We start from the raw sequence: 280,658 nt of genomic DNA, 5'->3' as shown, positions 1-280,658 counted from the left end.
TGAATGATCTAAACCACATAAGAGATAAGGACTGAGAGAGTAGATAAAAAACCATATATGGTCATAAATAAATTTTTTTAAAATTATATATGATCTATAAGAAACCCACTTTAAATATAAAGATATAGCCCTGGCTGGTTTGCTCAGTGGTTAGAGCATTGGCCCACAGACCGAAGGGCCTTGTGTTCAATTCCAGTCAAGGGCACGTACCTGGGTTGCAGGTTTGATCCCCGGCCCTGGTTGGGGTTGTGCAGAAGGCAACCAATCAATGTGTCTCTCTTGCATCGATGTTTCTCTCTCTCTCACTCCCTCCTTTCCTCTCTATCAGAAAATCAACAATAAAATGTCCTCAGGTGAGGATTAAAAATATGTATATATATTTTATATATATATTATATATATATTTATATATATATATTTATACTTTTCAAGTAACGGATAGAGAAAGATATATCATGATAACACCAATCAAAAGAAAGCTGAAGTAACTGTTAATTTCAGACAAAACCAATTTCAAAACAGGGGAAACTATTATGGTAATAGTAATAATGTTAATAATGTTCATATAAATATCAAGGAAAATTATTAATGATAAAAGGATCAATTCTCCAAGAAAACATAACAATTCTGAGTGTATACATACTGAACAACATAGTGCCAAAGTAGGTGAGGCAAAAACTGATAGAATTGCAAGGAGAAATAGACAAATCCACTATTATAGTCAGAGATTTGCACATCTTCTATTAGCAACTGCAGATTCATTAGACAGAAAATCAGTAAGAATATAGTTGAACTGAACAGCACCAACAATAAACTGGATGTCATTGAAATTTATATAATACTTCATCCAACAACAGTCAAATAAACATTCTTTCCATTCTTACATGGGATATTCACCAAAATAGACCACATTCTGGGCTATAAAACACATGGTAACAAATTTAAAAGAACAGAATTCATAACATGTATGCTCTCAAACCACAATGTAATTAATAATAGAAAGATAGGTGGAAATCCCAAAATATTTGAAGATTCACAACACACTTATAAATAACACACTACTCAAAGTATGTCTCAAAAATGTTTTAAATATTTGGAACTAAATGAAAATAACAACTTATCAAAATTTGTGGGATGCAGTGAAAGCAATGCTAAGAAGACAATTTACAGTATTGAGTTCAAATATTAGAAAAAGAGCCCTGGCCGGCGGTACAGAGAGACCCGGGTTCGGTTCCCGCTAAGGGCACGTACCTCGGTTGCAGTTTGTCCCCGGCCCTGGTTGGTCGTGAGGGTGGCAGCCACTCGATGTGTCCCTTCACATCGATGTTTCTCTCTCTCTCTCTTCCCCTCTCTCCCTCCCGCTCTATCTGAACAAAAAATGGAAAAATGTCCTCGGGTGAGGATAAAAATATATATATATATATTAGAAAAGGAGAACAATCTAAAGTTAATCATCTAATTCTCTACCTTAATACACTTGAGAAAGAAAAACAATATAAACCTAAACCAAGCAGTTAAAATAATATAAGTTAGAGCAGAAATCAGTAAGATTGAAGACAGAAAATTAGAGAAAATTGGTGAAACCAAAAGCTAGTTCTTTGAAAAGATCATATTTACCTTTGGAATATTTCTTTTTAAATTGCCTTATCTCTTTACCAAATGATATATTTTTTTTCTTTCTTTCTTTCTTTTTTTTTTTATTAGTGAGAGGGAGAGAGGGAGGAAGAGAGAGAAACATCGATGTGAGAGAGACACATTAATTGGCTGCCACCCACACGATCCCAACCGGGGCTGGGGACAAACTGCAACTGAGGTACATGCCCTTAGTGGGAACCAAATCCAGGTCTCTCTGGACTGCAGGCCAACACTCTACCCGCAGAGCCAAACTGGCCAGGGCCCAAATGATAATTTACACACTATAAACTTACCCATTGTAAGTGTGTACAGTTATATCAACTCTGTCCAATAGAATTTTGTGCTTGGTAGAAATGTTCTATAATATGCAAAATCCAATCAGTAGCAACTAGCCACATGTGGCTGTTGAGCACCCAAAATGTGGCTAGTGTAACCTAGGAAATATATTTTTTATTTTGTATAGTTTTTAATTAAGGTAAAATTCACATAATGTAAACCTTACCAATTTAACCGTTTTAAAGTATACTATTCACTGGCCTTTACTACATTCACAATATTATATAACCATCTCTATATGGTTGCAAAACATTTCATCACCCCAAAACAAAACCCCAACCCATCAAGCGGTAACCCTCACTCTCCCCTTCTTCTCTCAGGCATTGGTAACCTCTAATCAGCTTTCTATCCCTTCGAATTTGCCTATTTTGGATCTTTTACATAAACAGAATCATACAATATGTGACCTTTTGTATCTAACTTCTTGCACTTAGCATGTTTTCAACCCACGTTGTAGCATGTGTCATTGCTAATCCTTTTGTAGGAATATATCACATTTTGTTTATCCATTCATCAATTGATGGACACTTGGGTTGTTTCCACTTATTGGTTATTGTACATAATGTTGCTATAAACATTCATACCAACTTTTGTTTGAATATCTGTTTTCATTTTGGTAGGGGGAAGGTATATACCTAGGAATGAAATTGCTTGGTCATGTGATAATATTATGTTTAACTTTTTGAGAAACTGCCAAGCTGTATCGGTTTACTTTCCCATGAGTGATGTACAAGGGTTCCAATTGGTCAGCATCCTTGTCAACGCTTGTTATTTTCTTTTCCTTTCTCTTTTAATTATATCCATTGTAGAGGATGTGAAGTAGTATCTCATTGTGGTTCTGGTTTGCATTTCTCTGATGACTGACAATATTAAGCACGTTTCATTTGCTTATTGACCACTTATGTATCTTCTTTGGAGAAATGGCTATTTGGCCCTTTGCCCATTTTGGAATTGGGTTGTTTGTCTTTTGTTACTGAGTTGCAAGTGTCCTTATTCTACTATGGATACTAGACCATTATAAGATATAGAATTTTTAAATATTTTCTTCTATTCTGTTGATTGCCTTTTCACTTTCTTAATGATATACTTTGATGCACAAAAGTTTTTCATTTGTAGGATGTCCAATTTATCTATTTTCTCTTTTGTTACTTGTACTTTTGTTGTCATATCTAAAACTCCATTGCCAGCCCTGGCTGGTTTGGCTCAGTGGTTAGAGGATGGGCCCATGGACTAAAGGATTGAGGGTTTGATTTCCCATCAAGGGCTTGGACCTGGGTTGCAGGTTCAATCCCTAGCCCCAGGTGGGATTGTACAGAAGGCAGGCAACTGATCAATGTGTCTCTCTCACAATAATGTTTCTCTCTCTCTCTCTCTCTAAAAGTCAGTGGAAAGGGTGTCTAGGGGGAAAGTAGGAGAAACATCTGCAACAAAAATTAATTAATTAATAAAAAATTAATGGAAAAATATCCTCGGGTGAGGAGTAACAAAAAAATAAATAAATAATAGAAAAACAAATAAAACTTCATTGCTAAATGAAGTTTTCTGAGGTCATGAATATTTACCCCTCTGTTTTCTTCCAAGAGTTTTATCATTTTAGCTCTTACATTTAGGTCTTTGTTCTATTTTGAGTTAAAATTTATATATGGTGTGAGCAGAGGTCCAACTTCAATTTTTTGCATGTGGCTATCCAGTTGTCCCAGCACCATTTGTTGAAAAGATTATTATTTCCTCTTCGAATCATTTTGGCACCATTCAACTGACATAGATTTATGAGTTTATTTCTGGACATTCAATTCTATTTCACTGATAAATATATTCATGTTCTTATATGAATGCCACATTGTTTTGTTAACTGTAGCTTTGCAGTAATATCATTTTAAGAAGCTTACATTTAAGTAGCTACATGTGATTAATGATTACCATATTGGAGACCAGAGAATTAGATGATTTTTAGTTAATTCATACAGTTGTATAACCACTACCACAATCAAAATTTAGAACACTTTTATCATGGGGTCATTTAAAATTTTTAATTTCACCCCGCTGGTACAGCTCAGTGGTTGAGTATCGACCCATGTACCAGGAGGTTGCCAGTTCTATTTCCAGTCAGGGCACATGCCCAGGTTGTGGGCCAAATCCCCAGTGGAAGGCATGCAAGAGGCGGCCAATCGATGTTCTCTCTCATTGATGTTTCTATCGCTTTTTCTCTCTCCCTTCCTCTCTCTAAAATCAATAAAGAAAAAAATTTTTTTTATTTTTATTTCTGTTAATTCTTCTTTTTACTCTCATGATTTTTGGTCTCACTGCAATAAAGTTTAACCACTATCCAGCTTTTATGTATATGTATAACTTTTAAATTCTTATAAAAAGTCATAACATTTTAGATTAATTTATTGGCTGCTTTTTTCTATGTTAATTAATTAATTCCTTTTGTTGTTGTTGTTAATCCTTATTTGATGATATTTTTCTATTGATTTTTTTAGAGAGAGTGGAAGGGAGGGAGGGGAAGAGAGAGAGAGAAGCATTGATGTGAGAGAGACATATCAATTGGTTGCCTCCTGTACATGCCCTGAACAGGGCCGGGATCAAACCTACAACCTAGGTACATTCCCTTGACTGAAATCAAACCCAAAACCCTTCAGTGCTTGGGCCAAAGCTCTAACCACTGAGCAACACTGGCTAGGGCTAATTAATCCCTTTGTAAATTAATAAATATTAATTTATTTGACTGCTAGCTGAGATTGGGGCAAAAAAATGAGAATTTTGCTTGATACTTTTATCATTATGTAGTGTCCTTCTTCATTTCTTATAGCCTTTGTTTTAAAGTCTGTTTTGTATAATATAAGTATTACTACCCCAGCTTTTCTTTTCTTTTTTTGCATTTGCATGAAATATCTTTTTCTATCCCTTTACTTTTAGTCTGTGTATGTTTTTCATTCTGAGGTGGGTCATTTGTAGACAGCATATATATGGGTCTTGTTTTCTTATTCATTCAGCTACCCTATGTTTTTGATTGGAGCATTTAAGCCATTTGCATTTAAAGTGATTATTGATAGGTACATATTTACTGCCATTTTATTCTTTATAACTGTGTTCCTCTTTTTTCCCTTTCTTCTTCTTAAAGAAGATCCTTTAGCCCTGGCCAGTTTGGCTTAGCGGTTAGAGTGTCGGCCTGCGGTCCAGAGAGACCCGGGTTTGGTTCCCGCTAAGGGCACATAATTCGGTTGCAGTTTGTCCCCGGCCCTGGTTGAGTCGTGAGGGTGGCAGCCACTCGATGTGTCCCTTCACATCGATGTTTCTCTCTCTCTCTCTCTTCCTCTCTCTCCCTCCCACTGTATCTGTACAAAAAATGGAAAAATATCCTCGGGTGAGGATAAAAAAAAAAAAAAAAAGAAGATCCTTTAACATTTTTTGTAATACTAGTTTGGCGGTAATGAACTCCTTTAGCTTTTTCTTGTCTGGGAAGCCATGCCGGATCCCCATGCTCCACAAGTGGTCAGCACTCAGATAATCAAGAGCTTGCTGGGTTAAGACAATATCCTGGTCTCCAGAAGGACTGTCTCAACCCTGTGGTTCACAGCAGGCTCCCTGGCAGCTACAGACCAAATCAGTGAGGTTTATAAATATGCCTGACCAACACAGCAGTGGCGTTTCAACTCACAGAATTCTCTGTGTTTAAAGTCTCTTCTGGAAGCACAGGGAGAAAGAAGGTAGTTTAGTTATTTAATTTCTTTTTGACAAAACCAAACCCTTGTAGTGATTATTTAGTCAGAGTTGAAGCCCAACCGAGGCAGAAATGTGGTTTTCATTCTAGCTTTATTTTGATCCTGTGTTCATTTTTTTTTTTTTCCTTTGCAGGGGAAACAAGGGGAAGCCATAAAACCCCTCTTGGCACTATGTGTGTTGTACTTAGTCCTTGGCCAAAGAGAGTTTTATGGGAAAGTTTGCTCTGTGCCAGTGAAGCATTTTCTTTTTCATCGTTTTAAAAACAAAAACAAAAACATTAAGTAAAACAAAATCTCTCATCTCCTCCCACCAAAATAAAAAAGACAGAAAGGAGGAGGTGGAGAAGAAAGAGGAGGAGAAAAGAAAAACCCATAGAGCCACAGTGCTGCTTGTCTTAATATGAAAGTTTTCATAATTTAGTCCTTCCCCAAAATTAATGCATAGGACTGATTGCAGTTATGAAACATTGAAAACTTTGGCTTTTCAGCCACTAAACGTCCTGTTCAGATATCCTTGGAGGAAAGCCAAAAAGGATTGAAATTTTCTGAAAGACTAAAAGATGGTTATCTTCTTTGGCTCTACTGTTTGACTCTAAATTTCTAGCTTTTGAAAAAAGTAGAATAATGCATTTTAGATGGCAACAGTTTTTTCCTTCTTAAAATTATGTTAAATTATGTTCATATACTCACATGCCATCTCATTTTTTAGAGTAAATGCAATAATCTGCAGCCTTTCTAGGCTTATTTTAATGATGCAGGGGATTGAGTTCCCCTCATCTGCCACCAAAAATCTGGAGTTTTACCTTTTGATGAGATTTTCCTGAAATAAAATGCAAATGCTCTTTGTTTTTGTTTTGTTTTGTTTTGTTTTTATGAAGAAGAGAGAGAGAGAAACATCGATGTGAGAGAGACACATTGAGAGGTTGCCACCTACACAACCCCTACCGGGGCCAGGGACAAAGTGCAACCAAGGTACGTGCTCTAAGCGGGAACCGAACCTGAGACTCTCTGGTCCGCAGTTGGACGCTCTAACCGCTAAGCCAAACCAGCCAGGGCTAAACTGCAAATACTCTTAAAGGTTAATACTAATCACTGTTACCTTAGCATGAAGGACTTTACCAGGCCTCCTCTCCAGGGATAGTTTTAACAGGAAGAAGTCACGTTCTGCTGGGATCCAGTCTTGACGAGGGAACCGAGAAGGAAGATGGAAGGAGAAGGGAGAAGGTACAGAACCTGTGACACAACCAGAAAACAGGCACAATGCTGTCTAGTGTACACCCTTCAAGAATGCATCTTTGTTTTATGCTTTCTTTCTTCTTCCAACAAAATAAGTGAATTTTTTCTCAGTAAGAATAAAGTTGGGGTAAGGATTAAAAAACATATTTTGGGCCCTGGCCAGTTTGGCTCAGCGGTTAGAGCATCAGCCTGTGGTCCAGAGGGACCCAGGTTTGGTTCCTACTGAGGGCGTGTACCTCGGATGCAGTTTGTCCCTGGCCCCGGTTGGGGTCATGCAGGTGGCAGCCACTTGATGTGTCCCTTTCACATCGATGTTTTTCTCTCTCTCTTCTCTCCCTCCCACTCTATCTGAACAAAAATGGAAAAATGTCCTCGAGTGAGGATAAAAAACAAACAAACACATAATTTGGAAGAGAAATACTAGGGATAAAACAGTTCACAAGGAGGTATAGCCTGGCAAGGACACACACTTGGGGTCCTTCAAGACTGAGAAGTCATCTTCTACTATCTCTGCAGAGAGAGCCAAAGGCTTCCAAAGATAGTGTTAAGACCTTATCCTGGCCTAACTGCTCAGCTGCTCAGCTCTTCCTGGGCCTTGTCAACTGTTTGTCTTCCAATCTAGGCAAAGGCACAACCCATACCACTTCCACCACTGTGAGAGTAGTTTTCATACAGCTCTGACTCTCTCTCAACTTCTGTGAAACAATTGATCTGCTGCAATTCTGATTTCTAACCAGATCTTTCCTGGAAAACCAAGATTACAAGAATATTTATAAATAAGAATAAAGGTATTTAGTTAATCATATCCTAAATAAGAAAAAAATACATTTGTTTTTTTTCTCCTAAAACCAAATAAATATTGACTAACAAATATTTCAAGATTCTCTTTTCAAAATACTGGTCATGATTTTTTTAAAGCTTAATTATGGACCCAGAGTCAATATAGCTTTGCATGTAGTTTTAAAAACTCTCAGAAAAAAATTTTAAAAAATAAAAATAAATAAAAACTCTTTGAGCCCATGTAAAATACCTAGATGGACACAATGTTTTGTTATAGTAGGTATTCAGTTAGCATTGATCAATTAATTACATTTATTGACTCCATCCTCTCTTACTCTGCTGCATTTTTTTGAGGTAAAATGAGACTATTATCAAGAGCTCAGTTACCCTCTCAGCTTTCTCAAAGAGACACAAATTTCAACAAGAGTCAAATTAAACTAAAGAAGACTGAAAAGGAGTACAAGAACCTCTTGTGTTTTGGTTTTTGACCTCCTATTTTGTGACCACTGCCTGATTTCCTTTGAGGGCTTGGAATTGTGTCCACTCTTTAAAGAAAATGGGATGAAATTAATTAACTCCTTTTAAAAATACTAAAATGCCTAACACGCTTATTAGTTCTAAAGAAGCAAAATCAAAACTAAGGCCCAAATAATTTTTTGAAAGACTCAAATGCTGTGAAGAGTAAATCTGACCCAGAGTCCCACTCAAGTTGGCAAAGAAAACATCTCCTCCCTCCACCTTCCCTGGAAACACTTATCTGTCCCCTGCCTTGATCCAGTTTTGCAAGGTAAGGGCTGACACCAGGATAGGATACTAGAGCAAAGGGAAAACAGAAAGTGGACACACAAATGCATTTCATTGTATACCTGAGTGTCATGGGTCCATGTGTGGCTTTTTATTTCTGAAAATTTCATTTCAGAACTCATTGAGGACCCCTGTCCTCAACATCCTCATCTTGAAATTGGGAGGGAAATTCCTTCACTTCCAAGCTGATCCCTAGCAACTTTTACTGAGAAGATTGGCAAAGCACAACTCCTTTCTTGACTATAAGAAACTGGTTGAAAATATTAATATCTTGGTACAAATCAGAGCTGTTTAGAACGTGTTTCAATAAAGCTGAAGTGGGATTCTATCTGCATTTAGGCCAGGTGTTTACCAACTTCTTCTGGAAAGGTCCACTCCATCTTCACTAAAGAACTCTGACTTTGTAGTGTGAAAGCAGCCATAGTAGACAATATATAAATGAATGGCCATGGCCATATCCCAGTAAAAATTTATTTATGAAGATTATATAGATGGTGGGGTTTAGCTTTGGTCTGTAGGCCATAGTTTGCTGACCCTTAATTTAGACAAAAATAATATTGATAAATACAATAACAATAAATATAATAATTAACAACTGAGATGGCCGACCAATCAGAATAGACAAAGCATAGGTGTATACTGGTTAAAAACAACTAGTGATCACCCCCATGTTACAGATTTGGGAACTGGGACTTAAGATAGAGTAGTAAATTGTCTTAGATTATATAAACAGTCCATATAGTAGGGCTTGGGTTTTCATACATGTGATCTGACTCCAGAGCCCACACTTGACATGTGCTTCTTAGGCCAGAGGGACTTTGTTTCCATTGCAAGCATGAATCCCTATCTGTTGCTTAGGTACAAGCATGTCTGGGCAAGAGTAAGCCATTCATACCACTTTCAAAAATATTCAAAACACAGGTAAGCCATAGCTACTTAGAAATATTTTAGTATGTTGATAGTTAGATTAAAAATAACTTAAATTTTTAAATGTGAATTCCTTTAGCTTCCATCTAACTTGAATTCTTTCCCTTTTTCTATCTGTATGGCTATTCTCACACTTCCCTCTCTGCTCCAGTCTGTGTTCAAATGTTGCCTTACTGTGGGGGCTTCCTGAAATCAGTTAATAAAATAGCAGCTCATGCTCTGCATTTTCTGTCTCTCTTGCCTTGCTTTATTTTTCTCCATAACACTGAATACCATCTGACATACTATGTTATTTATTTATTTATTTATTTATTTATTTATTTATTTATTTATTTATTTTCTCTCTCCGAGTTAGAATGTGAGCTCCACAAAGTTAGGGCCTTTTTTTTTGTTGGCTATATCCTCAGCACCTAGAATAGCACTTCTTGAATGACTGAATGAATACCGTGTATAGCAGACAGGCCACATGATACAACAAGAAAAAGCACTGGATTTAGAGCAAGAGGTGGGCTGGAATCCCAGCTCTCCCACTTACTTGTTGCGTGACCTCGAACACGCTAACCACTGAAAGCCTCGGAGGCTGCAGGAAGAGCAAAAGCCCTGAGATGGGAAAATGTTAGACAGGGTAGGGTGGCACAGAGAGCAGGCAGAACATGGTAAGAGATGAGGTAAAGATTGAGGGGCCGATTTTAAGAACTTTGAGTTTTGCTCTGAATGAGAAGAGAAGTTGATTGAAGGATGTGACACAGAGGAATAATGTTATCTGTTTAAAGGAATAATGTTATCTGTTATCTGAGGATGAGAACAGAGGCAGAAAGACCAATTAGGAAGCTTCTGAAGTAATCCAGGTGGGAGATAATAGTGGCTTGGGCCAAGTTAGTAGTAGTGGAGGTGGTGAAAGATCATCAGATTCTGGATATATTTTGAAGACATAGACAATGAGATGTGTTGATGGTTTGGGTGTGAAATGTGAGAGGAAAAGAAGAGTCAACAATGATTCCAAGTATTTGGGGAAGAACTATGAAAGGAGCAGGTGTGGGATGAGGGAATCAAAAATGTGTTTTATGTCCATCTAAATTTAAGAAGATTATTAGACGTCCAAGTCGAGATGTCAGGCTGTCGGTGGATAGATGATTCTGGCATTCATGGGAGAGGTATAAGGATATAAATTTGAATAATGTTGATAGAAAAGTCAGAAGTCTTTATCCTGGCTGCTAGTAAGAATCACCTAAAGAGCTTTAAAAAGAAAATTTTTTTTATTGTGGTAAAATGCACATAACAAAATATATCATCTTAACCATCTTTTAAAATACAGTCATCCCTCGCCACTTTGCGCTTCAACTTTTGTGGCTTCACTCTATCGTGTGTGTTTCAAATATATTCATTAAAACGTTGATCAAGACAGTGAAAATGATACAGCACGCACTCGGTTGTCTGAGTCAATTATACACCCCTATATTACAATTAAAATTAAAATTACTGTATGTATGGACTGTAGGCCTATGTATTCGAGCACCCCAGGAATCCTTCAACACCAGGTGCAACTACTAGAGTCTGGAACAGATTAACCGCAATAAATGAGGGACGGCTGTATATATATCTGGGCTCCAACCAAATGGAATGAGAATTTCTTGATGGAAGGACTAGTCACCAATATTTTTAACAAAGATACCAAATGTCTAGACTTGGAAAGGTGAGGAAAAAACATAAAGGAAATAGGAAAGAAACAGCATATGACATAGGAGGAAACCAAACAAGTAGAATATCCCCAAAGTTAAGTACAAAAGTACTTTAAGAAGATGGTAGTAATAAACTGTGTTGGGTCAGGTAAGATGAGTACTGCAAAAAAATAATCAAATTTAGCAAAATGTACATCATTTTCCTTGACAAGCCAAAGTAAGGCAAAAGAGGACTACATATAAATCGAACAAACCAATGTAGTCACTAAGAAAACAGAGCTCTTCCTTTTTTTTTTATGGAGAATATGCCTTAATCTCTTTCCTGTAACAACACCAAACAAATGCTTAACTTATCCTTTAAAGGTTAAGAAATTTGAGCTTTGCCAGACCCGAAAACAGAGGGAATTCAAAGACGTGAGCTGTCCATTGAGAAAGATCTGCTGCTTGAGTTCAAGTCCATGCTTTCCAGATGTTTCCTCTTGTCCTCCAGAGTCACTTCCTACTTGCTGACCCTGAATCTGGGCTCAATTTATTCATAATTCTTGTTGGAGGCATCCACTGTTTAAGTAAGAGCTTTTTTCCAAACCACACTAAGGAACTGATGTTTTTTCCCCACCTTGTTCCACTCCCAAGGGACAGAAACTATGACGAGGAGCAAGGATGAAATCAAGGATACATGTAGAATATAATGTGGGGAACACATAAGAGGGTGATGTCAAAATTCTCATCTTTCTTGTTATTCACTCACTTCTTCCTCTTTACATTATCAGGATTATGTATTTCAAACAGGCGCCTAGGGGTGCCTCCTGCTCCTAGAGTAGGATCCAGAAGATATATAGGCTTTTCTAGAGGGCCAAGAGGTCCTACCCAGTTCATCAAAACAGGAAACAAGATTGGAATCTGAGGCTAAAACCCTAGTGGATAATAAAGAGGGGAATTTTCAGAGCAGATGTTCACTGTGGGGGCTATCTCTGTGGCGTGGACTAAATGCTTGTGTCCCTCCAAAATTCCTATGTTGCAGCCTTAATCCTTAGTGTGATGGTATTACTACACTTGGAGGTGGAGTCTTTGATAGGTAGTTAGAATTAGATTAGCTCATGAGAGTGGAGCCCTCATGATGGGATTAGTGTCCTTATAAGAAGAGACACAAGAGATATGTTTGTTGTTTAAGCCACCCAGTCTATGGTATTTTGTGATAGCAGCCCAAGCTGACTAAGACACTGTGGGTACCTTAGATGGTTCAAGTGACTTAGATGCCCTTAGAAATTATAACTAAGCCCTGGCCAGTTTGTCTCAGTAGTCAGAGCATCAGCCCACGGACCAGAGAGTCCAGGGTTCAGTTCCCGCTAAGGGCACGTACCTCAGTTGCGGTTTGTCCTCAGCCCCAATTGGGGTTGTGTGGGTGGCAGCCAGTTGATGTGTCCCTCTCAAAATGATGTTTCTCTCTCTCTCTCTCTCTTCCTCCCTCACTCCCTCCCTCCCTCTCTATCTGAAGATAAATGCAGAAGAAAATGTCCTCAGGTGAGGATTAAAAAAAGAAAGAAAAAAAGAAATTTAACTAACATTTTTCAGAAAAGGGTCCATAGTTCTCATCAGAGAGTCAAAGGACTAAATATGTGGCTGCCCCCCCCCCAAATTAAAGTGTGACGCTTGTGTTCTTATGCTGTAGGAATACAATAAACTTCAGGATTGGAGATCCCAGTCTTGGCCTTTATTCTTACTTAAAGACATGACCAATATCTAACAGTCATACCAAATATGATGAAATACAAAAGATTCAAAAGGATACACACATTTTTCTTTTTTTCTTTCTTTTTTTTTAAACTTTGTTGTTGAAAGTATTACAGATGTCCCCTACCTTTTCCCCCACATTAGGAGGGAGCCCCTCCTCCCCGCTCCCACCCTCCTCCTGCCTTCCAAGCACTATTGTCTGTGTCCATTGGTTATGGATCTATGCATATAGGTTCTTTGGTTTCTCTCTTCCCACCCTCACCCTTCCCTTTGAGGTTCATCAGTCTAACAACCAATATGTAACTCTTAATCCCCTCACCTTTTTTGCTCATCTCCCCAAACCCCCCTCCCATCTGGCATCCAACAAAAAGTTCTCTGTATCTATGAATCTGTTTCTGTTTTCCTTGTTCATTTTGTTTATAGATTCAATTGTTGATAGATATGTATTTATTGCCATTTTATTGTTCATATTTTTTATCTTCTTCAAGAAGACCCTTCAACATTTCATATAATACTGGTTTGGTGGTGTTGAACTCCCTTAACTTTTTCTTGTCTGAGAAACTCTTGATATGTCCACCTATTCCAAATGACAGCTTTGTAGGATAGAGTAATCTTGGTTGTAGGTCCTTGATTTTCACCGCTTTGAATATTTCTGGCCACTCCCTTCTGGCCTGCAAAGTTTCTTTTGAGAAATCGGCCAACAGTCTTATGGGAGCTCCCTTGCAGGTAACTAACTGCTTTTCTCTTGCTGCTTTTAAGATTCTCTCTTTGTCTTTAAACTTTTGCATTTTGATTATGATGTGTCTTGATGTGGGCCTCCTTGTGTTCATCTTGTTTGGGACTCTCTATGCTTCTGGGACTTGTATGTCTGTTTCCTTCACCAAGTTAGGGAAGGACATAAAGAATAGAATAACTTAGCCCTGGCCGGTTTGGCTCAGCGGTTAGAGCGTCGGCCTGCGGTCCTGAGAGACCCGGGTTCGGTTCCCGCTAAGGGCGCATACCTCGATTGCAGTTTGTTCCCGGCCCTGGTCGGTTGTGCGGGTGGCAGCCACTCGATGTGTCCCTTTCACGTCGATGTTTCTCTCTCTCTCTCTGTTCCTCTCTCTTCCTCCCACTCTACCTGAACAAAAAATGGAAAAATGTCCTCGGGTGAGGATAAAAAAAAAAAAAAGAATAGAATAACTTAAAAAACCACCACCCAAAGAGGGTTACTATTAACATTTTAGTGTTTTGTGTTTTTTTTTTTTCAGATTATTTTGCTATGCATGTAGAACAGGAGAAATATTTTAAAACAATATTAATGTGTTTTTCTCTTTTGCACTTCCTTATATGTCACCACCCCTCATTCTGTATAAAGCATCCTTTTTTCTTAGACGATAAGAATTCTTACAGCAGGAATACAAAGAGTGGAAAGAGCCAATATTCAGTTTTTACTTCTGAAATAAGACTTCGATCAGACATTAAATGTTTCAAAAGACCAACTTTGAGAACAGAGAAAAAAATTTTTTTAATGATTTTACTTCTCATTAACACAAGATGAGACAGAGCCAGTCAACTAAATCACAGAGTTTTGCTAAAAGCCAAGAGTAGAGAAATCACAGGATGAAGGAAGTGTACTTGAGGAGGGCATGGCCAGGGCAGGAGGGGAAACTTTTGATCAGAGGATTATGGGAAAAAAGAAAATAGGGGAAAGAGAAGCAGACAGTCAGGTGTATTCTGAAATGCTATGCTCTGGACTGAATTCCCTGAGGGCAAAGCATATTGAACAGTTAGGGGTAAGCTGAAGCCAAGGGAGCCTTTGCCCTGCCCCCCAAAAGAAACCTAGGAGGAGACTGTTGCTCAGGGAGATTCCACACTAGGATATGTTAGGTGGTGAGCAATAGTAGAACAACAGTGGCATGTGACTAGACAGACTAGGCAGAACAGCAATCCCAAACTGGCCTTGTCTCCCCTGTGACATAGAAGGAGTCCCTCCAGGGTAAATCCAAAAATTTGACAAGCATTAGTTGGGGAGCAGCTAGTGTTCATTGACCAGACCAGCTCCCCTGCAGTGGAAACCCACCCCAACTCAATGCCATGAGGACAGGTGAGCACTCCCACACATAAGAAGCCACCTTGTGAAGGAGGAGGGATAGGAGAGAAATAACCTTGGCAGGGAATTGAACTTTGAATTGATTAATATTTACCTGTGAGAGACAATTTTAAATCAAAATAGACTATTAAACTACTAGAGACTATTTAATCTGGAGGAGACTGAGATATCTTCGTTTGAAAGAGTGGAAGTGTATGGGAAGATTTTATCGGTTAAGAAAGTAAAGAAGCCACATGCTCTTGCTTCTCAGTAGAGCAGTGTCCTCCTTAGAGCTTATGCTTTTGGCAAAATGAAATAAATAAAAATGTACAAATATTTTTAGCACACATACTTTTGTAACCTGATGTTTTTCCCTTTACAATATTGTTTATTTTTTGGTTTGTTTACATTTTCTTTCCCCCAACTAGGCTATAAATTTCTCAAGGACAAGGACAGTATTTTCTATTTCTTTGTATCTACTTCAGTGCTGAGCACAAAGCAGACACTCCGTGTTACTGCCACCCAAAACATTTCTAGTTCTCTCCCTATACACTTGCACTTTTTAAAAAAAATCTTGAAGCAAGCAGATAGTTTGGTAGAAAAGGCCAGTAGAAAGAGCATTGAACGGGTACCTGAGTTCTTGTCCTATCAGTCACTGACTTTAGACAAGTCACTTCACCTCTTACTCTCACTTTCTCTACCTGTAAATTGTAGATCAGCGATAGTGCCTTCACTTCCTTATATGCATATATGAGACTCAAAGGGAAATTAATACGAAAAAAAATTCTGAGATGTCAGGAAAGTAAGAGAAAGAAACAGAAGAGTTAGCCTGTTAGTAGCTGTGGACCAGCTTTGACAAAAGACTGCTTACATTCTTGTATATCTGTTGGAATTTAGGATTAGCTTCCAGGCAGCTATTTCCAAAAAAGAGACTAGCCAGGTGCCCTTGAACCCCAGAAGCCCCTGCCATCCTGACCCCAGGAGCCTCCACTTCTTATTTACACATGAATTTTCGAATCTGCTGCCCAGGGTTAATCCACAGGAGTGAATACTTCTTTCTTGTGGACTCTGCACCTATCCCAGAGTTGGCCCCACTTCAGCTTCTCCCACTCCCTTTGTCAATGGCTAATGTTAAATTCTTTCAGAACTCCTTACATCTCTCCCCAACCCCAACTTGATGTATAAAAATGCTCAACAACTCCAGGATGTGAATATATTGTCTTTCTACCTAGCCATGCTGCTGGTGGTTCAGACTTCAAGGCATAGCACCTGGTCTTTTCATACTAGCAATGGTCTAATAAACGTTCCTTTTGAAAAGAGACTTTCAGCCCTGGTTGGTGTAGCTCAGTTGGCTGAGTGCCATCTCATGTATAGAAGGGTTGCGGGTTTGATTCCCGGTCAGAGCAAATGCCCTGGTAGCAGGCTCGATCCCCGGTAGGGTGAATTGAGGAGGTGGCCAATTGATGTTTCATTCTCATGTCGATTTTTCTCTCTCTCTCTCTCTCTAAAGAATCAATAAAAATCTTTTTTAAAAAAAGAGAGACTTTCAGCAGTGGAAGTTAAAATTTTTTGTTTAACTAAATGTACACAAAATCACTAGGAAAGGAATGCAAAATGATCAATGTTTAATCCTAATCTAATTTAACAAGTGATTCAGACTAGAAACCTCAAGATGAGGTCAGGCTTTCTTTTCAGGCTTCTCTCCTTATTCAACTTTCCTCCAAATCTATTGCTACAGCATCACCCCCAGCCTCACCCAACCCCCACCATCAGCTCTTTGTGCAGCAGCCAGACTGAAGTCAATGATCTTCCAGTAAATACTTGTTTTTAAAGAACAACTGAAAGATTTTTACTTAGCTGACTTGTGACTGTTCCCTAGATGGGAAAGACAAAGATGGGAAAGAGTTATTTAGAGACAGGAAAACAGTAAGGGCATTTTTTCATTCTAACAGTGATTAAATATCATTAATCCTTTCTACTTCCGCAGTTAGCAGGTGTTACAGGTCTTGATTGAAAACAAATAAAAGTAAGAATTTTCTCCACACACCAATAGTCTTAACTTGGCATACGCAAGCTGTGTAGCCAGGACATTATCAGGCAAGGCACTGCACTTCGATTCCTCACCAGGAGGCTTACGTAACATGCTCTGTGGTATGTGTAATATGGCTCGAGCCTCAATAAAACCTACAGCTTGCCTACAGTGGTTTCAGATTCTAACGCAACCATGATCCTAAATAATTCTGTGATTTTAAAAATCCAATTCCAACGTAAGTATCTACCAGTCACTATTTTTTTTTTCTACCAGTCACTATTTAAACAGATCTCTGAGAAATATCTTCTTGAAATATAGAGTATTTTTTAATGTTGAACAATTATTCATTCACTTAGGAAACATTAATGAGTATTTGTTACGTGCCAAAAGTTGTGCTAGGTGAATAATGAGTCAATCTCACTTTAATAGGGAATCTCACTTTAACAGGGAAAATATTTATGTCAAACAAGTCCTTGTTCTACACTGTAGTAAGTACAATCATAAATGTTCACGGGCCTAGAGGAAGGAGGACCCAGAGCACCTAGATTAGGTGCTACAGGAAAGGATTTATGGAAGAGGCCCTAGAGCTGGATGTTTTCATTCATGCATTCATGCCACAAATACTTACTGCACTCTCTGTGTCAGGCACTGTTCTAGGTGCTGGGAATATAGTAGTGAACAAAACAGATGAAAACCTCTGTCCTCAAGACCTTACATTCTTGTATAGACAATAATACAGATAAGTAAATACATGCCTTATTTATCTAACTAGTGAGAACTGCTGTGCTAAGGAATAAACTTAGACCACAAATGTTGATTTGAAATTGTAGATGAGAAGGCCATGGAAAGTCTCATTGAGAAGGTGACTTTTAATATTTGAAAAGAGTGTGAGAACAACCCATGAGGATACCATGGGACAATAAGGCAGAGGAAACAGCAAGCACAAAGGCCCTGAAGTAGACACATCCATGGAGCATTTGAGGAAGAGCAAGGTCAGTACCCCTGGAGTAGATTGAGGGAGGGGAAGAGTATCAGGGAAATGAAATTGAAAAGACAATTAATGAGGAGGACAGACGGGGCAGAAATTTGTTGGAAGTTTCTGAGCAAGGCATAACATAATCTGAGAAAACACTGCATGGTATGTTCACAGGGGCAAGAGCAAACAAGACCAGTTGGGATGTCATTGCTGTGGTCCAGATGAAAGATGGTGGTTTTGGACCAGGGTGGTAAAAAATGGTCAAATTCTGGGTATATTTTGAAGGTTGAGTTAACACAATTTGCTGACAGATTGGATATGAAATGTGAGGCAAAGGAATCAGAAAAGCACCAAAATATTTTTGGCCTCATCAACTACAAGGATAGAGTTGCTGTCAACTGAAATGGGGCATAACGGAAAGAATTGATTTAGGGGGATAGATCTAGAGTTCAACTTTGAACATGTTAAGTTTGAGATTGCTATGCTATGTAATTAAGAATATCAAATAAACAGTTGAATACTTAAGTCTAGAGTTAAATGAAGAGAAGTTGGATATGGAGACATAAATTTGGGTATCATCAGCCCTAGCGAACTTGGCTCAGCGGTTAGAGCATCAGCCTGTGGACCAGAGAGTCTGGGGTCCGGTTCCCACTAGGAGCACATAACTCGGTTGCAGTTTGTCCACTTCCCTCCTCCCTGTTGGTGTCGTGTGGGTGGCAACCAGTCGATATGTCTCTCACATCGATGTTTCTCTCTCTCTCTTCCCCCCTCTCTCCCTCTAGCTCTATATGAAGATAAAATGCGAAAATGTACTCAGGTGAGGATAAAAAAACTGAGGCCTCAGCATCATATAGATTAAATGTAACACCATGAGTTTGGATAAAATAACCTAAAGGGAAAGAGGATATAAAAGAAAATAAAGACTTCCAGTCAAGAAGGCGGCATAGGTAAACGCAGTATCGTGTCCTCCCACAACCACATCAAAGTTACAACTAAACTACAGAAAAACCATCATTCAAAACTGCCTGAAATCGAGCTGAATGGAAGTCCTACAACTACGGAATTAAAGAAGCAGCCACATCCAGACTGGTAAGAGGGGCAGAGGTGGACGAACTGGTCCCACACCCACGTGTGGCAAATAAAAATCAGGAGGACACCTCGGCTGGGAAGGTCCTCCCTGAGGACTGAGGGGTCCCTGTCCCACACCAGGCACCCTGCTCAGGGTTCCAGTGCCAGAAAGAGAATCCCCATAACTTCTGGCTGGAAAAACCAGTGGGAACTGAGGCTCAGGGAAGCTGACACGGCTGGAGCCCCAGGCAGCTCCTCTTAAAGGATCTGCGAACGGACTTATCGGACTCTCTCCCTCTAAGCTTGGAGGGGAGGCAGCTCGATGGGCACCAGAGACAAACAGGGAAGAACTGAGCTGTTTGGCACTGGAGCGAGGGCTAGAGAGGGGGATTTCTCTGGGACAGACGTGCTATCAGAGGCCTTTGTTCCTTTGATGAGCCCTTCCCTGGGGCGGCAGACAGCTACCATATCTGGAACTCCAGCAACCTGGCTCACACTGGTAGCCCCGCCCTGGTGATTCCCTGAGGCCCCGCCCCACCCAACTTTCAAGCCCACCCAAGCTGTTTCCAAAGGCTTTACCATAGGATTGGCCTGTTTTGGATCCTGCTTCAGGTTTTCCTAAATTCTTTCAAACGAGCAGCATCTGGTCTCAGCTATCCCCATGCCTACTGTGTTAAGTAATACACAGAAACAAACACAGGGAGGAAGCGAAAATGAGGAGACAAAGAAACAGGTCCCAAATGAAAGAACAGAAAAAATCTCCAGGAAAAGAACTAAGCGAAATGGAGATAAGCAACCTAACAGATGCTGAGTTCAAAACACTGCTTATAAGGATGCTCAATGAACTTAGTGAGAACCTCAGTGAACTTAGTGAGAGCCTCAAGAGCATAAAAAAGGACCAGTCAGAAATGAAGGATGCACAGTCAGAAGTGAAGGAGGCATTAACTGAAATAAAGAATAATTTACACAGCCCTGGCCGGTTTGGCTCAGCGGTTGGAGCGTCGGCCTGCGGTACAGAGAGACCCGGGTTCGGTTCCCACTAAGGGCACGTACCTCGGTTGCAGTTTGTCCCCGGCCCTGGTCGGTCGTGTGGGTGGCAGCTACTCGATGTGTCCCTTCACATCAATGTTTCTCTCTCTCTCTCTCTTCCTCTCTCTCCCTCCCGCTCTATCTGAACAAAAAAAAAATGGAAAAATGTCCTCGGGTGAGGATAAATAAAAAAAAAAAGAATAATTTACACAGATTCAATAGTAGAGTAGGTAAAGCCAAGAAGCAAACCATCGATTTGAAATATAAGGAAGCAAAAAACACCCAATCAGAACAGCAAAAAGAAAAAAGAATCAAAAAAAAAAAAAAATGAGGATAGTGTAAGGAACCTCTGGGACAACTTCAAGAGTGCCAACGTTTGCATCTTGGGGATGCCAGAAGGAGAAGAGAGAGAACAAGAAATCAAAAACCTATCTGAAACAATAATGGCATAAAACTTCCCTAACTTAGTGAATGAAACAGACATACATGTCCAGGAAGCACAGAGAGTCCCAAACAAGATGAACCCCAAGAGGCCCACACCAAGATACATCATCATCAAAATGCAAAAGGTTCAAGACAAAGAGAGAATTTTAAAAGCAGCAAGAGAGCTGCCCTGGCCGGTTTGGCTCAGCAGTTAGAGCATTGGCCTGTAGTCCAGAGAGACCCAAGTTCAGTTCCGGCTAAGGGCATGTACCTTGGTTGCTGTTTGTCCTTGGCCCTGGTTGGGTCGTGCAGGTGGCAACCACTCGAAGTGTCCCTTTCACATCAATGTTTCTCTCTCTCTCTCTTCCTCGCTCTCCCTCCCACTCTATCTGAACAACAACAAAAAAATGTCCTTGGATGAGGAAAAAAAAGCAACAAGAGAAAAGCAGTTAGTTACCTACAAGGGAGTTCCCATAAGACTGTCAGCTGATTTCTCAAAAGAAACTCTGCAGGCAAGAAAGGAGTGGTAAGAAATTTTCAGAGTGATGAAAAGCAAGAACCTACAATCAAGATTACTCTATCCTGCAAAGCTGTCATTTAGAATCAATGGCTATATAAAGAGTTTCCCAGACAAGAAAAAGTTAAAGGAGTTCATCACCACCAAACCATTATTATATGAAACGATAAAGGGTCTCTTTGAAGAAAAAGATAAAATATATGAACAAACAAAATAGCAATGAATACATATCTATCGACAGTAGAATCTACAAACAAAATGAACAGGCAGAACAGAAACATTCTTATAGATACAGAGAACATTTTGTTGGTTGCTAGATGGAAGGGGGGTTGGAGGAATGGATGAAAAAGGTGAAGGGATTAAGAAGACCAAATTGGTTGCTAGACTGACAAACCTCAAAGGGAAGGGGGGTTTGGAGGGTGGGAAGAAATAAACCAAAGAACTTACATGCATATATGCATAACCAATGGACACAGACAACAGTGTGGGAAAAGGCAGGAGGGGGGCAGGAGTGGGGAGGAGGGGTCAATGGGGTAAAAATGAGGAACATCAGTAATACATTCAACAATAAAGATAAAAAAAAAATGAAAGAAAAGAAAGAAGAATAAAAGAAGAAAAGAAAAACATCCTAGACAGAGGGGAAAACATACATGATGACAAGAGGGTAAGGACAGCCCTGGCCGGTTTGGTTCAGCAATAAAGTGGTGGCCCGCGGACCAGTGAGTCACCAGTTCCATTCCAGCTAAGAGCACGTATCTCCATTGCGGTTAATCCCCCGAGCCTGGTCTGGGTCATACGGGAGGCAACCAGTTCACATCAATGTTTCTCTCTCCCCCCCTCCCCCACTGTATCTGAAGATAAATACAAAAATATACTCGGGTGAGGATTAAAAAAAAAAGAGGGTATGGACAGAAATTAGTTAAGCTAGAACAGGATTTGGCAAACTTCTCTGTAAAAAGCTAAATAAACGTTTTAGACTTTGAGGGTCTTATTGTCTCTGTCGCAATTACTCCACTCTGCCATCATAGCATGAAAGCAGCCATAGACAACACTTAAATGAATGAGAATGGCTGTGTTCAAATTAAAGTTTATTTGTGGACACTGAAAGTTGAATTTAACATAATTTTTATATATCACAAATATCACTCATCTTTTTATTCTTTTTACCTATTTAAATATTCAAAAACCATCTTAGCTCACAGACTATACAAAAACTAGCATCAGGCCAGATTTAGTCCACAGGCTACTATCCTTTGCCAACTTTTGAGTTAGACTATAAGGTACAGTCAGAAACCAGTGGAAAATGAAATTACAGAAGTAGTCAAAGTTTACCTCATGAATTAGAAATATTAGGTATAAAGTGACTGGTACATGGTGTGCATTCAATAAATGGTAGATATCATTATTGATTTGATGGGTTATATAAAGGGAATTAGCAGACAACTTTAAGGAAGTGAGATTTATAATAAAAACTGAGACCTGAAATCACAGGACTTAGCAATAGCTAAACCAAGACAGGGAAGAGGATAAATGAGGTTTAACAGCCTTGGTGATAGGTACTATAGAAATGCACACATGGATGACAAGATGTAATGATACTTACGTTTACAAAACATATGGAAAGTCATTGTTATTGTAGAAATGATTTATTTGCAGCCTATGAATTAAGATTTTAAATTATTAATACAAAAGTTGCTTCAAAGCAAATAAACCATATTTCTCTGATATAGGAGCTTCTTTAATTTTATGCAAGCTTATCAAACAAGAGATAAACCAATGTCTGAGTTTAAAACATTCCCATCCCGGACAACAAACTGGGGACAGGGCAGGGAGGGAGGGGGAGGGAGGAATTAGTTGGGGGGGGGGGAAGAAACATCTGTAACAAAAATTAATTAATAAAAAAATGAATAAATTTAAAAAAATAAAATAAAATAAAACATTTCCATCCCATTCAGAATCACCAGGCAGAATGTAAGCAGTGTAGTAAAGTGAACTACTAACCCTTCCCACCAAACCACCTCATTTCTATCAGAGCAGAAGTTCCCATTTTTCTTGTTCTCCTGCTGGTTACTAGCTGGGGGAACTTAGCCCAAGCCTCACTCTTATCTTCTGTAAAATGAAACTATTAATGTATTTACCCATTTGGAAGCTGATGAACAAACTACCTTTTGGTTCCTTTCTAGTATTTTTTATCAAAAAAAAAAAATCTGCCTAGTGACCTGTCCTGCAAGATTCTCTAATTACCATTATTTTAAAATAAATGTTATTTTATTGCTTTGTAAATGTAAGATATGCTTATTATAGAAAATATGAAAAATACTGAAAAGGAGAAAAACAGTCATATATGTGGACAAACCTCAAGAATGTCACTATAAAAATTTGAAAGTGCCCAGACGGTGTGACCCAGTGGATTGAGCATCGTCCCATGGACTGAGAGATCCTGGTTCAATTCCCAGTCAGGGCACATGCCAGGGTTGCAGGCTTGATCCCCAAGAGAGGATGTGCAGGAGGCAGCCTACTGATGTATCTCTCTCACATCATGTTTCCATTTCTCTCTCCCTTCTTCTCTCTCTCTAAAAAAAAAAAAATCAATAAAAAAAATATTTAAATTTTGGAAATGATATCCTGGCCAGGTGGCTCAGTTGGTTGGAATGTCGTCCCATACACCAAAATATTGTGGGTTTGATTCCCAGTCAGGGAACATACCTAGGTTGTGGGTTCAATCCTCAGTTGGGGCACGTACGGGAGGCAACTGATTGATGATTCTCTTTCATATCAATGTTTCTCTCTCTCTCTCTCTCTCTCTCTCTCTCTCTCTCCCCTCTCCCCCTCCCCCCCTCACTCCCTCCTTCCCCCTTTCCTCTCTCTCTACAATCAATTTTAAAATATTTTTTGAAGTGACATCAAAAATACAACTAAACTACAGAACAACTATCATTAAGAAGTGCCTGAAATTTAGCTGAATGGAATTCCTACAACTAAGGATATAAAGAAGCAGCCACATCAAGGCAGAGCTGGCAGGCAAGAGCCATATTGGAATCTCCATCAATCTGTCTATCACTGTTTGCCCCACCCTGGTGATTCCCTGAAACCCCTGCCCCACCAACTTGCCGGCCCACCCAAGCTGTTTCCAGTGGCATTTCCATACCAATGGCCTGTCTTGGCTCATGCTACAGACTTGCCTAAAATATCTCAAAAAAGCAGTATCTGGCCTCAGTGTGCCCCGTACCTCTCACTAAGAGGCCCCAGGCCTGGCACTAGCAACAGCCAGCCTTGATTTGCAGCTTGGCCTCTCCTGGTACCTCCAAACCCAGAACAAGTAGCAGCCATCTGCAGACCACTTTGTAGCTCATGCTGGGTGGTTCCAGGCAAAAAACAGTCAGTAACTGACTTTGTCTTGCACCTCCCGGTAGGTCCAGGAGTCAGCACACCTAGTAGACAACTTCAGACATGTCAAAGCACTACCCAACCACCTCCACAAGTGACACACTGAAGTGGCAGACTCAGCAGGCACTAAGTCCTGCTCCGTGGAGTAGGCCACTGCACAGCTCACCCTCAGTGTTGCAGCCAATCCTTGTAGCAGATGATCCTGGGGATAAATCCCTCCCATTGATGTACCAACAGCAACCAAAGCTCAACTACAACAAGAGGTTGTACACAACCCAGATGGGGTGGGGGTACATCTGGAATGCCCCTCTCAGTTGAATGGGGAAGCTGTGCCACTGGACCCTACAGGACACCTACTACATTAGGCTACTTTACCAAGCCTGGGAAATGTAGCAGCTCTATCTAACACATAGAAACAAACACAGAGAGGCTGCCAAAATGAGGAGACAAAGAAACATGACCCAAATGAAAAGACAGAATAAAACTCCAGGAAAAGAACTAAACAAAATGGAGATAAGCAATCTACTAGATGTAAAGTTCAAAACACTGGTCATAAGGGTGCTTAATGAACTTAGTGAGAACTTCAATAGCATAAAATAGAACATGGAAACCATAAAAAAAGAACCAGTCAGAAATGTAGGCAACACTAACTAACCTAACTAAAATTAATAATTTAAAGGGAATCAACAGTAGAGTAGATGAAGCCGAGAATCAAAACAGTGATTTGGAATATAAGGAAGCAAAAAACACCCAATCAGAACAGCAAAAAGAAAAAATAATCCAAAAAAAAATGAGGATAGTGTAAGGAGCCTCTGGGGCAACTTCAACAGTATCAACATTCACATAATGAGGGTACTGGAAGGAAACAAGAAAGAGCAAGAAATTAAAAACCTATTTGAAAAAATGACAGAAAATTTCCCTATTAAAGGAAATAGACATAAAAGTCCAGGAAGCAGAGAGTCCCAAACAGGATGAATCCAAAGAGGCCCACACCAAGACACATCATCATTAAAATGGAAAAAGTTAAAGACAAAGAAAGAATCTTAAAAGCAACAGGAGAAAAGTAATTAGTTACCTACAAATGAGCTCCCATAAGACTGTCAGCTGTTTTCTCAACAGAAACTTTGCAGGCCAGAAGGGATTGGCAAGAAATATTCAAAATGATGAAAAGTAACTAGCTACAAAAAATATTACTTTATCCAGCAAAGCTATCATTTAGAATTGAAGGACATACAGAGACCTTCCCAGACAAGGAAAAACTAAAGGAGTTCATAACCACCAAACCAGTATTGCATGAAATGTTAAAGTGCGTCACTAATCATCAGACAGATGCAAATTAAAACAACTATGAGGTATCACTTCACACCTGTCAAAATGGCCACCATCAACAAATCAACAAGTGTTGGCGAGGGTGTAGAGAAAAGGGGACTCTAGTACACTGCTGGTGGGAATGCAGACTGGTGCAGCCACTATGGAAAACAATATGGAAAACACTATGGTGTTACCTCAAAAAGTTAAAAATTGAACTGCCATTTGTCCCAGTGACCCCACTTCTAGGAATATACCCTAAGAAGCTTGAACACCAATCAGAAAGAATATATGTACCCCTATGTTCATAGCAGCACTATTTATAATAGCAAAGATATGGAAACAATCGAAGTGTCCATCAGTAGATGAGTGGATAGAAAAGCTGTGGTACATGTACACAATGGAATACTATGCAGCTGTACAAAAGAAAGATCTCTTATCCTTTGAGATGACATGGAGGGACCTGGAGAGTATTATGCTAAGCGAAACAAGCCAAGCAGAGAAAAACAAATATTACAGGATCTTACTTATTTGTGGAATATAATGAACTAAACAAGCTGCTGAACAAAATTGACCCAGAGACATAGAGGTAGGGTACAGACTGAGAAACCCCAGAAGAAGAGGGGTTGGAGGGAAAGAGGTAAACCACAGAACTTGTATGCATGTACACATAACCAATGTACATAGACAACAAAGCTGGGGAAGGGGTGGGGGAGATAGGGAGGAGGGTGTCAATGGGAGAAAAAGGAGAAACATCTGTAACAAAAAAAATTAATAAAAATCACTTAAAATAAATAAATAAACAACGAAGTGTGTGTTCTGAAAGAAGAAAAGGAAAAAAATCAAAATATGAACAAGGAAATGGCAATAAATACATATCTATCAACAATTGAATCTAAAAAAAAAAACAAAATAAACAAGCAGAACAGAAACAGTCTCATAAATACAGAAAACATTTTGACAGTTGCCACATGGGAAGGGGGTTGGGGGGGACAGGTGAAAAAGGTGAAGGAATTAAGAAGTACAAATTGGCCCTGGCCGGTTTGGCTCAGCGGTTAGAGCGTCGGCCTGCAGTCCAGAGAGACCCGGGTTCGGTTCCCGCTACGGGCACGTACCTCTGTTGCAGTTTGCCCCTGGCCCTGGTTGGGTTGTGTGGGTGGCAACCACTCGTTGTGTCCCTTTCACGTCAATGTTTTTCTCTCTCTCTCTTTCCCCCTCCCACTCTATCTGAACAAAAAATGGAAAAATGTCCTCGGTTGAGGATAAAAAAAAAAAGAAGTACAAATTGGTTGTTACAGAATAGTCAGTCATGAGGATGCAAAGTACAGCACAGGGAATATAGTCAATAATACTCTAATAACTATGTATGTTGTCAGATGGATATGAGATTTATCAGAATTATCACTTAGTAAGTTATATAATGTCTAATCACTGGGGTGTACACCTGAAACTAATGTAATATTATATGTCAACTGTAATTGAGAAATTTAAAAAGTGATTAAAATAAATAAATAAAAACTTGAAGTATTTTTGTCTTTGTATAATGATTATTATATTGTAAATTTCCAAACTTTTTATCACCACAAAATTTGAACTCCCAGCCTGCCATAGAAATAATCTGAAAACCCAAGAACACATTAATATTATGTAACAGAAATTTTTCTTCAGTACATAAAACAAAACTTCATAGTCCACCAACAATATATGATTAAAACTCTTGAGGACGTGCTTCAGGACTATTTGTTGAATACTTCAAAATAAAATCAGCATTCCATTTTTAAAGAACAGCTGGCTGTGACTCCTCTGCAGTTTTGGATTTATGGCCCCTTCTGATTCTTAGCTGTAATTAATTTACTGGAAAGATTTTATGAGGCTGAATTAACAATGAAAACACACAGTTGTATGATAAAAGTCTGTTTTGTTATTTTTCATGTCTCTATATTTTTTAAAATCATAACTATTTTTCAAAGAGGCTGTTAGATACAGATCAAATTATATTACATGGCAACTATAAAGCTCCTCTAAAGCCATCATAAAAACATTCTCAAGAATCAACTTACAGCCTACAAATGAACTTTAAGGGATATTTGACATGATAAAAATTCCAGTCTAACAAGGAATTGTCCCTTAAAGATTGTTTAGAAAGGAACTAGAGCTATGATAATAAATTAACACATGGCTATTGAGCATTTCCTGGCTGTTGCTTCAGTTCTCATGTTTCTGTCTAGCTCTTCACAATATTATTGTGAAGAAGGAAAGGCACAAGTTGTTAATGATTTCTGCGCCTGTTGTTTTGTCCACATTCTCCAGAAAGCCCTCTCAAGACTGTTCTTTGGAATCAGGCTTTATATGTGCACTCCAAGTGAAAGCTAGACACTTGTCAGTGAATTCAATGTCAGTGTCAATTGTCAAGGTCCAGGAACCATTCTGTGAAAGGCAGTTTGGTACAGAAGAAAGAGCAATGGACTAAGATTCTGGGTCCTAATTCTGACCCTACCACTTATTAGTTTTATGTGCCTTGGCTATTTACTTAAACTGTATGAGCTTTCATTTCCATATCTGTCAAATGAGGATAATAATAACTGTCCTGCCTCTCTCTCAGGGTTGTTGTGAAGAACAAATAAAATACTGCAGGTAAAAGTGCTTTTAAAAGTCTGCTAAATAAATGTCGAGTTTTTATGTTTGTTTTCTTTTGTTTTGTTTTTTGGTTTTTGGTTAATCCTTACCTGAGGATATTTTTCCATTGATTTTTGATGAAGTGGAAGGGAGGCAGGGAGAGAGAGAGAGAGACATCAGTTGGTTGCCTCCTGCATGACTCTGACTGGAGCTGGAGATCAAACCTGCAACCCTTGACCAGGAATAGAATCGGAAACCCTTTGGTCTCAGAGCCGACGCTAACCGCTGAGCCAAACTGGCCAGGGCTAAATGTTGATTTTTTTAAAACTGTGGTAAAATATACATAAAAAATTTACCATTTTAGGTGTGAAGTTCATTGACATTAAGTATGTTTACAGTGTTGCGCAATCATCACAACCATCCATCTCCAGATCTTTTTCATTTTCCCAAACTAAAACTCTAACCATTAAACAATAACTCCCCATTTCCCTTACTCCCCAACCTCTGGCAACCATCATTCTATTTTCTATCTTTATGAATTTGACTACTCTAAGTACTTCATATAAATGAATCATATAATATTTGTCCTTGGTGTCTGGCTTATTTCACTTAGCATAACATTTTCAAGGTTCATCCATGTGGTAGCATGTTTCAGAAACTCCTTTCTTTTTAAGACTGAATAATATTCCATTGTATATATAAACCATATTTTGTTTTTCTTTTCATCTGTTAGAGGAAATTTGGGTTGTCTCCCCCTTTGGGCTATTGTGAATATACTGCTATAAACTTTGGTGTACAAATATGTTTGAGTGCCTGCTTTCAATTCTTTTGGATAGACACCAAGTAGTGGAATTACTGGATCATATGGTAATTTTATGTTTAATTTTTTTAGAAACTTCCAAACTATTTTCCACAAAGGCTGCATCATTTTACATTCCTATCAACAGTGCACAAGGGTTCTAATTCCTCCTACATCCTCACTGGTACTGATATTATATATATTTTTTCATATATATATAAAATATGTATATGAAATATATATAACCATTATATATAAAATATATATATGAAAATATACACATATAGATGTAATATGTGCTATCCTAATGGTTATGAAATGGTATCTCGTTGTTTTGATTTACATTTTTCTAACAATTAGTGATGCTGAGCATCTTTCATGTGCCTATTGGACATCTGTTTTCTTTGCCCAATTATTTATTTATTTATTTAAAAGGTATTTTTATTTTATTTTATTTATTTATTTATTTACCTATTTATTGTTAATCTTTACCTGAGGATATTTTTTCCATTGATTTTTTTTAGAGAGAATGGAAGGGAAGGGGAAGAGAGAGAGAAACATCGATGTGAGAGAGACACATCGATTGGTTGCCTCCTGCACAGAGCCCCAACAGGGGCCAGGGTTCAAACCTGAAACCCAGGTATGTGCCTTTGACTGGGAATTGAACCCTCGACCCTCTGATGTGCCGGCCAATGCTCTAACCACTGAACCATGCCAGCCAGGGCCTTTTGCCCAATTTTTAATTGTGTTGTTTGCGTTTTGTTGTTATCGTTGAGTTCTAGGTGTTCTTTCTATATTCTGGATATCAATCCTTTGTCACATATACAAATATTTTCTCCCATTCTATGAGATGCCAAATACTTTTATTTATTTATTTATTTATTTATTTTTATCCTCACCTGAGGACATTTTTCCATTTTTTTGTTCAGATAGAGTCGGAGAGAGAGAGAGAGAAACATCGACATGAAAGAAACACATAGAGTGGTTGCCACCCGCATGACCAACAAGGGCCAGGGACAAACTTCAACAGAAGTATGCGCCCTTAGTGGGAACTGAACCCGGGACTCTCTGGACAACAGGCTGACACTCTAACCACTGAGCCAAACCTGCCAGGGTGTCAAATATTTTTATTTTTATTCATGTACCAGATTCTACAAAAAACAGGCTCAATTTTTACACCATGGAGCTTTAGAAACTAAAAACACTCCCAAACAGACTTCCTCTATATTAACATGATACCATAGTTTAAAGACCAGATTTAATTGGCCGCTTTTTTCTTTCAGTTTAAGTACTAAAAAAATTAAAGAATTTGAAACTTCCCCTACTCACAACCTGTCTCAGTAGTATATTTAATTTAGCAGCAAGTTGGGAAGTGATTTTCTTTACCTACTTACACAGTATTTAGGTAGATTAACAGATTTGACAACAGAAAACCTAAAGCTCTATATGCTTGAAGGAAGAATATAAAGATGCTTTTGAAAAATAACACTTTCTGCTTGTGCTTTGTCATTTACCATCCACAAAGAAAAGATGAACAAGCCATATTCTAGCCAAGAATAATCACCCTCTCCAGAGGCAAACTTAAATTTTGTGTAGGTGGAAATAACATTCAAAAACATATCAAACACCTACAGGTCTTTCATTCAGTTATTTACTTTACAAACTTGATAGATTCCACTCTGTGTTAGGTGCTGGATATATAAAAATGAATGGCATACTTCCTGCCCTCAAGGAACTCTCCCACTGGTGGAAAAATATAACCAAGTAAACAGACAATTACAATACAATGTGGTGAGTACCAGGGAGCCCTAGGAGTGTTTCCATTATGTATAATTCACAGGTAACTGCTGTGATGAATATCTCAGAAGTATCAAGCCTACTGCTAATATATAGTGGCTTATGAAATCTATTATGAATATAAAATCTTATGAAATGTTAATTACTGCTATTACATTCTTGGTATTTTTTAGTACTAAGAAATAAGGTATATAACCACATAGGATTTTGTGTCTAAAATTTTTTAAACTTTTCATTATAAAATAATTAATTCTTATTATAGAGAGTCCAAGCAACACAGAACTCACCAGAGATACCCATCATTAATGGTTCACTATGTCCTATTTCATCTAAGATGCCATTGACTCTAAGATGCAGCCTAAAGACAAAGATGCTAAAAAGTGGAGAGAAAAAAAAGAATTTTAGTAAGCATTGAAGTCTTGGGTCTATATAAGCGCAGGGCAGAGACATCAAGGCAGTCCTGAGCAAACTGTACAGGAGAATCAGCAAAAAAAAAAAAACTGGCTTGTATGATTAAAAGAGGATTATACTCATTTTCATACTAAAGTTTTGTATGTCTAGGTGCTGTGTATTGCCCTAAGGCATAAGCATTCCAAAAATCCCTGGCTCTTAGAAGATGCTCCCAAAGTTTGTTCCCAGAGTTGTGCTAGCACCTTATGAGTAGGTTAAGGAATATGATCCTCACCCTTTGGAAGATTTATTCTGTATTACTCAAGTGAACCTTTGCCCAGAAGAAGATAAATCTCTAGTTTCTGAAACATTGGTCAATAAATATATATTGGTCCCACATGGACTTAACAGATATCAAAGAGCATATGGCTCTTTTTTTTTAATTCATTGTCCCATATTTATTACCTCTCCTAAAATTCAAAGCGTTTTAGCACTGGCCAGCATAGCTTAGTTGGTTGGGCGTTATCCTGTGCACTGAAAGGTTGTTGGTTCAATTCCTGGTCAAGGCACATGCCCAGGTTTCAGGCTCGATCCCCAATAGGGAGCATGCAGGAGGCAGCCGATGAATGTTTCTCTTTTCCTCTCTCTTTAAAAATCAACGAAAACAGCCCTGGCCAGTTTGGCTCAGCGGTTAGAGGTCAGCCTATAGTCCAGAGAGACCCAGGTTCGGTTCCTGCTAAGGGCGCATACCTCGGTTGCAGTTTGTCCCTGGCCCTGGATGGGTCGTGTGGCTGGCAACCACTCGATGTGTCCCTTTCATGTTAATGTTTCTCTCTCTCTCTCTTCCTCTCTCTCCCTCCCACTCTATCTGAACAAAAAATGGAAAAATGTCCTCGGGTGAGGATAAAAAAAATAATAAAAAATCAACAAAAACAGGCTCATAGATACAGGGAACATTTTGACGGTAGTCAGATGAAAGGGGTGTTAGGGAGATGGGTGAAAAAGGTAAAGGGGTTTAGAAGTACAAATTAGTAGTTATAGTGTAGTCATGGGGGTATAAACTACAGCATAGGGAATATAGTCAATAATATTCTAATAACTATATTTGATGTCAGATGGGCATGATGTTTTTCAGGATGATCACTGAATAGGTTTTATGATATCTAATCACTGGGGTATACACCTGAAACTGATATAATATTGTATGTCAACTACAATCGAAAAATAAAAAATGATTTTAAAACATAAAAAAATCTTTAGAAAATAATAAATAGCCCTGGCTGGTTTGGCTCAACAGTTAGAGTTTTGGCCCTCAGACCAAAGAGTTGTAGATTTGATTCCGGTCAAGGGCAGGTACCTCGGTTGCAGTTCGGTCCCCTGCCCTGATCGGGGTCATGCAGAAAGCAACCAGTTAATGTGTGTCTCTCACATCGATGTTTCTCACCTCTCTCTCTCTCTCTCTCTCTCTCTCCCACTCTGTCTGAAAATGAATGGACAAATATATCCTCGGGTGAAGATTAATAATAATAATAAATATATAAATAAATAAATTTTTAAAAATTTTAAGGAATGAAAAATGTTGGGATGCAACCTGTCCAACTGTCAGATCGCTTTGTTTTAGAAACATTAAGGAGGCAGCATGGTATAACAGAGTAGTACAATAAGAAGAAATGTGTATGGAGACCTAGGTGCTAGTCTTAGATCTGCTAATTAGACATGTAATTTTAGATAAATAACTTAACCTCTCTAGACCTCTCCCATCTCTAATTGCTCCATCTAGTACATAGGTTATTGTGAAGATCAAAAGAAATCATAAATGCAGAAGCACTTCAAAAAATGTAGCACATGCATGTTATAAGGTATTATTAATACATACATTAATTATTGGTCTGTAATACCACTCTTAGATTCAGGCAAGAGGAGCCCTTGTCCTGAGCCCTGTACTTCAGAGGGCCCTGCATATCACGAACACAAATGCATACAAATTTATTAAATATTTACCAACATTTTCTTTTTTTTCTTTTTTAACTCATCTTCATTGTTGAATGTATTACAGATGTCCCCCCCCTTTTTTCCCCATTGACCCCCTCCTCCCCAATCCCACACCCTTCCTGCCTTCCCCATACCATTGTCAGTGTTCACTGATTATGCAAATATGCATAGACGTTCTTTGGTTTATTTCATCCCGCTCTCCCTCCCCCCTTCCCTTTGAGGTTCATCAGTCTAACAAACAATTTATACTTCTTAATTCCTTCATCTTTTTCACCCATCTCTCCAGCCCCCACCCATCTGGCAAGCAACAAAAAGTTCTCTGTATCTATGAATCTGTTTCTGTTCTGCTTGCTCATTTTGTTTGTAGATTCAATTATTAGTAGATATGTATCAATTGCCATTTTATTGTTCATATTTTTGTTCTTCTTCTCCTTCAAACAGACCCTTCAACATTTCATATAATACTGGTTTGATGGTGGTGAACTCCTTTAGCTTTTTCTTGTCTGGGAAACTCTTGATATGTCCACCTATTGTAAATGATAGCCTTGCAAGATAGAGTAATCTTGGTTGTAGGTCATTGCTTTTTATCACCTTGAATATCTCTTGCCACTCCCTTCTGGCCTGCAAAGTTTCTTTTGAGAAATTGGCTGAAAGTCTTATGGGAGCTCCTTTGTAGGTAACGAACTGTTTTTCTCTTGCTGCTTTTAAGATTCACTCTTTGTCTTTAACCTTTGGCATTTTGATGATGATGTGTCTTGGTGTGGACCTCTTTGGGTTCATCTTGTTTGGGACTCTCTGTGCTTCCTGCACTTGGATGTCTGTTTCCTTCACCAAGTTAGGGAATTTTTCTGTCATCATTTTTTCAAATAGGTTTTCAATTTCTTGTTCTCTCTCTTCTCCTTCTGGCACCCCTATGATGCAAATATTGGCATGCTTGAAATAGTCCCAGAGGTTCTTTACACTATCCTCATTTTTTTGGATTCTTTTTTCGTTTTGCTGTTCTGATTGGGTGTTTTTTGCTTCCTTATATTCCAAATGGACTATTGATTCCCTGTAAATTATTATTTATTTCAGTTAGTGCATCCTTTATTTCTGACTGGTCCTTTTTCATGTTGTTGATGTTCTCACTAAGTTCCTTGGAGGTCTTTTTAAGTTCCTTGAAGATCTTACTAAGTTTCTTGAGTGTCTCACCAAGTTCCTTGAGCAACCTTATAACCAGTGTCTTGAATTCTGCATCTGATTGATTGATTACCTCCATTTTGTTTAGTTCTTTTCCTGGAGTTTTGTTCTTTTCTTTCACTTGAGACATGTCTCTTTGTCTCCTCATTTTGGCTGCTTCCCTGTGATTGTTTCTATGTATTAGGTAGAGTTGCTATGTCTCCTATGTTTTGTAGAGTGGCCTATTGTTGTAGGTGTCCTGTGGGATCCAGTGGCACAGCCTCCCTGATCACCCCAGCTGGGCCTTGAGGTGCACCCCTAGTGTGGACTGTACACCCTTCTTTTCTAATTGAGTCTTGATTGCTGTTGGCACGTCAATGGAAGGGACTTACTCAGACTGATCAGCTGCAAGGACTGGCTGTGCCCACTGGCCACTGGTCTCTGACTACCTTAGAGAATCAGCTGTGTAGGGGCCTACCACATAGAACAAGACTTACTTTATCAGGGCTTTTGTACCCACTAAGGCTACTCCTTGAGTGTGTCACTTGTGGAGGAGGTTGGGTGGTGGTGCTTTGACATGGTTTGAAGCTGTCCACTGTGGGTGCTGGCTCTGGGGCAAGGTCAGTTACTGCCTGTGTTATACCCAAGGCCACCAAGTATAAGCTACAAAATCTGCCGATGACTTTCTCTTGTGCTGGGCTTGAAGGTGCCCAGGAAAAGCCAAGTTGTGAACCAAGGTTGGCTGCTTCTAGTGCCAGGCCTGGGGCCACTTAACGAGAGGTTCGAGACTCACTGAGAGGCAGTTGCTGCTTGTTTGGAGATTTTAGGAAAATCTGAAGCAGGATCCAAGACAGGCCAATCCTATGGTAACGCCTTTGGAAACAGCTTGGGTGGGCCTGAAAGTTGGGTAAGGCAGGGCCTTAAGGAATCATTGGGGCGGGACAAACAGTATGAGCCAGGTTGCTGGAGTCCCAGATATGGCAGCTGTCTGCCGCCCCACGGAAGGATTCACCAAAGGAACTAAGGTCTCCACCAGCACGTCTGTCTGTGCCTCTCCAGCCCTCATTCTGAGGCCAAACTGTTCAGGTCTTCCCTGTATGTCTCTGGTGCCCCTCAAACTGCCTCCCTTCCAAGCTTAGAGGAAGCAAGTTTGAATGAGTTCATGCGCAGGCCCTTTAAGAGGAGCTGCTTGGGGCTCTAACAGCCTCAGCCTCCCTCAGCCTCAGTTCTCGCTGGTGTTTTGCAGTCTGAAGTTAAGGGGACAACTTATCTTCCTGGCACTGAGCTGGGCACCTGGTGTGGGAAGGGGACCCCTCACTCCTCAGGAAGAACCTTCCCAGCTGAGGTATTGCTCCTGGTTTTTATTCACCACACATGGGTGTGGGACCAGCCCATCCGTGCCTCTGCCCCTCCTACCAGTTTTGATGTGGCTGCTTCTTTAATTTTGTAGTTGTAGGACTTTCATTCAGCTTGATTTCAGGTGGTTTTGAATGATGGTTGTGCTGTAGTTTTGTTGTAATTTTGATGTGGTTGTGGGAGGAGGCGATACCACGTTTACCTATGCCGCCATCTTGACTGCTACCAACATTTTCTTAAAAGACATCTCCTCAATTCTGACTATAACAACGGCATTCTTTGGAGTGATTCAAAGATTATATACAGTATTTTCTGGATCTGACTCAGATTAAACACATTAAATTTGACCTCACAACCACTCTGGGTTAACAATGGAGATGCCATTTAAATAATGTTAAAGTAGTTAGATTTAATTTAGATATGAGAGTGAGATGAACTAGGATAGTTAAATGAAACAATAGAAGATCCTTAAATAAAGAAATGTGGTCTATAGTAGAAAAAAAGTTTATTTTGTGCTACAAACATTTTAGAAAAACATTATATAGTTTTGCTGGACATCACACTTGGGGCTCAGACATATCTGAACATTTTACTCAAGGCCGGAACTACATGTGTTCATGGTTATGTTGACTGCCCATAGACCAGTGACCAAGAAAGCCATCATCTCTTTAGCAAAAATAGATGAGATCAAGTTATAATCCTTTCAGGGAAGACCTTAGGACTGGTTTGAGATAACTGGTCATCCATATCAAGGGTGTTCTGTAGAGAATTCTTTTGTAACCCCAACCTCTTATTTAATACAAATATTAGGCTTTATGACAATTCGTATAGAAAGTTTAAGATCTCCTATCTTCTATATGATGGGGACATATAGTTTCATATTTCATTTGCATCCAATCCCCAAACTAAAAAATGGAAATGGGTGAAGGGATTAAGATAATTATCTAGACACCAACTAACAGTCTAGATAACCAACTAACAATTTTTTTTTTTATTCCTTTTTTTTGTCCATGGCAGGACTGTATTTTATTTTATTTATTTGTTTTATTAATTTATTTTTGTTATAGATGTTTCTCCTTTTTCCCCCATTGACACCCTCCTCCCGATCCCCGCCCCCATACCCAGCATTATTGTCTATGTCCATGGTTACGCATACATGCATATAAGTTCTATGGTTTATCTCTTCCCTTACCCCCTACATCCTCCTTTGAGGTTTGTCAGTTTGTACCCTACTTCTATTTCTCTGGGTTTATTTTGTTCATCAGCTTGTTTTGTTCATTGTATTCCACAAATAAGTGAGATCATATAATATTTGTCTTTCTCTGATTGGCTTGTTTCACTTAGGATAATACTCTCCAGGTCCCTCCATGTCATCTCAAAGGATAAGAGATCTTTATTTCGTATAGCTGCATAGTATTCCATTGTGTATATGTACCACAGCTTTTTTATCCACTTGTTTATTTTTTATTTTATTTATTTATTTATTTATTTTTTATCCTCACCCAAGGACATTTTTTCATTTTTTGTTCAAACAAAGTGGTAAATGTTTCCACTTTTTTATATCTTCCTATATTTCTTATTTCAATGTCCTGTAGTTTTCTGAGAAGGGAGAGAAAGAAAGAGAGAGAGAGAGAAACATCAATGTGAAAGGTACTCATCGAGTGGCTGCCACCTGCACAACCCAACCAGGGCCGGGGACAAACTGCAACCGAGTTACATGACCTTAGCAGGAACCGAACCCCAGGTCTCTCTGGTCCGCAGGCCGACGCTCTAACCACTGAGCAAAACTGGCCAGGGCTATCCACTTGTTTATTGATGGACAGTTAGGCTGTTTCCAGATCTTAGCAAAAGTAAATAGTGCTACTATGAACATAGGGGTACATATATTCTTTCTGATTGGTGTTTCGGGCTTCTTAGGGTATATTGCTAGAAGTGGGATAACTGGGTCAAATGACAGTTCAATTTTTAATTTTTTGAGGAAACACCATATTGTTTTCATAGTGGCTGCACCAGTCTGCATTCCCACCAGCAATGTACTAGAGTCCCCTTTTCTCCACACCCTTGCCAGCACTTGTTGGTTGATGATTTGTTGATGGCAGACATTCTGGCAGGTGTGAGGTGACACTCATAGTCATTTTAATTTGCATCTCTCTGATGATTAGTGATGCTGAACATTTTTTCATATGTCTCTTGGCCATTTGTATGTCCTGTTTGAAGAGCTGTCTATTTAGGTCCTCTGCCCATTTTTAAATTGGATTCTTTGTCTTCCTTTGTTAAGTTGTATGATCACTCTATATATTTTGGAAATTAACCCCTTATCTGATGTATCATTGGCAATTATGCTCTCCCATACAATGGGTTCCCTTTCCATTTTGATGCTTGTTTCTTTTGCTGTGCAGAAGCTTTTTAGTTTGATTTAATCACATGTGTCAATTTTTTCCTTTGTTTCTCTTGCTTTAGGCATTGGATCAGTGAAAATTCTGCTGCATGTGATGTCTGAAATTTTGTTGCCTACATTTTCTTCTAAGAATTTTATGGATTCACAAGTCACATTTAAATCATTTATCCTTTTTGAGTTTATTCTTGTGGTGTATGGTGTAAGTTAGTGGTCTAGCTTCATTTTTTTTTTGCATGTAGCTGTCCAATTTTCCCAATACCATTTATTAAAGAGGCTGTCTTTACTGTATGCTCTGGCCACCTTTGTCAAATATTACTTGAGCATAATGTCTTGGGTCAATTTCTCGGTTCTCCATTCTGTTCCATTGATCTATCTGCCTGTTCTTGTGCCAGTACCAGGTTGTTTTGATTACAGTGGCTTTGTAGTATAACCTGATATCTGGTATTGTGATCCCTCCCCTTTTGTTCTTCTTTTTCAAAATTACTGTGGCTATTTGGGGGTCTCTTATGGTTCCATATAAATGTTTGGAGTATTCATTCTAGATCTGTGAAATATGCCATTGGTACTTTAATAGGGATTGAATTGAATCTCTAGATTGCTTTGGGTAGTATGGAAATTTTGATGATGTTGATTTTTCCAATCCATGAACATGGTATATGTTTCCATTTGTTTATATCTTCCTATATTTCTTATTTTAATGTTCTGTAGTTTTCTGAGAACAGATCTTTTAACTCCTTGGTTAAACTTATTCCTAGATATTTTTGTTGTTGTTGCAATGGTAAATGGAATTGTTTTTTGTTTGTTTGTTTCCCTTTCTGAGTGTTCATTATTGGTGTATAAGAATGCCATCGATTTCTGGATGTTAATTTTGTATCCTGCTACTTTGCCAAATTCACTTATTATATCTAGTAGATTTTTGATGGACTTATTAGGGTTTTCTATGTACAGTATCATGTCATTGGCAAATACTGACAATTTCACTTCCTCCTTTCTGATTTGGATCTCTTTTATTTTTTTTCTCCTTTTCTAATTGCTGTGGCTAAGACTATGTTAAATAAGAGTGGCAAAAGTGAGCATCCCTGTCTTGTTCCTGTTCTTAAGGGAAATGCTTTCAGTTTTTCCCCATTGAGTATGATGTTGGCTGTAGGTTCTTCATATATAGCCTTCATTATGTCGAGATATGATCCCTCTATTCTCACATTGCTGAGCATTTTTATCAGAAATGGATGCCGGATTTTGTCGAATGCTTTTTCGGTATCTATTGATATGATCATATGGTTTTTATCTTTCATTTTGTTTATGTATTGTATCAAATTTATTGATTTGCAAATATTATATCATCCTTGCATCCCTGGGATGAATCCCACTTGGTCATGATGATTAATTTTTTTGATGTATTGCTGGATCTGAATTGCTAATATTTTGTTAAGGATTTTGGCATCTATGTTCATCAGGGATATTGGCCTGTAGTTTTCTTTGTAATGTCTTTATATGGTTTTGGAATTAGAATTATGCTGGCCTCATAAAATGAGTTTGAAAGTCTTCCTTCTTCTTGAATTTTTTGGAATAGTTTGAGGAGAATGGGTGTTAGATCTTCCTTGAATGTTCAGTAAAACTCCCCCATGAAGCCGTCTGGGCCTGGGCTTTTGTTTTCTGGGAGTTTCTTGATTATATCTTCAATTTTCTTAGTTGTTCAAGTTTTCTGTCTCCTCACGGTTCAGTTTTGGGAGACCATGTGTTTCTAGAAATTTGTCCATTTCACCTAGATTGTCTTATTTGTTGGCGTATAATTGTAGTATTTTTTAATGATCCTTTGTATTTCTGTGCTGTCAGTTGTTACTTCTCCTCTTTTTTGTTTCTGATTTTGTTTATTTGGATCCTCTCTTTTTGTTTTTTGGTGAGTCTGACTAAGGGTCTATCAATTTTGTTTATCTTTTCAAAGAACCAGCTCTTTGTTTCATTGATCTTTTGAATTGCTTTTTTAGTTTCTATGCTGTTTATTTCTGCTCTGACCTTTACTATTTCTTCCCTTCTACTCGCTCTGGGTTTTTCTTTTTGTTTACTTTCTAGTTCTTTCTTTTATTTTTTATTTATCCTCACCTGACTTTTTATTTATTTATCTTCAGATAGAGTGGGAGGGAGAGAGGGAAGAAGAGAGAGAGAGAGAGAGAGAGAGAGAAACATAGATGTGAGAGAGACACATCAACTGGTTGCCACCCACACAACCCCAACCGGGGCCGGGGACGAACTGCAACTGAGGTACGTGCCCTTAGCAGGAACCGAACCCAAGACTCTCTGGTCCACAGGCCGACACTCTAACCACTGAGCCAAACCGACCAGAGCTACTTTTTAGTTCTTTAAGTTGTAGGGTTAGAAAATCAATTAGAAATTTTTCTTGTTTCTTGAGGTAAGCCTGTAGTGCTATGAACTTCCCTCTCAGGACTGCTTTCACTGCATCCCATAGATTTTGTGTTGTTCATTTTAATTGGTTTCCAGGAAGTTTTAATTTCTTCTTTGATCTCCTTGGCACCCCATTCATTGTTTAATAACAGTCTATTTAGCCTCCATGTGTTTGAATGTTTCTGTGTGTTTTTGTTGTAATTGATTTCTAGTTTCATGCCATTGTGATCTAAGAAGATGCTTGATATGATTTCATTCTTCTTGAACTTGTAGAGAATTACTTGTAGACTTGAACTTGTAGAGTTTGTGTCCTAACATGTGATCTGTCTTTGAGAAGGTCCCATGTGCACTTTGGAAGAATGTGACTTCTGCAGTTTTGGGGTGTAATTCTATGTAGATATTTATTTACTCTATTTGATCTAGTGCATCATTTAGAGTCTATGTTTCCTTGTTAATTTTTTGTCTAGAGGATCTATCCAGAGATGTCAGCAGGGTATTGTAGTCCCCTGCTATGATTGTGTTGCTGTTGATTTCTCCTTTGAAGTCCTCCAGAAGTTTTTAAATGTATTTTGGTGCTCCTATGTTGGGTACATATATGTTTACCAAGGTTGTATCATCCTGTTGGATAGATCCTTTCAATACTATGTAGTAGCCTTCTTGGTCTCTAGTTATGGCCTTCATTTTGAAGTCTATTTTATCAGATATGAGTGTTGCTACCACAGCTTTTATTTTCCTGTTTGTTAGCTTGGAAAAATTTTTTTCATCTCTTCACTTTCAACCTGTGTGAGTCTTTTGTTGTGAGGTGGGTCTCTTGTAAACAATATATATATGAGTCATGCCTTCTTATCCATTCAACTACTCTGTGTCTTTTGATTGGAGCATTTAATCCATTTACATTTAAGGTTACTATAGATATTTAAAATTTTTATAGATGTTCCCTGTTTCTCCCCCTTTTCCCACCTCCACCAAGTCCCCACCCCCAACAATTATTTTGTTTTGTGTAAACTATCTGTATGTTCCTACTTAAAAGTCCTTTGTCTTTTTGAATTAACTATGTGATAGCTCAAATCTCTACATGTAGCAACACTTTCTGAATCTTGAAAAAAACATATCTCCAGTAAAGTATGTTCATACCATATTCTTCAATTCTAAGACACTTTTGACTGTGGGACTGACAAAAAATGTAGTAACCACTTTTTTTTAGGAAAAAAAAAAAGACGCTAAAATTAATTTCAAGTTCAGAAACATTATGGGGGTATGCCTTAGAATTGAGAAAACACTAAAATAGCATTTTTAAAGTGTACTTCAGAATAAATAAATTTATTATAATTTTTATGGGAGGCAGAGGGGATGACAAAGGCAGGAAAAGTTGTACATGTGGGTAATTATGTAGGAATAGCATGGTGGCCCTCAGTTCTAGTCATAAAGACATAGCATGAGAGATGAGGATCTAGCAAGGAGGAGACCCAAGAGTGGGGAGAAGGGGGTTTGAAAGCAATTAGAGGTCATACAGCAGTGGAGCATAAAGACACATTACAGCAGGAAACTTGTCTATAGCTGGCTCTGCCTCCAAATACTCCTAAATAACCAGAAACCTATAAGAAGTTATTAAGGCGAACCCTTGCTATAACTTTGTCCCTTAGTTTATTGTCAAAATCTACCAACCAGCCTGGCTGGTGTGGCTCATTGGTTGAGCATCAACCCAACCACCAAGAGGTTGCTGGTTCAATTCCTGGTCAGGGCATATGCCCAGATTGAGGCATGCAGGAGGCAGCCAATCAATGTTCTCTCTCATCAATGTTTCTCTCTCTCTCTCTCTCTCTCTCTCTCTCTCTCTCTCTCTCTCCCCCTCTCCCTTCCTCTCTCTCTAAAACCAATAAAGAAAAAATACTAATAATATAAAACCAACCCACCAGGCAAAGCGCAAGACCTTTCAGTTAGTCTTCTTGAGAAACAGGAATGAGTGTTGTGCCTCCTGGAACATTTAAAATGATATTTAATAGCATTTTAGTGTAATGTTAAAATTTTTTAACTTAATTGTGAAAAGTGCAAAATGTTTTGAGACTAAATACCAGAGGGTAGAGTCATTAGGTGTTACTGTATTTACCCAATAATTGGCTCTTTTCCTATAATGGATGAATGTCTGTTTCAGAATGGAAAAATAAATTAAACAGAAAACAAATTCCCTACATAAAGGTCATATGAGCTCTTTGTAACTAGGCATGAGGTATTACAGTAACTTTACTGAGCACCTGGTATTTAGTTCAGGTGATTTGCTTCACTCTGTAAATGCCAATAACTATCATTTGTAAGTTTGAACTATTATAATGGTCACTTGCAAGTAATAATAGCATCCTGATTCTCTGACTGGAAAAAACAAAATGAAAACTATGTGACTCAATAGGGAAAATAAATGTAAATATCCTTTAACAGTTTGGAACTAGGAACAGTGTTTGAAAACAGAGAAGAAAAAAGAAAAAAAGGCAGTCAGGGCCTTCTTGGCAGTTTTGATTCTGTCTTCAGCACTTCCAAAGTCTACCTAGGTATAAGCTGCTGCAAAACATCTTTGATGTGTCTTTGTTCTTCATTCCCAACTCCTTCCTAGGTAAGGAGAACAGTTTGCTTTTTACATGTTGTTCTATTTCTTTCTTTCTTCTTCTTTTTTTTAATCCTCACCTGAAGATATTTTTCTATTTATCCTCAGATGGAGTGAGAGAGAGAGAGAGAGAGAAAAACATCGACATGAGAGGGACACATCGACTGGTTGCCTCCTGCACGACCCTGACCAGGGCCGGGCCACAACCAAGGTATGTGCTCTTGGCCGGAATTGAACCCGCGATTCATTGGTCCAAGGGCCAACCGCTGAGCCAAACCAGCCAGGGCTGTTGTTCTATTTCTTAAGCCCTGGGTAAGAGGATAGCAGATGGTAACCAAAGGAAATGCCTCCTTCATTCATTGAGCTATTATATGCCAGGCACTATGCTGGACATCATGGAACCAAAGATGACTAGGGTAAAGTCCCTGCTCTTCAGAAGTTTTAATGTGGTGGTGGGGGCAGAGTAGGGGGAAATCAGGGATCGGGACCAGACAAGTAAACATCTTTAGGCTACTGGGTATTGATTACAGGTAGGGAATACCAAACAAGATTACTTAAATCAGCCTCTGGTGAGTGTCTTGAGGTGGGAGGTGGTGCAGCAATGGTGTGCTAGAAGGCCTTCCTGGAAAGAAAGCACAGAATTCAAAGTCTTAACCAATGAGTAGGAATTAGCCAGTTGAAATGCAGCAAAGAAATGTGAAAGAGCCTTTTTGGCAGAAGGGACAGAAATAAAATTGGCAGAAGTTGGTGAGTCATTAGGTAGGAGCTGGGTCAAAAAGAGAAAGAGAAATATCATAGATAAACAGGTAGAAGCTGCAAAAGAGCAGGCTGAGCAGTCAGGATCAGGTTTTAATCAGATCTTTCTTATGTCAGCTCTGCTTTGGGAAATGCCCCCTCCCTTTGTTCATTAGTCCCGTTGTCCTGGCTTCTAACTTGGCTCTAGTAAAGGACAGACCAATAACTAACCTCTGGGTTTGGCACTTTAGCAAGTAACCATCTTCCTAGCCTCCTCCCCACTCTTCATCCCTGACATTCATTCCTTTGAAACCTCTTTATTCAGTGCATTTTACTGCTTGTTTGGCTGTTGTTCCACATGCCTAACATGCAGTTAAATTAAACTTGGTTTTATACTAATTGATCTTTCTTTGCTAGAAAGAATACACTCACCTCAAATAAGAATTTAGTTCTTCTTTTTTTTTTTAATTATTTCCAAAAAATAGCTAAGAGCCAAGGGCTAAGGGCCAAGAAAGCCAATAACTACGAAAATAGATTTTGTTGGTTGCCTCCTCATTGTCTTTGCCCTGATTTCTCTCCTCCACAGTACCTTCATTTTCATTTGAGGAATCCAGCCCACCCCATGCAATCCATGTGCTTCCAGAGAAGCTGACCCCCTGCCTGGTTAGTTAAAGCCAAGCATTACATTCCATCTTCCCATGCACAGCTTTTGGCTCCAAAGCAGGCACGTGATTTAAACAAATAAATATAAGGATACTTGCTGGACTGCTGGGATCAAGTCAATTTCTCTAGGTGTGGAACATGTACTTTTTGGAGCTGTTGGCAATCATCTTGTGATCATGAGAGTTGCCAGCACTTTAAGATAAAGCTGGCATTTCAGAAGGCAGAGTGGAAAGATGGAAAGAAACTGAACCCTTAGTGACTAAAGATTTAGAGAAATAATCCTTAGTGATATAAACTAACCCAAAAGCCTGCCCTACCTCAGGCTTTGACTTTTAAATGTCATGAACCAGTACATTCTTTTAGTATTTAAACCAGTTTGAGTTGTGCTTTTTTGTTACTTGCAACATAAAATATTTTATGTATATAGCTACTATTTATTGAGAGCCTACTATGTGCCAGGCATTATCACTGGTGTACTATAAAGATTAATTCTCACAATCATATTTTTTCTTTTTTAATTTTGGTAAAATATACATAATATAAGATTTCTCATTTAGACATTTTTTTCAATCCTCATCCAAGGACATTTTTCTATTTTATCTTCAGATAGAGTGGGAGGGAGGGAGAGAAAGGGAGAAAGAGAGAGAAATATCAACCCGAGAGGGATACATCGACTGTTTGCCTCCCGCACGACCCTGACCAGGGCCAAGGACAAACCGCAAATGAGGTATGTGCCCTTGACCGGAATCGAACCCACGACTCATTGATTTGCAGGCCGATGCTCTAACCACTGAGAAAACTGGCCAGGACCCATTTCAACAATTTAAGGGTACAATTCAGTTGCACAATGTTGTGCAACAATTGCCACTATCTATTTCCAATCACAACCATATGTTGAGATGGGTAGTAATATCCTCATTTTACCAAAAAGGAAACTGATTTTTAGATGAGTATATTACCCAAATCAGACCACCATTAGTGGGATAGTCAGGGTTTAAATACAAGTCTACCTGACTACAAAGCCCATGTTTTTTCTGCTTCATTATAGTGTCAAATTAAATTATCAAACAAGGCCCTGGCCGGTTTGGCTCAGCGGTTAGAGCATCGGCCTACGGTCCAGAGAGACCCGGGGTTCGGTTCCCGCTAAGGACACGTACCTCAGGTACCCGGCCCTGGTTGGGTTGTGTGTACCTCAGGTACCCGGCCCTGGTTGGGTTGTGTGGGTGGCAGCCACTCGATGTGTCCCTTTCACGTCGATGTTTCTCTCTCTCTCCCTCCCACTCTATCTGAACAAAAAATGGAAAAATGTCCTCAGGTGAGGATATAAAAAAAAAAATTATCAAGCAAGGAAACAGGAAATATTGGTCAAATTACCAGCCCAGGGTCCACAACACAGAGATTAAGATGAAAACCAGGCAAGGGACAAAAAGTGATCAGAATCCAAGTCATCAAAGGTAGGTTACTAGAGATTGGAGTCAAGAAGAATAGGGGAAACAATTTCGTTTCAGGAAGTAGAATTTGAAAGGGGCTCATCAGTGGAGATTGCAAGAATATCTGGCTGTATTTGTGCACCCTACCCTCAATTGTAGGCGAACAGTTCTTGCCCTACCCACTTGCTTCTCCCAAAGGATTCTGGCTTGAAGACTAATAACAAACTATATTTTAAAACAAAAATACCTCAATTTCATGTTAAGCATTCATTAAAATAAGTCACATAATAAAGTTGATCCATATCAAGAGGGAGAAACATCCTGTGGTGGGGCCTGGTCCTTTAAATGCAGTATTTAATGACTGGAAAGCTCTATTACCTTCTTGTTAGGACAAGATGGATTCCAAGTAGTGTTCCCTAAAAAAAAATTACAAGCTTCTATGCTAAAAGCTATCCACCTTTGATGAGTATCTCTTGTTTACCTTTTAACTAAGGGTTTTTAACTAGGGCTATTAGAACTCTAGAGGGTGTTTAATCTGTTGATCTGTTTGTTTTAAAAAGTCTTACCCCTTTCATTTGTGATCCTAGGTAAGTAGTAGCTTGGAGGGTTTGACTTACACAAAAAGACCAGTTCCCTAATTTTCAATTTCCGTAAGTGAATTTCTACAGTGTCAGAGGTTGTCTGGAAGTAGAGGAGGGGAAGTTATGAGAATGGATTGAGTAAGACTCCCTATTGTTTTCACACCCCAAAATCTGGACCTCCACACAAAGACCCTTTCTCCAACTGGGTAGTGAACAAAAATATTAATATTTTCTCAATAATTTTTCAGTATATAAGTCTAAGTGTTGACCTTAATGATTCATTACACACAATAAAAATAAGGCAGGGCCAGGAGTTCCACAGAGCCTGTCATTTGACATGGTTGACACACACATGTATGAGGCTTATCACCATTCTTGCTCTAGAGCAGCATTTGGGAAGTGGATGTCCATTTATGTGTGTACAGTTTGTTTGGCAATATAGTCTTTTGGAAAATAAAATATAGAAAACTAAGAATTTTTCTTCTTTTAAAAAATGTTTGCTTTGTGTGTGTGTATTTTAACAGACTTTATTTATTTAGAGCAGTTTTCAGTTCACAGTAAAATTGAACACAAAGTACAGATATTTTCCATAGAACCCCTACCTCCACATGCCTAGCCTCCCCCATTATCAACATCTCCCACCAGAATGGTACATTTGTTACAACTGATGAACATACATTGACACATCATTACCATCCAAAGTCCACAGTTTACATTAGAGTTAACTCTTGGTGTTGTACATTCTATGGGTTTGGACAAATGTATAATAATATGAATCCACCATTATGGTATACTACACAATTGTGCCACTCCCCTAAAAATCCTCAGTATTCTGCCTATTCATCCCTTCTTCCTCTCTAATACCTGCCAACCACTAATTCTTTTACTGTTGCCATAGTTTTGCTTTTTATCAGAATGTCATATAGTTGGGTTCATACAGTATTGCAGCCTTTTCATATTGGCTTCCACTGCATTTGAGGTTACTCAATGTCTTTTCATGGCTTGATAGTTCAATCCTTTTTAGTGCTGAATAATATTTTATTATTTTTTATTGTACCTTACTTTATTCATTCACTTACTGAAGGACATTTAGGTTGCTTTCAAATTTTGGCAATTACGAATAAAACTGCTGAAAACATCCATGTGCAGGTTTTTGCATGCTCTTAAGTTTTCAATTTCTTTGAGTAAATTCCAAGGAGTGCGATTGCTGGATTATATGGTAGGAGTATATTTATTTTTGTAAGAAATCTCCAAACTGTCTTCCAAAATGGCTGTACCATTTTGCATGCCCACCAGCAATGAATGAGGGTTCCTGTTGTTTCACATCCTCACCAGTATTTGATGTTGTCAATGTTCTGAATTTTGGCCATTCTTTTTTTTTTTTAATGTGTATTTATTGATTAAAAATTTTTTTCTTTATTGATTTTAGAGAGAGAAGAAGAGAGAGATAGAAACATCCATGAGAGAGAACATCAATTGGCTGCTTCCTGCATGCCCCCCACTGGGGATTGGGCCCACAACCTGGGCATGTGCCCTGACTGGGAATCGAACCTCTTGGTGCATGGATTGATGCTCAACCACTAAGCCACACCAGCCGGGCTGATTTTTTTTTTTTTTAGAGAGAGAGGAAGGGAGAGATAGAAACATAGAATGACTGCCTCCTGCACACCACCTACAGGGGATTGAGCCCGCAGCCCAGGCATGTGCCCTGCCAGGAATCGAGCTGGGACCTCTCAGCGCATGGGGCGATGCTCAATCCACTGAGCCACATGCGCTGGGCTGAATTTTGGCCATTCTAATAGATGTGTTAGTGGGTCTCCTTATCTTTTCAGATTTTACCCTTGTCCTCCTCTCTACCCCCACCACTCCTTGCAACACCTTATTTTTTCAGGAGCCATGGAATTTGAGGGTTGTGCAGTGGGTGGCACAAATTAAACAACATTAGATAAATAATAGAGTGAAAGACTGACAAAGAATTGGCTAAAGTCATGTGGGAGCCCTGGGAAAAGCAGTAATCTGGCATCCCTTCAAACCAATATTCTTTAAGTAGCCTAGGGCAGAGAGAAATTCATTTTCTATTAATATAAAATGTATAGCTCTTTATGGTTAAAATAAAGAATTTATTACATGCATTAAATATAACAATATTTCCACTTATTTGGAACTGTCTTTCATTTCACATCACTTATAACTTGAACAGCAATTGTTAGTCACCAAACATAGAGGTAAATTACAGCGATAAAATCTTACTCAAAAGATATTTACAAGGTGTTTTTTTTTTTCTAGTTTATATATGACAAAAATGGTTCTAACTTTTTTCTTAAGTTCTTGTTCTGTCTTCATTTCTCTTTTGGGAATATCTGAACTAAACAACCTCTTTTAAGACACGTTCATGGCTTTAAAATGTAGAAAATAAGCACATTCCCTTAGAAATGGTATTAGAAATTTTGAGTAAAGTTTCAAACTCAGATCCTACCCTCATCTCTTCTCCTGACTGGCTTATCTGGGGGAACATGCACACCTGTATCTATGTCCCAGTGAGAACCCCAGTACCACTTTATTAGTAAGCAAGTAAATGTTCAAACTTCAAGTAAAGCTTGTGTCATGACTAGATGGAACCAGGAGGTCTAAGTGAAGCCTCTTGCTTTCCAACCCCAAATCTAAATCCTGTGACCCTCTCAAGTGTGCCAGAAGAGAGAAGAGTAAGAGTGAAGATAAGAACAACACTCATGTAGAGAGGTATTAATAGCTGAGCATAAGTCCACCTACCTGACCAGGTGCCAGGATGAGGTTGGCCTGCCAGATCCACAGAGTTAGAAACAGAGAGAGAGGAGAAGGATTAAGCCTCCTTACCAAAGGTAGCTCACCCCCTCTCCCCTACTCCCATCCTACCTCTCCATTTGCTTATGATATAGCTTGCTGCTCCTAAGGGTAGGAAATGAAAAAGCAGGCATGAGAGCCTGTAAGAAATGAAAATTTAGTGTCTTTCAATGTCATGATTTCTCTCTAGTGAAGTGTCCCCAGAGTCTCTGACCAGACTAGTCACTTCTTCTATAAGGAGGATCTAATAAGAGGATAAATATTGTCAGAAGCTTGTGTGAATATATTTTCCTTCATGAGCTGACAGAAATGCAGGGAGACAAGCTGAACAACCCCCACCCCCACATATCTCATTATTTATTTTCTTTTTAACAACTGGGCTTAATAATCAAAACTTTGTTCAACCAATGTTGTCCAACTAGGAGAGATTAGCAAATCCCTCAGTTATTATCCCTGCTCCTCACTGTAACTTCCTGAGACCACTGAGATGCACAGTTAAGCTGGTCCCCTAAAACGTTCTATAATGAGTCATAGCAGGTCATTAAACAATTTAACTTCAATGCCACACTGCAACCTAGGCCAAATAGTCACTCCCTAGTTTATTTCACATCCAAAATCATGTCTAGTCATATTATCCAAAATTGGTCAACAGAAAATATTACTCTTTAAAAAATCTAAATAAAACATAAAGAATGGTTGAAAATGGAACAATGTGAAGTCCTTCCCATCATTAAAGCCCTTCCCAAGTCTAAAATGGATTTCTCTTCCTTCTATAAATTGAATTCCAAAGATCTTTTTTTTATCCTCACCCGAGGATATTTTTTCCTTTTTTTTTTTTGTACAGATAGAGTGGGAGGGAGAGAGAGAGAGAAACATCGATGTGAAGGGACACATCGAGTGGCTGCCACCCGCACGACCAACCAGGGCCGGGGACAAACTGCAACCAAGGTACGTGCCCTTAGCGGGAACCGAACCCGGGTCTCTCCGGACCGCAGGTCGACACTCTAACCGCTGAGCCAAACCGGCCAGGGCGAATTCCAAAGATCTTAAAGTCTAATTTCTATTCTCCCCTATTTCCTCATCTTCTTAGTGCCTGTAGGAGGATTCTCCTGCAAATGCCTTGGGGTTTGGGTTCCTTCAGTAGCCACTGCACCATGAGCCTTCTTCCATTACAATGGGTGCAGGACTTTAGTACTTTCAAAATTGAAGCAATCCACCCAAATCTCTCATACCATAAATGTAGAAGCAAATGTGACTCCTGCAGTAACAGCATTTTGCAAACAAAATGACGTTCCCAGAGCCCAGTATATAGACCCTTGTTGCTGTTGCCTATCAGCGAATGCAGCAGACATGGTATTATCTGGAGTAAGGGGAATAATGCACAGGAAACAAAAGATGAAGAGAGAACATCTTGTTTGTTTCAACTTTGCCAGGATCACTGTTATAACATGGTTTCCAACTATGTGAATTTAAATTAAGTTGGGGTAAATTTCCCATCTAGAGTTTAACCATGCCTGGTGGTGTGGCTCAGTGTTTGAGCATCGACCCATGCACATAGAGGTCACAGATTCAATTCCTGATCAGGGCACATACCCAGGTTGTGGGCAAAATCCCCAGTGGGGCACATGTAGGAGATGGCCAATCCATGTTCTCTCTCATTGAAGTCTCTCTCTCTATCAAATCATTAAAGAAAAAAAAAATTGTAACAAAAATAAAAAAGAAAAAAATTTTTTTTTGCAAAGTTAAATCATGGCACAGGACATAATTGATTTCAATAAGGACATAGTTGACTTCCTACTTGGTTGATTTTCCTCCTTGTTCCCCTCCTCAAAACTAATTTTTTCTAGGGACCCACAATTTCTCTACCCAACTGACCACATCTGAAGTTACAGAGGCAATTCTGATTGATCTAAAGGAATCCCCTCACTTTTGCCAGAGATTAATTAAAATATGGGTATAAGCCCAATTAGGTACAGAGATATGAGGGAGTTTTCAGTGGTTATATCTCCAAAGTCTAGATTACACCCAAATCTTCCTTCTTTCTCTTGGTATCTTTCCCATGTTTTGAACACTTTTATTTCCATTTCCCTTTTGAGTCTGGTGTTTCTGGCCTGGAAGCCAGCCCAGTGTTAAAATGAGCCTGGTCTCTGTCAAGTCATATAGCTTCCTTTTCCATGTGTGAACACAGCACCCCACATTCATAATAGGCAACTTTGTAGTCCATGCTTATATCCTTGCAGGTGATCTTCTCTGGGTATTTGTCCCTCTCCAGCAGGATCCCCAAACTGTTTTTATATCATAATAAATTTTAATTTAAAAATGATGTGATAGATGACAGAGACTTTGAATATACTATGGCAAATATATAATCAGCCTGTAAGATTATAGAGAAAATAAAAAGAGCTAAAAAGAAATATATTTTTGCCCTGGCTGGTCTGGCTCAGCCGTTAGAGTGTCGGCCCACAGACCAAAAAATTGAGGGTTCAATTCCAGTCAAGGGCACATACCTCAGTTGCTGTTTGGTCCCTGGCCCTGGTCGGGATACTGTGGGAGGCAACCAATTGATGTGTCTCTCACCCATGGATGTTTCTCTCTCTTTCTCCCTCCCCCTCCCACTTTATCTGAAGATAAAATGAAAAAATATCTTGGGTGAAGATTTTTAAAAAAGAGATTTTATTTTTTTAGTATTTACTTAGTGTGTGTTTTCCTCACCCAAGGACATATTTGCTGAAGACATTTTTGCATTTATCTTCAGATAGAGCAGGAGGGAGAGAGGGGGTAAGAGAGAGAGAGAAACATCGACGTGAGAGAGACACACTGACTGGTTGCCACCCACACGACCCCAACAGGGGCCGGGGACAAACTGCAACCGAGGTACGTGTCCTTAGCGGGAACCGAACCATGGGCCAATGCTCTAACTGCTGAGCCAAACCAGCCAGGGCACTTAAAGTGTTTTTAAATCTTATTTATATTGTTGACACTATTACAAATGTCCCGCCCCCACCCCTTTGCCCACCTCCACCCAGCCCCAGCACCCCCTTCCTTCTGGCCATCACCACACTGCTGTCTGTGTCTGTGGGTTATGCATATATGTACCTTGGCTAATCCCTTCACCTTCTTTCACCCAGTCCCCCATCCCCTGCCCTCTGACCTCTGTCAGTCCGTTCCATGTATCCACGCCTGTTTCTATTTTGTTCATCAGTTTATTTTGTTCTTTATTTTTTTCTTTATTTTTGCTACAAGTTTCTCCCTTTTCCCCCCAGACACACTCCTCCCTTACCCCCCCACCCACGCCCCAAGCATTGTTATGTCCATTGGTCTCACATACATGCATATAAATTCTTTGGTTTATTTCATCCCTCCCCACATCAACTTATTTTGTTCTTTAGATGTCACTTTCCTCCTCTAAAACTCCTTAGGTCTATTAACCTTGCTTCCAAGAGTCTCTTTCCTGAAATGTATCTTAGCTGAATCATCACTCAACAGATTCCTGAATCAGAAGCTTCTATTGTTGCTTCCAAAAGCCATAATCTCGGGATCATAGAGGGGTCTAATATGTCCTCTGACATGTACTTTTCCCCTAAAACCCCACTTCCTTTAGCTTTCAGAGTAACTTGTGCTACTTTGTGTATTACCTTCTGCCATTTCTTTCTCCACTCCTGTTCTACTTCTTTCTGTCATCCTATCCTCAGATTCTTCAGTCCTTGAGTAACTTGTGCTACTTTGTGTATTACCTTCTGCCATTTCTTTCTCCACTCCTGTTCTACTTCTTTGTCATTCCTATTCCTTTCAAGGAGGCCCAAGTGAGTTTTTACATTTTAACCTGCTACTTAAATGCATCTAATTCTTCCATTAACACAGATAAACCTCCAACTGCTGTTCTTCCGTTCTTTTCTTTCTTTCTCGGCCTATGTATTTGTTTCCTGACCTACTCCTTAGATTCTCTCTTGAGAGGCTCCCATAGTGAAAAAATATCAGTGTATTCTGCATCTGCCACAAGATCCTCAGTTCAAATATGGGGGGCAAAAGTAGGTTATATTTAAGTATCACTTTCTTTTTTTTTTTTTTTTTATCCTCACCCGAGGACATTTTTTCATTTTTTATTCAGATAGAGTGGGAGGGAGAGAGAGGAAGAGAGAGAGAAAGAAACATTGACGCGAAAGAGACACATCGAGTGGCTGCCACCCGCACAACCAACCAGGGCCGGGGACAAACTGCAACCGAGGTACATGCCCCTAGCCAGAACCGAACCCGGGTCTCTCTGGACCACAGGCTGACACTCTAACCGCTGAGCCTAACCGGCCAGGGCTTAAGTATCACTTTCATTGGTCATTGTTAAATTGCTAGCCATCATTACCTAAAAGATAAATCATAAGTAAGTATACAAAATAATAGCAATAATAATGCAAATAAATAATAATACTACAAGAATAAACTGTATTTCATGCACTCGCAACTGTAAGCCTACTTTTGCCCATTCCTGTTTTGCTTGAGTGGAGAAATCCTGCACAGGAGGCCTTCTCCCATCAGTTTCAGCCGGTGCCTGATCTCTACTTACTGTTCTGCCTGAGTCTTTCCTTTGGGGTTGTCTTCCCTGTACCCTTTAAAATTTTTTCTAATACCTTTCCTAGACATATTTCCTTATAACAAAAGTCATACCTGCTTCCTTACATATAATGTGTGTGTAATTTTGATAATCAAGGCCTGAAATAACACCAAAAACAATAACAATAATGGCTAACAGTTTGCCAAGTGCCTACTATGCACCAAGCACTGTTCTAAGCATTTTATAGGTATTAATTTACTTAATTGTCACAAAATCCCATTAAATTAGGTCTGTTATCACCCTCATTTTATAGATACAGAAACTGAAACACAGGGAGATTATGTAATTTGCCCAAACTGAAGCACAGGGAGATTATGTAATTTGCCCAAAGTCAGACAGCCAGTAAGAGTCAGAGCTCCCTCCTGGTATTCTACTCTGACATCTGCCCATACTTCTGTTCACCTACCAGGTTTTCCACTATATAACACACTTTTTTGGTTTGGCCTAGTCTCCTTGAAATGCTTGGAAATTGGGTTCTGCTTTTAAAAAGCAAAAATAAAGATTTACAGCTATTATAGCCCATCCTATATCTTGAACACACTTAATTTCTTTTAATAGTGGCATATCTCTATTATTCCACAGGGAAGGATATTAAATTTCGATTCTATAATTCTTTAAAGATAACCTCTATTATGAGTATCATTGGATTGTATGCTTACCAGGTTTGCCCACATATAAATTTAAATCCTTAGTTCCAAGTTAATTTTCACTTCCTAACTGATAAAATATTATCTGAGCATGTACTAAAGAATGAATTTTGCAGCTTAGTGAGATAAGTCATTCATACTCTAACAAGGATATTTTAAACAGAGCTGGTTATTCCTTCAGGAAAACCTTATTCAGATCAAACTAATTTCCTAAATGACATAAAAGGAGTGAACAGCTTTGAGGGGTCTTATGTAACTGACTGAGTGCCGACAGCTAAGGACTAGAGGACAGAATGACAGAGGAAAGGGAAACTGAATCTTTAAAATAGTGAAAATTATCATTTAAAAATCACAGTAAATATCACCTACCAGGTATTACAATGATTAAAGGACTTATTTTTTCCATACTCGTATTGTGATAGGTTTCATAAACAAATAATTTTAATTATACTAACCTATAAGCACCAGTAATTAGTTGAGAAAAACAAACACAAATGTTCATGAAGGGAGATCAAACCCTAAGGGAATTGAGTCCTCTGAAATTATGCTAAGTGTATACTGAAATCATTCTGGGAGAGTTCTACCCCAAAGAAAAATCCCCTTTGTTTTCTCTCACACATAAATTCTATGAGAGATAATTGACAGAAGTATTTGCTAACACAGGTGGACCTGGTGATGGATAAAACCATCTGGAATATTTTAGGTTTTCACTAGAATTGAGTCTATAATACTTGTGAATAGAAAGGACACCGGACTGACAGGCAGTAACTTTGCTACTAAGTAGTTATGGGATTTGGTTTTGTCACCTCAACTTTCTTTGAATTTTAGTTTCCGAGTATGTCAAATACAGAAATGAGAATTAAATGATCTCCAAGGCCTGTTCTAACAACTCCTAAATTCCACAGTTTAAGTTAAGATGGCTTTGAACACTTTTACACAAAGAAGATTCTAACATTTAATCTCATAAAATAAACTAAGAATATGTAAAAACCAGTTATATGGAGATAGGATAATATTTTTTAATATCTCCCAACTGATGTTCCATTATTGTTCAACTAGTCTCTCGAGCACTCCATCAAGCCATTGTGGCTCCAAGAAAGGGAACAGAGCAGATGCCATCACTGAATGAAGAGGGTTATGGTACATAAGGAATACTTCTGATATAATATGGAGAAAAACCCATCTCTTGTAGCCCTGAGGAGTGATAAAAAAGAAAAGGGGACACGGAGGAGGTATCAGACCCAGTGTTTACTTTCCATCCTTTCTCAGGGTGAAAACTAGAATTGGAGGAGTTCATAAAGATATGGGGACTTCCAAGAAAACTGGGGATAGTGGTTTGTTTCCCTGTGTATGCCTGTGAGAGGTTGAGTCCTCTATGAACTCTGCTTTCAGCTTTACAGCATGCTCAACATGATGTAGGGAGAATGACACAACATTGGTGGAGGAAGGTGGCTCAGTAGAAGAGTCCAAAGCGAGGCTTCTGGCTCATTGAGGACTACACAGGGGATCAAGAAGTTCTCATATATCTCATTGGAAAAGAAAGTGGTGCAGTGAGAATCAATGGACCTGCAAAGACCTACTGTCAGTACAGAGGTTGCAATGTACAGGGCAAAAGGATTTCAACCAACGAACTAGTATGAGATCCGTAAAAAACAGAAATGACTAGTTTTACGTCTGGGACAAGAAGTCCTGCTTTCAGACCATACCAGCTACTCCATACCATTGGACAACACAGGGATTGGCATGCATGCTCAAGCCCTTCCCTGATGCCATGTAAACTTTCCCATTCCTCAGGGCTGCTACCAACCCTGTGAATTAGAAAAAAAGCACTCCTGCCCAGCCAGTGTGGCTCACTGGACTGAGCAGCATCCCATGGACTGAGAGGCCCCGACTCAATTTCCCATCAGGGCACATACCCGGGGTTGGGGGGTCCATCCCCAGGAGAGGGTGTGCAGGAAGCAGCCAATAGATGTTTCTCACATTGATGTTTCTCTCTCTTCCTTCTTCCCTCTCTAAAACACCAATAAAACGTATTTCAAAAAAAGAAAAAAGCACTCCTTTTCTCAAGACACTTTACTTCCATCAGAATATTGTCTTAATATACTGGTTTTGTTGAAACAAGGCATCTTAGTGCTGCATGCCAAAAAACTGTCCTCGACAACTTAGAAATGTAAGGTGCCAAAGATGCGAAAGACATCTCATCTATATCTCATATAGCAATTGACCCCATATATATCTTGGAATGCGAGGGAGGTGGGAAAATACAATCTAAAAGACTTGGCATTTACGTTAAAAAAAAAGATAATGTGGGGCCTTGAGAAGGTTAGAAATAACAGAAAATAAGTTGTGTTTTCTTTGTACATTTAAATTAATAAAGTAAATGTCATACCAAAATACAGTCATTATGACGAAGATTTTTGCCTTTTATTTTTGTATTTCCCATAGCACCTTACATAGTAATACACAGAGGGAGCCAATAAGTGTTTGTTGAAAAAATAAATTTTATAAATCCACTTATATGTATACTTTTTCTTTTCTCCTCTACATTTATTTGAACCAAATCTAAAAGTGTACCCATTTGCACCTAGCTAACAATCATAAAAATCCAGAGTTCTTAAGTTCTAACAGCCCTCCTCTTTAAATATTTTTTTTGATAAGGAAACTTAGATCTAAGTGAAATTCATCTTCAGGACCAAAAAGAGATCATCTGAAAATTACAGAATTTTTAAAAATTGGAAACAGGACTATACAGTCCAAAATAAGTCCTTATTAAGTCCTTATAAATCCGCCCCCAAACCCCCATTCATAAAGGTAAAGTTATTTCCTGGAGTCACATATCAAATCAGGGACTCAAACACCCAACACAATATTGATTCACATCTCCTTGCCCCTCTCCTTTTTCCCAAAATACACTTCTCCCTCTCAACCTTTATCATACTATGTAACTGCTTAATTATCTCAAACCCAGACAGCAAATTGATCAAATTCAAATGAGAAATCACCCAACCATCTGAAAACCAGAGAGTCAGGTATACTGCCAGTTTTACCACATCCATAAAAATGATAAACAAAAGAGAGCAGAAAATTGAGAAAGGGTACTTTTTCAGTCATCACAACAGCTAGGGAATAAAAATGCGTTTTCCTTGGGGAGAGATTATGCTGAGGGGACCAGATACAGATACAAAGGATAATTCCTCTTGGGTTTTTTCTTTTCCTTTGAGTCTGTGGACACTAAAAAAAAATTTTTTTAATCACATAAACACTCATAACCTAAACACATTTACGTCTCACATATTGCCCCGAACATTACAAAGACCACGTCTCCAAAAAGTAAACTGACCAAAGGTCTACTGCCTATTAATCAAAACCTTTTCAAGACCCAGATGACTGCTTTTAAAACTACGATTAGGAACCGTCTCCAAACTTCGGTTACCATGCTCAAACTGGATCTCCAAGGTTTGCAAATACCCTCAGCTCAGCTAAAGGGCACAGAATCTCTAGCGCTCCCTACAGCTCAGACTTTGAACCTACCTACCACAGAAAACCCAAGTTACCAAAGATCAGCTCCTTCGCTCCACTTTTTTTTCCGCTTAAAAAATCGGGTAAAGGTGGGGGGTTGGGGGAAAGCTGAAGCAGCGAACCCAAGGATTAATCACTTCTCCCCATTACATCAGCAGCCCCCGCCCTTTCCTCCGAGAACCTCTTCTCCCAGAATCGGCGCTACGCACTAGCGCTCCCTTCGCCCACCCCCTGCTCTATTATATGCCCTGATACCTCCCCATTATCACCCGCCCCACCACACTCCCCCTTTCCTCCTTCCCCCTCCTTAGCGGAGGAGGGAGGAAACCCGAGAGAGGAAACAGGGCGTTGAAGGAAGGGACTTCGCGATAAGAGCGGCAGCCCCATTGGCCCGAAGGTTGTATGGGCGCTTCCCATTGGTTTCTTGGCCAAATTCCCCGCCCGTCTCCTCCCCGCCCATTCACCCCTCCCCCCGCCGCCCCGTGGCCCTCCCCCGCGGTCCTGGCCAGCCCCGCGACGGGGAGGGACCGACTGGGCGAGTGGAGGCTCCGGTGGTGTCAATGGCTCCTCCTGCCACGGAGCAGCAGCAGAAGCCGCAGCGACGGGGCTGAGGAGGAGGAGAAAAGGTTCCTTTAAGGAGGAGGAACGACGACGCCTCTTTTTCCCCCTATCTCCTCCTTTCACACTCATTTCCCCTTCGCCGAGGAGAGAAGGGGGGGAGGAGAGAGAAGAGGCCGAAGAGAGAAAAAATTCCTCTCAGAAATCTCTTTCAGGGGGTGTGGGGGGAGGAAGAGAAAAAAAAAGCCGGGCGCCCCCTGCTCCCTCCCTCCCTTCTCTCCCTCTCCTTCTCCCTTCCTCACCCGCCCGCCCACTACCCCCGCCGCCGGAGACGCCGCTCGGGAGTCGGCGGGACCGGGGTCTGTCTTCTCAGCCGCCGACGCCGAGCTTCGCCTCGGGATCCCCAGGCGGGCGGACGCCCTTTCTTTCTTTCTCTCGCTCTGCTCGTCTTTCTGTCTTCGTCCCTCGCGGCCGCCCCACCCGGCGGCCTCGGCCTTCCCCGTGCGTCAGGCCCGTCCGCCCGGCCTCGCTCGGTCTCTGTCTCCGCGGGCCTTTCTCTGGCTTCGGGGGCTCGCTCGCCCCCTCCACCCTCACCGTCTCCCCTTCCCCTCGCTCCCTTTCCTTCCTCCTCCTCCTCCCCACCCCCTCCGCCTGCCCGGGAGCTCGCTGTGCGTGTGCGTGTGTGTGTCCCTCCGCCAACGCCGCCACCTCAGCCCGGCAAATGAACTCCGTCCGAGCCGCCAACCGGAGACCCAGGCGAGTGTCGCGGCCGCGCCCGGTGCAGCAACAGCAGCAGCAGCCCCAGCAGCCACCGCCGCAGCCGCCCCAACAGCAGCAGCCGCCGCCGCCGCAGCCGCAGCAGCAGCAGCCTCCGCCGCCGCCGCAGCAGCAGCAGCCTCCGCCGCCGCCACCGCCGCCTCCGCCGCTGCCCCAGGAGCGGAACAACGCCGGCGAGCGGGGTAAGGCCGCGCTCCCTCCCCGCCGGCTCGGGCGCCCGGCCGTTGGGACCTGCGGGAGGGAGGCCGGGGCTTGTGGGGGTGGCCGGAGCGCCCAGGGGGTGGGGGACGGAGGCTGAGTGGAGGCGGGTCCCCCGGTGCCGCAGTGTCAGCCCGACCCGGGCCCCGGCCGGCAGGAAAAGCCGCGGCTTCCCCACTCGCCCTGGCTCTCGCTCAGGCCGCGCTTTGTTTGGTTTCGGTGCTCGGCACCCTCTATTCTCACCCATCCCTTTGGCTTCCCGACTAGCTCACGGACCCCCAGGAGTCTGTTTGTGGCGGGGGTGGGGGGGCGAAAGGTGAGATTTCCCCCTTTTCTGTTACCTTCCCCGGTTTAGTCTCCCCTTTTCTGAGGGGAGGTGGGGGAAACAACTGGGAGTGATCTGGCGGTGGGGCTGGCTGGGGAACTTGTTTTCCCCCTTTTCTCTGTTAGCCTCCCCCTTCCTGTGGAGGAGGGGAAGAGGGGGAATCGGAGTGGTCCGTGGTGTTGGCCGGGGAACTTGTTTCCCCCGCCCCCCCTCCCTAGTCACGGGGTAGGGGGAGCAGCGACTCCTCTCCCAACCCCATAATGTTTGCTGCGCAGTTTGGCTTTAGTTACAGAACCCCTGGCAGGACCCGTTAAATGAAGACCTTTAAATAAATAAATGTAGAATCCATCGGCCATTTCCAGCCCCCTCCCTCGCGTGCAGTGCAGTTACCCTTAACGTTCTATCAACACCCCTCTCTCCTGCCCTCCCCCGGCGAGCCCCCACGCCGCCGTACTACCCTCCATCTCCTAGTGGGGTTTGAACGCCCTTCCTTAGAACTGGCCCCTGGGGGGGGAGGGGGGGTGTGGTGGTGGTGGTGGTGGTGGTGGTGGTAGTAGTGTCCAAGGCCTAGTGAAATGTGTCATTTGGACCCAACTGTGCAGCTCTGTCTGGTAACCACCATTGTCTAAGGGCTGAGGCTCCCGGGGGTTGGATTCTTGCTTTAGCAAAAATAATGTTCAGTTCTACTTTGACGATGTGGTTATTTTGGGAGGTTTATGAGGTTGGGTGTTGCACCTTGGTCTCCAGACGTAACTATTCTCTTTATTAATTAGTTGCTCTCAGTGGGGTGGAGGTCAGTACCATATTTATGTGTACGGTGGTTGTTTTTAGGAGGAGGGGAATTGTTAGGAGACATTTTGCGTGTTTTCGTTGGCGGATTAAGGTTAATTTTACATGCGTTGGTTGTCACACCTCCTTCGATTAAGGGAATTGAGATGAAATGCCTTTTTAAAATACATTCTTTCCTTAAAAACTGTTTCATTGTACTTGGTCAGAATACTTAACCAATGAAAGAGGGAGATGATAATCTGAAAAATAGTTTGAAGGGTTTTCCCTAGTCACTGTTACAGATAGTCCTTGAGAAAGCAGTTTGCTATATGTTGCTCGTAAGAATGTGATGTTTCAAGCCAGGTAGGAGTCTTGTGCAACACTATTGGTAAATGTGTCTTAATGATTCTTTGATACATTTACCAATTTTTTTGTAAGTTAAAAATATTTGTAGTTTCGTCATTTCCTTTGACATTTGCATATTAGGGTTCTTCTGTGTTCCATTCAAATAATAATGAAGTCTCCTTCCAGAATTGGCACTATATATATATATATAGTAGAATTGACAAAACTTTTTGAGAAAACAATGACACTGAATTGAAATTGTAGCACAATATACTATTGTAGATGTACAGCTTTATCAAGATGTACTGATTTAATAGCATTAGCACTGAATCACGTTCTTTCAGCTAAACTTAAAATTTAGTCCCACTGTATTTTTAAATGTTTGTTCTGAATCTCATTTTCACAATTTGTAATTTCAAACTCCCTTGTACTTTTATCTTAGATACTTTTCAGTTGTTTAAAATTATTAGTTACTAAAGTCTGTTTCCTTTTGAAGTAAGTTGACTTGGTTGTTGATAGTCACATGCCAGTCTGAATTTTCTTTTCATTGACGTCCATACACTGACTAAGATATTCATGAATCAACATTTTAGTGTGTACCTAACCAAATGGTAAATCAAATTCACTGTAGAATTGTTGCTTTGCTGCAGCTAGTAGAAATTGTTCTGGAAAATCTATGTTGGCACAGAGGGGAAAACTTACTGATTAGTCTTAAGGGAAAATGCTGTAGATCTTTTAGAGGACAAATAAATAGTCTCAAAATGAAGAAAGAGATGAAGTAAAAGACTAAAAATAATATTTTGCTAGCTTTATGTAAATATGTCATTCTTTGAAAATTGGCATTTTGATTACATTTTTTAAATGTACAGTTCACATAATGATCAGAAGTAAGCCAAGAAGAATGCTTTTATTTTTAAAGTTTTATGAAACATGCTGTCACTATTTCTGGTTTGGATAGGAGGTTTTGTTGTTGTTTAAGAATATACTGGGTTTCATAATTTTGACAAGGTGATTAAGGAACTATAGCTAACGGGGTGTGTGTGTGTGTGCATGTGAGAGAGAGAGAGTGTGTGTGGTTTTACCAACTCTTAATGGATATGTGAACAGGGGTGTGTGTGTGTGCACGTGAGAGAGAGAGAGAGAGAGAGAGAGAGAGAGAGAGAGAGTGTGTGTGTGTGTGGTTTTACCAACTCTTAATGGATATGTGATTCTTGCATTAGAGTTTTGGATAGAGTTATATAATAGTGGATCAGACAACTTTTCAGGTAGGGAATTGAAGTAAGACTCACTGTTTTAAGACAAGTTAATTCAATCTCTATATAAAATCATTTGTTTTACATAAACGATGGGCCTTTGCTCTTTAAGAAATAGTTACAAAATACAGTATATTTTTCAAGCAAAAAAATCTATCAGAACTGGTTTTTAGTTGCTTCTTTGCCTACAGGTTAATTGGTCTGAAAACGTTCTTGACATATCCTTACACACACACACACACACGTTCTTGACATATCCTTACACACACGCGTGTGCGCGCCAGTGTTTGAAGAAGAAACAACCTACTTCATAGAGTTGAAAGCTTATGAGGACTTTTCAAAGCCTTCCATGGGAGAGAATTTCTTACACTAATAATCCACCAATGATTAGTGTTTTTAGTCTTTTAATTTAAATTATTGAGTTTAGGATTTCATGTACCACTTTAAGCTAATAGAAAATAATTTGTGTTCCACATAGGGACACTTCAAAATATATTACAGAATCAGTGAAACTGAAAGTAGTATGGGGTTGAATATTTTATATTTTTCTTTTAAAATGCTAAAAGGATTTTACTTTTTTAACTTGTTATGCATTTCTCTTGATATCTATTTGGTTGGTAGTCTTTTTCTATAAGTAAAGCTTACAAGTCTGCAGAAGTACTATGTATTCTGAGTACTTTTAGTTTTTAGTTGTTAAAATGGATTATTTTGTATAAGCAATACACATACCCACCCTCAGCTATCAAATTCTTCTACCTAAAATCAATACTCTTAGTTTCTCATTTATTATGTTTTACAAAAAATGAAAGTTGACATCTGAAAATAATCTTGATATAGAAGTTTTTGAAAATGGGAGTAATTTTTGTTCTAATTATTGGAAAATTTATAAGATTGTTTTTGAAATGCTGAAATTTTAACTGGTCATTTATAGTTCAAGAAACTTAATGAACACATTATATTAATAGATTTTGCTATTTCTAGTCTGAAGTAAATGTAGAAAGTAAAAACTTAGCCTCTCAATCCCATTTGTATTTGTGGGTTAAAAATATCACCTATGACTCTGAAAGTAAAGAGGTTTTTTTTTAACTGAATTTTGGGAAATAATTCAGTAGTATAGTATTACATAAAATATTCCTGATAGAGCTACATATTTCTAATATGCAACAGCCAGGAAACTCCTTAGTGTTTTAGTTACGCATACTAATTACACTTTCTATGGGATTGTTCTGGCCCATGATATTTTACCTTCAGATTTTCCTACTACTTTATAGAGTAAGGAACTTCTTCAACCTTTTAAGATTGAGATTTCTGGACAAGGAACGTGATTTTTCCTGTTTAGAAATTAAGTACTGTGGGTTACTATTCTCCCATCTGGTGGCTAAACCTTCAAAATACTTATATTCCATGAGAGGAAAGATGCTGCCCAACTGTGCCGTGTGTGTGTGTGTGTGTGTGTGTGTGTGTGTGTGTGTAACCTGTTTTCTCAAAATTTAGAAATTATTTGAGGAATAGAAATGCGATAATGACAGTGGTAGTGTCAGGGTCCTGCTGATAAGGCCTAAGGGTTGTTCCTGTACTACTTTTCTCTCTCTACTGGAAATTTGGGCAAAACCAAAGAACGGCCAGCAATCTTAGAAACCAGGTAAGGCAAAAAGGACCAGTAGATCTTGACTTGTTAGTGAGGACCCTTAGACTCAGATTTAGCAGAATTCAATTTCTTCATTGTTGTTGTTTTATTTCTATTTAAAATTAACTTTGAAAAGAAACAATCTATAAAAATGAGTTATTCAACCTGAATTCTCTTATTCCCTATTTCTTAATGTTGTGTCTCTCTTGCCCCACTGGTCTCTGAAGCGTTATTCTGATTAGATTTTTTTTTTTTTTTTTTTTTTTTATCCTCACCCGAGGACATTTTTCCATTTTTTGTTCAGGTAGAGTGGGAGGGAGAGAGAGGAACAGAGAGAGAGAGAGAAACATCGACGTGAAAGGAACACATCGAGTGGCTGCCACCCGCACAACGACCAGGGCCGGGGACAAACTGCAACCGAGGTACATGCCCTTAGCGGGAACCGAACCTGGGTCTCTCAGGACCGCAGGCCGACGCTCTGACCGCTGAGCCAAACCGGCCAGGGCTGATTAGATTTTTTATTTCACTAATTTATCAGCCCTTTGAATAGTATTCTTGTCTTCCAGAGGACTCTGGTTAATATATGAAATTGCTAGCAAGGTACCCCCAAATTGCAGTTGTTACTTTATGAAAGTAAAATTATAAAGAAGTGTAAAATATAAGGGATGAGACATTTGGGTGGTATGATGGAAAGAGGTCAGAGTTAGACCTATCTAGACTTACTTGGGTTCTGATCCTGGCTACACCACTAAGGAGCTGTTTGATTTGGAGCAAGCAATAACCTCTTGGAGCCTTACTTCATTATCTGTTAAATGGTGGTGATAACACTTGCTTTATGGAAAAATTGTAAGGATAAGAGATAGTAAAGTACCCGGCACATGGTAGATGGTCATAAGTGGCAGTTTTTAAAAATATTAAGGAATGGAATTGGCTGTATATAAAACTAAATCTAAGAGATAAAATGTACACAAGTCATTAAAAAGTTTCTGGTATTCCCCAAAATGTAATATAGGTGACTTGTAATTACATCACTAATCTTACATCTAATGAATTGAAATATTCTTCGAAGAAAGATTAAGGAAACAAGAAATGGAATAGTGGTAAACATTGTTTCTGCTTATGTCCTAGACGCTTTATGTATTATCTCATTTAACCCTTATTCCATAAGATGGACATTACACAACAGTGATTGTGCATAGTAAGTAGCAGAGAAGAATTTCAAAACTGATTTATGTCACCTGGTTTTTCCATAAACAAGGGGAGATAACGAAATAATTTTGGCATAGTGTCTTCATCATTTTCAGAGGAGGAAATAACCTAGCTTTTGTAGCACATCTGCCCCCTGTCACATCCCATCTATCCTATTGGAGACTGAACTCTGTAGTCTGATGCTCTTATTGTTAAATCATCTGGTTTCACATTTTCTGAGTTAACCTTCTAATCATAATTTCACCTCTCGTGTAAATTTGTCTCCAGAAGAGATCGCACTGATTGGCCTGCGTGTTTTTCCAGCTTGTTGATGAGATCACTAAGCACTCATTGTACAAAGAAGGATAGATTTCCCTTGAATTACTCATAAGTTATGAATAAAGGGTGTTATTAGGTCATTTTAGCTCATAGTTATAGACTGGACTGTTTCAGAAAGGAAAAAAATGTGAGTTAAATTAGACTTCAGCGGTAATTTTGATAGGTTTGTGGACTAATTAATCCTTTTCTCACCATAGTTGGGTGTCTTTTTACATGCATGCCTAAGTTGGGTTTTTGTATATGTTTGGTTAGTACAAGATATGTGCTTAAACGTAATCCTTAGAAAATAGAGAAATGAAACCAACTAACTTTCTTTACATAATTTATTTTAGTTGAAGGCAAATATTGAAAATATTTATTTTACTTTGAAAATGATTGCTTTGTGTATTTTTTTTTTTTTTTAATTTTAAAACATCCAAAATAAGATAGCATGTTAAGGCAATGTAAGTTCTGTATGTTAATTGCTTACTTTCCCAATTTCTAAAAATATAGTTGTCAAAAGTTCTGCCCTTCTAACAGATGGCAAATTGTGTGACTTTTAAAAAGGAGGAAAAATACTATTCTCTCAATTGGTGGCTAAGCCTTAAAAAACATTAAGGAATATTTTCACATCTCATGCGAGAAGAGGTGCCCATTCATCTATTTTGTGAAGAGAGCCTACTTTTTTTATTTTCTCAAAGCTCAGAAATTATTTAGTGATAGAGATGCAGTTACAGCCCATATTTTAAAATTATTTTTCTGGTAATAGTGATAATCTTAGTTTCACTATTTCCCTGTTGTGTACCACAAGGCTCATTTTCCAGATGGTTGAGTTGGGTTGTGTCAAAATCTTTGGCTGTTGAAACTTTTTCAGTAGTGTGAAATTAACTGGCTACTAAATGTGTTCAGTGGTATTGGTTTCTTTAGTGCCATGTATTGATAACTGACTTGAATCAATTTAGCCTTTGCTGGCCTGCCAACTCTGGGTTTAGATCTGAGGATTATTTTTTACATTTAAGTATGATTTTGCACCCATGGTCATATATAACATATACAAGACATTGCTTTATGAGAATCTGACACTTGAGAGGAAGAGAAGATAACTATTTTTTATTCACCTGTTATATTTTGAGATGGACAGGGTTGATATACAATATATAATGTCATTAGTAATTGTTTCTTCACACATAATTTATCATATCTTTTGGGGGGGGTGGAGAAAAACAGGCTTTAAGGAAAATTAGAAGTTAGTAAAATTTAACACATGAAAAGTAGGAGTCTTCCAGGTTTGTATCATGGCAGAGAAGAAAGATAAAAGAATACTTGTTTGAAAGAAATGGGAATGGGTGAAGACAATTTATTTTGAAATCTAATATTTGTAGCAAAGGGATCATATGGTAAAAGAGATTGTGAAATCATTCATTGTTCTTTACCTGGAGGGTTATCTAAATGTTAAAAGTAGCCACAGAACTAATTCACAGTTGTGTGCAAATAACTGATATCTTCGCAGTCCTTTGAAATATATTTGCATTTTATTTTATTTTATTTTTTTTTTTCCTCACCCGAGGATATTTTTCCATTTTTTTGTACAGATAGAGTGGGAGGGAGAGAGAGGAAGGGAGAGAGAGAAACATCGACGTGAAGGGACACATCGAGTGGTTGCCACCCGCACGACCAACCAGGGCCGGGGACAAACTGCAACCGAGATATGTGCCCTTAGCGGGAACCGAACCCGGGTCTCTCCGGACCGCAGGCCAATGCTCTAACCGCTGAGCCAAACTGGCCAGGGCATATTTGCATTTTAAAGAAACTGATTGCTTAGTCAAGTTTTGGGTATTTTAGGCCCAGTAAAAGATGAGAGAAACTAGTGATTTGGACAAAGACTTTTTGGGGGCAAAAAGTCCTGAGAGGCAAAATAAGCATGTCAGTGGAGGGGGAAAGTAGAAGATTCTTGCAAGAGTCACTCACCTTACACTTTTATAGTTTTTCCTAATCTGCTTCTGAACCTAAATTTTTTCTTAACGTTTCACTTTTGTTTTTGTTTTTTTTTAAATACTAGTTTTGGGTAAGGGTTGGGATGGAGAGAAGAGAAAAAATTAGAGCAGATGAGAGTGCCGGTAATATGGGTCATTTAAATTAGTAGTGGTCATTTGGATTAGAAACAATCTCTATATAATTATTTCTATCTGTGTATATGTACTATATATAAATATATAGTTACTTAAATTGTCGAAATTGGTCTTGTAATGAAAGTATACAAGTGCACAAACTATTGGTGTACACAGCTTCATGATTTTTTTCACAAAGGGAATACATCTACACCAGTAATACCTAGATCAAGAAATAAAACACTACCAGCATACACTCCTTAGGCCCAGTCACTACCCCCAACCCTATCTTTCTAACAGCTTGGATTAGTTTTGTGTGGTTTTGAACTTTATGTAAATGTTACCACCCTGTATGTATTCCTGTATGTGTGACTTCTTTTTAATATTTATTTGTGAGTTCCATCCATGTTCTTGTTTGTAGCAATAGTTTGTTCATTCTTGTTGCTGTATAGTATTACCTTGTATGAGTATCCTACAATTTATCCAATCTGCAATTGATAGACATAGAGTTGTTTTCGGATTTGGCTGTCAGGAATAGTGCTATTATGAGCATTTTATATATCTATATATATCTTTTGTTGAACCCATGCACACATTACCTACCATTGCTTATCTTTTCCCAAAGGCAAAACTTTCATTCACTTAATTTTTTTATCTTATTTTATTTAAAAAAAATTTTTTTCTTTATTGATTTTAGAGAGAAAGGGAGAGGGTGAGAGAGATAGAAACATCGATTGGGCGCCTCCTGCGTGCCCCCCCACTGGGGATCGGGCCCATAACCTGACCGGGAATCGAACCGGTGACCTCTTGGTGCATGGGTCGATGCTCAACCACTAAGCCACACCAGCTGGGCAAAACTTTCATTTACTTTAAAAGAAGTGGAAGATGAAACAGCTCTAAGACAGATATGAATATGGCTTCTCATGATTATGTTCCTAAAATAACTGATGATTTTATTTCAAATATTAGTGTTTTTCTTAAGTCTTTAGGTATGTCCACTTCTGCATCCTTTAACAGTTAAGTATTAGTCTGGAAGTTTACCCATCAGCTTTAATATATACTTTAGTTTTTCCCAAAGGTCATAGGTTGGGTTATTTTGAGAAGTGGAGAAATCTTTTATGTTTAGGAATTATTTTTTAAAAAACCCTGTGGACTTTAATATGTGATTCTGAGCCTTCATTTAAAAATGTAAAACAAGCCTGGCCCATGTGGCTCAGTGCATTGAGCGTCGTCCCATGGACTGAGAGGTTCCGGTTCGATTCCCAGTTGAGAGGCCTGCAGGAGGCAGCCGATTGATGCTTCTCTCTCATATCGATGTTTCTATCTCTCCCTTTCTCCTCTCTCATATTGATGTTTCTATCTCTCCCTTTCTCTTTCTCTTAAAAAAAAAAATCAATAAAATCATATTAAAAATAAATAAAAAACAAAACGAAAACACCTGTTGTTTCTTTTTGCTGCTGCCATAAATATTTTTGTTCATTTCAGTTTGGAACCCTGTTTTTTATTATGTTTAAGTTTATCCTCTTAACACCTATGAAAATATTTTGCCATTTGTGTGGTTGGTTGGTTCATTTTATTTCTCTTTTTCTGCATATCTTGTTAATTTTTGTTATCTTACATTTTGTTTATTTTAAAATCACAAAACTTTCACAGAAAAATTAGAGTACATTTTGCTCTCAAAGTTGTTTTTCTAATCCTTGACCAGATCTATCAATTACCCATATATAGGAAGAAAGTGTAAAAGTGCCTCTGGCAGCATCATAAATAAGTTCTTCCTCAAGTGAAAGCTTGTGCTCAAGTGCTGGTTAGTGTCTTATAAGCTTGTACCCTCTATGATACAAGTATACCCTGAGAATGACAGCTGGGGCTCTGTTCTTACGGAACTTGTTGCTCAAAACTGGTAATATAGTAGCCTTAGATATCAAGAGAGTAAGATTTCATTATTCCATGTGTGCTCTTTCAGCACCAAGCAGTCCAGTGTTAGTACTAACAATTGTTCTTTCTTGTCTATAACAAACTGTGTGGAAGAAACTGCTACCTTTTTTATAGAGTGGTATCTTAATCTCATTTCTAAGTTAGGAGATTTTGAATAAGGTGATGAGTGAGATGCTCTAAAACTCTATCATTTGAGTTACCAGTATAAATCAGTGAGATCTGAATTTGTTAGCTATTACTATATAGACATAGTTCTTGCCTTTTGGAACTTATAATTGAGATAGAGACTGAATTTAATTAACTTTTAAAATCAAGATGAATTGTAAATAAGTGTGTTGATACTGTTTTCATTGTCTTCTGATGACAGAGGGAGGAAGGGAGGAGGGGGGAGAGAAATTGATTGATACTTTTTAACCAGTCTGTTAGAGTTTTCTGTGAAACACTATTAAGATGATTTGTTAAAACCCCCTGCTGTCTGGTATATGTTCATTGAATTACCTTTGTGTCACACTTAGAAACTTGTTGCAGCCCAAAGATTAAGCTAAGGTATAGCATGTTTATGTAAGTGATTAAGAAAGGAACATGTGCCTAGTGAAGGAAATTACCTGCAGAGTTAGGGTCATTCATCTTGTTTTCATAGTATCATCCTTCTTCATTAAATTCATTGTTTTACCCTTCTATCCTGAAACAAAGTAGGAGCACAAATTTGTTAGATTATGTTGCTAGAATCCAAACTCCTCAATTGAAAAGATAAAACAACCCTTGAAAGGTTCTTCATAGCATGGGTAATCCCACATACCAAGTAATTGTAATTCTCAGGGTACCTTTATGAATTTTTCTAATTCTGTCTTAGTATATCTATTGCTGCATCTGACAGGGAACCTATTCTCTTTTTTTGAATCATCTGATTTGAGAACCTCTTAGCTGAAATCTTGAAAGCTGAAAAACTGGGAGATCTGGGTGTAGTGAATTTGTATAGGGTCTGTAAAGTTGTGTGATTTTATAGGGCTAGAAAAATGTCAAATACCAATCATTAGACATGCGTTGCGTGTGTGTGCGTGCACACACACACACACACAGTGAAACTGTGAATATGCCCTCTTTATTTTGTGAAGTGTCTAAAATTTTTTGGTGAAATGTTAGTAGTAGTGCCTTAGGATGGTGGAAGTGAGGTGATTTTTGTTACTATTTCTACATTTCTTTGTTTTTCAAATATTATATGGAATCTGGAAGGAGGGTGGTTTGTTTTTTTAAAAAATTTAAGTTTTGATTGTGATGTGAATTCATATTATTGCTTGGTTTGATGATATAGGTCCTTTTAAATTCGAATAAAAGCTTAAAACTTTCCATTTTTCAAAGCTATTGTCTTTTAAGTGGTTATTAATTTATGAAAATTTTTAGTTTTGTATTCACAGTAACTTTAGGATAATAATTGATACTATCATTTATAGGTACTGAGGATAATTGATGACCCAAAAGTCAGAATTCAGAATTAAAACAAAATTTGATATTTGAGCTTTGAGCCAATGTTTCTGTCTTTCTAGGATAAGTTTGTGAATATAGATTATGGTAGTAAGTACAAATAGTATTTTAATTACATGCCTGGCTGAATGATGGAAGATGGAAATTTAGTGTGCAAACAACTGGATAATTAGAAAAGAAATTTATTTGATCACAACAGGTGGCTATTTCTTCTGTACCTTGGTTGTATGATATGGACTCAGGTCTATTTGGTAATGTTGTAAGGGGATATATATTTTTTTTTTTTCCACAAAACTGGAATTAGCTCTAAAGAAATTAGCTCTAAATTAGTGGCTCAGTTTATTAACTTGAAAGAGGTGGTTAAGGGAGATTGTTTCATCATTTTCAATAAAGAAAACATACCCTTCCCTTTCTCATATATGGTATTCTAAGACATTTTGGACTGTGGGACCTAATGTGTTTGGGATAAATAAGAAACTACCAATGATTTTCAAAAAATATGGGCTTCTTATGGGGAATAAATAGAGATGGAAAAACTAAGAATGAACATTTTTAAAATGGGCTTTTGAACCTTAAATTTAGTTATTAGATTTGCAGTTAATTTGTCTCACACTTGACTAGTCTTCTGCTCATTTTACAGACTCTTTATAAACGTAAATCAAGTAAAAACAAGCATTTTCCTATTAGAAAGTACATTAAAAACCTTTATTGAAAGAGGTGAACTGTTTGGTTTTTATTTTGTTTTTAAAATAGAGACTATCAATATGGTTTAGAGTAAATCAGTCATTGAATGTAGATTTTAGATAGTAATCAACATAGTTTTATGAAGAACTGATTACAAATGCATTTAAAGTATTTTTCCAAAACAGTGACTTTTGGTAACTGAATAGGTAACAAGAGCAGTCATATCGTTGTTGTGACAGTTGGCAGAAATTTTTTTAGGTTGTGTTATGAAGAAGCTACAACATATAAAAACAGTGCTGTTTGCAGATAGACATTTAGTAAATAGTTGTTTCTGTTTCCCTTTAACTTCTCTGGACCCAGATTTGTTCATATTAAGCATATTAACTTCATAGATTTTATTTTATTTTTTATTTATTTATTTTTTTAAAGTGTATTCTTTTTTTTTTTAATCCTCACCCGAGGACATTTTTCCATTTTTTATTCAGATAGAGCAGGAAGGAGAGAGAGGATGAGAGAGAAACATCGATGTGAAAGGGACACATCAAGTGGCCGCCACCCACACAACCCAACCAGGGCCAGGGACAAACCGCAGCCAAGGTACATGCCCTTAGCGGGAACCAAACCCGGGTCTCTGTGGACCGCAGGCTGACACTCTACCGCTGAGCCAAACTGGCCAGGGCTAACTTCATAGATTTTAAAAAGTGGTATGAGGTTAAGTACCAGAAAAACCAAGAATGAAAATCAAATTATTTTGAATAGTTAAAAAAAAGGAAAGAAAAAAGCAACAAGTGTGCTTTAATCTTTGTAGAAATTACAACAAAAATAATGAGTGTAGTCACTTAAAAATGTTTAGCCAGAACTAAGTATAGCAGCAAGCTATGTGGACTACAGTATAGTTAAACCTAAAGTGTGTGTGCCATGTAAACACATGATAGATTCTGTGTCAGAACAATAAGACTTGTAAAATGTTAAAATGGTTGGAAACATATGCCTAGTAGAAAAATCTAAATATTGTTCTAAAGAGGGACAAGCTAGCCCTGGTCGGTGGCTCAGTTGTTTGGAGTGTCATCCCATACACCAAAAGGTTGTGGGTTTGATTCTTGGTCAGGGCACGTACCTAGACAGCAACCGATCAATGTTTCTCTCTCCCCATCTTCCTCTCCCTCAAAAATCAATTAAAAAACATACCAGGTGAGGATGAAATTAAAGAGAGTTAAGTTAAAGGGTGACCAAACCTTTCACATGGTTGAAAGTAATTCTTAAAAAAAAAATGTTGCTGCCCTGGCTGGTGTGGCTCAGCAGTTAGAGCGTCGGCCCACAGACCAAAGAGCCACGGGTTTGATTCTGATAAAGGGCACGTACCTTGGTTGCAGTTCGGTCCTGGGCCCTGGGCCCTGGGCCCTGGTCAGGGTCGTGCGGGAGGCAACCAGTTGATGTGTCTCTCTCACATCGATGTTTCTCTCTCTCCTCCCCCCCTCCTCCCCCTCCCTCTATATGAAGATAAATGGGAGGAAAAGATTCTTGGGTGAGGATTAAAAAGAAAAAGAAAAATGTTGCTGTTATTTCTCATTATGCTCAGAAGACAGCTAGAGAAACTGAATTTAAACTATTAGATTGGTGATTTAGACTGTATAAAGAATATCTGGGCCCTGGTCAGTTTGGCTCAGCGGTTGGCATCAGCCCGTGGACCAAAGAGTTGCAGGTTCGATTCCAGCCAAGGGCACGTGCCTTGGTTGCAGTTCATCCCCGGCCCTGGTCGGGGTGGTGTGGAGGCAACCAATCAATGTGTCTCTCTCACATAGATGCCCCCACCCCCATTCTATCTAAAGATAATTGGGGAAAAAATATCCTTGGGTGAGGATTTAAAAAAAAAAGAATAGCTGGTTAATTCTAAAACAGATCACTAAGGAAGATTATATGTACTTAACCTTTTTTAGAGGCAGCTATTAATATTAGATATTTTAATTAGTTTTGCATGGTAATTAGAATATTGCAAATAGAAAGTGTAATTTTGAGGTTTATTCACTTCTTTTATTTACTTGTTCAAGGTGGCAGTTGAAATTAGAAGCCAGGTCTCTTGGCTCTCAATCAGTTACCTGTTCTTGTTACAGAATTTTATCATTCTGTTCATTTTTCAGTTTAGTGATTGGTTGAACCTATTTATCTGATAAAGATTTCTGTTATCTTAATTGCATTAAACAAAATTATTTTGTAATACCTGTCTTAAAAAGTGACTTAAAAAGAATATACACCCTGGCTGGTTTAGCTCAGTGGTTAAGAGTGTCAGCCTCCGGACCAAAATGTCACGGGTTCTATTCCTAGTCAAGGGCACATGCTTGGGTTGCAGATTCAATCCCCAGCCCAGTAGGGACACATGCAGGAGGCAACCATTCTTTGTGTCTCTCTCACATCAGTGTTTCTTGCTCACTCTCTCCCCCCCCCCAAAAAAAATCAATGGAAAAAATATCCTCCAGTGATGATTAACAACAACAAAAAGAATATGCAAATAAAATTATAGTTTGTTTCTTATTGACTTCATTTTTTCTCTCTATTATTTTGCTTTAGCTATGACTGGTTGAAAATAAGGCAGTTATATATTATTCATTGGAAGGTAAACCATGTTGATGATAGATTCATGTGATGATTCTCAGTGTAATTGCTTTCAACTGCTTAAAAACTGGTTAATGCTTTTGAAGAGGTAAAGCATAATTCTTCTCCACTGTGAATTCAAGTGTTCGTGTATGATAATGGTGGTATTTCAGAGCAATGAGGAAATAATTTATCAATTAAAAAGTGATAATTGCAACTATCAGTTATTCATTTGCAAAAACATTCAGTTAGTTTCCTACTTTGTTCAGTACCAAGAAATATATTTCAAATGATTAATGAGCTCAATTTTTAAAATTTTTAATTATTTTATTTCAGTGAGAACATTTAACACGAGATATCATCTAACAAGATTTTAAGAGTACAATATAGTATTGATAACTTTAGGTGAGATGTTGTTTATCAGATCTTGAGAATTTACTCATCTTGCATAACTGAATCTTTATGCCTGTTGAATAACAACCCCCATTTCCCCTCCCCGCCAGCCTCTGGCAACCACCATTCTACTCTGCCTCTATAAACTTTACTATTTTAGATACCTCAGTTAAGTAGAATCATGTGGTGTTTATTTGTCTTTTATAATTGGCTTATTTAACGTAGCATAATGTTCTCCAAGTAAGAACCCACAATTTTTATTTATTTTTAAATATGTTTTTATTGATTTTTTAATTTTTATTTTAAGAGAGAGAGGTAAAAACATTGATCAGCTACCTCCTGCATGTTCCCTACTGGGGATTGAGCCCACAACCTGAGCATAAGCCCTGAGCATTTGCCCTGTTTGGGAATTCAACCAGGACCTCTCAGTCCATGGGACAATGCTCCATCCACTGAGTTGCACCAGCCAGGCCCAACAGTTTTTAAAAATCATAAAGAACTAGAAGAAAGTACTTTTTCCTAAGCAAGGCTAAAAGAAATTTTAAAATCATTAAAGCATGATCAGGAAATTGACTTAGTGCTAGTAAAGTTAAGGCAAATGACAGACTGGAAGAAAAAAAGTTGCACCTGATCTAACATAAATGATTAATGTAAGACATGAATTTTCATGAAAAACACTTTAGAGATAAAATATTAATTATTAAGCTAAAACTTATTCTTTTTTTTTTTTTTTGATATTTCGTTCAGATAGAGTGGGAGAGAGAGAAACATCGACGTGAAAAAGACACATCAAGTGGTTGCCACCCTCACAACCCAACCATAGGCAGGGAAAAACTGCAACTGAGGTACATGCCCTTAGCGGGAACCGAACCCGGGTCTCTCTGGACCGCAGGCCGATGCTCTCACTGCTGAGCCAAACCGGCCAGGGCTAAAACTTATTCTTTTTTAAGAAGTACCTTCTGCCCTGGCCAGTTTGGCTCAACAGTTAAGCATTGGCCTGTGGACCAGAGTCCTGGGTTCGGTTCCTGCTAGGGGCACGTACCACAAAAAAAAAAAAAAAAGAAGTACCTCCCATCTCATTCCCGTCCTCATATTTTCATTGTTCTCAGAAGCTACCACTATCATGAATTAGATATGAACCTGTTCATTCCTTTTTAAAATACTTTTACATATACATTTGCATCTGTAAATATTTAGTTCTCAGGTGTTGTAGTTGTTCTTGTGGGAAGGTAAGAACTTGCCTTCGAGATATTTATGGTTCATTGGGGCTAAACAGGAACATAAAACATTCTCTCAAAAGATACTTAATGTGTAAGTTCCAAGTAGTGGTATAAATCATGAGTACTTGGCACTCTAGAAATTTTTAAATGATTGATAAGTAAATTAATAATAGAAGTATATAAACTTGAAAGGAAGAGTCCGTTCTTTTCCTCTTCCCCTGTCCCCAAATATAACTCTTAACTGTGTGTGTCTACTTTTGAATTTTTTAATGCATGTGTATGTAAATACTCATACCATTTTTCACTCAGAAGAAACCACATTGGTCTTGGCCAGTTTGGCTCAGAGGTTGGAGTCGCAGGTTCGATTCCGGTCAGTTTGGCTCAGAGGTTGGAGTCGCAGGTTCGATTCCGGTCAAGGGGACGTACCTTGGTTGCGGTTCGTTCCCGGCCCTGGTTGGGTTGTGTGGGAGGCAACCAGTTGATGTGGCTCAATCACATCGATGTTTCTCTCTCTCTCCCTCCCTCCCTCCCTCCCACTCTATCAGATAAGTAGAAAAATATTCTCTGGTGAGGAATTAAAAAAAAAAGAAACCACACTGTATGTATGTATTTGTAAATTAAGTTTACTTAAATATATTCTAGATGTTTTTCTATATCAGTATAAATATAAAGTTACCTCATTCCTTTTTACAGTTGCAGAATAGTCCATTATATGAATGTACCACAATATATATTAAATGTACCTCTATTGATTATTATTTAGATTCTTTTTTTTTTTTTTTAATAATCCCACTATTAATCTGTGAGATTAAATGTTATTGAATGAATGAATACATGAACTACTTAACAGTATAAGGGAAACTAGTCTGAGTGCTGAAATGATTTGGAAAGACTTCACAGAGAAAATGGATACTTAAACTAGATCTTGAAGAATGAGTATGTTGCAGATTGTGGGGCGGGGTGCGGTGGGGGTGGTATTCTTATTAAGAGCAAATGGGCCAAAGAGCATTGGAAAAGTTACCAGGACACAATTTTTACTCTGTCACCATACTCTGTTCATCTTTCAGTTCACTTTATGTTGGTGTTTCTTTTCCAAAAAGGAAATTAAAGTTGAATTTAGGCACTCTTCTGTCTTTAGGGCTTTACTCTACCACTTGTGGAATAATCTAAATTCTTTTTTTCTTAATCCTCACCTGAGGACATTTTTGCTTTTCTTTTTAGATAGAGCAGGAGGAAGAGAGGGGCAAGAGAGAGAGAAACATCGATGTGAGAGAGACACATCGAGTGGTTACCACCCACACTACCCTAGCCGAGGCTGGGGACAAACTGCAACTAATGTATGTGCCTTTAGCCGGAACCGAACCTAGGACTCTCTGGTCTGTAGGCTGACACTCTAACCACTGAGCCAAACCGGCCAGGACAGAATCTAAATTCTTTAGCCCAGAATTCAAAGTCTTCTATACTTCGGCTGCCCGTTTTTCTTTTATATGGTTTTTCTTTTGACAGACTAAACTAATCTATATATTGTTCTTGAATGAACCATACACATTGCTATTCTCTCTATATTCTATATATAATTTTGTGGTTTTTTTTACACTGATGTAAAATTTTGTACTCAGTTGTTACTTGACTTCAGTATTTGGTCACTTCCTTTTGTGCTCCCATGCCTTCTTGATAGCTACCCATATCCCATCCTAGGGTGCTTGCTATCATTTACAGTTGTTGATAGGTCCATTTATGCTTAATGTGTGAAGGATTATCAGTAAATATTTTATATAGTAGGCTCTTCTATATTCCAAATATTTTGTTTATAATACAGTTTTGGCAATGAAATTTCTGAAAACTTACCAGAATGTATTTTTCTTATTAATAGCTATTTATTATAAGTGTATGGACTTACAATATACAATGGAAATTATGTATAATTAATATATTAAGCATAATAAGAAGAAAATACTTCTGTAAGCACTTAAGTACCAATTAAGCTATCTAGATATCCATGAGAACGCAACACAAGGAATTTTGTGATAATTATAATTATTATAAGTACTATCTAGTAATTGTATTATTTATAGCCACATTTATTGATCACTATGTTCTAGGTAGACACTAAATGCTCATTTTATTCTTACAAAAGCTCCCATATGTTGAGAATATACCCATTTTACATATGAGGAAACAGAAGATTAGGGAATTTAAATAATTCACAAGAGCTAGTAAATGGCAACTGTAGGGTTAGAATCCATGTCTTCCTGATTAAAAACAACCTGAATAAAGTTTGGATTACATATTATGCTGTATCAGTGCCATTATCTCCCATATATAAGTTTTTTGAAATATATTTTTTTAGGAAATTTTTTTTTTTTTCTTGCATGCAAATGATCACCAATGGCACTCCAGTTGCCGTTACTCCTTTTGGAAGGCAGGAGTAAATAAATAATCATATATTTTCCAGGAAAAATTTGAGAGTTCAGAAAAGCATAAAAAGAAATTGGCCCTGCCCTGGCCAGTTTGGCTCAGCGGTTAGAGCGTCGGCCTGCGGTCCGGAGAGACCCGGGTTCGGTTCCCACTAAGGGCACGTACTTCGGTTGCAATTTGTCCCCGGCCCTGGTTGGTCGTGCGAGTGGCAGCCACTCGATGTGTCCCTTCACGTCGATGTTTCTCTCTCTCTCTCCCTTCCTCTCTCTCCCTCCCACTCTATCAAAAAAAAAAATTGGCCCTGGCTGATTTTGCTCAGTGGTTAGAGCGTCGGCCCGCGGACCAGAGTCCCGGGTTTTGGTTCCCGCTAAGGCCGCATACCTTGGCTGCAGTTTTTCCCCACCCCAGTTGGGGTCATGTGGGTGGCAGCCACTTGATGTGTCTCTCTCACATCGATGTTTCTCTGTCTCTTCCTCCCTCTCTCCAACCCGCTCTATCTGAAGATAAATGCAGAAAGAAATGTCCTCAGGTGAGGATAAAAAAATAAAAAAAATTGAAAATTAGCAACAACCAACTAGAGAAAGTAATGCATTTCTTTTGCTATAAATATAATATATAGAAATATATGTAAAATTACATATAATATTTTCATTGGAATTATACTATATATAGTTTTGTGGGGGTTTTCCCCCTTATTTAACATATTGTTTTCCCACTAGAAGTACATATGCATAGATGTATATATTATTTGAAAATTATTCTCATAGCTATGTAATATATTTTATTATGTATGTACTTGAGTCCATTTTATCATTTCCCTGTTAACTGACAAGGAGGTTGCCTCTAGTAAGGAGAAAGTCATCAGGATGGGTGCTATGAGTTCCAGTATTGAGGTTCCCTACCTCTCCAAAACAGCAATGATAGATTAAACAAACACACACAATTGATAATCAGATTTTCAGCATGAATATAGCTGTATAAGTCTGCATCTTGGCCCTCTTAGAGTCATTAAAAAAATAAGAAGGAAAAGAAAACAATGTTTGAACTTCCCATTTTTAGTGAACTAAAAGACATAGTAGGTAGACTCTAAATTTTATTTAAGGGCTATCAGAAGCATCTGAGAAGGGGCAGAAGCTGTGAGCTTAAATATACTTGCTGAAGATGAGGTGTTCACTTTGCAGTTCGAAAGCTAAATCTCTTGTTTATAATGGCAGGATTGGTGACAAATACCTGGTTTGAAAAGGTAGAGCTACATGCACATAGTACCATATGTATAGGAACCAGCTTTTCTTTGTATTCTCTATATAGAATCAAAGGAGGAGTCTTTGGACTGTGAAGCATGTCCTCCCTTCGCTCCACACCAGTAAATAGCTGATTCAGGAAAATCCAACTTATTTTATGATGAAAAATACAAGAGAAAATGACACAACAGTAAAACTCCCAGAGGACAAAGAACATTCGTTAGAAAAATGTCACTACAGAGCAGATGAAAATTGTGATCCAACATTTTACCATACACTTATTTAGAGTTGAGAAAAACTTTAAAAAATTCTCTACGAAAGGAGATCATGAAGCAGAAATGTAGGAACTCTGGGGAGAGATGACAAGGTAACAGGAAAAAAGGAAATGTGAGACGAGAAATATTTTAAATGAAATCAAAGAGCAAACATTAGCAAATGCAGATGAAACTGGAAGGAGCCCAAGGAGGAGCAGACTAGACCCAAGGAAAGCACAATAAAGGACATAAGGATAAAAATAAGAAAAATGGACAAAATGAAATGGAAATAAAGTTTTTTTTAAGTTTTAGAAAATGATACAAAAGGTAATAGATCCAACACACTTAAAAGTGAAACCCCTGTAGTAGAAATTCAGTCCAACAACAAATTGTAATAAGTACAATTAAAATCTCACAGAACTGAAATTTATATATTGAAAGGATACCTCTGCCAAGGAAAACTGACCAGAGTGGTCATAAAGATAAAGATTCCTTTGGGCAGCCAACTATCCTACTCATCGCGTGCACAAAATCTTTTATAAGGGGTTGGTGTCAAGCTGGCCTCAGATTTCTCCACAACATTCAGTACCAGAAATCAGTCGAGCAATGTTTACAAGATAAAAAATTTAAGTGGGAGGCAGATATTTCATATCCAATCATGCCATTCTTCAAGTATAAAAGATAACAAACAGAACTCAGGGAATATTGTTTATATTAGCACTTCTGGAGGAAACTACTGAAATATAAACTTCAGCCAACCGAGAGACATCTGAGGAAAGGATTGATAGTGAGCATTGAATATATATATTCTAGTCCTGAAGACAAAAACAAATGGGGAGGGGAGATCATGATGACAGAACATAATGTTACAGACCCTGGTGATACAGAAGTGATAAAACCTAATAAAATGTGAGAGAAGGAAGTTTATAGATTATACCTCATTGTAATTACTGGTAATCAAAGTATGTAAAAATCACAAATCAAGTAATAGAAGTATAAACATATTTAACACTTCAAAGGAAGCCCTAAAGATAATATTATTGATTAAATCAGGTGTGGAGAGGAAGAGGAAACATTAATTTTGACATTGTTCGTAATAAGGAACTAACTAATAGTTATTATCTCAGGAGATGGAAATCTAGGGGAATTCTGCTAATTTAATTATAAGGGTAACCTCTAGAAGAAAGTATAAACCTTACTAAATATTGAAAGAACTATAAACCCTTTCGAGAAGAAAACATCATATAGTAAAAGAATACTGACAGCCACATACAAAGAGTATGATGAAAGTTCAACAGCTGTATCTGTATATCAATAGCAGCAAATATGGCTAAGCAGAAATTTACAGAAAGTACAAGGAAAAATGGAAACGTCAGTAGTAGGAAATACTTCATTGCAAGACATAAAACAAGCCTTGAACAAATTAAAAGACTATGTTTTCTGGATATGAAGAATAACATTGTAACAGTTCTTATTGAAGTAATTTACAAATTAGTTTTAAAATTAGACATACTAATTCCAAAGTTAATAAGAAAAAAAAGCAAGAATAGCCAAGAAAACTGAAAAATGAAGAGAACTAAGGGAGAACTAGTCTTGTCAGATACTAAGATATAAAGGTAAAATACATAAAACATCACGAATCTAGCCAACAAATACACGATCAGTGGAACAGAATAGAAAACACAAATAGTTTCAAATACATATAAGAATATAATAAAGCTGGTGTCTCATCAGTGTAGAAAAGATCAACTGTTGCATTAACTCTGGAGACAGCTGGATAACCATATGAAAAGTTGAATCTGTATTTTGCACATATACCAAATGGATCAATGAAAAATAAAGCTATGAAAGTAGAAAAAAGCATTAAAGAAGTTTTGCTTGTTGTTTTTTTTTTTAATTTTGATGTGTGGAGGACATTTTAAACTGATTTCAGAATTTATAATCGAATGGATAAAGAAAATGTGATATGTACATACAATGGAATACTATTCAGTCTTTTTTTTTTTAGAGGAAATCCTGTCATATGTACAACGTAGATGAACCTTGAGGACATTATGCTAGATCAGCGGTTCTCAACCTATGGGTCGCAGCCCCTTTGGGGGTTGAATGACCCTTTCACAGGGGTCGCCTAAGACCATCGGAAAACCATATTTCTGATGGCAATTCATAACAGTAGCAAAATTATAGTTATGAAGTAGCAACGAAAATAATTTTATGGTTAGGGGTCACCACAATATGAGGAACTGTATTAAAGGGTCGTGGCATTAGGAAGGTTGAGAACCACTGTGCTAGGTGAAATAAGCCAGTCACAAAAAGACAAGTACTACGTAATTCTACTTAAACGAGGTATCAGGAGTAGTCACATTCTTAGAAAGTAGAATGGTGGGTGCCAGGACCTAGGAGGAGAAGGAAAAGGGGAGTTGTCCAGTAGGTACAGAATTTGTTTTGCAAGATGAAGTTCTAAAGATCTGTTGCACAATTGAACAATTTACATATAGTTAATACTACTATGTTGTATGCTTTAAAATTACTAAGGTGGGCCTGGCCAGAGTAGCTCAGTTGGTTGAGCATTGTCCTGTGTACCAAAAGATTGCTGGTTCAATTCCTAGTCAGGGCACATAACTGGATTGCAGGTTCAATCCCTAGTTGGGATGCATATGGAGGGCAGCCAATCAATGTTTCTCTCTCACATCAATGTCTGTCTGTCTTTGTGTGTGTGTGTGTGTGTGTGTGTGTGTGTGTGTGTGTGTCTGTCTGTCTGTCTGTCTCTCTCTCCCCCCTTCTACCTCCCCCCTTCCTTTCTTGAAGCATGTCCTCGATAAGGATTAAAATATATATGTGTGTATTAAAAGTTATTAAGATGGTAGGTTCAATGTGTGCTTTACCACAAATTTTTAAAAAGCATCAATGTCAAAAACCATATCTGTAAAATCAAAATGCATATTAAAAACTAGCAAAACTTATCTGCAATTCATATCACAAAGGATATCCTGGAAACTCAATTTAAAGATTCTGCAATCCAATAAAAAATGAGTGAAGATATAAATAGGTAATTTATAGACAATTAAATGAAAATGGCTTGTAAGTATATGAGAAGTTGCTGACCTCGTTCACAGTAAGACAAATTCAAATCAAACCAAAATGATATAGTTTATCTATTAGACAAAAGCATAAAAGTTGGATAACATACTCTTGGGGATAAAGGCTGTCTTATACATTGCTATTGAGAATGCAACTGAGAGAACCCCTGTGGAAGGCAATTGGGTGCTATCTCCCAAAATAAAAATGTATTTGCTCTTAAAAACAAAACAAAGATAATCAATCTTTGGACTTAAAAGAACAAAAACTATGTTAAGTAGGGACTAAATATAAATATATGGATCTACCTGAACCTGGTCAATTGCCCTGAACATTCATTTCCTTCAGGAGAGAAACCAGAACTACCTTATATTGGTGGACAAATTGGGAAAGGGAGGTACAGAACCCATTTGTTTAGTAAAGAAACTAGGGGGCTGAGTCAAAAAGGAGCTAAAAAGCATTGTTTGATCATTGTGGAAGGATTTTGCTTCTATAAATTGCATGTTCACAGTGGTGGAAGGAAGCAATAAAAGCCTCCTGGATAAGATCTAGGCCAACCTACCATGACTTACTGACTGGATCTCCAGAAAGAGCCATCTGTAGCAATTATAAGCCTCTTTCTGGAGTGGGTGGCTTGTGTGAAAGATGGTAGCAAATGAAAACTTGTTAGAGAGAGGTAAGCACATAAACATACCCAGCAGTCCCCTGCCCCCTACACATACACACACAACTTCAACTTATAATGAACCAGCAAACAAAAATTCAAGAACACACAAGAAAATGTAACCCTTTAAAAAAAGAAAAGAAAAGGTTAACACCTTAAAAAAGTAAAGAAAATGCTCTGTGTACTGATATGGAAATATCTCCAAGATTTGTTGATTAGTGGGGAAAAAGGGAAATCATAGTACATCATTTATTGTATATTTTCTTTTGTGTGGGAGTTGGGGAGATCATTGATATTCTTATTCAAGTGAATTCTTAGTCTGTGAAGAACATCTTAAAATAACGAAGTATATTTAAGATCCTAAAAGAGATAAAGGAATAATAGCCATAAAAGAAAACCAAAATTGCCCTGGCCAGTGTGACTGGGTTGGAGTGTTGTCCAGAACACCAAAAGGTCATGGGTTCAATTCCCGGTCAGGGCACATACATACCCAGTAGGGGTGCATACAGGAGGCAACCGATTGATGTTTCTCACATCAGTGTTTCTCTCTCTTTCTCTCCCTCACTCCCTCTCTCCCTCCCTCTTTCTTCTCTCCCCCCTTCCCCTCCCTCTCTTCCCATCTCTTTAAAAATCAATGGAAAATGTCCTCAGGTAAGGAAGGATAAGAAAAAAACAATTTAATAGATGCATCATCATAGCAAATAATTGATTTAAAAAATGTTACTAAATCAGGTTTACTATTATAGAACTAAAAAATATTAAAGAATAACAAGAAAGTTATAAAAAGGGGAATGATTACAATGAAGTGAATCTCTTGTTCACAAGAAGTGAATACAGACAGATACTGATAACTTGAGGACATCTTAACAAAAATAAATACTATTTTTTGGCTCTGTAGTCAGACTACCTGGATGGAATTCTAGTTTAGCCCTTACTAGCTGTGTAACATTACAGTTATTTCACCTTCTTGTATCTACATTTCCTTATCTATAAATGGGGGTGACAATAATACCTCCTCATATTATTGTGAGGATTAAGGGAAATACATATAAAGCCATTAGAACACTATTAGTATGTGTAGGCTCTCAATACATGTTTGCTGGTGCTCCTTTTTTTTTTTTTTTTCTTAAGGATAACTACAAAAAGAATAGAAGTAAAATCAGTGGCTTCCAGGCCAGCAGAACTAAAATTTTAAAATGAACAAAGCTTAACCCTCTTATACCCTAGGGATCAGTTGGGCTAATTTTAGTTGTTTTATTCTTTTTGAGCAGTTCTAACTCATAAAAGGGTTGTTCTTTATTGTTTTTAAATTCTCACCCAAGGATACTTTTTTTCCATTTATCTTCAGATAGGTTGGGGGGCGGGGGGAGCATCCACGTGAGAGAGACACAATGATTGGTTGCCTCCCTCATGACCCTCACTAGGGCTGGGGACTGAACTGAAACTGAGGTACCTGCCCTTGACCAGATTCGAACCACCACTCTGGTCTGCGGGCCAACCCTCCAACCGCTGAGCCATACTGGGCAGGGCAGGGGTTTGTATTTCTAAGCCTTATTCTTAGAGATCATCCAAAGAACAGAAAAGGTTTACTTTTTTTTTTTTTTCTATCTTGCAATTACCATTTGAGACCCCCTTTCTATAAATCTAAGGTGCATTATAGGATCTTAGTGATTTACTTTTCTTATATCTTCATATATTTTGCTATTTAATTTTAGGAAAGGACTAAAATAATAAAGCAAGAAAGATGAAATCTCATAGAAGGATGATGCAATAGTGAAATAGTCAGCTTTTCTTTAATTGCATTTCTCAAGTATTACATCTTCCTTTGGAAGTGTATAAAAAAGGATGAGAGACATACAGATCAGAAAATAAATGCAAAAAGAAAATTAGCACTGTAGGCCTGAGCTGTCCAATATGGTAGGCTACTTGCCACATGTGACTATAGTTAAGTTAATTATAATTAATAGAATTTAAGAATTAGTTCCTCAGTCACACTAACCATGAAGTGGTTATGTAGAGGGAATACAACTGTGTTAGCCTCCTTTCACTATGGCTTCCATACAGAACATTTTTATCATTGCAGAAAGTACTGTTGGATATCGCTCTAAATATAGTAAAATTGATCATATAAGAGATAGCAAAATTGATCATGTACATTTAATCTCAGATTATGAGACTTGAGAAAATCAGATCCTGTATGAATTTTCTCAAACTCAAGAATTAGTGAACACACTATATTTCTGATGAATGCATAATATATTTCTAAAGACAAAAAGAACTGTGGTAGCACACTAGCCAATATGGCTCAGTTGGTCGGAGTGTTGTTACCTACACCAAAAGGTGGTGGGTTTCATTCTCAGTCAGGGCACATACCCAGGTTGCAGGTTCATGCCTCAAACTGATCAATGTTTTTCTTTTTCTTTTCTCTCTCTCTCTCTCTCTCTCTCTCTCTCTCTCTCTAAATAAAAAGAACTAGGATGTTCTCTTCCAGTTAGTCTTCAGTGGGAATATTTTGCAAACCTGGTCTGTCCCCCTTTGCTGAAAAAAGCCCTGTGATAGTGTTTTTTCATCTCTTAGGACGTTTGTAAAAAATACTTAGAACAAAGAGGTTTGCTATGTTGAAAGTCTTATTAAAATTTCTAATGAACTTGTCTCTCACTATACCTTTAATCTTCTGTAAATAATTTGTAAAATGACCTGAAAAAATTTTTTTTATTATTATTGATTTTTAGAGAGAGGAAGGGAGAGGGTGAGAGAGAGAAACATCAATGTGAGAGAGAAACATCAATCCGCTACCTCTTGCATACCCCCTACCGGGGATTGTACCCCAAGCCCAAGCATATGCCCTAACCAGGAATTGAACTGGCAACCTTTCAGTGCACAAGAAGATACCCAACCAACTGAGCAACGCTGGCCAGGGCTAAAAAAAATTTTTAAAGAGTAGTACAATAGAATCAACTGGTAAATGGGACATTGAGGGTTAAAGTATGAGAAAAGGGAGAGTGGAAAATAAAAGAAAAGCAAAATAAATGATACAACAAAACCGAAAAAGTAGAAATATAATTAATTACAATTAATGGATAAAATATGGGTGTTTAACAGTTACAATATGTTAAAAAAGAACAGTTAACTGGTATGTGCAAGAGGTATACTCAAAGCAAAGGCATACAGCCCTGGCCAGTTTGGCTCAGCAGTTAGAGCGTTGGCCTGAAGTCCAGAGAGACCCGGGTTCGGTTCCCGCTAAGTGCACGTACCTCAGTTGCAGTTTGTCCCAGGCCCTGGTTGGTCATGCGGGTGGCAACCATTCGATGTGTCCCTCTCACATCAATGTTTCTCTCTCTCTTTCTCTCCCTCCCTCCCACTCTGTCTGAACAAAAAATGGAAAAATGTCCTTGGGTGAGGATAAAAAAAAAAAAGTAAAGGCACACAGATTAAAGGTAAAGGGATGGAGCCCTGGCCGGTTTGGCTCAGGGGTTAGGGCATCGACCTGAGGGCTAATGAGTCGTGGGTTCAATTCTGGTCAAGGGCACGTACCTCAGTTGTGATTCATCCCCAGCCCTGGTTGGGGTCGTGCGGGAGGCAGCCACTCAATGTCATGTTGCTGTTTCTCGCTCTCTCTTCCTCTCTCTCCCTCCCACTCAATCTGAACAAAAATGGTAAAAAGTCCTTGGATGAGGATTAAGGGGAAAAAAAAATTTTTAAAGGATGGAAATGTGGTGAATTGAACTCATGTTTATCTTTGTTTCCTCTTAAAAACCATAGTGTTACAGTAAATAACTTTTAAAAGGCATAAACCTACAAAAACAGAAAGGAGGGAAGAGACAAGAGAAGTTTTTGGCAACTGAAAAATAAATGGGTAGTAACCAACTTAGTATAGTAAAAAACAAGCGAAATCATTGCAAACTCCCCCTCCCCCAAAGACTCAGGAATTATTGCCACAAGTGCCTATGAAGGGTGAGTATCGGACAAGGCTAAATATCAGACTGGTTGTAAAAAGTAATTAGACTTCAGCTTTCTTCCTGCATCCTGTGCAGCTAGGTATTTGCCTTTTCGCCATCAAGGCAAAAAGTTGAAGGTTTTTTTATGGGAGAAAATATATCAGATACGTACAGGTGAGGGTGGGGCCTTCAAACCTAAGATGATGATTAAATGGAAAGTCTGCATATGAAAAGTTGGAAATCACAATGCCTTAACCCTCCTTGCCTCCTTGATTTATAGCTTTATGTCTTCCAGGGAAGAAATTACAAGAAATTCTAACCTGGGAAAACTAACCTGTCTTAAATCATAGACTTTACAGCTTCATCATTGACACTGACACTTTTTGTGTACCTACTTTATTACTCTAAATCAGCAGTTCTCAAATTTTTTTATTTGAGAACCCCTAAGAGCTTTTAAAATGTGAGTTATTGCTATTTACTGTATTATGAATTAAAACAAACATTTTATATATCCCATTAAAAACAATAGTAAATCCATATGTTAACATAATACACTTTTATGAAAAATAACTATTTTCTGACACTAAATAATAGAGTAATATTTTAGCAAACCTGGTATCTAGTTTAATAAAAATTAACTAGATCTTTTTTTTTTTTTATCCTCACCTGAGGACATTTTTCCATTCTTTGTTCAGGTAGAGTGGGAGGGAGAGAGAGGAACAGAGAGAGAGAGAGAGAGAAACATCGATGCGAAAGGAACACATCAAGTGGCTGCCACCCGCACAACCCACCAGGGCTGGGGACAAACCGCAACCGAGGTACATGCCCTTAGCATGGGAACCGAACCTGGGTCTCAGGACCGCAGGCCGACGCTCCAACTGCTGAGCCAAACCGGCCAGGGCTTAACTAGATCTTTATATCTGCTTCTGCATTTAGTCAGATGTGATATCCCATGTCATGTATATAGCCTCTGGAAAAAATCTATGTACTTGTGAGAAAATGAGAGCAAAAATGGCATTTAATATCTAAGTATTAATAATGAAAATAGTTTTGACCTTAATACCCCTCTGCCCCCAAAAGTCATCCCTTAATGACTCTCAGGGATTTCCAAAGCACACTTTGAGAAGAGCTGCTCTACACTAAAGCCCCCCAGTCATAACCCCACACAGATTTCTAAATAGAATTTAGTGCCTTATTCTAATTTATGAACAGCTGGAGATTACCCAACAGTTGAGGAAAACCTGTGACATGAACAATGGAAGCAAAGTAGAAAGATAGACAAGTGACTTGGAAGAAGCAGAAATGACATAGGGAAGAAGAAAATTTGAAAGAAACAGCCTCAGGAGGTTAAAAGAAGCTGTTCTATTTGTGAAACCAGAATTAGGGGTTATAAATAAGGAGCATCGTAGAGCAAAAATGAGCACCAAATTAAAAATATAGAGCAGGTATGAAATGTGAAAGGTATAACTATAAAGTAATGTTTATGATATAGGAGTAGAAAACTACTCGGTAGCCCCTGGCTGGTTTCCATCAGCGATTCAAGTGTTAGCCCAAGGACCAATGAGTCACAGTTCGATTCTGGTCAAGGGCACATACCTCAGGGTGGTGCAGGAGGCAACCAGTCAGCGTGTCTCTTTCATATCAATGTTTCTCTCTCTCTCTCTCTCTCTCTCCTTTCTCTCTCTCTCCTTTCTCCCTCTCTTTTTCTCTCTCCCTTTCTCCCTCTTTCTTCCTCCCTCCTTCCTTCTCTCCCCCGTACCTCCCACTCTATCTGAACATAAATGGAAAAATATCCTGGGGTGAGAATTACAAACAAAAAAAGAAAGAACTACTTTGTATCCCAAACTTCAGAAACACATTGCATGAGTCAAAAAGTGGAATGCATTTGTTTATATCAGAATAAGGAGTCTGTACATTGAAGAGACATCATGGTCAAATGGGAGAAGAGATTTGGAAATGTAAAAAAATAACAAGGGCCCTGGCTGGTTTGACTCAGTGGGTAGAGCATCAGCACACAGATCGAAGGGTCATGGGTTTGATTCCAGATCAAGGACGTGTCATACCTGGGTTGCAGATTCGATCCACCATCCCAGTCGGGGTCATGCAGGAGCCAACTAATTGATGTGTCTCTCTCACATCGATGTTTTTCTCTTACTCCCTTCCTCCCACTCTATCTAAAAGAATTAATGGAAAAAGAGCCTCAGGTGAGGATTAACAACAACAACAAAAAAAATGAATTTAGCATCTAGAAGATTCAAGGAACTCCTAAAAATGAAAAGGAAAAAAACAGCCAACCCACTCAAAAAATACGGAAAGGGCCCTGGCCAGTTTGGCTCAGCGGTTAGAGTGTCGGCCTGCGGTCCGGAGAGACCCGGGTTCGGTTCCCGCTAAGGGCATGTATTTCGGTTGCAGTTTGTCCCCGGCCCTTGTTGGTCGTGCGGGTGGCAGCCACTCGATGTGTCCCTTCACATCGATGTTTCTCTCTCTCTCTCCCTTCCTCTCTCTCCCTCCCATTCTATCTGTACAAAAAATGGAAAAATACCCTCGGGTGAGGATTTAAAAAAAAAAAAAAAATATGGAAAGGTTCTAAAGATGCAATTTATAGAAGGAGGAACCCAAAAGCTAATAAGCCTGTAAAGAGATGTTCAAAATCATTAGTTGACAGAAAAATGTAAATTAAAACAATGAGATACCACTTTATACTAGTTAGTTTGGACAAAATGAGAAAACTGAATACATTATCTATTTTCATAACAAATTACCCTCAAAATTTAGCATCTTAAACATTTATTATCTCACAGATGCTGAAGATCAGGAATCTGATAGCAGTTTAGCTGGGTGGTTCTACCTCAAGGTCTCTCAAGATGTTGCAGTCAAGCTGTCAGCCAGGGCTGCAGTCATTAGAAGATTTGACTGGGGCTGGAATATCTGCTTCTAAAATTGCTTACTCAGATAGCTGTTGGTAGCAGGACTCAGTTTCTTGCTGGTTGTTAGCAGAAGGTCTTAGTTTTCTACTGTTTGAGCTTATCCACGGAGCTGTTTGAGTGGATTCATAATGCTACTCCTAATGACATGGTGTTATTTACTGAATGTTGTGATTCCCTCCTCCTCCCCAAAGTTTATACATTGAGAGTATATTGTTGAACTATAATCCCCAATGTGATGGTATTTGTTTTTGTTTTTTTTTTTATCCTCACCCGAGGATATTTTTCCATTTTTTGTACAGATAGAGTGGGAGGGAGAGAGAGGAAGGGAGAGAGAGTGAGAAACATCGATGTGAAGGGACACATCGAGTGGCTGCCACCCGCACGACCAACCAGGGCCGGGGACAAACTGCAACCGAAGTACGTGCCCTTAGCGGGGACCGAACCCGGGTCTCTCCGGACCGCAGGTCGACGCTCTAACCGCTGAGCCAAACTGGCCAGGGCCCAATGTGATGGTATTTGGAAGAGGGACCTTTGGGAGATGACTAGGTGACAGAATAGAGCCCTCATGAAAAGGATTAGTGCCTTTACAAGAAGAGGCCAGAGCCCGGCTGGTATGGCTCAGTGGTTGAGTGTCAACCCATGCACCAAGAGGTCTCCAGTTCGATTCCCAGTCAGGGCACATGCCCGGTTTGTGGGCCAAATCCCCAGTGGGGGGGCATGTAGGCGGCGGCCAATCGATGTTCTCTCTCATTAATGTTTCTTTCTCTCTCTCCCTCTATCTTCCTCTCTCTCTAAAAATCAATAAAGAAAAAGAATTTTAAAAGAAGAAGCAGTCATAGCTCACTCTTTTTTTCTTGTAAGGATACAAGAAAAAGTCAGCCATCTGCAACCTGGGAGAGGGCCCTCAACCACAACTCAGCCATGCTGGCATTATGATCTTGAACTTCCAGCCTACAGAACTGTGAGAAATAAGATTCTGTTGTTGATAAGCCACTAATTTTATAGTATTTTGTTATAGCAGCCTGAGCTGACTAAGACACAGGACATCTGGCTTCCCCTGGAGCAAATGATCCAAGTGGGGACAAACAGGAAGCCACTGTGCCTTTTATGACCTCCGCTCCCAAACTGCATACTGTCACTTTCTGTTCATTAGAGGCAAGTCACTAAGTCCAGCCAAGGTTAAGGGGAAGGGAATAAGCTTCACTTATGAAAGGAGAAGTATCAAAGAATTTGTGGACTTTGTAAAACTACCATTCTGAATAATTCCAAATGTAATAGGAGTGTACACTCTGCAGTCATTCTGAAGCTCAGTCTAGCAGTACTTAGGTTAAGAATATGAATGCCCTAAAACCCAGAAATTTTGTTTCTAGACACATATCTCAAGATATTGATAAGAATTTCATAGGGGATATGTACATGGATGTTCATTGCAGTATATTATTTGTAGCATCAGGAAGATGGAGGCAGTCTAGATGTCCCATATATCAGCCTGAGTATAGATAGGTAAAATCTGTGGTAGTACATTGTATTAGTTTCCTAGGGCTGCCATAACCAAATACTATAAACTGGGTAACTTAAAACAGATTTATTCACTCACAGTTCTGTTCAAAATCAGTGTATGAACCAAGGCCATGCACCCTCTGAGACTCTGGATAGAATCCTTCCTTTCTTATTCCTAGATTATGGTAGTGGCTATTAATCCTTGGCATCCCTTGGTTTGCATCTGTATCACACCATTGTCTTTGCCTCCATTGTCACATGGCATTCTCCTTGTGTATCTTCACATGGTGTTTTCTTCTTATAGGAACACTAATCTTGTTGAATTAGGGCCTACCCTGTTGACCTCATCTTACTTATTACATACTCAAAGACTATTTCCAAATAAGGTCATATTTATAGATACACCAGGGGTTAGGGCTTCAACGTATCTTTTAGGGACACACTTCACACGTGGACTATTATGTAGCAATCAAAAACACCAGATTAGAGGTACACATGCACATAGTACATAGCAGAAAATGTAAGAAAGAGAAAGAGAATAAGGAGATAGTAATAATAACATTTATGTAAATGAATCTAATCTCCAGAGAAACAAAACCATTAAGATGGAAATCTATATCTATCTATACCTGCCTACCTACCTACTTACCTGTCTAGAGAGAGAGAGAGAGAGAGATTATAAGGGATTGATTCACATGATTATGAAGTTGGGGAAGTTGAAGCCTGCTCTGTGGTCTGGCAGGGTGGAGACCCAGGAGAGTAGATGATACAGATGAAATCCAAAGACAGTCTGCTGGAGAATTCTCTTGCTTGGGGATGCTGGTTTTTGTTGTTGTTCTAATCAAACCTTCAATTGATTGGACGAGGCCCATCCACATTATGGAGGGCAGCCTGGTTATTCAGTGTTTACTGTTTTAATGTTAATCTGGTTCAAAACACCCTCCAAATTGACATGCAAAATTAACCATCATAATTTCACCCCTTATCAAACTGACACCATAAATATTTCCTTAAATCATACTTAGTCTCCAAACAAAGACAATAACAAGGTCATACTTCCACCTAACATGATACAGCTATCCTTTGTACAACCAAAAACACACAAACCCTTTCTCCAGAGGAGGATTCAAAGTCTTTATGTGACATTTACTTTTCTTGATACCCCAATAACTTAAATATTGTGATATTGTTTTTATATATAGTTTATGTTCTATGGTGTAAAGTCATTATATCTTATGTTAAATGATAAAAGGATGAGAGAGGGAAGGAAAACTAAGATATTTACTTGATGTAACACACAGACATATTCATAACAAAATAAGAAAGAAATACTCATGATAGTTATAGCCCTGATTTCTGTAACTGGTCACCTGGTCATGCCTGGTATTCATAACTACTTTCATCCTCTACCTATTTTTTTTAAATCCTCAGCCAAGGACATTTTTATTTATTTTAGAGAGAGGAAAGGGGAGGGAGGAGAGGAAACATACCTGCAAGAAAAAAACATTGATTGCTTGCCTCTTGTATCCACCCCAGCTGGCAACCTAACCCATAACCTAGGTATGTGTCCTGACCGGAAATTGAACCTGAGACCTTTTGGTGTGTGGGTCAGTGCTCCAACCAACTGAGCCACACTGGCCGGGGCCATCTACTCATTCTGCATTACCTTTGCCTTCATCAAGCAACTCAGCTGATCATGGTTCTTTACTGGGTACGGTGACTGAAACTTTCATTCCTGAAGGGTCTGGGCCTTTAAGTACTGTCTGAATCAGGGTGTTGTAGCTTTTCAAAATTTTAATACTAGGGCATAGTAATACTAAGAGATGCCCTTGGGGGTCCTCTGTATTTTATTTTATATTATTTTTAAATTTTTTTTTTTATCTTCACCCGAGAACATTTTTGCACTTACCTTCAGATAGAGCAACAGGAAGAGAGAAAGAGAAACATCGATGTGAGAGAGACACATCGACTGGTTGCTACCCACATGGCCCCAACCAGGGCCGGGGACAAACTGCAACTGAGGAATGCGTGCCCTTCATGGGAACCAAACCCAGAACTCTCTGGTCCGTGGGCAGACGCTCTAACCGCTGAGCCAAACCGGCCAGGGGTGGGTATAATTTTGATTCATTCACACCAGACAGCTATTGTTATGTTGGCTGTTGTCTTTTTTTTTTTTTCCCCGTGGTATGTGTCCCTAGCAGGAACCAAACCCAGGACTCTCTGGTCCACAGGCCGATGCTCAACCGCTGAGCCAAACTGGCCAGGGCTATTGTCCTTTTTTAAATTTAAACTTTTTTTTTGTTTTTTAATCCTCACCCAAGGATTTTTTTTCCATTTTTGTTCAGATAGAATGGGAGGGAGGGAGAGGAAGAGAGGGAGAGAGAAACATCAATGTGAGAGGGACACATCCACTGGTTGCCTCCCACACGACCCCAGTCAGGGCTGGGGACAAACTGCAACCCAGGTATGTGCCCTTGACTGGAATTGAACCCGCAATTCACTGGTCTGCGGGCCAACACTCTAACCACCGAGCAAAACCAGCCAGGGGCCAGGGCAGTCATTTTCTTATTTGACAGTCTTAAGGGAAAAGAGGTCAGTGCCCCTGACTAAATAGTTAGGTATTGCATGTTATAAAAATTCTTGTCCGGCTGGTGTGGCTCAGTGGTTGAGGGTCAACCCATGCACCAAGAGATCTCCAGTTTGATTCCCAGTCAGGACACATGCCCAGGTTATGGGCCTGATCCCCAGTGGGGGGCATGCAGGAAGTGGCCAGTCGATATTCTCTCTCATTGATGTTTCTGTCTCTCTCTCCCTCTCATTTCCTCTCTCTATAAAATCAATAAAGGAAAAAAAATTAATTGAAAATCACTGATTCAGTCAAATATTGAATATAGCCAATAAATTGGTATATAATTACATGTTTAGCAATTTCTCCTTCCAAGCGGAATTAACATCCTGGTGCACTGCTTAAAGTTCTGTCCACAAAGATTTTTTTTCACCACTGTCCTTCAGGGATGTACCAGAGAAAAGCTGTAGTGCCACAGCTGTGTCCACTTGCATGTAAACCAGGCCTGAGTTTTCTCTTTCTCTGTCAGCTGATTGTAGGGAACCCCCTAAGAGGTATTAAGTGTAGGTAGAGAGCAAAGTTAGTGTGGCAAGGATAGGGTTTATGGATATTTGGGCAACATCTTCATGTAACTTACTGTGTCTTCAGGACCTGCTTGGAACCAGTCTCGTATATATTACTTACATTTGATGATGAAATACTACTATACACACCCAACATTATGGCTTGGTGGGTCAGATAACACCCAGTTCATGATGAGTATCTCAGGTCCCATGGTTAAGCATTCAGTCTCTACTAAGGCCCAATAACAGGCCAAGAGCTGTTTCTTAAAAGGAGAATAGTTATCTGCAGAGAAGTCAGGGTTTCACTCTAAATGCCTACAGGCCTGTGCTGCAGTTCTTCTATAGGGGCCTGCCAAAAGTTCTAAACAGCATCCCTGTCTGCCCCTTCAAGCACCATTGGACCTGCTGAATCATATATGGCCCATGTCAGAGCACCTTACACAGTAGATTGGACCTATTGTAGAACCTTCTTTTGTTTGGTGTCCCACTAAAAAAAGGCAACGTTTTAGGTTATTCAGTAAATGGGCCAGAGTAACTTACCTAAATGAGGAACATATTACTTCTAAAATTCAGAGAGGCCAATTAGGTGTTATGTCTCTAGGCATTGTGTGTGTGTGTGTGTGTGTGTGTGTGTGTGTGTGTGTGTATTTAATTGTAGGAGGAACCAGATACAAAAACTTATCTTCTACCTTAGAAGGGGTATCTCAACATTCTTGCACCACTGAACCCATAGATAGTTCACTGAAGTTAAACACCCCTGAATTTTTGTTGGATTTATTTCCTACTTCCTGGCATGTACATATTTTACCAATAAGCCTTGAGTAGTTGCTCTTACGTGCTCACTAGGTCCAACCAGTATAATGGACCACTGGGATATCTTATGAAAGGGAAAGGTGATCAAGATCCTTCATCAAGCCCTGGCCGGTTTGGCTCAGTGGTTAGAGCATTGGCCTGTGGTCCAGGGAGACCCAGGTTCGGTTCCCACTAAGGGCATGTACCTCGGTTGCAGTTTGTCCCCGGCCCTGGTTGGTCCTGCGGGTGGCAGCCACTCGATGTGTCCCTTTCACATCAATGTTTCTCTCTCTCTCTCTCTCTCTCTCTCTCTCTCTCTCTCTCTTCCTCCCACTCTAGCTGGACAAAAAGTGGAGAGATGTCCTCGAATGAGGATAAAAAAATTTTTTAAAAATCCTTCATCAAACCAGGAGTACAAACTAATGCTTGTTTTGTGATAAAGATTCATGATTTAAAACAATTTTTTTCTCTTTATTGATTTTAGAGAGAGAGGAAAGGAGAAGGAGAAAGAGATAGAAACATCAATGAGAAAACATCAATTGGCCACCTCCTGCATACCCCACACTGGGGACTTGGCCCACAACCTGGCCATGTGCCCTAACCGGGGATTGAACCTGTGACTCTTGGTGCACGGGTCTGTGCTCAACCACTGAGCCACAGTGGTCGGGCAAAGATTCATGATTTTCATAATAGTTGCCTTTGTATAAGGAGACTGAAAATGGAAAATAAATACAAGAATTTATACAAATAGACTTGTTAAAGTTAAGTAACTTTTGAAGAAACTAGAATCAAAAGAGCAACAATGTGGAATATGGGTAAGAAAAGTAGAGAAGAATTTTCAGTCTGGGAGGTCCTGCTCTTAAATCCAAGGAATTCCAGAAAAATAAAATGGAGAAAAAGTAATTTAAACAAATATATCAAGAAAATTTCTCTAAACTAAAGGACATAAATTTGTAAATTAGAAAGGCCCACAGAGCATTCATGACAGTGAATGATGAAAGATTTATATTATAGATACAATGAAATTTCAGAACATCCAGGGATAAAGAGAAAAGCCTAACAGGTTCTTAGAGAGATGGGGGAAAGTCATATCAATGATGTGGAGCCAAAATATTGAACTTCTCAAAAATAAACCCAAAAGACATTTATGAGGAAAAATTATTTCTACCTTAGAATTCATTACTTAGGCACACTCAGTCATGTGAAAAATATGAAGCCAAATATTACAGAAAAATGGACACGCCCCCATCATAGTCATACCTCACAAACTTACAGTATAGAAGATTAAACAGTACAATTGACAGGCTTGGTTTAAAACATAGACACCCACACATACACAAACGAGTAAAGCATATGTATTTTCAAGCATACAAAATTCAGGTTACAAAAGTTAAATTTGTATTCACATTGGAAATTTCAACAGATTTCATGGAGTCAGTATCATTTAGAGCATATTCTTAGACCTCATTTCAACTAAATGAGAAATAAGCAACAGTAGTTTGGATTTGTTTGTATGTTTGTTTGTTTTAATCCTCACCCTAGGATATGGTTTACATTGATTCTAGAAAGTGGGGAGGGGGACTACCAATATAAGAGAGAACCGTCAATTGGTTGTCTCACACACATGCCCAGACCAGGATCGAACCTGCAACTGGTCATTCCATGACCAGGAATCAAACCCTTTGGTGCTAGGGACAAATGCTCCAACCACTGAGCGACACCTGTCAGAGCTGCAACAATGGGTTTTAAAATTACATTTACGCCCAGCCAGTGTAGCTTAGTGGTTGAGCATCAACCCTTGCACCAAGAGATCACCAGTTCGATTACCGGTCAGGGCACATGCGCAGGTTGTGGACCCGACCCCCAGTGGAAGGCATGTAGGAGGCAGCCAGTCATGTTCTTTTTCTTTTTTTTTTCTTTTTGTTACAAATGTTTCTTTTTTCCCCATTGACACCCTCCTCCCCATCCCCCTCACCCCGTCCTGAGCTTTATTGTCCATGTCCATTGGTTACATGTACGTGCATATAAGTTCTGTGATTTATCCCCTCCTTCTGAGGGTTGTCAGTCTGTACCCTACTTCCACATATCTGGGTGTACCCTGTTCCTCAGACGGTTTTGTTCATTATATTTTACAAATAAGTGAGATCATATGATACTTGTCTTTCTCTGTTTGGCTTGTTTCGCTTAAAATAATACTTTCCACGTCCCTCCATGTCATCTCAAAGGATAAGAGATCTTTCTTTCTTATAGCTGCATAGTACTCCATTGTGTAATATGTACTACAGCTTTTTTATCCATTCGTCCACTGATGGACATTTGGGCTGTTTCCAGATCTTAGCTATTGTAAATAGTGCTGCTATGTACATGGGGGTACATATATTCTTTCTGATTGGTGTTTCAGGCTTCTTAAGGTATGTTCCTAGAAGCGGGATCACTGGGTCAAATGGCAATTCAATTTTTAATTTTTTGATGTAACACCGTAGTGTTTTCCATAGTGGCTGCATTCCCACCAGCAGTGTACTAGAGTCCCCTTTTCTCCACACCCTCAGCAACACTTGTTGTTTGAGGTGTTCTCTTTCTCTCATTTAGGTTTCTCTTTTCCTCCTCCCTTCCTCTCTCTCTCTAAAATCAATAAAAAAAAATTTAATTACATTTCAAAACTAGATAACTTAAGCGATAAGAGAAAAATCCCTTTAGAAATTACAAAATATTTAGAATCCTTTGACATAAGCACTACACATCAGAACTACAGGTTGAAAATCTTGTGACCAGACAGTTGATTCCTTTAAAAGATTGCATATAAAGTGATTAAGTCTTCAGTTCTTGGAGCTAAAATGCAAAAGAATAAAGCTAAAGACAAAAGAAGCAATAAAAACAAAAAGTAGAAATTAATAAAATTAAAAACAAATAATTAGACCAATGTATAGACTAAAAAACTTCTAACGAGTGATGAAGGAAAAAAGATATAAAACAATATAAATAAGACAAAAAGAAAAGTAACCACAGATACAGTAAGAATTTTAAGGATTCAAAGATAATTCCATGAATACTTTATGCCAATAAATTAGATAACATGAACAATTTTTTAGAAAAATGTAATTTGCTAAAATTAACCTTAGAAATAGATAGTACTAGTAAATTAATCACCAGTAAATGCTACAATGAAAATAAAAACAAATTCCTCTGTACTGCCTCCCCCACCAAAAATAAACCAAACCCAAAATTTTATAGAGATATAGAAGAATTGTCTATTTTATTTTATATTATATTTTATTTTTTCAAATTATATGATATTGGGAATTTTTTATTTAATTAAATTTATTTATTTTTGTTACAGATGTTTCTCCTTTTTCCCCCTCTGATTCCCCCCTGCTCCTACCTCCCCACCCTGTCCTCAGCTTTGTTGTTTATGTCTATTGTTCATGCACACATGCATATAAGTTCTGTGGTTTATCTCTCCCCCACCACCCCCTCTTCTGGGGATTGTCAGTATGTACCCTACTTCCACGTCTCTGGTACTACCCCATTCCTCAGACTGTTAAGTTCATTATATTCCACAGATAAGTGAGATCATGTGATATTTGTCTTTCTCTGTTTGGCTTGTTTCGCTTAGGATAATACTCTCCAGGTCCCTCTATCTCATCTCAAAGGATAAGAGATCTTTCTTTCTTACAGCTGCATAGTACTCCATTGTGTATATGTACTACAGCTTTTTTATCCATTCGTCTACTGATGGACATTTGGGCTGTTTCCAGATCTTAGCTATTGTAAATAGTGCTGCTATGAACATGGGGGTACATATATTCTTTCTGATTGGTGTTTCAGGCTTCTTAGAGTATATTCCTAGAAGTGGGATCACTGGGTCAAATGGCAGTTTAATTTTTAATTTTTTGATGTAACACCGTAGTGTTTTCCATAGTGGCTACACCAATCTGCATTCCCACCAGCAGTGTACTAGAGTCCCCTTTTCTCCATACCTTGCCAACACTTGTTGTTTGATGATTTGTTGATGGCGGCCATTCTGACAGGTGTGAGGTGATACCTCATTGTTGTTTTAATTTGCATATCTCTGATTAGTGATGTTGAACATGTCTTCATATGTCTCTTAGCCATTTGTGTGTCCTGTTTGGAGAGGTGTCTATTGAGTTCCTCTGCCCATTTTTTTTTTTTTTTTTTTTTTATCCTCACCCGAGGACATTTTTCCATTTTTTGTTCAGATAGAGTGGGAGGGAGAGAGAGGAAGAGAGAGAGAGAGAGAAACATCAATGTGAAGGGACACATTGAGTGGCTGCCACCCGCATGACCAACCAGGGCCGGGGACAAATTGCAACCGAAGTACGTGCCCTTAGCGGGAACCAAACCCGGGTCTCTCTGTACCGCAGGCCGATGCTCCAACCGCTTAGCCAAACCGGCCAGGGCCCTCTGCCCATTTTTTAATTGGGTTCTTTGTCTTCCTTTTGTTGAGTTGTATGAGCACTCTATATAAACCCCTTATCTGATATACCATTGGCAATTATGTTCTCCCATACAGTAGATTGCCTTTCCATTTTGATGATTGTATCTTTTGCTGTGCAGAAACTTTTGAGTTTGATGTAGTCCCATGTGTTCATTGTTCCTTTGTTTCTATTGCCTTAGGTGATGTATCAGTGAAAATTCTGCTGTATATGATGTCTAAAATTTTGTTGCCTACATTTTCTTCTAGGATTTTTATGGATTCATGAGTCACATTTAAGTCTTTTTATCCATTTTGAGTTTATTCTTGTGTAGGGTGTAAGTTGATGGTCTAGTTTCATTTTTTTGCGTGTAGCTGTCCATTTTTCCCAACACCATTTATTAAAGAGGCTGTCTTTACTCCACTGTATGTTCTGGCCACCTTTGTCAAATATTAATTGAGCATATTGCCTTGGGTCCATTTCTGGGTTCTCTGTTCTGTTCCTCTGGTCTATATGCCTGTTCTTGTGCCAGTACCAGACTGTTTGATTACAGTGGCTTTGTAGTATAACCTGGAATCTGGTAATGGGATCCCTCCTACCTTGTCCTTGTTTTGCAAGATTGCTGTGGCTATTTGGGGTTTTTTTTTTTTGGTTCCATATGAACTTTTGAAGTATTTGTTCTAGTTCTGTGAAGTATGTCATTGGTATTTTGATGGGGATTGCATTGAAACTCTAGATTGCTTTGGGTAGTATGGACATTTTAATGATGTTAATTCTTTCAATCTATGAACAAGGTATGTGCTTCCACTTTTTTATATCTTCCTTTATTTCTTTGGTTAAGTTTATTTCTAGGTATCTTAATTTTTTTGCCATGATAGTAAATGGGATTGTTTTCTTAGTTGCTCTTTCTGTGAGTTCATCATTGGTGTATAAGAATGCCATCGATTTCTTGACGTTAATTTTGTATCCTGCTACTTTGCCAAATTCATTTATTAAGTTTAGTAAATTTTTAATGGAGTGTTTAGGGTTTTCTACATATAGTATCATGTCATCTGCGAATAATGACAGTTTCACTTCCTCCTTTCCAATTTGGATCCCTTTTATTTTTTCTTCCTGTCTGATTGCTGTGGCTAAGACTTCCAGTATTATGTTAAATAAGAGTGGCGAAAGTGGGTAAGGAATTGTCTATTTTAAAGGACTAATAGTTCAAACAAGTATTTGTAGAGCATTTATACTATATATATTAGTAAAGTAATACAGAAATATTTGATACGCAGAGCAACCAGTGATGGTATAGGAAAAGATCTTAAAAACAGGGATGCCAAAATCTTAAAATATTAGCAAGTTAAATCCAATTTATGTTAAAGAAAGAATACATCACAGCTAGTGTTAATTTCAGAAATACAAAGTTGGTTTAATGCCAGAAGACCTCTTAATGTCACCTGTCACTTCCAACAAATTAAAGGGAAAAAAGTTTTTACCACACTGTTAGAGCAGATATTGAGCATCCACCATCTACCAGGAACTAGGCATTAATGATATAGCAGTGTATAAACCAAAGTCCTGTTTTCATGTAGTCTAGTGTAAAATACCTAGTGTAAGATAAATGATAAATGCTGTGAAGAAACATAAATCAGATAAAGAGGACAGAGTGAGTAACAGTTACTGCTAATAATTATTCATACATTAAATATAAACTCTCTGTCTCCTCTTTTCTTTCCATCTGTGTTCTACTTCAGTCTCTGGCATTTACATTTCCCTAAGCACAATTAGAAGATCTCTACTATGAAATAATCTGATATACACTCCTGTACAGAAAATATGATGACACTGCTAATATTGACTTACCGGGCTGGTAACATCTTGTAATAACTCAGTCTTTATCAGTTGAAGTTTAAAAATTTAAAATTTGTGTTGGAGTGATAATACAAATAAATGTATGGAATATAAATATATAATATATGATATATTTATAATCTAATATAATTGCTTATATAGTTTAGATAAATGTATAGAATAAATATAAATGTATGGAAGTTGTTTCTTAGTAAAGCATGAAACTCAAAGACTGCCAATATATAATTTATTTGTTTACATAGAGCAATTTTACTTTTGTCTCTTGTAAAAGGATTAAAGGAAAAAAGAGGCTGTTTCCCTAGCTTATTAATTAAATTTTGTAGCACTGCCCAGCCGGTGTAGCTCAGTGGTTGAGCATCGATCCATGCACAAAGAGGTCCCGGTTCCATTCCCAGTCGGGGCACATGCCCAGGTTGTGGGTCAAGTCCCCAGTGAGGGGCATGCAGAAGGCGACCAGTCAGTGTTCTCTCTCATCAATGTTTCTCTGTCTCTCCCTCTTCCATCCTCTCTCTCTAAAAAAATCAATAAAAGAAAAGATAAATAGCCCTGGCCGGTTTGGCTCAGCGGTTAGAGCGTCAGCCTGTGCTCCAGAAAGACCCAGGTTCGGTTCCCGCTAAAGGCACACGCCCCAGTTGCAGTTTGTCCCCGGCCCTGGTTGGGTTGTGTGGGTGGCAACCACTCAATGTGTCTCACGTTGATGTTTTTCTCTCTTTCTTTCCCTCCCACTCTATCTGAACAAAAAATGGAAAAATGTCCTTGGGTGAGGATAAAAAGAAAAAGATAAATAAATAAATTTTGTAGCACAGTACCTTTAGTATAGTTCTAAAGTTATGGTAAGTGTATGTCTGGGAGTTTTTAATTTGAATACAGTGCTAAATGAAGCAAAAGTAATGTAAATTAATTTCATATATAACTATTCTTAATTTCTGGTAAGCAAGCTTGAAAATACATCCCAATCAGTCATTATTAAGGTGAACTGTAGAATATCTGTAGCTTTACCATAAAGAAGAAAATCTGTGTACTCCAATAAAAGCCCTAAGCCATGTCTATTAGAGTTTCATAGTGTAGCACTGTATTTGAAGGACTACACTCATTTTCAGAAAAATCTGAACTCTTTAATTGGATTTGGGGCAATCTGTTTGGATATAAATTACCTTTGTTTAATTCCTGCAAAAGTACTAAACTCTCATGCTTTAACTTCATTAAAATAGTACTTTAACTAAGAGTTTCTGCTTTAAAATTTTATTATAGTAATTTTTATATTAATGTATTTTTAATAATTTTTAAAGCAGAATTGTATAAAATAGGTCTGTTTTGTCAGACTCCTAGTTTACCTCAGTATTCTCTCCCCTTAAAATACGAGTTCATTTTTCTAAGATGCCTATGAGACGGAACAGTCAATAATTGGGCAACTTCCCAAAAGATGTGTGCACAAAAAGTCTTTGACTTTGCCTTAACCCATGGTTTCAAATTTGAAACCAGCAGAATGATCTGGTCAATGGAATGTTATCTTTTCTTCTGTACAGTGTTTGTAAAAAATAAATCCAGTTTTTCCCACCATTTTAAATGTGAAATTTCACATAGTCTGAATTCCCAGGTTCCTTTAGCATTTCAGATCATCTGATATCACTGGCTTGAATTCCAGCATGGCAACATTTGGCAGGGTTTAACATTGTAAAAGGGTTGCATGAGCCCTGGCCAGTTTGGCTCAGCGGTTAGAGCGTCGGCCTGTGGTCCAGAGAGACCCAGGTTCGGTTCCCGCTAAGGGCACGTACCTTGGTTGCAGTTTGTCCCCAGCCCTGGTTGGTCGTGCGGGTGGCAGCCACTCGATGTGTCCCTTTCGCATCGATGTTTCTCTCTCTCTCTGTTCCTCTTCTCCCTCCCACTCTACCTGAACAAAAAATGGAAAAATGTCCTCGGGTGAGGATAAAAAAACAAACAAACAAACAAAAAAATAAAATAAAAGGGTTGCATGAGCCATAACTCCCCTTTTCTCTGCATCCTCCACCGTTTCTTACTGTTTCACTTCTCTCACTTTGTTTATGACCTTTGTAGGTATTTAAGTATGTGACCCTTGCTAACTTACTGGCCTATATGCAAAGCCTTTTTTAAAATTTTGTTATTTCTAATTGAGTGTGGCATGGGAAATTAACACTGATTAGGATGAACTAATTTTTTTTTTTTTTAATCCCTGAATTTGGGCTAGCATTTTCATTTCTCTTTCCCTGAGCTATGCAGTCTTTAGTAGAATATGTTTATGTATATATCTGTATAGATACAGATATATATATCTACTTTTTACTGACTTAAAGCATTTTTTTTTTTTTTAGAAAGAGAGGAAGGGAGAGAAATATCAACGTGAGAGCAAAACATTGATCAGGTGCCTCCTGTACAACCCCTAACAGGGATCCAAGCTCACAACCCAGGCATGTGCCCTAACTGGGGATCAAACTGGCAACCTTTCAGTGAGTGCATGGGATGCCCAACCAACGAGCCACACCAACCAGGGTTCCTCTGGAGTCTAGTAGTTTCCATAAGAAGAATGTTGGTGAATTCAGTGAATTTTTTTAAGGTTGTAATTTTGTTTAGTGATATGACTATAAGAATTAACACTGAGCCTGGCCAGTGTGGCTCAGTGCTTGAGAGTCGTCCCATGGACTGAGGGGTCCTGGTTTGATTCCCAATCAGGGCATATGCATGGGTTGTGGGCTCGATCTCCAGCAGGGGGCATGCAGGAGGCAGCTGATCGATGTGTCTGACATTGATGTTCCTATCTCTCTTCCATCCTTTCTCTCTAAAAATCAATAAAAATGTTTTTTAGAAAGAATTAATGTTGAAGGTTTTTAGGCAATTTTGATAGATAGATAGATAGATAGATAGATAGATAGATAGATAGATAGATAGATAGATAATTGTGACATAATACAATTTTGTGAGGCAGACGGTTCCTTAGATATTATGTAATACAGTACCCTTATTTTATAGATCTTATAAAAGGTGATATAAAGAACGTGTTTGAATTACCTGTCATATACATTATTTTTAGGTTCTAAAATACAATTTTGATTTCCCTTTCCCGGCTAATACTTTTCTTAGCTCTCTTTGCTGGTGTTTGTTTTCCTTTTGCTTCCTCATTTGAATTATTCATTATAGCTCATCCTCACAATAATTCTAAGAAGTAGATATTTTTTTGCCATTTTACAGCTGTGGCGAGTGATGCAAAGTAATCTGCCCAAGGTTATACAACTAAGTAAAGAAAAGCTGGGATTTGAAAAAGTTCTTTTGACTCTAATAGCCCATGTTGTTTTCCACTAATGTCTTAAATGTATTTAAGATTCTTATACAAATACAGAGAATGTTTTTGTGATTATTAATTAAAGTTAGATTCGTCATAGTGGCAGGAATCCCAAAGCAATGGTTGTTTAAAAAGGTAGAAGCTTATTCCTCTTTGTTGTGATGCAAGTCTAGAGGTAAGCATATAAGATTGGTTTGAAGGCTCAACCATCCATGACATTAGGGACGTAGGCACTTTTTTTATTACTCCACTATCCTTAAACACATGACTTTTATGGTTCAAAATATGTGCTTCTTTTCCAGTATTCTACCTAGCAGGAAGCAGAAAGGGTAAAGAAGGGTTCTCTTCCTTCCTTTTAGAACTTATCCCAGAGGTCACACCAGGACACTTTTTCTAATATCATCCAGTTGGCTAAAACCTAGATGACCAACTCAGCAGTAAGGAAGGCTGAGAAATGTGGGCTGTATACTAGATGGTCATCTGCTCAACTGAAAGTCTAGGTCTGTCACCGGAAGAGGCGAATAGATTGGGAATAGTAACAATTTCTGTCACAGCGATGTATTTTTTGTTTCAGATTGTTTATTCATAGGTATTTGTTGAACTCTTATGTACCAAACACTGAAAGTGTTAGGTTAATATTTTATTTTTAAATTTTGTTGGCAAAATAAATGAGAAAAGAATATCCCTGTCTCATATAGCAAATAGAGTATAATTAATAACAATACATATGGATTCATTTGAGAATCTATAAAGTAATAATTAAATTTCAAGGCTTTGCCTCTTTTATTTTTTTATTTCCACCATTTATGGGTCAGACTACCTAATTGATATGCATGTTAATTCCCTAGTGCATATGAGTTACTAGTGATTTACCTAACCTCTATAAGGACTTTTATTCATCTTGACAGAAGACCCTATTGCTTATGTATTACATAAATAATTTATTAAATCTAGGTACTTAATAACTATAATGTTACTGTCTTTATGGGTTATTCAGAGGTAGTTTCTATCTGTTTTACTATCTTCATATGGCTTCTCATGAAATAATGTCAGTACTTAAATATTTTTTTAATATTAATGAATAGGATTACTTATTTAGGATGGGTTCTGTTTAACTATCTTAGTTATGATAGTAGTCTTAAAAGCTGAAAATCAGCACAGTCAGGCCTTTGTAAACATGACCAAATTACCAACTTTTAATTTAAATAAATGTAAAATTATAGCAAAAATGCCAGTTTGTAAAAATAGAATAAAACCATAAATTCAGCTTTAGGTTTATCTTTGTGCTGTAGTAAAAGATGGTATATTTCTTCAAAGTCAGCCAGTGCCTTTGAAAAATTTTGTACCATGACACCAAAATACTAGGTGTAATGGGGAAAAAATGTGTGAAACTTTTGAAATAAAGTTATAACTTGACTCAGGAGCTGTTTATAGACCCTTTGTTTTGACCCTTTTATTAAACTAATGCCCTTATTTGGTTATAGGTTTCACTTAAGTTTTCTGTAACTTAAAAATAATAAATGAGCTATTTAAGAGCACTTGTGGAAATTAAACTGTTTGTATTTAATTCTATTTTTTACTAGTCTTAAAGCAGAACATCTATAAAATGAACTAGTGATTATTCTTGACAAATGTGTGTAAAACTTACTATTTAATAATCAGTTCATTAGCTTTCTTATGGTACCAACAGATAGGCAGACTTGAGACAATTTCCATATTGAGACAATTTAACAACAGTGCTTTAGTTTTCTTTTCTTTCTTTCTTTTTTTTTTTTTTTTTATCTTCACCTGAGGACATTTTTTGCATTGATATTCAGACAGAATGGGAGGGAGAGAGGAAGGAAGAGAGAGATAAACATCAATGTGAGAGAGACACATCGAGTGGTTGCCCCTCACATGACCCCAACCAGGGCCGGGACAAACTGCAACCGAGGTACGTGCCCTTAGCGGGAACCGAACCCGGGACTCTGGTCCACAGGCCGATGCTCTAACAGTTCTAACAGCTGAGCCAAACCGGCCAGGGCTGGTTTTATTTTCTATATTGAAACAGGTTTGAAGGCAAGGGTTTTGCACTATTGTATTTGAAGCTAATGTAAATCTTTTGAACTAATAGTTTTAGATTTGTTAGCATTGGTATTGCTGGAGCAATCCTAATAATCACTGTTAAAGAAAGATCCAAAGGAAGAATACGTGCATATTTTGAGATGTGCAGATAACATTTTTATGATGAAGAGTTGCCCCATGGATTAGGTTTGGGTTTTTACTTTTCCCTTTTCCCTGTTTTTCACGTCACTCTGCTTTGTTTAATTCCTTTTGAATTTTAGATTATTACCTCTCTAGTTCAGTGGCTTTCAACCCTGTTTGTAACAGTAGAGCTTTTTCAAAATTCAAGACGCTTTTGGGTTTTGAGTAGCTTAAATCTGACTCAAACTGGCTTAAACAGTAAGAAAACTTATCTCACATGACAAGAAGTTTTGTCTCAAATTAATTCCCCTCAAGTGCCTACCATGGCTGCCTACCATAAATAATGCAACACCTATCCTTATTTGTATCTACTAGGAGAAAAGAGAGAAGGACCTCCCTCTCTTACCAGAATCCCAAAAAAGCAAGTTGCTGCTTGTTGTATATCCTTGGGCGAAGTTGGTTTAGGCCTGCTCATCCTTGAGGGGTATGGAATTACCACAAATAACCAGACTATTCATGTGGTGGGTAGATATTATGAAGTCAATCATATATATGTATTTTTACAAAGTCTACAGGCAACTCATTGCACAAACTAGTTTTGAACACTGCTATACTTCCCAGTTCAACAAATAATAGAGAAAGACCAGATAACTCAGTCGGTTAGTGTTGTCCCAATAAGCCACGGTTGCGGGTTTGATCCTTGGTCAGGGCACATACAGAATCAACCAATGAATGCATAAATAAGTGCAATAACAAATCTCTCTCCCTTACTCTCTCTAAGTAAATAAAGAGAAGGGGGGACAAACATTTTCTTTTTCCATTTTCCAATACAACAACGGACAGTTTGGTTTAACTTACCTTTTTTATTTCTGCCTAGGAGGCTGCAGTTTTGGTTAACTTTGGTTAAGATTCCAGAGTAAAATAAATGTTAATCAAGGATAAGGATTGAAAATTTACATTCATAATTGTCATTAAAATTTATTAACCAGTCATGTGAAATACAGGCAATTTCTAATGCTGTGGCTGCTGTCAGAGATCCTTAGTTGTGTGCTGTTTGGCAAATGAGTTAACCACTCAGCATAATGTTAAAAAGAAGTATTTTGACTATTTGGAATACAGCTGCCCAAAAATCTCATTTATCTTAATGCTAAGAAGCAGAAGCAGCATTACATAGTTCTAAAACCCATGTACTTCACTCTTGGAAAAGTCTTCTCAGCTCCTATTTGGTGCCTGTTTACCCTTACTTTTAAAACAGATATACCTGCCATGCTCGTTCCTTGGTTTATCAGAGAAAAGAGGAGTCTGTAGTTAGGCTCATGGACAGCTGGAAGTGACAGCTAACAACATGACAACAAAGAGGGGAGGGAAAAAATCTATGAACTGCAGGAGTAACATAAGAAACCCAGCAGTTTAGGACAACTTATTTCAGAAAATAACTTTGTACTGATAAATGAGTCCTAAGGGTCACATCATATTACTAAAGAACAGTAGATTAATTTCATGATCCTAATGATTATCTTATAATCAAGAAAACGTTACATTATTTTAAGGATATTCTTGTAAAGGCTAAATTTACTTTAGAAATATTTTCAATTAGAATGATTAAAATTAAATTCTGTTTTGATGCTTAAAAAGGATATAAAACCCTCAGCTATCCTGAAAAAGTAGCTATGAAAACACTTTGTTTGAGGTCCAGAGATTAAAAAGACAGTAAAGTTTTAACTATTTGTACACAAGAGATTGGACCAAAATCTTTCTTGAGGTCTCATTTGTTCATGAATTTATGAAAACATACTATTTTTTTTCTCTGTATAAATCATCTAGCACCTTTCACTTTTAAATATTGCCAAGTTTTCTCCCTCTGCCCAACCTCAATCTGTGCAAATTAGTTTGATCTTGACCTAATTCAGACTGATTTGAAAGAATATATGCACCCCCTTGTTCATTGCAGTGTTAGTTACTATAGCCAAGATTTGGAAGCAGCCCAAGTGTCCCATCAGTAGATGAGTAGGTTAAAAAGTTGTGGTGCATTTACACAGTAGAATACTACTTGGCCACAAAAAATAAGGAAATCTTACCCTTTTCAACAGCATGATGGACTCAGAGAGCCATTATGCTGAGTGAAATTAGCCAGAGAAAGACGAGTACCATATGATTTCATCCATATATGGAGTCTAATGAACAAAATAAACTAACAAAACAGAAACAGACTCATAGATAGAGAACAGACTGACAGCTATCAGAGGGGAAAGGGTGTTGTGGGTCTGGGTGAAAAAGGTGAAGGGATTAAGCAAAACAAAAAACTCATAGACACTGACAACAGTATGGTGATTACCAGAGAGAAAGGGAGGTGAGGGAAGTAGAAGGAGGGCTATAGGGGAAATAAGTGGTGATGGACCATTTCCAAAAGTTGTATATGTTCCATTTTATGGTATTATTTTATACACTAATATACTTCTAATAATAAATATATCTCATAGTATTTAGCATGACTAATTTGCATTTAGACAGCACAGTAGTTAAAAATGTGGTGGTCTGGAGCTAGACTGCCTCTGCTACTTAATACTCTGTGACCTTGGGCAAGATGCTTAACCTCTCTGCCTAGTTTACTCATCTATAAAATAGGATAATAATATATTCCTCATAGAGTTGATACAAGGATTCATTGAATTAACGTATATAAAACACTTGAAACACTAGTGACTGCACTTTTTTTTTTTTATCCTCACCCAAAGACATTTTTCTTTTGATCTTCAGACAGAGTGGGAGGGAGGGAAAGAGAGGGAGAGAGAGAGAGAAACATCAGTGTGAGAGAGACACATCAACTGGCTGCCTCCCGCATGACCCTGACCAGGGCCGGGAACAAACCGCAACCAAGGTACATGCCCTCGACCGGAATCGAACCCACGAATCTTTGGTTCACGGGCCAGCACTCAGCTGCAGAGCCAAACTGACCAGGGCAGTGCCTGCACTTTCAAGTTTTCAGTCTTTAGATATACTAGTAGTACTACTACTACTGTTTACTCCAGTTACTATTATTATCATCATCATCATCATCATCATTTGTGTTTCTTATATAATAAACATTTTTTGAGTCATCTAAATTACTTTTTGTTAAAAATAAATAAATAAAAACATTGTAATTGGAGTCCATTGCCCTAAAAATTATCTTGCTACCACTCACTAGCTTTCTAACCTTCAGCATTTCAGAACTTGAATGGGCCTCAGTAAAACAGGCTATTATTTTTCTTGTCAGGTGATGTCTTGATCAGTAAAATATTACTAGAAATCATGTAGTCCTAGAAATTACGGTCTAACTATGTAACTGGAAAAGGAAGAGAAATGATGATGTTCAGCCTCCCCCATCTCTGTCCATTTTTCTTCCTTCAAAACATAATTTCGGGATGAATTCATATCAAAGGTGTTAAGCATTTAATGTTTGTAAGAGTAGAGCAGTCTTATTCTCATTTTAATCTTTATGCTCTACCCTCCTAATCTGGACTGTTCCTTCTCTATAAAACTGAACTAATGAAAGGAATTTCTAAAAATTTCTAAATTTCATGTAAAATTAGGGACAGGCTAAATTGTTTCCTCTTTAAGTTCTGCATATATGTTAATTTGTGTGTCCTATTTTATACTTTCCTAATACCTTAGTATGGCACTTACTGTATTGCTTTATTTATTTGTTTACATGTGTAGCTTCCCTACTAGATCAAGTAAGTCCCTCAGTCACAGATGTTTATATTTATAGTGACTAGCAAATGACTTATATGAATCTTAGGTTAGCCTAGAATTAAGTTTGTCTTAATTGTTGATTTGGAGCCATGGTTATTCTGATCTTGAATTAATAATGCACTTGATACTCTGGCCATATTAGCTTCTATTTTGGATATACATAATAATGCTACCTTTAACTTACAATGTTGTTCAGTAGAACTTACATATACTTGAAACTACGGAAGTTACTAATTTTAAAAATAATTTTTCTTGTTTGATAAAACAGAAAAAAATAATTATATTATTTTGTGAATTTTTTCACTTTAGTAAGTACTGAAAATGAAAAACTGAAGATAAAAATATGAAACTAGAAGAAAGAATTTTAAAATGTTCCATTTTGGGATGAAGTTATTTTATACTCTTCTTTCCCTGAAAGCAATGGGGGAAAAATGTCTTAGGAGAACAGAATGTGATATGTAGCAAGAAAGAATTAAAATAAAGCTAAATGCCCTGGCTGGTTTGGCTCAGCTGTTAGAGCATCGGCCTACGGTCTGGAGAGACCCAGGTTTGGTTCCCACTAAGGGCACGTACCTCGGTTGCAGTTTGTCCCCAGCCCTGGTTGGGTCGTGTGGGTGGCAACCACTCTATGTGTCCCTTTCACGTCAATGTTTCTCTCTCTCTCTCTCCCTCCCACTCTATCTGAAATATATATATATATATATATATATATTTTTTTTTTTTAATGTCCTTGGGTGAGGATTAAAAAAATAAAATAAACCTAAACTATTCCCAAAAGATGTTAATTCTTGAATTAGTTAGTGGTTGTCAGTTGGTTTTCTTTTATTTCTCATTAAGCTAGAGTTAGAAATTCTTGTCAATTCTGGGACCTACAGACATTTTTTTATATAGTACTGATAATTTTAACATCAGTTTATATTAAATGGCTGTTTCTCAAGAGTTGGATGGCACCTCTACTATGAAACATCAATATTGTACCACATGTAAATGATGATAGCTAATCTACACTTTCTGAATCTCTACTCCTAATACAGTATATTTTCAGAGTGAAAAAATTCTCTAATTCTTTCTCTTCCACCCAAATCATTCACTGGAGTTTGAGATCCATATATTTAGTTTTGCTAAGAATCTCCACTTGAATGTCCCATGGGTACCTCAAAACTCAATATCCAAATCTGAATTCATTTTTTCCCCCTCGCCATTCCTGTCTTGCCCTACCTTAATACAAAGCACCACTATTCATTGGATTGCCCAAATTAAATATTATTCCTGGCTTCTTCCTGTTCTCTACCCCCACCCATATACATTCATTTCAGTCACCAGATTTAATGAATGTATCTTGTGACTACCTCAGATCTACTCCATTCTTCCATTTTTATTACCATAGTTCAAGCCATGTTTATTTCTCAGTTATGTAATTGTCATAGCTTCCTAAGTGGTCTCCCACCACCAGTGCCATCCATTTCCAATTGTTTGTATACTGGCATGTAATCACCCTAAAACACAAATCAAAACTTGCCACTGATTTAAGTAAATTTCATTGATTTAAGTAGGCTATCACTGGCCTTCAAGATAAAATCCAAATTCTTTAAAATGTTTATAGTACCCTTCATAATCTGGCCCCTGCTTCATGATTCAGCCATACAAAACAACTTTCAGTTCTTGAGACCTGTGCTGGAGGTGAGCACCTTCAGTTCTTCATACGTGTTACTTCTCCTGCTTGACTAACTCCCAGTTGTTCCTCTTAGCTTGGACTTTCTTCAAGAAACCTTTATACATATGCCGATCTCATCTAAGACTGGATTAGATATTCTCACGTGTTCCTGTGTCTCTCCTAAGCTCTTGGAGGGCAAAAAAAATATTCTGTTTGGTTGTTTTGTTTCACCAGTACCTCATACAGTGCGTGGCACACGCATTCATTTATACTTTACTCATTGAGCAAATATTTGTTGAACACACTTTAAGCCAATTTAGAATGAATTTATTTAAATTTCTCCTGTTGAACTGAAGCCTCGCGTTTTCAGTATATTTCTTTATAATATCAGAGATTTTGCTTCTGAAGATTATTCAGTGGCCAGAGTGTAAATATATTTTCTTTAACCAGTCTTAGATAATCTATATAGTTCATATTGTGAAAATTCAGCATAAGAGTATGTGCATAACTAGGTGTATGTATGTATGTGTGTATAAATAATACCTGAATACATTAATGGAAGTATAGAACAGTTTCCTCAATAATTAAAATTTTTAAAGTTTGTAACTTTATATATATATATATAAATTTAAATATATATAAAATCAGACACATTTGATCACAGCAAGTCAAGCTTTTATAAAGCAGATTTATACGACTTCACTTCTGGGCTCCCTACCTTAAAGGTTTTAGTGAATTTTTAAATTCAAATATTTAAGCTTTAAGTAAAATATTTAAAAATCATTTAAAGTAAACTTTTGTCTTGGTTTCAGCTTATTTGTGGATTTTTTTCAGTAGTTGGAAAAAAGTTCCGTGGTAGTTCCCAACTGTGTTAGAAACAGTTGCCAAGTATGGTTCTTTACACTGTGAGACTGGGACCTGTTTCTGAGCACAGTTATTAGCACAGATTTGCCTAAATTTCTAATTTGATCTGTGGCTATGGGTAATGTGGAATATGTATAATATTGGTGGGGGGGTCTTCTACAAATTAAATTCCATAAGCTACCCTCTAACCTTAGATTAGTCTATACCCTAAAGTGTATACACTTTAAACCCAGCCAATAGTATAGTTTTTTGTAAATCTTTAAGATAGTAATAAAGGTGTATAAAAATTAAGGTATTCTGCTAGTTTCAAACATATAGAATTAAGTCTCTTCTTGTGTTTAAATGAATCCTAATGGAAATTTTTAATGCTATTTAATATCAAAGACTTCAGATTATTTTTTTAGTTAAGGAAGCATACTTTCTTTTTTCTTTTTTCTTTTTTTTTTTATTTTATCTTTTTTTTTTATCCTCACCCAAGGACATTTTTGCATTTATCTTCAGATAGAGCAGGAGGGAAAGAGGGAGGAAGAGAGAGAAAGACACATTGACTGGTTGCCACCCATACAACCCCAACCAGGGCCGGGGACAAACTGCAACAGCGGAACGTGACCTTAGCGGAAACCAAACCCGGGACTCTCTGATCCAGGGGCCAACACTCTAACCACTGAGCCAAACCAGCCAGGGCAAGGAAGCATACTTATTCTCCAGAAGCCATTGCTTTCTGCTGTGGTTCCTAGTAATAGTGAAGACTATTATAGTTTTATAGGATTTATAGTCAAATCTAAAAAAAATCTAAAATTTTCATATATGTATATATGTGTATAATATCCATTTACATTGCATGAGACTTTTTATTATTTAAGAAGACCAATAAGAATTTAATAAAGGTGTATGCGTGCGAGTACTGTACACTTAGAGTAACCACTAGCCACATGTGGCTATTGAACACTTGAAATATGGCTTGTCTGAATTTGAGGCATGCTGTGTTAAAGATACATAGTGATTTCAAAGATTTAGTAGGAAAAATACAATGTAAAATATATCATAATTTTATACCACATGTTAAAATGATAAATTTTATATAGTGGGTTAAATAAATTACATTAGAATTTATTTAGCCTAGCCAGTGTGGCTCAGTGTTTGAGCATCAACCCATGCACCTAGAAATTGCCCATTTAATTCCTGGTCAGGGCACATGCCTAAGTTGTGGGCCAAATCCCTAATGGGGGTCATGCAGGAGGCGGCCAATTGATGTTCTCTCTCATTAATATTTCTATCTCTCCCTCTCCCTTCCTTTCTCCCTAAAATTAATAAAGAAAAAAATTTTTTTTATTTATTTAACTACTAGAAAATTTTAAATTATTTTAAAATGGTTCACATTCTGTTTCTATTGGAGATAATCTGGTCAAGAACATTTTTTCTAACTGAAAATTAAATTTTCTATAGGATATGGTAGAAATTGAATATTTTAATGTTGAGAGTTATTTTTATTAGTCTTATATTACAGCTTGACATCTAAATATTAGCATTCTAATATTACATGTAAAACTTAAAACTATAAAATTAAATTTTTTAAAACAAAATATTGAGGACTTGTTTTTAAACTTTGTTGTTGGAACAAGCCATAACTAATCCTTCATGATTTCTTGGTTCTTGGTTTGGAGCCAGATAAGCTACCATGGATAATTGAACAAACAATAATCTTCATGTGTACAAAATCTATCTTGGGGAATACTGCTCCATAATTTTAGAAAGGAACAAGAAATAGTGGACGTACATGTAAATGAATTCGTGGAGTTGGAGGTAGGAAGAAGTGGAGCAGTACCTGTCAGGTTTTTGTTTTTTATAAAGTAGTTTGTAAGTCGTCATAGCCTACCAGTAGTGCTGATTTCTGGGGAAAATTCCTTGAATTGAGTAAAATTAAAGGGTTTCCGTAGATGAGAACCAACATTTATTGAATACTTATTGGACAGGGAGCTAAACACTGAGAAAGAATATAAAAGAGGGAAGGGCCTTGCCCCAACAGCTTATAATTTTGTTAGGAAAATAAGGCATATACCAAAAAAGTAAACAACGCAAGGCAGCTATGATATGGTAAAGAATATGTTTGTATAGTCCTGGCTATAGTTTGGCTCAGCAGTTAGAGTGTCGGTCTGCGGACCAATGGAGTCGGGTTGATTCTGGTCAAGGCACGTACCTCCGTTGTGATTCATCCCCTGGTCAGGGTCATGAGGGAGGCACCAGTCGATAAATGTGTCTCTGTGTCTCTCTCATGTCTATGTTTCTCTCTCTTTCTCTCTCTCCCCCTCTCCCCCCTCCCTTTTCCCCCTCTCTCCCTCCCTCCCTTATTGAAGATAAATAGAAAAATATCCTCGGGTAAGGATTTAAAAAAAAGAATATATACAGTACTACAGGAGTTTAAAAGATGAAGAGGACACAAATGACTACAGATTTTTTTTTAAACTTTTTTCTTTGCTGCTTACAATTGTGGCCAAGTGATCTTTTCAGAATGACCCCTGCCCTTGCCGGGTAGCTCAGTTGGTTAGAGCATTGTCCTGATACACCAAGGTTGCGGATTCAATCCCTGGTCAAGGCACACACAAGAATCAACCAATGAATGCATAAATAAGTAGAACAACAAATCAATGTTTTGTTTTTTGCCTCTCTTTCCTTTCCTCTCTCTAAAGTCAGTCAGTTAAAAAAAATTTTTTTAAACATGGCAGAATGACCCCTTGGTAAATACCTTCTGGCACTGTACCTTTATAACTAGTGATGATATCCTTTTTTAAATATGTTTTTATTGATTTTACAAAGTCGGGAAGGGACAGGGGGAGAGAGAGAGACATCGATTGGTTGCCTCCTGTATGCACCCTGACTAGGGATCAAACCAGTGACCTATTGGTGCACAGGACAATGTTCAGCCAACTGAGCCACACTGGCCAGGGCTCAATGGTAATTTATTATGAGAGTTGTATAGAAGTTTAACTCAGCCCTGGCTGGTTTGGCTTAGCGGTTAGAGCATTGGCCTGCGGTCCAGAGAGACCTGGGTTTGGTTCCCACTAAGGGCGTGTGCCTCGGTTGTAGTTTGTCCCCAGCCCTGGTTGGTTGTGCGGGTGGCAGCCACTCAATGTGTCCCTTTCATATCGATGTTTCTCTCCCTCCCTCCCTCCCTCTCCCTGCCTCCCTCCCTCCCTTCCTCTCCCTCCCCCCTCCCTCCCTTCCTCTCCCTCCCCTCCCCCTCCCCCTTCCTCTCTCTCCCCCTCTCTCTTCCTCCCTCTCTCTCTCCCTCTCTCTCCCTCCCACTCTATCTGAACAAAAAAAAAAAAAAAAAAATGGAAAAATGTCCTTGGGTGAGGATTAAAAAAACAAAGAAGAAATTTAACTTCGATTTTTTTTTTAATATGTTTTTATTGATTTTTTTGTTGTTAGAGATAAAAACATTGGTGTGAGAGAGAGAGACACATCTATTCACCGCCTTACGCATCTATTCACCCCCCCCCCCCCCCCCCCCCGGGGACTGTGGATCAAGCCCACAACCCGGGCATGTATCCTGACTGGGAATCCAACTGGGACCTCTCAGTTCATGCAACAACAGTCAGTCCACAGAGCCACACTGGCCAGGCTTAACTTAAGATTCTTTACCTCAGTACAGATAAGAACTTTAATGCAATTCTTTTTATAACTGAGCCTTGAATACTTAGAACAGGACAGTATTCATATATGAATTAGAAGTTGAGATTACATCGGCATTACGTGATTCAAATCATGTAGCTTCATGTATTTGGTGGGAACTTCAGGTTGCAGATGAATTAATCAACACCTTCTCTTTCCTGTTATTACCTCTGAATTCCTTACTTTTCAGTCTTCAGTATTTGCTGTGTTGATGTGAGAAGGAAAGGAGAATTCCAGGGTGGGTAGGTAATAATAATGTCTCCCATTTGTCCTGGCTAGTGTGGTTCGGTGGTTACAGCATCAGCACATGTACCTGAGTTGCAGGTTTGATCCCTGGCCCTGGTTAGAGGTAAGGGCTGTGCAGGAGACAAGCCATCAATGTGTACACATACAAGGATAGAAAATGTGGCCTTCGCCCAGATAGTGTAACAGTGGTTGAGCATCAACCCTTGCACCAAGTGGTCAAAGGTTCTATTACAGGTCAGGGCACATGTCCACATTTCAGGCTTGATCTCCAGCTGGGTACATGCAGGAAGCAGCCAATAGATGTTGATACTTCTCTCCCATGATATTTCTATCTCTCCCTTTCCCTTCCCCTCTCTCTCTCTCAAATCAGTAAAAAACATATTTAAAAAAAGAAAATGTAGCCTTGGACTTTTTCAAAATACTAGGCTGAGGCTTACAGCCTACAACCTGAAAGAACTTCTCTAATTGTGCTTATATATATATTTTTAAACATATTTTTACTGACTTTAGAAAGAGTAAGGGGGAGAGAGAAACATCCATGTGAGAGAGATACATTGATCAGCTGCTTCTTGCATGCCTCCCCACTGAGGAACAAGCCCCACAACCCAGGCATGTGCCCTGAGAATCAATCCACTGACCACACTGGCCGGGGTTATGCTTATATTTTAAAAAGTATCCAATGATAAGACAATCTAAAAGAGAATATAAAATAAGTTTGTAAAATGATTAAAAGAATTTAAAAAGGAAATGAAATATGGTGAAGTAACAGACCAGTATAAAAAAAAGGAACAATAAGCCTCAAAAAAGAAAACGAGAGCAACTTTTAAAATTAAAAATATAATCATAGAAATTAGCTTTACAATCTATAGATTCAGTGCAAAATATCAATGACATATTACACAGAACTAGGACAAATATTTCAAGAGTTCATATGGAATCAAAAAAGACCACAAATAGCCACAGCAATCTTGAAAAACAAGGACAAAGTAGGTGAGATCATAATACTAGATATCAGATTATACTACAAAGCTACTGAAATCAAAACACCCTGGTACTGGCACAAGAACAGGCAGATAGACCAGTGGAACAGAACAGAGAACCCGGAAATTGACCCAAGACATTATGTTCAATTAATATTTGACAAAGGTGGCAAGAACATACAATGGAGTAAAGAGAGCCTCTTTAATAAGTGGTGTTGGGAAAATTGGACAGCTACATGCAAAAAAATGAAGCTAGACCATCAACTTACACCATACACAAGAATGAACTCAAAATGGATAAGACTTAAATATGACTCATGAATCCATAAAAATCCTAGAAGAAAATGTAGGCAACAGAATTTTAGACATCATACACAGCAGAATTTTCACTGATTCATCACCTAAGGCAACAGAAACAAAGGGACAATGAACACATGGGACTACATCAAACTAAAAAGCTTCTGAACAGCAAAAGAAACAACCATCAAAATGGAAATGGAACCCACTGTATGGGAGAGCATAATTGCCCAAATCAGATAAGGGGTTATTTTCCAAAATATATTGAGTGCTCATACAACTCAACAAAAGGAAGACAAGAACCCAATTTAAAAATGGGTAAAGGAGCTAGACACCTCTACAAACAGGACATACAAGACATATGAAGAAATGCTCAACATCACTAATCATCAGAGAGACGCAAATTAAAGCAACAATGGGATATCACCTCACACCTGTCAGAATGGCCGCCATCAACAAATCATCAAACAACAAGTGTTGGCGAGGGTGTGGAGAAAAGGGGACTCTTAGTACACTGCTGGTGGGAATGCAAAATGGTGCCGCCACTATGGAAAACAATATAGTGTTACCTCAAAAAATTAAAAATTGAATTGTCATTTGACCCAGTGATCCCACTTCTAGGAATATACCCTAAGAAGCCTGAAACACCAATCAGGAAGAATATATGTACCCCCATGTTCATAGCAGCACTATTTACAATAGCCAAGATATGGAAACAGCCCAAGTGTCCATCAGTAGACGAATGGATAGGAAATGCTGTAGTACATATACACAATGGAGTACTATGCAGCTCTAAGAAAGAAAGATCTCTTATCCTTTGAGATGAGATAGAGGGACCTGGAGAGTATTATCCTAAGCGAAACAAGCCAAGCAGGGAAAGACAAATATCACATGATCTCACATATTTATGGAATATAATGAACATAACAGTCTGAGGAACAGGGTAGACCCAGAGACGTGGAAGTAGGGTACAGACTGACAACCCTCAGAAGAGAGGGTGGGGGAGAGGGAAGAGATAAACCACAGAACTTATATGCATGTACGCATAACCGATGGACATGAACAACAAAGCTGGGAATAGGGTGGGGGGGTGAGGACCTGTAACATAAATAAATTAATAAAAAAGAAAAGAAATGGACTTTAAGTGGATTAAATAGCATATTAGACAGATATTCTTGCTTTGGCTGAAAAAGAAAGAAAATCGAGTAATAAGTGGTTAAGAAGAAATAAATTTAAAATGTAATGGCCCAGCCCTGGCTGGTTTGGCTCATTGGTTGGAGCATCAGCCTGCAGACCAGAGAGTCCCGGGTTCAGTTCCCGCTAGGAGCACGCCCCCCCCCCCCAAAAGTAAAATGTAATGACCCAGCCCACTGGTGTGGCTCAGTGGATTGAGCCTCATCCCATGGACTGAGAGGTCCTGGTCCAATTCCCAGTCAGGGCACATGCCTGGGTTACGGGCTTGATCCCCCAGTAGGGAGTGTGCAGGAGGCAGCCGATTGATGTTTCTATCTGACCCTTCCCCTCTCTCTAAAACAGTCAATAAAAACATACTTTTTTAAATGTAATGACCCAAAAGTAGAATTTGAAAATACAGGGTTTAAAAATTACTTGCTGATATAAAACAAAACTAAACGTTGTTAGGATATTATTAGCCAAAAATAGATTTTTGAGGCAAAAAAAAAAAAATTATTAAGCGTAATGATGAAAGGAGTAATTCACCAGGAAGAAATAATAGTCTTGACCCTGTATTTCCAAATAACATATCAGAATATATAAAGCAAAATGTACATACTAAAAATAAATGGACTACCTGCAAGTAGAATGGGAAGTTTTTTTGGAAATTTCCTTCAAAAGACAATAGACAAATTAAACCACCGCCAACAAAAGTAAAGGTATAGAATATTTGAACACACAATTAGCAGACTTGATATTTTAGATATATTTAAACTTTACTCTAGAAAATAGAATGTAGATGTTTTTCAAATAGACATGAAACATTTATTGAACACTTTATGTGAGCCAGGCATACTACTGAGTGTTTTGCATGTGTGTTATTTTATTTATATCCTTTCAGCAGCCATAGCAATTACAAGATATTGTTACCATCTTGAATAGTTGAGAAAATTTAGGCTTAAAAATTCTAATTTTCCCAAGGCCTACTGTTGGAAAAACCTGTTGTTTTTTTTTTAATTCTACACTGTTACAACCCCTTATCTTTTAAAAATACCTCCTTTGTAAAATATAGCCAGATAGAGAAACTCACATAAAAGAAATATATAGCTTAATGTGAATTATCATTAAAGTTTAGAATTATTACTGCAATTGGTACTGTAATACCAACAGGTCAAGAAATAGAATTTGGCCCTGGCCGGTTTGGCTCAGCGGTTAGAGCGTTGGCCTGTGGTCCGGAGAGACCTGGGTTCGGTTCCCGCTAAGGGCACATACCTTGGTTGCAGTTTGTCCCCGGCCCTGGTTGGGTCGTGTGGGTGGCAACCACTCGATGTGTTGCTCTCACGTCGATGTTTCTCTCTCTCTCTCTCCCTCTCACTCTATCTGAACAAAATATCGAAAAATGTCCTCGGGTGAGGATTAAAAAAAAAAAAAGAAAAAAAGAAATAGAATTTGTCCTGGCTGATTTGGCTCAGCGGTTAGAGTGTCAGCCCACAGACCAAAGGGTTTCAGGTTCAATTCCCATTCAAGGGTACATTACCTGGGTTGCAGGTTCAATCCCCTGCTGTGGTCAGGGTCCTTCGCTCATGTAGATATCTCTCCCCCTCCCCCCTCCCTCTCCCTAACTTTCTCTAAAAAGCAATAGAAAATAATCTTGGGTGAAGATTTAAAAAAAGAAAGAAATAGAACTTTGCCAGCCACTGCAGAAGCCTTTTATGTGCCCCATTCCAATCATAACTCCGTACTTTCCCACAAAAAGCATTTATATAATCATTTTTCTAGCTTTTTTAAAAAATAATTTTAGCCCTGGCCGGTTTGGCTCAGCGGTTAGAGCATCGGCCTGTGGTCCTGAGAGACCCGGGTTCGGTTCCCGCTAAGGGCGCGTACCTCGGTTGCAGTTTGTCCCCGGCCCTGGTCGGTTGTGCGGGTGGCAGCCACTCGATGTGTTTCTTTCACATCGATGTTTCTCTCTCTCTCTCTGTTCCTCTCTCTCCCTCCCACTCTACCTGAACAAAAAATGAAACTATGTCCTCGAGTGAGGATAAAAAAATAAATAAATAAATAATTGTAATGCCAAAGTGTACGTTCTTAAACAATATGCTTTAGTTTTGCTTATTTTTCCCCACTGATTTCCCATGCAATTGATTTGTTGATGAAACTGGTATAGTTTGGCCTTATAGAGTTTCTTACAGGTTTGATGAGATTCAGATTTGATGTTTCTGTCAAAGCTTCATAGGTGGTGGTAAGTTCTTTTCATCAGAAGACATATAATGTCTGATTGTTGTTCTTTTGGGGATATTATGGATCTATTGATATTCAAGTGTTTAAACCAGTTAACTCTTTTAGAGATTGCAAATTTTCATTATTTCTAATTTTATTATTTTTTCTTTATTTATTGCTAGAATGTTTCTATAGAGATGCTTCCCCTCATCTCATACTTGGACTGGATTACCTCTTAGTTCAGTTTATATAGGAAAGAAAGGGAGGGAGGGAGGAAGATTTGATTATTTCCCATTATTTTTCTTTTTTTATCCTCACCCAGGGACATTTTCCCATATTTTGTTCAGATAGAATGGGAGGGGAAGAGAGAGAGAGAGAAACATGGATGTGAAAGGGACACATCAAGTGGTTGCCACCCGCACTACCCGACCAGGGCCGGGGACAAACTGCAACCAAGGTACGTGCCCTTAGCGGGAACCGAACCCTGGTCTCTCTGGACCACAGGCCGAAGCTCTAACTGCTGAGCCAAACTGGCCAGGGCTCCCATTATTTTTCATTTTTCAAAATGATGAGTTGGTTTTCACTAGAATCTTTGAAAGTAACCTATTTTTTAAAGTATTATTATAAATTCACAGATTTAAATATGTGTCTTTTTGTTAATTCCATTTATTCATAATGTAGCTCAAATTGTGACATCTTTGGCCAGTGGGTGGCTCCCTACTATCATGGAGTTTATATATTAGTAAATATATACACGTAAGAATATGTATGTATAGCCTTAAACTACCCACACTAAACACATTGTTCTATATATTTTTATTTTTTAAATATGTTTTTAATTGCCCTGGCTGGTTTGGCTCAGCGGTTAGAGCGTCAACCTGCGGTCTAGAGAGACCCGGGTTCAGTTCCCGCTAAGGGTGTGTACCTCGGTTGCAGTTTGTCCCCGGCCCTGGTTGGTCATGCGGGTGGCAGCCACTCTGTGTCCCTTTCACGTCGATGTTTCTCTCTCTCTCTCTTTCTTCCTCTCTCTCTCTCCCACTCTATATGAACAAAAAATGGAAAAATGTCCTCGGGTGAGGATAAAAAATAATAATAAATATGTTTTTAATTGATTTTTAGAGAGGAAGTGAGAGAGATGGAAACATTGATGAGAGAGAAGCATCAACATCAGTTGACCCCCTCCTGCACATCCCCTGTTGGGGATCGAGCTCGAAACCCAGTCATATTCTCTGACCTGTAATCAAACTGGCAACTTCTTGGTGCAGGAGTCAATGCTCAGCTACTGAGCTACATCAGCCAGGCTGTGTATTTCAGTTTTAAAACATAACTGTATATTAAAGATAGTTCCTTATCAATCTATATAGAACTGCTTTATATTTTGCAATGACCATGTAATAGTCTTGTATAGCTAGACCATAGTTTATTTAACAACTCTTATTGAACATTTGATTGTTACCTTTTAGTACTAGAAACAGTATACAATAAAAATTTTGGTATGTGCTACTTTGCCCACATGTGTGAATATAGCTGCACAATTCCTATATATGGAATTGTTAAGTAGTTGTTGCCAAATTGCTCTTAGAGCAGTTAAGAACTGTTTTTTCCTTTGTATTTTCCACTGAGCCTTTTTTTTTAAAATACGTTTTTATTGATTTTTTTAGAGAGATACAGAAACATTGATGAGGGAGAAAAACTTTGATCAGCTGCTTTGCTTCCTGCATATACCCTACTGGGGATCGAGCCTGTGACCCGGGCATGTGACCTGACCGGGAATCTAACCAGGACCTCTCAGTTCAAGGGATGACACTCATCTACTGAGCCATACCTGCTGGGCAATATTATCTTTTCATGATACTACTATATGATCAAACTTTTGATCTTTGATAATTTAAACACTCTAAACTTAGAGAAGAGTTAGTGGTACAGAACAGTTTTTCCCCCAATTCTTTCCTAAGTGCCACCCTGTTGTCCTGTCACCTCCTGATTCTTTAGTCTGTATTTCCTACAAACAAGGATATTCTCCTAAATAAATACACTACAGCTATAAAAATCAGAAAGTTGACATTGGCACATTATGTCTTCTAATCTTATATATCCATTTAAGTTTCACTATTGGTCCTGATAGCAACCTTTTAGCAAAAGGATCCAGTTCAGAATCACATGTTGCGTTTAGTTGCTATATCTTTCAGTCTGAAACAGTGATACTTTCCTTAACTTTCAGGACTTTGTCAATTTTGAAGATTATTCAGAACAGATTTGTTTTCTCTGATGTTTCCTCACAGATTTAGGTTATGCATCTTTGTCAGGAATATTATAGGTGTGATGCTGTGTGATTTTGTATGCTATCGGGATGGCACCCTGTTTCAGTTTGTCCCACTGATGATGATGTTCACTTTGAGCACTTGAGTAAGGCAGTATCTTATTGGCATCTCTCCTATAGAGTTACTGTTTTTCCCTTTCTACTTAATAACTTTTTTGTGGGGGAGATACTTCAAACATCCCATTCCTTATCAAACTTATAATACATTTATTTATAGCAGTATGAATTAATTGGTTGCTGTTCATTCAATGGGTTATAATCCGTTCACTATCATGAATTTTGTTGCTCCAACATAATTTTGTTAATGGATGACCATTCAGGCTGACGTCTATGTCATTTTGACATATCCTCATCATTCTTTTAGCACTTTCTGGTTCTGCTACAAGATATTTCAGGCTCATCTTGTATTTCCCCCAACCTAGAATCAGCCATTTCTCCAAAGAGCCTTTATTTCTTCTCTTCTCTCTCTCCCCCTCCCCCTCTCCCTTCCCCTTCCCGAGGATATTTTTCTGTTGGTATTTTTAGATAGAGTGGGAGGGAGAGAGAGATACATCAATTGGCTGCCTCTCACATGACCCTAACCAGGGCCGTGGATCAAACCTGAGACCCTTCAGTCAGTGGGCCCACACTCTAACTGCTGAGCCAAATCAGCCAGGGCCTTTTATTTCTTTTATAGAAAATGTTATTCAGAAGCCAAGCTCCCAAGTGCTGCTCATGTTCACTGGTATTGGAGTGTCACTGTTTCTAGGCTTTCTCTCAGTGGACGTCTATATTTGTTTCTATATCTATTAAAAATCATGAGTGCCAGCCATGTTGATACCTTCCATTCTAGTCTGACAACATAGAGTTTATTCTAGTTTTCTCTTTTTATATTTTAACTCTCTTCTCTGGCTTCCATTATTCTATTTAATTGTTTGATCAGTTTCTCTATTGCATGTAACCAGTCTTTCAGGTCTATTGTCCCCTGTGCTGTGTGATGATGCCCTTTTCTCCCTGCTTTGTCTGACTATTCATTGTAGGCCACCCTACCCTCCATGTAGACTTCCTTCTTTTGACTCTGACACTCCTTGCTAGACTGTCCTTCCCATCCCTCTTGGGCTGTAACCATGTAGTACTCACTTCCTCTCAAGCCCTTCATCAAGTGAACATCCTCCTCACCTGTGTTTTTCATGCCTTTCAAGTTTTGTCATAACCTTGAAAGAGCTTCTCTACTTTAACATTATAAAAAATAATTTTTTTTTGTTTTCGTCTAGTGATTTTTGTTTCCTTTTTTTGTATTTAATTTAATTTATTTTGGAATTTATTTTGAAGTAAGAAATAAAGTAGAAAACCAACATTTCTTTCAGATGGTTATCTTCCAGTTAGCTGGAATTTTATATTAAAGTAATATTCCACCCCCCAAAAAAAGTTTAGGAAGTTTTTTAGATGTTTACTGCATCCATAGAGCTTTTCTTTTTTTTTTTAATGGATGTCATTTTTCACATTGCTTTTGTTTATAACAGATGATGATGTACCTGCAGATATGGTTGCAGAAGAATCAGGTCCTGGTGCACAAAATAGTCCTTACCAACTTCGTAGAAAAACTCTTTTGCCGAAAAGAACAGCGTGTCCTACAAAAAGCAGTATGGAGGTAAATTAAATAGAATTGCTTTTCTTTTTGTAATGAACGAATTGTTAGGAAACAAACAAAAGGAATGTCATCATGTTTTAGAAGTAGTGATTATATATGGTAAAAATACTTGCTTAATTAGTTTTCATTTTGTTTTTGAAGGGTGCCTCAACTTCAACTACAGAAAACTTTGGTCATCGTGCAAAACGTGCAAGAGTATCTGGAAAATCACAAGATCTGGCAGGTATTTGCTATGGGAAAACTAAGGGACAGGGTCAAATAATTTTGTTTGATACCAAATATTAAAATCAAATGTATTACTATTAAGTTAAATGATTACATTTGGGATTGAGAAATGATTATTACCGAGTAAACATGACAACTTGGACCTCTCCCTCTTTGATTTTGTTATATAAAAATACCTTATATATATTTATTTTCACCAGTTTCTGAAATATTGTACATAATAACTAAAGAGAATATTTAAGTCAAGATAAAATAAAATAAATGTGTCATCTATGAAAGCAAAATGTTTATAAAATGATTGTCATCACAAAATAAAAGATGTTCATTAGATTAAATTAAAATTATGCTCAATTTGTTCATTTTATTTTTTAATCCTCACCCGAGGATATGTTTTTATTGATTTTAGAGAGAGAAGCATCTATCAGCTGCCTTCTGTATGTGCCCTGACTGGGGATCCAGCCTGCGACCCTTCAGTGCACTCGCTGGCGCTCCAACCAACTGAGCCACACCAGCCAGGGCAAAATTATGCTTTTGGAAATAATGGGGAAGTCATCACTAACATGATAAATAGGTTGTTTATATTTTATTTGTTAATCTCTTTATAGCAGCACCTGCTGAACAGTATCTTCAAGAGAAACTGCCAGATGAAGTGGTTCTAAAAATCTTCTCTTACTTGCTAGAACAGGATCTTTGTAGAGCAGCTTGCGTGTGTAAACGCTTCAGTGAGCTTGCTAATGATCCAATTTTGTGGTAAGTGAAAATTTATTTCTTATTATCTTGAGAGATATTATTTGCTGTCCAAAATGCTGAAGATGTTAGGGAAGTTGAAGTGTGAATTGGTGATTACAATTAAATAAGGACAAAATTAGATTGTTTATAAATTCTAAGCCACCTGTTGGTCACAAATGTGAGTTGATAATTTAGTGAGAAAATGTGGGTTTTATACATAGCTTTTGTAAAATATTTGGATAATTATATTTATGACCTTAAAATATGCATGCCCTTTGACACAATAATTCCACTTCTGAAAACTTTTTTGCCTTATGTACACATTTTTCATGATGGCATAGTTAATAGTGGGCGGAAATGAGAAATTATGTCAGCAATAAGGAAATAGACTAAGTGAACACAATGTAATGTCTACTTGGAGGGTTGGGGTATGGTTATGAACAGTGATTGTTATAGTTTTTAATAGCATGAGAAAATGCTGTTATTAAAAGTGAAAAAGTGCCCTGGCAGGGTAGCTCAGTTGGTTAGAATGTTGTCTTAATATGCAAGGTTGTGGGTTCAATCTCCAGTCAGGGCACATACAAGAAACAACCAATGAGCCCAGCCAGTGGGGCTCAGTGGTTGAGCATCAGCCCATGCACCAAGAGATTGCCGGTTCGATTCCCAGTCAGGGCACATGCCCAGGTTGTGGGCCTGATCCTCAGTGGGGGGTGTGCAGGAGCTGGCTAATCGATGTTCTCTCTCATTGATGTTTCTCTCTCCCTTCCTCTCTCTCTAAAATCAATAAAGGAAAAAAAAAGAAAGAAAGAAAGAAACAATTAATGAATGCATTAATGGGTGGAGGAGTACTGTACATTGATGTTCTTCCCTCTCCTCTTGTCCCCCCACCCCCATGCAGGAGGCAACCAATTAATGTGTCTCTCTCACATCCATGTGTTTCTCTCTATCTCCCTGCCTCCCTCTCTTTCACTGTTATCTAATAAAAAAAAACCATGGACGAATATCTTCTGGTGAGAATTAACAAACAAATAGTTGAAAATAAATAAATAAAAAGTGAAAGAGCAGAATATAAAATTTTGGTTTTGTGTCCTATATAAATCACAGCTAAAAATGAAACTATAGATAAAACAGCTGGAAGGAAATAACAGCAAACTATTAATAATGAATGTATTGAAAGTATTGGTTATCTCCTTTATACTTTTCTATATTTTACAACAGCTTTTATGGTGCTAACGGTAAACTATTTTGAGTCCTCAAATAATTTTTTGTAGTTATTTAAAAGTTTTTATGAAGAACTCTTTAATTCTTTTTCTACCTTCAGGAAGCGATTATATATGGAAGTATTTGAATATACCCGCCCTATGATGCATCCTGAACCTGGCAAATTCTACCAGATTAATCCAGAAGAATATGAACATCCAAATCCTTGGAAAGAGAGTTTCCAGCAGTTGGTATGAAGTATAAATAGAAATTATTGGTTTATATATTTGTAAATAAAATTTTCTTTATAAAAATTTAAACTCATGCAGGGAGGTATTTATATTGTCATACAAACCTATTTTGTGAACCTTGTGAAAAGGGGGAATATTCCAGGTATCCATGACTTACTTAAACATTTTGCCACACTGCCCTGGCCGGTTTGGCTCAGCGGTTAGAGCATCGGCCTGCGGTCCAGAGAGACCCGGGTTCAGTTCCCGCTAAGGGCATGTACTTCGGTTGCAGTTTGTCCCCGGCCCTGGTTGGTCGTGCGGGTGGCAGCCACTCGATGTGTCCCTTCACATCAATGTTTCTCTCTCTCTCTCTCTTCCTCTCTCTCCCTCCCACTCTATCTGTACAAAAAATGGAAAAATATCCTCGGGTGAGGATAAACAAAAAAAAAAACATTTTGCCACACTCATAACGACAGGTGTAATGACCCTGATGAAGTAATAGTTACTGTAAAGGAATAGATATCACTGAACAAAGACATATATTTAACCTGACAACAAATAAAATAATTAATCTTCCCCGACCGGTGTGGCTCAGTTGTCCCATGGATGAGAGAAAGGTCCCAGTTTGATTCCTGGTCAAAGCACACGCCCCAGTTGCGGGCTTGATCCCCAGTGGGAGGTATGCGGGAGGCAGCCAGTCCATGTTTCTCTCTCACATTGATGTTTCTATCTCTCTCTCCCTTCCTCTCTCTTTAAAAAATCAATGAAAACATACTTTAAAAAAAAGTTTGTAAAAAAATTAATCTCAAGAATAGGTTTCAAGCTAGTGAACATTTTTATCAACCAACAAAATACTCAACAATTTCACTACTGTCATTAATAATTTAAACAGTAACAATAAACATCAGTAGCCTGGGAGCAGTTATATGTTCTATGGATCTGTTTAAATTTTTGTTTAAATTATTAGTGTTCAGTAGTTTTAAAGTTTCAAGTTTAGCTTAATTTTCATATAGTTCCTTACCAAGGTTCTCAGAGGGTGATTTGCTCCCCAGGGGACATTTGGTAACGTCTGGAGACATTTTAATTTTTTTTTTTTTTTTTTTTTTAATCCTCACCCGAGGACATTTTTCCATTTTTTGTACAGATAGAGTGGGAGGGAGAGAGAGGAAGGGAGAGAGAGAGAGAAACATTGACGTGAAGGGACACATCGAGTGGCTGCCACCCGCACGACCAACCAGGGCTGGGGACAAACTGCAACTGAGGTACATGCCCTTAGCGGGAACTGAACCCGGGTCTCTCCGGACCGCAGGCGGACGCACTAACCGCTGAGCCAAACCGGCCAGGGCCATTTTAATTTTTTTTTTTTTTTTTTTGGTATGTGCCCCTAGGGGGAACCGAACCTGGAACTGTCTGGTCCACAGGCGGATGCTCCAACTGCTGAGCCAAACCGACCAGGGCTGGAGACATTTTTAGTTGTCACAACTGGAGAAGAGGATGTTATTGGTAGCTAGTGGGTAGAGACCACGAATGCTGCTAAGCATTCTACAGTGCACACAGAACAGCCCACACAACAAAGGAACTGTCAGTATGTCCCAAATATCAATAATGCTGAGATTGAGAAACCTTATCCTTTCTTACTGGATATTACTGAGTCATAAACTGTTCCAGATTTTACATTGCACTACGCAACAGAAAATTAGTTGGAATAATTTATCTCTTACTAAATATTTAATTTAAAATATTCATACACTACTAAAATAATTAATTTAGAATGTAATTTTTTTTTTTTTTTTTGACATTAAGTATAAAGGTGCACATGTAAAGCCAGGATTTGCTGAACATTTCTACAGTAACCCTGCAAGATATAAAGGAAGAGAAAATATGTTGGTATGTTTAATCTATATTTTTATAGGACTTAAAATGGTAATCTTTCATTTCTATATTGACACTTTATTTTTTTTCTAGTATTATGATACAATTGAAGATGCCCTTGGTGGGGTACAAGAAGCTCATTTTGATGGACTTATCTTTGTTCATTCTGGAATATATACTGATGAATGGATATATATTGAATCTCCAATCACCATGATTGGTGCAGGTATTTTGAAATGCATTGTTAATTAGCATTTTACCAATTTACTTATATAATGGGTTTATAAAATACTAGTGACTTAAAATTTATGTAACTTTGATAATACCTTAAGTGTAGGAAAGAATAAGAATGAAATATCATGCATATTTTATATGATAGAAATAAAAACACGAGTGCTCAGAGATTATGGATCTATTTCTTTTTAAGATGTATATTATTTCTTGATGTCACCACTTTGTTCAACTGCCTCAGTTATTCATTAAGGAAAGAAAAATGTGAGTTTCATCTTAAATATTTTTGTGCTATATAAAAGCTGTTTTTATGCCTGGCTGCTGTGGCTCAGTGGTTGAGTATCGACCCACACACCAAGAGGTCACTGATTTGATTCCTGGTCGGGACACGTGCCCAGGTTGTGGGCCAAATCCCCAGAGAGAGGATGCAGGAGGCGGCCAGTCGATAGTCTCTCATTAGTGTTTCTGTCTGTCTCTCCTACCTTCCTCTGTCTCTAAAATCAATAAAGAAAAAATATTGTTTTTTAATATTTAAAAGCTGCTTTTATGCTGAAGTTTCTAAGAGTAAATATAGTATTTGTCGAAGATTTATGCTGTCTCTGATTTTTTTAAGGATACAGTACATAGACCGTTTTAAGATGGCTAGTAATTATTACTTATTAATAAAATTTGCATTTCTGCCCCTTCTGCTTTCCTCCATTTCCACTGTGAAGAAAAGCGGGGGAGGGGATCAAAAATTTCTGCCTAGTGATTTTTATTACTTTCCAAATCAAGGCCAGTTTTTAAAATAAGTTTATTAAATAAAGAGGTTTCACCCTGGCCGGCTTGGCTCAGCGGTTAGAGCATCGGCCTGTGGTCCAGAGAGACCTGGGTTCGGTTCCCGCTAAGGGCACGTACCTCAGTTGCAGTTTGTCCCTGGCCCTGGTTGGGTTGTGCGGGTGGCAACCACTTGATGTGTCCCTTTCACGTTGATGTTTCTCTCTCTCTCACTCCCTCCCTCCCTCCATCTGAACAAACAATGGAAAAATGTCCTCGGATGAGGATAAAAAAAAATAAAATTAAAGAAATAAATATTGAATACTATTTGTAGTTAAATCTTATTAGAAGTATTATTATACATGCATTTCAGTATGATACTTAAATAATATTTGTATTAACTGTGACTGCCTGTAGTAAAGGCCAGTGAAACATAGTTACCAATAAAAAGAGTGTTGTCCAGCTGGTGTGGCTCAGTGGTTGAGCGGCAATCCATGCAGCAAGGGGTTGCTGGTTCATTTCCCGGTCAGGGCACATGCCCAGGTTGTTGGCCAAATCCCCAGTGGGAGGTGTGCAGGAGGCAGCTAATCCGATGTTCTCTCATCAGTGTTTCTCCCTCTCCCTCCCTCTCTCTCTAAAATCAATAAAGAAAAAAAAATTGCCCTGGCCAATTTGGCTCAGCGGTTAGAGCGTCAGCTTGCAAACCAGAGTCCTGGGATCGGTTTCCATTTAGGGCATGTACTTCGGTTGCAGTTTGTTCCCGGCCCCAGTTGGGGTCGTGTGGGTAGCAACCACTGGATGTGTCTCTCTCACATCGATGTTTCTCCCCCCCAACTCTATCTGAAGATAAATGCAAAAATGTCCTTGGGTGAGGATAAAAAAAAATTAAAATGAGTATTAGTCCTCCCTACTCAATATTAACGACTTTTCAATTTTAAAAAGTTCTGTATTATTAGTTTTATAACAAAGTATTACTGTATTTTAAAAAGTAGTCTTAAAATTTCTATTTCATCTGTCTGGTAAAGGTAATTTGCTTTAAATATCTTATCCACAGCACCTGGAAAAGTAGCAGACAAAGTTATAATTGAAAACACTAGAGATTCAACCTTTGTTTTTATGGAAGGTTCTGAGGATGCTTATGTTGGATATATGACAATAAGGGTAAGAAATTTTAAGATTTAAAATAATATGATGAAATTATTAAAGGCAGTGGTTTTTCTGTTTAACAAAATTTGTACTTTTCAGTTTAACCCTGATGACAAATCTGCTCAACACCACAATGCACACCACTGCTTAGAGATTACAGTAAATTGTAGTCCTATTATTGATCACTGTATCATCAGAAGTACATGTACAGGTTAGTGTTTTCTTTATGTTTTATTATAAAATGAGTCTCTGTATTGTTGCCCAATGGGTTTTTTAATTAAATTGCTTTTCTTATAGTTGGCTCTGCAGTATGTGTTAGTGGTCAAGGAGCATGTCCCACTATCAAGCACTGTAATATCAGCGACTGTGAAAATGTTGGACTTTATATAACAGATCATGCACAGGTATTTTTTTTTTTAATTTTGTGATTTTATTCTTTTAAAATATTTTTTCTAGCTTTACTAATGTTTATTTCTGATTAATTATTGTAGGGAATATATGAGGATAATGAAATTTCCAATAATGCTTTAGCTGGGATTTGGGTTAAAAATCATGGAAACCCAATTATTAGACGGAATCATATTCATCATGGACGTGATGTTGGTGTGTTCACATTTGATCATGGCATGGTAAGAATATTCTTAATAGAAAAGATGACTTCATATCAGGTAAATTTCAAATAGGATTCAGCATTTTGCCGCCACCAAATTATCTGAATTGCAGCGTATAGGTTTAAAAGATTTTTAGCATTATGTTTTTTTTTTTTTGTCCTCACCTGAAGACATTTTTTCTTTTTTTTTTTTTTGGTTCGGATAGAGTGGGAGGGAGAGAGAGAGAAACTTTGACGTGAAAAGAACACATCGAGTGGCTACCACCTGCACGACCAACCAGGCCAGGGACAAACTGCAACTGAGGCACGCACCCTTAGCGGGAACCGGACCCAGGTCTCTCTGGACTGCAGGCCGACGCTCTAACCGCTGAGCCTAACCGGCCAGGGCTAGCATTATGTTTTAAAATCAGTGTGTAGAATTCTGTAATTTCATGGTTCTCACACTATATTCATGTAGAAAAGATGGAGTCCTTAGAGAATTGATGTGACATTTGAGAGGGTTAATGTCTAATCCAGTACTCAAATGTAAGTGTGCATAAAAATCACCCATATGTATTATAAATCAGAATTTTCAAGGATCAGTCCCAGGATCTGTTTTTTTTTTTTTTTTTAAGTTCTTATTGATTTTTTAATTTTGTTTATTTTAGAGAAAGGAAAGGAGAGAGAGAGATAAACATCAATCAGCTGCCTCCTGCTCACCCCCTACTGGGGATCGGGCCAAAACCCAGGCATGTTCCCTGACCAGAAATTGAACTGGGACCTCTCAGTCCATGGGATGATGCTCAACCACTGAGCCATACAGGCTGGGTTGCATTTCTAATAAGCATCATAAGTGATTTTAATACAGATTGTTTATAGACTACACTTTGAAAAACAGTGGTTTCATCATTAGTTTGACTTCCATTTTAGTCCTCTTAAAAATTTTGTTAATTGACATTACTTTAGTAAGAGATGCAGTGATAATAAAATACCAGTTCAAAAACTATTATGCAGCAGTTAATTAGGTGTCTCTATGGGTGGTATGTTTTAAATACTATTGTGTCATTTTACACAATTTTCTAGAGACAGCCTTTTTGAGTTTTCTTGGGCTATTTCAAAATAATGTTCTTGGATGGCTAGTCAGGTATTCTTTTCATTTGATTTTCAAGTCCTAGTACAGCATTGGCATCGTTTTTTGATGAATGAGACATGGGATTGGAGGTGGTGGTGACATGGTAGCACATAGGATATGGTGAAGTTTTATTGCTATTATATGGTATTACTCAAACAACTTAAAAACATTGGATTTACATACACAAATTATAAATTAACGCAGGAAATTTTTTATTTTCATTGTTTGTGCCCAAAACCCTAATGCAGAACTCTTTTTTTTTTTATTCCTAAACTGAGGATATTTTTTTCAGACATCTTCAGACATAGTGGGAGGGGAGAGGAAAAGAGAAACATTGATATGAGAGGGACATATCGATTGGTTGCCTCCTGCACAGACCCCAACCAGGGCTGGGGATAAACCACAATCAAGGTGTGTGCCCTTGGCCTGAATCAAACCAAGGTCCGTGGGCCAATGCTCTAACCATTGCTCAAACCAGCCAGGGCCTAATGCAGAACTCTTTTAAAACTGAACTAGACTATGAGGAATATACCCTTTTATCAAGTTCTGATTATACCTAAATAGTTTCAGACCATTCAGTTCATCATCATTTGTGGGGTAACTTTAACCTGAGAAAAAATACGTATTTAGCCTTGGCCGGTTTAGCTCAGCAGTTAGAGCGTCGGCCTGCGGTCCAGAGAGACCCGGGTTCCCGCTAAGGGCACGTACCTCAGTTGCAGTTTTCCCCAGCCCTGGTTGGGTTGTGCAGGAGGCAGCCACTCGATGTGTCCCTTTCACATCGATGTTTCTCTCTCTCTCTTTCTTCCACTCTATCTGACCAAAAAAAAAAAAAAGGAAAAATGTCCTTGGGTGAGGATTAAAAAATATATACATATGCGCTTACTGCTTGTGTTGTAGCATGGGACTGTTGATAAGAAAGCAGAGTGGAGATTATCATTTGCCCTTCTCTAGCTGAAATAAAGAAATTGACATTTTATTGTAAATTGTAGTTGTGTTCTTCAAAGAGGTGAGGATTTGGGGGATCTGGGCAAAGATTTGGAGGATGTCAAAACATAAGTCTTTAAACTCTGTCCTCCCTTAGAGGACTACATTGGTTATAGTTCCTAAATAGTCTCTTATTTTGTAATGGAACTATATTGTGCTAGTATTTCTTTGCCTGTGTTGCCTTTAGACTGCCCCAGAGTTACATACATTTCAAGTGTCATATTTATGCATGCCTCTGGTCTCATTCACAAATGATTTGAGGTACCAAGATAATTTTAACCTGGGTAAATCTCCTCATTTTTAAAAGACCTATGATGATGATTACTTACTAAAGTTCATCATAATAATGTATTTCTTATCACATAGCCTAATACATTTTATTTTTTATAGATTTGGGTCAAATATTTATAACTTTTTTTTAAAACAACGCTAGGCAGTGCTCAGATGGATATTCCCATTACAGATTAATGAAGAAATTGGTAAGGTAATATAGATTTGTAAGAAAAGGATCGAAATAAAGTATATCTTGGGCCTATTGTGTTTTAGTATTGGGACACAATCCTTTAAAATCCTTTGGTAGACCATTTATCCATTCCAAGTATAGCAGGTCCTCAAATAATAATGCTTTGTTATAATGTTGATAAGGAAAAAAAAGAATCCAGGCTGGAGCCACTGTCTGTGTGGAGTTTGAAAGTTTTCTCCATTTCTACATGGGTTTTCTCCTGGTGCTCCAATTTCCTCCCACATCCATCTCAAAGATGTGCATATTAGGTTGATTGGTATCTAAATCGTGAGTGTGCTCTGAGGTGGAAGGGCGTCCTGTCCAGGTTTGGTTCCTGCTTGCTCCGTGAGTTGCAGATAGGCTCTGGCCACTCGTGACCCTACTGGAATAGGCAGGTTGGAAAATAATTATCTTATTTTTATTAATCTTTGTTAAATGTTATGTATCGCTCACATTTACTTCAATGTCTAACGTATGTGGTTTGTGTCTTAATGTAGAAATTTGGTGATATTTTTGTAACCAGAAATATGCTGTAGGAACTTAACTCTTGCTTATATCTGTTAGCCAGTGGTTAAATTGGTTGCTGTATACATCATTTTGCTTAAAATTGCACTTTCTGAGAACCTATCAACCAACGTTGAGTAAGGACTTAACTATATTCTTTTTATCCAATTTTTTTCTTTATTGATTTTAGAGAGAGAAACATTGATGACAGAGAAATCAGTTGGCTGCCTCCCCCACTGGGGATTTGGCCCACAACCTGGGTTTGGGCCCTGACTGGAAATCGAACCAGTGACCTCTTGTTGCATGGGTCAGTGCTCAACCACTGAGCCACGCCAGCTGGACATTAACTCTTTTCTTTTGGCTTGTCTTTTTTGTGTTGCAGCCCATGATTGGTAGGAGTACATCACTAAAGATAACCTTTTTAAAATTTGACTTTGTCTTCTATAGAACTTAAAAGAACATTGGAATAAACATTTAAACTTGTTTTTGTATTGTCCTCTATCTTTAAACATATACTATTATATTTATATTTTTGTTCTCTGAAATTGTTTTTCATTATCTATGTCATACTTAGAATTTAAATTTCTATATTCATAAAAATGAATCATAAAATATTTTCTACTTTTTTACTTTAAAGAAATTAATCTTTTTGTAAAAATACTACATACCCAGTATAAAAACACCTCTAGGATTTTAAAAGATAAGACTCCAGAGTTTGTCATTATTAATCACATTTAAACTTTGGAATAAAGTATGAACTCCCCTTACCAAAAATGAGGACATAAACATACTTATATTTTAACCTATCTACACCATTACTTAATATTCTTATTTGTCTTCTGTAAAGGTTTATAACATTTATGTTCCTACAGTTATTGGTCTATGTTTACTCTATATTTATTTACCTTTAGACTGTTTATCACAGTTTCGCCATTCCTGAATTTTTTATTTTGATTTATTTTTGAAATAGCTGAGCTTTGTCATCTAGCCATTTTTTATTTTTTAAAGAAAAGTTTCTGGATATTGTAGCTTGAGTTCTTGTCACTTGAGAGTGCCTACCCATTAACTTTTAACTTGGCTGAGTGTACCTATACTTTTTTTTTTTTGAGTTTGACAAATTTATTGGTATTTTAGTAAAGACATTCATCTCAGTCGTTTCTCTCTTATCTTGACCATAGATTAATATTTCGTTTGAGTCAAGAAAAGAATATGCAGGAGAGGGATGTTATTTTTACAGAAAATAGACAAAAACGACAAGTTTGCCTACATTAAAGCAAGTTAAATTCATGTATCTAGATATCATTAAGTCAAGTAAGAAAGAACTGATAGTTCTATATACATTTCCATTGTTTTACTTAGGACTTACTCGAATAAATGAAAGCGAACAAAGTGTTAGGAATGTATACAGACTGCTTCTCTGGAGGGATTACCTTTTAAAAAGAGCTGAGCGAGGCCTTGGCCAGTTTGGCTCAGCGGTTGGAGCATCGGCTTGCGGTCCAGAGAGACCCGGGTTTGGTTCCCGCTGGGGGTGCATACCTCGGTTGCAGTTTGTCCCCGGCCCTCGTTGGGTTGTGCAAGTGGCAGCCACTTGATGTGTCCCTTTCACTTCCATGTTTCTCTCTCTCTCTCCCTCCCTCCCACCCTATCTGAACAAAAAATGGAAAAATGTCCTCAGGTGAGGATAAAAAAAAAGGAGCCGAGTGAGTAGTTACCACCATTAAGACAGTCTGAAGCTGCCTGCAAATTTAACATTGTAGAAGTTTTCAAGGAAATCGTTATACTCCATTTTTATTTTATCTTTACCTTTAAAGATGTGTTTAAGCATCACATTAAAAAAGAATTCATAGCCCTGGCTGGTTTGGCTCAGTGGTTGGAGCATCAGCCTGCGGACCAGAGAGTCCCGGGTTTGGTTCCCGTGAAGGGCATGTACCCAAAATCAAAGAATTCATATACAATACAGAAATACACCACACACACACACACACACAAATCACACCACCAACAACAAATAAATAAAATAAACCTAAAACCCTACAATACATAGCTCTAACAAAATATATGTGGTCAAAGATTCCACAAAATGTTTAAAGATGCATTTTCTTTCCTTTTATTTTCAGTATCTAAAATGTGGTTTTGAGAGGCCATTGGTTAATATGTGCACACTTAAAATAAACCATTTTATTGTGTTAAGAATTCCTGTCTTTATAAGTACAAATCAAATTGGATTTCACAGGTTAGTAACGTAAATGTTATGAGAAAGTTCCAGAAAGTACATCTTTCTCATTTCCCATCTTCACACAATGTTGTTACTTTTTTTGTTACCTTTTCAAAAATAAAAACAGTCAAATATTTAAGTATTATGTATATTTAAGTTTTTTGGTGATGGTTATTTTAAAAGAAACAGCTTCTTAGGACTGGTGGGAATACTTACAGAAACTAAGCTAATAGTAAAAACCAGGAGAAGCACATTCAAAATACTGATTTACTTTGGTAGCAAACATTTGTTCTTCAAAGATTAATAAAGGTAGACAAGACCCATTATGGTGAAGTGGGCTATATCAATTAACAGTTTACAGCAAATTTTTTAAAAAAATTTTTTAAAGCTAGACCTCTGTATCCACTGATAGCAATGCAATATCTAGTTTATGACTTGAAACAAAGCAAATGCCCATTAGGAAAAAAGGCAATATTTTAATTTTATCTGATTTACTTTTAGTCATTACTCCAGTAACACACCCCACTCCCCCTTCTCTGGGAGCCAGAAAGTTTAGGTTAATAAGGGTGTTAAGTTAGAGAGTAATAGCTTGCAGTTTAAACAGACAATAATAACTTTTTGTTTCTCTCTTACTGTGCTAATAGTTGTGTCTAAAGAAATATGCAATTCTTAGAAAGGTACCATTTCTGATTTTCTGTTAATTATCTGTAACCTTTGGAAACTAACCAGATGAAACCACAGAATTAGCAAATGGCTTGAAATCTGTATATAAAACATAAATTACATTTAATTTCAAACTCACATTTATTAGTTTATCACTCAGTCTTAAAAAAAAAAAGTGGCTCCATTCTTTTTTTTTTTTTATCCTCACCCAAGGTCATTTTTCCATTTTTTGTTCAGATAGAGTGGGAGGGTGGGAGGGAGAGAGAGAAACATCAACATGAAAGGGACACATCGAGTGGCTGCCTCCGCCACGACCCAACCAGGGCCGGGGACAAACTGCATCCGAGGCACGTGCCCTTAGCGGAAACCGAACCTGGGTCTCTCTGAATCGCAAGCTGACGCTCTAACTGCTGAGCAAAACCGGCCAGGGCATCTTATACAATTCTTAAAAAGGAAACTCTTCCTTTACACCCACCCACACCCCAATTTCAAAACATGTCATTTCATTGTCTTGGTCATGGACATTTCCAAGATGAGATTTTATATTTCGTTCCCATAGCTTCTGGTTATCAGAAAACCCATGCTTTCCTTTATTAAAGGGGTTTGGTCCTGCTGATTGTTAGTGTATCCCTTCCAAATTTCTTCATCCTCATCTTTGCTTCTGGTGGCATTTCCTCTGGCTTGCTGTCTTCATCTTCATTAAAAGCTGCTGCTACTGCCCTGGCTGGTTTGGGTCGGTGGTTAGTGAGTGTGTCGGCCTGCAGACCAGAGAGTCCCGGGTTCAGTTCCTGCTAAGGGCATGTAGCTGGGTTGCAGTTCATCCCCAGCCCCTGTAGGGGTCGTGTGGGTAGCAACCAGTCGATGTGTCTCTCTCACATTGATGTTTCTCTTTCTCCCTTCCTCTCTCTCTCCCTCCTACTTTATCTGAAGATAAATGCAAAAAATGTCCTTGGGTGAGGATACAAAAAAACCCCTGCTACTGAAAGGGTTTTTGGAGCAAGAGTTGGAACAGTTTCTTTAGGTTCACTTGATCCAAGTTTGATGGATATGGCTGAGGCTTTCTTTGTTGTCGGACTACCTATGGCAAATCCAAGCTTAGAGACTTTTGTAGGCTTTTTTTTAGAGTTCTGCAGCTTCTTCAGCTGATCGCTTCTCAGTGCTGCAACTGGAACTTTCCCCTCCATTACTCCGGTGGCTCCAGCTCGCTGTGGTTTCTCCAGCTTCTCCCTATACCTGTACTTTCTTTCCCTCAGAATTCTGTAGTCATTTTTATATTTCTAACATTGAGTGTGGCAGAGAAGTCCAAGGTTTTGGGGTGTTTTTGTTTGTTTTCCTTTCTGGTGGAGATTTTTTGTTTCACTGTCCTTATGTGGGTTTTGTTGTTGTTAATGTTGTGTTTTACTTATACTTCTCTGTTCATGTGTTCCTTTCTTTAGAAACTTGGCTATCTTCTCTATTATTTACATTGCTGTATTCTTTACTGTCTCTATAGTCTTGTCTCTTTTTTGTTTTTGGTTGGTTTTTATTTCTTTTTTATGTATTTTTGTTTTACGGACTCTTTCTAACAGGATAGTGTAATGAATCCCTATATACCCACCTCCACCAACTGTCAATTCATTGCTGACTTTGTTTCATCTATGTCTTCTCACTCATTCTCTTCTTTATTCTCTGGATTATTTTTTTATTTTTTTATCCTCACCTGAGGACACTTTTGCATTTATCTTCAGATAGAGCGGGAGGGAGAGAGAGGAAGAGAGAGAGAAACATCAACGTGAAAGGAACACATCAAGTGGCTGCCTCCTGCACGACCCAACCAGGGCCAGGGACAAACTGCAACCATGGTACATGCCCTTAGTGGAACCAAACCAGGGTCTCCTGGACCGCAGGCAACTGGCCAGGGCTAAGCTTTTATTTTATTTATTTACTTACTTACTTACTTACTTATTTCCTCGCCCAAGGACATTTTTTCATTTTTTGTTCAGATAGAGTGAAAGGGGGAGAGAGAGAGAAATATCCATGTGAAGGGGACACATCGAGTGGCTGCCTCCCGCATGACCCAACCAGGGCCAGGGACAAAGTGCAACCGAGGTATGTGTCCTTAGTGAAACTGAACCCGGGTCTCTCTGGACCGCAGGCCGGAGTTCTAACCGCTGATCCAAACAGGCCAAGGCTAAGCTTTTATTTTAAATATAGAAGAAGCTATTAGCAATCTGGTATCGTTGGCTACCAGATACCAAACGTTTGTGCCTTTAAAGTTTTGTATAAATGTTGGCACTTTTGTGGTTTGCATTTAAGAGGCAAAGTAGAATTCTTTCTAAATTCTACCTACAGTACTGTATTATTAGACCATTTTGCAGTAAAAGCATCCCTTAACAAAACAGATGCATTTCATTGATAAGTATTTAAAGCAAATTACATTAACCTGAGCCCTTTAACCCAGAATAATGAGATAGGTTCAATCAGTGGTTCTTTCTGAATGTAATAAAATCACAGTTGTAGCACTGGTAGAGGCTTCTGGTTCTAAGATATGAAGGGAAAAAAAAATGTTTGCTGCTTTCTTTTCTTGAAAGTTACCCTAAAACAAAAGATAGAGATTACAGCCCTGGCCAGTTTGGCTCAGCAGTTGAGTGTCAGCCTGCGGGACTAGAGTCCTGGGTTTGGTTCCCGCTAGGGGCACGTACCACAACAACAACAAAAAAAGATACAGCTTACAAACTTAGAAGTAGGAAACATTTTTAACCATGATCTGAATTAAATATGGGAAGTGATCTTGTGCCTTTGACCAGGGCAACCAGTCCAGACTAGAGCAGGTTGTAAAACCTACTTATATTTAGGAAAATAAACTGGTAAACCTAATGGGAATATAAATATATTAAGAGGTAATTTGAACAACTGGCAGCAAGTTTAGATTAGACTATCACTAGAGCTCTAAGCGAAGGAGAAGAACAAGGTAATTACTAACTTCGGGGAAAATAAAAAGTTGTGCAACAAAGTCTATATATATACTATATGGCTCAGCTTTGAATAGCACACTAATCTAACCAAAATTATGATATAACATTGGAAGAATACAGTGTGTGAATGTGTGTAATGGAGGGTAGAAATACAGGAGAGTTAAATTCTCATCTTCCATAATAGTAACTGTCAGGTAATACCTAAAACTGAAAACTCAAGATATAGCAATACAAGTCTTTACTTAATAATATGGAGGTAGGTACACTTGGCTGCTTCGAATCAGTGGTTGGGGCGTCGGCCAAAGGCACATACCTCATTTGTGGTTTATCCCCGGCCTTGATGGGGTCATGCAGGAGGCAACCAGTCAATGTGTCTCTCTCACATCAATGTTTCTCTCTCTCTCTCTCTCCTTCCCTCCCACTCTGTCTGATGATAAATAGAAAAATATCCTCAGGTGAGGATTAAAAACAATAACAATAATAATAATATGGAGGTAGGTCAGAGAATCAGCTAAAAGAATTTAAAGTATGGGCCTCTGGGTAAGGAAAAATAAAGAGAATGGTCTGCTGTTTGCCTAAATAAACTTGTGGATCTAGCTGACTCTCTCGTTGTACAAAATTAAAACCTAAAGAAAACAGAGAAAGAGGATTTCTGCATTTGAATAATGTTTAGTCAATGTGTAGCACAGTATAATTATAGTACTACTGTATGTCTAACTAGGATACCAGTACATGACAGTGGCCTGCTATTGGAATCTTCATGGAAGCCCAATAAATAGCACACCTTTCCCTGCCACATTCTGAGCAAATTAAGAAATAAAGCTGTGAAGTAGCATGAGGAGGATAACATACTATCTTTATTACTCTTAAAGGTCAAGTTGAAAGATACAGCTTAGAATGAGAACCAAATTGGGTGTATTTAACTGAACTTCCAAATTAAATAGGTTTACCCACATGGTCATAGGCAGTATTGATGAGTAGTTGCAGAAAGCATAATACCTTAAGGATAGCTCACTTCCATGAGGAAAAGGGTGAAGCTGAATTGAGTTTACCTGGTTTATTTTTTTCCCAGGTTTACCAATCAGATAAGTCATTTAACACTACTGTATAGAGAGACTAGGAGACTAATTGAGCTCCCTTTTCAATGAAAAGCATTAGAAAAATGTTTATTGCAGTAGAACATCAAGTTATTTTTAGTTTAGCCTCTTTTTAAATTTATTTTTGTTTCTTTGATGCTCAGTTTCACCATTATAGTCTGTATATTCAGCTAATGTACATTTATTTGGTGTAAAATCAAAGAAGAAAAAACTTCTTTATATTCAAAGAAGTTATGTTTTATGTAACCCCCAATTATTATTATTATTTCATTGTTGTTAATCCTCACCCAAGGATACTTCTTCCATTGATTTTTTTTTTTTTTAAGAGAGAGTGGAAGGGGAGGGGGAGAGAGAAACATCGATTGGTTGCCTTCCACACGTGCCCAATCATGACTGGGGATTGAACCTGCAACCCAGTTACTTGCCCTTGACCAGGAATCAAACCCAAGACCCTTCAGTGTGTGGGTCTACACTCTACCTACTGAACCACACCAGCCCAGTCCAACCCCCAATTAAAAAAAAAAAAAAAAAGATAATTCAAATGTAAAATGGTACATTATAGGTAATTGCACTTTATCTCTAGAAAATGAAACCTGAAAACTACTTCTGAAGTTAAATATGTAGTATACTAGAGTATTCAGAATTACATCCTGTTTTAAACTCTTCTGGATTTCTATGGCAAAAAGTTTGTCAAGTCCTACTTGAGTGCTTGCTCTATGTAAAGTTTTGTATAGTTGGATAATTCTCTTCGGGAGCTTATGATCAGCTACAAATGGATATGACAAATATAAAAATAGTACAGGTCAGTACATGGAAGTAGCATAAGAAAATAGTGCTAAAGGGAATTTAACAAGAGGAGAACACATTTAGTGTGTGTGTGTGTGTGTGTGGTGAAAAGTCACAGTTTTTGCTATTTAGTGCTACATGTTGTGCTTTGACTAATTGTTTCTTCCAAGCTAATCAAAGGGTATGAGGACGTTGGAGTACTGCAAAAAATATGGAACACTTCACAAATTTGTGTATTATCCTTGTGCAGGGGGCCATGCTAATTTCTATATCATTCCAGTTAATAGTATGTGTGCTGCCAAAACAGGCATGAGCACATTCTGTTTTTGAAGAGAGAGACAAGGGGAATGAAATGACTTTTAGAAGTGCCATCTTGTAAATAACTTATTTTTTCTCTTAATATTCAATCTTGATTAAGTCTTAGAACTTAAAATAAGAGAATTAGAGTACCTTTATTTTCATTATAAAGTAAATAAAACATGTCCACTATAGAAAATTTACGAAATTCAGAGAAGTATAAAGGATTAAAAAATCATCCATAATACCACTACTCGGATGATCACACCTTCATGTTTCTGTTTAATCCTTCAGATTGTTTTTCTTTAAGTAAAATTGAGATCATATTTAATGTATACTACCTTAAAGTATATACTGTTCTTTTCACTTAACATAACAGTATGTATACCATGAGCGTAAGTCTTCAAAACATTTTATTTATCCGGTTGACTATTATTAGGCTAGGATGAAAATTATTTTTTCTGTAGGCTCTGATTATATCCTTAGGTCAGCTTTTTAGAAGTTAGTTTCTTGGGACATTTTTAAGGCTACAAGGATTTATTTTCCTTAATACTTAACAAATCTTTTGTTGAAGGATAGATATATTTATTGGGTAGTGGTATTTATTTGCATTTATTGAATACGTCTGTCCCTATTTTTCTTTCCTGGCATTGAATATATTCAGACTAATTAGAGGATTTGTAGTTCTGTTGTACTAAAATTAAAACATTTCCTTCCATGTTTATCATTTGAAATTTAGTGTATATCTGTGTTCTTACTCTTGAATATCTCTGATACTTAATTTTGAGGTGTACATTTTTGTTTCTTTTTGGAAACTAGCCTCATCTCCAGGTTTAATTTCTGTATTCTTCAGGGTTACTTTGAAAGTTGCAACATACACAGAAACAGGATAGCAGGCTTTGAAGTAAAAGCCTATGCTAACCCCACAGTGGTTCGATGTGAAATTCATCATGGGCAGACTGGAGGAATATATGTTCACGAAAAAGGAAGAGGACAATTCATAGAGAATAAAATCTATGCAAACAACTTTGCTGGTGTATGGATTACCTCAAATAGTGACCCAACAATAAGGTATTTATATGTATTATGAATGGAAATTACTTTTTTACTTTGTTTTATGTTGTAAGAAAAAGCAAGATACTTAGTTTTAACTCTTAATATTTCTCCTAGACATCTGACTACTATAAAAAGTCTGTGCATCTGAATGAGCATCGCTATTGCATTTATTGTTTTATGTGTTCTATTCCTTTTTTATTGGTGATCTAAGCTATCCACAGATATCACTTTATCACAGATATCATATTTCTAAATGCTGTGATTTTAAATTTAAATTCATCAAAATGCATTATAGATGAGTAAAAGAGCTGTGTGACCTTCTCTTGGAACCAGCCTGTCTCTCTCTTTTTTAAAAAATAGTTTATTGATTTTTTTAGAGAGAGAGGAAGGGAAAGCGAGAGATAGAAACATCAATGAGAGGAAAACATCCATTGGCTGCCTCCTGCACGCCCCCTACTGGGGATCGAGCCCGAAACCTAGGCGTGTGCCCTGACCAGGAATGGTTCATGGGTCAGTGCTCAACCACTGAGTCACACTGGCTGGGCAATAGATCCAGTCTTAAAGATACTGGTTAAGACTGTTGAACAAGCTATATAATTTACTTAAAGAACATGACGTATTTTTGTCAAATTTTGTTTTCCCACTGGTTTTATGAAAGAGTATTGGGGTTTTCATTTTGTTTAATATTCAGCATATGTATCTAGATCAGCTTTTAAAAACTTATTTTGAATGTGTTAGCTGTTTTGAGGGGAGTTTTTAAGAATGCTGTTTTGGCTCAGATTTTAGATAGCTTTTCCAAAGCTTTAGGTCTTAAAACTAGAAGGAAATTTAGAAATCATCTAGTCTGAGTCCCTCATTGGGTGAAATAGGAAACTGAGTATTATAGAAGTTAAATAATTTTTCAAGGTCGCATAACCATGAGTGGCCTTACAATCAGTTGTATAAAACAACAAAGCTTTGCTGAATAGATGCTTATTTTTATTATTTCATGTAATTATAGAGGGAATTCTATATTTAATGGAAATCAAGGGGGAGTTTACATCTTTGGTGATGGAAGAGGCCTTATTGAAGGAAATGACATTTATGGTAAGCATGTGGTTTTCTATAAAATTCTCATTAAAGATTATTCTGTGATATTTATTCACTTAACAAACATTTACTAAATACCTACTATGTACCTGGCATTATGCCAGATACCAGGGATGAAAATATAAACAAGGTAGATAAATAGTTTCAAGGAGTATTTATAGTTTCCTTAAATTAATTCCATTGTTTAACAGATATGGTAGTTTGGTACTTCGGTACTAACTAGAAAGGGAAAATACTTAATCCTCATTAAAACTTTTGAGAGATTAATTCAGCAAACAACTGGATATCTGTGTGCTAGACACTGATATGTTCGTGGACTTTTCTCCTTTGCTAACACCTGATAATACTTACATAAAGCTTACTCAGTGCCAGGCACTATTCTGAGCACCTTATCTAAATTAAGTGATATGATATTCACATCAGCCCTGTGAAGTAGATACTATTAAATATCCCCATTTAGTGATCAAGAAACAAAGGTACAGAGAGATTAAATAACTTACTCAAAGTCACACAGGAAATAGAATTCCTGGAATTTAAAACTATGCAGCCTGGCCAGTAGTCTCTACCCTTAACCACTATACTTATACTGCCTACAATCCTTTGCATCTTTTTACACTTAGTTCCCCTAGTTTTTTCCCATAATATTCATGGGCCATGAATATCTTTCTAAATATTACATATTTTGCAGAATTGTGCTTTTACTAAAATTCTAGTAAGAATTTTTACTGCTATATAATGTAAAACTTTAGTTATGTTTCACTAGGCTCCATATGTTGACATTATAACTTTTACTTTTAAATAGGAAATGCATTAGCAGGAATTCAGATTAGGACGAACAGTTGTCCGATTGTTCGACATAACAAAATTCATGATGGCCAGCATGGTGGGATTTATGTGGTAAGTTCATGAATACAGTTCTAGAATCTCCTACATCAAAACCAGGGGAGAAGAGGAAGGGGCAGAATTATGTCTAGTTTGAGGTAGGCCAACTTTTAGAGTATGAATCTGTGATGGTCTTTAATGAAATGAAATAAGATTCCTGTTCTTTCTGCCAGTATATATAAATGACTTTTAATTTTATAGTGTGTGTAGTGTTCTATAAAATTTAATCAACTGACTCAATTTAGGCATAGGAGATACCCCCTTTTTATTAGTTTTTTATTATAATTGGCAATATGGGCTAAACTCATAACAACAACTGATTGTTGGTCTGAGTTATGTTTGTCGCACTGGAATTTTACCAGTGTGACTACTGTATGAATTTCTGAAATTTTCCAAAAGTAATTATCACTGAAAACACTACGAGTAACAGTAGGCTTAAATATTTTTATCTTCTGATAAAGCACATTTTCATTTGAATTTATGTTGAAACATAATTGAACATCTTCCTCTCTCTCCTTCCCACTCTATCTGAGTAAAAAATGGAAAAATGTCCTCTGGTGAGGATTTAAAAAAAAAAAAAAAAAAAACAGATAAAGAACAAAAATTAAAAGATTTTTTTTGTTAAAACTGTCTTTAAAGAGGGGAATACACTATAAACTATATTTTGCTCATACAAAATATGTATCGTAATCAGTGTATCTTTTATTTAGCATGAGAAAGGACAAGGTGTAATAGAAGAGAATGAAGTTTATAGTAATACTCTGGCTGGAGTCTGGGTGACAACTGGCAGCACTCCAGTACTGAGAAGAAACAGGATACACAGTGGCAAGCAGGTAAGATTTTCTTGGACTCTTATATGGGAAATAATTATTTTGTAAACACTTGTCATTTGCAAAAAAAATTTTTTTTAATTTTAGGTTGGTGTTTATTTTTATGACAATGGACATGGAGTGCTAGAGGACAATGATATCTATAATCATATGTATTCAGGGGTTCAGATAAGGTAAATGTTTTCACATTTGGCTTTCTTTGGGGAGGGAATAGGGAATATGTGGGGTGTGTAGAAATTTTCTTGTTTTTCAGTGCTCAATCTTGATCCTTTTTTTGTGGGTGTATATTTACACTCTATCGTACTCTTGGCTTAATTTGTCAGACTATAACTTTTCTTGGACTAGCTGAGGACAACATTCAGTGTACTCCCATCATACATGGATAGTGGAAAGCTATATAAAAATACTTGTGAGCTATCCCTGGCATGTCATAAGCACCCATAAGTAGGAACTTTTGTTTTTATACTATTTCTGTAAAATTAAGTTTTTCACACCCCTCTTTCCTGTATTTTAGCAGTGTTTGGAGCTATAGTAGTCCTAATCATATAATACAACCCTTGATTTTACATGAGGGGAGTACATAATAATAATAGTTACTTCATCTTACCCCCTCCATTTAGTTTACATATTAAAAAACTATAGCCCTGGCCGGTTTGGCTCAGCGGTTAGAGCGTCAGCCTGTGGTCTGCAGAGACCCAGGTTCAGTTCCCGCTAAGGGCACGTGCCTCAGTTGCAGTCTGTCCCCGGCCCTGGTTGGGTCGTGTGGGTGGCAACCACTCGATATGTCCCTTTCACGTTGATATCTCTCTCTCTCCCTCCCTCCCTCCCACTCTATCTGAACAAAATATCAAAAAATGTCCTCAGGTGAGGATAAAAAACAGACAAAAAAAAAAAAAAACTATATTAATGCCTGGCCGGTTTGGCTCAGCCGTAAGAGCGTCGGCCTGTGTACCAGAGAGGCCTGGGTTTGGTTCCCGCTAAGGGCACATACTTCAGTTGCAGTTTGTCCCCGACCCCAGTTGGGGTTGTGGCAACCACTTGATGTGTCTCTCTCACATGAATGTTTCTCTTTCTCTTTCCTCCCTCTTTCCCTCCTGCTCTATCTCAAGATAAAAATGCAAAAATGTCCTCGGGTGAGGATAAAAAAATTTATAGTAATAATATATAAAGTATAGCTAAGTGTGTTTGTGGGAAATAGATTTAATCTAAATGAAACCAGTTTCGTTTGTGTTTTTTGTTTGTTTTTTTTTAATCCTCATCCGAGGACATTTTTCCATTTTTTGTACAGAGTGGGAGGGAGAGGAGGAAGAGAGAGAGAGGGAAACATCGATGTGAAAGGGACACATCGAGTGGCTGCCACCCACACGACCAACCAGGGCTGGGGACAAACTGCAACCGAGGTACATGCCCTTAGCAGGAACCGAACCCGGGTCTCTCCGGACCGCAGGCGGACGCTCTAACCGCTGAGCCAAACCGGCCAGGGCTCGTTTGTTTTTTGTTTTTTTAATCCTCACCCGAGGACACTTTTCCATATTTTGTTCAGATAGATGGGAGGGAGAGAGAGAGAGAGAGAAACATCGACATGAAAGGGACACATTGAGTGGTTGCCACCTGCACAACCCAACCAGGGCCAGGGACAGACTGCAACCGAGGTACGTGCCCTTAGCAGGAACCGAACCCAGGTCTCTCTGGACTGCAGGCAGACGCTCTAACCGCTGAGCCAAACCGGCCAGGGCGAAACCAGTTTCTTCACTGAAGACTCTCAGAGCATTTTGAAGGACTCCATTGTATAGTTAATTTTTACTGTGATTAATGTGGATTATTCCACTGTTACCTCATCTAACATGGGATGTGGGAGTAGAAGCAATTAAAATGACATTGTTTTGTATTCTATCCATAGGACTGGAAGCAACCCCAAAATTAGGCGCAACAAAATCTGGGGAGGACAGAATGGTGGGATTCTAGTTTATAATTCTGGTATGTATATATAATCTTTAATCTTTTTCTCAGTGCTAATAGTCTTTAGGAATATACTCTCTAAAAAACATAACCTAAATTTTTGCATTTGTAGGTCTGGGCTGTATAGAAGACAATGAAATATTTGACAATGCAATGGCTGGAGTGTGGATTAAGACAGATAGTAACCCTACACTAAGAAGAAATAAAATCCATGATGGAAGAGATGGTGGCATCTGTATATTTAATGGGGGTCGAGGTATTGTTGTTAATTTTGCATTAGTAAAAACCCCAGTTTTTCATTATTCTTCTTCCATATCTTTAACAATCAATGACATTGCTAATTAACATGTTATAAATGAGTGAATCTCAATTTTTTTTCTTATCAAATCTTGAGATGGTTTAGATTAGTGCCTAGAGTTAAAAGAAACAAATGTTTACAGAATTTTTTTTTTCTTTCTATAACCACCTTGAGTGTGCCAGTTGTTAGTAAAGCATTTTTTAAGTAGCAGAATTTGTTCACAGCCTCTCCGGACTTTTTATTATTCAGAAGAGTGATATATTATAATACATTTTAAAGTCAAGTTATAGAAGTAGGTGTGAGAAATTAATTGGTCTGTAAATATATGAAAATGTCTGTAATAGATAAGTATTGCTTTGTACCTGTTTATAACTGTTTGTTAAAGAATGGAATTGATGAAGCTAAGGTATGCTGAATTTGGTATCCATAAAGGTCAACTCACTGTATTGAGGTGAAAGTTTCACAGTCCCTGCCCTTTGCAAAATTCATGTTCATGAAGAAAAACTGGGGAAAATTGTCTAATACAACTTTATCACCATTCCTGAAACGTCAGTAACTCCACATTGTGTACTGAACCTTACATGGAAGGATAGCTAGTTACTGCGACATACCAAGATTTAACCAACAAAATTGACTACTGAGACCAAGCAATGATGATTCTGTTAATGACATAGACTCTCCAAGAGGTTTTATAATGAAGTAACATATCTCTGATAGGAATCTTTACAAGATATAATGAGGAAACAATATAGAATGGTGGTTTTATTTGCAAGGTGCTGAGAAAAGATTCATGGAGTAAAATCATTCTTAAACTGTGTCTTGAAAATTGAGTATTCTCAGAAAATTGGTGGGGGCATGTGGAAAGCAAGCCATTTCAGGTATAGAAAGCATAATTCTTTCACTCTTTCATGTGTTGTTACTAATGGAACACCTCTGTACCAACCACTGTGATACAGATGCTAAAGATACAATGGTGAATAAAACAGTACTACATCCAGAAAGTTTACAGTCTAATGGAGTGGCACATTATAAACAAAAGTCTAAATGAAACTGAAAGTGGTTTATTTATTTAGTAAGGCAAGAGGTACTGGAAGTTAAGGCTGGAGAGGGGGCAGGGCCCAAATCATATGAGGCTTTGTATATACAGTGTGGCATTTGGACTAGATCTAGCAATAGTACTTGAGGAAGTTAGAGGCAGGAACTTAGAATAGTCTTTTCCAGGAGAAATGGAATTTAGAGGTTAGTACGGTGAAATACCAGATGGGTCAGATATCTACAAAAATAAAACCATGTTTCACATCTTTAGGGAGTAGAGAAACACTAGTTCATAGTTAACTATAATTCACTGTATATAAGTAGGTTTTATAGGAGTAATATTTGCTATAATGCTTATTTAGTGCTATGTACTTTTACATGTATTAATTTAATCCTCATAATAACCGTATGTGGTAGGTGATAATTATGTCCATTTTTAAAGACAAGGAAACAGTGATAAGTAAGTTATTTGCCCACTCAGAGTTAGTAAGTGATGGATTCAGTGTTTGAAAACCTGAAGTCTGATTCCTTGGTTGACACTTAGTAATTGTTCAACTACCAGAAGAGAATTAATAATAAATTTGATGGAAGGAAACTGTAAACCTCCCAGAGGAAGTGACATTAGGAAGAAAGAGTACAAGACATTCCAGAAGAGGAAATAGTATCAACCAAAGGTATTAAGGATAAAAATATTCAGAGCATAGGTAAATGTAGTGAGACAAGAAACTTGGGGGAGTATTTTGAAGGTTTTAAATGGCAAGTTAATTTAAAATTGTATTATGTAAGTTTTTTTAATCAGAGAAGGGACATGATAAAAAGCTGTAGGAACCTGGGGAAAATACAGCAGCAGCAGAGACTGCAGTAAAGGAAATTGATCAAAGAATCATAGTAATGGCCAGAAATAATCAGGGCTTAAACTGAAACTTGAGGGCACAAAAGGCTCTAAAAATATTTCAAAGGAATTAATTTTAACTTAGCAATGTTTAGTGATAATCAGCCATGTGCCCGGCACAGAGGATGCAATGGTGAGTAAACTAGACTTGGTCCCTGCAACCATGGAACTTGAAGTTTTTTGGTTAGAATGGTTACCTACAATTTTTTACTAAACCCTACCTTAAATACTGAATTAATAATGAACTTCCTTTTGGCTGAAGAAGTAATTCTGTGAATTTTATAATGCAGTTAAATAAGAAACTTAAAAAACAAAAAAAAAACCTAAATACCACCAAAGAGGCTAGTAAAATTTGTTATATGCATTAGCCTTAATCTGAGGAAATATTTTATTATAGGTCTCCTTGAAGAAAATGATATTTTCAGGAATGCTCAAGCAGGTGTTCTCATCAGCACTAACAGTCATCCAGTCTTAAGGAAAAACAGAATATTTGATGGATTTGCTGCAGGTTTGTATTTTCTTATAGCTTGATTTTTTTTTCTATACATTAAAATGGTTTTTAGTATATTCTTTTTCTTAATAACTAAAGGTGTGCTAAGTGTGCTGCAAAAGTGACTGAAAGCCTGTCTATTAACAATGAGAGTACCTAATGCAAGTTTTGGATTTTTCTACTCTAAGGAAGAACTTGTAAGAAATACTGCTCTTGCTCTTCAGTAGTAATTATGAAACATTAATTGGGATAGAATAAATGCAGGCTTTGTACTGCTCCCATTAGGAATGCAGATAAATTCAATCTCTCTGGCCTCACAAACACATTTTTAAAAATCTTGGTGAAATCCAAATATCATGCGTGTGTGTGTGCGCGCGCGCATCAACTTCTTGCTAGTGAAGATAGTTACTTTTTTATTGTTGTTAATCCTCACCAGAGGATATTTTTCCACTGATTTTTAGATAGGGAGGGAGGAACATCAATGCAAGAGAGACACATTGATTGGTTGCCTCCCACACAACCCCAACCAGAGCCGGGGGACCTAACCTGCAATCCATGTATGTTTCCTTGACCAGAATCAAACCCATGACCCTTTGATCTGAGGCCAACACTTTTTCTTTTTTTATCCTCACCCGAGGACATTTTTCCATTTTTTGTTCAGATAGAGCGGGAGGGAGGGAGAGGAAGAGAGAGAGAGAGAAACATCGATGTGAAAGGGACACATCGAGTGGCTGCCACCCACATGACCAACCAGGGCTGGGGACAAACTGCAACCGAGGTACGCGCCCTTAGCGGGAACCGAACCCGGGTCTCTCTGGACCACAGTCCGACGCTCCAACCGCCAAGCCAAACTGGCCAGGGCTTGAGGCCAACACTCTTAACTGCTGAGCCAAACTGGCCAGGTCAACAATTACTTCTAATATTCCAGCTAACTATCTAGCTCCTTTTCTCTTCAGTATATAACCCCGCTGCTACCTAAACATATTTCTAGGCACTACCCTCTCCTTAGTTTTGCAAAGAAATTTTAAAATGACATTATTAATAAAAGTAGTAAGTTATGGCCCAGCCGGTGTGGCTCAGTGGTTGAGAATTGACCCATGCACCAAGAGGTCACGGTTTGATTCTAGTCAGAGCACATGCCCAGGTTGTGGGCCCGATCTCCAGTGCAGGGCATGCAGGAGGCAGCCAGTCAATGTTCTCGCTCATCGATGTCTCTCTCTCTCCCTTCCTCTCTCAAAATCAATAAAGGGGGAAAAATGTTTTTAAGAAAAAGTTATAAATCATCTTGTACCATGCCATTATAGTGGATTAACAGTGGAAAGTGAATGTTACTATCAGTGATTCAAATAAACATTTGTTTTATTCCCTAGTTAAGAGTTAATACACATTTGATATAAAAGTTGACTGTATTTCAGGTTTCTTTTAAGAAACTATATAAAGTGATGCATCTGCTGTTTAAATTTTACTTCAGGTATTGAAATTACAAATCATGCAACTGCAACACTAGAAGGCAATCAGATTTTTAACAACCGGTTTGGAGGCTTATTTTTAGCATCTGGTGTTAATGTGACAATGAAAGGTATGTTGAGTCTACATTCTGCCTATAAATACACAAAATGTCATGAAAAGATAATAATCACTTCCATAACTTGATTCCTTCTGTTACTCTACAAAGTTAGTAACTCCAGAGAACTATTTTCAAAGAAAAAAAGTATTATTTTGACTTGTTCTAGTTGGAATACCTTGCACAAGGAAAATCCCTTTCTATTCTTAGCTCTTTGACTATTCTATTAGAATAATCCTGTAATCTATTTTTTTATCTTAAGTCTCTGGTCCTCTAGAATTTTACTTTTTTCTTCTTTTATTACAGATAACAAAATAATGAACAATCAAGATGCCATAGAAAAGGCTGTTAGTAGAGGCCAATGTTTATATAAAATATCAAGTTATACCAGCTATCCCATGCATGATTTCTACAGGTATATTTCTAAATTATCTGAGAGTCCAGAAAAAGGGGAAGATGGTGATATTTTTTTCCCTGTATTGCAAAGAGCTAGCATTTTTAGATCCCCCCATGTGTGAGCAAAGGCAGAGTAAATTGGGTATTTACCAGTAGAAGGACAATATAACTATTTGTCCACATTGAGTTCTGTGATCGATCTACTTGGATCCTGTGTTTGGGACCATAAATATGGGGAAAACTTTATAAGTCACTAAGTATTTCATACATCACCATAAATGAGTGGAAATTCCTCTCCCAGAAACTGTTTTAGGTAGCGATGGATAGGAAAGTTTCAATTGTTTTTCTACAACTTACAAATTGTTTTCCTCAGAAGATAGAGCAGGCAGTTCACCTATTCCATTTCAGTTCCTTTATAGAATGTGGACTGGAGCCACAAAACATTTATTTTTTTGGCCCTCTTGTAAGCCAAAGCTCATAGGGTAATAGATACAAAATGCAGTTATTTTGAATAACATGTTTAAGAAAAATAACGTTAAGTTTTTACTTTTTAGATGTCACACTTGTAACACCACAGATCGAAATGCCATATGTGTGAACTGCATTAAGAAGTGCCATCAGGGACATGATGTAGAATTTATTAGACATGATAGGTATGTAGCATACTTGCCTGCTCTATTACCCAGTTATGCCCCCCCGCCCTTGCGTGCTCTGTTACCCAATTATCCTCCCCACCCCCTAATATTTGGGTTTTCCTTTTGCTTTAGGTTTTTCTGTGACTGTGGTGCTGGAACACTGTCTAATCCTTGTACATTAGCTGGTGAGCCTACACATGATACAGATACACTATATGACTCTGCTCCACCTATAGAATCTAATACATTGCAGCACAACTGAATTCCTTCCCTAAAGAAAAAGTTCTGCCATTCTAACATCATAATTTAAAACCTTTTTGGAAGAAGATTTAATACTTGCCCATGCTACAGGAAGAGACTGTATAAAAAATGGATACACGAGGTCAGTTGACACTATGAAGCTCAAGCTACCAAAAAGAAAGTGGCAATATATTGACTCAGGATCTCAAAGCTGGGTGTTTTAGCATTACTGTGTAAAGATTTTTGAAGGGACAGAAGTGAAGAAACAAGCTGCAATTTTGTACAGATACCAACTTCTGAAAAAAAGCTGGTGTTTTTACAACTAGCATTGAATGCAGTCCAATTTGCAGTAGTACTCTCTTCAATAGACAGCAAGCAGCTTTGTTGCTGCCTTTATGGACATGGGTACCAATTGCTTTTTGTAATATGGTAAAAAATGTGAGCTAGCACTTCTGCGTTTCTTTTGATTTTTTTAACATGTATTCAGATTGAGAAATATGATTTTAATGCTTTAATCTCATGTAGTTTGTTTTTTAATTTCAAGCAAAATCTTATTGTACTTGAATGTGCCCTGTTTTGTTAGCACACCTAGACTTGCTGTAACTGTACTCATGTCCCAGTATGTACGTTCTTTCTATGAAAGAGAAAACACTAATCTTAAATTATATCCAGCAATGTTTCTGGTATCCTTTAAGAAAAGTTAAGACTATTATTTCCTTCCCTTCCCTGTGCAGCATTCAAAATCACCCCTAGAAAAGTGAGTGTTTTAATGAGACTTCCTAGGAAGGGATGCACTGTAAAACAAAAGTATTCTTGTAACTCAGTTTTGTGAAAGGTAAAAACTACTATGTTTTAAAGTACACTTTAGAAAGTCTCTTCAAAACAGTCCTGTATTTGAACTCTGTTCATAGTTTTTTTTTGAACAGTTTAGACAAACTGCTGGAAATTAAAACAATTTCCTGCATTAAGCTGAGACAAGTATATATACAGCCCTATACAGTTTCATAGCTTCCCTCCCCCATTTATGTGTATTGGTGACAGTGGGTATAAACAGCCTGAAAGTGTATGCATGTACCATAACATCTAGACTTAATATATTGTGAAGTATTCAATAACCATTATGTAGAAGGTAGATAAGAATTAAAAGGGTTTAATTTCCTAGAAAGAAAATGGAAAAATGGTCATTTTTAAAAAATAAAGTTTATTAGATCATAATGTTGTCTGAATTTACCACCTTTGTCAAAAAGTCAACTCAAAGCTCCTGATGTGTAGTCTATAATTCCTCAGTCAAAGTCAGCAATTTATGGACAGCTTCAGCATCTATAGTCGACCTTTCACTAGCCAGGCAAACTTCCCTTAAAATTAAAAAAAAAAAAGTTTTAGTTCATAATTTTCATAGTGCATCATTCATCCCTCTGTATTGTTTTTATTAAGGTCAGCTGCATGGCAAAGTTATATCCAATTATAATTACCGGAATAATCGCAGTGAATGTGTCATCTTCTCAAATTCTCTTGCTTTTCTATGTCCCCTTTGAATAACCTCCTCTGGAAGATTAGCAAGCCTTGCTGCATTAAAGCCATAGCTTTTAGGGCAAGCTCCCTTAATGAATTTATAAAGGAAGGTAATAGTCTCTTGACTGGGATCTTCACATTCATTTTCTACCATGCATGCCTAAAAATGTGAAATATTAGTTACATTCATATGCTAGCAGTGAATATATCCAATATGATTGTCTTCAAAAACCCAAACAACTTCTGAATAAGCAAAATGCACATACCATGTGTCCTAAGCGCACTGCAACATTTTGAGAATAATCTTCAACTAATGAATGGTAGTGGGTAGAAAACAATGTACGACACTTTATATTCTCCGCAAGTTCTTTAACAACTGCACTTGCTATTGCTGTCCCATCAAATGTTGCAGTACCTCTTCCTGTGAGATTAAAACATGCATAAATGTTATCTACATCCCAAAAAGGGTGTACCTCACAATGGAATGCAAAAAGAACAGAAAAACACACCACACCAAAACATGATACAACAGTAACATGAGAAGCATTCTGTATTTAGGCCCTGTTTAGACAAAAAAAATCACATAAATCACTTAGTTCTTGGAGTGGGGTGCATTTCTTTTAACAGTACTGCCTAAATACCACTGATCTTTAGAAATTTCCTGTTAGTACTCCTTATCCCCACATTACAGCAGCTAAATTCGAACAGGATTAAGAAATTTAATAAAGATTTTTCATTATCTCATCTCCAACTATGAGCCTATGGCACAAAAGTGAGTCCATTCATACCATTTTTAAAAATAAATTGTTTTAAAGACAGCCTTCAAATGGAAATCTTAATAGCTTACCTAATTCATCCACAAGCACCAGCGAATGTGCTGTTGCATGTGTAAGTATACTGGCAGTTTCACTCAATTCAACAAAAAATGTACTTTCACCTTAAAAAAAACAACAAAAAAATGGGTGATCATTTTAAGAATTCTATTGCAACAGTAGTCATGTTATTTATCATGAGCTGTCCAGTGATATTAAAGGTTAAGTCTCATTAGAAATCATAGTATTTTAAGAATTGCATAATGTTTTCAAATGCCTGAAAGCATTCTGCTTCACATACCAAAAATAAATCATCAAATAAAGCCTTATACAGAAAACAACAAACAACCCCTCACCTGACATTATTCTGTCTGAGGCACCAAGTCTAGTAAACACTCTATCAATTGGTGTGAGCCTGCACCCTTCAGCAGGTACATAACAACCCATCTGCGCCATTACAGCTAATAAGCCGGCCTGTGAATGAGGGAGGAAAAGGTCTTTTAATAACTGGTTATTAAAGAATATCACAGACATGTATATAAACAGACATATATAGGCATCTATATATACACAGAAGATAGACTAAACATTAATCTTTCCTAAGAACCATTATGTAGGAAGAATGCAGGCACTGTAAAAGAAAAGAAAAATCTTCACAATCGTAAGTGGGAAAAGTGAGGCTTAGAAGGCAAAGAGGCTTAGAGCCTACCTGGCTTTAAAATGTCAGAGTTTGTATACTAACCCACTACACTAGTTGATTCTCAACTCTGGCTATACATACAATAGAATCACTTGGGAGCTCTCTTTAAAAAACTATTGATTCCTAGAACCAATTCCAGACCAGCTGGATTCATTTTAGAGGATGGAATCCTCCCTGTATATTTTTGTTGAGCTCTGTAGGTCATTTGGTTTTCTGATTAAATACAAAAAGTGTTTGCTTCTGCAACAGATACTAAAATTGAAACAAAACAGAGAAAATTATCATGGCCCTTGCTTAAGGAAGACATAAAGCTTTCCATACTTTTTAGCAAATCTGGTGAACATAAGTATAACATAATACAGGAGAGCAGGAGGATCAGCAAACATTTCTGTCACATACTTGGGTTTTTTCCTATAACCCTGTAAAAATCATGTAAGCCAATCTCTGGTATAAAGAACATAAAAATATGTTTTCCCCAAAAGCAGTTCTCAACAGTTACTAGAGATCACAAATGTTATTTGCATTTCTATCTGAATAAGTCTGTTGGGTTTCTTAAGTTTCTAAGAATGAGTCTAATTGTAGGACAAACCTGCAACATTTGTATAATTTTCATTCATTATGAATACATCTACCTTCAAAGGAAATCAATTCAGGTCAAACAGCTTATGGTTCTTTTACGTAAAAAAATCGTGACCTAAAATCTCCCTCACCTTTTTAATATCTTCTTCCCTTAACATCAGGCAGATATTTGATTGAAAAGAAAAATACAATTCTCGATTTTAGAACACAAGGAGTTTACCCCTTTGATTCTTTCAGTCACTGATTGAATTCTATGTAATTCATGTGCTATTTGGAAAAGGAATAGCCTAAATACGTAATATATTCATTCTTAAACTATTACAAATTACTTTCTTCAACAAAACCTTAACAGTCAGTTTACCTGTCTGATGAGTGTAGACTTGCCTCCCATATTAGGTCCAGTAACAAGCACACAGTAAGCTTTGCCATTTTCCTCTTCTTCCTCACAGCCTATCAGAATATCATTAGGAATAAAGTCATCTCCAAAAAAAGTCTTTGTAATGCAGGGATGGCGTGACCCTTTAAGGTCTAAAAAGACCGGAGTGTCTTCTTTTGGTAACAGAATTACTGGACGACACATAGGACCATCACCACCTCGACTGTAGTTAGCCAAGCACAATAAGACATCTGTTAAAGAGAGAGTCAAAGTGATGTTTCATCATTTTTGAGGTTTCTTTGATAATAAGAGACCCAACTTCCATAAAATGTTTTCCTTTTTGTTTTTTCAGTGGAGGATGGTGTGTTCTACTTCCTGTTTAGACAGGAATAGTAAGCATTCTAGTCAGTGACATCATTATCACTAACTGTACAATACAGTGCTTCCATTAACTATAAATGGAAAGTCATTAGTGTTATAGTACATAAATTCCTTATAGAATTTATAATCCTGAAGTTACTAAGTAACACTTCTTGGGAGAAGCAGAACATTCTGACAATAGGTACTTTTTTTTTTTTTTTTAAAGAGAGAGAAACATCAATGAGAGAGAAATCAATTGGCCACCTCCTGCATGCCCCCCCACTGGGCACACAACCTCGGCATGTGCCCTGACTGGGAATTGAACTGGCAACCTCTTGGTGCACATGGGTTGACGCTCAACCACTGAGCCACACTGGCCAGTCACAATAGGTACAATCTTAAGAGGAAAATTAATTCACCAATTGTGACCACCTGTACTGAGAGGATTTTTTTTTTTTTTTATTTTAGAGAGAGGAAGGGACAGGGGAGAGAGACAAACATCAACGTGAGACATGGATCAATTGCCTCCCATACACACTCCAACGGGATTGAACCCAAAACCTGGGTATGTTACCCTTACAGAGAATTGAACCCGATTGTGTCGCGCAGGGGACGACATCACAACCAACTTAGCCACACCACCAGCCAGGGCAAGGGAGGATTTTAATATACCCACCAAACTGTTTTAAACTGTATTTGGCTTAAGGAAAATGTGACACACAATACAAAGAGATTCTTCTACTCCAGACAGTTGAATTCAGATCACAATTATGTTACAAGTTTGAGTAGACTGCAATAGCTATACTCTTAAAACACACAAAAAAACCTAAACTGTAGAACAGCAAAGTCCAAATACATTGGCCATGAACTATAAAGAAAAAGTTAAGAAGCTGAAAAGGTTACAAAGTTACAAGTACATAAATCAGGGCTCTGATAAATCAATTACAGGAAAAGAAGTGACAATTTGGGCTGAGAAAAAAAGGGAAGATTAGAATCTTTTGAAACACAAAAAATGCAGAGGTTATGAAAAAACTAATCAACGAGCCAAGGATAGTTTCAATTTAGCATAACAAAAATATATTAAAAACATCAAAAACTAAAAATTCAACTGGAAATTGTCTCAGGTCTGGCCAATGTGCATCATTTGGTTGAGTGTGGTACCACTACCAACAGGTCACTCATTGGATTCTGGTCAGGGCACATGCCTGGGTTGAGGACTCAATCCCCAGTAGGAGCATGCAGGAGACAAGTGATCAATGTTTCTCTATTTCTAAAATCAATGACTTTTTTTTTCTAAAGTAAACATTGAAGGCTCTTTTAAAAATTTTGTAAGAGAATCGCCTCATTAAAAGCACTTCTATCAGTCTTTTGTTCAACTATTTAAGACTGAAGGAACACCATAAGGCTACTAATAATTAAGTCTCTACCACAGCTAGTGCGGCTCAGTGAACTGAGAGGTCCCAGTTCGATTCCTGATCAAAGCACATGCCCCAGTTGCAGGTTTGATCCCTAGTGGAGGGCATGCAGAAGGAAGCCAGCTGACCTAGATGTTTCTCTCTCCCTCCTTTCCTCCCTCTCTCTCAAAAAAAATGAATAAAAACATATTTAATGCCCTGCCTGGTTTTGCTCAGTGGTTAGAACATCAGCCCATAAACCAGAGTCACGGGTTTGATTCCAGTCAAGGGCATGCACCTCGGTTGCAGTTCGATCCCCAGCCTTGGTTGAAGTTGGATAGAAGGCAACCAGTCGATGTTTCTCTCTTACATCGATGTTTCTTTCTCTCTCTTTCTCTCCCCCTCTCTCCCTCTCTCTCCCCACTTCCCTCCCTCTCTATCTGAAGATAATTGAAAAAATATCCTTGGGTGAGGATTAAAAAATATACAGTATCTTTTTTTTAAGTTTCCACTGAGCCCTGGCTGGTTTGGCTCAGCGGTTAGAGCATCAGCCCATGGAATGGAGAGACCCGGGTTCAGTTCCCACTAAGGGCACATACACCTCGGTTGCGTTTGTCCCCACGTGTGGGTGGCAACCACTTGATGTGTCTCTCTCATGTTGATGTTTCTCTCTCTCTCTCTCTCTTCCTCCCTCTCTCCCTCCTGCTCTATCTCAAGATAAATGCAAGAATGTTCTCAGGTGAGGATAAAAAGAAAGTTCCCGCCCTGGCCGGTTTGGCTCAGCGGTTAGAGTATCCGCCTGCGGTCCGCAGAGACCCGGGTTCAGTTCCCGCTAAGGGCATGTACCTCGGTTGCAGTTTGTCCCCGGCCCTGGTTGGTCGTGCAGGTGGCAGCCACTCGATGTGTCCCTTTCACATCGATGTTTCCCTCTCTCTCTCTCCCTCTCACTCTGTCTGTACAAAAAAAAAAAAAAAGTCAGTTCCCAGTGAGCCCTGTGGAGTGTCAGCCTGCGGTCCCAAGAGACCTGGGTTTGGTTCCCGTTAAGGGCATGTACCTAGGTTGCAGTTTGTCCCCAGCCCTGTCTGGGTCATGCGGGTGTCAGCCACTTAATGTGTCCCTTTCACGTTGATGTTTCTCTTCCTCTCCCTTCCTCCCACTCTATCTGAACAAAAAAATGGAAAAATGTCCTCGGGTGAGGATAAAGTAAGTTTCCAGTGAACAACTTACATGACTACAGGCAACCTAGTCATTAGTCATTTTGCCTAGTAAGGAGGCAAGTATATGCTATACTTGTCAAAATATATATAACCTTGTTTACTTGTGTTTTAGGGATACGAATCAATAGGGACGCTCCAGTGGATTTAAATTTTAATGCACAACTAGGACACAGGACATTACTATCCAAAGCCTTAGAAGCAAAATTGTTGAAAGTCTTACCCAACACTGCGATGCACTCTACAGCAGCCTGCCAGCTCTTGTAATTTTTATCAAAATTATAGAATAATCGCCGCATGCAATCCTTCAATGATACATCTCTCCGTTCTTCTGCATTTATCAGATTAGCCAGCTTCTTCTCAATAGTTTTGGTCCAGTATCGTTTACAGCCCTTCTTGGTGGATTTCAATTCATATTCTTCTGGCAAATTATGGGTGATGAAATTCTCTGGAATTTCCAACTGGTAACGGTTCCTACCAATCCCCCAATAGACTATGGTCCTACAGCCAATTCGACTGCGCTGTTTCTCCAAGTATTCCAAGAGGCTCTGCTCATTTTCTTTTATGTCAGCAAGAGCTTGGTCATAATCTGAGTCAAATCCTGCTTTGGGAGTAATTACTCCAGTCTTTCGAGCCTTTTCATGGTCAAAAGCTGTATCCCATCGGTTCAGTTCTACAGTTAAATCAGGAAAATGGCCTTTAGGATTTTTAGTCTGCAGAGTAATGACCTGCTTAAGGATTTTAGACTTAAAGTCATTGATGACTTCTTCCATGATCCCTATAATTTTACATATTATTTTGAATCCTTCCAGAGCAGAAAGAAAATCAATAATCTTTTTTTTGCTGTATGTGGTTTCTTCATACATTATAGCCCTGCTATCAGGGTGGTTCTGGCTCTTTAAGGGAGACCCAACATTATGAATTTTACTCAATAGTCTCTCAAGATCTGGAAGCTTCTTTAGAAGATCTACCACCTCAGTGATTTTGTCAGGCACAACCATTAGGTCTTCAATAGCATCTAAACGATCATTGATAGCAAAAGGGTTACACAGTGGGGCACATAGCCACTGCTTTAGGAGCCGCTTCCCAAAAGGAGTATAGCAAGTATCAATCTTCTCTAGTAGGGTACCTTCAGTAGAACCATTTGTTCCATTCAGAAAAATCTCCAAGTTGTTTAATGTCACAGAATCTAGCACCATTCGTTGATTGGCTTTAGAAAAAAGAGCACCAGGTCTTGTAACAGTGACCGTGTCAGAATCCAAGGGAATATATTCCTCAAAATTAGCCATTGATAAAAGCTCCTGATCTATAAGGCATTTTTTGAGGTAGAAGACACAACCACCTAGAGCAGAGAGGGCCAATTCACTCTTCTCTCCTGGTGTCAATCCAATAGAATCAGACTCTGAAGTCATATCTTTGAGCACTTGGGGTAACATCACCCCATTGTCCTCATTTAACTTTTCTGTAAAATACCCTTCTTCAAGGAGAGTTCTCAAAGTTTTGGCTGCATCCCAAAACTGGGAGCCTGGTATCAGACCTTCCTGAAGAGAAGAGGATAATGAACCCTTTAGAATCATCTTAGTTTCTGTTGAGAGATTTCCTTTCTCAAACAAGACTTGTACTGGAGGATAATGCGCCACTAGAGTCCTAAACCTGGAGCAATGGCGATCATCTGAAAACTGACCTATGAAAAACTTTCCCAGTGAGGCATCAACAAAGCATACACCATACACTCGAGTGTGGCCAGAAGTATCTTCCTCTTTTTCTTTGAGGCTAAGAAGATACTTACTGTAGTTTTCAGAGGGGTCCCCTTCCAGCACACTGTATGTCTGTGTACCCTTGGTAATGACCCTACAAATCTCCCTCCTCACCACTCTATCATGTTTAGATATATGTGCCATCTTTCGGCATCTTGCCTCCATCATTTCTGGGGTCTCAGTCTGTTCCACTCGTGCTACTTTATAGCCCTTCTGAACCAGAGAATCTGAGTATCGGCCAAATGCAATTTCAGGGAAACCAGAATGGGCCCAGTTGCCTTTCATGAATACTAGCCCTAGTTCATTGACTCCAATAAGAGCATCCATGTGATACAGCTCATAAAACTTCCCCACCTTATAAAATATGACAAGATCAAAGTTCTGAGACTTAATCTGCCACCATTTCCTCATCCCCGGAGTACAGGAATTAAGGAAATCCTCAGGCACATAGAGTGTAGATGCATCAAAATCCGGATGATCAGGTCGCCTCCTGTGCACATCTCTTCTCTTTTCCTCTTTAAGCCATTCTAAAGTTTCATGATACCAGATAGTAGGGCGACTACTATTATCACATCCTCCACTAATGTGGGCTTGGGATTCAGAATTCTGAGGGGCAGAAAAAGCACTCAGAGTACTCCTGGTCTCTGATGAAATGCCAGTTGCTCGTTTGGTGTTGGGGGGCATTTCCTTCTTTGAACTTTTCCTTTTGAGAGAGCCATTTCCAGTCACCATTCTCTTCCGCTTTGGAACAACTTTGACAGAGCTGTGCAGGCCTTCACTGTCACTATCCCCTACTCCACTGCTTATTTCATCACTGCTTCCTTCCTCCTTAGCATCTGGCTTGAATTCCACATCAGAGCCACCGATGTCACTCTCAGAGTCTGATATGACTCTCCGTTTTTTAATTTGGCGGCTACTTCGCCTGGACCCTTGCACCTTAGGCCGCACTTCCTCTTCACTCTCAATTTCATTATCTTCTTCACTCTTATCTGATGCATAAGTTGCAGCTACCTGGCAGGCAAGGAAAGAGCATTTAAAACCAAAGCAAAATTTGGAAAAGTACAATAATGCTGTGGAATACCTCTCAGTATACTATGAATTCATATACCAAAAGAAAAACCTTCAAAAATAAGAAACTTTCTTTCTCAAGGAATAACAATTTCCTCGGGCGAGGATTAAAAAAAATGGTGCCTGGCCAGTCTGGCTCAACCCATGCACCAAGTGGTTGAGTGTCAACCCATGCATCAAGAGGTCACAGGTTCAATTTCTGATCAAAGCACATGCCCAGATTGTGGGCCAAATCCCCAGTAAAGGGCATTCAGGAGGCAGCCAATCAATGTTCTCTCTCATCAATGATTCTTTCTCTCCCTCAAATCAATAAAGAAAAAAAAAGTTATTTTAAATGTTTTAGCCCTTGCCAGTCTGCCTCAGCAGTTAAGAGTGTCAGGCCTGTGGACCAAAGGGTCATGGGTTTGATTCCCAGTCAAGAACACATATGATTGCAGGTTCGATCCCCAGCCCTGGTTGAGGGATCATGTGGGAGGCAACCAATCCATGTGTCTCTCTCACATTGATGTTTCTCTCTTCCTCCCTCCCACTCACTCTCTCAAAAAAAAAAAAAAAAAAAAAAAAAAAGGAAAAATACATTCTCACTAAGAATGAACACAAAAAAAAGTTTTAAATTAACAAATTATTTGTTCATTTGCTTAACAGGAGTTTATTCACTCAAATAGTGACCATTAACATTTGAAACCAAGGTTGTATTTCAAGGTTACTCAACCTCTATATGTATTAATCCAAAATACAACAAAAAGTACTGGAGCATATAAAGAAATAACTTCCTAAGCTATCAGACACCATGACCAATTTAATCTCTATGTCCTTACCATCCCTAGCTCTCTACACTTCTTACAGCATGTGTCTCCCAAAACTTGAGAACTTAAATGAAATGGGGTGCTAGGATGCAGGCACTCTATGTAATCTAGTTTAACCTACAATCCAGGGAAGCATAGAAGTATGTGTGCATGAGTACTAAAGTATATACAAATATAAAACAAGTGAGTTTCACTTTAAAATGCTCCCCTTTCCATCACTCTCCTCACAAAAAGAACTTACTGCAATGTCTCACCTCCATTTCTTCCTCCTCTGGTTCTGAGGGTTCATCACACACTGCCAATTCAAGCCTCTTAATCTTGTCTTTATTCAAGGCTTCATCTGCACGCTGCATTGCTCTGAGTATTTCAGGCTTTGCACTGTAAAAATGACCTCCTTTCTGGGCTTCCTTTGATTTTGAACCTAAAAATATATAAGAAAGAACTGTTGGCAGAATAGTTGGTTCAACCTCAAATGAACAAGAATGACAAAAAAAAAATCAAGTACAATTTTTAATATACCATTATTTTTAATTACTATAGATAGATTAGTAAAGCCCACAAGGAAGAAATCTTCAGGGCAAAACTACCAGTGAAACTGAAATTGCCCAATTTTCTTCCTTGAACTTGTATTACCCAGGACCACTTAGTTTCTCTCCTAATGACCTAGGACTGTAGCCCTCAACAGTTAAGGCATACCTCTTCAGGTAAGGCATGAGATGTCAAGGGGTTTGAGACCTATTTTTAAAATCCTCACCCAAGGACATTTTTCCATTTATCTTCAGATAGAGTGAAAGGGAGAGAGAGGGAGGGGGGAAAGAAACGAGGGGGAGGGGGAGGAGGGGAGAGCGGAAGGGAGGGGGGGGAGAGAGAGAGAAACATCGACTGGTTGCCTCCCGCACAAACTTGATCAGGGTTAGGAACCGAACCACAACTGGGGTATGTGCCCCAGGTTCATGCCCTTGACCGATATCGAACCTGAGCCTCTTTGGTCTGCAGGCTAGCTGCTAAACCAAACCAGCCAGGGCATGATACCCTTTTTTTAAAAAAAAAAAATTATTTTGGGAAGGCAAAGACTATACTGTCATTTAAATGAAGTTATATTTGCCCTGGCGGGTTGCTCAGCGGTTAGAGCGCTGGCCTGTGGTCCAGAGAGACCCAGGTTCGGTTCCTGCTAAGAGCATGTACCTTGGTTGCAGTCTGTCCCTGGCCCTGGTTGGGTCATGCGGGTGGTAAGCACTCAATGTGTCCCTTTCACATTGATGTTTCTCTCTCTCTCTCTCTCTCTCTCCCTCCCACTATATCTGAACAAAAAACGAAAAAATGTCCTCGGGTGAGGATTAAAAAAAAAAGCGCTATATTAAAAATAAGCTTGTCACCCTGGCCAGTTTGGCTCAGCAGTTGAGCGTCGGCCTGCGGATCAGAGAGTCCCAGGTTCGGTTCCCACTAGGGGCACATACCACAAAAAAAAAAAAAAAGTTTGTCAACACACTGGTTGACTCGTCGTTCCTCAGCTGCAAGTGCTTACAACTCGGAAATGGTGGGATTCGGTGCTATGGAGAAAGTTTTGGTTGAACACAAAAGTGCAATGGAGAAAAAACTGGTAGAATACAAATGTTAATACCAACATAACTGAACTAAAATTAGTTCATTTTCCTGAAGATCTTGAGAACGACATTAGAACTCTTTTTCCTGAATATACCCATCAACTCTTTGGGGACGAAACTGCTTTTGGTTACAAGGGTCTGAAGATCCTGTTAACAATGTTCCGTGTTGAATACGCATCAAAAATTGATGGGAACTTTGTGTAGAGCAGTGGTTCTCAACCTTCCTCATGCCACGACCCTTTAATACAGTTCCTCATGTTGTGGAGACCCCAACCATAAAATTATTTTTGTCGCTACTTCATAACTGTAATTTTGCTACTGTTATGTCTTAGGCGACCCATGTGAAAGGGTCGTTTGACCCCCAAAGGGGTCGCGACCCACAGGGTTGAGAACCACTGGTGTAGAGGCAGACGATGTCAAGGGCAAAATTAGACAAATCATTCCACCTGGATTTTGCACAAACACAAATGATTTTCTTTCTTTGCTGGGAAATGAAGCTGATTTCAACCCATTTGGAACCTTACTCCATACATACTCTGTTCTAAGTCCAACAAGAGAAAACTTTACCTTTCAGATATACAAGACAGACATGATATATAGAAGCTTTTGAGAGTATCAAGCAAGGCTTCAGACCTTTTTGATGTGGTTTATTGAAACTGTTAGCTTTACTGACGTGGATGATGAAAGATGACACTACTTTCTAGTAGTATTAAGGATGGAGCTATGCTCTTTATGACTGTAGACTACATGACAGTCTATAATTACTATGTGTACCCAGACAAAACACAGCCCTGTGTAAGTCAGATGCTGATATTGACTCCCCCTTCAAGGTCAAGGCCAAGGCCATGATGCTCAACTTCTTGAAACAGTTCATAGATATTACACTGTGTCTCCTTCTATTCTTGATATTACAGCAGAAGATCCATCTAAAAGTTATGTGAAATTAAGAGACTCTGTGCTTGTGAAGTTTTGTCAAGATTTGCCCTGTTTTACCCAAAAGTTAGTACAAGGATCCAATGAATATATGGCAATAGAGGCAGAATAAAAGTTCAAAATAGCCCTGGCCAGTTTTGCTCAGCGGTTAGAGCGTCACCCTGCGGTCCACAGAGACCTGGGTTCAGTTCCCACTAAGGGCACATACCTCGGTTGCAGTTTGTCATCACCCCAGCTTGGGTCGTGCAGGTGGCAGCCACTTGATGTGTCCCTTTCACATTGATGTTTCTCTCTCTCTCTCCCCCCCTACCTCCCACTCTATCTGAACAAAAAATGAAAAAATGTCCTCAGTTGAGGATTAAAAAAAAAAAGGTTCAAAATAAATAAGCAACATGCATAGGACATACAAATGGCCAAGAGACATATGAAGAAATGCTCAACATCACTAATTATCAGAGAGATGCAAATTAAAACAACAATGAGGTATCACTTCATACCTGTCAGAATGGCCACCATCGCCCTGGCCGGTTTGGCTCAGCGGTTAGAGCGTCGGCCTGCGGTCCAGAGAGACCAGGGTTCGGTTCCCACTAAGGGCACGTACCTCGGTTGCAGTTTGTCCCCGGCCCTGGTTGGTTGTGCGGATGGCGGCCACTCGATGTGTCCCTTTCACATCCATGTTTCTCTCTCTCTCCCTCCTGCTCTATCTGAACAAAGAATGAAAAGTGTCCTCGGGTGAGGATAAAAAAAAAAAAAAAAAATAGAATGGCCACCATCAACAAATCATCAAACAAGTGTTGGCGAGGGTGTGGAGAAAAGGGGACTCTACGTCAGCCTGCGGTCCACAGAGACCCGGGTTCGGTTCCCGCTAAGGGCATGTACCTTGGCTGCAGTTTGTCCCCGGCCCCGGTTGGGTTGTGTGGGTGGCGGCCACTCGATGTGTCCCTTTCACATCGATGTTTCTCTCTGTTCCTCTCTCTCCTTCCCGCTCTATCTGAGTAAAAAATGGAAAAATGTCCTCGGGTGAGGATAAAAAAAAAAAAAAAAGAGTTAAAGAAAAGGGGACTCTAGTATACTGCTGGTGGGAATGCAGACTGGTGCAGCCACTCTTGAAAACACTACTGTGTTAAATCAAGAAATTAAAAATTGAATTGCCATTTGATCCGGTGATCCCATTTCTAGGAATATACCCTAAGAAGCCTGAAACACCAATCAGAAAGAATATATGTACCCCCGTTTTTTGTTTTTTAATCCTCACCAGAGGACATTTTTCCATTTTGTTCAGATAGAGTGGGAGGGGGAGAGAGGAACAGAGGAGAGAGAGAAACATCGACATGAAAAGGACACATCGAGTGGTTGCCATCCGTACAACCAACCAGGGCGGGGGACAAACTGCAGCTGAGGTACGCGCCCTTAGCGGAAACCGAACCTGGGTCTCTCTGGATCACAGGCCGATGCTCTAACCGCTGAGTCAAACAGGCCAGGGCTGTACCCCCATTTTTATAGCAGCACTATTTACAATAGCTAAGATCTGGAAACAGACCAAGTGTCAGTAGACGAATGGATAAAAAAGTTGTGGTACATATACACAATGGAATACTATGCAGCTGTAAGAAAAAAACATCTCTTATCCTTTGAGATGACATGGAGGGACCTGGAATGTATTATCTTCAGAGAAACAAGCCAAACAGAGAAAGACAAATATCACATGATCTCACTTATTTGTGGAAGATAATGAACATTAAGTCTGAGGAATTGGATAGACCCAGAGACATGGAAGTAGAGTACAGACTGACAACCCTCAGAAGAGGGGGTGGGGGGAAAGGAAGAGATAAACCACAGAACTTCTATGCATGTATGCATAACCGATGCGGACAACAAAGCCGGGTATGAAGTGGGGGGGATGGGGAGGAGGGTATCAATGGGGAAAAAAAGGAGAATCATCTGTAACAAAAATAAATTAATAAAAAATTTAAAACATAAAAATAATAATAATAATAAAAAGCAACATGCTAGGTGGGTTTATGAAATTCTTCAACTACTGATAACTGACCTGAGAAATACTGAATACAGAAGCTGTAGATTGGATATTAAAAGAAGACTAATTAGCCTATATAAGAAAAAGCAGAGATCTTGCTAAAATGAGAAAATGTCTTAGACCAGAAAAACTGACAAACCAGATGAACCAAATAGAAATAAACATGCAACATGAACAGCTGGAAGAATGCTTTCAGGAACTTGTGGAAGATTACCGACATGTTGTTGAATGGCTTGCTCAAGAGTAAAGATTATTCGGCTCTGTACAGAAAATCTGCAAATTTCTGTACATTGTATTGTGAAAATATGTTAATTTTTTTTTTTTTTTTTTTTTTTTTAAATCCTCACCCGAGGATATTTTTCCATTTTTTGTACAGATAGAGTGGGAGGGAGAGAGAGAGAGAAACATTGATGTGAAGGGACACATCGAGTGGCTGCCACCCACACGACCAACCAGGGCCGGGGACAAACTGCAACCGAAGTACGTGCCCTTAGCGGGAACCGAACCCGGGTCTCTCCGAACCGCAGGCCGACGCTCTAACCGCTGAGCCAAACTGGCTAGGGCAAAATATGTTAATTTTAAATCTTGTAACATTTACTTACATTAAAAGTTAACTATCTTTAGCTGGAAAAGGCAGGGGATAAATAAAAATAAGTTTGTCCCCAAGGCAATAAGGATAGATTTTAAAATAACCCTAATAGCCCTGGCCGGTTTGGCTCAGTGATTGGAGCATCGGCCTGCAGACCAGAGAGTCCCAGGTTCGGTTCCCACTGGGGGCACGTACCCCCCCCCCCAAAAAAACAAAAACAAAAAAATAAAATAAAATAACCCTAATGGTCTAGCCAGTGTGGCTCAGTGGTTGAGTGTTGACCCATGCACCAAGAGGTCGCAGGTTTGATTCCCAGTCAGGGCAGCACATGCCCAGGTTGTGGGACCGATATCCAATCATCGATGTTTTTATCTATATCTCCCTCTACCTTCTTTTCTCTCTAAAATCACTAAAGAAAAAAAATATATATATATAAAAAATATATGTAAAAATATAAAAATAAATATATATATGTAAAATAACCCTAATTTTAGGGACCCTAACATTTTGGGAGGGTAACCCAGTTCAGACTTAAAATGTACTCACTTTTTTTTTTCCCAAAGCAGTAGCTCTACTTTAAAATGAAACTCCTCCTTTATTCATTTCATTTTAAAAAGCTGTAACATTGACCCTGGCCAGTTTTGCTCAGTGGTTAGAGCGTTGGCCTGCAGTCCGGGGAGACCCAGGTTCGGTTCCCGCTAAGGGCATATACCTCGGTTACAGTTTGTCCCCAGCCCTGGTTGGGCTGTGCGGGAGGTAGCCACTGGATGTGTCCCTTTCACGTCGATGTTTCTCTCTCTCTCTCTCTCTCTCTGTGTTTCTCTCTCTCTCTCTCCCCCCTCCCTCCCACTCTATCTGAACAATAAATAAATAAATAAAAAAGTAAGTAAATAAATAAATAAAAAGCTGTGACCTTGAACACTGGCTGTTGTGGCTCAGTGATTTAGCACCGACCCATGCACCAAGAGGTTGCTGGTTCAATTCCCGGTCAGGGCAAATGCCCAGGTTGTGGGCCTTGATCCCCAGGGCAGGAGGCGGCCTATCAATGTTCTCTCTCATGATGTCTTTATCTCTCTCCCTCTTCCTTCCTCTCTCTAAAATCAATATAGAAAAATTATAAAAATTCTTTAAAAAAATAAAAATAAAAAGCCATAATATTACCTGGCCGGTGTTGCTCAGTGGATTGAGTGTCATCCCATGGACTGAGAAGTCCAAGTTCAATTCTCGGTCAGGGAACATGCCCAGGTTGCAGGCTCGGTCCCCAGTTGGGGGCATACAGGAGGCAGCCGACCAATATTTATCTCTCACATAGATGTTTCCCTCTCTCCCTTCCTCTTAAAAAAAAAAAAAAAAAATCAATAAACATATTAAAAAATAAAATAAAAAGCTGTAATATTATGACACGTCTATCCACTGAGCAAAACATTATATACAAAAGATCACTAGTCTACTGATACAAAATGTAGTTCTTTTCCAAGAGTCATAACTAGGAATGTCTATTTCCTTCTGCCAAAATATAATTATAATTGGAAAACAAACCTGAATCTGTCTAAATTTAACAGATCCAAACTTCACATTAATTCCTTCTTTCTGTATACTACAACTAATAAGATATTTTAAATTTCCATGAATTTGGCAACTTTTGTGGGCTGCCTAAAATAGAGCTGCAATTTCCATTTCTCTAAAAAGCTGCACCAAAGCTACAAATTACAACAATCAAATTAATTTGGAGAGGAGCTCTAAACTTTCCCCAAAGTGCCTATTGCAGTGGTACTCACCCCCAATCTATCTAATGACATCATTCCCAAAAACTCCTGATGCAGAACTCTACTATACAATTCTAAGGACTGCCCCTGCCCTAAGAAGGCCTATGTTTTTTTACCCATGACTCTTCTGCATGTGTTTTGCAATGATATGGAAATTTAAAGGACAAAGAGCTTTATGTACAGGGGTGACTTTAGAAAATAATGACAACATAAATGGTTACTTTTTAAAATCATTTTCCAAAGCTGTTTAGAATCTCAAAATTACTCCTTGAAAAAGACTTCATTCATCATCTGTTGTAACTCACTCATTTTATATAGTATCAGAAATAAATTACTTTGGCCCTAGCAGCTGTGGTTCAGTAGGTTGGAGCGTTGTCCCATACACCAAAAGACGGGTTCAATTCTGGGTTAGGACATACCCAGGTTGCAGGTTTGATCCCTGGTCGGGGCTTGTATGGGAGGCAACTGATTGATGTTTCTCTCTCTCTCCCTTCCTCTAAGTCAATAAAAAACTTTTTTTTTAAATCCTTACCCCGAGGATATTTTTCTATTTATCTTCAGATAGAGTGAGAAGGAGGGGGAGAGAGAAACATCAACCTGAGAGGGAAACATCAATTGGTTGCCTCCCATACAACCCCTACCAGGGCCAGGGATGAACCGCAACTAAGGTACAATGCCCTCAACTGAAATCAAACCCTCGACTCTTTGGTCCATGGGCCAATGCTCTAATCGCTGAGCCAAACCAACCAGGGCAATGAGCCCAGGGACCAGTGCATCACAGGTTTGATTCGGGTCAAGGGCACATACCTCGGTTACGGTTCGGCCCTGGCCCTGGTTGGGGTAGTGCGGGAGGCAGCCACTGATGTGTCCTTTTCACGTCAATGTTTCTCTCTCTCTCTTCTTCCTACTCTATTTGAACAAAAGTGGAGGGATGTCCTCGGGTGAGGATAAAAAATGACTTTGGTTGGCCAGGATCATACAGCAAATTAGTGGAGAAAACAGAACCAAATTTCCTGATTTATCTTTCCATCCTGCATGTCAGATTTTCATGTCGACTTAACTTTCTTCAGTGTGCAGGTTCAGAATGAGAACTAAGACCAAAAGACGATTTCCAGATATTTCTGGGAAACTGACCCTTGTTCTAATTCCAATGAGTTAAAAAATGTCCTAGCCAGACCCTGGCTGGTGTGATTCAGCTGGATGAAGTATCATCCTGTACAGCAAAGGTATCGGGTTCAATTCCCAGTCAGGGCAACAGATAGACATCTCTCTCACATGTTTCTCTCTCTCTCTCTCTCTAAAAATCAGCTTTAAAAAAATGTTCTAGCTTGGAAAATCTGAGGATAATGGATAAGGACTTGTTCATGCTTGAGTGTATAGTCACTGTATCACACAATCATGCTGTACATGTACTATATAATTCAAGAGACTGACAGGGTGCCCAGGCTAGTTTGGCTCAGTTGCTTGGGCATTATCCCGTGCACCAAAAGGATGCTGGTTCGATTTCTAGTCAGGGTACATGCCCAAGTTGTGGGCCTGATCCCCAGTGGGGGGGGTGCAGGAGGCGGCCTATCGATGTTCTCTCACATAAATATTTCTCATTTCTATGTCCCCCTCTCTCTTCCCCACTAAAAATCAATAAGAATATTTTTTTAAAAAGAGACTGACAGGGTGCACACAACTATCCCAAGCAAAGCTAAACATGTTACTGTAGCCTGCTGGTATCTGTGATAAATATGGCTGGACCTGGGAAGTTTTTTTTTATCCTCACCTGAGGACATTTTTCCATTTTTTGTTCAGAGTGGGAGGGAGAGAGAGAGAGAAATATCGACATGAAAGGGACACATCGAGTGGCCGCCACCCAGACGACCAACCAGCGCCAGGGACAAACTGCAACCGAGGTATGCGCCCTTAGCGGGAACTGAACCCGGGTCTCTCTGGACCGCAGGCCGAAGCTCTAACTGCTAAGCCAAACCGGCCAGGGCTGGACCTGGGAAGTTTGATATGAAAGTGTGCTCATAAGTAAGAATTTTTTAACTTTTTTTTTTTTAATTGAGACTGAGGAAGGAAGAGAAGGAGGGGAAACAGGGATGAAGAAGGAAAGAGACAGAGAGAGAAAGAGAGAGAGACGCCCAGCCAGTGTGACTTAGTGGTTGAGCGTCGACCCATGCACCAAGAGGTCGCCAGTTCGATTCCTGGTCAGGGCACATGCCCATATTGTGGCCAAATCCTCAGTGGGGGGTGTGCAGGAGGCGGCCAATTGATATTCTATCTCATCAATGTTTCTCTCTTTCTCTCTCCCTCCCTCCCTCTAAAATCAATAAAGAAAAAAATTAAAATTAAAATAAAAAAGAGAGAGACGGACATTGACTTGTTTTCCACTTATATATGCAACCTTGGTGTATTAGGATGATGCTCTAACCTACTGAGCAACCCAGCCAGGGCATAGGTGAGGATTCTGAAAGCCAGGTAAGCATACACCTCCATCTATCCTAGAGAATGCTGTTGATCTATGTGCTATGTATCCTGACTGCATTGCCTTTCTTTTTGGTCCTTTAAGATGGACACAATGTTTAATTTACCCTTTTTATATCTGAATTTGATATTTTGGTCCAAATCATGAGACCCAATTATGAAATCATCTTTCCTTTAAGGGGCTGACATTGCTGTAAGTCACTCAAAGGACACAAAAATTCCACTCCACACAAACTAGTTAAAGGTCGAATGCATCTTATCCTTTTCCAATACTAAAGCTTTCACCCCATCACTCCTGCAATTCATTGAGGTAAAACACACTTAATTTCACCGTATGAGAGACACTGATATTTCATGTGTGCAGGCTCTGTAGTTCTCACACAAAAAGATATACCCACACTCTACAAAGTGACTCTCTTACCTGTATATGGCTTTAACAGCCTTCTGCTAACCCAGCCCCTTGTTGGGCTGTCATCAAAAAACTGTACATGAACTCGGGCAGACTTCCCTTTCTCACGGATGAATGTTCCATCAAAAGGGTGGTTGTAAACCAGGCAAGGCCACCAGGGGTAACCCTCCATCTTGGCCCAAACCAAATCACCTGGTGAGAAGTCACAAGAACTGTAGCCAAAAGGAAATACATAACTTGGTTAATATTTGGTTAAATTTCATTAAAGATAATTACCTATGAATAAACAATTTTAAGGAAGGTATTGTTAAAGACTCCTTTGAAGTCTTCTGGCATTTATATTCAAGCATAGAAATTCTATACAATGATTTTTTAAATCTGATTTTCAAGTTATTTAAAACAATAAGCTAATATCACAATATATAAGACATAAAAGACAAACAAATATAATGAATTCTGGTATTAAAGTGAGAAACTTTCTCAGAATCTTTCAGTTATGGAAAAATTCTGGTAGAAAAAGGTATAGATAGACTTAATGTACATTGCTCTCCAAATTACAAATGACATCTATACTACAATGTGGTATATTATCAGGAAATGGATCTAACCCACATTAAACATGTCAACTATGTAATTTGCTAATTGCATTAAATATTACCTCATTAGACTTTGCTTGTTCTCTCTAGTTAAGCTCCTCTATATTCAAAACACTACAAAAGCTACCTAGCACACTACCACCCACCAACTCAAATCAACAGGTAAGTGCCCAAAATATGACATACATATGTCTACAGACTCACAACAGATTCAGTCCTCACTAAAACTGATTTAGCCCTGAAAGCTTCCTGAGAAAGGGAGAAAAGAAAAGGGGAGGTAGAGGGGAGAGGAAGGGGTAGAAGAATCTAGCTAACAGACTACAGAAGGGAGAGGCCACAAAGCCGATAAACCTTGCTCAAGTACTATATATACCAAGATTTTCTAAGCCTGCTTAAAGATTTCCACTGAATAACTACTAAAATAAGTACAATGCAAACAATATTTTGGACATTTAGAATAGTGATCATTAGTCAATTGAGGCCACCTTATTCAGACCCAATCATGAAATTCAAGTATTCCTTTCTTCAAAGTATGTGAGCACAGAAACTTGAGTACAGCCCTGGCCAGTTTGGCTGAGTGGTTGGAACACTGGCCTGTGGACCAGAGAATCCTGGGTTCGGTTCCTGCTAGAGACAAGTACCAAAAAAAAGAAACCGAAGTACAGCTTCTTTGGCTGATGCTTCTTGTCTCAAAAGCCTTTATAGTACACATAGTTTTTTCTCAATTTATAGAAATATATAGCAACCTGTATAAGGTTATACATATTGCCATCAAGCTCACCACATAGGTCATCTTCAAACAGGATGCTGTCTGCACAATTCAAACTTTTTACCATAGCTTCTTCCTTACTAACATATCCATTTATTAACATAAGACAAAGACCCTTATCACTATGCTGTCGTACCAAATGGTTCAAATGGTTGTTTACAAGCCTCCCTATTGTCAAGCAGGCTTTCCCTTAACTCAGGCAAGTAGCCACTTAACTCCAGAGGCTACAGCACTGGTATCAGAAAACCACAAGCTGCCCTGGTCAGGTAGCTCAGTTGGTTAGAGCATCATCTTGATACACCAAGGTTGAGGGCTCAATCCCTGGTCAGGGCACATTACAAGAATCAACCAATGAATGCATAAATAAGTAGAACAACAAATCCATGATTCTCTCCCTCTCTCTAAAATCAATATTAAAACAAAAAAGCCTAGTATCAAGTCTCCATCTTTGAATACTCTGGAAATGGTCCCCATAATAGGAGATCAAGTGTAAATAATGCTCTGCTTTTACATTGTTTATGCTTTTACAGGTCTCCTTGGGTCAGATCTCAAAAAACAAATAAATAGCTGGCCAGCTCTCCCTCTCTTTCCATTCCCTTTGTTACCTTTGCCTTCCTCTCTCCCAGTTCCAAGGGCCCGTCTTCTGCCTCTATAACTTGTTTCCTGAGCCTACGCAGCCCAGCTGGCTCACTTATACTATCTCTGTAACTTTTTATTTTTTTAATCCTCACCCGAGGACATTTTTCCATTTTTGTTCAGATAGAGTGGGAGGGATTGGAGGGAGTGAGGGAAACATCGACGTGAAAGGGACACAGAGTGGCTGCCTCCCGAAGACCCGAACCAGGGCCAGACACGAATCGTAACCAAGGTACGTGCCCTTGACCAGAATCAAACCTGCGACTCACTGGTCCGCGGGCCAAACTGGCCAGGGCTGTAACTTTCTAAATAAACTTTATTATAATTTGAAAAAAAAAAACAGCATATGTTCCCTACTCAATACATAAAGCACAACCATACGATAAATGTGTTTAACATGGATGCAGGAAAAATTAATTCATGTTAAAATAAACATTATTAACACACCATGTATCTCTCACCAAAAAATAGTCCGTTAATCCCTGGCCGGTTTGGCTCAGCGGTTAGAGCGTTGGCCCGCGGACCACAGAGCCCCAGGTTCAGTTCCCGCTAAGGGCATGTACCTCGGTTGCGGTTCTTCCCCAGCCCCACTGGGGTCATGTGGGTGGCAGCCAATCGATGTGTGTCTCTCACATAGATGTTTCTCCCTCTCTCCCTCCCACTCAATCTCAAGATAAATGCAAAAATGTCCTTGGGTGAGGAGTAAAAAAAAAAGTCTGTTATGGAGAATGCATGTGTAGAGGAGGAAAAATATTTTTCCCTCTACCCTTCTGAGTTCTTGGCTGAAACCTTCTGTAATAAAAGATTAACAAGAGAAAAGCAAACAAAAGTCTATTAACATGCAGACCTCCTGTAGACATCAGAGATGCAAAGGAAAACTTAGTAACTCCCAGAGACAACCACCTTAAATATTACCTGCAGTTAAAAACAAAAGAATGATGGAGGGGCACCAGAAAAAGAAGTTAACAAGGGTAAGGATGTTATGCACATTTAAGTCAGTGCCTTCTTCATTAACAAGGGTTTTTGATAATTTCGAGTCATCCTTCTCTTACTGGTAGAGAGGGAAACATCCTTACAAATGGAGATTTCCTTTATAAATGTAAATTTCCTGTGTAGAAGAGCAACTTCTATTGTTTCTCTTATGTCTGCCGTTTCTCCAAAAAAAAAATAAATAATCAGCTCATGATAATTTTTATGCCAAAGAGGCATATTCTAGGGAAGCACATCTTGCTCCTCTTCACACAACTATATAAAGGGTTGCTTAAATGGGGGTGACACTATAGTTATTCTCGGACTTTGAAAAATCGTATAACACTTAAAACTCAGGATATTTCAAATCAACTACTCAGAATCACTAAAAAATTCTGATCTTGGAGTTCTTTATATATTCTGAAGCTCTATTTCTTCATCCTTTCAAACGGCTACCATTACACTTTATGCCTAATACAACACCTGAAATACAGTGAATATGAGCTTTTAAAAATTTTACCCTGTACTCTGACAAACGGAGAGCCAAGACCTGGAATAGCACTGAAATGTCCAGAAAAAGTACACTTCCCGGCAGGCTTCCCCACAATCGCGTTGATACACCAAAGCCCAGGGCCAGATCAAGTATTTAGGGACTCACTCTCAACTCCGAAAATATTATGGTGCCCGATCCTCCCGGGAAACAGTCAACAAATGATGCACTATTTCTTAAGATAACATTTTCTTCAACTCGATGCATACTTCCACGTGTGCCAAAATTAACAGATTTTTGGGTGGATGGGGGGTGGAGAAGGGTATAGTGGGGTAAATGGCGATGGGGAAAACTGTTCACTTGTTTTGGTGTACTTACTATCAACCTATGGGAAGACCCAGGCGGATCCCAGCACTTTCTGCTCCCCCCAACCCCGCCCCTACAACTAGCAATCCTCACTGGGACCAATCAGGCTCCCAGGTTTTGCACTGTGACACACCTCCAGCGCTCTCAGCTGGAGGTCCACCCCCACTCCAAACTCCTGCACAACTCAGAAACCCAGGCCGAGGCCCATTGCCCCCATAGCGTCTTGGCATATGAGCCTCATATCCAAACATCAATTGAGTTCCCCAATCGTCTACTGGAGCCCTAATTCACTAACCCAGCTTTGAAGGGAGAACCCTCTCCTGAACCCACTCGCTGGATGCCCCGCACCCACACCCTTCAGGGTGCCAGCGCGTTCATCCTCCCACAGGCACTTCGTTTTCCCCAACCCCTTCCTTCGCCCCGGGCAGGCACTGTCTCTCTCCTGTCCTGGTATGCATCCCGCAAAGGTGCGTGCAAAGTTCCTTTCTCCGCCCCACCCCCAGTGCTCCCATCTCCCCATTCTCCCCCGCACCCCGAGCAACTTGCGCTCTCTTCTCCACCCAGCCCAACCTAGCGGAATGCATCCCCTTCTCTTCCAACTCTGCGCCTCTCCCCTCCCCCCTCCCTCCTGCAGCCCGTTTCCTCCTATCTTGTTTACAATCCACACCCCCAACGCTCCAAACTCAGCCCCAACATTCTTTCAAGCAAAGTGTGCAGCCCCACTTCCTCCGAGCCCAGGGCCTGGCCACTGCCCCCCGCCCGCAGTCTCCAAGGAAAGTCTCCCTTCCCCCAGCTCCGTGCGTCCCGCCGCCATGCCCCCGCCTGCGACCCCCACCCCCAACCCGCTACCTGGAGGGAACCGCAGGCGCTGTCGATTTCCGCAGCCCTCCGTTGAGGTTCCTCGCCTCGGGCGGCGACGCGGAGCTCGCCAAGGGCCCAGGCCCTGGCTCGTCCTCGCTCCAGGCCGCATCCCCGCTGGGGGAAGGGGAGGCCCTGGTGGTAGCGGCGGCGCCGCCTTCACCTGAGGCCTTGACTGGGGCCTTGTTGGCATTATTCATCCCCGCCGGAGACTTTGGGAAGAAACTGTACAGCGTGCTCTGTCGCGACATAGCGACAGACGGCAAGGCCCAACCGCTCTATCGGACCGAACGACTGAAGGCAGTGCATCGACCGCGCGGCGCCTGCTGGCGGGAAATCTGGGGGGAGGCGCGCGCTGCGCTGGAGGAACTCTGGCCTCAGCCGCCAATCGGCAGGCGCTTCGGTGTGCGCGGGCGGCGTCTCGGCGACGCGCTCCCGGCCCCGCCCCCTCGAGGCGCCAGGCGACGTGGGGAGGGGTGGGGCCGGCGTGCAGAGCGGTGCTTCTGCTATTTGTGCTGCCCCTCGCCTCAGCCCCCGAAGCGGGAAGGCAGTGGGCCTGGTGCGCAGACGCGGGGGCTGGTCTGGACTTGGCACTTCGGCCGGAAGCCGAGCTTACCGGTCGCGAAAAGCCGGGCCTCTCAGGAAGGGGGGGGTGTGGATGGTCTTGGGGGCTGCGAGCTCGGGGCTGGCTCGCGTGTGCCTAGCGCTCGCACTGCGTGGAGGCATGAGTGGCAGAGGTGTTGGGGCAAACGCTAAACCCGCTGAAAAAGAGTGTAGCAGGGAAATGCCTTCCAGCCAGCGGCTGCTTGAGAAATCCTGCGGTTGGAGCCCTTCTGCCAAGGACCTGGAAAATGAAGGACCCAGAGTTTTGTCGGCAGATCAGATCTGTTCACGTTGTATTCGCAAAGCGTTGCACATATTAGGTCTTTGGTGAATACTTGCTAAATGAATGTTAAGTGGCAGGTCCTTGATGTGTTTATGATAAAAACCTGCCCTGGTGCGTTTGGCTCAGCGGTTGGAGCATCGGCCTGCGGTCCAGAGAGACCTGGTTTGGTTCCCGCTAAGGGCACGTACCTCGGTTGCAGTTTGTCCCCGGCCCTGGTTGGGTTGTGCGGTGGCAGCCACTCGATGTGTCCCTTTCACTCGATGTTTCTCTTTCTCCCTCCCTATCTGAACAAAAATGGAAAAATGTCCTCAGGTGAGGATTAAAATTTTTTTAAAATGCCAGCTAGCTTTCCTCCACCAAGCAACAATCCAATCATTTTACATAGATTCGTTAAATCCTGTCAACCTCCAGGTCCTCAGTACTTTATCTGATCCTTTTGGGCCATGTATGTCTCAGAATGCAGGATTTTTTCAGATTTTAGAAGAACAACGTGAATAAAAATACTCCAAATTTGAGAAACAAGTGAGAAGATTGACAACTCTTTGACCCTAACCCCAAACTATAAGTAAATAACTATGGAACCCAGAATTCGGGAAACCAGCCCCAATCAGCAACAGCTGTATTTTGGTAAAAATCTGTGTCAAATCAAGCTCTTAGCTTTGTTAGGGGAAGTTGTGTTCTGCCACACGCTTTTTTTTTTTTTTGGCTAAGCAAATAAAAAAACCAGGTTTGTTTCAGATACATTTGAGAGGTAGTCTTCCCTCCATGGATAGACATGGCACCCCCAGAGAGTCTGGGCAACACCCTGAAATCAGACATTTCTGGAAACAGCAAAACATGGTTATTCACACTAAGTGAGATAAATTCAACCAAGCAGTGTGGTGACTGAGGAAGGAGAGGCAGGTGAAGATGGAAAAGGGTATAGTGGTGATAGAAAATAAAATAATTCAAACAAGTAAATTTTAAAGATTTCATTGGCTTTATTGAATGATTCCTAAATTGGGCAGCATCCCATCTAGCAAGTAGAAAACTCCAGAAAGGGAAAGGTTTTTAGCAGCAGAGAGGGAGTGGGAAAAGGAAGTCATAAATGGAAAAGGATTATTCACCTTCTTTGGGGGACAATAGGTTCTATTAGTAGGATCACATTCTGCTGACCAGGAAATTCCAGACTGGCTTGTTAAGATTACATTCCTGGAGAAAGCTGAAATTGCAATTAGGTTGTTAAGTATTAAACCTTGGTTTGCTGAAGTGGAGCTTAGCACACAAGTGCTTGCATTTTGGGTCTTTTGTTTCTTTTTAACAATATAGATCATAAATAGCCTTAACTCAGCTTGATGGGGGGAAGGGCACAAATAAGAATAGGACCACAGTTGTTTAATGATTATTCACCTGGCTAACTATAGATAAGAGGTTTTCTTATAGACCCTGGGAAACTGGAGGATGTGCTACAAGAAGACAAACAGGGCTATAAAGAAGATAAGATGCCTTAAAGCCCAGATGGTCCATTACTCAGAAAAAAGAAAAAGAAAAACATTTTGAGAGAACAAACAAAGCATAGGACACACTTTGATTTGGTTGCTGTGCCTGTACCCTGACCCCTCTCCAGGAGTTTGCTTCTGGAATGTTGACCATTCTCTGGTCCCCAGGAACTGGCAGAACTGTTTTAACATCATAGAAAATTAACTACCTCGTTATCGGACTTTAAGATCCCCGAAAGGAGCCCTGGCTGGTTTGGCTCAGCGGTTAAAGCGTCGGCCTGCAGTCCAGAGTAGACCCGGGTTCAACTCTATCTGAACAAAAAATGGAAAAATGGCCCTGGCCGGTTTGGCTCAGCAGTTAGAGCGTCGACCTGCGGTCCTGAGAGACCCGGGTTCGGTTCCCGCTAAGGGCGCGTACCTCGGTTGCAGTTTGTCCCCGGCCTGGGTGGCAGCCACTCGATGTGTTCCTTTCACGTCGATGTTTCTCTCTCTCTCTGTTCCTCTCTCTCCCTCCCACTCTACCTGAACAAAAAAATGGGAAAATGTCCTCGGGTGAGGATAAAAAAAAAAGGAAAAATGTCCTCGGGTGAGGATAAAAAAAAGAGAGAGAGAGAAAAAGATCCTAGAAGGAGACACAGGGACCATGGACCCTGCATCCCTTACCCTCTTACCCCTTGCATGCAGCCCCTTTCTTACTTATCTCTAGAACAAAAGATGACCAACTGCTCTCTCCCCATACTGTGGCGTTATTGGAATAAATGCTCATACACGATTCAACCCTGTCTCTGCTTAATTTGGCTCAAGTAGTGACAGGTAGCCTCAGACCCATTGAATCTGGTTTTAAGCTCAGGTCAAAATTTGATACCAGGTGAGTTTACCACAAAGTTTTGGTTTACAGAGGTTTTAGGGTTTCTGAATTAAAGGTAAGGGATTGTTGGTCTGTGTTATATCTCCATTTTATGACTGAAGAAACTGAGTCACAGATGGCTCAAGTAATTTGCCCAAGATCAGCTAGAAAAGTGATGGAGTAGGGCCCTGGCTGGTTTGGCTCAGCGGTTAGAGAGTCGGCCTGTGGTCCAGAGAGACCCGGGTTCAGTTCCCGCTAAGGGCATGTACCTCGGTTGCAGTTTGTCCCCGGCCCTGGTCAGTCGTGTGGGTGGCAACCACTCGATGTGTCCCTTTCACATCGATGTTTCTCTCTCTGTCTCTCTCTCTGTTCCTCTCTCTCCCTCCCACTCTACCCACTCGACCTGAACAAAAAATGGAAAAATGTCCTTGGATGAGGATAAAAAAAACAAAACAAAACAAAACAAAAGTGATGGAGTAGGGATTTAAATCCTATGAAGCTGTTCCTGAAGTCCTGTGTAATTAACAAATGTTATACTTCTTTTAATTTAACATTATTAAGATTTTTAAAATTGATTTTTAGAGAGAAAGGGAGAGGGAGAGAAACCCATATGAGAGTGAAGCATCAATCAACTGCCTCCTGCATGCCCGCTCCCAGGGATCCAGCCAGCAACCTGGGCATGTGCTCTGACCAGTTTTGAAACCAGCAACCTTTCAGTGCATGAGATGATACCCAACCAACTGAGGCACTCTGGCCAGGGTTTAACATCATCTTACTTTATTTAAGCCTCACAACAACCTTGAGTTAGGTTGAACTATTTATGGACATATGTGGACTTTCTTCCTTATAGTTGCAGTGCCCCTCATTTACATATTTAACAAACCAATTCCTGCAATCCTTTATTTGCTTGAAAGAATTACATTTTGTGGGTTTTGCCTTTATAAACCCTGCCTTTCTTTGTCCTCTCCAGAATGCAGTTTAGGTTGCAATCTTTTTGCTCAAATAAATGTTCTTTGTTCTTTATTACAGTCTGAACCTCTTCTTTGATTAATGCATCAAACACACAATCCCTTAGTAGGCAAGATCACCCAGCCATCTCCAGAGGTATATACAGTGTATAGATATAAACAAAGGTTACCCACATAAGAATGAACAGAACAAAATACTTATTCAGAGCCTGCTAGAGCAAGGGAGTCAGCTATTATCACCTGCATTTGGCAGAGACTCAAAGGCAGGCAGAGGAGTAGGAAAGCTTCATAGTGAACAAAGAAAAGGCTTCAAGTGTGCCCTAACTGGAGCTAGTTGGTATGGGAAAGGTGGAGGTGGGCTAGCAGGAAAAGAAGCATGCTCTATGGGCTGGTTTGGGGAACATTTAGCTTTCTCTGATTGGTCCTGAATTTGAAGTGGGAACAAAAAATAGAGAAGCTGACTAGTCATTGACCAGTCATTCCTGGACTGGTTGCTGCAGAGGTGATTTGGCTTCAGTCTGCAGCAACTAACTCAGGAAGTCAGCAGCCAGTCCAAGGAACCAAACCCCTGTAGCAATGCCTTTGAGTTACTGCCAAACACAAATAATGGTGGCTGATTCCCTTGCTGTAGCATGCTCTGAATAAATAGCTGTTGCTTGTTCCCATTTGGGTGGTCTTAACTATTTCCACATGTCTGAGTGAAGAGCCTTCCAGGCAAAGGAAACAACTCCTAAGTGAAGAGCAAACATCCTGAGTTTGGGAACTGCAAGAAGGCCCAAATAGCTGAAAGACAATGAGTCAGGGTGGGGAGCAACAGAACATTAGTTCAGGGAAGAACATGAAGAGCAGATCACCCGAGCCCTTATGGGACTTCAAGCTTTGACTCAAGTAAGCTGGAGAGCAGTTGCAAGTTTTGAGTAGATGTGTTACCTAATCTAACGCAGACTGCTGTGTTGAGAATAGACTAGTATAATAAACAGTAACCAAATTGAGCTGCATTGTTCTCTACGCAGAAGAGTCTGGAAAAGTGGAGAATATGTTCTGCATAAAATCTGGGGGAAAAGGAGCCAGAAGAGCAGGAATTAGTATGTATATCCAAAAGTCTGGACACACTTACTCTGGGATGACTCATGAATGGGGGAGTGTGAAATATCCCTCAAGAGTTAACAGTGTGTGATCTGCACCTGTGCTCCCTAAGCTCCTGTGACACCTTCAACTGAGTTTTTAGTTGTGCCAGGCACTGATGTTGGCACGAGGGATATAGCCATGAACCAGACAGACACATCCAGAGAAAATGGAGACTGCTGAGAAAACAAGCAGTTACAGTATGCCGGTCCCAGGGAGCTCATAGATTATGTTAGATGACTTTGATAAGGATTTAGGCCAGAACCATGATTCCCAAACTGAGCACCAAGGCATCCCAGTGAACAAGAGTAAATTCACAGGGACACCATTGAGTACAGTATATTTAAATTTCATGGGAAACTCCGTGACATTTGTGGGGCACCAGAAAACTACTAACTTAAGGTAGTTCATAATTTTATATTATTTTTTCAACTTTATTGTTGAATGTATTACAGATGTTTCCCGTTTTTCCCCCACTGACCCTCTCCTCCCTTCCCCACACTATTGTCTGTGTCCATTGGTTATGCATATATACATAGAAGTTCTTTGGTTTATCTCTTCCTGCCCTCCCTCCCCCCTTCCCTTTGAGCTTCATCAGTCTAACAACCAATTTGTACTTCTTTTTTTTTTTATCCTCACCCGAGGGTATTTTTCCATTTTTTGTACAGATAGAGTGGGAGGGAGAGAGAGGAAGGGAGAGAGAGAGAGAAACATCGATGTGAAGGGACACATCGAGTGGCTGCCACCCGCACAACCAACCAGGACCGGGGACAAACTGCAACCGAAGTACGTGCCCTTAGCGGGAACCGAACCCGGGTCTCTCTGGACCGCAGGCCGACGCTCTAACCGCTGAGCCAAACTGGCCAGGGCCCAATTTGTACTTCTTAATTCCTTCATCTTTTTCACCCAGCCCCCCAGGCCCCTCCCATCTGGCAAGCAACAAAAAGTTCTCTGTATCTATGTCTGTTTCTGTTCTGCTTCCTCACGTTGTTTGTAGATTCGATTGTTGATAGATATGTATTAATTGCCATTTTGTTGTTCATATTTTTTGCTCTTCTCCTTCAAGAAGGCCCTTCAACATCTCATATAATGCTGGTTTGGTGGTGATGAACTCCTTTAACTTTTCCTTGTCTGGGAAACTCTTGATATGTCCATTGATTCTAAATGATAGCTTTGCAGGAGGATAGAGTAAACTTGGTTTTTCATCACTTTGAATAAATATCTCTTGCCACTCCTTTCTGGCCTGCAAAGTTTCTTTTGAGAAATCAAGTAACAGTCTTATGGGAGTTCCCTTGTAGGTAACTAACTGGCCCTGGCCAGTTTGGCTCAACAGTTAGAGCGTTGGCCTGCGGTCTAGAGAGACCTGGGTTTGGTTCCCGCTAAGGGCACGTACCTTGGTTGCAGTTTGTCCCCGGTCCTGGTTGGGTCGTGCAGGTGGCAGCCACTCGATGTGTACCTTTCAAATAGATGTTTCTCTCTCTCTCTCTCTCTCTTCCTCCCACTCTATCTGAATAAAAAATGAAAAAAAAATGTCCTTGGGTGAGAATAAAAAAAAAAAAAAAAAAAAAGTAGGTAACTAACTGCTTTTCTCTTGCAACATTTAAGATTATTTCTTTGTTGCCCTGGCCCTGGCCGGATTGGCTCAGTGGTTGGAGCATTGGCCTGCGGTCTGGAGAGACCCGGGTTCGGTTCCCGCTAGGGACTCGTACCTCGGTTGCAATTTGTCCCCAGCCCTGGTTGGGTGGTGCGGGTGGCAACCACTCGATGTGTCCCTTTCATGTCAATGTTTCTTTCTCTCTCTCTCTCCCTCCTACTCTATCTGAACAAAATGTCAAAAAATGTCCTCGGGTGAGGATAAAAATAAATAAATAAATAAGATTATTTCTTTGTTGCCCTGGCTGGTTTGGCTCAGTGGTTGGAGCATTGGCCTGTGGACCAAAGAGTCCCGGGTTTGGTTCCCACTAGGGGCATGCACCAAAAAAAAGATTATTTCTTTGTTTTTAACATTTGGCATTTTGATGATGATGTGTCTTGGTGTGGACCTCTTTGGGTTCATCTTGTTTGGGACTCTCTGTGCTTCCTGGGCTTGTATGTCTGTTTCCTTCACCAAGTTAGGAAAGTTTTCTGTCATTTTTTCAAATAGGTTTTCAATTTCTTGCTCGCTCTCTTCTCCTGGCACCCCCATGATGCAAATATTAACACACTTGAAGTTGTCCCAGAGGCTCCTTACACTATCTCCTTACACTATCCTCTTTTTTTTTTTTAATTCTTTTTTCATTTTGCTGTTCTGATTGGGTGTTTTTTGCTTCCTTATATTCCAAATCGATGGTTTGTTTCTTGGCTTTACCTACTCTACTATTGATTCTCTGTAAATTATTCTTTTTTTTTTTTTTTTAAGTTTTACTTATTTATTTATTTATTTTAATCCTCACCTGAGGACATTTTTCCATTTTTTGTTCAGATAGAGGGGAGGGAGGGAGAGGAAGAGAGAGAGAGAAACATTTCGATGTGAAAGGGACACATCGAGTGGCTGCCACCCGCACGACCAACCAGGGCCGGGGACAAACTGCAACCGAGGTACATGCCCTTAGCGGGAACCGAACCCGGGTCTCTCTGGACCGCAGGCTGATGCTCTAACCGCTGAGCCAAACTGGCCAGGGCTGTAAATTATTCTTTATTTCAGTTAGTGCATCCTTCATTTCTGACTGGTCATTTTTTTTTTATCCTCACTCAAGGACATTTTTTCCATTTTTTTGTTTAGATAGAGTGGGAGGGAGAGAGAGGAAGAGAGAGAGAGAGAAACATCGACATGAAAGGAACACATCTAGTGGCTGCCTCCTGCACGACCCAACCAGGGCCAGGGACAAACTGCAACCGTGGTACATGCTCTTAGTGGGAACCGAACCTGGGTCTCTCTGGACAGCAGGCCAACGCTCTAACCACTGAGCCAAACTGGCCAGGGCTGACTGGTCATTTTTTCTGTTGTTGATGTTCTCACTAAGTTCCTTGGTGTTCTCCTTAAGTTCCTTGAAGTTTTCACTAAGTTCCTTGAGCAACCTTATAACCAGCGTTTTGAACTCTGCATCTGATTGATTGGTTATCTCCATTTTGTTTAGTTCCTTTCCTGGAGTTTTGTTCTTTTCTTTCATTTGGAACATGTTTCTTTGTCTCCTCATTTTGGCTGCTTCCTTGTGTTTGTTTCTATGTATTAGGTAGAGTTGCTATGTCTCCTAGGCTTCATAGGGTGACCTATTGTTGTAAGTGTCCTGTAGGATCCAGTGGCACCGCCTCCCTGATCACCCCAGCTGGGCCCTCAAGGTGTGTCCCTAGTGTAGACTGTACACCCTTCTGTTGTAATTGAGTCTTGATTGCTATTAGCATGTCAAAGGGAGGAATTTATTCAGGCTGATCAGCTGCAAGGACTGGCTGTGCCCACTGACCACTGGCCTCTGACTACCTTGGAGGATCAGCTGTGTAGGGGCCCAACACACAGAGCTGGATTTACTTCAGCAGGGTTCTGGCACCCACTGAGTCCACTCATTGAGTGTGTCACTTGTGGAGGTGGTTGGGTGGTGGTGTTTTGATGTGGTCTGAAGCTGTCCACTGGGTGTACTGGCTCTGGGCAATGTCAGCCTCTGCCTGTGTTCTATCCGGCATAAGATTCAAAGTGATCTGCCAAAGGCTGCTTCTTATACTGGGCTTAGACGTGCCCAGGAAAAGCCAAGTTGTGAACCAAGGCTAGCTGCTTCTAGTGCCGGGCCTGGGGCCACTTAACAAGAGGTATGGGGCTTGCTGAGACTAGATGCTGTTTGTTTGAGAGAATTTAGAAAAATCTGAAGCATGATCCAAGACAGACCAATCCTCTGGTAAAGCCTTTGGAAACAGCTTGGGTGGGCCTGAAAGTTGGGTGGGGCAGGTATTCTCGGAATCACCAGGGCGGGGCAAACAGTGTGAGCCAGGTTGCTGGAGTCCCAGATATAGTGGCAGTCTGCTGCCCGGGGGAATGGCTCACCAAAGGATCAGTGGCCTCTGACAGCAAGTCTGTCCAGGAGAAAGCCACCCCTCCAGCTCTCAAACCAATGCCAAACAACTTAGTTCTTCCCCATATGTCGCTGGTGCCTTTCAAGGTACCTCCCCAACACTGAAGCCTGGAAGGTGTGAGTCTGAGTAAGTCCGTGTGAGGGCCCTTTAAGAGGACCTACCTGAGGCTCCAGCAGCTTCAGCCTCCCTCAGCCTCGGTTCCCACTGGTTTTTACAACCAGAAGTTATGGGGACTTCTCTTCCTGGCACTGGAACCCTGAGCTAAGGGCCTGGTATGGGACGGGGACCCCTCACTCCTCAGGGAGGACCTTCCTAGCAGAGTGATCCTATTGTAAACCAACAAGACAGACCAGACTCAGACTCCGAACTGGGTTCAAATTAAGAGAGCTCTATTAGCCATGCGGTGGCCGTCCCATCCTACGCAGAGGAGAGAGCAGCCCCAAGCTCAGAGGGTGGGTTGCTAATATAGTTGTCTTAACCCCTGTTAAGGAATTTGGGCTAAAGGTTTGCGAGCAAGCAAGCACGTCTAGAAGCAGATATCTGTGGTTAGCCGTTATACCTGAGGGAGCAAGCAGTTTTGGTTTGCACAATGTAATGGCTATCTATACAACATAATGGTTATCTATTAACTCTGGCTGCTAGTTCTTGCTATTCTCTTAAAGTCTAGGGGGTAAGGTCTGCCTAATGGAAAAATTTTTACTGTACGTTCACATAGTATGTGTTTGTTCTTTACAATCCTCCTGATTTTTATCCACCACACGTGGGTGTGGGAGCAGCCCATCCACCTCCGCCCCTCCTACCAGCCTCAATGTGGCTGCTTCTTTAACTTCGTAGTTGTAGGACTCCCATTCAGCTCGATTTCAGGCAGTTTTTAATGATGGTTGTGCTGTAGTTTAGTTGTAATTTTGATGTGGTTGTGAGAGGAGGCGATACTGCGTTTACCTACGCCGCCATCTTGACCGGAAGTCCTCGGTAGTTCACAATTTTAATATTAAATCATATTACATTGCTTTCTATGACATTGTTGTGGAGGAAAAAAACATTTCTTCTACCTTCTTAGGTTCAGTTTGGGGATTCTGCAATTTAAATTGACAAAAGACAGGTTAACAAGAGAAAATAAAGGTTTTTATTTTTTTGTTAATCTTCACCCGAGGATATTTTTTTGATTTTTAGAGTGAAAGGGAGGGAGGGAGATAAAGAGAGAGAAACATCGATGTGAGAGAGACACGTTAATTGGTTGCCTCCCACACCACCTTGTCCAGGGCCGGGAATCAAACCTGCAACCCAGGTATGTGCCCTTGACAGGGAATCGAACCTGAGAACCTTCGGTCCGAGGCTGACTCTCTTTTTTATCCACATCTGAGGACATTTTTCCATGTTCCCCACTGGGGATCCAGCCCACAATCTGGGCATGTGCCCTGACCCAGAATCAAACCGGCGACCTTGGTGCATGGTTCGATGCTCAACCACTGAGCCACATGGCCAGGCAGAACATTTATTTATTTAACTTTTTTTTTTCTCCCATTTTTTGTTTAGATAGAGTGGGAGGGAGAGAAAGAGAGTAACATTGACATGAAAGGGACACATCAAGTGGTTGCATCCACACAATCCAGACAGGGCCCGGAACAAACTGCAACTGAGGTACATGCCCTTAGCGGGAACTGAACCCAGGTCTCTCTGGACCACGGGCCAACGCTCTAACCACTGAGCCAAACCGGCCAGAGCTGTACATTTATTTTATTTTATTTTTTTTTATCCTCACCCGAGGACATTTTTTTTTTTGTTCAGATAGAGAGGGAGGGAGAGAGAGGAAGAGAGAGAGAGAGAAACATCGACGTGAAGGGACACATCGAGTGGCTGCCACCCGCACGACCAACCAGGGCCGGGGACAAACTGCAGCCGAGGTATGTGCCCTTAGCGGGAACCAAACCCGGGTCTCTCAGGACCGCAGGCCGATGCTCTAACCGATGAGCCAAACCGGCCAGGGCTGTACATTTATTTTTTAATGCAAAATCAATACACGCTGGAGTGCTCAGTGATGAGTAACTCAAAAGGTTGGTTAGAATTTGGGGCTTATATATCTAACTTAGTGCAGAAAATTAATAAAAACATATTTAAAAATAAATAAATAAAATAATCTTTATACAAACTCTAGGATTGATCCCCATAACATGATATCTTTGTGAAGCTGAGCTTTTGGCATTGTCTGTGGTAAAAAGCAAGTACCATGATGCCCTGGCCGGTTTGGTTCAGCAGTTAGAGTGTTGGCCTGCAGTCGAGAGAGACCTGGGTTCGGTTCCTGCTAAGGGCACGTACCTCGATTGCAGTTTGTCCCCAGCCCTGGTTGGGTCATGCGGGTGGCAACCACTCGATGTGTCCCTTTCACATTGATGTTTCTCTCGCTCTCTCTCTTCCTCCCACTCTATCTGAACAAAAAATGGACAAATGTCCTCTGGTGAGAATAAAAATAAATAAATAAATAATAAAGCAAGCAAGTACCATGAGAAAAATTAATGTGGAATGAGGGTGGTGGTATCCAAATCTGATTCCAAGATGTAAGAAGTTGTGCAATGCCCAGCCTGCACACACAATCCCATTACTATTGTGGATGCTGAGAAACAAGATACCTGCCAAGAAGGGCTCCTGTTGGCTAACTAGGCTCAAAATTTTAAAAAGCCTAGAAGCCATTTCTTTTTCTTTTTTGGTTTATCCTCACTGGAGGATATTTTTCCATTGAGTGGAAAGATGGGTGGGAAGGCGGGGGAGAGAGAGAAAGAGGGAAACATTATGAGAGAGAGACATATCAGTTGGTTGCTTTTCACAGGACCTGGATCAGATATGTGTCCTTGACCAGGAATTAAACCCATGGCCAAAAGGTCATGGGCCAGTGCTCTAACTGCTGGGCCAAAATGGCCAGGGCATAGCAGCCACTTCTAAACAGGGGCCTGCAATCCACGCTGTTGGGAGAAGCCTGCATTAAACTGCCTGACTCCTGCATTAAACTGCCTTTCTGCACTATGTTCCTGTCATTTGAACCAGCCATTATGAAGGAGTTCCTTGAATGGTATTTCAACCAGTAGGACTGAGACTTTCCCCCATTCAATCAGAGTTGTGCAGCTATATCCCCATCAGCATCTTTACCAACCAGTCAGAACTGCTTTGGCAAAAGACTGTGTTTTCCCTGCTGGAGCTGAAACACCAAAGTCTCACAGGACCAGAGCAGAGAGGTGCAGACCAGTGTGGAACAGAGCAGGGCAGAGCAGAGTGGACCAAGAAGGTGAAGCCAACCAGAGCAGAGTGGGGCCACCTCACCCCAGGGCAACTTCACAGCCGTGCTATTCCATAATTGAGCTATGACACTATTGAGCTGTTCCACAGCGTGCTGTATCACAGTTGAGCTGTTTGCACTTAAGTTTTCTTCTTCAGGGCTCCCAAATTGGGGATTCATGTTGACATTGACTTGGCATCAATGCCCATCAGTTGACACTATGTATGGGATATTTAAGAATGAAATAAAAATATTATTTTTTAAAATGTATATGTTTTTTCTTCCTATAGCTACTAAAGTGTTAGGACAGAAATACTTATTGAATTGTATGGACTTAAAACTTAATAAATGGAACTTAAGTATTTCTTTTGGCCTGGGAGTTTAATGAAGATATTAAGAGCACCAGAGGTTTAGGTTTAGGAGCTTCTGGCCTAGTGGTTAAGAGCTCTATACTCAAATTCTGTCCTCAAGCTCTATATCAAAACTTTATGTGTTCAGCCCTGGCCGGTTTGGCTCAGCGGTTGGAGCGTCGGCCTGCGGTCCGGAGAGACCCGGGTTTGGTTCCCGCTAAGGGCACGTACTTCGGTTGCAGTTTGTCCCCGGCCCTGGTTGGTCGTGCGGGTGGCAGCCACTCGATGTGTCCTTTCACATCGATGTTTCTCTCTTTCTCTCCTTCCTCTCTCTCCCTCCCACTCTATCTGTACAAAAAATGGAAAAATACCCTCGGGTGAGGATAAAAAAAAACACAAAGAAAACAACTTTATGTGTTCAAATCCTAGCTGAGCTGCTTACTAACTGCATGATTGTTGGGCAAGTTTTCTAACCTCTCCCTGTGCCTCAGTTTCTTCACCTAGTTGTGATGAGGACTGACTGAAATTGTTACAGAAAGGGGACCTGGCCCTGAGCAGGTCTCCCTAGGGCCGGGCCAGTAGTGTGTGGGTTCTTGACTTCATGCAGGGGAAGTTTCACAGCACAAGTCCAGGTGAATTCTAGGGGACATTTATTAAAGCTGAGGAGGGTGAAACAAGAAAGGGCTGGGAAAATAGGCCTCGGCTGGTCTGCTTTGGCTCTAAGAAGTCAGAGAAGAGGGGGTGGGAGCAGAGAGGAGGGGCCAGTGGGAGGAAACGGGTGGGGGGGACATCTGTAATACTTTCAACAATAAAAATTTATTTATTTTTTAATATTTTTATCCTTACCCAAGGATATTTTTCTATTTATCTTCAGGTAGAGAGAGAGGGAAAAACAGGGAGAGAGAGAGAAACATCGATGTGAGAGAGACACATCAACTGGTTGCCTCCCACACAACCCCAACCAGGGCCGGGAACAAACTGCAACTGAGGTTCGTGTCCTTGGCTGAAATCGAACCCAGGACTCAGTCCACAGGCCGATGCTCTACTTCTGAGCCAAACCAGCCAGGGCCAATAAAGATTTTTTTAAAAAGTAGGAGAAAAGGGGGCCTTGGGGTTTACCTGGGATGAACTGCCACTGCCTTTTGCTGCCCTGATTGCAAGCCTCCTGGGGGCCCTTAGAGTTTCGGAGATGTGTGCCTCTGGGGGAAGAAGGGAGGGGGACAAGTATGCTCCCGGGAGGGAGAACACGTGTTGGCACTGGGACCTTTGTTTTGAGGGGTTTTTTTGTTTTTTTTTTATCCTCACTTGAGGACATTTTTGCATTTATCTTCAGATAGAGCAGGAGGGAGAGAGGGAGGAAGAGAGAGAGAAACATCTATGTGAGAGAGACACATGGACTGGTTGCCATCCACATAACCCAACCGGGGCCGGGGACAAACTACAACTGAACCTGGGTCTCTCTGGCCCGAGGGCTGACGCTCTAACTGCTAAGCCAAACCGGCCAGGGCCACAGATTTATTCTCTTAATTTTATCTGTCCTTGGATGTGATTGGCAAATAGCACTAATTAAATTTCTGCTATCTGTCTCCCTGAGTAGGGTGGTTTAAGCTATTTACCCCCTGGATGGGAGGAGAAGTGCAAACAATTTACTTACTCTTAAGTTTCTTTGGTTTAGAGAACATAGGATTTACTAGATGGCTGCAAACTGCTGTTTAACCATCTGTCTGTTTCCCTATGTCCCGGCTTACTAGCCGGTCTCAAAATGACATTGTAAAGCTCTCAGCACAGTGCCTGCCCCACCATGAACACCAGATAAATGGACAGAGTTATATAAAGGAAAGTCTGCAGGTTTCCAAAAGAATGCAGTGCTCCGCATTCCTTCTCCATCCGTCCAAGGGACGGGCTGACCCAACAATCTTTGCCTTTTTCTCGGGCCTTGAGAAATTAAGTCAAATCTGGAAGAAGGCATTTTGTCAGCCCTGAGTCACCAGGGAGAAGCCTATAGTCTGACTAAGTCAGGCTGTTTTGGCCAGTTGCAAAGGAGACTCTGTATAGCACAGGGAGGAACCTTGGGGCATCTGGCCAAAGGAAAACAAAAGAAAAAGTTATGTGTTTTGGGACAGGGTGGAGTAGGCTCAAAGCAAAGCTGTGTGTATTCAAATCTAGATTGCAAAGTGGACCCAAGGTCCCATTACCTTGGCAACACAAGATAGATGTGGAATAAAGTGTCCAAAAATCCCTTATCTAATTTTGTCTGCCTAGGTTGTAATTCAGAGAAGCTGTTTCTCTGTGTCAAAGTGAGTTAAGGACTCTAGGCAAGACTGGGCTGTTTCACTAATGCAGTTTCACAAGCAAAGTTTCTGTTGGTCTATGATTTTAGAGAACAAGATTTCTCAGTGAAAAAAGAAAGCAGGAGGTGCTGAAAACACAAGACAATATACAGATAATGAATTATAACTTGTACACTTGAAATCTATGTAATCTATTAACCACTGTCACCCCAATACATTCACTAAACATTTAAAAAGAAAGAGCCCTGACTGTCTTGGTCCAGTGGTTAGAGCATCGGCCCACGGGCCAAAGAGTTGTGGGTTCAATTCCAGCCAAGGGCACGTACCTCAGTTGTGGTTCATCCCTGGCCCTGGTCAGGGTCGTGTGGGAGGCAACCAGTTGACACACATTGATGTTTCTCTCTCTCTCTTTCTATCTCCCTCCCACTCTATCTGAAGATAAATGGAAAAATATCCTCGGGTGAGAATTAAAAAAAAAATTTTAAAAGAGAGAGCGAAAACAGTAGTCCTCATGTCACTTTGCAGCTGCAACTTGTCCTTGGGAGAAAATAGTGTTTCCTGTTTAAGATTGTAGCTGGTTTTATCTTTGTTATCCTAGCCCAGTAAATAGCAGGGCACATTTTTAACTTCTCATTCCTTGCTAATTTTTACTTTCTCAGTCCTGAGAAATAAGGAGGGGAGGAACTTTCTGGCAGCCAGGTAGAAGGAGGTGCCAGCTGCAGCCTGCCTTTCCTGAAGCAAGGGGGCAGAAATCAAAGGTGCCTGTGTACGCCTCAGTTGCCCAAGGTGTGGTGGAGGCTCTGAGTGACTGACGGGATGGGCAGGACCTAGACCACCTGGAGAGAGGAAAGACAGACCAGAGGGCTTCCACAACCTGGAGGCACCCCCCCCCCCCATTCCCAGACTTCTCTGAGTTGTTGCTAGCTTTCTTGGAAACTTACATATTATCTCAGACCAAAATCAACACCAGTATGGGGAGAGCTAGCACTGTTTCTCTGGTTTCCAGAGACATCCTGGATGGAATTGCCAGGTGCTTTTCTTTCCTTTTTTTTAATCCTCATTCAAGGACATTTTTGTTCAGATAGAGTGGGAGGGAGAGAGAGAGAGAGAGAGAGAAACATCGATGTGAGAGAGACACATCTAGTGGCAACCACCCACACAACCCCAACCGGGCCGAACTGCAACTGAGGTACATGCCCTTAGCGGGAACTGAACCCAGGTCTCTCTGGACCACGGGCCGATGCCCTAACCACTGAGCAAAACCAGCCAGGGCACCAGGTGCTTTTCTAATTACTAGACTGGCCCTTTCACATTGTATACGGCCTCAGCCTCTGATCTCCCAGGTCTGGTCCAGTCTCCCTTCCCAACTAGCTGCATTCCTGTCCTTTGCCTTCACTGTTCTGGGATCATCCTCACCTTGAAGCCACACAAAACTGGTTTCAATCCTGACATCCTCGACCTCACATATTCTGGCAACCTGGGTAAATTACTTGCACTGTGCCTTGGTTGCCAAATCTGATAAATGGGGATCAACTAATGCCTACCTCACAGGGTTGTTAACAGAAGGAAATGCTCAGTCTCTCTGACTCCAGCTTACTCAAGCCTGCATGGTTCCCAAGGCCTCCAGGCTAATAGCTCCTTCTTTAAACATGCTAATTATTAAAGGAATTCTACTTAGGACTTGAATTTTTACAACAACAGCACTTCCTTGACATAAAAGAAGTCTAAACTCTGTACTTTTTGTTTTGTTAATCTTCACCCTAGAATATTTTTTTCCATTGATTTTTAGAGAAAGTGGAAGGGAGGGAGGAAGGGGGAGAGAGACACACACATCGATTGGTTGCCCCCCACACGTGCCCCGACAGGGGCTGGGATAGAACCTGCAGTCCAGGTACATGCTGTTGACTGGCAATGAAACACAGGACCCTTGGGTGTGAAGGTCAATGCTTTAATTATTGAGCCATACTGGCCAGGGCACGTACTTTTTAAAAATGGATTTGAGCCCTGGCCATTTTGGCTCAGGGGTTAGAGCATCGGCCCGTGGTCCAGAGAGGCCTAGGTTTGGTTCCCCCTAAGGGCATGTACCTCGGTTGCAGTTTGTCCCCGGCCCCGGCCCCGGCTGGGGTTGTGTCGGAGGCAGCCACTCAATGTGTCTCTCTCACATCGATGCTTTTCTCTCTCTCTCCCTCCTGCTCTATCTGAAAATAAATGCAAAAAAACCCCACAAAAAACCAACAATGTCCTCGGGTGAGGATTAAAAAATATATAAAAATAAAAATGGATTTGAGAAAGAAAAGAAAAGAAAAAAAATAAAGATGGATTTGAAGACTAGGACTACCATCTTCTCCATTGGTGCCTTCTTGATCGACAAAGCTGTCCTTACTTCAAACTCTGACATTTTGAGTGTTGGCCTTCTGATGCTTGGGGCGCATGAACTTTGAACTGGTAAGAGGATTATTGAGAGGATGGAATGGAATTAGGTGGTTACCAGGTATATTATGTGTGCCCAGTGAATAGAAAGCCCTTCCCTCCCCACGCCGTTTCTGCCCCTGCAATGCTCTTGCCTCTTGCCTTCACCAGTCCAATCCAGAAAGCCTGTCAGCTCAGCTGAAGTTCCTGCCCTGCCAGGCCCCTCTGAACACACAGTCCCCTCTTATCAGGAGAGTTTCAGTTTCAAAAAACAGCCTCTTCAGGTCACAGACCCCAGGCTGTGGTTTGAGAGCTGCGGCACCAACAGCTGTGGCATGCTGTCCTTGTGACATATCTCAGGTTGTCATTTGCCATTTCACGATGAACCAAAGAATAAGAAACCAGACAAACCCCGCAGGAACTCACTTAGAACCCCAGAGTTGGTATAAAGATTATTTTAAGCTGATGACATTTGAGATTCAACAGAAGCAGATAGAAGCCTTCTCAAATCTTCTCTTATCTGATTAAAAGCAGAAACTTCTGAGAAGTGAAGACTGCCATAAATTCCTTCTTTGGGGTGGGTCTGCTCCCAGAAGAAAGACCAAGAGCAAATGTGCCGTAAATCCCCTCTCCAGGGATATTTTATGACTCTGAAGACAGAGAGACCAGATGCATCTGGGTAGTAAACATACATTGTCACAAACATTCTTATCTCCCTTTGTTCTCCCCAAACCCACTTGTCTTTCCTAAAGAAACCTATTTGTTTTTCCCATAGGAGCCTTTTCTCCTCCTCACTTTTCCCTATGAAGTTGGATACCCCTCAATTCTAACCACCCCTCTGAGTCATTCACTGAGCACTCCCATGGATGTGTGTGACACACCTCTAGACAAACTCTGTCTTTTCTCTTGCTAATTTGTCTTTTCTCAGTTTAATTTGCAGGCCGTATTCACTCCCTTTCTCTTTTTTTACTGTAATATTTTATCTAAAGTTACATAAAAATCAATCAATTGCTTTTATTATGTGACTGTGAAGTATCCACTCTACTGCATCCAAAAAAGAACCAAAAATTACTTTTATAACATTGAAATAAAGTCATTTGTAAAGACAATATCAATTGGGACTGTCTTGCACCATGACTAATCTATTATAAACAAAAGCCAATCTTAAAAACACAATTCCAGATTCAGTGGTTACACTGAGTATAGATAAGAAAGTACAGGCACTCATTGGCTATGCTATACCAAATGCATGAAAAGTAGTTAGTTTTATACTGTAGGCCAGTACACAAAACACAGAGTTTATTCTTATTTATTAATTATTGTATTATTTTCCATATGAACAACTGTAAACCTACTTTTGTCCCACACTGTATAAATAAATAAATCCTATCTCTTTTTTTTCTATATGTGTTCTTAGATTCCTTGTACAAATAACAGAACACTCCTTCCATTCACTTCCATAGAAAGAGATTGAAAAGATTTGATCACCTGGCCAGTGTGGCTCAGTGGTGGAGCATCATCTCATGCACCAAGAGGTCGCTGGTTCGATTCCTGGTCAGGGCACATGCCCAGGTTGTGGGCCCGATCCCCAGTGGGAGGCAGGCAGGAGGCGGCCAGTTGATATTCTCTCTCATCGATGTTTCTCTCTCTCTCTCTCTCAAAGCAATAAAGAAAAAAAAAAGATTTGATCATCAACTCCCAAATTGTATGCTTCTTTTTTTCTACTATCAATTTCCCAACATATGTAACATAAACAGGAAAATCTTTTCAGTAAATTAAGCACAATCTCTCTTGCATGCTATAAAATCCCATTGTACTAGCCCCTCTTGAATCAAGTCTGCCTTACCATCTTCAACAAGAATCATGAATGATTCTTTCTTTACATCTCCCCCACCCCTCAACTCCTAGCCTTTATCATCTGGGCCAACCCCCTCATTGTGTATAAGGAAAAACTGAAAAGTTAAGCTGCTAAACAAGGGAATGATGAAAAGTTTGAACTTTGGAACCCAGATTTATAACCATTGACCAGATGTGTGATCTCAGACAGGCTACTTAATCTGTCTGGGTTTGAAAGAGGCACATTTATGACATGGGGCAAATAACAGTACCCATCTCACTGGGTTGTTTTAAAAATTAAATGAGTTGCCCTGGCTGGTTTGGCTCAGCAGTTAGAGAATCAGCCTGCGGTCCAGAGAGACCCAGGTTCGGTTCCTGCTAAGGGCATGTACCTCTGTTGCAGTTTGTCCCCGGCCCTGGTTGGGTCGTTGAGAGTGGCAGCCACTCAATGTGTCCCTTTCACGTCGATGTTTCTCTCTCTCTGTCTTCCTCTCTCTCCCTCCCACTCTATCTGACCAAAAAAATGAAAAAATGTCCTCAGGTGAGGATTAAAAAAATAATAATAATAAAAAAATTAAACGAGTTAATATCCATAAAGCACTCAGAACTCTCCAGTAGAATAAGCACAATATAATATTTATTTATTTATTTTAAACAGGCACTTGCCTGAGGATGCTCAGTTAGCTAATGATACAAACTGAATGAACACACTTTCCTATCCCTGTGTTAAATAGTACTGCTTGCTCCAGATAAGGTTGCAAAAAGTAACTAAGCAGTTGACTTGTCATGATTACAGGTTGCCTTCCCTGGCCTGTGTGGCTCAGTTGGTTGGAGAGCTGTTCTGTGCACCGGAAGGTCACAGGTTTGATTCTAGTCAGGGCACACACCTAGGTTTGGGTTCCATCCCCAGTTGGGGTGAGTGGCATGTGTGGGAGGCAACCATCAATGTATCTCTCTCTCTCTCCTTTTTCCTCTCCAAAAGCAATTTAAAAAAGAAAAAAAATGTTACAGCTTGCTCATCAAGACTTTCAAGACCCTTGCATCCAGGACTCACTTATCATTAACTCAGAAATTCTACCCCACCCAACCAGTTTTCTCCCTTGCAAGACCCAACCTCAGGACAAGTCTTCAGAGCAAGTCTTTCTGCAGTTCTAGACCCATATGGCCAAGTACCTGGTTGTCTCACAAGCGTCTTGCACTTAATAGAGTCACATGTTGCTTAACAAGTGGGATATGTTCTAAGAAATGCATCATTCAGCGATTTCATCCTTGTGCAGACATCACAGAGTGCACTTACACAAATCTAGATGGGATAGCCTGCTACATACCTAGGCTATATGGTATAGCCTCTTGCTCCTAGGCTACAAGTCCATACAGCATGTTACTTTACAAAACAACACAGGATTAAATCTGCCACAAGAGAAAATGATGCATCAAGAGACAATATGGCTCAGTTGGTTAGAGTGTCTTCCAGTACACCAAGGTTGCAGGTTCAATCATACAAGAATCAACCATGAATGCATCAGTAAGTGGAATAACAAAGCAATGTCTCTCTCTCTTTCTCTCAAATCAATAAATAAAAATTGAAGGAAATAAAAAGAGATGATAAATGTGAGATATATGAGGATGCTGCCAGCATAACACAGCATATTGGTTTATGGGAAACATTTTTTTTTCTCTATTCCCCCACTACCACAAATTATGCAGTTGAGTTTCCCACATTTGGGGAAGTCGCAGGGGTCAGCACATCCTGAGTGCGATGGATAAGCCTCGCCCTGGGAAAACCACCTTCTTGATCATGGTGTCTCCCCTGCCAGGTAAGTATGACATTTTTTTAACAGGTAGAAAGAGTACTTGCTAAAATAACTATGAAAAGTATAGTATAGTACATACATAAACCAGTAACGTAGTCGTTCATTATCATTGTCAGTATTATGCACTGTACATAATGATACCCGCTACACTTTTATACAGCTGGAAGCCCAGCAGGTTTGTTTGCCCCAGCATCGCCATAAACACTTGATAGGAATTTTTCAACCCCCTTATTATCTTATGGGACCACTGTCACATGCGGTCCACTGTTGACCGAAATCTTGTTATGCTGTGCATGACTGTATATTCAAAGCTGGACTCTTGATCCCTCCTCCCAACCTGTCCTGTGCTTCTACTCTGTCTTTATATGTGGCACCTCTCTGATCACCCAGTTGCTCAAATCGGAAACTTTGTTACCTCCTCTTCCTTTACCCTCCACATTCAAAACCTTAGCAATTTCTGCCAGCTCCGCCTCCAAACACAGCACAAAACTGTCCCCTCTCTTCTCCATCACTCCTAGAATCCTCCTACTAAGTTATCTCCCTGCCTTTGCTCTCGTCTCCCTAACATTCATCTAGTCTCTAGGTAATAGCCAAAGTGACCTTTTCAAAAGCACAGTCAGATCATGCTGTCACTCCTACCCTCATTACAACTTTCCAGTGGATTCCTATCACACTTGGAATTCAATCCACATTTCCTCTCACTGGTCCTGCCACTTCTCCAACCTTATTTCCTGCCATCACTTTCCTGGCTCACGACACTCCAGCCATGCTCAGAGCCTTTTCCCCACTTCAGAGCCCAGAACAATGCCCGTGTATATTTGGCCCCTGTGGCAAGTTGATTGCATCAATGGCCCCCTTTCTTCCTGTAATTGTATAGGCCTCTTGCACTTTGTCTCTGGGATCAATGTGCGCCTTGTTTTGGCCAATGGGATGTTAGCAAACATGACTGCAAGCAGAGGTTTAGAAAGCACATGTGTACTCCCACGTGCCCTCCTCAAAAATTGGGCTTATTCTTTCTCGGGTCCTGCCATTGCCATGACAATATACCCCCGCTAAGCTGCTGAAGGGATGTGAGAGGAATGCAGAGAAGAGCTGAGTCAGCCTAGCCGAGGCCATCCACAGCCAGATGAGCAAGGGAGCCAGCCAGGAGCAGCAGAGCCATTTACCTGACCCACAGCTGACTTCAGACTCATAAGTAACCCACCTGAGACCAGAAAAACCAAAACGCCAACCTACAGACTCACAAATAACAATAACTAGTTATAACTTTAACTCACTATGCTTTTGTGTAATTTATTATATAGCATTACAGTGACAATAGATAACTGACAAAGCATTCAATGAATATTTGTTGGCTACATGAGTACCGGTGAATTTTAGACACCAGAGCAAGGCAGGAGATATGGGAGATTCCTCTGGTCTGAAGGGAACTTCTTTATTTTTATTTTTTATTTTTGGTACGTGCCCCCAGCGGGAACCGAACCCTGGACTCTCTGGTCCGCAGGCCGATGCTCCAACCGCTGAGCCAAACTGGCCAGGGCTGAAGGGAACTTCTTGACAGCACATCCCATGTTGGGGGCTTTCTGTGGGTTGCCAGCTCTCCTGCTTTTTTGGCTAAGAAGAAAGGCAGGGGTTAGTGGGAATGTTCCACAATGGAGATACCCAGGATGCTGGTAAGGCCTGTGGACTCTGCCTATATTAGTTTCCTGTTGTTACATAACAAACTACCACACACTGCCCTGGCCCGTTTGCTCAGTGGTTAGAGCATCGGCCTGAGGACTGAAGGGTTGCAGGTCTGATTCCCAGTCAAGGGCACGTACCTGGGTTCCAGGTTCCATCTCTGGCCATGGTTGGGGTTGTGCAGGAGGCAACCAGTCGATGTGTCTCTCTCACATAGATGTTTCTCTCCCTCTCCCCATTCCTTCCTCCCTTCCACTCTGTCTAAAAACCAATGGAAAAAATATCCTCAGGTGAGGAATAATTTAAAAAATATTGCCACAGCCCTGGCCAGTTTGGCTCAGCGGTTAGAGCGTCGGCCTGCGGTCCGGAGAGACCCGGGTTTGGTTCCCGCTAAGGGCACGTACCTCGGTTGCAGTTTGTCCTTGGCCCTGGTTGGTCGTGCGGGTGGCAGCCACTCGATGTGTTCCTTCACGTCGATGTTTCTCTCTCTCTCCCTTCCTCTCTCTCCCTCCCACTCTATCTGTACAAAAAATTGAAAAATATCCTCGGGTGAGGATAAAAAAAAAAAAATATTGCCACATACTTAGTGGTTTAAAACAACACAAATTTATTATCTCCGTTTCTGTGAGGAGTCTGGGCACTGGTTAGCTGTGTCCTCTGGGCGGGGTCTCACCCATTTGAAATCTGGGTGTCAGCCAGGGCTGTGATCTCACTTGTAATTCAAGATTCTTTTCCAAGCTCAGTTTGTTGGCAGAATTCAGTTCCTCACAGTTGTAGGAATAAAGTCCCTGCTTCCTCACTGGCTGTTGGTCAAGGGTCACTCTTAACTCTTAAAGGCTGCCACATACCCCTCCTTGCCACATACCCCTCCATAGGCCCCTCACAACATGGCGCCTTGCTTCCTTCTTGAGGCCAGCAAGAGAGCGTCTCTCTGACACTTTGCCATCACCTTCTTCCTCTCCTTCTTCTTCTTCTTCTTTTTCTTTTCCTTCTTCTTCTTTTTATTATTATTACTATTATTATTTTTTTGGTACATGCCCTTAGCGGGAACCGAACCCGGGACTCTCTGGTCCGCAGGCCGACGCTCCAACCGCTGAGCCAAACTGGCCAGGGCCTTCTTCTTCTTTTTGTTAATCTTTACCAGAGGATATTTTTTCTATCGATTTTTAGAGAAAATGGAGGAGAGGGAGAAAGGGGGAGAAAGAGAGACATCAATGTGAGAAAGACACATTGATTGGTTGCTTCCTGCATATACCCCAACCAGGATGGGGGATAGAACCTGCAATCCAGGTACTTGCCCTTGACCAGGAAGCAAACCCATGACCCTTCAGTGCGCAGGCTGATGCCCTAACCACTGTGCCACACTGGCCAGGTCAAGACACTTTGCCTTCTTTAAAAGGGCTCATCTGATTAGGTCATGCCCATCATGGATGGTCTTCCTTCTGGTTAATTCAATGTTAGCTGCTTAGTAAACTAATCACAGGAGTGATACTGTTATATTCACAGGGTCTGTCCAGACTCAAGGCTGGGAGATGGCACAGGGTGTGGGACATTCTGCCTACCATATTCCCCTGAGGCAGTCCAGGGTCCTGCCTCCAGCAAGAAGGCAAATTGAGGAGATAGAAAGACAAACAATAAGAGACTCTTTACAAAGGTCTGAGCAAGGGCAATAGAAATAAAAAATGGATGATGATGGAGCATATAAGGATAAGAACAATTAGAAGTGAAGGGGAGCTTTGGCTGGTTTGGCTCAGCAGTTAGAGCATCGGCCCGCAGACCAAAGGGTTGTGGGTTCAATTCCTGGTTAAGGGCATGTACCTGTATTGCAGGTTCGATCCCTGGCCCTGGTTGGGGTTGTGCAGGAGGCAACCAATTGATGTGTCTCTCTCACATCAATATTTCTCTCTCTCGCTCTCCCTCCTTCCCTTCCACTCTAAAGAAAAAACAAAAAACAAAAAACAATGGAAAGATATCTTCAGGTGAGGATTAAGATTGCCCGGCCAGTGTGGCTCAGTGGTTGAGCATCAGCCTAGATGACCCAGAGGTCACCAGTTCGATTTCTGGTTGGGGCACATGCCCAGGTTGTGGGCCAAATTCCCAGTGAGGGGGCATGCAGGAGGTGGCCAATCAATGTTCTCTCTTATCGATGTTTCTATCCCCCTCTCCCTTCCTCTCTCTCTAAAATCAATAAAGAAAAAAATTATAAAAAGGAAGTAAAGCCCTGGCCAGTTTGGCTCAGCGGTTAGAGCGTCGGCCTGCGGTCCTGAGAGACCTGGGTTCGGTTCCCGCTAAGGGCGCTACCTCGGTTGCAGTTTGTCCCCGGCCCTGGTGGGTTGTGCGGGTGGCAGCCACTCGATGTGTCCCTTTCACGTCGATGTTTCTCTCTCTCTCTCTGTTCCTCTCTCTCCCTCCCACTCTACCTGAACAAAAAATGGAAAAATGTCCTCGGGTGAGGATAAAAAAAAAAAAAAAAAAGGAAGTAAAGGTGATAGGACATGTCATCCCAAGACATACCATTTTAGCAAAAGGGTTATTTTGAGCTGAAGGCGATAGAGAGTCAACAGGTGCAGGAAGAATTCTCTCCCTCCTCTTATCCGCCTGAAAGGCCATATGTTTCCCTTGTGAAGGTATCTTCCTCTCTCATACCAGGAAAAGAGTGACTCTTATCACGAGAGACAGAGAGTCAGCACTACGATGAATCTGCATAAACAAAACTTACTAAAATAACCCTTATCTTCTGCTGGTTTTCCCCACATACGTAGGGTTTTTTAAAAAAAAATGTATACACACTTAACACAGCTGATAGCTCAATAGATGTTTCTTTCTTTTCAGATTTAACCCATTGGAATTTATAATTATTCAAAGTGTGTACACATTTTTGGGGGGACATCCTGTATTTCCCAGTCACTTCCTCACAATTTATCATCCCTTCAAGCCCAAATCCTCTTCCCTTTGTTAAAATGGTATATAAGCCCCTGAGTCTAACCAGTTCTTTGAATTTCATCTGTGGGGGAGAAACAAACTTTCTTCTACCCTCAAGAAAGTTTAATAATCACATAGACATGAGACAGATTAGCAAGAGAAATAACCAAATTTAATACATACATATGAGTGGGAACATACCTGAGGGACTCAGATACCTCACACACATGAGCGGTTCAGAGCTAGAACGAGAATATGGGATGCCGGCCAGTGAGGCTCAGTGGTCGACCCATTCACCAAGAGGTTGCCAGTTTGATTCCTAGTCAGGGCATCTGCCCAGGTTGTGGGCCCGATCCCCAGAGGGGGGCATGCAGGAGGCAGCCAATTGATGTTCTCTCTCATCGATGTTGATGTTTCTATCTCTCCCTCTCTAAAAATCAATAAAATTAAAAAAAGAAAGAGAATATGGGTATATAAGACACTGAGCTAGGGAAGAGGTGAGGTGCCTTTGGGGCTTCAAAGGGTCATTGCAAGATAATAAGAAGAGCAGATGTTTAGTAAATAAAAGTTTTCCCTGCCATTCAGGTGGGTCAAGAAGGTCATCTATGATAATCTCTTATTATGGACAAAGCCCCTAATTCAAGTTTTCTAGGTTGTTAAAGGGAGGAGCAGACGTTTCTCTTGAGCCTGAAACTAAAATTTCTGTTTGCTCAAAACAATCCACATACCACTGAAGCATATTTTTGGGTGGCTTGTTCTGAAACCCCACATATTTCTTTTCTGTGGACTCCTGTACATATAAATATTTTTTAAAATTATGTGACTGTTTTCTTGTCTTTTCATAATTTAATTTGCAAGCCCTCAAGAACTTAACCTAACAGAGTAGAGGAAAAATTTCTTCTGAAGCCACTACCCCCCATCAACGAAGAGAACATGAATCTCTGAAACTATTAGAAAGTTTTACTTGGGCCTATCTGAAAACTATAGCCCAAGAGCAGAATTTCAAGAAACCTCAAAACAATGGCTCCAACTTTGGAAAAGTCAGGGTGCTTACATAGATGAAGGGTTAAGCCAAAAGTACATCTGGTGTGTTAAAAGTTTCAATTAAGGTACATATGGTTCAAAGATGAACAGTTTTACATCAAATGGAAGGAATGTGTAGGGAAGATAAGGTAGGGTCGTTGTGCCCCCTGGCATCAGGGAGTCTGGGATAGGGTTTGGAAATAATTTAATTACTTCAAAACTCTTTGAGGTGACTTTTATCAGGATGTAGAAAGAACAGGCACTGGTTTCTATAGTCATTGATCTTTTTGGTGCCGAAGCTGCTGTGGAAGATAGACGTGCCTGCCCCCATGGTTTGTAAGTAAGGTATTTTAGAAAGGCTCATTGTTCTCTCGTGGTTACTGATTAACTAAGCACCCTCTCATTTCTTTACCCCTTAGCTCTAAAAGGACAAGGAAAAGAGCCCTTACCAGAACTGGGGGAGCCTGCAGCTGTAGGAGAGGTTGTCCACAAAGCTGCGGCCTCAGGGAGAGAAATGCAGCCACTGCCAACCCTCAGACCAGCAGTGAGGATTTCAGGAGCAACCCTCTTAGCCCTCTGGCTGAACCTAACCTGCAGCCAGAGGGCAAGGGTGGTCTGGTGAAGCCGCAGCCTCCTGCACAGAGCAGGACGGAGAGGGAATACGGAGGGAAGAAGAAGGAGCAGCACAGGCCTTGAGTGTGGGCCTCGGTCCAAAACCCCATAAACCGAGCAGGATGAGTCCTGGCCAAGCTGGCATTACCAGTGCGGTCTTTGGGCCAAATACACAACGAGTGTGAAAGGTCAGCTGAGTCCAGGCAGAGGAGGGGCCCCTGGGGAGATACCACATCACCTTCCCATGTGATTCTGGCTTCTGCAGCTCTCAGAGGAAAGGGCCAGCAGAGGGGTTTCCTTAGCTCCAGTGGTGGGAGGCAGCGGTGCTCCTCAACGCCGGAGAAGAGGCCACAGCGGAGCCTGTTTGCGACCCTCAGCACTTGACAAGTCCTGGTACAGCAGGGCACAGAGAAAGTCCCACAATGTGGAGCCTGTATGACACTAAAGAAAGCTACTAAAAAGCAGAGTTACACAAAGGTAACTATAGGACTCCACCCTAGACACAGACTCCTGCTGATTTTAAATATTTTTCTTTATTGATTTTAGAGAGGAAGGGAGAGGGAGAGAGAGCGAAAATATCAATGAGAAAGAACATCGATTGGTTGCCTCCTGCATGCCCCTCACTGGGGATCAGTCTGCAACCCCGGGTATGTGCCCTGACAAGGAATCTAACCGGTGCACGCATGGGTGGGTGCTCAGCCACTGAGCCACACTGGCTGGGCCTCCTGCTGATTTTAATAAGGCATTCTCCCCCAATGCTGCCCTCAGGTTGGATTTGACTCCCCACACATTGGAGTGGGCAGAGGAGCCAGGAGGCCCGATGGGCGGCAGAGGGTAGGGAGGCACAGGTTTCAACTGTCCTTCCTTTGGTCCTTGAAGTTTTAGGGATTTGAGGATCTGCTTTTTGCAGATCAGCCGCCGGGGGGCGACAGAGTAGCGGACTCAGCCCGGGAATGGACCTCTAGTCCAACTACATGGCTTGAAAAAGGACCTGGGTGGCCCTGAGCCTTGCTCGCCTTCCTGGCTTCCTTCCCGCAGTCCCTGGGAGGACCTCTGCTCTTGGGTAGAGGTCAGAACCGAGAACTGGTGTTCGCACCTGAAGCCTGGTCCCAGTGCAGGGGCTGGGCTGGCTGTGAGTTGCAGGGTGCAGCGCGGCCACCAGGGGTCACTCCTCTCCAGGAGCTTAAACCAGAGACCACGCGGCGTGACTTCACCCCACCTTCTCTCTCTCTCTCTCTCTCTCTCTCTCTCTGGACTCCCCGGTCTGTCCCCCTACCCCAACAGTTCAGCGGCTAGCACCCGCACACTCCTTATCTTGATACTGTGGGATCAGAGGTTTATTGAAGTAGAGTTACCAGGTAAAATACAATTCCAATTTCAGATAAACAATGAATACTTTTTGTGTATAAATATGCCCCACACAAAGTTTGGCTAAATCTGGCTACTCAGTTTGGAGCAGACCCTTGCAAATAGATTCCAACCTCACCATTCACTAAGTGACTGGAGCAATTCTCTTCACTCTTCTGAGCCTCAGTTTTTCAGTCTGTAAAATGGGTGTAACGGCACTTCTTCATTGGACAGTATGAAATCTGTGTACAGGTAAGGTCTCGATAAACTTTAGCATGTTTTATTTTCCTTCCTTCGGTACCATTGATTCTTGACTTTACAGATGTAATATCTTCTAGCTAAATGCTGAACATAAACTGGAGACTGCAAGAGGCTGGAGGCTAGTGGTGAGAAGCCAAACCCTCTACACCCTCAGGGTTACAGTCTGTATTAACATGACTTACTCTTCCACAGTCTTGATCAGCCTGACTTGACTGTTGTAGGAAACTCTTGCTAAGGAGGATAAAAGTTGCAAATAACATCATTGTGAAGGCTAGGAACTTCCTGACAGATTCATTTAAATTTAAATATCCCCCAGGAGACATTTAGACAATGCAGGAGACATTTTTGGTTTTTATGACTGCAGGTGGGGCGGGCTACTGGCATGTTAAATATCCTGCAAGGCACAGGACAGCCCCAAATGTCAAAAGTGCTGAGGTTGAGAAATTCTGATTTAAATGAACATCAAACTGTTCAATTCTTCAGTAGTGTTAAGTCAAATAAATAAACAAGGAGGCCACTAGACTTAGGTGGCACTAATGCTGAGGAAGCCTAAATAAACAGACCCAAATCTAAGCCTGTAAATGCCTCAAAGTTGCAAAATGGAAACCCGAAAACAACCAATCACAAACAGCCAACTAGCCATAAGTTTCTTCATTTGCTTTCACATTTTTCTATAAAAGTTTCACAGCCATGAAAGACTTCTAACCACTTCTGGTTTCGTGCTGTCCAATCAAATCCATTTTATTCAAATAAACTAAAATTTTTAATATGCCTCATTTTATTTTTTATCAGTTTGAAACCCCAAGAGACAGTTTACTCCCCAAGACTCTTCAAAATCTTTGCCTTAAAATCCTAGTCTTGCTATGTTCATCAACTATAAAGTATTATAATATGATCCTCGCTCAATGCTAATCAAGTCCCCGAATGAAAATCCTCACCTCAGCCAGCCTTTGCCCTCCCTCCTTCAAGATGCTCCTAAGACTCTGGCAGTGTTCTGCCTCACCGCAGTGAGAACAGACTTAATTTTGTCCTCAAGATCGTTTTGGTGATCATTTCAAGGAGCCAGTGTCCCATAGGCACCTTTCCGACCGCAACTGGTAAGATTAGCTACTCATGGGTCTGCATTCATGCGTGAGGGGGTGAGGAAGATGGGGACCCAGGCCAGGCCTCCAGGACAGGCCCAGACTGCCAGAATGGGCAGAACCCATCACCACAGCCTCCCTTCTACCCCCGGGTCTGCTCAGGTGTTCAGACTGTGCAAATCCACCAGAGTAAAAAAATAGGGAAGAGACTTGGGTTCTTTTTTTTTTTGGTATGGGCCCCTAGCGGGAATTGAACCTGGGACTCTCTGGTCCACAGGCTGATGCTCCAACCGCTCAGCCAAACCGGCCAGGGCGGGTTCATTTTTTTGTTATTGTTTTTTTAAACATCAACATGAGAGAGACACGTCAACTGGTTGCCTCCCACAGAATCCCAACCAGGGCCAGGAACAAACTGTAACTGAGGTACATGCCCTTGACTGGAATCGAACCCAGGACTCATTGGTCCATGGGCCAGTGCTCTAACGGCTAAAGCCAAACTGGCAAGGCTGGGTTTTTTTCCCCTCTGAAATCCAGTTAACCCACTGGGAGGTCCCTGGCAGGTCTCTTTGAGCCCCTGCCTACAGATGAGGATCCCTGCACAGACACACAAACTGCAGGGCACTCTGAGGACAAAGGGGCAAGGAAGGAATGGCTCCCATTGTTCACCCAGGGAGTTCCAATTCCTGGCCTGGCTCATTTAAAAGTAATTGAAAGAGAAAAAAATAAGTAAAAGTAATTGAAAGATAGAGAAAAGGAAGGAAAAACGAAGAAAGAGGAAGCACCCTGATCCCAGCACCTGTTAACATTTGGTATGTTTCCTTGCCGGTTTACTGCTTCTTCTGAGTCTGCACTGCCTCTGAAGACTCCCTTTCTCTTAAAACTTACACTAAATAAATGTATTTGCTTTTCTTTTGTTAATCTGCCTTTTGTTACAGAGACCCAGCAGCGCATCTAGAAGAGCGGAAAGTAAAAGATATTTTTCCACTTTGATTCTCGAAGGATTTTCTTGTGTCTTTAATTGCAGAGACCCCTTTCAGCGGTCTCACGCCCCATGGCAGTCTTCCGGAACCTTAGACCGTCTGCCGTTGAAACAGCAGCAGGCGTTAGGGGGCAACCAGTGGAGGTACAAATGAGGGTGCAGCTGTTCAGAAGGCAGCGGGAGGCTGGCCTGTCAGCCAGGCCAGTCAGCTGAGGGCTGCCTTTGGAGAGAGACATTCAAGTGAAACAGCAAATGACTTTTCCTAACAGCTCATTCTCTGATTCTGTAGTGAAATATTGCTGGATGTACTTGAATAAACTCTGGGGGCTTGCGAGACACCTCCAAAGAGATTAAAGTGATTTCCCCAGAAAATACCATGACTTGATAGCTCAATAAGGAATGAAAAAGAAAGCATTGCCATATAGGAGAAAATAATTATTTTCTCCTGCTCCTAGGCAGATACTGGGCATTAGAGGCATAGCAGCTGGGAATACAGTCTGTAGAAGAATGGAAAATTTTCATGGGCTTACAGTCTGGAGCTTCTCCCTGATCCACACGGGTCCTGAGACTAAGAGAAGGAAGAGCACGCAGCACCCGCTGCCCGGGGTTCTTACTTTCTCCCAGCTCCAACTCTGGATGAAATGCAAACTTCCTTTCCGCTGAAAGGGCCCTAAGTACGTTCTGGATGTTCTCAGAAGACTGAATTGAAGCACATGGGCTGGACTATCAATTCTTTTTTTTTTTTTCTTTTTAAAAATATTTTTATTGATTTCCAGACAGAGAGCAAGGGAGAGGGACAGAGAGAGAGAAAGATTGATGCAAGAGTGGAATGTCAGCCTCCTCCTTTATACCTCCCACCGGGGATCGAGCCTGCACCTGGGCATGTGCCCTGACCGAGAATTGAACTAGTGACCTCTCAATGCTTAACCACTGAGCCACACCGGCTGGGCTCAGATGCGTTTCTATGTGGCTACTAACTTACCTTCCAAAAGAGTGAGACATTTGCTTTCTGCTTCATAAAGGAAATAAAATGGTTACATGAGAAATACTTTCCCTATGGAAATAAAACACTACTTGCTCATTTTTATGTCTTGTAAATAGTGGAGAACACTTGCTGAAGCTAAACCCGTAGACACTGCAACAGCTTTATTTGTTCATTCTATTTTGAGCTCCATTATTGAAGTAATTTCTGTTGGCAGACATTGTTCTACCAATAATTTTTTGATGTTAAATTTATTTCTTCTTAATGCAATAGATTTGAGCACATCCCTCTCTCAGGATAATGGGGGTGGGGTGCAAGAAGGAGAGATCATGTTCTTAATTGGATTTTGTGTTGATCCAAATGTATACAGATTCATAAATAACCAGGTTTCTACAAAGATTTGGGATCTGAGAGACACAGAAAACTTCCCAAAGGCCCTACTGTCATTCTTGTAATTCCACTGGGACCCTCCTTTTTGAAATAAGAGCTGTATCCTAAGGGCTTATTAAGGATTTGTGTTAGGTGATTTTGAGGACTGTTCAAAGAAGTAGGCTGAGTAAGATAGTGTCAGAAAGTGGAGGTAATTCTGTCAATGGGAATCTTAATATATATATATATATATATATATATATATATATATATATATATATATTTTTAATCCCCACCGGAGGACATTTTTCCATATTTTGTTGATATAGAGTGGGAGCAAGAGAGAGAGAGAGAAACATCGACATGAAAGGGACACATCGAGTGGCTGCCACCCACATGACCCAACCAGGGCCGGGGACAAACTGCAGCCGAGGTACGTGCCCTTAGCAGGAACCGAACCCGGGTCTCTCCGGACCGCAGGCTGATGATCTAACCGCTGAGCCAAACCGGCCAGGGCGGAATCTTAATATTTTTTACCTAGAAAACGGGAAGAATGAAGTGAAGCAAAAGCTGTAATTGGTAAAGAAGTAGCAGCCACTCATATTAGATGAATAGGAAGAATGTTTTTGTGGTTTGGGCCATATTCGTTTCGGTCCATGTTTACACATGATTCCAGGTGAGCAGTCTCGTTTGTTGTCCAGCTCTGACGGGGCTCACAGCGAGTTCTGGTCAGATTGGACATTCTGTGAGAGCGTTTGTGTTCAGCAGCAGATCTCCTCAGCCTGGCTAGGCCAGCACCCAGTTCAGGGGCTGTTTTTCTTTCTCATTGTTATTGCCATTAACAATGGAGTCTTGAGTGTTCATGTTCATCTCTCAGCTTAGAGAAACAGAGGATAAGTCCTGAAACAAATAAGCGTTGACAGAGGAGGAAGCTCATGCACTTAATCTGTAGGAAAGTAAGAGAGATGTGAGGGCAGGATGTCATGACATGGCCCCAGTCATGACATTGCCGCACAGCCACTAGTGTACATGATTATGGCTTTGAATGATCAAGGAGAAGTTAAATGATACCCAGTGAGTTCTTTTTCTTTTTTTTTTTGGTTAATCCTCACCTGAAGATATTTTTTCATTGAAGGGGAAGGAGAGAGAGAGAGAGAGAGAGAGAGGAGAGAGAGAGAGAGAGAGATATCAATTGGCTGCCCCCTGCATGACCCCATCTGGGGTTGGGAATTGAATCTGCATCCCAGGTACCTGCCCTTGACTGGAATCAAACCTGAGGCCCTTTGGTCTGTGGGTCAGTGCTCTAACCACTGAGAAAACTGGCCAGGACTCCACTGAGTTCTTTCTTTAAAGTTTTTTTCTCTTTATTTATTTTTAAAGAGAGAGGAAGGGAGAGGAAGAGAGAGACAGAAACATCGATGAGAGAGAACATCGACTGGCCGCCTCCTGCATGCCCCCCACTGGGGATTGGGCCCACAACCTGGGCATGTGCCCTGACCAGGAATCAAACCGGTGACCAAGTCTTGGTACATGGGTCAACACTCAACCACTGAGCCATACCAGCGGGGCTCCAGTGAGTTCTTTTAAGAGGGCAGTGAAAAAGCAATCCCTTTTACAACTATGATTGTAAAAATCATTAAAATATTTAGTAAAAAGATGTATTTAGCATAGGAGTAGGTATAACCCTCAGCCTTCAGCTTTCCCATTCTGGTGGGAAAGGTCTGAATACTGAGCTCGGGGATCTGTGGTGGATCAGGGACACTGGGACCTTACCTCGTGCAACTCTTGGTCCTCTGGGGAAGCAATTTCCACTGTTGAGAAGTCCCTGATGGAACCCGACAGATCAAGTTCCTGCCCTTGGAGATATGCCAGGCTGATGGAGGAAGAATAGAATCAGGCCAATAGGGGAGGCACAGGCCTTGCTTGTTGGCAGTGGTGGGGACCATAGCTGTGGCTTGGCCTTTATGAGTGGCATGGGGCACAGTAGGCAGAGCTCAGCCTGGCATTTTACTACCAGCCAAAGTGTATGGCTCACAAAGCAGATTTGCTACAAAATTTTGTAATGAGAGGGAACAGTTAAGGTGTAACAGCAAAGATTTGTATACTGAACTTCCAGAAGGGCCATGGCTATGTGATAAGCTGGCTATCAAAAGGCTTAAAAGCTTGAAGTGCCCTTGGAAGAAAAATCAGTGGATCAGTGGTTGTGCAATGTCAGTGGGAGTGTGGAGAGGAGGAGGAAGATTGAGATAAGTACCAGTAACATAAATAGCTAACACTTACCAAGGGCTTACTGTTCTGTTTTCCACGTGTTAGCACAGGCCTCACAAAAAATCCTATGAAATAGGCATTACCATTTTCTTCATTTCACAGAAGAGGAAATTGAAACATAGGGATGTCAAGTAGTTTTCGCATGTTCGAGTAAGAATTGGAGCTAGGACTTGAGTCCGAGCAGTCTGGTCCCAGAGTCTTGCACTAACCATCACCCTACACTAGAATCTACATCTTGATGAGGCGTGAACAGTAGTGTAGAACCTGATTGAGCAGCCACTGCAAGCCTCTGGGTTCCTCAGAAAGTGGTACCTGAAAGCTGATTCTAAAATTTATGTGGAAAGGCAAAATAGCTGGAATAGCTGAAACAATATTGGAGAACTCCCACTAACCGGATTTTCATATTTACTAGAAGTTATAGTGGTCAAGACAGGTGGTACTGGAGAAAGGAGAGACATACAGCTTAGTGAAATAGAATGGAGAGTCCAGAAATATCCACATATATACAGTCTATTGATTTTTGACAAAGATATAAAGATAATTCAACAGAGAAAATACAACTTCTCAAGAAATGCGCCCTGGCCAGTTTGGCTCAGCAGTTAGAGCGTTGGTCCATGGACCAGAGAGACCCGGGTTCAGTTCCCGCTAAGGGCATGTACCTCAGTTGCAATTCGTCCTTGGCCCCAGTTGGGGTCGTGTGGGTGGCAGCCAGTCAATGTGTCTCTCTCACATCGATGTTTCTCTCTCTTCCTCTCTTACTCCCTCCCACTCTATCTGAAGATAAAGGTGAGGATTAAAAAAAAAAAAAAAAAAAAGGAAATGGTGCTGGAACAATTAGATATGCATATGCAAAAAATAAACTTCAATCTATACTTTATACCCTATAAAAATGAGCTCAAAATGGATCTAGACAAATGTAAACAAAACTATAAAACTAGGAGAAAGCACCTGTGGCCTTGAATTGGGCTGAGATTTCTTACACATGACACTAAAAGCATCATCTATAAAAGAAACGATCAATACCTCTAGACTTCATCAAAATGAAGGCTTCTGCTCTTCAAAAGACACTGTTAAAAGAGTGAAAAGACAAGCCACACATCGCGAAAGAATGCTTCCAAAACATATATCTGATCAAAGACTTGAATCCAGAATATATCAATAACTCATAAAACTCAATGGTAAAAACACCTAGTCAACTCAACTTTTAAAAATGGGTAAAACAGTCCAGCCGGTGTGGCTCGGCGGTTGAGCACTGACCCAGGCACCAAGAGGTGGCCGGTTTGGTTCTCAGTCAGGGCACATGCCCGGGTTGTGGGCCTGATCCTGAGTCGGGGGCGTGCAGGAGGCGGCCACTGGATGTTCTCTCTCATCGATGTTTCTATCTCTCTCTCCCTCTCACTTTCTCTCTAAAAAAAATCAATACAGGGAAAAAAAATTAAATAAAAAAAAGCACTAAAATCTTTAAAAAAATTAGGTAAAATATTTGAATAGACACTTCTTCAAAGAGGATATAAAGATAGCAAAAAAGCACAGGCACAGATGTTCAACATAATTAGTCATTAGGGAAATGCAAATTTAAACCACAATGAGATCCACCACACCTACTAGAATGGCTTAAATTAAAAGCCGAGGGAGCCCAAGGTCCCGTGAGGACACAAAGCTCCTACATTGCTAGTGGGCGTGCAAAATACACAGCCTCTCCTGAAAACAGTTCGGCAGTTTTGTATAAAGTTATACATTCTACCACCCGAAAAACCCACTGGCAGGTATTTACCCAAGAGAAACGAAAATCTGTTTATAGCAGCTTTCTTCATAATTGCCAGAAACTGGAAACAACCCAAGTGCCCTCAAGTGGAGCATAGATAAATAAAATGTGGTGCATCTGTACAATGAAACATTATTCAGCAATAAAAAGGAATGAACTATTGATGTATGGAACAGCGTGAATGAATCTCAGTTGCCTTATGCTAGGCGAAAGAAGCCAGATTTACCCACATACTGTATGTTTCCATTTATGTGACATTTGGGGAAAGGCAGAACTATAGGGACAGAAAACAGATCAGTGGTTGCCAGGGACTGTGTTGGGGGACAGGCTGACTACAAAGGGACACAGCAAATTTTTTTGTGGCTGATGGAACTATTCTATATTTTGATTGTGGTAAATGACTGTAGTCAAAACTCACAATACTAGACACTAAAGGGGGTGAATTTTACTACATGTAAATTATACCTTAATTTTTAAAACAAACAAATAAACAAATGGCAGGTTTCAGTAGCTTTTGTGGCATTGACCACAGCTGGTAAATTCTACAAGGGATCTGTCCAGAGTCTGGCCAATTTCCTTAGAAGCTCCGTCAACTGTATTTTTAGGGCAGAGAAAATTTCTAAACATAAGACATTTTGCTACCTGCAAATTGGTGGCTTGAAACCCGAGGGTGACTAGACTCCCCTGAGGCTCTGATCTCCGTGGGGAAAGTGCAAAGGGCAACAGAGAGCAAGCAGGAGTCCAGCTCAGGGGGCAAGCAGCCAGGCCGGCTGATCTTCCAGTTTCCCAGCACTTCTCCAACCCATTCTGATTCCTTTGAGTGACTTTTTCCTTTTTCAAGTGGCCTGGGGAGCTTTCAGTCATGATGACCTTATACCCCAGGAACACACACAGGAGCCATGGTGGTATAGCTAAGCAACTATTCCTTCCACAGGCCACCGTGACTCATTCAGGGTGGGCACATCATCCAAGCAAAGTCAAACAGCACGTTCCTGGAGACTGCTAGAGGTATGTTGGGAGAGAGAATTTTCCCCTTCATAGCAGGTGCAAAATTGGGGATATTTTGAACCAAGGCTACTGGTGGTCATCTTGCCGAGAGAGGGTAATCAACAGAGCTGAGAGCTGGGGAGGGGGCCAGGGCCCTGATAACATGCTCTGAGTCACCGGATCCAGTCACACAGAAAGCAAAAACCACCTCTGAACTGTTCAGTTACCGAACCGTTAAGTAACTTTTCCTCTTAGCTAGTTTCTCTTTACCTAAGAGTCCTCACTGACACACAGTTAAATACTCCCCGTGGTCACGCACTGCTGAGAGTTCCACTCAGGTGAGTTCAGCCGACAGTGACGGACACCTGCTTTGTGCCAGGCACTGAGAACACAGGGCCCACGAAGACCCTGGAGAAACTCAGTTTCATAGAGGAGACAGATGTGTCAGCAGATGGCCGTGTTAGCTAATGTGAGTCACTATCAGAACCCAGAAGCCCAGCACCTTCCCCAGCCTGGGGCTTCAAGGAGGTGACTGCCGAGCAAGTCCCGAAGCGTCACCACGTGGGAAGGGGAAGGAAAGGTCTTTGGGGCAGACGCATAAGCAAGGGGCTGGCAGAGTGAAACAGCATGTCAAGTACAGAGAAACACAAACCTCTGGGTTTTTCTGGAGGAGTGCTGTCCAGTGAAACTCTCTGTGTGGATGAAAATGTTCATTTGTCCGTCCATTATGTAGCTGGTAGCTATTAAGCACTTGGAATGTAAATAGAGCAACTGAGAAGCTAAATTTTAAATTTTATTTCATTTTAATTAAAATTTAAAGAGCTACCTGCAGCTGGTGGCTACCATATGGACAGTGTAGCGCAGCGGTTCTCAACCTGTGGGTTGCGACCCCTTTGGGGGTCAAATGACCCTTTCACAGGGGTCGCCTAAGACATAACAGTAGCAAAATTACAGTTATGAAGTAGCGACAAAAATAATTTTATGGTTGGGGGGTCCTCACAACATGAGGCACTGTATTAAACGGTTGTGGTATTAGGAAAGTTGAGAACCACTGGTAGTGGCTCTAGACAGTGACGTGCAAGGCAGGGGGCGATAAGGAGCAAAGCTGGCCAGGCAAGCTCAGTGAAGGGCTGTGGATGCCGGTTTAAGTATGGACTTTAACCTGGGGGTGATGGGCAGTCTTTGGAGGGCTGCAAACTGAAAGTGAACTGGACCAGGGGCTGGATGGAGCAGAGGAAGACTGAAGACAGGACGCTCCTGTAGCATGAGGGAGAAGTTGTGAGGGTCTGTAATGTGGCAAAGGCAGAGGGCTGGTGAGGAGAGGACTGATTCCTGAGGCTTTAAGAAGATAGGATCAGCGGGATCGAGCAGTCTCTTGGTTTTGGAGGGTGGGAAGGTTTACGAGAAAGATGGAATCTTGGGTGATGGGGCTTGGACAGAGTGCTGCTCCCAGGCAGAGGGACTGGAGGTTTGGAGAGTCCTGAAGCAGTTGCTGAATTCCAAGTCCCCACTTCCCTACAAGGTAGGCTCTGTCAAGGTCGAAGATGTAGGTCAAAGAGACATCTCGCCTGACTACTGTTTCTTGTTAACTTGAAGGATAATATCAACTTCGAAAACTACTCAGTCAGATGGTGAATATTGACACCAATTTCCAAATCACAGGAGTGGGAAGGCTTCCCCCCAAAAACAGAGAGACAGTTTAAAGCCTTTGGCAATTGAGAAAACACCTGAATCATTTATTTATATCTATTTATTTATTATTATTTTTTAATCCTCACCCAAGGATATTTTTCCATTTATCTTCAGACAGAGTAGGAGGGGAAGAGAGAGAGAGAGAAACATTGACATGAGAGAGACGCATCGACTGGTTGCCTCTAGCACCACCCTGACCATGGCCGGGATGAACCACAAATGAGGTATGTGCCCTTGGCTGGAATTGAACCCACAACTCATTGGTCCATGGGCCGACACTCTACCACTGAGCCAAACCAGCCAGGGTCACACCTGAATAATTTAGTAAAGTCAAAGTATCATTGAGAGTCAGAGACTGTCCACTTATTGGGCCTCCTCGTGCAGTGGGTGGGGAGCAAACTTTGTTTAGTTTCAAAACAAGGCTGTGGCCTGGATTTTAGGGTGAAAATGGGAGACCCCAAGACTAGATTTTTTTTGTTTTTATTAATTTATTTTTGTTACAGATGTTTCTCCTTTTTCCCCCATTGACACCCTCCTCCTGATCCCCCCCCCCCAGCATTGTTGTCTTTGTCCATTGGTTATGCATACATGCATATAAGTTCTGTGGTAAGACTAGAAATTTAAAAAACAAAAAACAAAAACAATCAGAGACATTATCCTGTGTCAGAACAGACTGCCATGATTTCCCTGGTTTTCCATTCACTTGTCAAATATCTGTTGAACAACTATTATGTGCCAACGCTCTGCTGGAAGCTGGATCTCTTGGGACAAAAGCCACAGACCTTGCCTTGAAGGAGCTCTACGTTTTGTGGGACGGTTATAAAACAGTGAGCAGCATTCACTGAGACACACCATGTATTCAGGCACTCCGCATTTCATGTGGCCTTAATCCTTCTAACATTCTATGAGGCAAGAACAGTCATGATCCCCAATTTATAGATAAGAAAACAAAGGCACAGAGACCTAAGTAACTTACTCAAGTATCCAGAACCCACTCACTTAAATACTTATCCTAAAACCCAGAAGTAGGCAAAATTTTCTGCTGACAGACGGAATATACAAGTAGACAATGGCTAGACCATACATAAAAGCAGACCTCTGACTCGTTATTTGGAGATGCAGCCAGGAAACCAACTTGTTATCTATAGTAACCAGCCCAGGAAGCCGGCTTTCTATCGATAAGTCAGACTTGCAGGAAGTTAGACCACTATCTCTAGCCACCGGCTCAGAAAGGCAAACAATAACCCCAGCAACAATGACTCCAAATAGCAAAGATTTGATTAATAACTGACAGCTTTCCTAATTTTTGTCCGTGCTTCCAATTTAGGATCAACCATGGAAAGACAAATATGGGTTCCTAACCAATCACATAGGCCGCCACTTCTAGTAGCTTATCTTCAGCCTCCCCATACCACCAATCTCCAGTTCGAGCACACCTGTAGATTCCCTTTTCCACATACAGCTTCCTCAGCCTGCCTTTGAGTCTGCCAGCCACAGTGATGGCAGCTGACTCCCTTGTTTATTTCTCCACTGAAAAGGGCCAGACAGAAAATATGTTTGGCTTTTAGGGCCTTATAGTCTCTGTACTAACTACTCACTACCGTTGTTAGAATGTGAAGGCAGCCACAAAAGTATGAATTGGCAGGGCTGTGTTTCACTAAAACTTCATTTACAAGAACAGTGTTGAGCCGGAACAGGCCATGGCCCTTCGTTTGCTGAATGCGGCTGTAAGCTGTGCTGCTCCTTAGATAAGAATATTACTACAAAGTCCAAGCTTCCAGAAAAAGTATTGACACTTTTCTTTTGTAGAGAAGGGTTTCCTTCCTAAAGCACGTTCCCATCTGTTAGTTAATTTGGTCCAGCCAGGTTATGAGTCCTTTGAGGTTAAAAACCGTGTTCATTCATTTTTCTCTTCTCTGAGAGGTTTACCTAGCTCCCTGCAGGGCACACCACAGATTAGCAACAGATGTGTGTTAAATGAGCCGAATTGAATTAAATCATCACAATGATTTGGTAACATTGGAAGCTTAAAGGTTGCTGCTCCCATTGCACAGACAATAACACAGAGGCACAGATAGTTAAGTGACTGTGGCTGTCGAGTTTTTTTGCAGAGCAGGAATTTAGACCCTGTCTTCGAGCTGCCTCTTGGGCAGGATGGACTCCTCCTCTGCTGGGCTCATTGGAGACCCCCAACGGGGCTGCTGCTGCTGTTCCTTGGTCTATGTGGTTGAATTCTGTGATCTCATAATCTCTTAACACTGAACATATCTTTCTGCCCCCTCCCATTTATCTGTTGTGAAACTTTGGGGAATGAGTCATTCAATAAAATCTAAGGTTTCTAGGCATTGTAGTTTATCCCTTTGAGCCTCAAACAGCTTAGAAAGGTTTGTGTAGAAATCGTCCTGAAGGGCACTGCTCTTGTCTGTCTTCTCCGGCAGATAACCTCGAGGAAAACGTGGCTCTTTCTGCTAAAACAAGAGCCTTGGCTACAGACACTAGTGGCTGGGCTGCGGGCAACTCCAGATGCCCTCAGGACATCCAAAAAGATGTGTGGAGTGGTAAATGACCCAGACTTCTTAGAGGTTATTTTATTATTATTATTATTATTATTATTATTATTATTTTTAATCCCCACTCATTGATTTTTTTTCAGATAGAGTGGGAGTGAGGGAAGAAGGGAGGGAAAGAGAGAGAGAAAAACATTAATGTGAGAGAAACAATCAAGTGGCTGCCCCCTGCACCACCCCAACCAGGGCCAGGGATCCAACTGCAACCAAGGCACGTGCACTTGACCAGAATCGAACTGGTGACTCCCTGGACGCTCTAGCCCAGCAGTTCTCAACCTGTGGGTCGCCACCCCTTTGGAGGTCGAATGACCCTTTCACAGGGGTTACCTAAGACATAACAGTAGCAAAATTACAGTTATGAAGTAGCAATGAAAATAATTTTATGGTTGGGGTCACCACAACATGAGGAACTGTATTAAAGGGTCGCAGCATTAGGAAGGTTGAGAACCACTGCACCGCTGAGCCAAACAGGCCAGGGCTTATTTTAATTACTTACTTATTTAATTATTTCCTTATTGATTTTAGAGAGCGAGGAAGGGAGAGGGAGAGATAGAAACATCTATTGCCTGCCTCCTGCATGTCTCCCACTGGGGATTTGGCCCATAGCCTGGGCATGTGCCCTAACCAGGAATTGAACCGGCGACTTCTTGATGCATGGGTCCACACTCAACCACTGAGCCACACCCGCCGGGCTTATTTTATTTTGAAATAGATGTTTCTGTTTCTTCCTCAGCAGGCTGTTGTCATGTCATTTAATGAAGCTAACCTGAAGGAAGGCTTTTGCCTAAAATAACAACTCTCTCTCCTTGTAATTTTTTTATTGATTTTTTTAAGGGAGAGAGAGAGAGATAGAGAAACATTGATGTGAGAGTGAAACATTGATCGGCTGCCTTTTGCACGTTCCCTACTGGGGATCAAGGTTGAGCCTGCAGCCTGGGCATGTGCCAGGACTGGGAATGAAACCAGCGACCTTTCCTTTCCATGCACAGGGCGATGCCCAACCAACTGAGCCACACCAGCCATGGCATCTCTTATAGTTTGCTAACTCTTTTCCACTTTGGGCTTGAAAACCTGTTAACCAAGCTTGGTTAAAACTTGGCAAGAAAGGTGTTGGGAGGAAACTTTTCCTCTGCTGACTGAGGTCCAGTGTTCAGGGGCCTGCAAATTAACTGACAGTAGACAGAGTAACTGGAGAAAAAAGAACAAGAGTTATGCCTTCAGATGAAGAGGCTCATTGGACATCTAGAAATAGGAGTTTATATACCAACTTAATAGGGGAAAGGGAAGGGGGAGAAAGGGCTCCTATAGGAAGAACAAATGATTGTTTTTTGTTTTTTTGTTTTAGGGAAGACAAATGGACTTTTAGGAAGACAAGTAGAAGGTATGCCAGTTTGTAATGATGTTCATTTGTGCAGTTTCTCATCTGGTGATAATGGTTGGTCTTCCTTGGCGTGAAGCTCCCTGGGAGGAGATTTATGCAGCTTCATTCTCCAAAGATTCTGCCTTTTGATCAGATAGAGAAGCTCCAAAAAGAGCTTCTTTCTGCATCTGCTCTATCTCAATTTTCTTCCGTTTAAAATAATCTTCATACCAACTCTTGGGGGTGGTCAAGTGGGTCCCACAAAGGGAAAATGAGCTCTGGGTGAGGATCAAATAAACACATGAGCTTTAGTGACATCTATGATGATGCTTTAGTCATTAAAATAATGTTCTGATTCTTACCTGTGTTCTGAGTAGGTGACATTGCCAGGTAGCTGAGTAATGAACAGGTCAGGCATTTGTACAGAAATAAATTGTAGACCCCATTTGCAGAGGCCAGCCCTCTGATGTCCAGTCATTTAGAACTGGGGATGTGTCCTCCATCAGTTCCAGGAGGAAGTTAAAAGGTCAGCAGCAGTACAATTACAACTGAGGGATCCTGGGAATGTCAAGTCCTAAAATTCTACCATTAGAGCTTCATTCCTTAGGTTAAAGTTTCCCCCTGTCCTCCAGACTCTACCAAGTGATATTCATTCATTCTCTGGCTCTCTCTTTCTCTTTGTTTCTCTCTCTCTCTCTCCTTCCCTCTCTCATTCTCCCAAAATCTTAAGGGTAAAATGACATAAAATTATAAATGTAAAAAAAGGTATGCAAGAGTATACAGGAAAAGTAAGTCTTCCTCCTATCTCTATGCTACAGACCTGCCCCAGGAATAACTAGTTTTCAATTTCTACATGTATATGCTTTTTGGTTTATTTTTTACACAAATAATAAAATGCCATGCACACTTATTTTCATTTTTACTTTAAACAATACATATTAGAGCCCTGGCCGGTTTGGCTCAGTGGTTGGAGCATCGGCCTGCGGTCCAGAGAGACCCGGGTTCGGTCCCCGCTAAGGGCATATACCTCGGTTGCAGTTTGTCCCCGGCCCTGGTTGGGTTCTGCAGGTGGCAGCCACTCGATGTATCCCTTTCACATTGATGTTTCTCTCTCTCCTCCCACTCTATCTGAGCAAAAAATGGAAAAATGTCCTCGGGTGAGGATAAAAAAAACAAAAACAAACAAACAAAAAACAATACATATTAGAAATCAGTTTATATCAATACCTAAAGAAGTTTTCTGTTCTTATTATGGAATCAGTGGTAATTCATTGCATGAAGGACTGTTATTTATTTAAACTAGCCTCCTGGTGACGTTATCCCGTCTACAGTTGCCATTACAAATGGCATTAAAACTAATACCTTTGTACAGACGTGTTTGCACTCATGTGCAAGCACACCAGTAAGAAAAAAATTTAGAAATGAAATTGCTGGCAAATGGGTATGAAACTTGAATTTGGGGTAGATATTTATGTTCTCCTTTAAAACTGCAGTGTAAAGCCTGCTGCCGAGGCGGGCAGAGAGCGGTATGAATACCGCCTCATGAGAATTTATCTTCTACTAGGTGGAGACAACCCACACACATTTCCCTTTATAAGACAGTTTGGATTACTACACAATAGGCTTTCACAAAATGTGTTGAATTCACTGAAATGAAGAGTGCCAACGAAATCTGAGGTGCTTTGTCTGTAAGTGAAAGAGGAGCAGATCAGAAATCTTTAGTTCAAATCCAGCCTGACCACAACCTCCTGCCCTCCAGCTCGCTCACCGGTTCCACCTGCCCCTCCAGTCTTCCATCTTCTCTGTCTGCTTCCCTCCTGGCTTCACTTCCTTCCCCTCCCAGCTGAGTCCCCGTGTACCATTTCAACTACTTGCCAAGGCCTTCAACTCTGACCAGGTTTTCCCTCCACGCCACCTGCTCTAAAGATCCCAAACTTTGTACCTTCTTCCTGCTCCTTCTTTTAGGTTATGAAGTAATGGCTGGGGAAACCCCAGCCTTGGGGACATCACAGATTCAAGGTAGCCTGTCAGCTGGGTCCATGGCATGGCCTTACAGTCCTTTTGCCTGTTTCTCGCCAGCTCTCTCTTCCATTGCTCGTCCTCTCGTGTCTCTGTCCACTGGGTTGGCCACGCCCAACTCCTCCATCTGGGCTCTGGGTGTCCTGCCGTCTCATTTCTGTGGGAACCCTGCCTGTTATTCCTTTTGTATGTCTATTACTTCCTCATTGTTCATTCTTTCTTCATAATTAACAAACCTGGCTCTAGTAGATGCTCCATAAATCTTTTTATAAAATCAAACTTATTCATGTATAATTTCCAAACAATAACATGCACATTTAGAGTATATACTCATTGAACTTTTTTCTTTATTGATTTTTAGAGAGAGAGGAAGGAAGAGGGAGAGAGAGATAGAAATATCGATGAGAGACAACATGCCTCCAGCATGCCCTCCACTGGGGATCTGGCCCACAACCTGGGCATGTGCCCTGACTGGGAATCGAACTGGCGACCTCTTGGTGCATGGGTTGATGCTCAGCCACTGAGGCACACCAGTCGGGCATATACTCATTGAATTTTGATAAATGCATACTCCCATGTCATCACCCACTGCCCCAGTCAAGATATAGAATTTTCCTATTACCCTAGAAAATTACTTTCTTACTCTTTGTGGTCAATCTATGACCTCCCCTCTCTCCAGGCAACTATTTATAGAAATGGACTCATACAATATGCTTTCTTTTGTCTCTATCTTCTTTCACGCAACATGATTTTGAGATGTCTCCTTGTTGTTGTATGCATTAATGTTTTATTCATTTTTTGTGTTGAGTAATATTTTATCATATAGATATACCACAATCTGTTTATTTCCCTGTTGGAGGGCAGTTTCCAGGTTTGGGCTTGTAGGAATAAGGTAGCTATAAACCTTTGGCCACAAATTCTCTTATGGAGGGATAGTTTTATTTATCTTGGGTAAATGCCTAGGAGTGGAATTGCTGGATCATAGAGTAGGTATATGTTTAACTTTATAAAAATTGCAAACTGTTTTCCAAAGTGGTTATATCATTTTTACACTCCCATGAGCAATTATGAGAATTCCATTTGTTCTACATCTTTGCTAACACTTGTTATTGTCAATCTGAGTTTTAGTCATTCTAGTGAGTGTAAAATGTTATGTCATTGTGGTTTTAATTTGTATTTCGCTGATAACTAATGATGCTGTATACCAATACTTATTGGCCATTTTCATATCTTTTGGAAATGTTTAAGTCTTTTCACTATTTTAAAAAATTGATGTATGAATTAATTCTTTTTTTTTTATTCAGATAGAGCAGGAAGGAGAGAGAGGAAGAGAGAGAAACATCAATGTGAAAGGGACACATCAAGTGGCCGCCACCCACACGACCCAACCAGGGACGGGGACAAACTGCAGCCAAGGTACATGCCCTTAGCGGGAACCGAACCTGGGTCTCTGTGGACCGCAGGCTGACGCTCTAACCGCTGAGCCAAACTGGCCAGGGCTGAATTAATTCTTTATATAACCAGTATATAAATCCTTTGTCAGAATATGAGTTACAAATATGGAGTAGAATATAGACATATCCTAGTCCATGACTTGACTTCTCATTTTCTTTTTAAAATATGTTTTTATTGATTTTTAAATTATTTTTATTATTTTTAAAAATCCTTACCTGAGGATATTTTCCCATTATATTCAGATAGAGTGGGAGGGAGAAAGAGAGAAACATCAATGTGAGAGAGACACAATGACTGGTTGCCTCCCGCACAACCTGGACCAGGGCCAGGGACTCAACTGCAACCGAGGTACATGCCCTTGACCAGAATTGAACCCACAGCTCTTTGGTCTGTGGGCTGATGCACTAACCACTGAGCAAAATTGGCCAGGGCTTAGTGATTTTTTTTTTTTTTTTTTTTTGATATGTGCCCCTAGTGGGAACTGAACCCAGGACTCTATGGTCCGCAGGCTAATGCTCCAACCGCTGAGCCAAACCGGCCAGGGTGGGCTTAGTGATTTTTTTAGAAAGTGAGGAAGGGAGAGAGAGAGAGAGAGAGACATTGATGTGAGAGAGAACATCCATCGGCTGCCTCCTGCACTCCCCCTACCGGGGATCCAGCCCGCAACCCAGGCATGTGCCCTGACCAGAATCCAGCCGGGACCTCTCAGTCTATATGGGATTATGCTCAATCCACTGAGCCACACTGGCTGGGCTACCTTTTCATTTTCTTTTTCTTTTTTTTTTTTTTATCCTCACCCAAGGATACTTTTCCATTTTTTGCTCAGATAGAATGGGAGGGGGAGAGAGAGAGAGAGAAACATCGACATGAAAGGGACACATCGAGTGGTTGCCACCTGCACAACCCATCCAGGACCAGGGACAAACTGCAACCAAGGTACGTGCCCTTAGCGGGAACCGAACCCGGGTCTCTCTGGACCGCAGGCCGATGCTCTAACTGCTGAGCCAAACCAGCCAGGGCTCATTTTCTTAATGATGTCTTTTGATGAACAAAGACATTACCTATCTCCAAAGGTTGCTGTAAGGATTAAAATAGAAAGCCCTAAGCATTCCTGGTTCTGACTATAATCTGTATTCTGATGCTCCTACAAATATCTGCTACCCTGGCTCAGTTGTGCCTGTGGATCTTCAAAAACTCTTTTACCTGATAAAGTTGGTAACCTATTCCATCCCCTGACTCCCAATTTGAACCATTATTGCCTGTGCAACCTCTTTAATACCATGAGAAAAAGAAGACAAAGCTTCTTCACTTTAAGTTCTTTTTTTTTTTTTTTATCCTCACCCGAGGACATTTTTCCATTTTTTGCACAGACAGAGTGGGAGGGAGAGAGAGGAAGAGAGAAAGTGAGAGAAACATCGATGTGAAAGGAACACATCGAGTGGCTGCCACCGCACGACCAACCAGGGCCGGGGACAAACTGCAACCGAAGTACGTGCCCTTAGCGGGAACCGAACCTGGGTCTCTCCGGACCGCAGGCCGATGTTCTAACCGCTGAGCCAAACCGACCAGGGCTTCACTTTAAGTTCTTACTCAACTTCTCCAGTTTCATAGAAATATTCTTTTACAGACTCTGTTCCCTTTATCTCCCACATCTGTATCCCTTATCCCCAGTGTTCTGTGCATGTTTCTGTCATTGCATTCATCACATTACTTTAATCTTTTAAACTATTTTAAAATTATTGAAGTAATATATGTGTTATGGACCAAATTGTATGTCCCCACAAAATCCATAAATTGAAATCCTAACTCCCAAGGTGATGGTATTAGGTGGTGGGACCTTTGGGGGATGATTAGGTCATGGGGATGGCGCCCTCATGAATGAGATTAATGTCTTTGTAACAGAGATCTCAGAGAGCTCTCTTGTCCCTTCCACCATGTGAGGACACAAGAAGACAGCCATGTGCCAACCAGGAAGCAGGTTCTCACCAGACACCAAATCTGTTGGTACCTTGATCTTGGCTTTCCCAGCCTCCAGAACAGTAAGAAATAAATTTGTTGTTTGTAAGCCACCTAGTCTATGGCATTCCATTCTAGCAGCTCAAATAGATGAAGACAATTTATTGATGATTAAAACATTCATGCAAAGAAAGAGGGTACAAATGAGAAATGCGAGTTTTCTGCCCTAGTCAGCCTGGTGCCATCCCAGAGATAACCATTTTAATTTTCTTGTGACTTTTTCCCAAGAAATATTAAATGCCTAGCCCTGGCCGGTTTGACTCAGCGGTTAGCGTCGGCCTGCGGTACAGAGAGACCCGGTTCAGTTCCCGCTAAGGGCATGTACCTCGGTTGCAGTTTGTCCCCGGCCCTGGTTGGTCGTGCGGGTGGCAACCACTCGATGTGTCCCTTCACATCGATGTTTCTCTCTCTCTCTTCCTTTCTCTCCCTCCCGCTCTGTCTGAACAAAAAATGCAAAAATGTCCTCGAGTGAGGATTAAAAAAAAAAAAAAAAAAAGAAATATTATATGCCTAGGTATGTATGTGTGTGCACACACACACCACACACATATATTCTTTTTTGTTTTTCCACGATGGGACCTTGCTCTACAAATTGTTACAGCCACTGTTTTTCCTACTTCATGTGCCCTGTCCACCTCTGCAGATACGACACCTCATTCTTTTCGACAGTTGCTTGGTGTGTCTCTGGGGGGACGCACCAAGGCTTATTACTTCAGTCCTCTCTTGCTGGACATTCAGTTTGGTGTTATCTTTTGCCACTGGGCTAAGCTGTATTTTAATGGTGTGTCTGGGACTGTGTTTTTAATCTAACTGGGGAGGGCAGGGGCTGCATTTTATTTTTGGTTGTATATCCAGCAACTGGCGCTGTCCTTGCCAGGTAGTGAAAGCAATGAACTGGAGTTATTCCTCAGGGTTGCTCCTTCTCCAGGATGGGGGGGGGGGGGGGCACTAGCAAAGAAGGGTCTCCCCAAGTTTAATTTAATTTAATATATTACTTAATCCTGCCTCCTTCTGGTCCAGCTGGCAGGTTAATCCCTTTACCTCTGTCTTCTCCCCTGGATCCTTCAGGTTAGCATGAAATGTGATCTCAGAAGACCTCCCTACTAGGGGCCACAGCCCCTCCCTGTGGCCCACGGCTGTTTTTTCCCTAAGCCTCTCCTAAGGGAACCACTGTTCTCTTGAGCACTGTGTTCTCTTGAGAGTCCTGCCCTGATTCTCCCAGCTTTGCTTCGCAGAGGAAGAGGCCATCCATTCTCTCCCTGAGTTCAAGCCCTGGCACCAATAAACCCCTGGGAAGCATTTACTGATGTTTCCCAGGCCTTTCTCAGCATGAATATTTTACACTTTTGCAGTAAACTAGATCTTCAAAGCAAGAAAGAAGAGTCATCTGTGCCACACGGCTACATGCTGGCAAGGAGCTGGGGTCTGGAGGTGGTGGAAGTGGAGGGGGCTCCTCACCTCTCAGTCCAGTGCAGAAATCAGGTCCCTCACCTGAGCACCCAACCTTCCCCAGCAATGTGAATGGTGGCTGTCACCAGGACAGCAGTAATTCCTGCTCACTGGCTCACCTTTGGGGTGCTCCAAAAGGTCACTTGGATTTCTGCTTTGTCATTTTAGTCTCTGTCTCTGTTTCTGTCCCAATCATTGAATATGAGAGCCCGTCTCTGACACCCTCTCACAGAAAGCTAAATGAAACCAGAGAGATGAAGGGACTGCTCAAGGTCACACCCTGGCTGGCAGATGGGAACACTCACTGAGGGATCCTGACTCACAGCAGGGGGCGCTGTCCACTCCTCGAACTTCAGCCAGAAAGGGCCTGTGCGCTGGCTGGGCTGCTGCAGGCTGACTTCTCCTCCCCTGAGCCCAGGATGATGGGACTGGCTAAAACTTATACAAAAGTTTCTGAACTCCAGTGCTTTACATGTATTCATTTTAAAAATAACTCAACACCCTATAACGTATATTTCCTATTTTACAGATGAGGAAACTGACGCCTGGAGAGGTAGAGTAATCTGCCAAGGTCACATGGTGACAGAGCTGAGGTTCAAGCCCAGGCAAAATAGCTCCAAAGTTCATGCTAACTTCTGTACCATCCTTCTCCTCAAAATAACAAACTATATTAGGCTCTATTCTAAAAGTGTTCATGCAATATTTCATTTAATCCTCATCACTGCTCTGTGAAGAAAATACTCTAATTTGCCCTGGCCGGTTTGGCTCAGCGGTTAGAGCGCCGGCCTGCGGTCCAGAGAGACACGGGTTTGGTTCCCACTAAGGGCGTGTACCTCGGTTGCAGTTTGTCCCCGGCCCTGGTTGGGTCGTGCGGGTGGCAACCACTCGATGTGTCCCTTTCACGTCGATGTTTCTCTCGCTCTCTCCCTCCCACTCTGTCTGAACAAACAAACAAACAAACAAAAAATACTCTAATTGAACCATTTTATAAATTCCTCGGGGGTTCAGATAGGCCAGATAAACTGGTAAAGGTCACTTAGCTGGTGGAGTCAGGAATGAAGGGAACTAGAAATATGTCATTTTGAAAGGTTTTTTTGTCTTTATTGTTTTAGAGAGAGAGGAAGGGAGAGGGAGAGAGAGATAGAAACATCAATGAGACAAAACATCAATTAGCTGCCTCCTGCATGCCCCTCACTGAGGATTTGACCCACAACCTGGGCGTGTGCCCTGACCAGGAATCGAACCAGCAACTTCTTGGTGCATGGGTCGATGCTCAGCCACGGAGCCACACTGACTGGGCTAGAAATATGTCATTTTGGAACAAGGATTATTTTGAGTTGAAGGCAATTAAGAAACAGCAGATGCAGGGATAAAAAAACTCTGCCCTTCTCATACTTGGCTAAAAGCAGGATATTAATTTCCATTTGTAAAGGTGTCTCTCTTCCATGCCAGAAGGAGAAGGACAACTCTTTAAAAACATTTTTAAAAAATTTCTGTATTGATTTTAGAGAGAGAGGAAAGGAGAGGGAGAGAGAGATAGAAACATTGATGATCAAGAACATCAATTGGCTACCGCCTGCATGCCCCCCACTGGGGATTGGGCCCACACCTGGGCATGTAGCCTGACCAGGAATCAAACCAGCAACCTCTTGGTGCATGGGTTGATGCCCACCCATTGAGCCACACTGGCCAGGCAAGAAGGACAACTCTTAAACTCTTGATCACCAGAGACAATTCTAGATTTTTATTAGCCCAGTGATGGCACCAAGAGGAATCTACATAAGAAATCTTACTAAAATAACCCTCATCTTCCATGAGCTTCCTCCCATATATTTACCTTCCCACAGTTTGCCACCTCTAAAAGCCTAAACAACTTCTCTTTTGTCTTGTCCCTTCTCTACAAACGTATTGTTCTTGGTTCAGATGCTGTGTAAGTGCCAAGTTCTAACCACCCCTCTGTTACTCATGGCTGAGTTTCTCCCATGTGTATGCATGCTGCATGCACTAATAAACTGTTTTTCTCTTGTCAAACTGTCTTTTGTCAGTTTGATTTTTAGGGCTCCAGCCACAGAACCTAGGAGGGTAGAGAAAAGAATTTTTCCTGTCCTACAGGACTAAATCCAGATCTGTTGACTGCAAGGTTAGACCGCATACTACCTCAAAAAAGATGCTCAATAAATGGAGAATGAATGAACAAATGGCCCTGTATTAGTTTACTCAGACTGCCATAACAAAATACCATAGGCTGGTTGGCCTAAACAACAGAATTCATTTTCTCACAGTTCTGGAGACTGGGAGGTCCAAGCTCAAGGAGCTAGCTGATTTGGTTCCTGGTTAGAACCCTCTTCCTGGCTTGCAGATGGCCTCCTTCCTGCTGCGTCCTCACCTGGTGGAGAGAAAGCACTCTGTGTCTCTTCCTCTTCTTGTAAGGACAACAGCCCTGTTGGATCAGGGCCTTCACATATGACCTCATTGAACCTTAATTGTCTCGTAAAGACCCTGTCTACAAATACAGTCATATTGGGGGTTAGGGCTTCAATATGTGAATTGGGGGGGGGGGGGGAGGACACAATTCAGAACATAGTAGGTCCTTTTTCTTCCCCCTGGGCAAAGGAAATAATAATGACAATATAACAAGAAACCTGAAAGTCAATCTGTGGGCACTGAGAATAGTTGTTGGGCCCTTCCCTTGGTTGGTCATGGGAAACCACCATGGGAGAAAACCACCAGCCTGTTTCTGTGAGTACTAATGATACTGTGATTTCTGGACATAGTGAGGCCTTGGCAGGGGCCACAACAGGCTCTCAGGTGAGAGGAACCAGAAAGGAGGTGAGTTGCCACAGAAAATGGAATGAGCAGGACTAATAACATCTGAGTGATTATGCTAGTTGTGCCCCATCTGTCTGTACACTTTCAAAATGAGCAGATCTGTCCACAGCTCTATTTTTCCAAGAAGTGGAACATGTCTAAGGCCTGCGATGGTCACCTGTCAGAATTCTGTGAGTATCCTGCCCAAATCCAGTGTCTTTCTCTTTGCCCCCAGGGCCTACTTCAGGGAGGTTGAGATTTTCTGAAGGAGGTGCATTGCTAAAACTAGCCTTATGATTATGGAATCATAATTTCTTTCCTACTTTTATCTAAAATTATACATGGGTCCTGCTGGGAGAGAAAATTGGCTACAAAAGGCAGTCAAACCATTTGTACAATAACCAATCTTTTAAAGGCACATATAACCCGGCCAGTATGGATTGAGCATCGTCCCATGGACTGAGAGGTCCTGGTTTGATTCCTGGTCAGGATTGCGGGCTCAATCCCCAGTAGGGGGCGTGCAGTTAGCAGCCAATTGATGTTTCTCACATAGATGTTTCTATCTCTCTCTCCCTTCCTCTCTCTCTAAAAAAATCAATAAAATCATATTTAAAAAAAATAAAGGCACGTGTACTTTTAAAAGGTAATTCCTAAAGAAACATTAATTATTTCATTGCAGCATCTGGGTTTTGCTGGAATAACTTAATAGGGCCAGAGGAAGCAACAATGAATGGATCCACCAAACAGAATGGATGCTCCCTGCCCCAAATCCCAGAGCTAAGGACTCTTCCCAGTTACTCAGAACTCATTTCCTGGCTCACTGTGGGAGCTTTCAGTATTCAGGAACCCACAGGTGAATCACAGCTGATGACTTGAAGGTGGGGGTGGGGGGCATGAAATTCAGCCAGAGAACAGAAGCTGAAGTCCAAAAGAGGCTGCAAATAGAAATGAGCACTTTCACTGAACCAGGAAGGGAGAAAGAGGGAAGCCAGGCAAAATGTAGTGGGAGGACCAACCTCTCCAGGATGAAATCAGAAAGTTTAAAACATCACGATTCTGGCCTAGTACACCTGGTACACCTGCTGTGGTTGCTTATTTATTTATTTATATTATTATATTTTAATCCTTACCTGAGGATACTTTTCCATTGATTTTTTTTTTTAGATAGAGTGGAAGGGAGAGAGGGAGGGGGAGAGAGAGAGGGGGAGAGAAACATCAATGTGAGAGAGACACATTGATTGGTTGCCTCCCTCACTACCCCAACCGGTTCTGGGGATCAAACCTGCAACCTAGGTACAGGCCCTTGACCAGAATCAGACCTGTGACCCTTTCGTCCTCGGACCAGTGTTCTAACTGCTGAGCCAACCAGCCAGGGCTGTGGTTGCTCTTTTTTTTTATCCTCACCTGAGGACATTTTTCTGCATTTATCTTCAGATAGAGAGGGAGGGAGAAAGGGCGGAAGAGAGAGAAAGAAACATTGACGTGAGAGAGACACATCGAGTGGTTGCCACCCACATGACCCCAACTGGGGCCAGGGACAAACTGCAACTGAGGTATGTGCCCTTAGCGGGAACCGAACCTGGGTCTCACTGGTCCGTGGGCTGATGCTCTAACCGGTGAGCCAAACTGGCCAGGGCTGTGGTTGCTCTTTTAAATGAAGAAGATGAGGTCAGCAAACAATAACAACATAAGCCCCATTTCTTTCCTTATATCCTCAGGCAGATAGAACTCCTAGAGCTATAAGGGACCTTTGCATAGACCTCACTCAGGCCATGTCATTCGGGAAGTAGGGAAGGTAGGAGAGCTCAAGGGACTTGCCCTAGTCCCTCAGGAAGTCAGTGATGTCAGGGAGGAACATTTTTCTTTTTTTCCTTCACCCATCTTAGGTTCATTGGTGGTGGCTTTGTAAACGAGACTGACAAAATATAGATTAACAAGAGAAAAGCAGTTTCTTAACACATACAGTGCACATCATGTGGGAGAAATCTTAGTGATGAGTAACTCAAAGGGGTGGTTAGAACTTGGGCTTATATAGCATCTTAACAAAAGAATAATAAACTTCTAGAGAAGTGATGAGACAAAGACAAAGGACTTTGAATTTCTAGGGATGGCAAATTTGGGGAAGGTAAATATATGGGGGAACTAGTGGAAAATAAGGGCTAGTTGGTAAAAAGTATTGTGTCAATTTCCTAGTGCCTTTTCCATGCTGATGAAGATCTAGAGTAATCTCAGTGATTAACTTCTATTATTTCTAATAGAGAAGTGAGGAGGACATTTAAATGAGGTGCCTGAGCAGGATAAACTGGGGTGGGAGACCACAAGGTAAAGGTTAGAAAGCTACTTCTGGAAAAGGCTCAGCTGTTAAAAGTAGAGCTCATTCTCTCATTAATATCTCTCTACCCCTTTACAAATTTATGTCCTGCTTTTAGGCAAATAATGGGAGGGCAAAGAGTTTTTCTTGTATCTGCTTCTTGTCAATTTTCTTAACTAAAAATTATCCTAATGCCACGGTAAAATATTTTGGGATGGTATATTCTCCTACTGTTCAGTAGTAATGCTGAGACTAAATTGCAAGTCTCCTGACTCCCCAGTCCTATGCTGTGGCCCAGAATCCTTGATTTCAAGGAGCATGTGTGGAGTAACTACTACCTGGGGACAAGAAGCATCCGTCACGTGAATGAGCATCAGAAGAGAGGAGCTGCAAACTCCTATCAAGAGAGGTGGGAGGAATGAGCCTGAGGAGTAGTCACTTCTCAGGAACTATTTCAGAAGGCAGATGATAGAGTAGGTCAGCACTGCCCAGTAAAGTATAATATAAGTCTGGCTGGTTTGGCTCAGCAGTTAGAGCGTCAGCCCGCCGACCGAGAGTCCCGGGTTTGGTTCTCGCTAAGGGCACGTACCTCGGTTGCAGTTTGTCCCTGGCCCCAGTTGGGGTTGTGTGGGTGGCAACCACTCGATGTGTCTTTCTCACATCGATGCTTCTCTCTCTCTCTTCCTCTGTCTCTCCCTCCCACTCTGTCTGAAGATAAATGCAAAATGTCCTTGGGTGAGGATAAATAATAATAATAAGCCATGTGTGCAATTTAAAATTTTCTAGTAGACACATTTTATTTTATTTATTTTTAACATGTTTTTTTTTTAGAGAGAGGAAGGAAGAGAGAGAGAAACATTGATGTGACAGAGATACATAAATTGTCTGCCTCCTGCATACCTCCTACTGGGGATCAAGCCCACAGCCTGGGCATGTGCCCTGATTGGAAATGGAATTGGGACCTCTCAGTTCATGGGACGATGTTCAGTCTACTGAACTACACCTGCTGGGCAGTAGACACATTTTAAAAAGTAAAAAGATGAAGGGGAATTTATTTTTAATAATCTGTTTAGCTCAATATATGCAAAATGTCATTTCAACATGCAATTGGTATAAAACATTATTGATGAGATATTTCACATGCTTTTTTCCCTAGTAAATCTTCCTGATGTGCATTTTACACTTCAAGCACATCTCAGTTTTGGACTAACCACATTTCAAGTGCTCAGTAGCTATGTGTGGTGAGGGGTTACTATATGAATAGTGCAGGCACAGCAATAGGCCACCCACTGTCCCACCCAGTGGCCAATACCACTGGCCTGATGCACTGTCTGAAATCCTACTCTTATGGATGGAAGGGTTCTCTTCAGACGTCCCCAGGTACCTGCAATGTGCCATCTGGAGGGTGAGAACGCTGATCCAGCGGACTATGCTGTCAGCACACCACCCACATGGGCTCATAATGACTTGGAGGCAGAGAAAGGCTGCCATGACTTTTCTTCCCTGCCCTCAGTGATCTAGGAAGGACTAAGTCCTTAAATAAAGTGCTTTTCTTTTAAATTCTCTAAGCTCAACCGGCTGCTTTGAAAATACCATGCTTCTGATTCAACACAATTTTCTCCTGCTCTCTCAAGGATCTCGCTTGGGCAGTCCTAGACGGTCAGCTGAGCCCCTGCAGAATTACAGTACCCCAAACCCCACCTTCCTTTCTGGACCCTTCCCCTATTGGCTTCCCAATTCTTATCCCATCACCAGCCCCTAGGGTTTCATTCCTGTAGGGTTGCCAGTAAACCCCTTGAGTGGGGGATTTAAGTGAGCTGTGTGCCCAGGATAAACTGGAGTTGGAGACTACAAGATAAAGGTTAGAAAGCTACTTCTTTTTTTTTTTATCCTCACCCAAGGACATTTTTCCTTTTTTTTTTGTTCAGGTAGAGTGGGAGGGAGAGAGAGGAACAGAGAGAGAGAGAGAGAAACATCGATGTGAAAGGGACACATCGAGTGGCTGCCACCCGCACAACCAACCAGGGCCGGGGACAAACTGCAACCGAGGTACGCGCCCTTAGCGGGAACCGAACCCGGGTCTCTCAGGACCGCAGGCCGACGCTCTAACCGCTGAGCCAAACCGGCCAGGGCAGAAAGCTACTTCTTGAAAAGGCTCAGCTGTTAAAAGCAGAGTTTATTCTCTCATTACTGTCCCTCTAGCCCCAAAAGCAGGGTATCAAAGTTGTAAGAACGTACATTGTTGCCAAGGGATACAGTAAAGCTATTTTCATGTTGAATGAGTGGAAAATGCCTCTTGTAAATGTTTTAGCTTCTCTTGAATTAACATATGTGAAAAAGAGAGAGATTTTCTAGAGCCAGCAGTTCTAAAGTTCTGGGGTGGATCAGTAAATTATAAAAATAAAACAAAAAAGAAAGAAACCAATGAAACCTTTAAGTGACCAAAGTGATGTTAAGAAAAATGTTCTGAAACTTGGAAATAAGGAAAAGGGATTGTTACTATCTTTTCCTTTAGGGTCATGCTGGGCTAATGTCACATATTCACCAGTTTTGTATCTAAATTAGCAACCTTTTGCAAATATTCTTTCTTTTAGCCACTATGAAGACTTCAGTGTTTCCAATTCTCTTTTATTTATTTATTTATTTATTTATTTATTTATTTATTTATTTATTCCTCACCAGAGAACATTTTTTTTGCATTTATCTTCAGATAAAGTGGAAGGGAGAGAGGGAGAAAGAGAGAGAAACATCGATGTGAGAGAGACACATTGAGTGGATGCCACCCACATGACCCCAACTGGGGTGGGGACAAACTGCAACCGAGGTATGTGCCCCTAGTGGGAACTGAACCCGGGACTCTGGTCTGCGGGTTGACGCTCTAACCGCTGAGCCAAACCCACCAGGGCTCTCTTTTATTTTTAATTAATTATTTTTCTTTATTGGTTTTAGAGAGAGAGGAAGGGAGAGGGGGAGAGAGAGATAGAAACATTGATTAAAGAGAATTTCGATTGGCCGCCTCCTTCATGCCCCCCACTGGGGATTGGGCCCACAACCTGGGCAGGTGCCCTGACCGGGAATCAAACAGGCGATCTCTTGGTACATGGGTCAGTGCTCAACCACTGAGCCACACCAGCTGGGCTTGACTTTTTTTTTTTTTTAATCCTCACCGGAGGACATTTTTTTTTTCCATTTTTTGTTCAGGTAGAGTGGGAGGGAGAGAGAGGAACAGAAGGAGAGAGAGAAACATCGACGTGAAAGGGACACATCGAGTGGCTGCCACCCGCACGACCAACCAGGGCCGGGGACAAACTGCAACCGAGGTACGCGCCCTTAGCGGGAACCGAACCCGGGTCTCTCAGGACCGCAGGCCGACGCTCTAACCACTGAGCCAAACAGGCCAGGGCTGGGCTTGACTTTTTATTTTATTTATTTTGTAATCCTCACTCGAGGGTACTTTTAAAAAAATTTATATTCAGATAGAATGGGAGGGAGGGCCCTGGCCGGTTTTGCTCAGTGGTTAGAGCATCAGCCTGCGGTCCGGAGACCCAGGTTCAGTTCCCGCTAAGGGCACGTATCTCGGTTGCAGTTTGTCCCCGGCCCTGGTAGGATTGTGCAGGTGGCAGCCACTTGATGTGTCTCTTTCACATCGATGCTTTTCTCTCTCTCTCTCTCTCTTCCTCTCTCTCTCCCTCCCACTCTATCTGAACAAAAAATGAAAAAATGTCCTCTGGTGAGGATAAAAAAAAAAAGAATGGGAGGAAGGGAGAGAGAAACATCCACGTGAGAGGGACACATTGACCGGAATCGAACCCACGACTCTTTGGTCCGCTGGCCAACACTCTAACCACTGAAAGTATTACAGATGTCCTCTTTTTTCCCATTGATCCCCTTCTTCCCACTCCCACCCCCTTCCTGCCTCCCCCAGTCTAGTGTCCATGTCAATTGGTTGTGCATATATGTATATAAGTTTTTTGGTTTAGCTCTTCCCATCCCTCCCACCCCCATCCCTCTGAGGTTTGTCAGTCTGTTCCCTGCTTCCATGATTCTGGATCTCTTTTGGTCTACACCTTATTTTGTTCATCATGTTCCACAAATAAGTGAGATCATGTGGTACTTGTCTTTCTCTGACTGGCTTATTTCCCTTAGCATAATACTTACTGAATATTTTAAATTGAAGGAGTTTGCGCCCTGGCTGGTTTGCCTGAGCGGTTAGAGCCTCGGCCAGTGGACGAAAGTCGCGGGTTTGATTCTGGTCAAGGGCATGCACCTTGGTTGCGGTTCGTCCCCCGCCCTGGTGGAGGTCATGTGGGAGGCAACAAGTCGATGTGTCTCTCTAGCATCGATGTTTCTCTGTTTCTCCCTCTCTCTCCCTCCCTCACACTCTATCTGAAGATAAATGGGAAAATATCCTTGGGTAGGATTAAAAAAATAAAAAATAAACTGAAGGAGTTTGCATAAACAGCACCCTTCCTAAAACAGGTAAAACTTTGTGTGAGAAGTGCCCTATATACCTGGAGGAAAGGAGCATCCTTATCTCCAAAGACAAGAGAGCTGCAGAGAAGAATCCTAACAAACAGGCCAGCTCAGTTTCCCCTGATTTACTATACTGAGGTCATACTCTCTGACATATGCTATTCCTTTGAGGGTGACTAGTGAATGCAGGGAGATCGTCACTGCCCCTCTTCATCATGTCTAGCATAAAGACACTCAGGTCTGTTTCTTTGGGTCTTCATTTCCTCATGAAGGTTCCCACATCACATACAACTTATATAAATAAATGTGTATACTTTTCTCCTGTTAATCTGTCTTTGTCAGTTAAATTTTCAGATTTAGCCCGACTCATGTGGCTCAGTGGTTGAGCATCGACCCATCCACCAAGGGGTCTCAGGAGGTGGCCAATCGATGTTCCCCCTCATTGATGTTTCTCTCTCTCTCTCAAATCAATTCAACAAATTTAAAAAACATTTTCAGACCTAGCCAGGGACCCCAAGACTATTTGAGAAAATCTTTTTCTTCCCCTACACTATCATCATAATCAAGATAACGAACGTATACCTCACCTCATAAATTTCTTTATACCAGCAATAGAACCCCCAAAAGAGAGCTGTCATTTATTTTGTCAGAAAGCGGGTCCTGAGACACCCAAGTCACGGAGAGAATCCAGGAATGAATTGGATACAATAGATCAGATAAATCTGAATATTCATTCTTTGGTGAGTGCCTACTGTTTACCTGGCCCTGAGCAAAATCTAGGGAGGATGCTGGGCCCTGGATGCAGAGAATGCAGGCCAGAGGCAGGGATGCACCCAGCAGGAGGCCAGCCCTAGAGCATCCCACCCATGCCCTCTCCTCCTTCTGAAGGAAGACCAGATGTGGGGTACCTGGGGCCTTTTGGACATCAGCAGTGCCGGAGGTAGAAAAACCTCTACTGGAATCACTTTCTAACAAAGAGGCCGCTTTAATCTCAGAAACAAGATGCAGACAGTACGCTTGTTGGAAAAGCTGCCCTCAGGGACAGCTTCCCCACTCCTGAGCAAGTTTGTTCTAATAAAAACCTAGGCAGCAGTTATTGGACACATTAATTTTTCTAACAGATTCTCTTTGATTTTAAGGCTGGGATGCCCAGAGGCCAGTGAGCCGGTGCTGACCTGGACGCTGGGGAGAGCCGACTGTGTGGGCAGGCCTGGCAGAAGTGATGAGGATGGCACACAGGGCAGGACAGAGAGCCCAGTGGGCTTGCCTGAAGGGGCAGGGGCAGGGAGGGAGGGAGGGATGCAGGAAGGGAGGGAGGGGTGGAGTGAGGGAGGGAGGGGTGGAGTGAGGGAATGATTCTGTGTGGTAATCTTCCCAGTGGAAGTTGAGCAGTGCATGATTTGCAGGATTGGTATTACCTTCCTTTCGAGAGACTAAGTAAAAAATGTTTCAGTGTCTCTTTCCTGAGCAAACAAAGTATGTGCAGAGAGAAGGACTACTGGTTCCGAGGCCCACCACCAGGCAGATTCAGCTGCGGAAGGCTCCCTGCGGGTGAACATGATAGGGCTGTGATGGACACAGGTGGGAGGGAGTGCTGGCCGTTGTGGGGGCAGGGGAGGCCTATAATAACTAGCACATGAAGGGCGTGGGCAGTACTGGAAGCTGGAATTTATGGAACCCAAATGTACTTGGTGTTTAAAAACAGGCATGTAGCCCTGGCCAGTTTAGCTCAGTGGTTGAGCGTCAGTCTGCAGACCAGAGAGTCCCGGGTTCAGTTCCCACTCGGGGCACATACCACAGAAAAAAAAAAGAAAAAAAAAACAAAACCCAGGCATGTACACACACAGACGTCTCCCCTTATCTGAGGGGATATGTTCCAACACCCCCAGTGGATGCCTAGAAATGCATGTTTCTCTCTCTCTCTCTCTCCCTTTCCTTTCCTCTGTCTCTAAAATCAACAAAGGAAAAAATATTAAAAGAAAAGAAATAATAGTGATTCCAGGTACTCTTTACTCAATTTCCCCCAAAGGTAATATCTTGCAAAACTATAGTGTTCGTCACAACCAGGATATTGACACTGATACAGTCATGATGCAGAATGAACTCATCACCACAAAATCCCTCTTCTTGCCTTTTTTTTAAAAATCCTCATCTGAGGGCATTTTGCATTCATAGAGCGAGAGGGAGAGAGGGAGGAAGAGACAGAGCAAAGAAACATCAATGTGAGAGAGACACATCGACTGGCTGCTACCCACACAACCCCAACCGGGGCTGGAGACAAACTGCAACCGAGGTACATGCCCTTAGCGGGAACCGAACCCGAGTCTCTCTGGACGGGGGGCTGATGCTCTAACCCCTGAGCCAAACCGGCCAGGGCTCCTCTTGCCTTTTTATAGCCACACTCACTTTCCCCCCAACTCACCTGCCCTGATCCCTACTCCTCTACCTCACCTGCCCTGACCCCTAGCCCGCTCTACCTCACCTGCCCTGACCCTTACCCCTCTACCTTACCTGCCCTGACCCCTAGAATGTTCTTTTCATCAGTCTTATCATCTCACGTTTTCCTTCATTAAAAAGTAGAGTAAAATCTTTAGCACATGTCCTAAGGAATGAATGAATCTTGTTTTGAGGATTGCTTTGACACTGGGACGGCTCAAAGTTTTGAAGCTGGGTGTCAAACAGCTTGGGGTCATTTCCCCTCTTCAATGCCCCCTTTCCCCCAGGCACATGCAAGTCTTCCTTATCACTGACCTGCAGTTCTAGTCCAACTTCTTCCAGGAACTCGATTTACTCTGACCTCTCCAGCCACAGGCCACAGCTTTTAGACCGCCTGCAGTTCAGATGGCTCTCATCACAGCCTGGACAGTTGTCAGCTCATCTCTCTTCACCAAACACATTTACAGAGTGAGACCCTCTTATGCGACTTCTCACAAATTGCCTTTCATTGCAGTTCTTCAGGAGCTAGTTTCCCGTCCACCTCTGTTCCCTCCTAGCACCAAGGCCTTTCCTGGAGGAGACTTCACACAGAAGAAGCTCTAATTGTAGAATCTCTGGTGCAGGGAGGTGGAAAAACTGATGTTTGAGGTTCCCAGCACCCTCAAAACATACACAAGAGACTGCCGGCCTGGAGCTGGCCCCGAACCTGTTCCTACTGCTGATGACTGGCTCTAGAAAGAGAATCTGCCTATGGACACAGGGCTTCCCCCTGCAGAAAAAGGTTTTCAAGGTGATCACCCAGCTCGTGCCTCTTCCTAAGTGACTCCCATTCACAGATCATGGTAAGTCAAAGTCACATACAACGTGAAGTCGTTGAGGAGCAGAGAAACTACAGGGAAGCTGAGAGCCAACGGAGGGTGCAGGCTTTCCAAGTCCATACGGCTCCCGGGAGATGGAGGGAAAAGCCTTGGTTCGGGTGGGGGGCTGGGGAGGAGGGTGTCAATGGGGGGAAAAAAGGAGAAACATCTGTAACAAAAATAAAATAAAAAAGAAAGAAAGAAAAGAAAAGCCTTGGTTCCGAATGTCCCTGTTCCAGGCCCCAGGAGAACTTTCTAGCTGCTTGTCTCCCGGTCTCGGGACGCCTGAGACTGACAGCTCCATGCATTTATCATTCAGAGCGGGTTTCTGTCTGTGAGACCAAACACATCCAATACGCCTCCCTCATCTACAACGCATCTCTCTGGATGAGATCGTTTGGGGCGGCAGGCATGGCAGATTCTGGTCCAGAATGATCATTCTGTGCCTGTTTGCAACCCTAACTGTGCCTGCAGAGACTCCTGAACAAGCTGGCAAGAAAATAAGAGACAGAGGCAACACCCTGAAGATGGTCAAGGAGGAAAAGGAGAGGCATCTCTTTGGAGATTGTTTAAAATTAATTGTAATTTTCAAGAGATGCTGAACTCAGGGCTGTGGTGAATAGAGACTGTCCCTCATATGTCCAACTGCAGACTCTTTAAACAGATGTGATCTGTTCTATGAGTGCAAGGTGCAAATACAATCCATCTCTTTGATCTCTTTGAGTTTTCCAATCAATCCTTCCAGTTTTCACTTGCCCCGATTAGCAGAAAATCCAGTATCTTCCGAGGCTTTTCTGTCTCAAATTATTACAAATGTTACTCGGCATTGCTGCTGAACAGTCCTGCCAGACCACAGGCTGCCCTGCGGTGGGCCCACACCTCCCAGTGCCCCACACCTGTTTATACAGACTCTGTGACCAATGTCTTCATTATTCCCAAGTGCATAGCTGCACAAGCCTGTCTATCCAGAGGGTGTTCAGCCTCAGTCCCTGCGGTCCCTGAGGACTCCCACAGGGGCTTTGGTGTTCTGTGGTGTTCTTTGCTGCCAGCAGGACTTGGTCTTTTTATCTGCTTTAGTTGGTTAAGGAAAATTCAGAAAAGATTTCAAATGTTTGTACTTTAAAATCATCCCTTTACTCTCATACTACGTATCCAATCCGTCAGCAAATGTTGTCAACATTATCTTTAAAACATACATAGAATCCACCATTTTCCATCACCTCTTCTGCTGTCCGGGCCCAAGTCCCACCTTCTCGCAGCTGGATCAGAGCAATGGCTTTGAAATTGGTTTTCTGGCCCTGCCTTGTCCTAGGGCATTCTATTCTCAACATGGCGGTTAAGCTCATTGTTTTCAATGTAAGTCACAGAACAACCAAATCTATTGGGTGAATCCTTTTTGAAACACATCAAATGTTAAACAAGCATGTTTTGGACCATCTGGGAAATTTTATTACAATCCAGATAGTATACGATACCAAGAAATAACACTGTTACCTTTTTTTTTTTTTTTTTTGGCAGAATTTTATGGTTGTATTAACACAAATACGATGTGTATACAATGTGTCTATTCATTTTCTTCGTTGCGCAGCCTGGCATTGGGATTGGTGACGCTGATGGCCAGCTGGGCTGCTCTTTCCACAATGGCTTTGCGGTTCTTTGAGGAAACGTTGTGAGCAATCTCAGCACAGTAAGATTTGTTGCACATCAGCAGCACTTCAAGCTCCTTGACGTTGTGGGCCAGAAACTTACGAAAGCCACTGGGCAGCATGTGTTTTGTTTTCTTGTTGCTCCCATAACCAATGCTGGGCATCAAGATCTGGCCCTTGAATCTTCTGTGCACCCTATTGTCAATACCTCTGGGTTCTCGCCAGTTCCGCTTAATTTTGACATATCTCTCTGACTGGTGCCGGATGAACTTCTTGGTCCTTTTTTTGACAATCTTGGGTTTCACAAGGGGTCTGAGGGCAGCCATGGTACCAAGCAGAAGATTGCAACCAACTCCGTAGGCAGTGCCAAGGAAGAGAACACTGCTACCTTTAATCCAGGTGAAATATGACACCGTGGTTATATAAGAAAATGACCATTTAAAAAAATCCTCACCCAAGGATATGTTTTTATTGCTTTTCAGAAAGGAGAGGTCTATTGCCTCTCTCACTCACCCCAATTGGAGGTCTAACCTATAACTTTCTGGTGTATGGAATGATGCTCCAACCAACTGAGCCACCTGGCGAGGGTGACCATATTTTTTGAGAGGCACATTGAAGTATGTGGAAGTAAAAGAACATGATGTCTGAAATTTTCTTTAAAATATTCCAGCAAAGAAAAGAAAGAGATTGATGAAGAAACAGACAAAATCATGTTAACTGTTGAATCTGGGTAATAGTGCATGGAATTCATTTGACTATTTTCTTTATTTTTGAGTCATTTGAAATCTTAATAAAAATTTTAAGTGACTATAAACATAAGTTAGATTAACTTACTTTTCTGCCCAAACTTCTCATAAGTACTGACAGGGTTCAGAACATACTCCCCCAAAATATAGTACCTTGGCATAGTGAATATTTTAAGCTGAAGGGATTTGAGAAAATGAGCAGATGCATTTTCCAGCCCTTTCCCCTGAAGCAGGCTATAAGACCCTTGTGTGAGAGGTACCCTTCCGATATCTGGAGGAAAGGAGCATCCTTATCTCCAAGACAGGGACACTCAGAAAAATCCTAACAAACAGGCCTTGCTAAGTTTCCCCCAGATATTAACCTAAGCTCATATCCTTTTTTTTTTAAGATCCTATGTCTTTTGATTGATTTTTTTTTTTTCAGAGCGAGAAGGGAGGGGGTAGAGAGGGAGAGAGAGAGAGAGAAACATCAATGTGAGAGAGAAACATCTATTGGCTGCTTCCTGCAAGTCCCCACTGGGGACTGAACCCAAAACTGGGGCATGTGCCCTGACCAGGAATCGAACCATTCAGTGCACGGGATGATGCCCAACTAACTGAGCCACACCGGCCAGGGCTCATATCCTCTTTGCCTTGTTATATCTTTTCTTGATTTTCCACACTTCATCAAGCCTAGCATAAAAACGCTGGGGTTAAACCACTTCTTTAGGTCTTTATTTCCTTATGAAGACTTCAGTGTCTCATAAACTTACATGAAATAAATTTGTATATTTTGCTTTTCTTAATCTGTCATTTGTTACAGGGACCCTAGCCAAGAACTTCAAAGGGTAAAGAGATGTATTTCCTCCCGTATAGGATAAATAAGAACCTTCCCTTACCTTCCTGCCCTTTCCCTTCGACTTCTTCCCTTTCCCCTCCTCCTCTCCTCTCAGTATCTGTGACTAGATAAGCCCGTCCTGCCTCCAGGCCTCCGCACACGCGGTTCCTTCAACTTGGAACTCTCTTACCCCAACCACCACGGCTTCTTGCTCTTTGACTTCCCTCAGGTCTCTGCTCTGTAAGGCCTTTCCTAACCACTGCAAATAAAATAACTGCCCCTCCCATTTTCTTTACTCTGACACATTTTCCTCAATCATATTTACTGCCATATGACATTGTTTTCCTTACTCACTAAAAAAACCCAAAAAATTGTCTTTCTCCCCTCACTATAAAATAAGCTCCAATAAGGTAAGGTACATATTTTTCACTGCTGTATATACCACAGTGAGATTAGAGCCTAGCATAAGACAGGTACAATAACATGCCCGAATGAATGAATGAATGAATGAATGAACGAACGAACGAGTGGGAGCATTAGCTGCCCACACATGCATACAGAGTGGGTGGGCTGAAGGGCTGGGAGAGGCTTGTAGTTCCAGGGCCACATACATTGTGCCCAGAACCTGTCTCCTCCATACCAGTGTTGGACCTCGTTTCTGGTGCAGCCACCCCATTTCCTGCTGGGGAATTCCCCAGGGTCCTCTGTGTCATCTTCTAAACTCAACCAGGGTACCCCAGGCCTCAAAGCTACTTTATAAAATCTGATCCTCAAAAGGCAAGGGGTCAGAATCTTTATCTTCTGCTTCCTGAGAGTCTCGTGCAACGGTGACCTCCGAATTTGCTGTCCAAGCTGGCACATGAGTGGAAAGGGGGCATTGTTCATGTATCAGCAGCACAACAGCACCAACTGGATGGTCCAGTCCAAACCCAGGAGTGCCGCCACCCTAGACAGATTCCCAACGCAAAGATGCTCACTCCACCAGCAGTCCAGCTTAAAGCTCCTGAACACAGGGGTAGAGTCAACTCTGGTCTAACAAAACAAAAAAGACAGACACCAAAACACATCAGCTTATATCTTTCACCCAGAACAAAGGCACCTACTACCTACATCTGTCGAGCAGAGGGAGTAGCAGAGTTTTGCTGGAGGTGACTGAGGGCCTCCCTCTGTGACACTGACAGGGGAGCACGGGACAACTTGACCAGCGAAGGCTTTCCAGCTAATAGGATAAAAGATGTGAGTGTCTTCACCAGCTATAGCTAAATCAAATTGACTCTGATGCTAAAATATGAAACATGTCCTGTATCAGAGCAGAGATATACGGAGTTTTATAGAGGTCGAAGAGCTCCCTGGTTCTCCAAATGCCCTAACTGAATGAACATGTCTAAAGAAAGAATCCACAGATCGGAAGGGCTATGTGTGGAGACAGAACCACAAAAGTAGGCAGTGGCAGCTTGTTTCCTGGAGCTGAACACCAGACTTCCTCCAGCCTCAGAAAAATCACCTGGGGACTTGGGTAAACCTGGTTACTTGAGCCCAGTGCCTGAGGTGGTGAATCCTTAGGTCTGGAGTGATGCCCCTAAATTCATGTTTGTAGCAGATACACCTTGAGGTGATTTTGGTCCTGGAATGGTTGTATATTGTACAACTTTGGTCAAGGTTGAGGGGGTGGGGCGGGGAGCAACCTTAGCATAGTCTGCAAGGAGAATGGCGGCCCTTGGAGCTGTGAGACATAGTAGTCTTATCTTTCGATATCTGCTAATCCCAGCTGTTAGGATAATCACACACTGTCCACCTACTCAGAGTCTAATACTAAGAAAACACTGGCAGCCACTTAGTCCTATCTGTCAATCTCTGTGGGCTTGGCTACTGTGAGATGCTCTGTAGAAATGAATTGCCACTGGGTGCACAAGCAATGCACTTCTGAGCCTATGAAATGAAGCACCAGATGGGAATGTGATGCCCTCACAAAGGTCTTGCTACTCGTTGCCCTTTCCCCGCAGAACTTCTCTCAGTTGGAATTGCATGACTTCTTCAATGTGGCACAGTCTTAAAGTTCCTGGAGGAAAATCTTGATGCTATTACATAAGATATTGTCCTATACATCAGTGATTCCTGATTGTCAGGGAGGAAACACTTTTCCTTTACCCTGTTATGTTCTGTAAATTAAACGAACACAAGAGAGATTAGCGCTTTCCGCCTGACAGTTGCCGCCCTCATGGACATGAGTCTATGGCAGCTTATCAAGCTAGCCAGGGTCACCAAGGTGCTGGGCAGGACCGGTTCCCAGGGATATGCACACAGGTGTGTGTGGAATTCATGGGCGGCACGAGCCGTTCCATCATCCGCAAGGTGAAAGGCCCTGTGTGCGAGGGCCACGTGCTCACGCTGTTGGAGTCAGAGCAGAGGCTTGGAGGCTGCGCAGAATTTGTCTGGGTCCTGGATGTCTGGGTGGACCACAGGGCCCATGGGGAAGATGTTCCACTATTAATAAAGCATTTATGTAAATTTTGAGGGGGGACAGATTAGCAAGAGAAAAGACAGATTTTTTTTTTCTTTTCAATTGAGTTTTAGAAAGAGAGGAAGTGAGAGGGAGAGAGAGAGAGAAACATCCATGAGAGAGAACATTGATTGGCCACCTCCTGCATGCCTCCCACTGGGGATTGGGCCCACAACCTGGGCATGTGTCCTGACCAGGAATCAAACAGGCGACCTCCTGGTGCATGGGTTGACGCTCAACCCCTGAGCCACACCAGCTGGACAAAGAGATTTTTATTCACTTACCTATATAGGGGTGTTCACAGAAAAATGTGACTTGAGGTGGTTAGAATCTGGGGCTTGTATACCATCTTAATGGGGGGGGGGCAGAGGGGCACTGCTGGGAGAACAAATGACTTTTAGGAAAAATAAATGGGCCCTTAGGAGACTTGATGGAAGATGTGATAATTTTATGTCAATGTCTGGTTAGGTGATTTCTTGTCCAGGTGCTGACCTGTGCTGATTCTTATCTTTAGTGTTAAAAGTCAATCTTCCCTGTTATAAAAGTCCTGGGAAAGGGATTTATGACAGTTGAATACTTTTGGGTGACTGCTTTTTGGAATATAAAGGAAGTTCAGAAAAAGCTTCTTCCTGAAGCTGTTAATTCTCAAATGTTTTCAACTCAAAATAATCCTCATGCCACTGTGGTGAAGGGTAGCAGAACGTGCTACCACAAAATATGCCGTTTTGGGATATTGATTATTTCGAGCTGTAGACACTTGAAAACCAGCAAAGAAAAGGAGAGGCTTTCACTGAACTCCCTTATCTACCTAAGACAGATCCTCCAGAAGGAAGACAATTGTCATAGATCTCCAATCTGGGACTTTCATCCATCAGGGAAGATTGACTCATCCCAGGAGAGGAGACTAGAAGTGGACACCCAGACAAACTGCCATACCTCCCATCAGTTCTTCTAAGGGCCTATTCATCTTCCCTAAAAATCATTTACTCTCCACTAAGAGGCCTAATTTCCCTCTCCCTTTTCCCTACAAGATGGTATTTAAGCCTGAATTCTAAGCCACCTCTGGGAATTGCTTATTTTCCCCTGGGTATCTCCATTTACACATGAGGTATGCATGTCAATGAACTTCTGCTTATTTCTCTGTCTTACTTTAGACGTCTCAGCCAAGAACTCAGAAGGGTAGAGGAAAAATTATTTTTCTTCCCCTACAGTGGCACAGCCTGGACCCCTTCGTCATCAGGCTGATGTCTGGCACAGAGCCTGAGTGGAGGAGTGCGTATGCATGACTGAGGAAGGAGAGGGCATGTCCTCAGCCCTGCAGGAGGCCCTGTTCCAGAGGAGAAGGTAGAGAGCATTATATGTAATAAACATACAGTAATAGCTAATATTGCTTGAGTGTTTATTACATAGCGGAGACATTAAATTCTCTACATAAAATTTTTGTTTGATTTTCAGAACAGCACAGTTTTTCAGGTAAGCAAATGAGGCTCTGAGAGGTTGAGCGATGTACCCAAGGTCACATAGTAAGTAAGGGAGGGATGGGGACTTGAAACCCAAGCATCCTTACCCCCTTTCACTGAAGAAAATCTCCGTCCTGCTTTGCTCCTCTTCCTGTAAAAACAACAGTCTGGGTAACCTGATGCTGTGAGGAGTGTTGTGAGGAGTGTTGTAAGGAGTATTGCTAATCAGTGCTAGGATTTTCCTCATCTTTTCGGATTTAATTAGTCATAAAGTTAGCTTCCTCAAGAAACCTGAGTCCCTCTCCCCACCCTTTAACTGCACACACAACTACTTTTCTCATTACCAGCATCACAAAGAACCTGCTGGAATTTCTAGGAACGGGATGCCCCAGGTCAGGACTCGACCTGGGGCAGATGGTTAGAGGACTCCAGGGTGACTGCTTGTTCACCTGAATATTCAAAGGGCTGCAGTACGAGAAGCATTTCACGCAGTATTTCAAAAAGCCTAAGTGAAAGCTCAGATTGCCCGGAGATGAGGCTCTACTGCTAACTAAAGCCCGTTTCTTCATTTTCCGCTGGAAAGACATCTGTGTGACAATCTTGCTCATCTCATACTCACCAGAAGCTTGGACTGGGTAATGAAAACTTGGAAGCAAATTAAATACTAGGGGAAAATCCAGTTTGCCTTCTAGAGGCATCCTTGGTGGAAGAAAGACTGGGAATTGCAGGTTTCTGGGTGGAGGGCAGTTCCCCCTGCCAATCCCTCCTTCCTTCCTCTCTGTCTTCTATCCTCTCCCCCGTGAACAGAACTAGCACCGAGGTGCCCTTGGCCAGTGACCAAGTTAAATGCTCTTTCTGTTCCCAGTAATACCCCTACAAAGCCTGCATAGTGCAGTGGTGTATTTCACATGAAAACAAGAACACCTTTGTTTTGCACCACCAGGTGCAGAAAATCCTCCGCAGCTGGCCTTGGGAACCTGGGCCTCAGGAGAGCTATGATGTTCTCTGGACTCTGGGACTGCGTGTTCTGATGGCTTATGATCCTGTGTTTCAGGTCATTGATATTAGGGATGTTTCTGGGAAGCAGGAAGGAGAAGGCATGAAGCCCCTTTGAGCAGTTCTGTCACATATCCACCTGGCTCGGCTGCCTGAGGCTCTTGTGCTTGGTGCCTGGCTCCTGTGGTGTAGATCAAAGGGAAGAGTCTGGGAGATGGCTCAGAGGGAGGGAGGCTGGAGCTGTCAGGCAAGTGAGAGACCATCAGGCCAGGGAAGAATGGGCTTCTTGCCCTGACCAGCTCATTCTGTCTGGTCTAGGAGTTGGACTTTGGGAATGACAGTAACACATTTAGAAAATCAGATGGGCAGGTTGGGATAGGGGGGTTAACCATTTTTTTTTTTTTTTAGAGAGACAGAGGAAGGGAGAGATAGAAACATTGATGTGAGAGAGATACATTGATCGGCTGCCTCCTGCAAGCCCCCTACTGGGGATCAAGCCGGCAATCTGGGCATGTGCCCTGACCTAGAATCAAACCAGGACCTCTCAGTCCATGGGATGATGCTCAATCCACTAAGCCACACCAGCCGGGCTAGTTTAACCAGTTTTAAGGAATGAGCTCTGTCTGTCTGTCTGTCTATGTGGTAACAAGGAATGGCACTGAATAAGGTCTAGGGGTACATTAGAGGCTCAGCTTTTTAATGGTGAAGCCCAAAGTCTGTGTGACTGACACTTTGAAAGGCCAAAACTTTTGGAAGAAAGGTTTATTGATTGAGAAGATTGGAGACCTAATGATGTCTCAGATCCATCTTGCTCACTGGACCAGGCCCAGGGTTTATATATTTATTTTTCTTTATTGAATTTAGAGAGAAAGGGAGGGAGGGGGAGAGAGAGAGAGAGAAATATCAATGAGAGAACATCGATGAGAGAGAACATTGTTTGGCTGCCTCCTGCTTGCCCCCTACTGGGGATTTGGCCCACAATTTGGGCATATGCCCTGACTGGGAATTCAACCAGTGACCTCTTGGTGCATGGGTCAGTGCTCAACCATTGAGCCATACTGGCTGGGCCAGGCCCAGGGTTTTTAAGGGGCTAGGGGAACAGGTGTTGTAACCCAGGAGATCGACCAAACTCAGACGCCGAGATGGGGTTTAATAAAAGGAGTTTATTGAGCTAAGTCCGCAGGCACCTGCAGTATGTCCCACACAGGAGTAACTGCGGCCCGGAGAGCTAAAATGGCTCCTTTTTATAGGATTTTGTAAGGGGGTTGCTACGTGTAAGCAAGCATGTTACAGAAGCGGAATTTAGCAGTTAGTTAATTACCTGTTACTCAGTTTCCCAGACATCTCAAAGGTCAAGATGTTTTCAATAGATCCCTGGTGCCGCCCAGGATTACTCAAGGGTTAGTTATTGCCCCAGGGTTAGCGATTACTTAGAGATTAGTTAGTGAAGAATGTTCTTCAGTAAAAGAGTAAACTGACAACCCCTTTGGTTGTCGTGAAGGCCTCTGGGAGTTTAGGTCAATGGCACTGAGTTATAACACAGGTATGTGAAAGTGCTGGTGGGGCAAGGTTTAATTGGAGGACCTTGGAACTTGGCCATTTATGGTGAAGGGGTGTCAACACTAGATCTTCCTGGACAACGAACTCTTTACTTCTGAAAGGGTTCCAGTTCAAGTTCTGGTCATGTCCTGGTCCTTTGGCACCATGTGGAGGAAGGGGTGAGACTTTGGTTCTGGGTACAGCTGGAAAGTTCTTTCTTTTGCATATGTTTCAGCTGCATGACTTACAGTTTTGGTCTGTTGTCTTTGAAAAACAACTCAGTATCTCACTAACTGGTTCTGAGACTAGACTCCTGGCTCAGATCTTTCCACCTCTGTTCCTTTTTCCCAGAAGGCCTCCCTAAGATAGCCTTTGGGCTTACTCCCTTTGACCTTGACTCAAACATCCTATTTAAAATTACAACCCCTTCCTACCCTACCCCCATGCCCTGCTAGATTTTCCCCCATGGCACTCACAACCTTCCAATTCACTCTACAGTGTACTTATTGTGTCTCTACCCACCAGGATGGCAGGAACAAGAATTTTCATCTGTCCCATGCACTGTTTCCCCAGGGCCTGACACGGGGGTGCACTGGGAAACTCTCTTGAATGAATAAGGAGACCTTTAGGGTTCATTGGATAGTTCATCTTCTCCCTGAGGCCACCCTACACTCCAGCCTTCCTTAACCCCCTCTCAGAGCCCCCGGCACTGATTTTCTTGCATTTCTTCCTGTGTGTAACTCTCCCTCTCCACCCCTGACACCACAGGCTTGCCTGTGAGTTCCTTGCTGGCAGGGACCATGCCTTCTCCTCCCTTGGTGTGGGAACCAGAAAGTGCTCAATTCAGGTTTTGCAAGAGGGGGCTGCACACCTTGTGATAAGTGGACAGATGCCTTTCTTTCTAAACCTTGGGTGCGTTTGCTGACAAAGACCAAGGATACAGGACATTGACCTCAATCAGTCATTTTTAAGGAAGAGGTTCTTCAGTAAAAGAGAAATGTAAAAGAAGTCAATTAGGATCAGGGAGATCACTACTCTATTGCTTCTGTTTCTTCCTTGGCTGAAGTGGTTTTTTATTGGACTGGCCTCTCTCCGAGTAAGCCAATCAAAGGCTGTTTTTCTTTCTTTTCAAGGAACAGTGTTAATAAGAACAGTGAGAGCTTGGCCTTTGACTCAGTATTTATATACAAAGGGCCTTGGGGATGAATATGCAACAATTACCCAGACCAGCATCTTTCTTCCGAAGGACAAACTCAAGATTCTGTAGTGGTTAATGCCTGAGCAGAGGAGCCCTGCCCTGGAGCCCGATGAAATTATCCTGACACTGTGCTATTTCCAGCTCAAGACTGTCTGCAAACGAGGCCTGTGCTTTCAGCATGGAAAAAAAAATTAGAGAGTGGGCTCTTTTTTTGAGGGGGTGGTGGTACTGCTTTTTAAAGTTGTTAACCTGATGAGTGGGGTAGAAAGAAAAAACATCTCATGTTCCAGTTCAAAATTCTGCCACTTACCAGCTAGGTGACCCCTGCAAGCCACATGGCTCTGTGAGTTCTAATTTCCTCATCCATAAATGGAGGCAATGATTTCTGTCTACTTTCTGGGACAACTATGTTGATTACATTAGACTATATGTGAGTAAGTATACAGAGAAAGTATGAAGCCCTCTACAAATGTTGGGTGTATTATCAGTATTATTATTATTATTATTTATTTTTTATTATTATTTTAAATCCTCACCCAAGGATATTTTTCCATTTATTTTATATATATATATATATATATATATATATATATAGAGAGAGAGAGAGAGAGAGAGAGAGAGAGAGAGAGAGAGAGAGAGAGAAACATTGATGTGTGAAAGACATTGCTTCCAATTACATGCTCCAACCGGGGGATCAAACCCACAACCCAGGTATGTGCCCTGATCAGGAGTTGAACCTGTGAACTTTCGGTGTAGGGGATGATGCTCCAACCAACTGAGCCACACTAGCCAAGGCTCAGGTGTAGTATTATTTTGCAAAGCCACATTGTGCCACTTTAACCTCCGGGAACCCCAGCCTGGATGGGGAAAGGGAACAGGACAATGCACAGACCAAATGTGAGCTGAGGTCACTCTCCCCCCAAGGACTCATGAGATGGCCTTGAACTCCCATTCCACAGCTGGCCCAGCCCAGGGTTTCTCTGTATTCTTGAGGAGAGGCAGAGTTTATAATCTCATTGCAGTAGCCAGGTATTAGGAGGCCCAGGCCCAGTGGTTAAGAACAGGGATTCTGGAATAAGACTACTTGGGCTGAAGTGCTAATTTACCAGCTGTATGATCTTAGGCAAATGATGAAACTGTTAGCAGCTGAATGGCACCAGATTGTTAGCAGTGATTGGACCTCAGTTCAGCAACTTTTGTACTTGAGTTCTGGCTAAGAAAGAATTCAGAGTCAAGACTCAAATACAAGTAAAAGTTTATTTACGAAAGTCACAGAGGTAGAAGAAGTGAGATATGAAAGAAATGAGCCAGTTGGGCTGCATGGGCTCAGAAAGGAAGTTACAGAAGCAAAAGAAGTGCCCTTGAAACTTAGAAGAAAGAAAGCAAGCAGAAAGAAGAAGGAGAAAGGCTCGGTCATGCTAGAAACAGAGGAGGAGAGAGAGAGAGAAAGCCTCTGATATGCTCGAGAGACAAAGAAAGAGAGCCAAGCTGGGTTCTTTGTCTTAAGGGGTCTGTGTATATGTAGAACCCCACTTTGCAATTGTGGGGCTGGGAGATGCCAGGTAGCTAATGTGAATGGGCTGAACTAGCCAACTAGAGGGAAGACTTTCCTCCAAACCCTGAGAGCAGGTCGGTAGGAATGGGTTGGGGCAAGGCCAAAAAAAAGTTGTATCCCAGCTGCTAATCCAGAGGCAGGGAGGTAACTTGCAAGGTCAGGGGTCATATCTCTTCCTGAGGTGTCTTCCTTAATCCTACTGCTCACCCCTGCTCTATGGAAAACCTATTTTGCTGTGGGACCTCGGATAAGTCACTAAACTCCATAAGTCTGTCACTACTTCTGAAAAATGGAGCCCATGTCATCTCTCAGGAGCCCTTTCAGAAGCTCCCAGGAGTGAAGGTAAAATGAGAGAAACTGGGAAAATGTGTACCACTGGTGTCAAAGACAAAGAGCAGATAAGTAAGGAGATTAATTTTATTCAGGTTGTTGCAATAAGATAGAGCACCCAGAATGCAGAGCTCAGAGTGTCTTAGTGGTTTAGACTTTTATAGGGAGGAGTAGACAAGTTACAGGTGGGGTGATTTACAGGCTGGAGCTGTGCAGTCAGGGGAAGTCTCAGCTGAACATGTAATGTTCTCTAGCTAATGTCAGGGGATAAACAGTTCTAATCATAGCTAATCATTCTTGAGACAAAGAACTGAGAAGTTGGCAAAAGGGAAAAGGTCTGTGTTTGACCTTGATGGGCTACAGGATGAGAGCAAAGTCCTTTGTGGGGCACTCAGGGCCCTGTACTATCTGGTGTTGCTCTGTACTTCTAGTCTCTGGACCGCAGGCCGATGCTCTAACCGCTGAGCCAAACCGGCCAGGGCTGTACTTCTAGTCTCATGTCCGCCGCCCCACCCTCCCGCCCGTGAGCACACGTGCCAGTGTCCCAGAACCTCTAACAATGACCATTCCCTACATCAGACATGTTTTCTATTTCTTTGCTTGGGATAAGTACTCATTCTTCAAGACTCAGTTTAAGTGACCCCACCTCTGAGAAGCCGGGCCGATTTAGGGGCTCCCTCCTCTGTTTCCCCAGGCAACTTGTCCTATGTGCCCATTAGACCACATTAAAGGGTGTTGATCATCTATGATCTCTCCAGCCAGATGTGAGCTCCTAGAAGGTGGGTCTGCGTCTCAATGTCATTTTTGTAACCTTCATCAAGACTGATTTTTAGCAGGTGTTCTCAGTAGGAAAGAAGCAATGAAAGAAGGGAAAAGAAGGAAGGCAGGCCAGCTCGGAAAAATCTAAAACACTGATGACTTCACACACCTCCGTGGTGCAGTGTCTCCTTAAACCTAAAGATCAAAGGAGACACTCCTTAGCCTGGCACTGAAATGCCTCTAGAGGGTAGAGCGAGCTGTGCCCCTTCATAGGCACTCCGCCCTCAAGCTGTCCCTACAGAGCTGACTCCACGTGGTGCTGAAGCTGGGCCTGGCAGAGTGACCCCCCACCCCCGCCCCAAGTGGTTGAGCCCAAGGCAGTCAGCCTGGCAGATGTCCCTCACCTACATCTCCCTGGTGTCTAATGTCCTGTTTTTCTACTGAAGGTCTTGGTTTCCCCGCAAATATTTTGCAAAGGACAGACAAACCGTGTTATTTTCCTGGTCAAAGGGAGCTATTATGACAGTTCAAGGAGTGTAAGTTTCTTTTTTTTTTTTTTTTTTTGGTATGTGCCCCTAGCAGGAACCGAACCCGGGACTCTCTGGTCCACAGGTGGACGCTCCAACCGCTGAGCCGAACCGGCCAGGGCAAGGAGTGTAAGTTTCAAATGGGTGTGGGGTTGTGCTCCAGGCCCCATCCATCATTAGCAACACTGGAAAGGATGGTGAGAAGATGGAGCACCAGCCAATAATCCCCTAACAGCATGTTGATTGTGAACAATGAACTACCATTTCAGGACAGATCTGCATGGAGATCTTGATGTAAAGATCCCGGTGGCCCTGAGCCAGGAAGAGCCCCACCCCATCGTCCTCACCCAACCCTAGGACTACGGTGCAGATGGTTGTGAACATCCATCCTTCTGCTGCCCTGTATCTGACTCCCCCTTCTTAGGATTGAGGGGTCTCCCTCCATAAATCTTTATGGCAGCCGGCTGGCTTCCCACTCAAGAAGCTGAAAAGACCACACATTTTCTTCCATCTCTCTGGTGGTCAGGGTGGGAGCTGTGACCCAGGCTTCACTCACCAGGCATCCTGGGAAGAAGAGGGTGTTAATTCTGGAGTAAGTGACCTAAAAGAGTTGGTACAGAGGCTACCCACACTGGGTGGCTGAGGTGGGCAATGGGGATGACAATTTGTGGTGGCAGGTCACCTGAGCCTCTGGTGTCCTGTGTTCAGCCTGGGCAGTGGCCACGCTACCTGCAATGACATCTAGTGTCCGAGGGGTGGGGTCCTCACCTCCTCATTCCTGGGGAGTGATCTGAGCTTCTGGCTGCTTTGTCTTCCATTAGTTCCCACCTGGTTTCTGAGCTGCCCCTAAAAATAGTCTCTGGATTCTTTTTCTGCTTAAATTGGCTGTTACTAAGAATCTGACTGAATCGCACATTAACTGAGAAAGTATATGAAAAAGCATTTTGTTCAGTACCAGGAAAAGGTTGGTTGTCAATATTCAAGGCTTCCAGGTAGAAAATTCTCTCACAGACACTCCAGCCCTCACCTGTCCTGGCAGCTTCCACACAACCCTCCTCCTCCTCCCCTGAGGGTCTGCAGGGCCCGGCCCCCCAGGTCTGCCCACCTGGAGCCGGTACTGGCCCAGCAGGTCGTCCCAGAGTGGGAAATGTCCCCTCAACCATATCCTTCTTCCAGAGAGCCCAGGACCTACAACTGGAAATAAACACACAGTGGAAGGTTGAAATGGGGTTGACTCTATTTCACGGCCACTCTAATTATTAATAAACAGGATGTGATTGCTGTTGGGGTACTGCTTACAATGAGCTCTGGAAAACATGTTCCTATCCTTTCTTAGGTCTGGAAAAGAAGGAGTGACAAGGACCACGGACCCACTGTTTCAGAGAGGGCGAGTGACTTGCCCAGGTCACATGGAGCAGAGCTGGGACCCAGACCTACAGTCCCCGGCCCCAATCCTCTACACAGATTGTGCAAGGAGGCAGATTTTAGGAACTTGCAGCAGGTTTAATAGCAGTATAAAAACTGTAGTCTTGAACTGCACCCAAATTAATATGCTGCATCTGTAACTCCTCCATCCAGGCAGGTTTCTCATTTCTACCTGCATAGCATGCACTATCTTAAACAAGCCAGCCAGGCCCTTGGGGGCTAAGCCGTTAAGCCAGGGCCTGAGAGCCTGGAAGGTTTATGGCAAAGGCACGAGGAGCCCAGCAAAGTGACTTCAAGCAATTTACTCTGGAGATTTATTTCCATACACGTGGCACGATGCATACTCAAGGTTACTCACTGTGGCCTCGTTTGCAGTAGCAGAAAACATAAGCAACAGCCCATGTGTCCATCAATAGGGCTAATGTGCTATGGTACTTCCATACAGCCTCTTTTAAAAACACAGAAAAGGTTCCAGCCGGTGTGGCTCAGTGGTTGAGCGCTGACCCATGCACCAAGTGGTCACCGGTTTGATTCCTGGTCAGGACACATGCCCAGGTTTGGGCCAGATCCCCAGTGGGGGGCATGCAGGAGGCGGCCAATCGGTGTTCTCTCTCTCATCAATGTTTCTGTCTCTCCCTCTCACTTCCTCTCTCTCTAAAACAATAAAGGAAAAAATTATTTAAAAACACACACAGAAAAGGGGGGAAAAGATCTATGACTAGATAAGTATTTCTGGAGAATACGTAAGACAGAAACATCAGTGGCTTCTGGAGAGGTGTACAGGGTGGCTGGGAGACAGGAGTGGGAGGGAGAATTTTCACAGAATATCCTTTTCTTCCTCTGGAATCTGGAACTATGAGAATATATTACCTATTCAAAAAATGCATGTGATAGTTTTCTGCTATTGCAAATGATGTTATAAAAAATAAAAACAAGAGCTAAAAGGAATAGATTTCAGGTGGTCAGGTTTCAGCCATCAATCAGGGGAATATCTGGGGAACTGGCAGGTGGCTGTCTTGTTTTAGAGGGGGAGGTGAAGAGGAAGGGTCCTTCCCACTGAGCCTGGGGAGGGGAGCCCCTTCCAGGGTAGGCTAGAACCACTGGTGGCGCACTACACTAATCTTTACCACCCCACCCCACCCCACCCCGAGGAAGCAGGGCTCCAACAGATGTAGGAGCCCCTCCCGCTAGGAGGACAGGACAGGTGCAATTCCCTGTTTGCACAGCTGCACAGGCAGGGCTGCGGCCCCTGCCGGATTCAGCAGAGCCACCAGGAAGATATCTAATGGAAAAACATTTCCCTGGGGGGGGGGGGGGTGTCACTGCACCAGATATGCCACCAAGAGGGCTACATCTTTTTTGGTTAAGGTGTCCCCTGTCCTGAGCTCCACTTTCAAAATATGTACCCTCTGGTTGTGGATCGAGAGGCATCCCACATGCTGTTCCTAACAGTTGTGTACCAGGAAGCAAAGAGAGCTTTTGAGTTTTGCTGAGGAAGAGAAGGGTGCTTGGGGCACCAAGGGTCACCTCAAGGGGCAAATGAAGGCCTGGCCCTGCTGCACTGTGACCCTGGGAAGGAGGAACTGGGTGGCCTATTTAAGGAAAAACATAGGCAGGAGCTCCCTCCTGGTCTGAGTACCCCTCGTTCACAGGAGTGTTTCCAAAGTGGCTGTTTTTCTTTAATGGGGAAGGTGTGCCTGCCCTGTCGCTAGGAAACAGGGATGGGCCTGTGGGTTCCCAGCCTGAAGTGAAGGCAGATGGTGACAAGATTAAATAGTGCCTTTCATTTCAACATAGGAAGTGTTTTTCAATTCTCCTCTTTCTTCATGTCTCTAAAAAAAGGCAAGTGGCGGAAACATCCTGCTGGAAATTTATTAACAAAAGCCTGGGCAGCCCCCAAAAGCAGACTTTTCCCTTTTCACATGCCCCTCCAAGCAGCCTGCAGGCACTTTGAGTGGGAGTCTGCCCTATGGCCTGTCAGGCACCCCAGCCTTACTCAATTCTCACTGTCACTCGATGAGGTAGGTTCTGCTGCTATCCCATTTCACAGATGGGGAGACCGAGGCTTATAGGACAAAAGCAACCAGTTGATAAGTTGCGAAGCTGGCACTTAATACACAAAAGTACTATCCTTTGTTATATGCCCCTCGGTGACAATATTTGTGAAAGTGGTTGGAAATGATACAGACAACACAAATCCAGAATCTCATTATTGTTAGCATAATGAGAATCAGTAACCACAGGGCTCTGCGCAATGAGCACAGCAAGGAGGAAACAGCTTGGTTTTCTCTGCAAACTAATTTAGGGCAAAGAATTAAGTGGACCAGGAGAGATGAGGCAGATGTGGAGGTTAAGATACTGCAGGTCAGAGTCAGCTGGCTGGGTCAGCCTCTCCTCTGAGCAGGCCATTCTGGGACAGCTTCAGGCTCCTCAATACCCAGGTTCTCTGGCCGTTCAGCCAGTAACAGTAGCTGGCTGGGGCTGGCCAGGGCAATGCTCCCCTGGCACAGTCCACCGACTGCTGCGTGCTGGTAATGGGAGAGGGGAAGGGGAAGGTTTCAGGTCCTCCAAGACACATGGAGGGCCCAGGTGGCAACTGGGTAACTGGGAGAACAGTGGGGCACAGACAAAGGGAGAGATGCGTTGGGGTTTAGATCTATCAGGGTAGAGAGGGTAGAAGGAGGAGGAGCTGGGCAGACATGTTCCTAGATTGTCTCTATTCTTTTCCTAACCTTACCTCCTTCTGTCCTAAAATTCCCACCAAGTGAATTGTTCCTACAATAGTAATCTTTCCAGCATCTACAACTTCTTTTCTATCAAAGTGATTTCATATCCATTGTATCACATGATGCTCAACTCAGTCCTGGGGACAGGTGGGCAGATGCTAACCCTCCCCTTTGTACATGAAAAGTGAGGTTCAGACCCATGTCTTTACCTCATCCCCTATTTCCCAGGCTTTTTGGGTAGTGTTGTTTTTCTTTCTTTATTGGTTTTACAGAGAGAGGAACAAAGAGGGAGAGAGAGATAGAAACATCGATGAGAGAGAACATCGATTGGCTGCCTCCTGCATGCCCCCACTGGGGATTGGGCCCACAACCTGGGCATGTGCTATGACTGGGAATTGAATCAGTGACCTCTTGGTGCATGGATCTACACTCAACTACTGAGCCACACAGACCAGGCTGGGTAGTGTTGATTTTCCTTGGAACAGCACTTAAAACTCTGTCTCCTTTTTCCACTCCTAATGCCAATATCTAAATTCAGGTTTTCACCAGGCCAAGGTTCATGTCACTGCCTTTAGTTTCTCCCCAGACCAAGCCATCCCACATGTTGCCCCTCGATTAGGTTTCTTAAAGCTCTGCTTTCATGCTAGTCAGTCATCATAGCACTCACCATTGTTCCTTATTATCAATCCATCAAAACAAATGCCACTGCCTGGCTTCCAAAGCTCTCTTTAATTCAATGTCACCCAACTTCATTGTATTTATGCTACTTCACGACATGCACTCTCTGCTGCAGACACACCACTCCCCTCTTTGATCAACAAATTCATGATGTCCATGTCCTGCCTCAGTGCCTTTGCTCATGCTGTGCTCCCACCTGGCCCACCTTCCCTCCACTCACAGACAACTCTCCAGCGGCTAAAGAGCAAGTCAGCTTCTCCCATAAAACCAATCCTATTCATCCCTTCTCTGAATTCACCCTTAAATACAGGGCACTAGCATTCAGCACTTGGTAGCTGATCCCTCCAATGGCCCCCCCAATTATCCTCACCTCCTGGTACTTGTTTCCCCATTAGTCTTCCTCAGTGGGTAGAGAGGACCTGTGTAATCAATGAGTTGTGACAGAAATGACAGTGTCAGTCCCAAGGCTACATCATAGAGACTTCTGGTTCATGCTCTTGTGGATCACATTCTCTGGAGGAATTTGGCTGCCATGTAAGGCTCAGGACACTTAAGCAGCCCTATGACAAGGTTCATGTGGTGATGAACCAAAGCTACCGGGCAACAACAGTACTAATAGCAGGCATGTGAGGGAGACATCTTGGACATGGATCTCCCTGCCCCAGTCAAGCCTTCAGGTGACTGCAGCCTCAGCCACATGTTGACAGCCTCCTGAGAGACCCAAAGAAGACCATCCAGGTAAACTGCTTCCAGATGCCTGACCTATCCAAACAGTGTGAAGTGACATATGTTTATGGTTTTAAGCAGCTAAGTTTTGGGGTAATTTGTTACTCAGATCGGAACAGGGACAGTTCTTCAGTTGTGACGGGAGTGAAGGGCAGGTGGGCGCTAGTGGCATTGGTGATGGGTCAGTGGAGTTCCTTCTAAAGGTTTGTTTTCTCTATGAAGACAGGCGTGTCTGATGACTGGGGAGGAGAGGGGATACGGATGTGAGCAGAGGGAGAAGGTGTGGAACACTGTGTGGGCAGGCAGGAGAGGTGTTCCTGAGGAAGGTGTACAAGGATCGCCTGATGGTGTTGAGTGCACATGTTGGATTTGGGATCATAAACAGAAAGAGGCAGCACAGTCAGCCCCAATATAAGATCTTTTGCAGCAGCCTTTGGCCTCTCCAGCACAGAGTGGAGGAGCTAGGGGTGAACAAGGGGAGGCAGGCAAGGAAGGTTAAGGGTATTTGCAACCTAGGCATAATAAGATGGACCGTGGACTCTCAGCTAAGTAGGGGGTGGGCAGGGCTGTGCCCCAGGCGTATTGGCAAGACTTGCTGGGACTACCGAGGACAGTCTGCCCCATCTAAGTGCAATAAGCCAGTTCCTCACCTGAGCACTGTTAAGGCCACCCTTCCTGTTCCCTCCCTGGGGTGGGGAGGGGACAGGTGAAAGCAGGCAACCATATGTCATGATCACATGGGAGATTTTACAAGTCATTTGTGGCTAATAATGAAAAAAACTGAAGCTTGGGAATTAATTTCCTTTTATTGAGCCTGTTGAAGGTTATCCCTATCAGGTCACTTTATCTCACTTACATTCAGCTAAGCTTTCTTGAACAGGAGAGAAATAACTGGAGTCATAGTGAGCACGCTAGATAGTGTGCAAAATCTACAGTGTAGCTTTGTATGCAGAGCCTGCGGTGAGCAGCATCCAGGTGACTCTGGGGGCTCTTGTCCTTGTGAATGGCAATGCACGAGGGGTTTGCACGCCTGGTAAATGACTCACATTTGCTGCTCCTGCTGTAGAGTTTTGTGGGGCATGGAGTTAGGGCCACACAAATTTATATTCAGAGGTTGCCATGGAGACTCCTTTTTAAAAACTTTAAAATCTTTTTTTTTCTTTATTGATTTTAGAGAGAGAGAGAGAGAGATCAAAACATCGATGAGAGAGAACATCGATTGGCCACCTTCTTCATGCCCCTGACTGGGGATTGGGCCCACAACCTGGGCATGTGCCCTGACCGGGAATTGAACTGGCAACCTCTTGGTGCATGGGTGGACACTCAACCACACTGGCCGGGCTCACGGAGACTCTTAACTGTCCACCACCATCTCTTCTCTTCTTCCAAAGTAGGAGTTATAGCCTAGTGAGGCTGCCCAGCTACATACTACTTCCCAGCATCCCTCAGGTTGTGTGTAGCCATGTGACTAAGTTTAAGAAACTTAGTGGAGTGGTGGAAGTGACGCATGCACTTCTAGGCTGGAGGTGTAAGGCACAGAGCCTCCTCTATGTTTTTTCAGTTTCTACAAATTATAGGCACAAAGAGGCCTATAGCCTGGCTTCAGCCAAGGGCAAAGGCAAAAGATGGTAAAGAAACAAGATGGAAAGAACCTGGGCCCTCGATGACCTGCCAACCAGGAATGCTCACCTTGGACAGTGTCTTAGATCAGTTTGTGTGGAACAGATTCTGTCCTGGAGATTATTGGTGTGCACTCTCAGGAACAGCACCAGCAAGTGGCAGAGCAGAAGCTGAACCACAGTGAATCAGATGAGAGGCTTCAGCTGATCCAGTGGGGACCTCTGGAGCTAGGATAACCGTTCAGAGTTGTTCCTGATTGAAACAACTACCAGTCCTTAGATGCAAGCTGTCCCTTTACAGGGTGTAACTTGAATGAGGCGGTTCCCTTTGACCAAGGGCAATTCCCAGAGAGGGACTCAGCTATGAGCCCTCAACAATCAGTGTCCCCCTTCCCCAGGCAGCTGGGGAAATGGTGCCTCAGTCCTGAATGGGGGATTGGGTGCTCCACAGCACCCACTGCAGACTGTCTCCGTGAGAGAAATGTCTATGTTCTTTAAGCCATTAATTTCTAGTTGGTTCTCTTTATCACAGCAGTCTCTCTTCACCCCCATCTAACAAAGCTCTCTCTGCTTCTTTACGGGTGCATACCCTGTCCTGAGACACACAATAGGTCAGTGGTTTGCAAAGTGTGGTCCACAGACCAGCAGCATCAGCATCAGCTCAGCTGGGAACTTGTTTTCATTACAAATCTCATGTTGCACCCTAGACCTACTGAGTTAGAAACTGGGGATGGGACTCAGCAACTGTGCTTCAACAAGCCCTCTGAGGCTTACCCAAGATGGAGAATCACTGGTCTAGGTTTTCTTCCTTCTAGTTTCAGAGCACCAACCACAAGGCAGCACACATGAGGCCTGGAGGGTGATTTGGAGCAGCTTCTCCTTTAAATCCTGGGGCTACGCATCAAGATGCTCACAGCCTGATGATGGTTGACCTGCTGTCTGAGTCTTCCCACTTCCCTTCTGACACTATGGGCCCCCTTCTCTCCTCTGCCCTGGATCCTCACAGCTTTTGGGTCAGTCCAACCTGGCTACTGGCTGACTCACCTTAGACAAACTGTTTGCTGGGCCTTAGTTTCCTTATCTGTACAATGGGGATAAGACCCACTCTACATAGTTATTGTGAGACCAACATTAGAAAACATACCTGTGAGTCTAACACTGCCTGGCACCGGGCACTTCATAATTGTGAGCTCTCATCTTTTTCCACAGTCCACCTGCTTTGTTCCAATAAAAATGTCAAGAATAGGTCTAGAACTCATTCACAAGGAAAGGTAAATTACTAGTAACTGAAGTATTGCAACACTCCCAAGGGAATTAACATTTTAGCTGCAGCCCAAGGATCACATTACAACTAATTTTTTTTTTTTTTTTTTTAAGTTAAGACTTCCTGGCTCCTGAAATCACACTGCTCGTGTGGCTATCACCATGTCTGGATTCATGGTAATTCTTCCCCAAAGACCTTTGACCTTGAGAAGCCTCCGTTCTAATAAAAGTGCCCCTTTGTACAGGCAGCTGAGCAAGCTGGTTGGGCTGCAGGTTGTGACACTGGGAGTTGTCCAGTGAGCCCCATGTGCTCCATTTGGATCAGAGTGGAGATCCTATCTACACCTGCTTCTTACATCTGAAAATTGAAAATAATCCTCAAAACATCTTATGGCCCATATCTCAAGATTTTCCAAGGTCAGCCTGACTCCAAGACAGAGAAAGTAAGGAATTTTAGACACGCTTTCTAAAAATCCTCCCTGACCTGCTAGTCAGGGGCTGATCGTCTTTCATCTCGGGGCCAATGCCTTCCAGTCTGCATTGGGAGAACAGATACCCAAAGAAGGGCCAATGACTTCCATTTGCATCAAAGGTGGCGTGCCTGACAACAGGCTTTTCCTGAGAGCGGGTCCTGGTAGGTGGGGGCTCCAGGCAGCTGAAGAGAGAAGGTTGCCCAGGTCAAACCAGCCACAAATTCAAGTTCACTGATCACACCTCATCACCTAGCGTGATGCTGACGTTTCATCTCAACTCATGATTTTCTCTGAGGTCTTTATTAATTATATAAGCCAACTTCCTACGTTCTGTGTCAGTAGCCAGTTACAGGAAAAAATCTATTTCTGCACCATCTGTACAGACGGTTCACCCTCAGCACTGCTCCAAGATGCTGCAGGCCTGAGAGACTCAAGAGAGGCATCAAGGGAGCTGAGACTTGCAATGTCTGTCTCCAGAGCAGCCCAGTGGTCAGCGGATCACTCAGTTCTGTTCTAGCTTCAAGAACCTGCAGAGGTCTTCTGCAACGTCCCAAGACAGGGAACGTAGGGTTTGTGCTGAGTTGGTGCCAATATTAACCATCTATATTTGGACAGAGAGTTTTGGGACTCATTGAGTTCTTCCCCACGCATCTCATCTGTCCTCCACCTTACCCCAGTGAGGAAGAGCAGGCAGGCTTAGATGGGGAAGCAGGCTCAGAAGAGACTATGGGGTTTGCCTGAGTTACACAGCTAGTAAGGGGTGAGTTGGGACTTGTTCCTTCTTTCTCCATCTGGCTGGTTCATTCCCCATTGCCAAGGGAACAGATCTAGCAGCAAAGCCTAGAGCACGTCTGCTACCTTCCATGACATCTGTCAAAGAGGAGGAGGAAGAAGGGAGGTCTGGGCTGAATACTACCTGGAATTTAGTGGAAGAGTCTGCTCTATTTCCCCAGCGCTGGTCATCCTCCATGGGTGCTGCCCAGACACATGGCTTGGGATTCTACAATGGCTTTCTCTTATGGTTTGGGATTGTTAATTTTTCCAAGGAGACAGAGGCCTGGGATTAGATGAGTGATGTCCCCAGAGAATTCACTCGGTATATTAAAACTATTCTTGCCCAGCCAGTGTGGTTCAGTGGTTGAGCATCAACCCATGCACCAAGAGGTCACTGGTTTGATTCCCGGTCAGGGCACATGGCCCAGTTGTAGGCCCAGTCCCCAGTGGGGGCATGTGGGATGCAGCCAATCGATGTTCTCTCTAATCGATGTTTCTGTCTCTCTCTCCCTCCCCTTCCTCTCTCTCTAAAATCAATAAAGAAAAACAAAAAAACAAAAACAAAAAAAACACAACACTATTCTCCATTAAAGACTCTAAGATGGATCAAGAGTAGAGTCTTGATATAGAAGAAAAAGATAGAATCTAGCTGTGGAAGTCACAGCCACAGGCCTGAGTCCTTAGAAAAGCTGGAAGCTCATGGTCTCTAGAGACATGACTGAATGTTTACATAAGGTCACGGGAGTGCCATTACCCTGCCACAGTCTTCCTAGAAGGGGGTGTGGGGTATGGCTCACCTGCGGGACTGCCAAGCACAGCAGCATAGCAGGCTGCTCTGTCCTGCCGATAGCAATGTCTTCTCAGACCAGTCTAGTCACAGTTGCATTGAGGAAACGGAGGCAGCTTGGCAGGCTCTTCTTCCTGTGGTGTCAGAGCCAGAGCCAGGCTGACTCCTTCAGAGACTGCTTTGCAGAGAAAAGGATGTCTGCTCTGTCTGGAAGGCACCTCACACACTCCCTCCTCCCCGGGACGCCTCGGTTGATCCTTTCTTCTGTCGTTTGGAGTGTTCTCAGAGCTACACTGTGACGGTGGGAGGGGTCTAAACACCTGTGAAGTTCTTGAAGTAGGAGGAAAAACTTCAAGGTTTGATGTAGCATAAAAAAACTTACCTTATGCCCTGGCCGGTTTGGTTCAGCGGTTAGAGCGTCGGCCCGTGGACCAGAGAGACCGGGGTTCGGTTCCCGCTAAGGGCATGTACCTTGGTTGCAGTTTGTCCCCGGCCCCAGTTGGGGTCGTGTGGTGGCAGGCAGTCGGTATCTCTCTCATGATGATGTTTCTCTCTCTCTCCTTTTCCCTCTCTCCCTCCAGCTCTGTCTGAAGATAAATGCGAAAATGTCCTCGGGTGAGGATAAAAAACAAACAAAAAAAACCCCTTTCCTTATAGTGAAAAAGTCTATTCCATGACACTGTCCTAACAAATCTATTAAACAATATTCCTGGTGTCAGCAAGCAAGGAATATGTTATGTAGCTTTTTCAAGCCCACCTTCCATGAATGTGTTTGCTCATTCTTAGAAAAAAACATCTCTTCCATTGTTTTCTCAGAGAAGATAGTTGGCCATATCCAAAACACTACAGTCATACTGGCCCAGCAAACACCTTTAAATGTGTTTTGGTAGCTATTATCAATACCTTATTGAAACAACACGTTCAGTGGACAAAGACTTCATTTTGCATCCACATAGGACCACGAGTTAAAAAGAAATGGTTGATTTTTAGCCTGTGTTGCATCAAAACAAGTCATGGTTAAGTAATAGTGTGAATTAGGGGAGGGCCACTGGTCCATCCCTTCAGTGGTCAGAGATCCTAAGGATTTGAGAGATGAACATGCCAGGTCAGGGCAGCTCTTGGCTACAAATGAACCTGTAGCTGAACCTTGGGTTCACATTTTTTGTCGCTTACTGTTTCTTGAAAGACTGAGATGCCTGTAGTCACTTGAGATAAGGGATAGGGATATAAATCACCTTGACTTCTGATCCATCTGTTATTTGTATCATTATCCTGGAACAGCACTTCTCTCTCTCTTTTTTTTTTTTTTATCCTCACCCGAGGACATTTTTCCATTTTTTGTATAGATAGAGTAGGAGGGAGAGAGAGGAAGGGAGAGAGAGAGAGAAACATCGATGTGAAGGGACACATCGAGTGGCTGCCACCCGCACGACCAACCAGGGCCGGGGACAAACTGCAACCGAAGTACGTGCCCTTAGCGGGAACCGAACCCGGGTCTCTCCGGACCGCAGGCTGACGCTCTAACCGCTGAGCCAAACTGGCCAGGGCGGAACAGCACTTCTCAGAGCTCCTAGACCTACTCGAGTTTCTGTGCGCCCCGTCCCCAACTTTCACGTGCCTTTATTTTGAACAGCCCCCACCAGTGACTGTCTTAGGCAGATCTTAGGCCATTACTTTTCTCAGCTGAAAGCACCTGGGAGTTTTTATCCCCCTGGGGTAGCCCATAGCCAATGACAGACCCACGCAGGAGCATGTAAGATTATCGTTTCCAAAAAGTCATAGCAATATCTCTGGTCCCACATGTTCCTCCAGAACCTTCTTGCTGCTCCAAGAGCTGGAGTCTGTTTTCCCTCCCCCGCCTTTGAAATGGGGTGTGCCTCAACACAGAATGTAGTGACAGTGATGCTGTGTGATTTATGTGGCTGGGCCAGGAAAGGCAATATTGCTTCCATTTGCCTCTCTCTCTCTCTCTCAACGTGACCTTGGAGCTCAGCCACCATGTTGTGAGGAAGCCCAGGCCACATGGAGAAGGTATGGATGAATTTGTTGTTCTCAGCATAACTCGGCTGGGATGAATTGCCACACATGTGGGTGACTAAGCCTCCAGAGGATTTCGGGTCCAGCCTTCAGCTGACACAGAGCAGAGAAGAGATGTGCTATCCCCATTAAGTCCTGCCTAAATTAAAGACTCATGAGAAAAATGTGCTGTCATTGCTTTAAACGACTATGTTCGCGGATGGTTTACTGTGTAGCAGTAGATATCTAACATAGATTAAGGTACCTGAATGAAGGGTGCTACCATAATAAAGCCTAAAAATGGGACTTTGGCACTGGGTGGTGGATGGAGCTAGAAGGGCCTGGAGGAAACGGTTAATAAAAACCCTAAATGGCCCTGGCAGGTTTGGCTCAGCGGTTAGAGTATGTGCCTGCAGTCTGGAGAGACCCGGGTTCGGTTCCCGCTAAGGGCATGTACCTCGGTTGCAGTTTGTCCCCGGCCCTGGTTGGTTGTGTGGGTGGCAGCCACTCGATGTGTCCCTTTCACGTCGATGTTTCTCTCTCTCTCTGTTCCTCTCTCTCCCTCCCACTCTACCTGAACAAAAAATGGAAAAATGTCCTCAGGTGAGGATGATAAAAAAAAAACCCTAAATGGCTTCAAGGAGACTGTCAGGGCAAGCTGGGTGGCCCCGGAGCCCACAGCAGTGCCTCCAGCCCCACGGGCTCCTCCAGAACCACGCTGCTACTCCCTGTGAAGGCGCCGAGCTTATTTCTCCTCCCTTGAAACTGGGCAGGCCCCAGTTTGGCCTGATGGAAGAGGGCGACATTAATACTGTCATTGTTTTAAAACCATTGCAGGGGAGAGGTAGGGAAAGATTGACTCACAGGCTAATCTATCAGCTAAACAAGCACTTTAAAAACCAAATAAATATATTGCCCTGGCTGGTTTGGCTCAGTGGTTAGAGCGTTGGCTGATGGACCAGAGTCGTGAATTAGATTCCAGTCAAGGGTACATACCCTGACCCTGGTCTCTTTCACATCAATGTTTTTTTCTCTCTCTCTCCCTCCCTCCCTCCCACTCTATCTGAAAACCAATGGAAAATATCTCCCAGTGAGGATTAAAAAATACATAAATATCAAATTAATAGAGAATATGTCAAAACTTAATAAGAAGAAAAGCTTAGTAATACATGATTTTGTTGTGGTTTTTCATGTTCGCAGTTAATTCTAAGACTTTCCTGGGTTAAAATTTTTTACTCACTAAGGGAACAATGATTTTACCATTCCAAGCAAACTGGGGTGACTTTCTTGCTAGGTTGAGGTTACCCGTAGACATATTTTGGGCTGGGACATCAGATCTGGAGCTATAGACTCCTAAGGAGATTTTTCTCATGACAATAGGGACAATTGGAGCCCAATGATATGGTAGCTTTGCTTAAACTCTGCCATTCCCAGTTCACACCCACCTAATGGGGTGGTCAGCCTGTGGGCCCTGGATTATATCTTCCCTAATTATCAAGTTTGATTTGAGCCCCACCCCCACTCCTTCCTCATTCCACTGAAGCTCCTCTATTGACTACTTAATGCTATTCTGAATTCTTTTCATGCTCTTCCAAACTGGCAGGGCCACACCTCTTGAATATATTTAAATCCGAATGGATTCTGAACATCCCTCCTGTCTTTGTCTAGCTCCCACTGAGGCCATTTCAAAGGCAGACAGAACTCACAAAGATGATCCTTGCTGCATCATTTATAATAGTGTAAGAATTGGAAACAAATGAAATGCCCAGTAAAGAAACTTGACTCTCAGGTCACACTCAGGGTAAGGCAGCAAAGGAGAAAGCATGCCAGTAGCTTACCCAGGCTTGGGAGACCTCAAGCCAAATGCAGCACTTGGCATCTATAACCCACACAGCTCATTAAGCCAGTGCCAAATGCATGAAGCAAAGTCTACCAGTTGCCCAAGAGGGGCAATCAGCAGTGGCCTGTCCCTTCATTACACACTGCCAGCACGTACACAGAGGCATGGGACACAGGTGAAGAACTTACCTTATAACTGTGCCCAGAGCTTGAGATGCAGAAACCCAGCAACTAGAATAGGCCTGCAGTCTGTCTCCCATGCAGGAAAGGCCAGATAAACTCATTTATACTGATGGTTGGAGGTGGCTCTGGGATGTCTGTGTAGGGGCCTAGAAAGTACCCTCTGGCTGAAGAGGAAGCTGGCGAACTTGGGTGGAAGTTGTGTCTGTGTTTTAATTTGTAATGGAGATTATAATTCACCACCCTCACAGCTACCCGTTGGCACTTAGACCAGGAGTGTATAGAGAGCAGTGCCTTACTCCACCAAAAAGACCCTCTAATGGTGGGGTTCAGGCACCAGAGTTAGGGACAGGAAATTGGACTTGACATGGGAGGTCCTCTGAGAACAGAAAATCATGCTCAAATCCCTCACAACAAAATATGTTCTCAGGCTTAGTGAGTGAATAGGTTGGCAAGAATGGCCGAGGACTGCTTTCCAGGTGGGAAAGCTGAAAGAAGCTCACAGCTGGGCAGGCGGTGTTCTCCAGAAGGCCCGAGGGTTTGTCAGCTGCTTCTCCAGGTGCAGAGCAGCAGAAGACCTCGGCAGCCATTTAATCCAGTATCTAGCCCCTGTGTCTGTACTAGGACTAGCCCCAGTTTTAGAATTAATCAACCTTTGCATTTATGGGTGACACTTTTCACATGGAAGTTGAGGAATCAGAGTAGGAAGAAAATTCAAGCAGTTGGGATAGCTGCTTCCAGCTTCCCTTGCAGGAAAACCCCAGTCCAGGGCAGCACAACTTCGAAGAGGGTGCAAGCCCAAGCCCTGCAGAGTGGGCGTGTGGGAAGCTACTCACACTCAAATGCTGAGGGCTTGACCTGCAGAAGGCTGAGCAGGGACTGCAGCTGGGACGATGGATGCAGCCCACGCCCTGTCTGCTGGTCTTTGAGGAAAGGTGAGATTTGGGCAGTCTAGTGTAGGGATAGGCAGGGAAGGGTACACATGAGCAAAGGCTTAGGGGTGCGAGCGAGCTGGGGCCAGTGAGAAGACTGGTCTAGCTCGAACAGGGTATTTGGGGCACATGGGGAAGGACCAGATGTTGGACTTCCTTAAATATCAGGCCAAGAAGTTGGACCTTATCCTGAAGACACTGGGAAGTCACAGATAGTTCTTTTTTTTTTAAAGATACATTTTATTTTTATTTCATTTATTTATTTTTTTGTGGTACATGCCCCTAGCGGGAACCGAACCCGGGACTCTCTGGTCTGCAGGCTGACGCTCAACCGCTGAGCCAAACTGGCCAGGGCCACAGATGGTTCTTGAGCAGGAGATCAGTTTGATGCATATAGTGATGGATCAGGATAAAACTAGCCCTTCCCAGGCAGAAATTATTGCAATGAAGAGGCAAGGAGGTCAGCATGGCATCTATGGCTTTAACCCAACGGGAAGCAATGGGGCCTGGGTGAGGGGAGCTGACTGATCTTAAAAACATCCCACAGAAGAACTCATCGAAGTTCTGAGCTCCAGACTCAACCTGACACCATTACTTCTTGGCTTTTGGCACCAATAGCACTGATCTGGCTATTTCTCATCTGTGGGTGTTTTCCTGGAAAAACCTAGAGTAGACTCCAAGAAAATGATTCACAGTGGACATATGCAGATCTGAGATGACGAGCCCCTGTCAGGAAAGATGTGCACAGAGCTGACTGTGAGGAAGGAGCCAGCTCTCTGTTTCTGTGGATTTCAGTGTTGGGTAAGAAGCTCCAAGGAGCTTGGGCTGATCTTGCAGTTTTTCAGGATGGCAGTTAGAAAGGCTCATCAATCCCCAAGTGGCAGCCGCAGGGCACTCTCTGGCAGAGAAAGTGGGCAGCTGCTGATACCACATGTTTGTTCCCAGCAAGTGGCCCCAGGAGGCCTTTTGCTCTATCAGTCAGCCAGAATAAGTGGTGTTACAGGTCTGCAGCTTACCTGGTAGGTGACATTCCATGTTAACATATGTAAGAGCACAGATACCCTGCAGAGACCTGGACATTGAAAACTACAAAACATTGCTGAGAGCAATTAAAGATCTAAACAAATGGAGGGATACACCATGTTCATGGCTCATGGGACCCAGCTTTGTTAAGATGTCAGTTCTCCCAAATTTTTCCATAGAGTCAATAAAATCTCAATCAAAACCCTAAAAGGCTCTTTTGTAGAAATCGACAGGCCAATTCTAAAACTTAGGTGGAATAACCAGAACAACTTTGGAAAAGCTGGAGGAACACTGCCTGACTTCAAGTTCACTATAAAGTTAATGGAGACAGGGTGGTGTTGGCATAAAGACAGACAAATAGATCACTGGCACAAAGTAGAAAGTCCAGAAATAAACCCAAACGTACACGGACAGGTGATTTTTAACAAAGGGGCAGAGGTAATGCAGAGGAGAAAGAATAGTCTTTTTTAACAAATGGCGCAAAATAATGAACTTCAATCCATACCTCTCTCCATATAAAAAACAACAACAACAACAACAAACTCAAAGTTAATCACAGACTTAAATGTAAAGTCTAAAACTATATACTTTGTGGAGGAAAACAGGAGCAAATCTCATGCCTTGGGGTAGGCCAAGTTTTCTATGACACCAAAAGTATGACTCAGAAAAGAAAGAGACTGATGAATTAGACTTCATCAAAATTAAAAATCTCCTCTGTTTGAAAGACACTTAAAAGAATGAAATGATAAGCCACAGATTGGGAGAAAATATTTATAAATCACATATCTGATAAAGGCCTCATATCCAGTAAATATAATGAACTCTCAAAACTCAATAGTAAGAAAACAACCCACTTTTTGAATTGGCAAAAGATTTGAACAGACACTTCTCCAAAGAAGATAACAGGTGGCAAATAAACATATAAAGAGATGTTCGACATCACTAGTGCTTGGAACCAAAAAAAAAAAAGAAAGAAAGAAAGCTAAATAAGTACTTCCTAAATGATTGCTTAGCAGGCCCTCATTTAATCATAGTTATTTATTTGCTAGCAGTTGTTAAGAACAAGGTTGGGTTCTCCAACAATTAAACATAAAGTTACCATATGACCCAGTAATTTCACACCTAGATATATTGCCAGGAAAAATGAAAACCTATGTTCACGCACAGAACATTGTTCATAATATCCAAAAGGTAGAAACAACCTAAATGTCCATCAAGTGATAAATTAATAACCAAAATAAAGTATATCCTACGATGGAATATCATTTGGCCGTGAAAAGGAATGAAGCACTGCAGATGAGCCTAAAAAACTTATGCCAAGGAAGGAAGCCAGGCAAAGACCACGTATTCTGTAATTCCATTTATTCAAAAGGCCCAGATTAGATCAATCTATAGAGCTAGGACATAGCGTTGCTGCTCAGTGATGGGGATGTGCGGAGTGGGGGTCACAGGTAAAAGCTAAAGGGTACAGTGTTTCTGTTGGAGTGATAAAATGCTTTAAAATTGTGGTGATGGTTGTATGCATCTGTGAATATACTAAAAAACACTGAACCAGAAACTTAAATGGGTGCGTTGTATAGTGTGTGGATTGTATCTCAATAAAGCTATTTAAAATAAAGAACACAGTGGTGTGTCAGGGGAAGGCACAGCTCTTGCTCAGAGTTTGAGTGGAGAGAGGTAATCTCTTATTCCTGTCAGTTCACCTGCAGGGTTAGGGCCCTATCAAGTGCTCCCGAGAATGCAGGTGACACAATGTGCCCAGCAGAGAAGGGGCTAAGGGCCCAGAGAGGGTCCTGGGCATGCTCAGGTCACCCTGTGGTGAGCCCTGAATGGAGAAAGGGCTCTATGTTGGGACAAGCAAATGAAAGCAAGTTGCTTGCAGCCCTGCAGCCCACGGCTGGGGTTCTCGGCTGCCTTGAGTTCTGCTGAGCGACATGAGGACGTCCCCCGTTGCCTCAGAGTGATAATACCTTCTATTTATAACAAACACCTCTCCTCCCAGGAGAGCACTGTGTTTTCCCAACATTGATTCAATAAGCCAGCTAGACTGAATTGAATTAAAATTCACAGCAGCCACTCACAACAAGCCTACTGCTTTCCTCCGCCTATCTACTACTTCATCACTGCTGTGCTGCTCACAGCAAAATAGGGAACCCAAGAACACTAGTCCTCTATACACCTGCCTGGATCGAGGGACCTCCACCCCCACCCAGCTCTAGGCCTGCGCGGGGAGCTTGGTGCCACCCCAACGCTTTTCTCTCAGAAGAGAAATACAACGGGGAAGAAAGGGGTCTTCAAGTAACACTCTCCTCTTTCCATAAACATTTAAACCATTAAACCCCAAAGGTGGGAACTGCTAATGATAAGATATCAGGCACAAATGAGAAATATATTGAGGGTGGCCCTGGGCCCTTTTCTAAGTCTTAATTCATATCACATAGACAGCTATCTATTTGGTCTTTTAAAAGGGCAACATAGACTCCTGGTTGGCATTATCAGAAGGTTCTCCCCTGGGCAGAGACCCCTGACTCCCTGGAGAATGAGAAGGAAGGTTCTGATGAACTGTGCTATCTCCTTCCCCTCAGTATAGATCCCACTGGCCCTGCTCAGTCCATATCCCTGGCCTGAGGGACAGAGAGCAAGAAGGGGCCAGAGAGGAGGCTGCACTGATCTGATTGGATTGATGGATGGATGTCCCCAACCCACAGGCAGAATTTCATCTTCTCCGTGTCTTTATCCTGCTCTGCACCTGGCAGAGTGTTTGGAGGCCAGAGGGATAAGGATAATGCTGGGGGCAGGGATTTCCTGCATTCATGCCCATTCCAGATGCTGCCATGCACAGTCAGTGAATCAATCAAAAGGGAGTCTTCTTTGTAGACCCTGTGTGCCTGCCCTGGGCCAACTCCTGTAGGGAAGGGCACGTGCCATCTGTGGGGGGATGTAGATGGCTTTAGAGATGAGAGCCTGAGTGTCTCCCAGGGCGGGGGGGTGGGGTGGGGTGGGGGGGGATGGGGGGTGGGTAGCCACGTGGCATAAAATCCTCAGGGCCTGAAGTCCTAAAAAGCTTTTCTTGCAGAGCTCAGGATCTCAGGGGAACCATCTAGGGGTCTGGTAGTTGTCCCCTGCCTCAACCCCAGCCTCAACCCCTGGCCAACATCAATAGCATGTAAAGGGCAGGAGTTCCAGTGCCCTTCCTCTGAGCTTCTCGGGGAAGTACGGGTATGGGAGTAGGGCTGGGTTGAGGAGAATGTGGGTACCAGGCTCTTTGTCTGGGCCCAAGTCAGGCAAGCATGCAACTTACTTGCTGGGTCTCTGCAATGGTCTTTTAAAATAGTTAGTGCTGACCGCCACATCAGGGGACCAAGGAAGCCACTGCCTACTTACTTGAACATTTAATTAACCACCACTGTCCAGCTCTTTGCCTAGAAACAGGGCACTTCTCTCTGGAGGACCGGGGAGGTGATTGCAGTCTTTCTGTAATGTGGGAGGAATCCATCGAGTGTGCTGCAGAAAGGACTGGAGGCAGATGAAGAATAAGATCTTGGAGAGTGCGCCCTTGGATGGGGGGTGGGGTGGAAACGGAATAACAGGCTGACCCCACCCCCTTCACTCTGCCGAGCCCTCTAAGCTTCACTCCATTCCCCACCAGCTCCCAACCTTTAACCTTACCTAGTCAGTTCACAAGCATGAAAATAGTCCATGCAGATTGTCTCCTCTCTGGGGGAAAAATGCAAACTGCACAACAAAAAGCCTTTTACAATCACAAATTAACTTCTTGTGAGATCCTGTTAAATGCAGATTTACTTGTGTTCTGTGTCCTCCTACACTGGGAATGTTTCATGCAAAATCACATGTTCACATTGATTGCCTGTACCCCACAGCACTGTGGGCCCCATTTGCCAGATGAACTCTGAAGCCAGGCTGCCTAGGTTCACGTTCCGGCTCAGCCATTTGCTAGTTGTGTAACCTTGGACAAAGTACCTAAACTCTCTGTGCCTCAATTTCCTCATCTATAAAATGGGAGCAATAGTAATATCTACCTTATAGGGTGTTATGAGGACTAAATGCATTAATCTGCCTAAAGCATTTAGAATAGTGTTAGCCTATAACAAATTATTCACATAATTTGTCTGCATTATGATTGAAATTCTTTTTTGTAATATGAATGGGGATTTCCTTATTAATACAGAAAAAATATTTACAAACTTTTCATATATTAGCTGGTTTCCTAATCTATTTTTGCAAATTACATCTTAGGTTTCTCAGCTGAGAATTATCTGATCACAAGGATGTTTGTCACATCTTGGGATGAAGGAGGCTGCAGTAATTTCTACTTAATGGTGTGTCTCATAGGTCTCTTGGGGCTGAAGATGAGAATTTGAGTCAGTTGTTTGAAGTGGAGTCAACATAAGCAACTTCATTAATTGGGGCTCATCTTTGTTGTTCTCTGCTGAAACTGAGACAGGCCAGTAAGCCAGGACAAGTGGAATAGGGAAACTGAGACAGATAGCTGAACAAATGGACGGAGCAATTTACGGCAGATATAGAAGGTCACCTCCCTAGAAATAACATCTGGGCCTCAGTTGTATTTCAATTCCAGACGCAGAAGAGCAGCAAAACCAGGTAGAAAACACCAGGACCAGCTGCACTGACTAACCACCCCTGCCCTGACCCTGACCCTGACCCATCAGTGAGGACCATGGCCCTGAAGGAGCTCACCTAGGAAACTGATGACCATTCTGCTGAAACCCTCCCCTGAGACCATCCCTCAGATTCCCACCTGCAGGAGAGAAATAAACCCTCCAGGGGAAGGACCCAGGGAGCGCTCTCCTCCCCAGGAGCACACCCGCGCCCCCCCCCCCCCCTGCAGCCATGCATCTCCTCGACTCTTAGGGGCCCCATGAAGCTTGCAACCAGGGCAGCAATGGGCAGTGGCAGTTCGTCCCAGGCAGACCCCTGACCCTGTCCCCAAGGCCCCCTTTTCTCTGACTTCTTAGTGAGCCAAAGCTGACCAGCCCTTCCTTGTTTCACTGTCCCCAGCTTTAATAAACACCCTCTAAAATCCACCTGGACTCATGCTGTAAAACTTCCTGCACGAAGTCAAAGACCCACACCCCACCAGCCTGGCCCTAGTCAGGCCTGCCAAGGTCCAGGTCCCCTTTCTGGTAACAAAATGACCACAGTGATGTCTTCAGTGCCTATACCTGCTAGCGTTTTCTGATGTTCCCAGGGACTCTGCGCTCTACTCAAGAGTAACAAGTACAAACCAAGTAACAAGTGTAAGAGTAAAAAATACAACCCACACATTTTTAAAAATGTTCACATTTTCTCTCCCTCGGAGCAGAAATGACAACAGGCTGGAAGAGGTCCGCTCAGTGCCCCAGGCCACACACTAGCTGTGCAGGCACATGTTTCTCTCTCCACCAAAAGGATGTCCCTCCCCAGAAGGTTTTCATGACGAACCAGTCATCCCGCTTGTATGAAAGGTTTTAAAAATTTATTTTAGTCACAGTCTAACTACAAACAATTCTAATGATAACTTTTATTATTGATATCAGTCCGAGTTTGGTCTGTAGCAAGGCAGATGACAGAGGTAGTGAAGATAACACGCCAAGGCTAGACAGCTTCTTCCCTTCCAGAATATGTACATGAACAGGAAAAAGACAAATCACAAGAGTCAAACCCCAATGACCTGGGGCTACTAATTGGTATTTTCCTATAATTCAGATGTGGTCTATAGTTGAATAAATTCTTTCATTTAAATCAAAATGGTTGTCAGTGGGAAAGTAGATGGGGAATGGGGGAAAGATACATGATAAAAGAAAATTGGAAAATAAGAAAATGTGATTTGTAATTCATTCGTCTTTTCACCATTTCTCTTATAAAATTTTTGTTGAGATAAAATTCATGTAACATAAAATTTAGCATTTTAAAGTGTGCAATTCAGTATTTTGGTACATCACAATGTTGTACAAACATCACCACTATCTAATTCCAGTACATTTCTATTACCCCAAAATGAAACCTCATATTTCCCAATTCCATCCTCCTCCATTCCCTGTCAATCACTAATCTATTTTCTGTCATGCACCAAGAGGTCACCAGTT

General features: G+C 41.1%; 3 protein-coding genes, 2 non-coding genes and 2 pseudogenes across 7 annotated transcripts; 3 read left to right on the top strand and 4 right to left on the bottom strand.

The window, feature by feature from the left end:
• The first annotated feature begins 58,705 nt into the window (after positions 1-58,705).
• On the top strand, positions 58,706-157,126 carry FBXO11 (F-box protein 11). 2 transcript variants are annotated; one of them, XM_036263054.1, is made up of 23 exons: positions 58,706-59,684; positions 126,306-126,433; positions 126,575-126,656; positions 127,264-127,408; positions 128,709-128,838; positions 130,621-130,704; positions 130,783-130,915; positions 132,731-132,837; positions 132,922-133,033; positions 133,120-133,226; positions 133,314-133,451; positions 145,399-145,616; positions 146,602-146,687; positions 147,493-147,587; positions 148,283-148,405; positions 148,490-148,575; positions 150,303-150,379; positions 150,474-150,617; positions 152,984-153,094; positions 154,548-154,655; positions 154,947-155,055; positions 155,591-155,689; positions 155,804-157,126. In XM_036263054.1, the coding sequence occupies exons 1-23, from the start codon at positions 59,447-59,449 to the stop codon at positions 155,931-155,933; spliced, it is 2,790 nt and encodes a 929-aa protein (XP_036118947.1). In that variant the 5' UTR covers positions 58,706-59,446; the 3' UTR covers positions 155,934-157,126. The 2 variants fall into 2 exon arrangements, with proteins under 2 accessions (XP_036118947.1, XP_036118948.1); XM_036263055.1 differs by lacking the exon at positions 58,706-59,684 and having other exon boundaries at positions 127,267-127,408; positions 155,804-157,123.
• On the bottom strand, positions 144,454-144,557 carry LOC118631278. Its single transcript, XR_004959767.1, has one exon. It is a non-coding gene; the product is annotated as a U6 spliceosomal RNA (small nuclear RNA).
• MSH6 (mutS homolog 6) lies at positions 157,096-181,302 on the bottom strand. 2 transcript variants are annotated; one of them, XM_036263051.1, is made up of 10 exons: positions 180,976-181,302; positions 176,313-176,512; positions 166,744-166,910; positions 163,082-165,626; positions 159,876-160,141; positions 158,592-158,709; positions 158,271-158,360; positions 157,690-157,844; positions 157,384-157,583; positions 157,096-157,266 (listed from the first exon to the last, which is right to left on the bottom strand). In XM_036263051.1, exons 1-10 carry the CDS (start codon positions 181,233-181,235, stop codon positions 157,185-157,187), a joined length of 4,083 nt encoding a protein of 1,360 aa, XP_036118944.1. In that variant the 5' UTR covers positions 181,236-181,302; the 3' UTR covers positions 157,096-157,184. The 2 variants fall into 2 exon arrangements, with proteins under 2 accessions (XP_036118944.1, XP_036118945.1); XM_036263052.1 differs by lacking the exon at positions 157,384-157,583 and having other exon boundaries at positions 157,149-157,266.
• LOC118631276 lies at positions 159,168-159,260 on the top strand (annotated as a pseudogene).
• On the top strand, positions 168,024-171,308 carry LOC118630855 (annotated as a pseudogene).
• A 20,838-nt stretch (positions 181,303-202,140) lies between the features above and the next one.
• On the bottom strand, positions 202,141-202,308 carry LOC118631300. The gene has a single exon (XR_004959786.1). It is a non-coding gene; the product is annotated as a U1 spliceosomal RNA (small nuclear RNA).
• Positions 202,309-245,581: 43,273 nt separating this feature from the next.
• Positions 245,582-245,989, bottom strand: LOC118630990 (60S ribosomal protein L32-like). The gene has a single exon (XM_036263282.1). The coding sequence runs from the start codon at positions 245,987-245,989 to the stop codon at positions 245,582-245,584; it is 408 nt and encodes a 135-aa protein (XP_036119175.1).
• Between the last annotated feature and the right edge of the window lie 34,669 nt (positions 245,990-280,658).

This window comes from Molossus molossus, unplaced genomic scaffold, assembly GCF_014108415.1.
Source record: "Molossus molossus isolate mMolMol1 unplaced genomic scaffold, mMolMol1.p scaffold_m16_p_15, whole genome shotgun sequence".
Lineage (NCBI taxonomy): Eukaryota > Metazoa > Chordata > Mammalia > Chiroptera > Molossidae > Molossus > Molossus molossus.
This window is presented reverse-complemented; position numbering and strand designations above follow the sequence as displayed.

Bases quoted from the DNA above. Each gene is read 5' to 3' on its own strand.
- MSH6 (XM_036263051.1), bottom strand. From the start codon at position 181,235: ATGTCGCGACAGAGCACGCTGTACAGTTTCTTCCCAAAGTCTCCGGCG. The intron at 165,627-166,743 runs GTGAGACATTGC...CTTGCCTGCCAG, and splicing joins CAGAGGAGGAAGAAATGGAG to GTAGCTGCAACTTATGCATC. The intron at 158,710-159,875 runs GTAAACTGACTG...CCTCATTCACAG, and splicing joins AGTCTACACTCATCAGACAG to GCCGGCTTATTAGCTGTAAT.
- FBXO11 (XM_036263054.1), top strand. From the start codon at position 59,447: ATGAACTCCGTCCGAGCCGCCAACCGGAGACCCAGGCGAGTGTCGCGG. The intron at 130,705-130,782 runs GTATGTTTAATC...TTTTTTTTCTAG, and splicing joins AAGGAAGAGAAAATATGTTG to TATTATGATACAATTGAAGA. The intron at 145,617-146,601 runs GTATTTATATGT...ATGTAATTATAG, and splicing joins AATAGTGACCCAACAATAAG to AGGGAATTCTATATTTAATG.
- LOC118630990 (XM_036263282.1), bottom strand. From the start codon at position 245,989: ATGGCTGCCCTCAGACCCCTTGTGAAACCCAAGATTGTCAAAAAAAGG.